General features: G+C 43.8%; 3 protein-coding genes, 1 long non-coding RNA gene and 1 pseudogene across 11 annotated transcripts; 2 read left to right on the plus strand and 3 right to left on the minus strand.

Annotated features, from left to right (window-relative positions):
* The first annotated feature begins 21271 nt into the window (after positions 1-21271).
* On the plus strand, positions 21272-48242 carry lrpap1 (low density lipoprotein receptor-related protein associated protein 1). 2 transcript variants are annotated; one of them, XM_059974130.1, is made up of 8 exons: positions 21272-21381; positions 27492-27636; positions 29067-29194; positions 30707-30827; positions 35523-35678; positions 36924-37006; positions 37738-37914; positions 47810-48242. In XM_059974130.1, exons 2-8 carry the CDS (start codon positions 27513-27515, stop codon positions 47876-47878), a joined length of 858 nt encoding a protein of 285 aa, XP_059830113.1. In that variant the 5' UTR covers positions 21272-21381; positions 27492-27512; the 3' UTR covers positions 47879-48242. The 2 variants fall into 2 exon arrangements, with proteins under 2 accessions (XP_059830113.1, XP_059830112.1); XM_059974129.1 differs by having other exon boundaries at positions 21308-21535.
* On the minus strand, positions 35660-156657 carry dok7b (docking protein 7b). Of its 7 annotated transcripts, none has more exons than XM_059974125.1 (15): positions 156460-156657; positions 156303-156348; positions 138015-138245; positions 118349-118549; positions 109753-109872; positions 91574-91681; positions 89941-90671; positions 83771-83819; positions 78535-79410; positions 75557-75645; positions 73607-73676; positions 72596-72669; positions 66582-66639; positions 63603-63755; positions 35660-35786 (listed from the first exon to the last, which is right to left on the minus strand). In XM_059974125.1, exons 1-15 carry the CDS (start codon positions 156511-156513, stop codon positions 35716-35718), a joined length of 2931 nt encoding a protein of 976 aa, XP_059830108.1. In that variant the 5' UTR covers positions 156514-156657; the 3' UTR covers positions 35660-35715. The 7 variants fall into 7 exon arrangements, with proteins under 7 accessions (XP_059830108.1, XP_059830107.1, XP_059830106.1 ...); XM_059974124.1 differs by lacking the exon at positions 35660-35786 and adding an exon at positions 49767-57507 and having other exon boundaries at positions 63603-63731; positions 156460-156656; XM_059974123.1 differs by lacking the exon at positions 35660-35786 and adding an exon at positions 49767-57504 and having other exon boundaries at positions 156460-156656.
* LOC132396529 (uncharacterized) lies at positions 112875-118342 on the plus strand. The gene is made up of 3 exons (XR_009513007.1): positions 112875-112892; positions 114552-114646; positions 118009-118342. It is a non-coding gene; the product is annotated as an uncharacterized LOC132396529 (long non-coding RNA).
* A 3098-nt stretch (positions 156658-159755) lies between the features above and the next one.
* Positions 159756-166357, minus strand: LOC132396471 (cell division cycle protein 27 homolog; annotated as a pseudogene).
* Positions 166358-179327: 12970 nt separating this feature from the next.
* LOC132396531 (hepatocyte growth factor activator) lies at positions 179328-242698 on the minus strand. Its single transcript, XM_059974131.1, has 19 exons — positions 242444-242698; positions 240668-240752; positions 237076-237172; positions 235516-235589; positions 229394-229507; positions 216471-216602; positions 215359-215469; positions 211207-211381; positions 209121-209215; positions 206643-206756; positions 204035-204166; positions 198761-198871; positions 196320-196494; positions 194625-194719; positions 190902-191142; positions 185117-185256; positions 184346-184486; positions 182213-182361; positions 179328-180971 (listed from the first exon to the last, which is right to left on the minus strand). Exons 1-19 carry the CDS (start codon positions 242567-242569, stop codon positions 180792-180794), a joined length of 2487 nt encoding a protein of 828 aa, XP_059830114.1. The 5' UTR covers positions 242570-242698; the 3' UTR covers positions 179328-180791.
* Positions 242699-252265: the final 9567 nt, after the last annotated feature.

The following is a 252265-nucleotide window of genomic DNA, read 5'->3' on the forward strand; positions in this document are numbered from 1 at the left end:
AGCTTCACCCCACCCCCTCCAATCTGCTCCTATCATTTCCCATTTTCCTCTCCTCCTCCTACTTCCAAATCTCTCACTATCCTTCCTTTCAGTTAGTCCTGATGAAGGGTCTTGGTCCGAAACGTCGACAGTGCTTCTCCCTATAGATGCTGCCTGGCCTGCTGTGTTCCACCAGCACTTTGTGTGTGTCATTTAAACTGCCTAGTCCCACTGACCTGTACCAGGATCATAGCCCTCCATACCCATATAACTATGCCAACTTCTCTTAAATATTGAACTCAAAATCACATCCACCAATTGTAAAGGCAGCACATTCCACACTCTCACCACCCTCTGACTCCTTAAACAATAGACAATAGACAATAGGTGCAGAAGAAGACCATTCGGTCCCTCGAGTCTGCACCGCCATTCTGAGATCATGGCTGATCATTCACTATCAATACCCAGTCCCTGCCTTGTCCCCATATCCCTTGATTCCCCTATCCATCAGATATCTATCTAGCTCCTTCTTGAAAGCATCCAGAGAATTGGCCTCCACCGTCTTCCGAGGCAGTGCATTCCACACCTCCACAACTCTCTGGGAGAAAAAGTTTTTTCTCAACTCTGTTTTAAATAACTGACCTCTTATTCTCAATCCATGCCCTCTGGTACTGGACTCTCCCAACATCTGGAACATATTTCCTGCCTTAATCCTATCAAATCCTTTAATTATCTTAAACGTTTCAATCAGATCCCCTCTCAATCTCCTCAATTCCAGTGTGTACAAGCCCAATCTCTCCAATCTCTCTGCGTAAAACAGCCCTGCCATCCCAGGAATCAACCTAGTGAATCTACGCTGCACTTCCTCAATTGCCAGAATGTCCTTCCTTAAACCTGGAGACCAAAACTGTACACAATATTCCAGGTGTGGTCTCACCAGGGCCCTGTACAAATGCAAAAGGACATCCTTGCTCTTGTACTCAATTCCCCTTGTAATAAAGGCCAACATTCCATTTGCCCTCTTCACTGCCTGTTGCACTTGCTCATTCACCTTCATTGACTGATGAACTAGGACTCCTAGGTCTCTTTGCATTTCTCCCTTACCTAACTCTACATCGTTCAGACAATACTCTGCCCTCTTGTTCCTGCTTCCAAAGTGGATAACTTCACATTTATTCACATTGAATGACATCTGCCAAGTATCTGCCCACTCACCCAGCCTATCCAAGTCTCCCTGTATTCTCCTAACATCCTCTTCGCATGTCACACTGCCAGTTTAGTATCGTCAGCGAACTTGCTGATATAGTTTTCAATGCCCTCATCTAAATCGTTGACATAAATCGTAAAGAGCTGTGGTCCCAATACAGAGCCCTGTGGTACCCCACTAGTCACCTCCAGCCAGTCCGAGAAACACCCATTCACTGCTACCCTTTGCTTTCTATCTGCCAACCAGTTTTCTATCCACGTTGAAACCCTGCCCCCAATGCCATGAGCTCTGATTTTACTCACCAATCTCCTATGTGGCACCTTATCGAATGCCTTCTGAAAATCTAGGTATACAACATCCACTGGCTTACCCTCGTCTAACATCCTTGTTACACCCTCAAAAAACTCCAACAGATTAGTCAAGCATGATTTGCCCTTGGTAAATCCATGCTGGCTCGGCCTAATCCTATTACTGCCATCAAGATATGCCACTATTTCGTCCTTAATAATGGACTCAAGCATCTTACCCACGACTGACGTTAGGCTAACAGGGCGATAGTTCTCCGTTTTCTCCTTCCCTCCTTTCTTGAAAAGTGGGATAACATTAGCCACTCTCCAATCTTCAGGAACTGATCCTGAATCTAAGGAACATTGGAAAATGATTACCAATGCATCCGCAATTTCCTGAGCCACCTCTTTTAGAACCCTCGGATGCAGACCATCTGGACCCGGGGATTTATTAGCCTTCAGTCCTATCAGTCTACTCATCACAGTTTCTTTCCTAATGTCAATCTGTCTCAATTCCTCTGATATCTTATGACCCTGGCCCACCCATACATCTGGGAGATTGCTTGTGTCCTCCCTGGTGAAGACAGATCTAAAGTATGCATTAAATTCTGTTGCCATTTCCCTGTTTCCCATAACAATTTCTCCCAATTCATTCTTCAATGGGCCAACATTGTTCTTAACTATCTTCTTTCTCTTCACATAGCTAAAAAAGCTTTTGCTATCCCCTTTTATATTCCTGGCTAGACTGAGCTCATACCTGATTTTTTCTCTCCGTATTGCTTTTTTAGTTAAGATCTGCTGTTCCTTAAAACTTTCCCAATCATCTGTATTCCCACTCATCTTAGCCCTGTCATACTTTTTCTTTAATGCTATACAATCTCTGACTTCCTTTGTCAACCACTGTGGCCCCTTCCCCCTCTTTGAATCCTTCCTTCTCCTTGGAATGAACTGCTTTTGCATCTTTTGTATTATCCCCAAGAATATCTGCCACTGCTGATCCACTGTCTTTCCTGCCAGGGCATCCGCCCATTTAACTTTGGCCAGCTCTTCCCTCATGGCTCCGTAGTCTCCTTTATTTAATTGCAACACTGACACCTCTGATCTGCCCTTATCCCTCTCAAATTGTAGATAAAAACTTATCATGTTATGATCACTACTTCCTCATGGCTCCTTTACTTCAAGATCACTTATCAATTCCTGTTCATTACACATCACCAAGTCCAAAATAGCCTCGTTCCTGGTTGGCTCAAGCACAAGCTGTTCTAAAAATACATCCCTTAGACACTCCACAAACTCCCTATCCTGGGGTCCAGCACCTACCTGATTCTCCCAGTTCACCTGCATGTTGAAATCTCCCATAACGACTGCATTGCCTTTAGCACATGCCAATGTTAACTCCCTAATCAACTTGTACCCAATATCCACGCTACTGTTTGGAGGCCTGTACACAACACCCATTAGGGTCTTTTTACCCTTGCTGTTCCTCAGCTCAATCCACACAGACTCTACTTCCCCTGTTCCCAAGTCACCTCTTGCTAAGGACTGAATCTCATTCCTCACCAACAGGGCCACCCCACCCCCTCTTCCCATATTTCTGTCTCTACGATAGCATGTATACCCTGGTACACTCAATTCCCAGGCCTGATCCCCTTGCAGCCATGTCTCCGTTATCCCAACAATATCGTAGTTCCCCATTTTCATCTGAGCTTCAAGCTCATCTGTCTTATTTCTGACACTACACGCATTCAAGTATAGAATTCTTAGCCCATTCCTCTTCTCTTTGCTTAAAACACTGTCTATTGTACCTAACCCAGCTCCTTGAACTTCCATCGGGCTAATTGCACCTTGAATTTTGATGACCTTCTCAAGATCACCCAAACCTTCTACACATTTAACCCCATGCTCCTTCTGACCAACCCTCTGTACATGTAACTTTTCCAACACATGTTCTGTCTCACCTTTCTCCTTTACACAATTAATATTTGGGAAGCGTGTATTCCCCACCTGTCCCTTATCCTTCATCATATCATCTTCTCTCGTATTCTGGATCCCTGCACATCTAGTTTAAACCCCCCCGAGCAGCACTGGCAAACATTCCTGCAAGAATGTTAGTATCCCCCCAGTTTAGATGTAGACCGTCCCTTCGAAACAGATCCTAACGTCCCTGGAACAAAAACCAATTATCCAAAAACCTGAACCCTTCCTTCTTGCACCATGCTCTCAGCCTCGTATTAATGTGCATAATCATTCTATTCTTCGCCTCACTCACACGTGGCACAGGTAGCAATCCCGAGATTGTCACCCTGGAGGTCCTGCCTTTCAGCTTCACTCCTAACTCCCTGAACTCTCTAAGCAGGACCCCCTCACTCACCTTACCTACATCGTTGGTCCCTACATGGACCACTACATCTGGGTTCATGCCCTCGTTCTCAAGAATAGCCTGCACCCGATCTGAGATGTCCCGGACCCTGGCACCAGGGAGGCAACATACCATCCGAGACTCCCGATCTGCCCCACAAAATCTCCTATCTGCCCCCCTGACTATAGAATCCCCTAAAACTATCACTCTCTTCTCTTCCCTCCTCCCCTTCCTAGTTGAGGGTTCAACCTCTGTGCCAGAGGCAGGACCACTACAACTCATTCCTGGTAGGTCATCCCCATCAACAGTATCCCATCAAACGTTTCACCCTTTCACCCTTAACCCATGACCTCTAGCAGTAGTTTCAGCCAACCTCAGTGGAAAAAGCCTGCTTGCATTTACTCTATCTATACCCTTTATAATGTTGTGTACCTCTATCAAAACTCCCCTCAATCTTCTACGTTCTAGGGAATAAAGTCCTAACCTATTCAATCTTTCCTTATAACTCAACCCTCCAGACACGGAAACACCCTTTGTTGAGAATTTTCTCTGTACTCCTTCAACCTTACTTACATCTGTCCTGTAGGTAGATGACCAAACCTGCACACAACACTCCAAATTAGGCCTCACCAATGACTTGTACAACCATGTATTCTGAGGCTGTTTCCTCCGGTCCTGGACTCCCCCACCACAGGAAACATCCACTCTATCTAGGCCTTCCAATACTCGACAGATTTCAATGAGATTTCCCCCCTCATTCTTCTAAACTCCAGTGAGTACAGGTCCAAAGCCATCAAATGCTCCTCGTATGTTAACCCTTTCATTCCCAGGATTATTTTTGTGAATAACTAGGAATAACTGTGCATAGTTCCCTGAAAGTGGAGTCTCATGTAGATAGGGTGGTGAAGAGGGCTTTTGGAACGCTGGCCTTTATAAATCAAAGCATTGAGTACAGAAGTTGGGATGTAATGCTAAAGTTGTACAAGGCATTGGTAAGGCCAAATTTGGAATATTGTGTGCAGTTCTGGTCACCGAATTATAGGAAAGATATCAATAAATTAGAGAGAGTGCAGAGACGATTTACTAGGATGTTACCTGGGTTTCAGCAATTAAGTTACAAAGAAAGGTTGAACAAGTTAGGTCTCTATTCATTGGAGTGTAGAAGGTTGAGGGGGGATTTGATCGAGGTATTTAAAATTTTGAGAGGGATAGATAGAGTTGACGTGAACAGGCTGTTTCCATTGAGAGTAGGGGAGATTCAAATTAGAGGACATGATTTGAGAGTTAGGGGGCAGAAGTTTAAGGGAAACACGAGGGGGTATTTCTTTACTCAAAGAGTGATAGCTGTGTGGAATGAGCTTCCTGTAGAAGTAGTAGAGGCCAGTTCAGTTGTGTCATTTAAGGTAAAATTGGATAGGTATATGGACAGGAAAGGAGTGGAGGGTTATGGGCTGAGTACGGGTAGGTGGGATTAGGTGAGATTAAGGGTTCGGCACAGACTAGGAGGGCCAAGGTGGCCTGTTTCCGTGCTGTGATTGTTATATGGTTATATGAATAGATGTTTCATTGCAAATTGGAATTGGTTTAGTAATATTATTTTATTAATACATATTCATTATTGGAGGGTTCAAATTAATAATTTTGCAAAGATTCCTGTATCTTCCCTTCAAAAACAATTCTCATTAACAATGTCTTCTTGGTCTCCGGGATCCTCTGCACGGTGGTAGATTTGCTGCCACGCTGCCCCAGTACTCTATAGACTTGAGGTGAGAGTTGCTGGTGTAGTGAGCGCTGGTGGACAGCATGTCTTCAATGAAAATGTCCTCGGGCACAGGTAGGAAGACACAGGAGTTGGGGCTGACCTTGCTGAACTTGGAGGCGTTGGGCCGCCGGTGCGGAAAACTCGGGCTATTGCCGTCTTCGTCACCGGCCGAGCTGCTGGGCCACCGCGCCTGTGGCAGCCGGCAATCACACCTCCTGCGGGCAGACGCTACGCTCCGCCTGCTCCTGATCTTCTCCGGCCGCTTGTGCGGCGGCCTCGGGAGGAGAGCCTAGCCGAGGACAAAGGGAATGCCAGGTGAGTGGCTGAAACCTCTGACAGTTCAGCACCCCCAACATACGGCAAGACGCACAGTGGGACACCGGTCCAAAGCATCACCCGTTTATTACTTTCCACAGACGCTGCCTGACCTGCTGAGCTCCTCCAGCATTTTGTGTGTGTTGCTTCCTTCAGAGGTGACACGTCGTCAATATTTCGGGAGACTCCAAGGTACCACAAGAAGTGAGCTGCAGGGGGCTTCTGCTGACACCTATCCCTTGGGAAACACCCCAACCAGGAGAGTTTCAGATTTAGATTTACACATACAGTACCGTAACAGACCCTTCTGGCCCAATGGGCTCGCACCACTCAGTTACACCCATATGACCAATAACCCTCTGACCCATTCTTTGGAATGTGGGTCACAGAGTCACAGAGAGAATGGACAGACTCCTTACGGACAGCAGCAGAACTGAACCCACTGATCTGCACATGTTTTCTCGTGCTGTTGGTAGCACGTTGCTGAGTGGAAATTAGACATTTTTGCTTCTTTGCAACAGCAAACAACAAAATTGGCCTTCAACTAGCCTCTGAAGGAAGAGCAGAGTCATACAGCACACAGACAGCCAATGCAAGACAGAGTCAATGGGCCGAATGGCCTCATCCTGCTCCCCCACCTTATGGAATCCGGAGCAATCTGCTAGAGGAGTTCAACGGGTCAGGCAGGGAGATGGACACAAACAGGCTCTTTGTCCCATCAAGTCCATACTGTTGACCGAGTATCTATCAGATGCTAATCCCATTCACTTAGTCTATGTTGGGTAATAAGACACCCTCAAACTATGGAAGGTGCTTTATGAATGCAAGAAAGGAGACGGCAAATTGTAATTTGGATCCGCAAAAGCCAGGTGCTGGAGTTCAGCTGATCAGGCAGCATCTGGGGGAGGTGGCGGGGGGGGGGGGGGCGTGGAATTGGACAACCAATGTTTCAGCTGGAGACGATTCACCTGGGTGCAAGTGCAAGACTTTGAGACGTAAAGTCAGGATCGCAGACAGCACAGAAGCAGTGAGACCACGGTGACATTCGGCAGATGTTGAGCGCTTTTGTTCTATGCTCCAAAAGCAGAGTTTCCCCTTGGCCAACCATTTTAATTCCTATCTCCATTCCCATTCCGACGTCTGTCCATGACCTGCTCTCGTGCCACGATGAGGCCACTCTCAGGGTGGAGGAGCAACACCTTTTGTTCTGTCTGGGTAGCCTCCAACCTGATGGCATGAACATCGATTTTCCCCTCCCCCTTCCCTCTTCTTCAATCCCCCACTCTGGCTACTTACCTGCTCTCCTCACCGGCCTGTCACCTCCCCCTGATGCCCCTTGTTCTTCCCTTTGTCTCATGGTCCACTCTCCTCTCCTATCAAATTCCTTCTTCTTCAGCCCTTGACCTTTCCCACATACCTGGCTTCACCTATTACCTTCCAGCATACCTCCTTCCTTTTCTTTCCAACCACCCCCCCCCCCCCCCCGTCTTTTTTTATTCTGGCGCCTTCCTCCTTCCCTTCCAGTCCTGATGAAGGTTCTCGACTGTTCACTCATTCCCATGGTTGCTGCCCGACCTGCTGAGTTCCCCCAGCATGTTGTGTGTTGCTCTGGATTTCCAGCATCGACATAATCTCTTGTGTTTATCACCTGCCCCAGTTTGGAAAGTATCTTGCAAACAGCAAAGACAATTTTTCATTGAGGGGGAATTACGCGAGAGGGGAGTGAGCTGTTGCTAAGTGACTATAATCCTGGCGCTGCGCCCGAGCAGAGTGCTCTTACTTTGGTCTGGCCGAGTTTCGCCCCGTCCGCATCGCAGTAGGTTGCGTCTGGTTTGCGCCACGATTTGCCTCGGGCCGCCTGCTTGCTGAGAGTCCTGCCACCCTCCCTGCCCTCGCAGTCGGAGGCGGCGGACGCCGAGTAGCTGGTGTCCTCGTCCCGAAGCAGTCGAGCCCCTCGAACCAAGCAAGGGGTGGCAATATCGTCCGGACTGCAGTCCATGGCCGCTAGAGTTGACCGCAAACTTCAGCAAACTTTTTCTTCTTCTCGCGGGTGTGCGTGGAGATCTTTGGCCCAGCTTGTATGCTATTGCTTGCTGTTAACATTGACTGAGAATCACTCTCCCTGGGGTGAGATGCTTTGTGTGGGTGTGCCCGACTTTCCTAGCCCCGAAGCACCAACATTCTCAATTCGCCGCAACTGTTTAGGCTGTGTTCCGGCGCTATGGCAACAAGAATTAAAAGGAATCAGCGCTCGTCAATACGAGACGGACGATCGGCGCAATGGTGATTGTAAAGACCAGCGAGCCCTGAAGCGAAGAAATCCATGGGAGGAGGAGAGTGGGGCTGTCTCGACCAACACCGAAGATTCAAACAAACCCTCCGGTATAATACTCAGCCCAAACCGTTCACTGTTTATTCCTCTCCAAGGCAGGAGAATGGGGTTGAGAGGGATAATGAATCAGCCATGATGGAATGGCAGAGCAGGCTTGATGTGCCTAGTTTTGCTCCTGCACTGTGGTCTTACAGATGCTGCCTGGCCTGCTGAATTTCTCCAGCACTTTGTGTTTGTCGCAGCATCTTTCTTTATCAATCTTTTTATTAATTTAAAAAAGTACATAAATATAAACAAGAGAATTATCTTGAATATATCAATAACAATTCATATAAAAGGTAAAATAAACATTATCAAGATCATATGTAGTATTAATCTAATAGTATATAATAAAAAAATAAGATAATCAATTGTTTTATAATTCCATGAAAAGAAGAAAAAAGATAAAGAAACTTTTATAATTTTATATACATAAAAAACCCCACTAAACAAAAAAAAGAGGGGAAAAAGGGACTGGGCAGCCCATACTGAGAGTAAAAGCAAGAAAAAAAACTTTCTGATAAAATCCAAAGTTTCGAGAAAGTAACGAGAAGAACAATAAATCAAACCATATGGAAATATTGAATAAAAGGTCGCCAGGTTTTTTCAAATGTAAAGGGTGTATCAAATGTCCGACTTCTTATTTTCTCTAAACTTAAACAGGACATAATTGGAGGTAAGCCAATAAAAGCCAGTAGGTGGGTTAGAGCCCTTCCGTTTAAGTAAAATGGCTCTCTCAGTCAATAAAGTTGTAAAAGCTATCATCCATTGAGCGGAAACAGGAATATATCCTGCTTCCAGTGGAGTGATCCCAAAGATTGCTGTAAATAAATTTGGTTGTAGATCCAAGTGCAAGACTTTTGATAAAGTTTTAAAGACGCCTTTCCAAAGCGCCTCTTCCCCAGGGCACCACTGCTCAGTACAAGAGGACATGGCTTTAAGGCAGGCACGGGCAAACTACGGCCCACGGGCCATATGCGGCCCGTTAAGCTTTTTAATCCGGCCCGCAGAACTTGATGAAATTATATTAATAAACCTTGTTAAAGATTTTTCCCCGCAATTCTGGCGTTTTCCCAATAGATGACGCACTCTATATACATTGACCTTTGTTGAGGTGCAGCGTATTACTCTACATTTGCGCTTTACTCTTTGCTCGGCTCGACCAATTTGTGTGAACAGGTGTTCACCGTCATGAACATCAACAAAGCCAGCCACAGATCCAAGTTAACTGACCAACACCTCAGATCCATCCTGAGAATCGCCACAACAAAACTAAATCCAGACTTTGATGCGCTGGCTAAAAAGGGAGACCAACAACACTGTTCCCACTGAAATTAAAAATAAGTTTCTTCGTTGTGTTATGTAAAAAATGTATTTGAAAATATTTTTTCAATAAGCCTTACATGTTACATGTCATTTCTGTTAAGTGATGGACATGAGTAGTGCGCAGGTGCACGTACATTCTCAAAATAAAAAATGCACTCCAGATCAAATAACATGCTCCGCATACTGGCGCGCTGTCATTTTTCTGTCTTTGTGCTGGTTGTTGTTGAGTTTTGGCACAGGGGACAATTGAATAAGAAGGAGCAGGACAAGTAGACCTGCATCTCCTACCGTTTTTGAAATAAAGACAGTCAGGAGGAGAGTGATGATGATAATATCTTGAAGGATAACAGAATTTTCAGTGCTTTAAAATATCTTGAAGGATAACAGAATTTTCAGTGCTTTAAAATAATAACTGTTACTATTAAAAAAGCTGTATTTTATTCATTTAATTTTCAGTGTTTTAAAAGTCATTTCAATAAATAGCTAAATACCATGGGACTTCAAAGACAGATATTTTGTTGTAATGCATTTGTTCATTTTCAATTGAAATTAAAGCACATGTTTTCTACATATCCCATGATATTTTATTTTCTCTTATGAGGTGTATTACCAAAACACTCCATCCATCTGCTCCTGGTCTGGCCCCCCTGTCAAATTTTAGAACCCTTTGTGGCCCACAAGTCAAAAAGTTTGCCCACCCCTGCTTTAAGGTAAGGGGAGGGAAGTTCAAGGGGGATATTAGAGGAAGGTGTTTTACTCAGAGAGTGGTTGGTGCGTGGAATGCACTGCCTGAGTCAGTGGTGGAGGCAGACACAGTAGTGAAATTTAAGAGACTACTAGACAAGTATATGGAGGAATTTAAGGTGGGGGTTATATGTGAGGCAGGGTTTGAGGGTCAGCACAACATTGTGGGCTGAAGGACCTGTAATGTGCTGTACTATTCAATGTTCTATGTAAAAATTATCTATCTTGATACAAGACCAAAACATACGAGTTAAAGTAACCACCTCAATATTACATCTGCTGCAAATAGGATTAATATTGGAAAAGATATGGGCTAATTTATCCTTTGACATATGTACCCAATGCATTACCTTGAACAGTATCAAGGAATGACGGGCACAAATAGATGAAGTATTTACCAAATGAAAAATTCTATCCCATTGATTATCTGAAGGTGACTCTCGAAATTCCAATAACCATGCAGCGTTAATTTTATCGTTAGATACCATTCGCAAATTCAATAACCATTTATAAGTTATATCTATCAGTCCCTTTTGAAATGGCTTAACCTGAAAAAGAGTATCTATTATATTGGAAGAATAAACAGAGGGAAAATTTGGAAGTAAACTTCATTAAAAAATTCCTTATTTGTAAATATCTAAAAAAGTGTGCATTAGAATAGTCATACATAGAAACATAGAAAATAGGTGCAGGAGTAGGCCATTCGACCCTTCGAGCCTGCACCGCTATTCAGTATGATCATGGCTGATCATCCAACTCAAAACCCTGTACCTGCTTTACCCCCTGATCCCTTTAGCCACAAGGGCCATATCTAACTTCCTCTTAAATATAGCCAATGAACCGGCCTCAACTGTTTCCTGTGGCAGAGAATTCCACAGATTCGCCACTCTCTGTGTGAAGAAGTTTTTCCTCATCTCAGTCCTAAAAGGCTTCCCCTTTATCCTTAAACTGTGACCCCTCGTTCTGGACTTCCCCAACATCGGAAACAATCTTCCTGCATCTAGCCTGTCCAATCCCTTTAGAATTTTATACGTTTCAATAAGGTCCCCCCTCAATCTTCTAAATTCCAATGTGTATAAGCCTAGTCGATCCAGTCTTTCTTCATATGAAAGTCCTGCCATCCCAGGAATCAATCTGGTGAACCTTCTTTGTACTCCCTCTATGGCAAGAATGTCTTTCCTCAGATTAGGGGACCAAAACTGCACACAATACTCTAGGTGCAGTCTCACCAAGGCCTTGTACAACTGCAGTAGAACCTCCCTGCTCCTGTACTCAAATCCTTTTGCTATGAATGCCAACATACCATTTGCCTTTTTCACCACCTGCTGTACCTGCATGCCCACCTTCAATGACTGGTGTACAATGACACCCAGGTCTCGTTGCACCTCCCCTTTTCCTAATCGACCACCATTCAGATAATAATCTGTTTTCCTGTTCTTGCAACCAAAGTGGATAACCTCACATTTATCCACATTAAATTGCATCTGCCATGAATTTGCCCACTCACCTAACTTATCCAAGTCACCCTGCATCCTCTTAGGATCCTCCTCACAGCTAACACCGCCGCCCAGCTTCGTGTCATCCGCTAACTTGGAGATGCTGCATTTAATTCCCTTGTCTAAATCATTAATATATATTGTAAACAACTGGGGTCCCAGCACTGAGCCGCGGTACCCCACTAGTCACTGCCTGCCATTCTGAAAATGTCCCATTTTCTCCCACTCTTTGCTTTCTATCTGCCAACCAATTCTCTATCCACATCAATACGATACCCTCAATACCATGTGCTTTAAGTTTGCACACTAATCTCCTGTGTGGGACCTTGTCAAAAGCCTTTTGAAAGTCTAAATATACCACATCCACTGGCTCTCCCCATCCACCCTACTAGTTACATCTTCAAAAAATTCTATAAGATTCGTCAGACATGATCTTCCTTTCACAAATCCATGCTGACTTTGTCCGATGATTTCACCTCTTTCCAAATGTGCTGTTATCACATCTTTGATAACCGACTCTAGCATTTTCCCCACCACCAATGTCAGACTAACCGGTCTATAATTCCCTGGTTTCTCTCTCCCTCCTTTTTTAAAAAGTGGGGCTACATTAGCCACCCTCTAATCCTCAGGAACTAATCCAGAATCTAAGGAGTTTTGAAAAATTATCACTAATACATCCACTATTTCTTGGGTTACTTCCTTAAGCACTCTGGGATGCAGACCATCTGGCCCTGGGGATTTATCTGCCTTTAATTCCTTCAATTTACCTAACACCACTTCCCTACCAACATGTATTTCCCTCACTTCCTCCATCTCACTAGACCCTCGGTCCCTTACTATGTCTGGAAGATTATTTATGGCCTCCTTAGTGAAGACAGAACCAAAGTAGTTATTCAATTGGTCTGCTATGTCTTTGTTCCCTATGATCAATTCACCTGTTTCTGACTGTAAAGGACCTACATTTGCCTTGACCAATCTTTTTCTTTTCACGTCTCCATAAAAGCTTTTACAGTCAGTTTTTATGTTCCCTGCCAGCTTTCTCTCATAATCTTTTTCCCCTTCCTAATTAAGCCCTTTGTCCTCCTCTGCTGGTTTCTGAATTTCTCCCTGTCCTCAGGTGTGCCGCTTTTTTTTTGCTAATTTATATTTTTCTTCTTTGGACTTGATACTATCTAATTTCCCTTGTCAGCCCCGGTGCACTACCTTCCCTGGTTTATTCTTTTGCCAAACTGGGATGAACAATTGTTGTAGTTCATCCATGCGATCTTTAAATGCTTGCCATTGCATATCCACCGTCAACCCTTTAAGTATCATTTGCCAGTCTATCTTAGCTAATTCACATCTCATACCTTCAAAGTTACCCTTCTTTAAGTTCAGAACCTTTGTTTCTGAATTAACTATGTCACTCTCCATCTTAATGAAGAATTCCACCATATTATGGTCACTCTTACCCAAGGGGTCTCACACGACAAGATTGCTAACTAACCCCTCCTCATTGCTCAATACCCAATCTAGAATGGCCTGCCCTCTAGTTGGTTCCTCGACATGTTGGTTCAGAAAACCATCCCGCATACATTCCAAGAAATCCTCTTCCTCAGCACCCTTACCAATTTGGTTCACCCAATCTATACGTAGATTGAAGTCACCCATTATAACTACTGTTCCTTTTTTTTGCACGCATTTCTAATTTCCTGTTTAATGCCATCCCCAACCTCACTACTATTGTTAGGTGGCCTGTACACAACTCCCACCAGCGTTTTCTGCCCCTTAGTGTTATGCAGTTCTACCCATATCGATTCCACATCCTCCAGGCTAATGTCCTTCCTTTCTATTGCGTTAATCTCCTCTCTAACCAGCAATGCTACCCCACCTCCTTTTCTTTCCTGTCTATCCCTCCTGAATATTGAATATTGAATCCCTCCTGAATATTCATGGATGTTGAGCTCCCATCCTTGGTCACCCTGGAGCCGTGTCTCTGTGATCCCAACTATATCATATTCATTAATAACTATCTGCACATTCAATTCATCCACCTTGTTACGAATGCTCCTCGCATTGACACACAAAGCCTTCAGGCTTGTTTTTACAACACTCTTAGCCCTTATACAAATATGTTGAAAAGTGGCTCTTTTTGCTTTTTGCCCTGGATTTGCCTGCCTGCCACTTTTACTTTTCACCTTACTACTTTTTGCTTCTACCCTCATTATACACCCCCCTGTCTCTCTGCACTTGTTCCCATCCCCCTGCCACATTAGTTTAAAGCCTCCTGAACAGCAGAAGCAAACACTCCCCCTAGGACATTGGTTCCAATCCAGCCCAGGTGCAGACCGTCCTGTTTATACCAGTCCCACCTCCCCCAGAACTGGTTCCAGAAATTTGAATCCCTCCCCCTTGCACCATTTTTCAAGCCACATATTCATCTGAAATATCCTCCTATTTCTACTCTGACTAGCATGTGGCACTGGTAGTAATCCAGAGATTATTACCTTTGTGGTCCTACTTTTTAGTTTATCTCCTAACTCCCTAAATTCACCTTGTAGGACCTCATCCCGTTTTTTACCTGCATCGTTGGTACCTTTGTGCACCACGATCACTGGCTGTTCACTCTCCCATTCCAGAATGTCCTGCAGCCGCTCAGAGACATCCTTGACCCTTGCACCAGGGAGACAACATACCGTCCTGGAGTTTCTTTTGCGGCCTCAGAAATGCCTATCTATTCACCTTACAATCGAATCCCCTATCACTATAGCTCTCCCACTCCTTTTCCTTCCCTCCTGTGCCGCAGAGCCACCCATGGTGCAATGAACTCGGCTGCTGCTGTCTTCCCCTGATAAGACATCTCCCCCAACCGTATCCAAAACAGTATATCTGTCTAGGAGAGAGATGACCTCAGGGGACTCCTGCACTACCTGCCTACTGCTACGCTGTCTGGTGGCCACCCATTCCCTTTCTGCCTCTGAAACCTTTACCTGCGGTGTGGCCAACTCACTGAATGTGGTATTCACGACTTTCTCAGCATCGCGGATGCTCCAGTATGAATCCAATCGCAGCTCCAGATGCTCAATGCGGTCTGCCAGAAGCTGCAGTTGGACACACTTCCTGCACACATAGTCGTCAGGGACACTGGAAGTATCCCTGATTTCCCACATGCTGCAGGATGAACAAACCACAGGGCCGATCTCAGCTGACATGACCTACCCAATACTTGCCTCAACTTTTGAAACTTTCTCCTTTGAAAGGAACTTACCTGCCTACCTCACTTGGAGTGAAGCTTGTCCTCAGCCTCTTCCTGTCGAAGCCTCAAATCTCCACTCCTTCACTGGCCACTTGTCCACTAACTGAGTGAAAGACATTAAACGATTGCCCAAAAACAAGTCTAAAAAAGTTATTATTCCTTTGGTTTTCCAAATTAAAAAGCTCTGATCAGAAATTAATGGTTTAAAAAAATAATTAAGATGGATTTTACTAGAAAGAACAAAGTTATTAAACTCAAAAAATCTACAAAACTGAAACCAAATTCTTAATGTATGTTTAATTATGGGATTGAGGTCTCAACTACCAATCTTAGAAAGCAAAAAAGGAAAAGGGGTTCCCAGTAAAGAGGCCAAAGAATACCCCTTCACTAAGTATTTCTCCAAATCCACCCATAAAGGACAATCATGTATGTCTGAGTAATGAATCGAAAAAGAAATATATCAAATAATAATTGTACAGTAATACATTCTAAAATTTAGCAAAGCCATACCACCATGCTTTTTTAAAATTTCTGCAATATACTCAATCTAGGATTTTTATTATTCCAAATATAAGATAGAATTTTAGAGTTTATTCTATAAAAAAAACAGTTCAGGAACAAAGGAAGGGATTGCTTGGAATACATATAAGAACCTTCGGTAACACTATCATTTTAATAGCCTTAATTCAACCAATTAATGATAATGTCATAGGAGGCCATTTAGAAAGTATTTGTTGCACGTATTCAACTAATGGAAGAAAGTTATATTTATACAGGTCCTTAAAATTTTTGGTAATTTTAATACCAGGATAAGTAAAGTTATTTCTAGCAATGCTAAAAGGAACTTGATCATATTGATTCAAGTAGTTATTAATAGGAAATATCTCAGTTTTAATTTATTTTATATCCAGAAAAACTACTAAATTCAGAAAATATAGATAACATAGCAGGAATAGATTTCTTAGGATCTGAAATATAAACTAACAAGTCACTGCATACAACGAAACCTTATGCACTTTATCTCCTCTCTTAATACCTTGAACATCGTTGGAGTCCCAAAGAGCAATAGCAAGAGGTTCTAAAGCCAGGTTGAATAACAGTGGACTAAGAGGACCACCCTGCTGGTACCTCTGTATAGACTAAAATAAGGGGATTTTTGATTGTTAATTATAACTGCCACCATAGGAGCTTGATAGATCAGCTTAATCCAGGAAAAACCTGGACCAAAATTAGATCTTTCTAAAACCTTGAATAAATAAGACCATTTTACCTTATCAAAGGCTTTCTCTGCATTAAGGGAAATAACACATTTGGATTCTGTAGATGGAGAGGAATGAATAATATTCAATAATCTCAGAATATTAAAATATGAGTATCTATTCTTAATAAACCCAGTTTTGTCCTTAGAAATAACCTTAGGTAAAATATTCTCAAGCCTTTTAGCCAAAATCTTAGAAAGAATTTTAGAATCCACATTTAATAAGGAAATTGGTCTGTATGAGGCACATTCAGATAAACACAAAGTACACTGCAGATGCTGTGGTCAAATCAACACGTACAAACAAGCTGGATGAACTCAGCTGGTCGGGCTCACCCTCCCTCCACCTTCTTTGTAGGGCCCCTGCCCCCTCCTTCTTCAGTCCTGACAAAGGGTCTCTGTCCAAAATGTTGACCGCTCATTTCAACGGATGCTGCCCGACCTGCTGAGTTCATCCAGCTTGTTTGTACATTCAGATAAATCTTTTTCTTTTTTGGGAATTAATGAAATTGATGCCTCATAGAAAGTTTTTGGGAGGGTCCCAGAAGATATAGAATCAGTGAAAATTTGGCATAAATGAGGTGTAAGAATATCCGTAGACGTCTTAAAAAATTCTACCATAAAACCATCCAGTCCCGGAGCTTTACCTGATTGAAAAGAGGATATTGCCCTTGCTATTTCCTCTCTTTTAATAGGAGCATCTAATGCATTCGTATCTTGAATAGAAATTTTGAGTATATTCAATCTTTGCAAGAATCTATTCATAAAAGTAGTGTTATCTGGAAAATCAAATTGATAAAGGTTAGAGTAAAAATCCAAAACTACCTTATTAATTTCCTGACAATCTGACGTTTCAGTTATATCAGTTCTTCGTATTTTCAAAATCTTCTTTCTAGCCATAGTTGCTTTAAGTTGACCAGCCTACAATTTACCTGACTTATCTCCATGTATATAAAATTGATTTTTAGATTTCAAAAGTTGCAGCTCAATGGGAAAAGTCAAAAGCAGATTATGCTGTGTTTGAAGTTTCACCCTTTCCTTATATAGATCTTCACTAGGTGTTACTGAATAAACTTTACCTATTTCTTTAATCCTGTTAGTAATCACTAAAAGCTCCGCTTTAGTTTTCCTTCTTAAAGCTACTGAATATGAGATTATCTGTCCCCTAAGAAAAGATTTCATTGCATCCCAAATAACCAAATTTAACATACCCTCAGTTGTATTTAATTCAAAAAATAGAGAAATTTGCTCTTTAATAAAACTTACAAATGCTGAATCATGGTTGTTGCAGCATTTGCAGCATCTCGTGTTTACCCTAAGGTCATGCCATGTTGTCAGCAGCAGGATCTTTTGGAAATGAAGCCTCATCGGCACTCTCGGTGTACCTCAATGCTCCCACTGCATTGGCCTCAAGGGGATGTATCCCTCTTATCAGACCTGATAGCTCTTCCCTAAGCAAATTAAATTCTCAGGGCTGACAGCCTGAGTTTGGCAGGCTAGGAATTTACTCCTTGGAGTGTAGGAGACTGGGGGGGGGGGGGCAGAGTGACCTTACAAAGATGAATAAAATCATGAGGGGCATAGATAGATAGGGTGTAATTAGGTAGCATGGGATGAGTGGGTTGTTGGGGGCTGTAGCCATGCCTATCTCTGAATAAATAAATATATAAATAGTTAGATAACTCCATATATCAGTAATACATTCGTAACCTTCTACGCCATGATCTATTTCCACTTGTCCTTTCTGATTCCATTCATTACCTTCAAACCTATGTTGCCCTCACTTATCACTTCCAGCCCCTGTCATGATCTCCACCTTTCCCTCCCCCACCTGGTTCCATTTGCCCATCCACTTCTCAAGTGGATCCTCATATCACCTTCCATCCCCTGTCTAAACCCCCCTCTCTATACTATCTTCCCCCTATCTTGCAGTCTAGATCAGGGGTTCCCAACCTGGGGTCCATGGACCCCTTAGTTAATGGTAAGGATCCATGGCCTGAAAAAGGTTGGGAACCCCTGGAGTAGATGAAAGGCCTCAACTCAAAATCTTTATTGTCTCTTTCCCTCCACAGATGATGCCTGACCTACTGAGTTTCACCAGCATTTTGTCAAAGTCATTTGCTTCCTTCCTATCATCAGTACATTATCTTCCTGCCAATTGCATTCTCTTTAAAAAAAACCTTGCCCAAAACATCAAAGGTTTGCCCCCAAAAGGCTGCCTGACCTGCTGAGTTGCTCCAAATTTATGCTCCAAGTTCAACCATCTTAAGGATGTCCCTTTAGAAAAGAGATGAGGAGGAATTTCTTCAGTCGGAGGGCGGTGAATCTGTGGAATTCATTGTTGAGGGCAAGTTATTGAATATATTTAAAGCAAATGTTGATAGGTTCTTGATTAGGAAGGGTATCAAATGTTATGGGGAGAAGCAGGAGAATGGGGTTGAGGGGGAGAATAAATCAGCCTTGATGGTATGGTTTTACAGACTTGCTGAGTCCAATGGCCTAATTCTGCTTCTATGTCTTGTGGTCTTATCTGCAGTCTCTTGTGTCTTTTACTTCCAGGAAGCATTGTCAAAGAACCCAGCCAGGAGTTTCTCTCTTTCCCCTCTCTTCTATCTTCGGAAGATACAAAAGCCTAAAGCACATCCCACTGAGCTCAAGGACAGCTTCTATCCCACTGTTAGAAAACTTTTATTGCACCCATATTGTACCATCTCAGTACTTTTATGTTTGTGTGCTGTAGCACTTACTTTTTATTCACAGTTATTTTGTAAATAACACTATTCTTTGCATTTCTGGTTAGATGCTAACTGCATTTCATTTGGCTTTGTATCTGTATTCGGCATAATGACAATAAAGTTGAATCTAATCTAATCTAAATCTAATTAAATAGTTTCTGTAATATGATAAAACGGACTCTTCACAATCTACCTCGTTATGATCTTGCACCTCACTGTCTGTTTCCATCTTTCTCTGTAGCTCTTACACTTTATTCTGCATTGTTACTGTTTTTCCTTGTTCTACTTCAATGCACTGTGTAATGATGCAATCTGTATGAACTGTATACACGACCAGCTTTTCACTACACCTCAGTAGATGCGATAGTAATGAACCAGTTCCAAATCCATTTTCTGTGCTCCAGACGCTCATCTAAATACTTAAATACCATGATACTAACTTGATTTTTAGATGGTTCAGGTTCAAGCAAGGATGGAAAATAAAAACTGGTCTCACTAGTGACATTCTCATTCTGTGAAAGCAGACAATTTAATATCTCAAAATAGCACCTTTGATCAGCTTCCCCTCTACACAGCAAACAAGAAAACACACAGGTCAGTTATTATTCCTCCAGGAAGACGACAACCTTATCATGGCCTCAATGACCTGGAGAGCTACATTGGTTGGAGTCAGGGCTTCATGCATTGGCTCTGGGTAGGGTCACCAACCCCAAACAGGTCAAAGGGTAGAGGCCAGACATAGAGTGGTCCATCAGTCCTCCAAGTTCAAGGATTCAGCTCAGGGCTAACAACCCTGTCTGGTCAAACAAAACTTATGGAAACAGCAAAGAAGAATCCTTCTACATCCGAGTGTGACAGTATTCCTGAGTCTCCATTCAGGTTTTGCATGGCTGACAGTAGTGAAAACTGAGAGGAAGCGACTGACACGATGAAGGAAGCCCAGTCCAGCGCCAGAGATGGAGAGCCTTCATTGCTTCCCAAAACACCAGCAGGCATAATGGGCAATAATTAAGTAGTTACTAATGGACCTTTTTATTATGGAGTCATAAAGTTCTACCACCCAAAATAATATCATTTGGCCCACTGACTTAAATGCTACACTAATTATATATTATGCTCTCCACATTCCCATCAACTCCTCCAAGATCTATATGTATGAGGATATGCTGTGGTTAGGCTGCATTTGGGAGTGTTGTGTGCAGTTGTGGTTCTCCATTACAAGAGGGATGTGGAGGCTTTGAAGTGATTTACCAAGACGCTGCTTGGGTTAGAGAGCCCTGTATTAGCTATAAAGAAAAGTTAGACAGACTTGAGTTGTTTTAAGACCATGAGATATTTAAGATGTAGGAGCAGAATTATGCCATTCCGCAATTGAGACTGCTCTTGATGGCTGATTTATTAGCCCACTGAACCCATTCTCTCCATAACCTTTAACACAAATCGATTGTTTTAAATTACTTGCTCTCTGTAGCCAACTGTGGCAATAAATTCCACAGATTCACCACCTTTTTCTTTGGAGTCTTGCAGAGTGGGCACCTGATAGAAATTTACAAAATTGTGAGGGGCTTAGAGAGGATAGACAGCCGAATATTTATCCTGGGCTGGGACTGGAGAGCATATGTTTAAGACCATAAGACATTGAAGCAGAATTAGGCCATTTGACCCTTCGAGGTGTGCGGGACTAAGACTATTCCACAGAGAGTGATTGCTGCATGGAATGCAGTGCCAGGATTTCTGGTGGAAGTAGACAGTTAGATAGACACAGGAATATATAGAGAACGAACAGATATGGATCATTCAAACACAAGGAAATCTGCGGATGCTGGAAATTCAAGCAACACACACAAAGTGCTGGTGGAACACAGCAGGCCAGGCAGCATCTATAGGGAGAAGCACTGTCGACATTTTGGGCCGAGACCCTTCGTCAGGACGATATGGATCATTTGTTGCAGTCAAATTGGATTAGTTTAACTTGGCATCATCGTCAGCACAAATGAAGGGTCTGTTCCTATGCTGTATTGTTCTATGTTACAGTAGATAATTAATCTATCAATCTTATTGGTGCTGCCCATTGTGCGATGGGGCTGAAGATTAAGGACCCACTGGTCAAAATAGATGTTGGAGGTATAATGTCCACCCTCACCTCTTGGCGTCGCTGTTTGACAGCGCAAGACGCTATGGGAACTGTAGTTCCTAGGATAGCCCAGCAAGCTTTTCGATCATCGGACGCATGCGTATTGTTTTGGGGTGCCGGTTGCCGTGGTGACGGACAGGGAGACGGGGAGCGATGGCGGTGGCTTTGCTGCGGTGGGTGCTGTTGGCAGGCGGATTAATGGTGGTCCGGCCGCAGGCGGCCGAGAAATATTCTCGGTACAAGAATGAGGAGGCAGTCGCGGCGGGGAAGACGGGGAACGAATTTAGAATCGCCAAACTCAACCAGGTTTGGGACAAGGCGCAGCGGGTGAGTGAGGGCCGGGGGTGGGTGTGCAGGGTGGAGGTAGGGGGTGATTGAGGGCCGGGGGTGAAAGGCAGGCCATAGGCTTGCAGTGTATGGGGGAGGGGTGAGTGCAGTCTTGGGGGGGGGTTGGGTGATGTGGGGCTATGAGGGGATGAGGAAAGGTCAGAGTTGGCTGGGTGGGGGAGGAATGAGGGCACACTAAGGGCTGGAACAGGGAGGCTTGGTGGGGTGAATGAGGATGGTATAAGGGGAGAAATGAGTGACGTGGGAGGGAAGAGAGTGTCAGATGTACTTAGGACTGTTTCCTCCTACATTGCCCAGATGAATTTAACCACTGACCCTCTGTGAGTTTCCTTAATTCTGAGTGTCTCCTCTGCGTCAGCAACTTCTGACTAAACCTGCGAAGTCTGCAGGAATAGGTCTACTCAAAGTAATCGAAGTTCAGTATTTCACACTGTTTTCACTAGAAGTGGGGGATTGGACCCTGCTGTTGGCTGTCATTCCTGGGTGAGTTTGACAGCTTCTGTATTACTGATTTATGGAACCAGTGAAGTTCAGAATCACTGAATTAAATCATGAAACGTGTTGTTTCGTGTGAGCAGTTCAGTGCAGGCGTAATAAATTTACTGTAGTTACAATATTTAAAAAAGTAGTGCGAAAGAGGACTGGAGAGGTTTTATTTATTTGGAGATAGTGTGGCATAGGCTCTCAAGCCACGCCACCAGCAACCCCCGATTTAACCCTAGCCTGATCACAGGACAATTTACATTAACCTACTAACCTAGCTGTATATTTTTGGACTGTGGGAGGAAACTGGAGCACCCAGGGGAAACCCAAACATTTCACCAGGAGACTGTACTAACCCCTTACACAGGACACTGGGATTGAACCCTAAATGCCAGCACCCCAAGCTGTAATAGCATTGTGCTAACCGCTACCCTACCATGGTGTTGTGTTCACATGCATAATGAAAATTGTTTTAAAACTTGTTCTGTACTTTTTGACTCATCTCGGAGCATCCGCAATATATTCACAAAGGAGACCCTACACATATTTTCAGAGCCACCAGTAAACCCTTTTAGAACCAGCACAAATGCAATTCAGAAAGAAAAACAGATGTCTACAGTATTAGCAGTACAGAAATCAAAATAATACTTCTCCACTAAATCAGCTGATATGCAGAATGTCAACAGACTTCATGCAGCCTTTCCCACTCTCTGGACTCTAAACTCTTACTCGATATACTCCTTAACTCTCTCGACATTCTTGTCTGCTTTCTCCAGCTTGTAGCATTAGCACCAATTTTGACTTAGTCAAAGACAAAGCTCGCTCCTCTCTAAATCTAACTTGTAAAGGAATTGACCCTTTTTTATCCTTCAAAAGCTCTTACACTGGTACTTTTCCATTGCTGAATGGTACCAGCTTCCCCCCAACTTTATCTCTTATGACCTCTAGCCCAGACAAACATGTTTTCACTATTAGCCACTATTATGGCTGCAGACTTGAATTCCCTTGAATTTCTCACAACGTTTAGTGGACTGGTTCTCTTGTAGTTTTTCAAAACAATCCCATTCCAAGCTAACACCATTTTGTCCTACAGACTTCCATTTATTTTAGCATGTACCAAGGAGCAATCACATTTAACTCTTTCCTTATAATATGTTCATGAGCCATTCAGAAATCTGATGGCAGTGGGGAAGAAGCTGTTCCTAGAACATAGATGTAGGTCTTGTGTCTCCTGTACCTCCTCCTCGATGGTAGTGATAAGGAGGCAGCTTGTCCCAGATGGTGAGGACCTTTGATAATAGATGCTGCCTTCTTGGAGTACTGCCTTTTGAAGATGTCTTTGATGTTCAAGAGGCTTGTGACCATGATGGAAATCCACTCCCACTGCTCCCCCTCTAATCTCTGCTGCCTTCCTACTCTTCACCTATCACTTTCCAGAAACGTTGACTGTTTACTCTTTACCATTGATGCTGCCTAACTGCTGAGTTCCTCCAGCATTTTGTGTGTATCACTTTGGATTTCAAGCATCCACAGATTTTCTTGTGATTATGATTTACTACTCCACTGCGAAGTCACTTCAAAGGATGCCTACCCTGAAGAAATTTACATCTTCCCTTCAACGGGGTTTCAGTGAAACCCTCTCTCACTGATTCCCTTGTGTGATCTCTGCTGCCCTCCAACTCTTCAATCATGTGCTCTTCACCTATCACCATCCAACCAGCCTCTTTCCCCTCTTCCCCCCCCCCCCACCATTTAATTCTGGCATCTATCCCCCTTTCCTCTCAGTCCTGAAGAAGGGTCTCAGCCCGAAATATTGACTGTTAACTCTTTTCCATAGATGCTGCCTGACCTGTTGAGTTCCTCCAGCATTTTAAGTGTGGATTGGGATATGTTGTTTTCTGGCAAAGTTGTACTTGGCCTTCAAAAGTGAAATTGAGAGTGCAAAGTTTGTATGTTTCAGTCAGAATTAAAAACCAGGATAAAAGGTTTTAAGAACCTTGGTTTTTGGGAGATATTGAGGCCCTGGTTGAGAAAAAGGTGGTGCCCAACAGGTATAGGCAGACAGGAACAGATGAGATACTTGAGTATAAGAAATGCAAGAACTCACTTAAGAAGGACATCAGGAAGGCTAAAAGAAGCTGAGGTTTCTCTAGCAGACAAGGTGAAGGAGAATCCTAAAGGCTTCTATAGATATATAAAGAGCAAAAGGATTGCAAAGGACAAAATTGGTCCTCTGGAAGATCAAAGTGGTAATCTGTGCATGGAGCTGAAAGAGATGGTAGAGACCTTAAATTGATTTTTTGCCTCTGTATTTACTTGGGTGACGGACACCGAGTCTGTAGATGTGAGGCAATGCAGCAGTGACGTTATGGACCCTATAAAGACTACAGAGGAGGAGGTGTTTGCTTTCTTGATGCAAATTAGGGTGGATAAATCACCAGACCCTATGGGAGGCTGGTGCAAAAATTGTAGGGGCCCTAGCAGAAATATTTAAAATATCCCTAGCCATGGCTGAGGTGCTGGAATATTGGAGGGTGACTAATATTCCATTGTTTAAGGAAGTCTGTCAGGATAAGGCAGTACAGTATGGGCTGGCGAGCCTGACGTCAGTAGTGTGTCATTCATTGGTAGGTTTTGTAAAGAACCGGATATTCAGACAAACAGGAACTGATTAGGGATAGTCAACGTGGCTTTGTGCTTGGTAGGTCATGTCTAACCAATCTTATAGAGTTTTTCAAGGAAGTTACTAGGAAAGTCGATGAAGGCAAGGCAGTGGATATTGTCTACATGGTCTTTAGCAAGGCCTTTGACAAGGTCCCTCTTGGGAGGTTAGTCAAGAAGATTTAGTCATTTGGCATTCAAGAAGAATGCTGGCTGGTGGCATAGTGGCATCAGCGTTGGACTTCAGGGCAAGAGGTCCTCAGTTTGAATCCAGCCAGCTCCCTTGGTTGAGTGTCAAGCTAGTAGCTCGACCTTGTAAAGAAAAACCTGGAGAGGGACGGGCTCCGCCAGGTTTCAGATGCCCAAGACACGCCATATGATGTGCAATCACCAAAAAGGTCAGCGCAAAAAGCTTGTCATGAGGGCGCCCCGATGACTCCACTAGGAGTTAAGGACACACACACACACACACACACACACACACACACATTCTCTCTCTCACTCTCTCCCCCCCTCTCTCCCCCTCTCTCTCTCTCTCCCCCCCTCTCTCTCTCTCCCCCTCTCTCTCTCCCCCTCTCTCTCTCTCTCCCCCTCTCTCTCTCTCTCTCTCCCCCTCTCTCTCTCTCTCCCCCTCTCCCTCTCCCTCTGTCCCCCTCTCCATTAGATGAGACAGTGGCTTTGTGGATGAAACCAGAGAGTGGTTGTAGATGGTTGCCTCTCTGAGTGGAGACCTGTGTGCTGCAGGGATCCGTCTTGGGTCTGTTGTTTGTCATCTGTATCAGTGATCTGGATGGTGATGTGAGTTACACCCTGGTTTAAGGCCATGCTTTATTTTATTAATATGGTTATGGGTGTTTTATTTTCCTTAGATTTTTTCAAAATGCAGTAAATATTCTTTTAGTTACATTATACAATCGAGTATTTAATAATATTAATTATTTCATTATATAATATCTTATATTAAATATATATAATGGTCCCTTTATTTTGTGATATTTAGTATTGTTGTGTTTGTTGTAGTTTAAAATAGTTTGTCAATACAATTTCAATTTAAATTTATACTGGTGTGAGTTAAATTATTGCTTCCTGTGAACAGTAAATTTGCATGGGTGTATCAGTGATCATACAGGTAAGAGCCCTACCTTCCCTTTGAAAGACATTCAAATTGTTATGTTTTGTGCTTACCTGAATCATATTTACTCCAGCTATGTTTATTTATTGGAAATTACTTTTTTGTTATTATTCCCCATGCATTGTTGAGTTATACTGCTATTAGCTTGTATTCACAGAAATAGCTAACTCATTATGAGCTTACAATGAGAGGGTTACATGTGACAAACTGGAGCAGCAAATCTGAGGATGACTCCAAGATTGGGGGTGTAGTGAACAGCGAGGAAGACTATCAAAACTTGCATTGAGATCCTGACCAGCTGGAAAAATGGCAGGTAGAATTTAATGAAGACAAACGTGAGGTGTTGCACTTTGGATAGATCTTAAATGTTGAGCGTTAGGGCATTGAGGAGTGTAGTAGAACAAAGGGATCTAGGAATACAAGTCCGTAATTGCTTGAAAGTGGCATTACAGGTAGATAGGGTCGTGAAGAAAAATTTACATGGATGCTCCCAGCACTTGAGTTATAGGGAAAAGTTGAATCGGTTAGGAATTTATTTCGCTAAAAAGTAGAAGATTGAGAGGCGATTTCATAGAGGTATACAAAATTATGAGGGGCATAGATAGGGTCATTGCAAGTAAGCTCTTTCCACTGAGGTTGAGTGGTACTAGAGATTATGGGTTCAGGGTGATAGATGAAATGTTTAAGGGGTACATAAAAGGGAATTTCTTCACTCAGTGTGTGGAGCAAGCTTCTAGTGGAAGTGGTGGATGCGGCATCGATTTGGATGCGACAGGTATGGACGGCTGTGATCTGGGTATAAGTTGATGAGACTAGGCATGTTTATGGTTCAGCACAGACTAGATGGGCTGAACAACCTGTTTCTGTACTGTAGTGTTCTATAACTGAGGTTAACCCAGGTTTTTAATTTTTTTGTAGTATTTATTACTAACTAGAGTCTTGCTTTGTTTAGCATTACTGGTATAATTTACCTGGTAGCTAGACGTTGTTCTGCTTGACTGCAAACTTATTAGGGTTTTCTCTTAACTAAAGTTTGTCTTTAGCTTTTGATAGTTTGTCCTGTGGATTAATGTGCAACACTCTGTATGTCATTATACCTTGTGACATTTCCAGTACATGAAATTTTTGGCTGCGCTTGGCCCTCAGAATTCAGTCTTAGTTCCCAGAGTGTTTTCCCTTTGCTGCTGTTGGAATCTGATGTTTTTGATACGAGGTTCTTTTGGATGTCAAGAATGAAGCATAAAACCTGTTACTTGAAGATCATTTTATCAAGTACTAGGAGAACAAAGGAATTGAAAATGGAGAGTAGCAAGATTCTAATAGTGATGTCAAGAAAGAATGAAAAGGGAAAAGAAAAGGTGGCAAGTCAATGTGCTCTTCTGAAACCATTGATAACAGACATTCCATTCATATTTGTAGATGGGAGTTAACCTATCAAGATATCCGCTGTTCAAATAATGTAATATCCAAGAAACTTTCAGAATAATACTAAGAACAGTAACTACTGGAAAACACACTGAACAATTGCATATAGTGTACATAGGTATTAATATAAAATACCAGCTGGCAAACTACCGAGAAAGTAACAGCTATACAGTTTAATCCAACATTGCTTTGGAACCACTTTACAACAATCATGTTCCCCTTTTCTTTCTGCAGCTCCAGTTATCTCCAGTAAAAATGGCTGAGCTTCACAGTGACTTGAAGATCCAGGAGAAAGATGAACTGCACTGGAAGAAGTTAAAGGTCGAGGGTCTCGATGAGGATGGTGAGAAGGAAGCAAGGCTGCGTCAAAACCTTAATGGTAATCCCTTGACATTCGTTTTGGTTTCAAACCTCCCACATCCATAGCCATCAAAGTATTTTGCATGGGTTTGCTCTGAAGTGAAAAGGAACTTTGCATGGGTTTACTCTGAAGCAAAAAGGAATATTTGCATTTTGTACAATCTTTGTATACCCAAAATGCTTTTCAGCCAGTGAAAGGTTGTCACTGATGTACTGAAAGAGATACATTAACCAGTTTTTGCACTGTTCTTTGAGGGATGAATATCAGTCAAGGACACTGACAATATCCCCCTGACTCTTGTGATTCTGTGCATTTATCTGAATGGGCAGAGGGGTAGGTCAGTATGATTACTCCTCTGTAACATAGAATAGTACCGCACAGGACAGTCACTTTGGCCTACTACATGTTAGTGGTTAGCATGATGCAGTTTCAGCTCAGGGCGAGAGAGTTCAGAGTTAAATACCGGTGTACAGTATTTGTACAGAGCTTATACATTCTCCCCATGTCAGGGTGGGTTTCCTCCAAGTGGTTCGGTTTCCTTTCACAATCCACAATTGGTTAATTGGTCATTGTAAATTGTCCTGTGATTAGGCTGGGTTAAATAGGCTGGATGCTGGGTGGCGCAGCTCGTTGGGCCAGAAGGATCTGTGCTGTATCACTTTTTTAAAAAAATGTAATATCCTTCCTTAGCATCTTGACTGAAGGAAGCAAGCATGCCATATACTGTTTTACAGCTTTTTCAACCTGTGCAGCCATTTTTAGGGAGCCACATTCCTGGACCCCAAAATGACTTTGTTCATCAATGATGGCAAAGATTGGAAGATGGGACACCTAACAATATAGCGCAATGTCAGTACTTGCTGGATTTTTCTGCTGCAGAGGGAAACTGGAACAATATCCATGGACTAATTGTTGCCACAGGCATTGAGCTTCTTCTAAGGGTCTGGTCAATAAATTATCATTTACTTCATTGCTGTTTGAATTTTGTTGTGTACAAATTGGCTACCATGTATTTGGAACAAGGAACTTTGGGTCTCTAAACATTGTAAAAATTTCAGCATTCAAGCACATTGGTTATGTGTTAACTATTGTATTCTGTTCACTTTACCTCTGTATCAACCTTGTGTGCAGTTTTTTGACCTCACTTGTACTCATACATGAGGAATGTTGCCACTTTTGCCAGTCTTGACCTGTTGATACAAGATGTAGTTAAATCTAAAGCTCAGGCAGCTGCTTAGTTTGGGGCAGTCATTAACTGCCATCCACTCCACTGAGCCCATATCCTACTGCTGAATAAAACTCTGGGCACTGGCAATCATCTTGAAGCTGTATCCTTGTGAATAGGGTAAACATTTTCCTGTTCAGGGCACAGCTAATTTAGTTTACAGTTTTTCACATGAAGTATTATAGTTTGATGAGTAACCTCTGCCATTATGTTTTCCTTGCAGTCATCCTCACAAAGTACAAACTCGATGGGCGAAAGGATCCCAAGCCTTCAGAATCAAATTACATCAGAGAATCAGATTCTAAAAATGATGTATTTGATGATCCAAAACTAGAGAAGTTATGGAATAAGGTTGGTATTAAGTTTTCTGAAATAAAAATGGAGCAATATTGATTTAAATTATTAATCACAATTACTGAGGTTGTCATCGTTTATCTGAAGGAGGTCTGCACATTATTACAAAAGAACAAACCCAGCCAGCTATCGGGCTACCCCTCTGATCAGCATAATGAATGATGTGTTATTGAAGTAAATCCAGATTGATATCCTTTGCAGAAGGTGGTGATTGAGGGGCAAATGAGTTATTGTTAATCACCAGGATGATCCATTTGGCTTAACTGGTCTAGGATTTTGAACAAATTTTTTGTCTCTGTGTGTCCAAATGGATTTAGAAGGAACTTAAGTGTAGTGTGACCTGGCAGGTAGTTTGAGTGTAATCTTAAACTACGTTCAAAACATTACACTGGATGTAATCTTAACCTCCAGTGCAGTCATTATATAGTTTACACGTGTAGGTTTTCCCCCACGTGATTTGGTTTCCTCCCACATCCCAAAGACCTGCTGTTTGATTTTTGTAAATATACACTCATGATTAGGAGGATGGTTGAGAATTAGGCCAGAGTTGATGGGCTTGAGAGGAAATGAATCACAAAAAATGAAACTGAGAATACTTTTGAGAACTGGCAAAGTGTAAGTGGGCCAAATGGCCTTGAGTCATAGAGGAAGTATGAGTATGTGTTGTAATCGCCCTTGTCGATACTGGAATGTCTAATTAGCAAATAACCTTTGGAGAATCTTCTACACCAACGTGCCTTCCAAGCTCCTAAAAACATCTAAATTGTTTGCCTGAGCTATTCATTCTGTAGTGCATGCCACATTACCATCGATCCCTGAATAGCAGATTTCTATTTGATTCCTTGAATACTTACCTAGTTTTGGTCTTCATATGAATGGAAGTATGTTCTCTCTGTTTGCTTAAAACCTTTCATAATTTTTTTAAAACAGTCACATCACATTTAGCCTCATTGTTCAACCTTTTTCACGTCCCTGTCTGGTTCTATTGCAACAATAAAATGTTAAGTCATATAGAGGGAGGCCAGTCTACCATGTCCATGCTTCCTGTCTGGTACCTATCTATATTCATCCTACTTTCTAGCTGAATCCTTTTGCTACTTCCCAATCTGAAATAGCAACCATCTCCCTGAGCTCCTCCAGCAATTTCTTTCCTTTCTCCAGAAATGAGTTTTAATTTCTCAGTCACAACTGAAGATGCTGCAGTGTCTAAGAGGGATCAAGCTAGTGATGTTCTGTCTTCTTCCCTCTTCCTTTCCATTCTGATGAGTGATTCTCAGCCCGAAATGCAAACTGTTTATTCCCCTTTGTAGATGCTGCCTGATCTCCTGAGTTCCTCTAGCATTTTGTGTGTTTTAGTTGTGTACACTTAAAAAGCTGATGTACACTTAAAAAGCTGTACACTTAAAAAGCCTAACATCAGCTTAAAAGTGAAAACTCTCAGGAATGAACATTATGTAGATAAATTCCACAGAGTGCAAGTTCACTCTTAAATCTTAGACTTCTTGATAGGCAACAACATCTGGAAAGTTTAATGATGAAGAAGTTGAAAAACTGCGGCGTGAATTTCTCCATCACCAGGACAAGATTGAGGAGTATCACATCCTGAGAGAGGCTGTCAGCAGGAGTGAAGGTACAGCAATGAAAACCTTTTTCAATTGTTTAGTTATAAATATAGTCAAGGTCACTCAGCAAGTAGTAATCCTAGCTAACTGTAATAAATAAGTAGTGCAAAAAGAGAAGAAAAAAATGTAGAGGTAGTGTTTATGGGTTCAATGTCCATTCAGAAATCTGATGGCAGAGGGAAAGAAGTTATTCCTGAATCGTTGAGTTTGTGCCTTCAGGTTCCTATACCTCCTCCCCAATGGTAGCATTGAGAACAGGTCATATTCTGGGTATCTCAACACTATGTCTACTTTGCACTAAAATGGATATTTTTTGTTCTAATTGTGTTAATTCCTGTATAAATTGACATTTTTCTTGTGAATTTTGTCTCTCTTATGCTATGTTACTGTGATCTTGCTGCAAGTAATTGTTTTCATTTTACTTGGTTCAGTTCAATTGACCAAGGCACTTGGAGACTTGATTTTTCCAGGATTAACTGACCTTTTCTGCCCATTACCTTAACATATAACCATATAACAATCACAGCAAGGAAACAGGCCATCTCGGCCCTCCTAGTCCGTGCCGAACTCTTAATCTCACCTAGTCTCACCTACCCGCACTCAGCCCATAACCCTCCACTCCTTTCCTGTCCATATACCTATCCAATTTTACCTTAAATGACACAACTGAACTGGCCTCTACTACTTCTACAGGAAGCTCATTCCACACAGCTATCACTCTCTGAGTAAAGAAATACCCCCTCGTGTTTCCCTTAAACTTCTGCCCCCTAACTCTCAAATCGTGTCCTCTCATTTGAATCTCCCCTACTCTCAATGGAAACAGCCTATTCACGTCAACTCTATCTATCCCTCTCAAAATTTTAAATACCTCGATCAAATCCCCCCTCAACCTTCTACGCTCCAATGAATAGAGACCTAACTTGTTCAACCTTTCTCCGTAACTTAAGTGCTGAAACCCAGGTAACATCCTAGTATATCGTCTCTGCACTCTCTCTAATTTATTGATATCTTTCCTATAATTCGGTGACCAGAACTGCACGCAATATTCCAAATTTGGCCTTACCAATGCCTTGTACAATTTTAACATTACATCCCAACTTCTGTACTCAATGCTTTGATTTATAAAGGCCAGCGTTCCAAAAGCCCTCTTCACCACCCTATCTACATGAGACTCCACCTTCAGGGAACTATGCACTGTTATTCCTAGATCTTTCTGTTCCTCTGCATTCCTCAATGCCCTACCATTTATCCTGTATGTTCTATTTGGATTATTCCTGCCAAAATGTAGAACCTCACACTTCTCAGCATTAAACTCCATCTGCCAACGTTCAGCCCATTCTTCTAACTAGCATAAATCTCCCTGCAAGCTTTGAAAACCCACCTCATTATCCACAACACCTCCTATCTTAGTATCATCGGCATACTTACTAATCCAATTTACCACCCCATCATCCAGATCATTTATGTATATTACAAACAACATTGGGCCCAAAACTGATCCCTGAGGCACCCCGCTAGTCACCGGCCTCCATCCCGATAAACAATTATCCACCACTACTCTCTGGCATCTCCCATCTAGCCACTGTTGAATCCATTTTATTACTCCAGCATTAATACCTAACGACTGAACCTTCTTAACTAACCTTCCATGTGGAACTTTGTCAAAGGCTTTGCTGAAGTCCATATAGACTACATCCACTGCCTTACCCTCGTCAACATTCCTCGTAACTTCTTCAAAAAATTCAATAAGGTTTGTCAAACATGACCTTCCACGCACAAATCCATGCTGGCTACTCCTAATCAGATCCTGTCTATCCAGGTAATTATTAATACTATCTCTAAGAATACTTTCCATTAATTTACCCACCACTGATGTCAAACTGACAGGTCTATAATTGCTAGGCTTACTTCTAGAACCCTTTTTAAACAATGGAACCACATGAGCAATACGCCAATCTGGAGTTTAGTTTTGATGTGAGATTTAATATTCAAATATTAGTGCAAAAAACAAAGCAAACCAAGAGTAGTTTTAAAATAGAGCAAGATTTTTTTTATACAGTGGGAGACATAGACACAGATTTAGTAGGAGAAATTTAATGAAGTGTTCCAGTAACCAAAAGCATTACACACAGTGGTACGAAAATAATGTCTATTGAAGTCAATAAAAGGTTACCACATACATGAAGAAATGAGCTGAACATATGAACAAAAATATTAAAGGACCAGGAAATAATGCAAAAATAGCATTTAAGTAAACAAGGAAATCTGCAGATACTGGAAATTCAAGCAACACACACACAAAATGCTGGTGGAACGCAGCAGGCCAGGCAGCATCTATAAAGAGAAGCGCTGTCGACGTTTCGGGCCAAGACCCTTCGTCAGGACTAACTGAAAGGAAAGATAGTAAGAGATTTGAAAGAAGTGGGGGGAATGCAAAATGATAGAAGATCGGTGGGGTTGGGTTGAAGCTGAGAGCTGGAAAGGTGATTGGCAAAAGGAATACAGAGCTAGAGAAGGGAAAGGATCATGGGTCAGGAGGCCTAGGGAGAAAGAAAGGGGGAGGGGAGCACCAGAGAGAGATGGAGAACAGGCAGAGTGATGGGCAGAGAGAGAGAAAAAAAAGGGGAGGGGGGAAAAAACTAATTATATCAGGGATGGGGTAAGAAGGAGAGGAGGGGCAGTAACGGAAATTAGAGAAGTCAATGTTCATGCCATCAGGTTGGAGGCTACCCAGACGGTATATAAGGTGTTGTTCCTCCAACCTGAGTGTGGCTTCATGTTGACAGTAGAGGAGGCCATGGATAGACATATCAGAATGGAAATGGGACGTGGAATTAAAATGTGTGGCCACAGGGAGATCCTGCTTTCTCTGGCGGACAGAGTGTAGGTGTTCAGCGAAACAGTCTCCCAGTCTGCGTCAGGTCTCACCAATATATAAAAGGCCACACCGGGAGCACCGGACGCAGTATACCACACCAGCCGACTCACAGGTGAAGTGTCACCTCACCTGGAAGGACTGTCTGGGGCCCTGAATGGTGGTGAGGGAGGAAGTGTAAGGACAGGTGTAGCACTTGTCCCGTTTACAAGGATAAGTGCCAGGAGGGAGATCGGTGGAAAGGGATGGGAGGGGAACGAATGGACAAGGGAGTCGCGTAGGGAGCAATCCCTACGGAAAGCAGAAAGGTGGGGGGAAGATGAGCTTGGTAGTGGGATCCCATTGGGGATGGTGGAAGTTAGGAAAATTATACATTGTACCCGGTGGCTGGTGGGGTGGTAGGTGAGGATAAGGGGAATCCTATTCCGAGTGGAGTGGCGGACGGATAGGGTGAGGGCAGATGTGTGGGAAATGGGAGAGATGGATTTGAGAGCAGAGTTGATGGTGGAAGAAGGGAAGCCCCTTTGTTTAAAAAAGGAAGGCAGCTCCTTCGTCCTGGAATGAAAAGCCACATCCTGAAAACAGATCCGGTGGAGACAGAGGAATTACGAGATGGGATAGCATTTTTGTAAGAGACAAGGTGGGAAGAGGAATAGTCCAGGTAGCTGTGAGAGTCTGTAGGCTTATAGTAGATATCAGTAGATAAGCCGTCTCCAGAGATGGAGACAGAAAGATCAAGAAAGGGGAGGGAGGTGTCAGAAATGGACCAGGTAAATTTGAGGACAGGGTGAAAGTTGGAGGCAAAGGTAATGAAGTCAATTAGCTCAGCAAGTGTACAGGAGGCAGCGCCAATGCAGTTGTCGATGTAGTGAAGGAAAAGAGGGGGACAGATACCCATATAGGCTTGGAACATGGACAGTTCCACAAAGCCAACAAAAAGGCAGGCATAGCTGGGACCCATACGGGTGCCCATGGCTACAGCTTTGGTTTATAGGGAGAAGCCAAAGGAGAAATTAGTGAGAGTAAGAACTAATTCTGCTAGACGGAGGAGAGTGGTGGTAGAGGGGAATTGGTTAGGTCTGGAATCCAAAAAGAAGCGGAGAGCTTTGAGACCTTCCTGGTGGGGGATGGAGGTATTTAAGGACTGGACGTCCAAGTAAGTATGTTGCTTTGGCAAATTTTACACTAGTTAGTACTACAAAGTGTGTATCTTGTATATGCTCACGGAAATAGAACATAGCACAAGACATAGCAGTCCCTTTAGCTCTTGATATTGTTCCGACCTTTTAAAGATCTAAGGTCAATCTAACTCTTCCCTTCCACGTAGCCCTCCATTTTTTCTTTCATCCATTTACTTATCTTAAGATTTTCTTGTGTCCCTAATGTATCTGCCTCTACCAACACGGCCTCAGCAAGTTCAACACACCCACCACTCAATGTGTAATGTTAAAAAAGCTACCTCTGAATCCTTCATGAACTTTCCTCCATTTACCTTTAAAATTATGCTTCTGTGGCGACCCACTTCCTAGCGCACTCGAACCGGCTCACAAATAGCCAGCGCGCCGGTGTAAAGGCCAGTCCCAAAAGGGCGCCAGGTCTGCTTCACCAACAAAGGGAAAAGCCCGCGCGGGACTGTGAATACGTGCCCCCTACAGCATCCGCGCCCGGGGAGGGCGGGATCAGGGAGGCTTTAAAGCGAGGCCGCGAAGTTCAAATAAAATCTTTTTTAACTGCAGTTTACCGACTCCATGTCATTATTTCAGCACTGCGTGTAGCACACCGCTACACTTCCATGATTTATTTGTAAGTAAAGTGAGTTTTTGTACAGATATACGTGAGAATGTGATCAGTCCTTTGGAATCCCATATGAAGGAAGATTTACTACACACCAAGCATGCAGAGTTAAAGAATAAGCACCGTAATGTCCAAGAAAGTTTCCAGCGTCTGCGCAAACTCATCCACCAAGGCTACGATGGGGATAGCGGTAAGATACCTCCATTAGGTTTTGATCTCCCCTGTTCCTATTTGCTTGCTTCCATTGTTTCAGCCACTGATTTTTTTCTTGGAAATGAAAACTCCAGATGCAGGAAATCTAAAATAAGGGTAAAGTTTAAATATTTAAATTGTCGAGAACCAGTCAAATTTAATATCACTTATATTTGTTGTTTTGCAGTAGCATCTGGACTGATTCCACAACTTACAGGCTCACTTTCAAATCATGTTCCCAGTTTTATTTATTTATTTTTACTTGCATTGGTTGTCATCTTTTGTTTATGTATAGCTTTTCACAAATTCTAATGTATTTCTTTATTTTCCTGTAAATGCCTGCAAGAAAATTAATTTCAAGGTATTTATGGTGACATATGAATTCTTTGATAATAAATTTAGCTTGACTTTGGGGACATAAAAATGCTATAAATTACAAAAGTACTGCAAAATAACAAGGTGGTGCTTATGGACCAAAAGAAAATGGTGGTGTTTATGGAAAGAAACTGTTCTGAATCATTGAGAGTGGATCTTCGGGTTCCTATACCACCTCCCCAATAATAGCAATAAGAAGAGGGTATGTCTCAGATGGTTGAGGGTCTTTAGTGATGGATGCCATTTTCTTGAGACATAGCCTTTTGAAGTTCTGCCCACACTGGGACTGGGGACATCAGGATTTATTATCAGATGCTGCTGTGCTTTTTCTCTTTCTCACATTCACATTTTATAGTGAAAGGGATGAAATAATGAGCATTCTAGGATAAGTGTCATCTCTTTGAAAATTTGTTTCAATAAGAACATATATACAGAAAGATGCTGGGAAAGGGCCAGTCACATCAGGAAGGATCCCACCCATTCCATTCTTGGACTGTTTGTCCCACTCCCATCAAGGAGGAGGCTACATCATATCCACAACAGGACCACCAAACTCAAAATCTGTTTTCCCCGAATAATAAGGCTGATCAACACCTCCACTCACCTTATCATTTCCTGTCAGAGTCACCTTATGTACAGATACTCCTGTGCCTAGTGTCACTTTGTGGACATACAATCAATCTATGTCTACTATAAGCTATTTTATGTATTTATATCTATTGTGATTTTTTTTTTTGTTTTGTTATCGTGTTCTTTATCTTATTTTTTTGTGCTACCTTAGATCCGGAGTAACAATTATTTTTTTTCTCCTTTACACTTGTGTACTGAAAATGGCATTAAACAATCTTGAATTTACTTTTTTATTCAGAGTTTTCTGAGCCGAGAGTACTTGAGCTATGGGATATGGCAAAGCGGTCAAATTTCTCAGATGATGAGCTGGATTCCATTAAGGTAAACCAGCCTGTGGGGGAAGACACAAGAGACTGCATCTGCTAGGATCTGCAGCAATAAACAAGCTGCTGAAGGAACTCAGCAGGTTGGGCAGTATATGTGGAGACAGTATCAGATTGTGACCCTGCATCAGGTTTGAGAGAGTAAAAGCCAGATTAAAGACTTAAGGGCAAAGGGCTGGCAAGTGATATAAGGATTCATCTGAGAAGTAGTTGATTGGCAGATGGAGATAGTGGAGCAGGAAGGGTAGAGATAGCAAGAGAGACTGGGAGGTGATAAGTAGAGGCAAAAGGATACAATTGGTGAAATGACAAGCTGTCTGAAGCATTGACTATTTATTCCTGTATAGATGCTGCCTGACCTGGTGAGTTCCTCCAGCATCTTGTGTGCATCACACAAGATTTACAGCATTTGTAGGATCTCTTGCTCTCTCTTAAAGCCTCCCTCACTGAATACCGGATTCGCGAATGATGGTACCCCGAACACTAGGCCTCTATCTCCAGTCAGCCCACGCTGCTTCCCTTCAAATACCCCATGTCACCTTGCCTAACCCCTAACTCCTCTGTCTGTCCCCGATGCCATCCCCATGAACTGGGAGAAAAGAAACAAAATCTAACTAAATTTGAGCCATGACTTCGACGAAAACCACCTTTTGGTGCCATCTTGAATTTGATAGCTGGTCTGAAACAACAGTATCTTTAACATTTCCTTAAAAATCTGATCAATTCTAGGAGGAGCTGAAACATTTTGAGACAAAGATTGAGAAGCACCAACATTATCAGGAGCAGCTGGATTTATCCCACCAAAAGCTTAAACATGTGGAATCTATTGGGGACAAGGAACATTTGTCTAGAAACAAAGAAAAGTATAAAATGCTGACAGAGAAGACTAAAGAACTCGGATACAAGGTAAATGAGTCCCCTCCATGTCAATAATTAATTCTTTATTTGTGATGCCAATCACTTCCTGTGCAGTGAAATGGAGCATACTAAATAGAAAAGACTTTTATCCATGGGTAAGTGGGTGCTGTTAACAAAGCAACAATTTACTTCAGGTTAGTGAAGAATGCCTTCGGCACACTGGTGTTCATCAGTTGGGACGTTGGTTGTAGTCATTGGGACGTTATGTTGCAGTTGTACATTAGTGAAGCTGCATTTGGAATGTTATGTTATGTTTTGGTCACCCTGCTATAGAAGAATTGCCATTAAACTGCCAGGAACTATGGTGGGAGGTTGAGCAGATTGGGACTTTATTCATTAGAGCATAGGAGCATGGTAGTCTTTTAAAGTATAAAATTACAAGCTACACAGTGAATGCACATAGTATTTTTGCTAAGATTGAAAAATCAAGAACTAGAGGGCATCAGTTTCAGGTGAAAGGGGAAAGATTTAATAGGATCTTGAGGTGCAACTATGTCATCCAGACTGGTGAATATATGGAATGTGCTGCCAAGAAAATGCTGGAGGCAGGTATATTAACATTTAAATGGTACTTGGATGGATACATGGATAGGAAGGGTTTCAAGGGGTGCAGACCAGACGTGAGCAAATGGGACTAGCTTAGATAAGAATCTTGGTTGGCAATTACAAGTTGGGCTGAAGGGCCTGTTTCTGTTTTGTATGTCTCTAAGTTAAAGTGAAGAGTGATTTAGAGAATTTGCAGGTGATGACATTTCCACATACATTTAAAATCTGGAAATATGATGGTTTGGGATCTGACTTGGTTTTCTTCCCTGTTCTCCCTTTGACAGAGCCACTTATTGTATTACGTGCAATAGTGCAGAAAATGTGTCATCTAGATTCTGGAGAATGCTAGATTATTGGGAAGAGTATTTTGTCTTTATAAGTTACAGATGTGGGAGATGTAGTTGAAGTATCCAAGGCAAGTTGTTTCAGTATGATTCATGTTGGAACCCACTATAGCTGAGGCTCACTGACTCTTGAGGGGAATAGAGTTTAAATTTGTGGCCATGAGATTATCAGAAAGGTAGTTTTGTCCTGAATTGTATTAGACTTCTTAAATATTATTGTTCATTTCTGGCTGCTGCAGTATGGGAAGGATATAGAAACTTTAGAAAGTATCTTGTCTGGATTAGAGTGCATGTTTTATGAGGATGGGTTTAGAGAACATGTTTTACGAGGATAGGTTGAGCAAGCTAGGGCTTTTCTTTAAAGCAAAGGAGGATGCGAAGTGACTTGATAGGAGGTTTATAAAATAGGCATAAATAGAGCAGATGGCCATAGATTTTCTCCTAGGGCAGAAATAGCCAATACAAAGAGACATAACTTTGAGGTGTTTGCCAGAAAGTATAGTGGGATGTCAGAGGCAGTTTTTTTTACAGAGAGGTAGGTGAGTGAAATCCACTACCAGGAGTGGTGATAGAGGCAGATAATTAGGGGCATTTTTAAAAGACTCTTGGGTATCAGAATCAGGTTTCTATAGGTTGAGATTATGTTGACTGATTGCATCACAACCTGGTATGGAAATACCAATGCCCTTGAATAGAAAATCCTACAAAAAGTAGTGGATACGGCCTAGTCCATCATGGGTAAAGCACTCCCCATCATTGAGCACGTCTACATGGAGATTTGTCAGAGGAAAGCAGCATTCTTCATCAGAGGACCCACCACCCAGTTCATGCTCTCTTCTCACTGCTGCCACCAGAAAAAAAAGTACAGGAGCCTCAGGACTCTCACTACCAGGCTCAGGAACAGTATTACTCCTCAACAATCAGCCTCTGAATCAAAGAAGATAACTTCATTCAATGCCATAAGACATAGGAACAGAATAAGCCATTTGGCCCATCAAGTTCTGATCTGCAATTCAATCATGACTGATACTTTTTTCCCTCAGCCCCACTCCCTGGCCTTCTCCCCATAACCTTTGATGACATGGACAATCAAGAACCTAGCAGTCTCGTTTAGAAAATAGTTTGCACACTTATTTCTTCTACCAAAGTACATGACCATGCATTTTCCAACATTGTATTTAATTTGCCACTTTCTTGCCTGTTCTAATCTAAGTCTTTCTGCAGCCTTCCTGTTTCCTCAAAACTACCTACCCCTCCACCAATCTTCATATAATCTGCAAACTTGGCAACAAAACCATCAATTCCATCAACTAAATCATTGATATACAGCATAAAGAGAAGGGGTCCCAACATCGACATCTGTCACTGGCAGCCAACCAGAAAAGGATCCTTTTATTTCCACTCGCTACCTCCTACGAATCAGCCAATACCCTAACCTTGACAGTAACTTTCCTGTAATACATAGAAACATAGAAAACCTACAGCACAATACAGACCCTTCGGCCCACAAAGCTATGCCGAACATGACCTTACCTTAGAAATTACCTAGAGTTACCCATAGTCCTCTATTTTTCTGAGCTCCATGTGCCTGTCCAGGGTCTCTTAAAAGACCCTATCGTATCTGCGTTTTAAAAAACTTACCCCTGACATCTCCTTTGTACCTTCTTCCAAGCACCTTAAAACTGTGTCTTCTTGTGCTAGCCATTTCAGCCCTGGGAAAAAGCCTCTGACTATCCACACAATCAATGCCTTTCATCATCTTATACACCTCTATCAGGTCACCTCTCATCCTCCGTCGCTCCAAGGAAAAAAGGCCGAGTTCACTCAATCTGTTCTCACAAGGCATGCTTCCCAATCCAGGCAACATCCTTGTAAATCTCCCTTTCTATGGTTTCCACATCCTTCCTATAGTGAGGCGACCAGTGTACTCCAAGTGGGGTCTGACCAGGGTCCTGTATAGCTGCAGTGTTTCCTCTTGGCCCCTGAACTCAATCCCACGATTGATGAAGGCCAATGCACTGTATGCTTTCTTAACCACAGAGTCAACCTGCGCTGCAGCTTTGAGTGTCCTATGGCTTGGAGCCCAAGATCCCTCTGATCCTCCACACTGCCAAGAGTCTTGCCATTAATACTATATTCTGTCATCATATTTGACCTACCAAAATGAACCATCTCACACTTACAATAGACAATAGGTGCAGAAGTAGACCATTCGGCCCTTCGAGCCTGCACCGCCATTTTGAGATAATGGCTGATCAATTACTATCAATACTCTGTTCCTGCCTTGTCCCCATATCCCTTGATTCCCCTGTCCATAAGATACCTATCTAGCTCCTTGAAAGCATCCAGAGAATTGGCCTCCACTACCTTCTGAGGCAGTGCATTCCAGACCCCCACAACTCTCTGGGAGAAGAAGTTTTTCCTTAACTCTGTCCTAAATGACCTACCCCTTACTCTCAAACCATTCCTTCTGGTACTGGACTCTCCCAGCATCTGGAACATATTTCCTGCCTCTATTTTGTCCAATCCCTTAATAATCTTATATGTTTCAATCAGATCCCCTCTCAATCTCCTTAATTCCAGCGTGTACAAGCCCAGTCTCTCTAACCTCTCTGCGTAAGACAGTCCAGACATCCCAGGAATTAACCTCATGAATCTACGCTGCACTTCCTCTACAGCCAGGATGTCCTTCCTTAACCCTGGAGACCAAAACTGTACACAATACTCCAGGTGTGGTCTCACCAGGGCTCTGTACAAATGCAAGAGGATTTCCTTGCTCTTGTACTCAATTCCCTTTGTAATAAAGGCCAACATTCCATTAGCTTTCTTCACTGCCTGCTGCACTTGCTCATTCACCTTCAGTGACTGATGAACAAGGACTCCAAGATCTCTTTGTATTTCTCCCTTACCCAACTCTACACCGTTCAGATAATAATCTGCCTTCCTGTTCTTACTCCCAAAGTGGATAACCTCACACTTATTCACATTAAACGCCATCTGCCAAATATCTGCCCACTCACCCAGCCTATCCATGTCACCCTGAATTCTCCTAACATCCTCATCACATGTCACACTGCCACCCAGCTAAGTATCATCAGCAAATTTGCTGATGTTATTTTTTATGCCTTCATCCAAATCGTTAATTTAAATGGTAAACAGCTGTGGTCCCAATACCAAGTCCTGTGGCACCCCACTAGTCACCACCTGCCATTCCGAGAAACACCCATTCACCGCTACCCTTTGCTTTCTATCTGCCAACCAGTTTTCTATCCATGTCAATGCCTTCCCCCCGATGCCCTGAGCTTGGATTTTACCCACCAATCTTCTATGTGGGAACTTATCAAATTCCTTCTGAAAATCGAGGTACACTGCATCCACTGGATCTCCCCCGTCTAACTTCCTGGTTACATCCTGGAAAAACTCCAACAGATTAGTCAAGCATGATTTACCCTTGGTAAATCCATGCTGGCTCGGCCCAATCCTATCACTGCTATCTAGATATGCCACTATTTCATCCTTAATAATGGACTCTAGCATCTTTCCCACCACCGATGTCAGGCTAACAGGTCGATAGTTCTCTGTTTTCTCCCTCCCTCCTTTCTTAAAAAGTGGGATAACATTAGCCATTCTCCAATCCTCAGGAACTGATCCTGAATCTAAGGAACATTGGAAAATGATTACCAATGCATCCGCAATTTCCAGGGCCACCTCCTTTAGCACTCTAGGGTGCAGACCATCTGGACCTGGGGATTTGTCAGCCTTCAGTCCCATCAGTCTTCTCATCACCGTTTCCTTCCGAATGTCAATATGTTTCATTTCCTCTGTTACCCTATGTCCTTGGCCCATCCATACATCTGGGAGATTGCTTGTGTCTTCCTTAGTGAAAACAGATCTAAAGTACTCATTAAATTCTTCTGCCATTTCTCTGTTTCCCATAATAATTTCACCCAATTCATTCTTCAAGGGCCCAACATTGTTCTTAACTATCTTCTTTCTCTTCACATACCTAAAAAATGCTTTTGCTATCTTCCTTTATATTCCTGGCTAGCTTGCGTTCGTACCTCATTTTTTCTCCCCGTATTGTCTTTTTAGTTAAGTTCTGTTGTTCCTTAAAAACTTCCCAATCATCTGTCCTCCCACTCACCTTAGCTCTGTCATATTTCCTTTTTTTTAATGCTATGCAATCTCTGACTTCCTTTGTCAACCACTGTGGCCCCTTCCCCCCTTTGAATCCTTCCTTCTCTGGGGGATGAACTGATTTTGCATCTTGTGCATTATTCCCAAGAATACCTGCCATTGCTGTTCCACAGTCTTTACTGCTAGGCTATCCGTCCAGTCAACTTTGGCCAGCTCCTCCCTCATGGGTCCATAGTTTCCCCTGTTCATCTGCAACACTGACACCTCCGAGCTGTCCTTATCCTTCTCAAATTGCAGATAAAAGCTTATCATATTGTGATCACTACCTCCTAATGGCTCCTTTACTGCAAGATCGCTTATCAAATCCTGTTCATTACACAACACTAAATCCAGAATAGTCTTGTCCCTGGATGGCTTTCGTACAAGCTGTTCCAAGAATGCATCCCGTAGGCACTCTACAAACTCCCTATCCTGGGGTCCAGCACCAACCTGATTCTCCCAGTTCACCTGCATGTTGAAATCCCCCATAACTACTGCGACATTAGCTTTGCCACATGCCAATGTTAACTCCCTATTCAACTTGCACCCAATATCCATGCTACTGTTTGGTGGCCTGTAGACAACACCCATTTGGGTCCTTTTGCCCTTACTGTTCCTCAGTTCTATCCACACAGACTCTTCTTCTCCTGACCCTATGTTACCCCCTTGCAAAGGACTGAATCTCATTCCTCACCAACAGGGCCACCCCACCCCGTCTGCCCACATTTCTGTCCCTACGATAGCACGTATACCCTTGTACATTCATTTCCCAGGTCTGATCTCCCTGCAGCCATGTCTCCGTTATCCCAACAACACCATTCGCACCTGGGCTTCAAGCTCATCCGCCTTATTTCTGACACCGTGCATTCAGATATAGAATTTTTAACCCATTTCTCCTCTCTCTGTTTGAATCGCTGCCTATTGTGCTTAACCCAGCTCCCCGAACTCCCATCGGGCTTTATGCCCCTAGAATTTTGTTGTCCTTCCTAAATTTACTTATTCTTTCAACACATTTAACTCCATGTTCCGTCAACTTATCTGGGTTGAACTCCATCTGCCACTTCTCAGCCCAGTTTTGCATCCTATCAATGTCCCACTGTAACCTCTGACAGCCCTCCACACTATCCACAATACCTCCAACCTTTGTGTCATCAGCAAACTTACTAACCCATCCTCCACTTCTTCATCCAGATCATTTATAAAAATCATAAAGTGTAGGGGTCCCAGAACTGATCCCTGAGGCACTACACTAGTCACCGACCTCCATGCAGAATATGACCCGTCTACAACCACTCTTTGCCTTCTGTGGGCAAGCCAGTTCTGGATCCACAAAGCAATGCCCTCTTGGATCCTATGCCTCCTTACTTTCTCAATAAACCTTGCATGGGTACCTTATCAAATGCCTTGCTGAAATCCATATACACTACACCTACTGCTCTACCCTCATCAATGTGTTTAGTCACATCCTCAAAAAATTCAGTCAGGCTTGTAAGGCATGACCTGCCTTTCACAAAGTTGGCTGACTATTTCTCATCATATATGCCTCTCCAAATGTTCCTAAATCCTGCCTCTCAGGATCTTCTCCATCAATATACCAACCACTGAAGTAAGACTCACTGGTCTATAATTTTCCTGGGCTATCCCTACTCCCTTTCTTGAATACTGGAACATCTGCAACCCTCCAATCCTCCGGAACCTCTCCCGTCCCCATTGATGCTCTTAACTTGGTAAGCAGTCTCGTGTGGAATCTCATCAAAGGCCTTCTGAAAATACAGCAACCGCTGCATTTCCTTTATCTTTCCTACTTGTAATCTCCTCAAAGAATTCCAACAGGTTCGTCAGGCAGGATTTTCCCTGAAGGAAACCATGCTGACTTTGTCCTATCTTATCCTGTGTCAACTCCACTTGTCCCTTCACTGAAATATTCCCATGGATTCATTTTCAGCTACTGTTCATCTCTGGTTCTAGATATTTATTGCTTATTTATTATTATTATTATTATTATTATTACTACTACTACTACTACTACTACTACTACTATTATTATTATTATGTATTTTTTATTTGCAGTTTGTTATTTCTTACACACTGGTTGCGCTCAGAGTTGGTGCAGTCTGTCATTTTCTATTATGGTTATTGGATTTATTGAGTATGCCCACAATAAAATGAATCTCAAGGTTGTATATGATGACATATATGTACTTGGATAATAAATGTGAGGTTTAATATCACTGGCTTATGTTGTGACATTTGGTGTGTAGGCACATGGATGGTAGAAATTTGAAGGGCTGTGTAGGAGGGAAGGGTTAGATTGATCTTAGTGTAGGTTAAAGGGACAGCAGAAAGTTGTGGGCCGAAGGGCTTGTAACTGTAGTTTTCTCTCTGTCTCTCTGTTCGTTGATCCATGAAAACAGAGTCTGCTGGCTGGCAAGTGGATGAAAGTCAGGGAGGTCAACACAAGATGTGTTCAACCTCTGACTTATTCCTTTAGTTGCTGTGCTGTTAACTTTCTCATTAATGGTGATCTGCAGAATGTTGTAGTGGATGGACAATATGTGTTGGACAACCCTGTAGGAGAGGGTCACTACCTGTCACGTGTGACATAATGCACTTTCTTTTATGCATTTCTTACATTTCCTAACCAACAGACTGAAGTGTTTTCACTACTGTAACAGACAAAATGTGGTGGTCTGACCTGCAAGTGACGTTGATAAGCAGGTTATCTTGTTTTGTTTTCAAGGCTAAAGGATGTGGATTGTTTAAATTTCAGCTGTTGAAAGAGCTCAGTTGGGCAGTACCTGCATAGAGAGAAACAGTTAATGCTTGGATTGATGGCCTTGCTTCATGTGTCATCCACCTGAAATGTTAACCCTGCTTCTATTTCCAGTCTGAACAGAGCTATTGAGTTTTCACTGCATTTTCTGATTAATCTTCAGCATGTGTAATGGGATTACTTCTCAGCTCTTTCTTGACATAGTGCCTCGTGTTCTTTCAGTCCACTTGTGAGAAGTAGGACTTTCATTTAATGCCAGCACCTGGGTTTAAATTCAATTAACTAAATAAATCCATAATATTAATAATAAACATGAGATTTTGCAAATGGTGGAAATCCAGAGCAATGCACAAAATGCTGGATGACTTCAGCAGGTCAGGCAGTATCTATGGAAATGAACAAACAGTTGAGGCTTTAGGCTGAGGCCCTTCTTCAGGACTAGAAAGGAAGGGGGAAGATGCCAGAATTAAAAGGTGGAGGGAGGGGAAGCGGACAAATTGGAAAGTGATCGGTGAAGCCAGGTGGGTCAGAAAGGTAAAGGACTGGAGAGGATCGACTTGATAAAGGAGAGTGAAGCAAAGATTAAAGGGAATGAGGAGGGGCACCAAGTGTAGGTGATAGGCAGGTGAGGAGAAGAGGTACGAGGCAAGAGTGGGAAATGGAAGAATCGGGGGGGATGGGAAATAATAACTGGAAGGAGAAATTGATGTTCATGCTGTTAGGTTAGAGTGTACCTTTTTGGAATATGAGGTCTTGTTCCTCCACCCTAAGAGTGGACTGCCATCTTGGAATGGGGATAGGAATTAGAATGGCTGGCAACCAGGAAATTCCACTTTTTGCAGATGGAGCAGCTAACCTTAGTAATGTTATGATCTGGAAACCCCCCCTAAAGCACTTGAAGGTGAAGTGGTTAGATACCTGAAGGATCATAATTTGTTGAGCTATGAGGAAACGGCATGGGAATGTGGCAGATTGGGATTTAGTATGTACTTGATGGGCAGAATGACCTCCTTCTGTACCAGAACAGTTCAGGGATCCTATAACATAAGCTCCGTGCAATAATATCGGTCTAACAGGGAAGTGGAAAATGATCTCTGTTCAGAATCAGGTTTATCACTGACATACACTCAGTGGCTAATTTACTCGGTAACTCCAGCACCTAATGAAGTAGTCATTGAGTATATTCATGGTCTTCTGCTGCCCATCCACTTCAAGGGTCGACGTGCGTGCACTCAGAGATGCTTATCTGCACACCACTGTTGTAATCTTATTATTTGAGTTACTGTCGCCTTCACATCAGCTTGAAGCACTAGCCATTCTCCTCTGACCTTTTTCATTAACAAGGCAATTTCGCCCACAGAACTGCCGCTCAGATGCTTTTGTTTTTTGAGCCATTCTCTATAAATTCTAGAGGCTGTTGTGTGTGAAAATCCCAGGAGATCAGCAGATACTCAAACCACCCAGTCTGGCACCAACAATCATTCCACGGTCAAAGTCACTTAGATCACATTATTTCCCCATTCCGATGTTTGGTCTGAACAACTGAACCTCTTGACCATGTCTGTGTGCTGAGTTGTTGCCACATGACTGGCTGACTAGATATTTGCATTATTAAGCAAATGTACTGGTGTTTAGTACTGAATGTATGTCATGAAATGTGTTGTTTTGCAATACATAAAAATACTATGAAGTTACAATAAGGAATATAAAAAATGTAAGTGGTGCAAATAGAGAGCAAAATTGTAAGGTTAAGTGTTGATGGACCATTCAGGAATCTGATGCTGATCAGTATGTACATCTTCTTATCTTGGCTTATCATGCCACAAATCCAGAAACTGCCTTCTGTATTTTGGCTTGTAATTGAATCCCTTCCCCTTTAAATGACATTTTGTGTTTTCAAATCTATACTTGGGTTTTGCCCAAATCGGTGGTATTGAAAAACAACCAGGGAAAATCTTATTAATAAGCAATAGTGATATTTTAGCCCTTGTCAATCAGTACACCATTTACTGAATATAATCACACTTGCACTGTCTTGTTTTAGGTAAAAAAGCATATGCAAGATCTTCTGGCTAGACTCTCAAGGGGAGGTCTGAACCACAATGAGTTATGACTCTTCTGTCACCCAACAACCTGTCATATAACCAGGTACAGTTGGAACACTGGAGCTGAGATAGGTACCAAGTATTCTTTAATGATTGATTCTATCAACACTCAAAATATGTCTATAATAATTCTCCCTTTTTTTCTACATGTAATTGGAGCTATTGAAATGGAACCCAGTAGTACAGTGGATTGTCAATGATGAACTGCAAGTTGCTGATAAAAATGCTGTACAAAAACTGTATAATCAAATGTGCCATCTCTTAATCAAAATCATTGTAAAGTTAAACTTACTGTATATTGATTTTTGTAGATTGCTGACTTTTCTGCTTTCAGTCAGTAATTAAGTCTGAGTTAATGAATGCTCAACTCCACTTTGTCTCAGTAATTGAATTGGGGAACTGAAACACAAGTTATTCAGGTGATGCACCTTCTAAATTGCAACTTGTCCATGACAGGGAATTGTTTCCCAAAGGGTGCACAGTGTTGATGGTGATGTGGCATCATTCTTTTCTCTTAACAACCTCCTCTGAGCTATGAGCTTTCACTGAAACTGACCAAGGCCATTCTTTCACATAGTTCCTAAAGATTTTACCTTCTGTCCTCATGCCACTACTTCTAAATTGGTATACATGAGGGACCCTTGGTCCCTCATAATGGTCATTCATGATCCTGGTAACGTATGGTTCAATCTCCACCTAATATCGTAGATCATCCTGATCTCTTTTGAATGTGCAGATTTGTACCCAAGCATAATAGATCTTCCTTCATTCGCTAACTTTTTTTTCTATAACTTCAGTGCTATTAAACTGTTCAAGTTTCAATCTTAGATGATGTCCTGTTTACTCTCGTTTAAAGTTTGAAAAGCCGCTCCTAACCATTTCTCACTGTCTTTCATTTCTCATTCATCTTTCCTCTTCCACCATTTCTTAGGATATTCCAACTAGTGAAAGACTCTCAAGATAGATCCTTGGGGCACCACACATGAGCCATATAATGGAAAGAGGACTTAAATGTATTAAACTGCAGCTTTACTACAAGATCCACTTCCAAGGCCATAAAAATCTTCTACACATGCACCATTGCAGAGCACCATCATTTGTTCCTGTGCCTCCCATTTAAAGTCCTCCTCCTCTCACTTCAATGCACTAACTCTCCCTATCTCTAAGTTTCCCAATCTCCAGGAGAATTCCATAGATGTAGGTAATTGGCAGCTTTCCTGATTCCTAATTTCAGGAAGTGCAAACATGATGGAATAGCTAAAAGGAGGGAAAAAAAGATGAAAGATAAGTTACTCAGAGCTTGGGAAAGCCTCCCAGCTGAGTACTTTATTGTAAAGGCAATGTCATAAAGGTTTGCATGACATCAGTGATTTCCCTCTGCTGAGTCTTGGTCGAGTGCTTCATTTCACAGCCCTCTGGGTGTCCAAGCACACTGTTCCTTTTGTCGATGACAGATAGTACACCAATGTTGGACTGGAAAAAATATGTTGCAGATGTTCTACAAGACAGCACCATTGCAGACATTGCTATAGTTGGATGCACTCCCAAGAACAAAACCATCTGGGCGTGCAGAAGCGATGGTGTTTTAGGCCAGATTACAGCTCAGGAAGTTGAAGTGATCATCGACAAAGACCGAAAGTCTATCCTCCAAAATGGCATAACTATTGGCGGAAAGAAGTATTCCATCATCCGAGACAACATGCTTTTGGAAGAGGATCCCTCGATGGATGTCAGAACTCTGGGTGATGAGGGAAAGAGCATTTGTATTGGGAAATCTTCCAAAGCTTTGATGTTTCTGATGGGCCGGAAGGGAGTTCATGGTGGAGTCATCAACAAGAAGCTGCATGACATGGTGGACTTTCTAAATAGAACTGGCAACATCTGAGTATAAAATAAAGCTAATGTGCCCTGTAAGTTTGTGAGGCGCATATTTCTTGCTGTGTTATTAGACTGGAAAATTGTTCATGTCTTTGTGTTTTGAGAGATTTCATTACGCAAATTCAATGGGGCTTTGGTTTATAACAAATACCCCACCAATGCTGAGGCTTGAAGCTTCAGAAAGGCTCAGCTGCATTCATGTTGACTGCATTTCCTTGAAGTGGGATGTGGTCTAACCAGGGCTTTCAGTAGTTACGCTATTGCTTCTACCCTCTTCCTCCACTCTTCTGCATATGAAGATCAGCTTTCTCATTAAGGGTAGATGAAGTGAGAAGCTGGGAAGTGATAGGCAGAGGAGGCAAGGGGCTGAAAAAGGAATCTGATAGAAGGTGGACCATGAGAGAAAGAGGAGTCAGTACACCAGAGGGAGGTGATGGGCAGGTAAGAAGGAAACCGGACTAGGAAATGGCAAAAGAGTGGAGAAGGGAGGAGAAATTACTGGAAGTTAGAGAAATTGGTGCTCATGCTATTAGGTTGGAGGCCACCCAGATGGAATGAGATGTTGCTCCTCCAACCTGAGCTGTAATCATATTAAAGGGTGAACCAGGCTCGAAAGGCTCGACTGTCTGCCAGTACACACAGTGTACTGGAGATTCAATGGCAGCATTTTGTGTCTGTTGCTCAAGATAGCCTGCATCTGCAGAACCTCATGTCTGTGGTCTGTCTACCATTGCTTCTTTTTTCTTATATTGTCCTTGCATCTTGAATGAGCTTAGCAGCTAAAGGCTGACAATTTGAAACAGTGGAAAACATGATTGGCATTAAATGCAAAAAAAATTGACAATTAAAAGAAAATGTTGGTTGGAAAGAGAAAAAAATACTCCAAAGGCAAATTAGTCTCAGCCAAGATGTTTATTGAGGTCAGGTTACTGAAGTACTGAAAACTGTCTCCAGATTACAGATGGATTAACCACATTCTAACAAGTACAGTACAGAGGGGGATTATCACCAAACATATCGAGAATAAAAATATGTAAACATGTCCATTGTATGCACGTGTATAATATAAATGGGGAAAAAAGCCTACTCTCACTTTAGCAGTTGCAGAGTATTTATTGTCTTTTAACCATTTAGCCATTTCCCCTGTAAACCCCAACAACAGAGTCAGTACAGAAACTTAAGATGTGCAGACTTGGTTTCAGGCTTGACTCCTGGGTTGCGTGCTGATGACAGTGTACGCAAAATGATTGAGCTCAGTACCCTGAGATGGGAATGGATAAATTTGTAGCCACCACTCCAATTTCTGACTCCTATCTGGCATATCCTGATGGTGACAGTAATCTATGATATGCTGCCTTCCTGCTAATGTGGCTTGCATAAGCAAACGTCAGTGGTCAACTGGTGTCTGGAGCAACTGTCCAGAAATAGAACAAGATAGTACAGAATGGGCCCTTCAGCCCACAATGTTGAATTGACCTACTCCAGAAACAATCAATGTTTCCCTCCCACACAGCCCTTCATTTTTCTTTCTAAGAGTCTCTAATGTCTCAATCTCTACCATCCCTGGCATAGTGTTTTGCATACCCAACACTCTGTGTGTAAAGAGCCTGCATCTGACATGGATCAACATCATGAGGGAAGGTCAACCACTTTCTCTGGGCTCAACTGAGCTCACGATGAGAACCAATCTGTCCTTTATCTCAGTAAGTGACTGCAGTTCTATCCAGCACCCTCCTTGCAAATGAACACAGAATGGGGATGGTAGTGTGGTTAGCAGCCAGAAAGTCCTAGACCACAGATCCAGAAATAAATTCTAAGAACTACCATGGTGGTTGGAAAAATGCAAGCAATTAAATGAGTCATTAATTTAGGAAAAAAAATAGTAGTCTCAATAACCAGTAGTCTCAGTAAACTACTGGGTTGTCATCAGGTTGACTTAATGCCCTTCAAGAGAGGAACACAAAGAAAAAGAACACACACAGAAAAATCTGAAAGAAGAACAGAAATATTCAGCAGGTCTGACACCATCTGTGGAAAGAGACCTTCACAGATACCACCAGGCCAACTGAACCTGCTTGTCGTTACCTGATATGACGACCCACCAGTGTCATTGACTCTTAAGAAGAAGAAGAATAGCCCTCAACTCAGCAGTGGAGTTATCAGGGCACCATCATGACGGTGTTTCTGTAGCAAGCTATTTTGTTTTTATGAGGCTGAGTTGCTAGCTCGACGCTCAACCCCACTTGGATTCGAACTCGGGAACCTTCGCTCTCGAGTCCGGCGCTGATATTATTGCGCCACCAAGGGGGATATTGACTCTTAAACATCCTCGAATTTACGAGGATGTAAATTAATGAATTAATGAATAATGAACAATTAATGCTGACTTTGCCAACAGCATCCACATCCCTTGAAGGATTTTTTTTAAATTCTGAAATTACAGCAGCTGAGAGAGTAGGAGAAACTAGTGAATTTCAGTGAAAATATTGCAACCCTAAAATGTCAGTCTCTCCTACTGAACGTCCAACTGATTCCTCTTTTCCCTATATGTTTTCTATTTCAAGAATCTAATGTGGATGTTGCCATCTAATCCTGGCCCAAAGTGGGCAAAGAAGGTGCCTGTTTCAGTCTGGTTTGTGTTATATTAACTGAGTTCACCTGTTAAGGGATTGATTCAGCTTAGTAAGAGAGATTGGTCCCAGGTCAATCTGCTGGGACTCCAACTCCTTTTGAAGGTGTGTAGACATGGCTACACAGTCCAGGACAGTCCAGGTTGTGCGTGCTAAGCAACCTGCTGCAAGAGATTCAAAAGAACTGTCCCTCTGAAACAGTTCCTCATCAATGGGGGCACATGGACACCAAGAAGATGGACTGGCATTCCAGCAGTTTGACTGGGTCTCTGCAGTACCCTACGCATTGAGGTAATGTCTGAGGTGAGACCACAGAACAATGGAATTATTTTCTGTACAAAAATAACAAAGACCTACTTTAAGATGACCTCACAGGCATCATATAACAAACTTTCAAGCCCTTAAATTTTCAACTCTTGTTTCAAAACAATAATCTACCATTTTAGCAATAAGTAATAATTCTTTATCAATTCACCCTCTGAGCTTCTAAAACAAAGATTGATTGTAATTAGCGAAAGCAGTGTCAGCTGTTAACCTGTCAGAGTGATTCACTATAGTCGTCGCATGTGGTTGTTAATGTAATTGCATAGACGAGTTTGCACTTCCCAACCCTGGAACACTGCAAATTGCTTCAAAGCCAAAAGAAGTACATTTGAAATACAATCACTTTTGTCACACTGACAACTAGCAAACACAAGAACAACTGGTCTTAATTTCTTCATTGTGTAAACAGTTTTTTTTTATCAGTGGGTCAAGCAGAACCTTTGGAAGGAAATTATCAGCCAGATTCAAGTCAAGACCCTTTAACTGGACTAGATTTATTTCAGTCTCTTGTATCTGTTTTAGTGATGCTGTTCTGGCTTAGACAGCTAGGAGAAGTTCCTCCCACAAACCCCAAACATCACGTGGGATATTTTTCTGGGAGATTAACATCTCATTTTTCTCAGAAACTGGCTGCAAGGTTAGGGAAGCCTAATTCTGCTCCTATGTGGGAATGACAAGGAACAAGATCAAGTGACAGAGCTCCCACTTTATCATTTTGGCAATTAAGGGTAGATCTGGAACTTGTGTTACAACAAAAGTGGTAGCAATCTTGCTGAAGAGCTAAGCTTTAGGGCTCGGCCCATTTTAGTGCTTTATGTACCAACACTGAATCTAGTCTAGTCCTAGAAGACATCATGCTGTCACCCATGTTGTCTTCCAGATGGAAATCAATTTTTCAGGTGGACTTGTGAGTTAAGTGTCCTTCTCATGACATTTATCCCAATTGCTATGGAAGAGGAAGCTTGAAGAACACAAATAGGGTGTTGTGTTTGTCTGTGTTACAACAGTGTTTATGCTTCAAAAGTCAGGTATGGGCTGTGAAGCATTTTATGATGTCCTGAGGATATGAATGGTTACGCTACGTTATGTAGTCCCTGAAGCTCAGGGGCAATTAGGAACAGGACTGCCAGTAACATTCCACATACTGTGAACAAAATGTTTAAAGTTGGAACTAGTGTTGGCAAAGTTATCTCCCTCAGCAATTCTTATTCCACCAAAGTAGCGCAAACAACTACGGCAAAGAAAAAAAGAAATTGCCTTTAGTGTCACCATCATACTTGGGTGAGTTACTTCGACATTACACATGAACTGTGTATCTACAGTAGACTCCTGAATCCAAACAAGTTTCACTTGACAAGTGATTCTGTAGAATTTCATAAGTCTTTTGTTAGTCAGTATTAAAAGCTTTGAGGGTGAAACATTAGTTAAAAAAAAGATTTGGCAGTGATATTGAACAGTGTACATATTGTACATAACCTTCACTTCTCCAAATGGGTGTTGGTACCCAAAGAAGGAATATATTAACATTGGGAGTAAAGTAACACAACTATACATTAAGATAACAGCAGTAACCCCAGAATAGTTAAAAGATAAAAGTTGATTAAAATATATATCTGCACATGTAAAATAAATACATTATAAATACACAAATCAAGAACTAAACCAGAGGAAATCCCTCCTCAAAACTGAACAGCTTTTCATTGTTACTTTTCATCCATTCCCTTCTGGTTTACATTTGCAAAACACTTATTGCAGATGTCAGAAAGACATTTTTTTTGCATTGTGCTTGATTTGTTCAGCAGGACATAGTGGAAGATAAAAAAGGAATTGACCTTAAGACCCCGATTGGCAGAATCTGGTATTGGTGTTTGTGCAACGATGCAGAACGATGGAACATTTAAAAAAAAACAAGCAATTAACTTTCCAATAAGTTTTTTTTAAAATGTGAAAGTGGATCAATAAATCAGCAAGGCTGTTTTAAAAAGGCAATCCAGTGTAAAATAATGCAAAGGCAGTTGAACGTTCATTATAGGAATATGGTAATGCTCAGAAGGTCCCTTTAGTTGGAGAAATCCATTTGCCATATGAGTGTCATACGCTCTTTTCTCGCTGCTGCCATCAGGGAAGTGGAATCTGGCGAAGTGGGTCATAGGTACCCCACCACAGGTTCAGGTATAGTTATTACCCCAAAATCATCAAGCTCTTGGACCAGATAACTCAAAACTGAACTACTTCCACAAACTATGGATTTACTTTCAAGTACTCTACAACTCAATTTATTTAGAGCGTGGAACAGGCCCCTTTGGGCCCAGCAACCCATTTATTTAATCCTAGCCTAATCATAGAGCAATTTACAGTTGCCAGTTAAACTTGTCATTGGACTGTGTGAGGAAACCCATATGCTCAAGGGAAGAACATGCTAACTTCCTACAGAGGACAATGGAATTGCACTCCGAACTCCCAACACCCTGAACTGTAAGTGTCACATTAACTGCTACACTACCATGGTGCCCTGTTCTCTATGTTCATTACTTATTTATCATTATTACTTAGGGTTTTTTATATTTGTACAATTTGTTGTCTCCTGCACATTGGTGGTTTGTCAGTTTTTGTATGTGCAGTTTTTCATTGATTCTATTGTGTTTCTTTGTATATGGTGTCATATCTGCACTTGGTTAATAACATTACTTAGAACTTTGAAGTGAGCTGCCATTGTTTTTGTACCTGATTGTTCTAGTCAGGTTGCCAGGAAACATGTCTATTTAAAAATCATCTAGCTCACTAGAACATCTTGTTCTCCAACACCCTTTTGGGAAGGAACTCTGTCACTCCTGAAGGACCTGCATTATAGAAAAAGGTTAAATAGCTTATGACTTTATTCCCTGGAGCGTAGGAGAATGAGGGATTTGATAGAGGCATACAAAATAGTTCCTTAAGGTTCTGGATGGTAGTGGGGATAAGCTCCCACTACCCATTAAAAGTTCCCAATGGTGTGCATCTCAAATAGTCTCTAACAACCAAGTCCAGCACCAGGCCTTCATGTATAGCTTAGCTATTCTGCCTGCTGGAACCATTTCTACTGACAGGAGACAGTGCAAAATCAGGTTACTAGTGCCTTAAAACCAGTCATTTCGGGCAGATAGGGCTTGTCGGTCATGTTTTCATGTGACCCTGATCAGCGGGTGGGGTTGCTAAGCAGGTGCTACACCTGCCCAGTGGTGCCTGTGGGCTAACAGAGGGAAGGAGTGCTTTACATCTCCTTTAGGAGAGACACATCTCCACTCTGCCACCCAGGATGGTAAGGAAGGCAAATAGCATGCTTGCTTTCATTCTTTGGGGTCTAAGAGTAAGAAAACTATGTTGTAGCTAAACAAGCAACACACAAAATGCTGGTGGAACGCAGAAGGCCAGGCAGCATCTATAGGGAGAAGCACTGTCGACGTTTCGGGTCGAGACCCTGTCAGGACTAACTGAAAGGAAAGATAGTAAGAGATTTGAAAGTAGGAGGGGGAGGGGAAAATGCGAAATGATAGGAGAAGACTGGAGGAGGTGGGTGGGAGTGGTTCTCACCCAGGGTCCGCTGACCTCTCGGTTAATGGTCCGGGGGTCCATGGCATTTAAAAAATGTTGGAACCCCTGTTCTAGAACTCAGAGGCTGAGGGGAGACCTAGGAGTTTATAAACTTAAAGGCGTAGACAGTGTAGATGGATTATATGTGCATATAAGGTGAGGGGGGAAGGCTTAGAGAAGGTGAGTGAGGTAAGTTTTTTTACACACAGATTCCCGGAACAGGCTACCAGGGGTAGTGATTGAAGTAGATACGATAGTGGCATTTACAAGAACAAGATCTTAAGGTAGTCACGTTGAAGAGGGATATGGATCAAAAAAGGCAGAAAGGATTTAAATTAATATGGCATTGTGTTCAGCGCAAATGTTGTGGGCTGATGGGCCTGTTCCTATGCTTTACTTTTCTGTGTTCTTCAGTATGCCATGGCCCAAATCGCAGCCTTACCACAACTTATTAAAAATGGTTTAAAAAAAAAGTTGTCTTCCCCAAAACACCTCCCAGTGTCCAAACTACCTAATCTGCACATCTAAACATGTAGCTGGCAGCAAGATGGGTCATGCAGACCAATTAGGTCAGGTGCTCAGCACCCTTGCCCTAGCGGCTTGCAAAAGTACCACAGGCATTGTAGAGTTGGACTTTGAACCTCCAAGCAAGGGCGAATGGGAAGTGAGAGGACAGCAGCCCACAACAAAGCATGAGGACATGATTGAGGTTGCCTGCAATACACCCTAAGACTGCCCCTTCCAAGTAAAGAACAGCCCGACAATATTCATGTCTGTGGCTCACTCTGGAAGTATGGGAAAGGCACCACAGGGTGACCAGCACCCCAAGCAATGAGACAGCTGGAGGTGGAGGGTGGTGAAAGATGGATGAGGAGGGAATAGGTCAAAAATACATTCTCTGCCGATAATGCATCGCACAAGATTTCTGAATCCAATCGCCCTTCAAGCTCGTGCAGTCACAGTCTTGGTGCGTCAGAAGCAAGGTCAGTGTAGAAGTCGGACAGGTGCCTGTTGTGCCCAGGCCTACACCGGCTGCTTCAGTGCGCAGGGCCTGTATGAAAGAAAAGAAACGTGTTCCACAGGGCCCACAGATCACTGCAGTGGGGGTCCTTTCCTCTTCTGCTCCAGTTCTTGCAGCCGTTCCTCCCGGTGCTGGGCGTGCTGGCTGCCCACCTTGTGTGCTGTTTCCGTCGCTGTGATGTCGATCTGTGCATACTTGGATGAACTCGCCCCTGCTGGAGAGAGGTGCATACGACCATCAATGAGAGTAGGAGGACATACTGAGAGCCAAAGCTCCACACAACCTCTCCAGAGATCAAGTTCAATTCCCACCGCTGTCTGTAAAGAGTTTTATGTTCTACCCATGACCACGTAGTTTTCCTGCTGCATTCCAAAGACTTAGAGTTTAGTAAGAATTAGTGAGCTGTGGACATGCTACATTGGCACCCGAAGCAAGGCAACACACACTGTGTTGGTCATTGACACATTTCTCTGTCTGTTTCAATGTACATGTGACAAATAAAACTAATCGGCCTTGATGAAGGGTCTCAGCCTGGAACATCAACTGTTCATTCCTCTCCATAGATGCTGCCTGACCTGCTGACTTCCTTTAGCATTTTATGTGTGTTACTCTTTTTGTTAATCCTTTTCTCAAACAGCAGTGAATAATGCATTCCAGCATTCACATGATGGGAGTTCTCCTTTGCCAGTGCTTGTAATAACAAATGGGTCTGTTAGAGCTGGAGGACTCTGCCTAAGAGGCTGGAACAGGCAAAGATACTGTTAGTTTCTGGCCAGATAATATATCACTAGGGAATAGAAGGCTACAGAGCAAGTGCTGGTGATAGATTAACGTAGATGGGTTCTTGATGATTAGCATACACATGATGGGCTGAAGGATTTGTTTCTGTGCTGTAGAAGTTTATGACTTAAACAGTTATGTTGAAGTTGTGTAAGATGTTGATGAGGCCTAATTTGGAGTATTGTGACTAAAACGGTATACCTACTTACAGAAAAGATGTAAATAAGGTTAAAAGAGTACAGAGAAAATTTACAAGGATGTTGCCAGGTTAGAAGACCTGAGTTATATGGAAAAATTGCATACGTTAGAGCTTTTTTTCCTTGGAACATAAAAGATTGACAGGAGCTTTGATAGAGGTATACAAAATTGTTAGGGATATAGCTGGATAAATGCAAGCAATCTTTCTCCATTGAGGTTAGGTGGGACTACAGCCAGAGGTCATTGGTTAAGGGTGAAAGGTGAAAAGTTTAAGGGGAACATGACAGTAAACTTCTTCATTCAGAGGGTCATGAGAGTGGAACAAGATGTCAGCACAAGTGCCTGTGAGCTTGATTTCAATGTTTAAGGTAAGTTTAGATAGGTACATGGATGATAGGGATTTGGAAAGCTCTGATCCCAGTGCGGGTCGATGGAAGTAAGTAGTTTATAGTTCATCATGATCTTGATGGGCCAAAAGGCCTGTGTTTCTGTAATGTACTATTATGACTCCATGGGGATGGCTCAAGGAACAAGGGGCACAAGGTTAAAGTTTTGGGTAAAAGGGTAAGAAGAAATTTGAAGAAAAAAATTCACAGAGAGTGGGGATATGCTCATTACATGCAAGGAAAGAGATTCAGTCAGGTCCAAGAAAAGGCATTTAGATAAGCACTCTATAGGGATCAAATCTGAAAGGCCTAAGACAGAGTGGACATGGTGAGAATGCTTCCAATAAAGATTAGCTTTATTTGCCTCTTGTACATCAAGACATACAGTGAAATGCTTCCGTTACATCAACGATCAACTCAGTCCGAGGATGTACTGGGGGCAGCCTGCAAGTGTTGCCAAGCTTCCAGTATCAATGTAACATTCTCACAACTTAATAACCTGTACATCTTTGAGATTTGGGAGGAAACTGGACCACACAGAGGACACCCAGTCATGGGGAGAACATACAAACACCTAGCAGACAGTAGCAGGAATTGAACCCCATTCACCGGTGCTGTAGAGTACTATGCTAACTGCCACACTACTGTAATGTAGATAGGTTCTTGATGATTGGCATGGGCTGAAGGACTTGTTTCTGTACTGTAGGAGTTGATGATTCCATGAGCGTGGCTCAAGAAACAGGCATGAGGATAAAGTCTGGGTAATATGTACAAGACTGAGGATGTTTTCACTGCCTGCAAAGAAACAGACTCAACCAGATCCAAGAAAAGGCATTTTTGGAAAAAGAAATTGGCCTAATTCAATCATGGCTGATCCTTATTTTTTCCCCCTCCTCAGCCCCACTGTCCAGCCTTCTCTCCATACCCTTTGATGCCATGGCCAATCAAGAACCGATCAAGCTCTGACTTAAAAAAACCCAGTGACCTGGCCTCCACAGCTGCCACTGGTAATAAGTTCCACAAAATCACCACCCTCTGGCTAAAGAAATTTCTCTGCATCTCTGTTTTAAATGGAGGTCCCTCTATCCTGAGGCTGTGCCCTCTTGTCCTAGACTCCCCCACTATGGGAAACATCCTTTCCACATCTGCTCTGTCTAGGCTTTTCAACATTCAAAAGGTTTCAATGAGCTCCCCCTTCATCCTATATTTCAGTGAGTACAGACCCAGAGCTATCAAACGTTCCTCATATGATAACCCTTTCATTCCCGGAATCATCTTTATAAACCTCCTCTGAACCCTCTCCAATGCCAGCACATCTTTTCTTAGATATGAAGCCCAGAGCTGTTCACAATACTCAAGGTGAGGCCTCACCAGTGCCTTATAAAGCATCAGCATCACATCCTGCTCTTGGATTCTAGACCTCTTGAAATGAAAGCTAACATTTCATTTACCTTCCTCACCATCAACTTTACCTGCAAATTAACCTTTAGGGTGTTCTGCCCAAGGACTCCCTTTGCAACTCATATTTTTGGATTTTTTTTGCCATTTAGAAAATAGTCTGCACATTTATTTCTACTACCAAAGTGCATGACCATGCATTTTCCAACATTGTATTTCATTTGCCATTCCTTGCCCATTCTCCTAATCTGACTAAGTCTTTCTGCAGCCTACCTGTTTCCTCAACACCACCTGCCCCTCCACCAATCTTCACATCATCTTCAAACTTGCAACAAAGCCATCGATTCCATCATCTAAATCACTGATATACAGCCTCAAATGAAGCCATCTTAACATGACCACCAAAAAACTGAAAGGCCATGGTAGAATGGATGTGGTGAGGATGTTTCCTATAGTGGGAGAGACTAGAACCTGAGGGCACAGCCTCAGAATAGGGCAAAATAGAGATGAGGGAGAATTTCTTCAGCTAGAGTGGAACTCATTGACACAATTAGCTATGGAGGCCAAGTCATTGGGTATATTTAAAGTGGAGGTCGATAGGTTCTTGAATAGTAAGGGCATCAAAGGTTATGGGGAGAAGGCAGGAGAATTAGGTTGAGAGGAAAAATAACAGACACATTCTACTGGCAGAGCAGATTCAATGGGTTGTATAGCCTAATTCTGTTCCTATGTCTTATGGTCTAAGTTGCAGGGCTCTGGGGAAAGTCTGAGAGAATGGGACTGGCAGGATTTCTCAATTAGAAGGCAAGTTTGACTTGATGGGCTGAATGGTAAATTAGTTTATTATTGCCACTTGTACCAAAGTACAGTGAGGAAAAACAACTTCATGCCATCCATACATATCATTTCATCACATCAGTACATTAAGGTAGTACAAGAGTAAACAATAACAGAATGCAGAGAAAGTGCAGTGCAGGCAGACAATAAGGTGCAAGATAGATGATGAAGTAGATAGGTGAAGTGTCCTCCTTCTATGCTGTAACAGTTTAATGAATTGGTGAACCACTACCAAAGATCAACGGCATGGGAGATCCACAGGTGAGGAATGCATTACTGCTCTACAGTGGTTGCAGTGTTCTCCTGAAGGTCTGAAAGAACCACTACTGCAGTGATACACATCACAAACTCAGGAGATTAGTTGTTATTAGTAATGCAAGATTTTGCCCTTCCTTCCAGATGCCTAATGTAGCATTCAACTTGGTAACAGCAGCTATATCGTTATACTAAAACTGTGCATCATTCATTTAGAATCTCTCAAGCAGGAGTTAATAACACAGAATATATTACCATTGTAGAGCTTTAATAGATCACTTAAGTTAACATCTCATCCATTTCCAGCCTGACCCGTTAATGTTCTGTTTTAAGGGGTTTTTTTTTTACCTTTATATGAGGTAATTTTACCTTATCATCGTCTTACAACACAGAACCAAGCCCTTCAGCCCAACTTGTCCACTCCATGCCAATCAAGATTCCCATCTACACTAATACCATTTTTCAGTAATTGAATTAGACTGTAAAACCATAAGACAAAGGAGCAGAATTTGACCATTTGGCCCATTGAGTCTTCCTCGCTATTCCATCATGGCTGGTTCTTTTTTTTTCCCCAATACAATTATCCTGCCTCAGTCCCATATCCTTTAACAAGTTTACTAATCAAGAACCTACCACGTGCATACTCTATTCTAGATCAGTGTTAGGTGTTTGAGATTGTTATAGCACCATTGGTTTGCTTGGGGTCAGGTTGGGGATCATTCCTGAGTCTTTGGATTGGCTGAAGTCAGGTCAAGTTTAGTTTGGTAGCTGAAATAGTAGAAGAACTCAGTCAGTCACCTGTGGAAAGAGAACAAGTAATGTTCCTGTTCAAAACTGATGAAAGATCTTTGACCTGAAGCATTGACTGTTTTTTGTTTCCTACAGATTCTACTTGACTGGTGGCATTTTTCAGCATTTCCAGCTTAGTTTCTGATTCCAACAGTGATAATTTAATCAGAATCAGGTTTAATATCACTGGCATATATCATGAAATGTAACGTCTTGCAGCAGTAGTACATAATGATAGAAACTATAAATTACAATGTACATATAAAAAAGAAAATTAAATTAAATAAGAGAAGAAAAAATAGAGGGGTAGTGTTCATGGGTTCATTGTCCACTCTGAAATCTGATGACAGAGGAGAAGAAGCTGTTATGGAACATTGAGTGTGTGTCTTTAGGCTCCTGTACCTCTTCCCTGATGGTAGCAATGGGAAGAGGGTATGTCCTGGCTGCTGGAATCCCTAATGATGAATGCTGCCTTTCTGAGGCATCGCCTTTTGAAGGTGTCCTGGATACTGGGGAGGCTAGTGCCCGTGACTGAGCTGGCTGAGTTTACAGCTTTCTGCAGCTTTGATGTCCATAAAATTAGTCGAAAATACCTCTTAGTTGACCAGTTACAGCATAATTATACAGCACAAAGGCAGGCCCTTGCTGAACTATGAATATGCCTAGTCCCATCGACTCGCATAGCCCTCCATACCCCTCCAATCCACTTGCCTATCCAAAGTTATCATACAATATGTAATCAAACTTGCATCCGCTAGCAGCTCGTTCCATACTCTCACTACCCTCTGAGTGAAGTTCCCCTTAAATTACCTTTCACCCTTAATCTATGACCTCTAGTTCTAGTCTCACCTCTCCTCAGTGAAAAAGCCTTCCTGCATTTACCCTATCTATACCCTTCATCATTTTGTTTACCTATATGGTCTATATTAATACTAAGATAGTCTATATTAATATTAAGAGATACTTCGGCAGAGGAGATATGGACCATATGGATTAGTTTAATATGGTGTCACAATCAGTGCATAGGTAATGGGTCTGTACTGTTCTATGTTCTTTGAATATATGGGTGATTATAAATAATAGCTATTAAGGCAACAATGCAGTTAAGACCATAAGATATAAGAGTGAGTTGGGCCATTTATCCCATCGAGTCTGTTCTATCATTTGATCATGACTGATCTATTATCCCTCTCAACTCCATTCTCCTGCCTTCTCCCTGTAACCTTTAGCACTCTTCCTAATCAGGAACCTATCAACCTCCACTGTAAGTAAATCCAGTGCCTTGGCCTCCACAGCCATATGTAGCAATGAATTCCACAGATTCACTACCCTCTGGCTAAAGAAATTCTTCCTCATCTCTGTTCTACAGGGATGTCCTTGTATTCTGAGGCTGTGCCTCTGGTCTTAGACACCCCACTATGGGAAACATCCTCTCCATGTCCACTCTATTTAGGCTTTTCAATATTTGCTGAGTTTCAGTAAGTTACCCCCTCATTCTTCTAAACTCCAGTAGGTACAGTTCCAGAGCCATCAAATAGTCCTGGTATGTTAAACCTTTAACTCCTGCAACCGTTCTTGTGGACCTCTTTTTATTTATGAGAGCTTCATTTTAACTAGAAGAGGAGGTTGGAAACGCAAGTCTTGTGGCATCACTCTGCTGAATTACCTCGAATGGCAGCACCGGGTTCCTGGAGCTCAAGCTCCATGTAGTGGAGCTGCTTCTTAGACACTGGACTCACTGGGATGTTGACATATGTTGCCCCTTCACCATGAGATCTGTCAGGTCCAGAGAGATCTGGAGAGTAAGCAAATGCCCCACCTGAGAACAGTGGAGAGCAGATTTAAAGAAATTACAGTAAAGGTTTGGAAAACTAACGATAAAATAGTCTTTGACCTGAGACTGTGAAAGATTCATTGACATAATATCAGTGAGTAGAGTAGTAATCTGTAAACAGCTAGAACAGAACCGTGTTATCCCCAACTCTTCACTATCACTTTGCATTCTGACTCATTGCTAGTTGGATAGCAATACAGCCACTGCCCCATTAATCCCATGATCTCTAGGTTCACTGGAAAGTTTGATATCTGACTCTTGATGAAATTCTTTTTGAAATTCCATATACAAGCCACCCACTTTGCCGTTACTTCAGTAAAGAGCTCAATCAAGTTAGTCAATCAGATTTGCTTTATCTAAAGCAAAATCTGGTGGAGGATCATTGAAAGGTCTGGATAGAGTGAATATAGAGAAACATCTCCTATAGTGGGTGATTCTAGAACCTGCGGGCACAGCCTTAGAATAGAAGGCCATCCCTTTAGAACAGAGATGAGGAGAAATTTTATTAGCCAGAGGGTGACCAATCTCTGGAATTCATTGCCATAGATAACTGTGGAAGCCAAGTTATTGAGTACATGTAAAGTGGAGGTTGATATGTAGGTATTTGATCAGTAAGAGCATCAAAGGGAGAATGTAGGAGGATGAGGTTAAGAGGGATAATAAATCTGCCAAAATCTCAATGGGTGATGACTCGCATGTTAAGGACTAGAGCTGCAGCTTGATGACCTTTAGCTCATATAGGAGAATGAGGTGATAGAAGGAGCTACAGGAGGTAGTCAACCAAAGTTGCAGGAAGGGTAACTGTCATCAGAGTGAAAGAGAATACTCAGCTAGTGCAGAGTACCCCGTTCCCCTCAATAATAAGTATACCGCTTTGGACACTGTTGGGGAGAACGACCTACCCAGGGAACCCAAAGCGACTGGGACTTTGGCCCTGATTCTGGCTCTGTGGCTTGGAAGGGAAGGAATGCAAAAAGAGGAGTGCAGTAGATATAGGGGATTCAATAATTGGAGGAGCAGAAAGCCAATTCTGTGGACATTAAAGAAATGGCATGTTGCCTCCCAGGTGCCAGGCCATTCTAAAGGTTTGGGGTGAACAGCTAGAAGTCGTGGTACATATTGATACTAACAATATGGGTAGGAAAAAGAAGGCAATCCCGAAGAGGGAATATTGGGAGTGAGGCAGAAAGCTGAAATGCAGGACCTCCAGTGCAGTAATATCTGGTTTGCTTCCATTGCCATGTACCAGTGAGGGTAAGAAAGGTACAGGAGGCATGGTTTCAGATTTCTGGATCATTGGGATCTCTTCTGTTGAACGTAAACCTGTACAAAAATGACGGCTTACTCCTGAATCCAAGGGTGACCAATATCCTTACAGGCAGGTTTTGCTAGATCTGTTGGGGAGGGTTTAAATTGGCAGAGCGATGGAAACTGGAGTGATAGGGTTGAAAATAGGACAGTTGGTATACAACGAGATGCAGTGTTGTGAGACAGTGAGGAAAGACAAGCAGATGATAGGTCAAAATTGCAGCCAGTAGGATGAGTTAAAGTGTAACATGGGGCCAAAATCAAAAGGGGTGATGGTTTTATATTTTAATGCATACAATATATGGAATAAGGTAGATGATCTTGTAGCATAGTTAGAGATTGGCAGGTATGATGTTGTGGGCATCTCTGAGTCGTGGCTGAAAGAAGATCATAGTTGTGAGCTTAACATCCAAGCATACACATTGTATCAAAGGGACAGGCAGGTTGGCAGAAGAGATGGGGTAAAAAATGAAATCAATTCCTTGGAAAGAGGTGACATAGGAGTAGAAGATGTAGAATCCTTGTGGGTAGAGTTAATAAACTGCAAAGGTGAAAAGACCCTGATGGGAGTTATATACATGCTTCTGAACAGTAGCCAAGATGAGGGTATGTCAAAAGGTCAAAAGGATAGTCATGGGGGATTTCAGTTTGCAGGTAGTGGGAAAATTAGGTTGGTGCTGGATCCCAAGAAAGAAAAATTGTGTAACGCATTTTAGAGCAGCTTGGGGTTGAGCCCACTAAGAGAATGGCAATTCTGGGTTGGGTGTTATGTAATGACCCAGATTTGATTAGGGAGCATAAGGTCAACAGACCATTAGGAGACAGTGATCATGATATGATAGAATGCACCCTGCAGTTTGAGAAAGAGAAGCTAAAATCAGATGTACTGTATCAGTATTTTAGTGGAGCAAAGCGAAATACAGAGGCATGAGAGAGAAGCTGGCCAAAGTTGACCGAATGGGGACACTAGCAAGGATGATGACAGAACAGCAATAGCTGGTATTTCTGGTGGAAATTGGGAAGGTGCAGGAAAGATACATCCCAAAGGTGAATAAGTATACTCAAGGAGGATGAGGTACCCATGGCTGACAGGGAAGTCAAAGGCATAAAAGCTAAAGAGAGGGCTTATAATATAGGAAAAAAATATAGTGTAGTGGGAAGCTTTTAAAAAAACAACAGAAGCCATAAAGGGAGAAATATGAAGATAAGCTACAAATCAAGAACCTATGAATCACTGCTTTAAATATACCCACTGACTTGGCTTCCACAGCACCTGTGGCAATGAATTCCACAGATTCACCACCCTATAGCTAACAAAATTCCTCATCATCCCTGTTCTAAAGCAATATCCTTCTATTCAGAGGCTCTACCCTCTGATCCTACACTCCCCCATTATTGGAAACATCCTCTCCACTCTATCTAGGCCTTTCAATATTCAATGAGATCACCTCCCATTCTTCTAAACTCCAGTGAGTACAGGCCCAGAGCCATCAAAGGACTTACCAGTTAATCTCTTTGTGTCAAAGCTGCCCAACGCTTCATCCTCTGACAACCCTTTCTCCTGAAAACACAAGAAGTTGTGCAAACAGGTTAAATTATTGCTCAGTAGGTGGGATGTTTATACAGTGCTGCGAGAATGGGAGTAACTTGTAAGACTGAATTTTGCGAGTTTCCTGAGACAATCCAAATTACCATATCTATATTTTCTTATGACATAGAAGAAGGGCATTTCAGACCATTGCATAGGTTACACTTCATGGAGCTGAAAGTTATCAAACGCAGTGCAGCACAGGACTTTCCAAGTTGCAAGAGTTGTGCTGAAGCTCAGAATCAGGTTTATTATCACCGACATATAGAACATTACTGCACAGTACAGGCCCTTCAGCCCACAATGTTGTGCTAGCATTGTAACCTACTGTAACAGCAATATGACAAAAGTGTCATGATATTCATTGTTTTGCAGCCGCAATGAAATGCAATACATAAGCATTACTACAAATCACAATAATATATCTATGTATTATAGCCCTCTCACCATAGGCTCGTAATGAGTTAGCTATCACTGTGAATACAAACTAATAGCAACATAACTCATGCAGGGGAATAACAATGAAAAGGTCATTATCAGTAAATATACAGGTCTAGGGTAACTATGATCCAGGTAAACACAAAAACATAAGAAGTTGAATGTTCCTTTAAGGGTAAATAAGACTATTACTTATATCACATACAAAATGCTGGAAGAACTCAGCAGGCCAGGCAACATCGATGGAAAAGAGTAGGCAGATGATATTTCGGAATGAATCCTGATGAAGGGTCTCGTGCTGAGACATTGATTGTTTACTCTTCCATAGATGCTGCCTAACCTGCTGAGTTCCTCCAGCATTTTGTGAGTGTTGCTTGGATTTCCAGCATCTGTAGATTTTTTCATGTTTGTGCTATTACCTGTATGAACACCGACACACCCATGCAAATTTACCATTTGCTAGGAAGGAAAAAATTAGCTCACACCAGTATAAAATTAGATTAAAATCTTTTAAAGTATAACAAACAAAATAAATAAATGGCTCCATTATATTAATATTAGTCTATAGCATACACTTAATCATTGGAGCCCATAGTCATATTATCAATCCAGTTTGCTTCACTTCATGCAAAATTCAAAAGAGCAAAGAATGCAGGACTGAAGGCGCTGTATTTAAATGGGCATAGTATTCAGAATAAGGTGGATGAATCATGGCGCAATTAGAGATTGGTTGGTATGACGTGGGCATCACTGAGTCGTGACTGAAAGGAGGTCATTGTTGGGAGCTTAATATCAAAGGATAAACTTTATCAAAAGGACAGGCAGTGGTGTGGCTCTGTGGGTAAGAGATGGAATTACATCTTTAGAAAGAGGTAACATAGGGTCAGGGAACATCGAATCTTTGTGGGTGGAGTTAAGAAACTCTACGAGTGAAAAAACCATTATGGGGATCATATATTAGCCTCCAAATAGTAGCCAGGATATGGGATTGAGATTGCAAAGAGAGTTGGAAAGGGCACGTAATGTCACAATTGTAATGAGGCCTTCAATATTCAAGGGAGTTGGGAAAATCAGGTTGGTGTTCGATTGCAAGAGAGGGAATTTGTTGACTGCCAATGAGTTGGCTTTTTAGAGCAGCTTGTGCTTGAGCCTGCTCGGGGAAAGGCCATCTTAGATTGGGTGATGAGTAATAATCCAGATTTCAATTAGGGGCTTCACGTAAAGAACCCTTAGGAGGCAGTGATCATAATATGATTGAATTCATACTGCAATTTGAGAGGGAGAAGCATAAGTGAAATATATCAGTACCCCTGTGGACTAAAGGGAATTACAGAGGCATGAGAGGAGCTTGCTCAGGGGGATTGGAGGAGGAAAGTGGCGGGTTTGAAGGCAGAGTCTGGGAATAGTTCACAAGGTGCAGAATAGTTATGTCCCACAGAGGAAGTTGTTCTCAAATGGCAGAGATAGGCAACCCCATGGCTGACAAGGGAAGTTAAGGACCAATAAAAGCCAAGGAAAGGGCATATAATGTAGCAAAAGTGAGTGGGAAGTTGGATGATTGGGAAGTTTTTAAAATCCAACAAAAGACACTAAAAAAGCCAGAAGAAGGAGAAAGATGAACTACGGGGGCAAACTAGCCAATAATATAAAGCAGGATACTAAAGTTTTTTTCAGTTATATAAAGAGTAAAAGGGAGGTGAGAATTGATACAGGAAAATGATGCTGGTGAGAAGGACAAAGCAATGGCAGATGAACTTCATATGTACTTTGGAAGACACTAGCTATGTGCCAGAGGACCATGAGTGTCAGGGAGCAGGAGGGAGTGCCATTGCTATTACAAAGGAAAAAGTACTAGGCAAACTCAAAGGGCTTAAGGTGGATAGGGACCAGATGGACTGCATCCCAGAGTTCTGAAAGAGATAGCAGATGCATTGGTCATTTGATTCTGGCATGGTTCTGGAGGACTGGAAAATGTCAATCCACTCTCAAGAAGGGAGGATGGAAAAAGAAAAGAAATTATAGGCTATTTAGCCTAACCTCAATGGTTGGGAAAGTGTTGGAGTCTATTATTAAGAATGAGGTTTCAGGGTACTTTGAGACTAATGATAAAATAAGTCAAAGTCAACAAGTTTATGTAAAGGAAAATCTTGCCTGACAAATCAACAAGATAAAATCCTATGCTATTACAGGAAAGATACTGGCATGGATAGAGGAGTGGCTGACAGGCAGGAGGCAGTGAGTGGGAATAAAGGGGGCCTTTTCTGGTTGGTAACAAGTGGTGTCCCGCAGGGTTCAGTATTGGGACCGCTACTTTTCACATTGTTTGACAATGATTTGGATAATGGAATTGATGGGTTTGTGGCAAAATTTGCGGATGATACGAAGATAGTTGGAGGGATAGGTTTGCTGGTGCAATGCCATTGCAGAAGGACTTCGACAAATTGGAAAAACAGGCAAAATATTGGCAGATGGAATATAGTGTTGGGAAATGTACAATAATGCATTTTGGTCAAAGGAACAAAACTGCAAAAAATTAAAACAGAGGTGCAAAGGGACTTAGGAGTCCTTGTGCAAGACTCCCAGAAGGTTAATTTACATGTTGAGTCTGTGGTAAAGAAGGCAAATGTAATATTGGCATTTATTTCACAAGGAATAGAATATAAATACAAGGAGATAACACTTTATAAGGCACTAGTCAGGCCACACTTGGAGTATTATCAACCGTTTTGGGCTCCATATCTCAGAAAGGATGTGTTGTCATTGGAGAGAATCCAGAGGTTCACGAGGATGATTCTGGGAATGAAGGGGTTAACATAAACTTGGCTGCTTTGGACCTTGTACTCGCTGGAATTTGGAAAGATTTGGGGGAATCTCATTGAAAACCTACCGAATGTTGAAAGGACTAGATAGGGTGGATGTGGAGAGGATGTTTCTTATGGTGGGGGTTTCCAGAACTAGAGAGCACAGCCTCAAAATTGAGAGATGACCCTTTAGAACAGAGGTCAGGATGAATTCTTTTTAGCCAAAGAGAGTGAATCTGTGAAATGCTCTGCCACAGACAGCTGTGGAGGCCAAGTGTACTGAAAGTGAAAATTGATAGTTTCCTGATTGGTCAGGGCATCAAAAGTTATGGCAAGAAGGCAGGTGTATGGGGTTAAGTGGGATCCAGCATCAGCCATAATGGAATGGCGGAGCTGATTCAGACCAGAATCAGGTTTATTATCATTGGCATGTGTCATGAAATTTGTTAACTTGTTCAATGCAATACATAATATAGAATAAAATATAAATAAAATTAATTACAGTATATGCATATTGGAGATTAAGAATCATGCAAAAACAGAAATAATATATATTGAAAAAGTGAGTTAGTGTTCATGGGTTCAATGTCCATTTAGGAATTGGATGGCAGAGGGGAAGATGCTGTTCCTGAATCACTGAGTGTGTGCACTATGGGCTGAATGGCCTAAATCTGCTCCTATGTCTTAAGGTCTTATGGTTTCATGGTACTAAAACGGTTATACACTGAAGAACCAGTCCAAGCACAAAACAAAAATATTCACGGCACATCCAAGGGAAAAGGCGTTGAACTCTCTCCAATGTCATGTGTTAGCTAACTAACAAAGTTATTTGCACATTCTCTGTGAAACCAGTCTGCATGAGGATTTCCTGACATCGGTCTGTCCTTCCAAATGGGTTCTGTGAGTGTTTCGCCATGTTCTTCCGCTACATTTGTTGTCTGTTTCCATTCTCCATCTTTCTCCAAACCTCTTCAATCCCACCCTTCCTCTAGAAAATGACTCCCTCAGTCCTTTTTCCTGCAGTCTCTCTAGAGTGTTCCCAAGACAAATCATCTTGCCTACTTCAACATGCCTAACTTATTAATCCACTGAATTCTTATTTTAAACAACAAAAAAACTGAAGTACCCAAATGTAAATAGATGAACATTAATTGCATTTGGAAAAAACCTGCAGAAAATAAAATGCCCAACAGCATAACTGTATTAATAAAATTGAGCATGGTCTCAAACCAGGGTATTTCTTTATAGTGCAAAAAGAGAGCAAAATAGTAAGGTGGTGTTCATGGGTTCCTGGAGCATTCAGAAATCTGATAGCTCAGTGCAGTCACTGCAAAGGCTCTGTGGGAAGGAGCGTTGGTCTCATGTCCTGCCACAATGGACACTAAGCCTTTCCAATGCTTCATCTCTGCATTTCTTAATGAAGAAGCGAGTGGCCGTGATGCATTGTAAGATACTGCTTGGAATTGATGGGATTCAGTTTCACATTTATTCATCACATGTACATCAAAACATACAGTGAAGTACATCATTTGTATTCACTACCAACATCTTCCAGTCAAGATGACACTAGACTACAATGCTCCCTCAGTAGACATCTTTCATATAGCTCACAAAAGTATCTTTTTTACTTCTTTTATGTCTGTTTTTCACCTTAAATGTATTTCTGGGACTGTTAGAGCCTGTCTTGAGTGATCCAGCTCTTGGCCATCTCCAAGAAGGTTCCGAGAAGAGAGTGCGTACTTGAACAGCCTTGATGCAAAAAAACTTTGAGACGGTGAACGAGCTAATGTTCGACACTCCATTTCGTTAGTTAGAGCATCCATTAATCGCTCACTAAAGTATCAAGGATGATTGAGACAGCGAGGTGAATGCAGAAGGCAAGCGAGAGTTTCAGAGCTGACTGCCTACCTTGTGATCACTGCCAGAGAAGGAATCTGTATATGGCCTATTGCTGTGGCAGGCGGGTGGGCTTTTCTGCCTCATGCGGTGTCCCTCTCTTTCCATGAATGTTGATGATATTGGAGGATGGCACTGTGGTTCTGTGTTTATGGATCGAACTATTGCTTTTATGGACTGTAGTCTTTCTTTAGACTTACAGCTTTTATATTCTGAATTTTTATCGTCCATTCCTTTTCTGTTTTGTTGTGCACGGGAGGGTGTTTGGGGTTGATATTCAGTTAGTTTTTTTTGTGCGGGGGAGGGCTTCTTTTGGGGCCCATGTTCCTGTTCCATTTTGTGTGTGGGAAGGGGAGTTTTGGGACATTGATAATCGGGATGACTTTTTTTTGTGTGGGGGTGGTGGGGTTGATGTTTCTCTCTGAATGTTTCTTGATGTTTCTTTTTTCATGGCTATCTGGGGAAGACACATTTCAGTTGTATATGGATACATGCTTTGATAATAAATGAACCTTTGAAGGACGTACCAGGGGCAGCCCACCAGTGTCTGTTGACTTTTGAGAAGTCCCCACACAGGAGCTTGTGCAAACCTTGCCATCAGACAATTCAGCACTGCCCTTCAGTTTGGTCAGTGCCCCAGCCCCCTGATGGTTTCTTACACTGGGTTTACAGCATAGCCACAGCCAAAGAACCCAATTCTTCCCTGTGCCTCCTGCCACAAATAGCAAGGTGTTTTAGCTACAGGGTCACGGCCATTTTATCCCCACCCTCCCCCGCTGCTCCTCAACACTTACCCACTTTTGTCTCAGCCCTGCTGCTTCCAAATGGCCGCCTTGCCCTCGGTGAGACTTCAGCGCCCCGGGTGGACCTGGGGGTGAAAACAAGAATGCTGATTAACAGGCACTGTAAAGTCACACCTCACCCAGGTAGCCTGGAGGAAAGGGGCAGATGTAATGGGGAGAGACTCACTCCAGAGACATGTACAATATGCTCAGCATCCTGGCAGCTTCCCTCTGATGACCCTCCTCCTCCGCTTTCTCCCATGGACCACTGTCCTCTCCTGTCAGATCTCTTCTTCTTTAGCTCTTTATCTTTTCCACCTATCACCTCTCAGTTTCTTACTTCATTACCCCTCCACTTCCCAATGGTGCTGCCATAATCACAGATTCTTAACTCTACCTCTTTCATTTACACTGCTACTGTCACTCCAGCATTTCTTTCTGCTCTACTTCAGATTTGTTTACCAATCTTCGTACCACTTGCAAGGATTAGTGCAACACTTTACAGTAAGATCAGGTTTCAATTCCTGCCGCTGTCTGTAAGGAGCTTGTACGTTCTCCCCGTGACCATGCGGGTTTCTTCCAAGTGCTCCAGTTTCTTCCTGCATTCCAAAGATGTGCAGGCGAGGGTTGGTAAGTCGTATGTTGGCACTGGAAGAATGACACTCAGTGGCTGCTCCCAGCTCATTCTCAGACTGTGTTGATTGTCAACACAAATGGCACATTTCACTGTGTAGGTTTCAATGTACACATGACAAATAAGACTAATCTTACTCCTGCTCCTGTTTCTTATGGTATTTTTTGAACCAAGCAAGGATGAAGATATAAACTTAAGAACGTTTGCAGATGCAGGAAATCCAAAGCAAAACACACACAAGATGTTGGAGGAACTCAACAGGTCAGGCACTCTCTGTGGAAATGAAGGTCAACATTTCAGGCCAAGACCTTTCTTCAGGACTGTAACGGTGTTCACAGGAACACATCCATACTGAGAGGTTATTGCACTGTGTTGATGGTGTGTCGTACCTTCTGTCTCCAGGAACAGCTTCTGTTGCCCACAGCTGGCCATGTATTCATATCCACTGCCCTTCTCTGCCTGCAAGTCAAAGCAATGTAATAACTGTTAGCTGAGGAGTCCCTCCACCTCAGATAATGCTCGAGACATTCACCGTTTATCAAATGCATCTGAGCTCTGCTACTTTTTCACACACATCCTTTCTGAAAGACACATCCCAGACCCCTTCAGACTCACCACACTGGATTAGGAACACAACAGATCTCATGATCTCTACGCAGTGCTGACATGTACTGTATGTGGCTGCTGTAAAGGTGGCAACTTTATGAGATGGGTTCAACTGGTCTATTCATTATATTTATTATTATTGCTCTACTCTTCTCAAGGGGGTGTACGGGGGGAGTAGCACCCCTGGTGAAGGGGCTTGTCATGTCCAATCTGGGCAGCTCACCCACTTTGGGAACTCAGCACTCAGCTGTGGCTCCAAGTAGCTGTTTGCTTGCAACAGCGGCCACACCTCAGTAAGCCCCTTCAACAGGTGGGCCAAACCAGGTGAGGGAAGACAATGGGCCTCACACCCCGGTGAAACAGGGACATGCCTGTCCTAACATGCAAAGTCAGCTTGGGCAGACGGGGCAACTGAAATCTACAGTGATATCCAATGGCCAGGAAGGTGGTTCAGCAACACTTCATGGAGAGCAATGGTCATCCAGTACAACCAAGGAAGACACCAATTGTGATGATTTCTCATCCCACTGGACCCAGACTTCTGAGGTCGAGAGGGTAGGACTGCCCCAATGCAACGACTTTTCCTCTTTAAAAACTCTCCCACATAGGTTTCCTGTCATCATTGGATACGATGAACAACCATCTCTCTTTTAAATCACAATTCTATGATACTCTGCATTTCAGTTTTCATTTTGCATTGTCTCAATGTAATTATAGATGGAACGATCTGTCTGGATGGCATGCAAACAGAAGTTTTTCGCTGCATCTCCAGATATGTGTCATTAATAAACCAATCAGCACCAGTTTTGTCTCCTTTAGCAATCTCAAATCAATGAAATCTTTATAAATTAATACCAAAAGGTTCTGCCTTCAACCACAACAGCTTTTCTCTTTGGAGCAAAGGAAGATGAGATGAGAAGACATTGGACAGGCGTATAATATGATAAGAGACATAGATAGGAGTGGACAGCCAGAGACTTTTTCCCAGGGTGGAAATGGCTAATACGTGGGGGCATATTTTAAAGGTGAGGATAGGGAGGATGTCAGATGCCAGTTACTTCTAGAGTGGTGAGTGCATGGAACACCCTGCAGGGGGTGGTGGAAGAGGCAGATACATTTGGGGCATTTTAAAAACTCTTAAATGGGCACTTGGATGATAGAAAAATGGATGGCTATATGCGAGGGAAGGGTTAGATTGATCTTAGAATAGGTTAAAAGTTTGGCACAACATCATCGGCCAAAGGACCTGTACTGTGCTGTACTGTTCTAGGTTCTATGTTGTAGGACAAGGGCAGTCGATGATTGAAAACACCATCACTTGTAAGTTCCCCTTCAGACCACAAAATATCTGCTGGAGGAACTCCAAGTGTCAAGCAACATCAACGGGTCAAAATATCAATGACTCCTCTCCTCCCAGAGATGCTGCTCGACCCATTGAGCTCCTCCAGCAGATTGTGTGTTCCTCCCGATTCCAGCATCCACCACCTCCAACGTAGCCTCTTGGCAATGTTTGACTTGGAGATGTGTCACTGCTCCTGTAGTGCCCTTGGGTTTAGATGCTGATCTTGCCTCAATATCAGCTTTCATCTGAAGGACTGAATAAGAAGGTATCGCACCACCTCCTTCTTCTCCAGGGCGTTCAGAGTTGGTCAATAACTGCAATACTCATCGCCCCACAAATGAATATAGATAAAAGACCAGCCACAGTGGGCACAGCTCTGTCTATGCCTCACCTCCAACTGTTTCTCCATTGGAAGAGACTCCATAAGTTCATACATCTGTCCCATTTTCTGCTTCTCGTCCTTTTTCATTGTTTTTTTATCTGTGGTAAGAGAGCATGAATACTTCTATGTAATGTGTCTTCAAACAGAGACATTCCTTCCAAACTACTTGTATTTAAGCAAGTTTACACAGTGCACCGCCCTTTTCCAAAAGAGCCACCATTACCTTCCTGACATGGCTACAATACAATACCATTGGAAAATTCGGCCAGTCACTAAGTTAGTGTTCCATCAACTACAATACCCATCCTCAGGAAAATTAGGGGATGTTCTTTCTGTCCATGTAGCGGCAACCCAATGGAGTTTAGTTCTCAGTAATGGGAGATGGTGGGGGAGGGTGGTTTCTCTTTGGAGAATAGATTTTGAAGACGCAAGTGGGGAGGAACCGCTTCAAGCAGAGGCTCAATGACCAGAGGTCAAAAAGAGAAATAAACCTCCTCAGGTAAGATAGGCTGATATCAGGGGTTGTGAAAGCTGCCATATGTTGCCAAGATCTCAACTAGCTCATTCTTCCTCTCTGAGGAAGGCAGCCTCCATCTTGCATCTGAGTCCATCCAGTCTTAAACCGACTGCCCTCTCAAACTATCTGGTCCACTCCAAATGTTAGTTGAAGTCACTTGGGCAGCCCAGTCCCTCTGCAGGCAGGACCTCTTTGATAGCACCTCCTAGACCCACATCTGCTGCCAAGAAGAGAAAGATTTGAAGCTACAGGTTCCCCAGGAGGCTACAAGTCATACAAGTACAAATTGGCATTGTGTACCAACCATTACCACATCATCGCTGGATCTCCCTCTCCAACAGCACTGAGGTTACCTTCACTGAAAAGGTAAGTAAGCTCAATGGCCGGTAAATACTGGCCACAGCTCAAGAATGAATACAATAATACTTTGAGAAATTCACAGTAAAAGTAGAGTGTACAGCTTTCCATTATAACTGCTGGTTACGGCTTAGGTTTTCACTTGCAGAATCCAAATCAATCTCCAGATTAAGAATGTGCTGCCAAACTGCTGTGTTCTTGAGGTAAAGATACAATGCTATTGGGAGATCTAAAACTTAGATTCAGTGTTGACTGCCAAACAATTTATTCATGATGGAGTGAAATTTTCAGAGGACCCTGCTGGAGAAGGTCTTCCAGTATCTCTGTCCTTGTCTTCCTTGATGAAAAGAGATTGTGGGTTTGGGGGGTGAGTGCTGTAAACTACAGTGCATTATTTGGCCCCACCAGTCATTATCATTCTTGAGAGCTTCTGTAATCACCCCTTTCTCATGTCCCTCCCATTCACCTCCTCTCTGTCGTAGCTTGTGAAGGCCAGAGGTGCCAGAGAATCAGAGACCGGGAGGCATCCAACAGAGAGTCAATGACAAGAGATGGGGAGATACGTAAAAACAGACAAGAATTATAACCACTCATGGGGATTCAAAGTGTAAAATTACTATTAGAACAATCTGCAGATGTCACTCCTAATGCAGAGTGCATGTCAGTCCATAAAAACAGATCAGGTTAAAACCAAAGTGAATTAAAATAGTCATGCAAAAAGAGATTTCCAAACAGAAAGAAGACACAGTCACACAGACAAGAGTTGGGAGATGTATCTTTATTGGTGACAAAGAGGATATTATAAACAGCACACAACGTAGGAACACAGTTCTGTCAGAGGTGGTTCTTCAGAGGAAGGTAGAAACGATGAGGAGAGATGGGACAACAGATACTCCAGCAGGTGATGGGTTAATTGTATACCCAGCAGTCATGCAGCTGTGGGATTATAAATACCAGGTTCAAAGGGAACACCAACAAGTAGCAATCAGCAGAGAGGTGAGGTAGTCAGGTTGGTGGAAACACCAGTAAAAATGGGTCATTTGGAAGGACCAGCAGGCAATGGTCTGCATGGAGGCCATTAAGTCATGCATTTCATGTTTTACATTAGGATACATGGAAACACTATAGACGATAGCATGGGTGAGGGTGCATGTGGGTGGTGAGATGGGTGAAGGTACCAGAAGATACTGGAAGTAGAGGGAGTGTTACAAGGAATCACTGGAGCCTGGCTCAGCTAATAGGCTCCGCAGCACCTCAACTTAACAACTTCAGCCTTCCATCAGCTCAACGCCACCACCCCCCACTTTCCTAACAGTCAATCGACAGTTTCTAATCCTCCTCCTTCGATCACCCAGCCTCTCTTTGTGCTATAATTATTGACAGAGGCCACAAGCATGAAACCCATGATGGGGAACAGGAGAGGTGAGTGGTTTGAATGGTGATGTGCAGGGTGGAATGGAGGGTGACTGATGGAATGGTGGCGAGTGGTTTGGACAGTGGAGAAGGACACTGGGGACTCTGATGGACACAGGAATACTTGAGACTGGATATTACAATAACTCACAGTCAGCACTCCGCAGATCCACGTTCAATTCTGACCTCGTGTGCTGTCTGCACACCCTCCATATGGCTGTGCTGGCTTCCTCCCAGATTCCAGAAATAAACAGCAGGGTTAGTTGTCTTCTGTAAGTTGCCTCTCGCAAAGGTATATGGCAAAAGAATCATTGGGAGCAGGGGGTTGACAGTCACGTGACAGGCAACAATCTGCGGGACTACAGAACAGGGCTCAATGGGATTTTCTATGCTGGGAGCTAGTGTATTGACTTGATGGCCCGAATGGCCTCATAATGGCGAATCCAAAGCATTAGGCTGGACTTGATGGAAATGGGAATGGGGAGTTAGGTGGAATAATAGTTTGAAGGGCTTGCTCTGAGGGCCAGCGTTGCCCCAGTGGGCCCCATAGCTGCCATCTCTGCCCTATGGAATTGGGCAATGGAGAAACAGAGGGACTGGTGGACAATGGGAATTATCTATTTTATTTATTGCTGTTCAGATTTGGTAAAGAGGCCTCATGAATGGGGAGGAGAGGTAACAGTCAACAGCGTTGATTTACCTTCAATTATATCACTGCGTTCAGTTGGTGCTGCCTTCCAAGAGGTGGCCTCACATTCCGCAAGCTCCTGCTTCGCTGTCCTCAGCTTCGAGAGGTGCTGGCCTTGCCTGCTCGCCCATCTCCTCACACCCTCTGTCTCATGGCCCCGAACACCCAGGTTGTTTCCGAAGCTCTCCGGGCCTCTGGACTTGAGAGCAGGGGCCTGCGGAAACTGGTAGGGCTCGGCGGCTGAGCCGAGGCTGTTAGCCCGGTGGCCGGCAAGGCCCCTGGTTCCAGGAAAGGTCTGTGCCTTGCTCATTGCAGCAAGCAGTGGGCCGGGCACAGCGATGGCCTCGTATGCATCTCGGACGCTTTCCAATGCTCCCCAAAGACGGCCCAGTGGCCGGTAGCCGCGGCTCCAGCCAGAAGCGTCTCCCAGTCCCGGTTTGGAATGACATGCCGTCACCATGGTTTCATATACAGGGGAGCCGGAATGTCTCTGGGGAAGAGCAGTGCCATTGCCTTTGTCACCACCTCCAGGGACATCAGGCTCCCGTCCGACAGTCACACCATGCCTGGGAAATCCACCTGGCGCTGTTTTCAATCCTTCCTCCGCAGAATAGCTACGCCTCAGAGTGTGGCCCCTGGCATCAGGATCCTTACTCAGGACAGGCTGTCTGGTTCTGGTTACACCAGGATGGCAGCCTCCTTTGTCACTGGGGTGTCTGGTCCTGAAATCCCACAGCGTGTCGTATCGCTCTCCAAGAATGCTTTGCCAGCTTACCCGGTCTGTCTGGCTGACTATTTTCGGCTGTTCCCTGCGTTGGCCACGCTGCGACCCAAGCAGCCTGAGAAGGCTAACTCTGCCAGCTTTCTCTTTGATTTCAACACCAGTCCCTGCGCCGTGACATAAACAGCCAGATTCATTCGACAGCATATTGAATATCTTTGCAGAAAGGCCAAGAACATTAAAAGCAAAGGACACACCAAGTGCTGGAGGAACTCAGCAAGTCAGGCAGCATCTATAGAGGAGAATAAACAGTCGATGTTTCAGGCCAATATTCTTCATCAAGACTGGAAAGGAAGGGGCAGAAACTTTCTCAAAGGTGGGAGAGGGGAAGGAGTACAAGCTGGCAGGTGATAGGTAAGACCAGGTGTGGAGGAGGGGATAGATGGAAGAGGGGGAGGGTTGAAGAAGAATTGCAGATGGAATCTCCCCTCCTTCTCTGTTTCCATCCCTATTCTGGTTCCTATCTCACCCCTTCCCCTCACCTGCCCATCTCTCTCTACTGCTCCACTTCCTTCACTTTTTTTCATGGTCCACTCCCCTCTCCTGTCAAGTTCCTTCTTCATCAGTCCTTTACCTCTTCCTCATATCAGCTCCCAGCTTATCGCTTCATCCTCTTCCCTCACCAACCTTCCCCCTCACCTGGTCATACCTATCACCTGCCAAGCCTTCTCCTCCCTCCACCTTCTTATTCTGCCTTCTGCCCCCTTCCTTCCCAGTCTTGATGAGGGTCTCAGCCCGAAACGTAGAGTGTAAAATATTCCGCAATGATCATCTCTAAGCCAAAAGGCGTGTCAATGCGTTGCTATCAACAACACGAAAGGAGCAGCGGCACAAACAGAAAAAGTACAAAATGCTGAACCGTTGGTTTTTGAGCAAGATACAGGAATGAGAATTGAGCTGTTAAATCGAATTGGGAGACCACTTGATGTTTTATTAAACAATGGCGTGGATTCAACAGGTTGTCCAAATGCCTCTCCTGGTTCTTATGACTTCATCAGCTGACAAACAAGGATCTCAGCCTGAGGCTTTGACTGTTTATTCTTCATCATAGATGCTGCCTGACCTGCTGAGTTCCTCCAACAATGTGCGTTACTCAAGATTTCCAGCATCTGCAGAATCTCTTGTGTTTAAGGTCACAGTGGTCTAGCCAGGCAATGAATTATTCCACTGGCCACGAAATCTCTCCTACCCAGAGTCAGAATTGTACAGCACAGAAACTGGCCTACTACGTCTACACTGACTTTCTTACCCATCCACACTGATCCCATATGCCCACATTAGACCGAATCATATTCCATTGTATTTATTTATTTTATTTAGAGGTACAGGAATAGGCCCTTCTGGCCCTTTCAGCCGCGCTGTCCAGCAACGTTCGACAACTCTGATTTAACCCACATCTGATCATGATACCATTTAACCCACCTGGCATGTCTTTGGACTGTGGGAGGATGCTGAAGCACCTGGAGAAAACCCACACATTCCACTGGGAGCACAGGCAAGACACCATACAGAGGACAGCAGGATTGAACTCCGAATTTCGATGGCCCGAGCTGTAATCGTGTCGCACTAACCACTATGCTACAAAATGTCTTGAGATCTCGATATTTCCTTTGATCTATTTAAATGCCCAGTCATGTGGAGAACATTTTCAGAACAAGGTGATGAGAAAAGACTGCAAATTAAAGTGCCAGATTAAGTTACTCTGTTTAATCACCACCGCCCTTCTATGATTGCTGAGGGAATATATCCAAAATGTTTTCTTCAACAGGAGCTTTGATATGTGAGAGGGTGCATGCTGCAATATATTAACATCTTGTCCCAGAGAGTTTGGGTCCAAGTCACTCCAGAATGTGCCAAAGGGACTGCAGTGTACTGCATGTAGTGTTCCATGTTCTACTCTCAGTGGCCACTTTATTAGGTATACCTGCGCACCTGCCCATTATTGCAAATATCTAGTCAGCCAATCATGTGGCAGCCACTCAGTGCATAAAAGCATGCAGATGTGGTCAAGAGGCTCACTGGTTGTTCAGTCCAAACATCAGAATGGGGAAGAAATGTGATCTGAGTGACTTTGACCATGGAATAATTGTTGGTGGTAGACGGGGTGGTTGAGTATCTGAGAAACTGCTGATCTCTTGGGATTTTCAAGCCCAACAGTCTCCAGAATAGCAGGTGTCCACAGAACCTTTGTTTAACGGAGTGGTCCATGGCATAAAAAGGTTTGGGAACCCCTGCTTTAGTGTTTAAAGAGAATGGTGCAAAAATAAATAAAAACGGCCAGTGAGTGGCAGTTCTGTGGATAAAAAGACTGTTAATGAGAGAGGCCAGAGGAGAATGGCCAGACTGGTTCAAACTGACAGGAAGGCAACAGTAACTCAAATAACCACACATTGCAACAGTGGTGTGCAGAAGAGCATCTCTGAACATACACTTAGTGGCTTCTTTATTAGGTATAGGAGGTATCTGGTAAATGGCCACTGAATGAAGGATCTGAAGCTCATTCAGCAATCTGCCATCAGTGCCCTGCCTCACACCAAGTCCCCTTCACCATTCACACACTGCTTGCTAGCCTCTGTTGGCTACCCGTTTGAAAATTCCCAGCTTTGTTGTCAAGTTCATCGATGATCTTTCCCTCTCTCCGGTTAGAACAAGGGGCCATCATTTTAAGGTGAGTGGATGAAAATATAGGGGGAGAACTAAGAGGTGAGTTTTTTTTACATCGACTGTTGAATATGTGGAATACCTTGTCATGGTTGCTGGTAGAGTCAGATACATTAGGGGCATTTAAGAAAGGCTTAGATAGGAACATGGATGAAAGAAAAATGAAGAGTTACAGTATGTGAAAGAGAAGGGCTAGATTGATCTTGCAGTGGGTTATAGGTTGGCATATGATTGTGGGCTGAAGGGCCTTTACTGTGTTGTGCTCTATGTTCATGTTTAAATTCAGAGTTAATTTTATCTTATTGCTGAAACCGAACCCAGACTTAACCTAACTACAGCCAATTAAAAGCTGATTTGAATCCATTACTCTGGTGTTATCCAAGAACTGACCCCAAGCGAACCACCGGGATATTAATAATCTCAAACACCTTCCAGTGATCAGTAACAGTAAGCTGGGTTCTTGATTAGTAAGGGTACCAAGGATCGTGGAGAGAAGAGAAGACAATGGCTTGAGAGGGAAAGTAAATCAGTCGTGATGGAGTGGCAGAGCAGGCTCAATGGCTTGAAACTGCTCCTGTGTCTTATGGTCTTATATTCTATGTTATGTTACATTATGTAAGGAGTTTCAGAGACTCTGGAAACTTTTTTTTAAATCAGCATTGAGGAAGTTAGCCCAATCCTGATAAAAGGTTTCTAAAGTTTCTATCTGCAGAGGAGAATGCCCCATAGCATAAAATATTCACAGGCACAATAATTCCAATGTAGTTCCTATTGGATGTAATCTATTTGTGTACAGCAAGATTCCGTAATCAACAACAGGATCATAACGATGTAATATGCGATGCTGATTGAGTATACACGGTTACGTATTACAACTCAGGGTGTCAAGAGTTCAGAGTTCAATTCCAGCATCAATTATAAGGAGTCTGAATGCTTGGGTTTACCCTGGGTGTTCCAGTTTCCTCCTACAGTCCAAGTACTGGGTAGATTAATTAGTCTTGTAAATTGTCCCTTGACTGGATTAGGGTTAACACAGGATTTTTGGGGTTTGCAGGGCAGTGTGGCTCGATGGGCTGGAGTGACCTGGTCTGTGCTGTATCTCTAAATAAAACAATACTGCCTTGTTCCTTTTTTTTGGAAACAGTACCTTGGGTTCCTTTACATCCATCCAAGAGGAGACTGTTACTTCAGAGTCCCGATGAAAGGTCTTGGCCCGAAACATTGAATGTTTATTCACTTCCACAGGTTCTGGCTGACCTGCTGAGCTCCTCCAGTATTTTGTGTGTGTTTCTCTGGATTTCCAGCATCTCCAGAATCTCTTGTGTTTAGAAGGTGCCTTCATGTTAATGTCCTCATCTACAAGACCTCGCTTGCAGCTGCATTCCCTCAGATCAGGTCAGATTAATTTTATTTTTGCCACATATATGTCGAAACATACAATGAGATGTACTGTTTGTGCTAACAGCCAATACAGTCCAAGGATGCGCTGCAGGCAGCCCTTCTGGCACCAGCACAGCAATCCTATGTAGCTCAGCAAACAGCATAAGCGACAACAAAGTAACAGCAATACAAGCCCCTTTCCTCCCTCCCACCCAGGGTTACTCAGTCGTGGACAAGATATGTTGGCACCAGAACATGTGGCGACACTTGTGGGCTGCCCACAACACATCCTCGGACTGTGTTGGTCATTGACGCAGACGACACATTCACTATATGTTTCAATATTTTGAAGCACGTGTGGCAAACAAAGCTAATCTTTATCTTTAATCAAAATACCGGAGACCATAATGACTCGTTTATTCTTACCTGGGAAAGCAAAGATAGATGAGGCTCCCAGTTGTAAAGCTGTTGTTCCCTGCACAATTACAAATAAAAGAACTGTTTGTTAAAAGTGTTTTGCAAATTATAAAATAAGCAGAGTTTGTCACACAAAACACTCAGCAGGTCGAGCAGCATCTGTGGAGGGAAATGGACAAGTGGGTGTTTCAGGACAAAACCCTTTCTCTGGACTGATGAAGGGTCTTGGCCTGAAACATCGATTGTCCGTTCCCCTTCACAGATGCTGCCTGGCCTGCTGAGTTCCTCCAGCAGTTTGTGTGTTACTCCAGATGTCAGCATCTGCAGTCTTTAAAGCCTCTAGTCTGAGGCATCATCCAACAGTGCAGCAGGCCACTCGGCCAACCATGTAACCATCAGTACTGAACCCATTTACCCTTAGGACAAGAGCCTCAGGTTCAAGAACAGTTACTACCCCTCAACCATCAGGCTCTTGAATAGAAGGGAATAACTACACATCCTTGCCCCATCATTGAAATGTTCCTACAACCAGTGATTTCACTTGAAGGACTCTATCTCTTTATCTCACATTCTCATTATTTACTGTTGTTCATTTATATTTGCATTTGCTCAGTTTGTTGTCTTCTGCACTCTGGTTGATCTTTCATTGATCCTGTTATAGTTGCTATTCTATAGATTTGCTGAGTGTGCTCGCAGGAAAATGAATCTCAGGTTTGTATATGGTGCCAGATATGTACTTTGATAATAAAATATGCTTTGAACCTCTATGTCTCAGCAATTCAGAATCAGAATCAGGTTTAATATCATTAACATATGCTGTTAAATGTGTTGCTTTGCATAAGAAATATACTGTATATTAAAGACAATTTAAGTAAGTAATGCAAAAGGAGAGCAAAAACAGTGAGGTAGTGTTTATGGGTTCATTGTTCCTTCAGAAACTAGTGGCAGAGGGTTCCAAAAACATTGAGCACAGTATGTGTCTTCAAGTACGTCTGAATATTTCCTAAATGTTGTGAGGGTCTCTGCCTCCACCATCCTCCCAGGCAGTCAACTCCAGATTTCAACCTCCCTCTGAGTGAAAAACAAATCCACTGCCCCCCCCCCTCACCCTCCCTGCCCCGAGACGCACACTGTATGATACTTGGGTAATGTAAAGTCTATTAACACTCAGAGTGGGGTCACCCGAGCCCAGCACTCTATCCGGGCCAAGTTATTTATGCTATCATAAGATCACAAGACATAGGAGCAAATTAGGCCATTCAGCCCATCAAGTCTGCCCTGCCATTCAATCCTGACTGATTTATTATCCTTTTCAGCCCCATTCTCCTGCCTTCTCCCCATAATCTTTGACCCACTTACTAATCAAGAACCTACCACATGTCTCATTGTTGATCAGTATTAGGTGTTTGAGATTGTTATTATGCCAGTGGTCTGCTTGGGGTCAGTTCCAAGATAATTCCCGAGTTCTTGGATTCAAATCTGTTTTGGATTGGCTGTAACTAGGTCAAGGTTGGGTTAGGTTTTAGGTTAAGAAAGGTGCCCAGTCACTCAACAATGATACAAAGTAAATTTGGATTCCAATCATCAAGATCCCTTTCTTCAAGCATACAATTCAAGCACAGTACAGGCCTTTGGCCCACAATGTTGTGCCAACCTTAGAACCTACTCCAAAAACAATCTAACTTTTCCTTTCACACAGCCATGAAGTTTTCTGTCATTCATATGCCTATCTAAGAGTCTATTAAATGTCCCTAATGTATCAGCCTCAACTCAACACAGAACAATAACAGCAAACCAGCACTCTTTCACACCCTCCCAAATACTCTTACACACAGTCTCCAACCACAGGCCGTCTCCAGACCTCTTGTCCTTGGCCCTAGACTCTCAAACTCACAGACATAGGGTCATAAATCTTCAATCCTGGCCTGAATGCCCAGAGATAGGCCTACCACCTCCTGTCACTGGCTTGGACTTGTCCTGTACTATACAGACTCATCGACTTCAGTCTTCAACCTTTTGGGCTTTCTAACTCTGGACTCGCAGAACTCTGGATATTGACTCCAGGACTTGCTGATCACAGGTTTGACCTTTGGACCTTGACCCCAGGACTCACTAATCATGGGTTTGACCTTCAAGCTTTGACCGATCTGACCTCCAAGATCGTTGGCCTTCAACTACAGAGTGCCTTGAGCCTCGAAGGAAGCAGTCAATGTGCTGGGTCTACACCTGCACCACTCCTGATGAGTGCTCTCGATCTCAAATGACAACCACCTCCACAGATGTTACCTGTTCTGCTGAGTTCCTCCAGCAGTTTGCCTTTTTTGCTGTAGATTCCTGTATCTGCAGAGTCTTGTCTACAGGTATTGCTTGGAATGGGAGTATAGCCCTGCTGCCCATAGGTGGTGCTGCTGAACAAGGTGAGCACTTCAGCTTCATGACCGCCACCAGCTGGATCACATCAGTACTGCAAATTGCGGTGCCATAGAGTCATACAGCAAGGAAACAAGCCATTCGACCCATCACATCCATGCTGATCACTAGACACCAATTCATAACAATCCCACCTTGGCCTATCAGTTGGGGTTCAATTCCAGTCACTGTCTGTAAGGAGCTTGTACATGCTCTGCATGGACTCCAGGTTTGCTCCAGATGCTCCAATACCTGTCCACATTCCAAATACGTATTGTTAGGGTTAGTGAGTGGTACACATCCCATGTTGATGCCAGAAGTGTAGTGACACTTGCGGGATGATAAACACGCATCAAGGGTTCAAGTTCCTGGCTGCAACATCTGTGGACCTATCATGGGCTCAATGTATTAATGCGATTACAAAGAAGGCACAACAGTAGCTATACGTATTTGATTATGAGTGTGAGGAAAATTGGTACGTACTAAAGACACTCGCAAATTTCTACAGATGTACAGAGGAGCATCCTAACTGGTTGCATCTCCGTCTGGTATGGAGGGGCCACTGCACAGGACTGGAAAAAGCTGCAGAAAATTGTAAGCTCAGCCATCTCCATCATGGGCATGAGCATACCCAGCATTGAGGATACCTTCAAAAGGCGATGCCTCGAGAAGGCGGCATCCATCATTGACCCCATCATCCAGGACATGTCCTCCTCTCATTGCTCCCATCAGGAAGGAGGTACAGGAGCCTGAAGGCACACACTCAATGATTCAGGAAAAGCTTCTTCCCCTCCAACATCAGATTTCTGAATGGACAATGAACCATGAACACTTCCTCAGTATTTTCTCCCTCTCTTTTTGCACTACTTACTTGATTTCCTATTTTATATATACTTATCATAATTTATAACTTTTATTATTACATATTGAAATATACTGCTACAAAACAGCAAACTTCACAACAATGCCATTGATATTACCCGATTCTCCCCAACACAATCCCTGCTGATTTGATTTGAAGCAAACTCTGAATTTCATTGTTTGTTTCGATGTACGTAACAAGTTAATCTAATCATTAAAATGCTGTCAGTGACTCTGTCTTCACCAGAAATGGGTCTCAGGGACTCACCCCTCTCTGGATGAGAAAGGAACCTCCCAGATCCCTCTATACCTCTGCTCCCTTCCATATCTTATGAGGATAGGTAGGGTGAGCTAGGAGTGAAGGAAGATGAGATGTAACTTGATAGAGGTGTACAAGGTTATTTGAAAGGAGGCATAGGCAGTGCCATTTTCCCCAGAGAACATCTGTTTAAGGCAGCAGTTCCCAACCTGGGGTCCTGGTCCCTCTGTTAATGGTAAGGCTCCATGGCATAAGAAAGGTTGGGAACACCAGGTTTAAGGTAAATGGAGGAATGTTTAGTGGAGATGTCAGATGTAGGTTATTTCTACAAAGAGAGTGATGGGGGTGCCTGGAATGCCCTGCAGGGGAATTCCAGTGTTAGAAGCTGATACAATACAAACATTAAAAAGACTTTAATAGGCACATAGGTGTAAGAAAAATGGAGGGTTGTGGGCTGTGTAGGTGGAAGGGTAAATTGTGTAGATTGATCATGGGTAGCACATACAAAATGCTGGAGGAACTCAGCAGGTCAGGCAGCATCGACTTGGGGGGTGGGTGCAAGAAAAACAATTGATGTTTCGGGCAGAGACCCATCATCAGGATTGATTGTGGAGTAGGTTTATAGAGGACCACAACCCTGTTGTGGTTTGGAGGCTTGTGTGCCTCAATGACCCAGTGAGCTATGTTGGCTGGAGTCAGGACTTTATGCCTTGGCTCTTGGTAGGGTCACCCATGCCAAACAGGTCAAAGGGGAGAGGCCAGACTAAGAGTGATCCACAGGTCCTCCATGCTCAGGCGTTCCGCTATCAACCCTGACTGGTCAAATAAAACTATTATGGGAACAGTAATGAAGAAACCTTCTGTATCTGAGTGCGATGGGATTCCTGAGTCTCCACCCAGGATTTGCTTTGCTGATGCTGAACTACGTCTGGGGCACCTTAGAGAAAATGGCCAAGGACAGAGATGGACAACCTTCAATGCTGCCCTAACCGCCAGTGGCGTACCAGACAGTAAGGAAGGTTTATATAGCCAAGCACAGCATCGTGGGCTGCAGAGCTTATACTGTGCTCCACTATGTTCTTACAGTACTGGGCAAAAAGTCTTAGGCACAGTACTGTAGTAATTTTATGTGTTGCACTGTACTGCTGCCACAAAAAAACAAATTTATGACATATGTGAGTGATGATAATCCTGATTCTGATATGAGGCTTTGTTGTGTTCTGAGAATGGGAAGGGGGCAGGGAGAGGGGACTCATGGTTGGGAAAAGGGGAAGGGAGAGGGGAGGGAGTGGGAAGTACCAGAGAGACATTCTATAATGATCAATAAACCAATCGTCTGGAATCAGATGACCAGGACTGGGTGTGTCTGCACAGGCACCAACACCCCCCCCCCCCACTCCCACTCCCACCTCTGGCATTCCTTCACTGCCACCTGTCTCATACCCCTCCCATGGCACTCCACCCTCACTATCCTTAACCATCTTTTGCTCCCGCTGGAACTACAAACTCACTCTCCGCTCTATGCTGACAAATACAGTATTGTGCTGCAACTTGGTACACAGGGCAGTAACAAATTTTACCAATTTTTAATCAAAACACAATAGAGAGCACCCTATTTTTTGACTGTAACACTCACAAAGTGCTGGAGGAACTCAGTAGGTCAAGCAGCATCTATGGAAATGAATGAACAGTCGACGTTTTGGGCTGAGACATTTCTTCACTGAAAAGGAAGGGGCAAAACACCAGAATAAAAAGATGGGGCGAGGGGAAGGCAGACTGCCTAGAAGGTGATAGGTGAAGCCAGGTGAGTGGAGCAGGGGGGATGAAGTGAGAAGCTGGAGGTGATGGGAGAGAAGAGTGGATCATGGGAGAAAGGGAAGGAAATGGGGCACTAGGGGGGAGGTGATAGGCAGATGAGGAGAAAAGGTAAGGGGGGGACCAGAAGGAAGGAGGGGGGATATCGATGTTCATGCAGTCAGGTTGGAGGTTACCCAACTGGAATATGACGTGTTGCTTCTCCAGCCTGAGAGAGGCAGTAGAGGAGGCCATGGACTGACATGTTGGAATGGGAATGGGGATTGGAATTAAAATGGTTAGCCACTGGGGAATCCCACTTCCTGCAGATGGAGTGAAGATGCTCGATAAAATTTATGTTGGGTCTCACCAATGTAGAGGAGCCCTGGATACAGTAGACAGATTTGCGGGTGAAGTATGCCTCACCTGGAAGGACTGGTTGTGGCCCTGATTGGAGGTGGGGTAAGAGGTGAATGGGCAGGTGAAGCACTTCTTCTATTTCCAGTAGTAAGTGCCAGGAGGGAGATTAGTGGGGAGGGACAAATGGACAAGGGAATCCCAGAGGGAGAGGTCCCTGTGGAAAGTGGAGGGGTTGGTAGGGGAGAGGAGGCAAAGTTGTGTTTTGTGATAGAATCCCGGTGAAAATGGTGAATTATTTGCTGGATGTGGAGGCTATTTACACTTGGTACACAGGATTATAACAAACTTGGCCACAGAAAATAACTTATCCTTTTGACTGTCACTTGGTATACAGAACAATAATAAACAACATAAACCTGATTCTGATACAATTGCTTTTGACTGTAACAAGTAATGGAAGGCATCCTGTGTGAGCACAATGTTCAAGGTGACCTACCTTTAGACCTCCACAGCTCTGGCAGGCAGTGGTGAATGGCGGCCCTGTTCCGAGCTCACAGCTCTCACACTGCAGCACTGAAATGCCGGGGCCGCCCCCGGGCTCTCCCGCCTGGCCCGTGGGTCTCAGCCGTAGCCAGGCCGCCAGGAAGTCCGCAGGGATCTCTCCGCCCGAGTCGCCCGTGCCTACGGGAGCTGCCGCCTGCTCAGCTGGGCCGGGACCGGACAGGACGCTGCGGGGTGTGTCGTAGTGATGGTGCAAAGGGGCAGAGGGTCGACCGTACTCGAGGCCGGGGCTCCTGGGGGCCCGCAGAGAGGGCAGGCTGAGCTGCGAGCCGAAGTCGTCAGCCAGGCTGCCGGCGCACGACGAGGAGGAGAAGCTTCCCGTGGCGAAGCCGCTGTCCGACGAGCTCTGCCGGCCCACCTCCTGCAGCTTGCGGGGGCGCGGCGGCTTGGTAGCGGGGGCCAGAGGGGGAGGAGGCGGGAGGTGGGGGGCGACCCCAGTCCCGGCTCCCCTCAGACCCCCTCTCCCCGCTGTCTCCATCAGAGGCACCTCCTCAACCAAGCCCGGTGGCCTGGAGGCCGGTGGCGGTGGCATTAGCAGCATTGGGTCTGGGGGGCCACCAGCCACTGGCTGCTCTGGCCACAGGGTGAGGCGGCTGCCCACACTGGCACTGTCTGACTGGCTGGTGTCTGAGGACTCAGTCGAGCTGGAAAGGCTCCGGTCATCTCCTGTAACGGGCACAATGAGGGGGAGATGGGAAAGAGGGTGGGCAGGGTTGTGCATGAGTGGGGAGTGGGGATGAGGGTGAGAGAAGGGGGAGTGAGAGAGGGAAAGGGACAGGAGTGAAGGGGTGGGCAGTGCAGGGGGAGAGGGTTGAGGGGGAAGAGATGGGGTGGGGGAGAGGGAGTGGAGGGAAAGAGAGGGGTGGAGAGGTGAGGGGTTGGAGGGGAAATAGGGTGGAGGGGGAAGAGATAGGGTGGAGGGAAAGAGAGGAGGTGGAGAGGGGTCAGGGTAGAGGGGTGGAGAGGGAGAAGGGGTAGAGGGAGTGGGGAGAGGAGGTGGAGAGGTGGAAGGGGGGAGAGAGAGGGGGCAGGGTGGAAGAAAGGAGCGTCAGCTGAGAACCCACGGAGCCACATGCCACTATGTATTCTTCCCAGATTGTTTACAGTAATATCGATTCCCTCTCCACCATTCCCTCCTCCTTCCCTTCCCGCACCTTATCAATTTCTGCAGCTACAGAGCCGGGGTTCAGTCCCAACCTCCAGTGCTGTCGGTCCGTAGCCGGTGGTCAGTGGTGACTCAATGGACCAAAGGGCCTGTTCCCCTGCTGTAACTATTAACTATTGATCCAAAAGCCACAAGACAACGAAGGGTTCTGGTGACATGGTCATCACTGCATCTTAATAAAATAGGCTAATTATTGTACAACCAGCTTTCACAAGTAACACTGTAATAATGTCAGATAAAGTGCCCGAATGAGGATAAACATGAGGAGCATATGACACAAAACCCAGCCCTTCAGTCCATCATTCACCCAGTAGCATCCTGAATGTCTGGAAGGCCCATTCCTGTGCAGGCATTTGACCCTTGACCCAACTCACCCAGGCTGACCGAGGTTCGACGTTCTTACCTCCACTGCTGTGCCGACTGGACTGTGACAGAATACTTAATCGTTTCTCCAGCTCCTGGGCCTCGTAGCTGATCCTCTCCTCGATGGAGGCTGGGCTTATACTGGGATCTGCAATGCGATGGGAGAGAGTAGGTTTCCAAGTGCACTCGGCTGGCGTTCATTCACAGTTTTCCATCTTCTGTATCTAACACATTGACCGGCTTATCAAAAACCCCCAGCTCTTCCCAGACTGAGTGCCCAGTACATTAACCGTCCGATATTAGGGTAGCTGATGGGTTCAAAGTTCGAAGTACATTCATTATCAAAGTATGTAAACTCAGGGTACTTGGAGACTAATGATAAAGTAAGTCAATGTCAGCATGGTTTCTGTAAAGGGAAGTCTTGCCTGACAAATCTGTTAGAGTTCTTCGAGGAAGTAACAAGCAGGATGGACAAAGGAGAGGCCGTGGATGTCATTTACTTGGATTTTCAGAAGGTGCCACATGTGAGGTTGCTTAACAAGATAAAATCCTATGGCGTTACAGGAAAGATATGGATACAGGCATTGTCAGCATATTAGCTGACAGGCGGGACGCAGCGAGTGGGAATAAATGCGGCTTTTTCTGGTTGGCTGTGAATGACTGCTGGTGTTCCTCAGAGGTCAGTATTGGGACCACTACTTTTCACGTTGTTTGACAATGATCTGGATAATGGAATTGATGGATTTCTGGTAAAGTTTGCGGATGATACCAAGATAGGGGGAGGGATAGGTAGTGCTGAGGAAACAATGTGATTGCAGCAAGACTTAGACAGATTGGAAAGATGAGCAAAAAAGTGGAAGATGGAATACAGTGTTTGGAAATGTATGATAATGCATTTTGGTAAAAGGAACAATTATCCAAATGGGGAGAAAATTCAAACATCAGAGATGCAAAGGGTCCCAAAAGGTTAATTTACAGATTGAGTCTGTGTTAAAGAAGGAAAATGCAATGTTGGCATTTATTTCAAGGGGAATAGAATATAAAAGCAAGGAGATAATGCTGAGCCTTTATAAGCCACTGGTCAGGCTGCACTTGGAGTATTGTCAACAGTTTTGGGCCCCATATCTCAGAAAGGATGTGTTGTCATTGGAGAGAGTCCAGAGGAGGTTCACGGGGATGATTACAGGAATGAAAGGGTTAACATAGGAGCATTTGGCAGCTTTGGGCCTGTACTCACTGGAATTTAGAACAATGTGGGGAGACCTCACTGGAACTTACCAAATGTTGAAAAGACTAGATAGTGTGGATGTGGAGAGGGTGTTTCCTATAGTGTGGGGTATCCAGAACCAGAGGGCACAGCCTCAAAATTAAGGGGCGACCCTCTAGTATAGAGGTAAGGTTTTTAGTCAGAGAGTGGTGAATCTGTATAATGCTCTGCCATAAACTGCAGTAGAGGCCAAATCCTTGGGTATGTTTAAAGCAGAAATTGATAGTTTCAAAGGATATGGAGAGAAGGCAGGTGTATGCGGTTGAATGGGATCTAGAATCAACCATGATAGAATGGCAAAGTGAACTCGATGGGCTGAATGGCCTAATTCTGCTCCTAAGTCTTATGGTCTTATATATTGTACAACCTTGAGATGCATCTCCTTACAGGCAGCCACAAAAACAAAGAAACCCAATGATGGTTCTGAGCCTGTATTCACCAGAACTCAGAAGAATGAGGAGTGACCTCATTGAAACCTATCGAATGGTGAAAGGCCTCGACAGAGTGGATTTGGAGAGGATGTTTCCTATGGTGGGAGAGTCTCAGACCAGAGGACACAGCCTCAGAACAGAGAGGCGTCCTTTTAGAACAGGGATGAGGAGGAATTTCTTCAGCCAGAGAGTGGGGAATCTGTGGAAATCTTTGCCACAGACAGCTTAGGAGGCCAAATCTTTTATGTATATCTAAAGCAGAGGTTGATAGATTGGTCAGGGCATGAAGGGATACAGAGCAAAGGCAGGAGATTGGGGCTAAGAGGGAAACTGGTTCAGGCAGAGTAGACTAATTGGCCAAATGGCCTAATTCTGCCGCTGTCTTATGATCCTATGGTCTTATAGAATCTATTACCAAAAAGAAAAACAGTCAAGCACGCAATGTGCAGGAAAAACAAATTGTACAAATAACAGCAGTCAGCAAGTACCACCCAGAAGTGAAGCTCACGAAAGTGAGTCCACAGCCACGAAGCCAGTCATCTCTGCAGCCGAACCAAGAGCCCGTTAGTTGCAGGCCACAGCCTTACTTCTGCACAGAGACAGTGAGCTGAACACTGGCCCGTCCCTTGCCTCGAGCCCAGGCGCCCTGACCTTTTCAACCCGGCCCAGCACTTAAATTAGCCAAACCCCAAGTCTTCTTCACTCTGGGAACCAGGTCCGGGCCCCACCACCTCGACTCTGCCTCATCTCTGTTCTGCCAAATCGAACCGCCTCCAAGCCCACTCCAGCAACTGCCAGTCATTGGCTTGTTCCCTGCTCTCGGGCCCAGGCCCCACAGTCGCAATCCAGCCTGCACCTTCGAGGCTTCAGTTCACACCGCAAAAATGCCAGGTCAAAAGCTCAGCTCCATAAGGAAAGTCACAAGCTGTTGATTGTGGTGATCGGATCCAAGGAAAAAGTGTGATTAATATAGTAATTTATAGTTTTGTTTGCTATCAGCAAATCATCACCAGTGGTGTCTTAAACCAGAACTGGAGAGAAGGTTTGAAACTGCCCATGGATCAATATCTGGCTCAATCATTATGAAACAGTTCCCATGAGGTGTGGATACAAATATTTATTTTATTTATTTATTCATTAATTTAAAGATACAGTGCAGAACAAGCCTTTCCAGCCATACAGCACCGTAACCGATCTATCTAACTCTAGCCTAAACATGGGACAATTTACAATTTACAACCTACTAGCTGGTTTGTCCTTGGACTGTGAGAGCAAACTGGAGCACCTGGAGGAATCAATCACGGGAGACCATACAAACTCCTTACAGACAGCCCCAGTATTGGAATGCTGTACACCTCAAGCTGTAACAGCTTCACACTAACTGCTACACGACTGTGGCAGCCTAGAATAGATCCAGAGGAGGCTCAGGAAAAAGATCTGAGCAAAGCAACGTGCATAACATGCTGGAGGGACTCAGCAGATCCGGCAGCATCCATGGAAATGAATAATCAGTAGGCATTTCAGGCCAAGACCCTTCTTCAGGACTGGGATGGTGGGGGGGGGGGGGGGGAGTAGATGCCTGAATTTAACAGTGGGGGTTGGCTGGATGGTGATAGGTGAAGCTAGGTGGGCGAGAAAAGTCAAAAGCTGGAGAGGAAGGAATCTGATAATAGAGGAGAGTGGACAGTAGGAGAAAGGGAAGGAGGAGGGAAACCAGGGGAAATCAATAGGCAGGTAAGAAGAACTGAAAGGTCAGAGTGGAAAATGGGGGGTGAGATTTGTTCACTGGAAAGAGAAATCTAAATTCATGCCATCAGGTTGGAGAGTAACCAGACGGTGTTGTTTCTCCGACCTGAGGGCGGCTTCATCTTGGCACAAGAGAAGGCCATGGACTGACATGTTGGAGTGGGAATTGGAATTAATATGTTTGGCATTGGGAAGTCCCTCTTTTGCAGATGGTGCAGAGGTGGTTGACGAAGCTGGGTCTTACCAATGTAGAGGAGGCCAAATCAGGAACACCGCTCTTTATATGACAAGCCATTCAATCCTGGAATCATTTTCGTGAACCTCCTTGGAACCCTCCAGTTTCAGCACATCCTTTCCAAGGTAAGGGCCCAAACCTGCTCACAATATTGCAAGTGAGGCCTCACCAGAGCTTTATAAAGTCTCAAAATTACTTCCTTGCTTTTATATTCTAGTCCTCTTGAAATAAATGCTAACATTGCATTTGCCTTCCTCACCACAGACTCAACCTGCAAATTAACCTTTAGGGAATCCTGCACAAGGACTTTACACCTCTTTTTGCACCTCAGTTTTTTTTTTGTATTTTCTCTCCATTTAGAAAACAGTCAACCCTTTCATTTCTTCTACCAAAGTGCATGACCGTACGCTTGCCAACACAGCATTCCAAATGCCATTTCTTTGTCCATTCTCCTAATCTGTCTAAGTCCTTCTGTAGCCTCTCTACTTCCTCAAAACTACCTGCTCCTCCAGCTTTCTTCATATCATCTGAAAACTGCAACAAAATCATCGATTCCATCATCCAAATCATTGACATATAATGTAAAAAGAATCGGTCCCAACGCAATGTCCCTTGTGGAACATCACTAGTCACTGGCAGTCAACCAGAAAATGCTCCCTTTATTCCCATTCTTTGCCTCCTGCCATTCAGCCACTACTTTATCCATGCTAGGATCTTTCCTGTAATGCCATGGGCTTGTAGCTTGTTAAGCAGCCTTGTCAAAGGCCGAGGAAAATCCAAGTACACAACATCAACCAATTCTCCTTTGTCTATACTACTTGTTATTTCTTCAAAGAATTCCAAAATATGTGTCAGGCAAGATTTTCCCTTGAGGAAACCATGCTGACTATTGCTGATTTTATCACGTGCCTCCAAATACCCTGAGACCTCGTCCTTAATAATTGCCTCCAACATCTTCCCAACCACTGAGGTCAGACTAACCAGTTTCCTATAGTTTCATTTCTTCTGACTCTCTCCCTTCTTGAAGGAAGGAGTGACATTTCCAATTTTCCAGTCTTCTGGAACCATTCCAGAATCTAGTGATTCTTCAAAGATCATTACTAATGCCTTCATGATCTCTTCAGCCACCTCTTTCAGAACCCTGGGGTGTACACCATCTGGTCCAGGTGACTTGTCTACCTTCAGACCTTTCCGTTTTCCAAGAACCTTCTGTCTAGTTATTGTAGCTTCACACACTCCATGCCCCCTGACACCCGAAAATTCCACCATACTGCTAGTGTCCTTCACAGTGAAGTGAAGACTGATGGAAAATACTTATTTAGTTTATCCATTATTTCATTGTCCCCCATTACTCCCTTATAAAAGATGACAGTAGACAGTTTGAGTCCAGAGAGCTTGAGAAAGGGGAGGGAGGTGTCAGATAGACAAGTGAATTTAAGGGCGGGGTGGAAGTTAGAGGCAATGTTGATAAAATTGACGAGCTCAGCATGGGTGCATGAAGCAGCACCAATACAGTTGTCAATATAGCAGAGGTACAGCCCTCAAGTTTTGAGATGTGGGAGGAGCTGAAGGAAAAATCGTTAAAGGTGACAGACAGAGGAGGTTGGTGGTGAAGAGGATTAGTTAGTTCTTTTGTCAAGAAAGAGGCAGAGAGCTTTGAGGCTGATGCACCATCAATAACTCTCGGAGACGTGAGGCGAGATATAGGCTTTAATTAGCTGGAAGAAAGAACAAGCAGCAATTGACCACCACACTACATCCTGGAGACTGAGGCCAGGGCTCAGGCCTCAGGCCTCAATCACCTTTATACCGGGGACTGTGGGAGGAGCCACGGTCAGTGGGAGGGGCCACAGGAGCAGTCAGCGGGAGGGGGGGGGCGTGTCCAGACAGGTATATGTAGTTCACCACAGAGGCCTTCTTGATGGGGGTTATATGTATAGGAACTGAACAGCCTTGGTGAAGATGAGGCGATCAGTGTCAGGGAATTGAAAGCTGCTGAGAAGTTTGAGGGCATGAGGAGTGTTGAGGATGTTGATGGGAAGGGACTGAACCAAGGGGGACGGAATGGAATCGAGATATGAGCTCACAAGTTCAGTGGGGCAGGAGCCGGCAGAGACAACAGGTCTAGTTGGACAGTCCAGTTTGTGGATCGTAGGTTGAAGATTGGAAGCAAGCAGTGCGGGGTAAGGGAACTATAAGGTTGGTGGCAGTGGATGGGAGTTCTCCGGAGTCGACGAGGTCAGTGATGGTGTAGAGGGGGATCCACCTCGAAGGGTAGGTATGAGGAGGTATCTGAGAGTTGCTGCCTGGCCTCAGCAAGGTAGAGGTCAAGCACCACACTTCAACAGCACCCCCTTTGTCTGTGTGTTTGATGGTGAGGTGGGATGGGGGGGAGAGAGCGGAGGGGGAATGCGTTTGTAAGGGGTCAAGCTAGAGGAGAAGAGAGGAGTGCTGAAGTCGAGATGGTTTATGTCTCATCGATAATTCGAGATGAAAAGATCTAGAGCAGGTAGAGAATCAGGGTAGGGTGTCCAAAAAGAAAAGGACGGTGGGAGTTTCTTCCGAGGAAAGAATGGTTTGATGTTTGATGTCTCTGGGCCTGTACTCATTACCTCAGTATTTTTCCCTCTCTTTGCACTACTTAATTAATTTTTATATGTATATTTATTGTAATTTATAAATGTTATCATGTATTGCAATGTACTGCTGCTGCAAAATTTTAAAAAATGACATATGCCAGTGATATTAAACCTGATTCTGATAATCAGAGTTCAAAAGGATGAGAGCAGTGGGGAATCTTAGTGAAACATACCGGACCCCGAAAGGCCTGGATAGAGTGGACACGAAGAGGATCTGAGGGTACATCCGCAGAATAAAGGGAGGTTCATTTAGAACTTAGATATGAGGCGAAATTTCTTCAGTCAGAGGATGGTGAATCTGTGGAGTTCAGAGGGCAAGTCAGTGAAAAGGGGGTTTTCACTGTACCTTGTGACAATAGTAATAAACCAATATCAAAATATCTGCGGAGCTGAATGGCCTAATTCTGCTCCTGTGTCTTATGTTTCAGTAAGAGGGAGGAGGTTTTAAGAGGATCAGAGGGTAAAATGTTCACACAGAGTGTAGCTGGTATCTAGAATGAGGCGGTGGAGGCAGAAACAGTAACAACACGTAGGAAGCACTTTGAATGAGCAAAGCTTTGAGGGACATGGAATTAATGCTGGCAAGTGGAAATTAGAAGAGGTAGGCATAATGGTAGGTACAGATATGATGTTTCTGTGCTGTATCAATGACTTCTTTCTGTCTGCAGTATAGAGGGCACCACCAATGTTCTCTCTAACTTGTAATGACCAGTGTGCGCAAAAATCTTGAGATATGCAATTTTTTTCCCAGTGACAACAACATGTGCATGCTGAATAATTTCTTCAATTAAAACAGTATAAATACATCAGTTCTAAAATCTGCAGACAAATCATCGCAAACTCCACATTGTCAACACCATCCGCATCAGAAACTGGAAGAGGAAATGCGATTGTGTACAATTGTGAAATACACTTAACATGCCAACAAGGTAGAGGGTGACAACCTTTTGTGCACAGTTTAAATTCTTTTGTGTGCTCGTTGCAAAAGATGCAAAACCTTATGGGGAACATTGGGCATCACACAAAGATGAGTCTTTATTTCTTATTCAATAAGAGGGTCTCTTAACCTTATAATCTACCTCATTACACCTTATTGTCTGTCTGAACTTTATCTGTAGCTGTTACACTTTATCCTGCATTCTGTTACTGTTTTACCTTGTACTACCTCAATGCAATGTGTAATGATCTGATCTGTGTGCGAGACAACCTTTTCACTGTATCTTGGTACTGTATATGTGACAATCATGACCTGACCATCTACCTTGTTAGGGCTTGTCTACATGGCCTGCACTTTGTAACTTGAGGCCCTTCTGCTGGTCAGGGCTGACCATGGATATTGCATCCTAGCTGTCTACATGATACACAAGCCAGGACAGTACGATATGGAGAGCAAGCTGTTGCCTGTGCAGCAGAATCCAAAGGAACAGCAGAGACCAATACAATTTAGCACCAGCGGTGTCGCAGGAGCTATCAGTCAGGGTTGAACTCAACAAAAGACTGCCTTAGGGACTCCAGCTCTGCCTATTTCCTCAGGGTTTCCCCGCGACTGGGAATAGCCACAAGGCAGTGGAGGTTTGAGTTCAGAGATTTCCTTCTCCAAGATGAGCTGCCAACCACGGCTGACAATCCCCATCTGCCCGAAGCAACTGGTTTTAAGGCACCAGTAACCTGCCTTTGCCCCTTCTCCTGTCAGTAAAACTGGTTACACCAGGCTTAGTAATTAAGTCACACGTGAAAGTCTGGAATTGGATTTGGTTATCAGAGGCTACTTGAGATCCATGCCATTTGAAGCATTTACTAGGTAGTGGGAGCTTGTCCCCATTACCACTATGATAACCTGAAGGAACTTTGTAACCGTAATACTTTATTCTGTCTTGTGTTGTTGCTTTCCCATGTACTAACTCAATGCACTGTGTAATGATCTGATCTACTGTAGGTGAACAGTAGGCAAGAGAAGCTTCTCACTGTACCTCAATGCATATACCAACTCCAATTGCCCAGTGCTAGCCCTTGTGTCAGGAAAGATACTTTGAGGGCAGGGACCTGTCTGTGGGGAGAGGACACCCCAGAGTTGCAGGCAGTAAGCTGTTGAGGCCCGGCAGTGATGGGGTGGGAGGAGAGGATCTCAGAGTGATGATCGTTGCATTCTTCAGGGTGAAAGGGCAGAAGACCACCCTGCTGAATGAACAAGTGTGTGATTGATTCCTTTGTCTGCAGCTAGACATTGCATACTGAGGTGTTCCCAGTGTAACCTTGGAAGCTGAATCTCAATCTCTTAGAAAGAGAGGCTCAGAGTGAAACCGGATCGGGCTCTTGGAATGCACACAGATACCAGAAGGACAGTTTCCGGAGCTGGCTTGTGACAGCTGCCCACTTTTTTCTTTAATTCTTCAACAGCAGACATCCCAGTCCATCAGATTAACTCAGCATGAGATCAAAGTAACTCAGTGTGGGATCATCCCATTCTCTTTGGATTTACTTTGCAGACCAAACTTACCCAAAAATCCACCCTCTACAAGAATGCAAGACAAGCTGTCCATCGTACATCAGTACACATGACATTTCTTGCTAGCTGTTGTGTCAGGAAAGATGTCTTGAGGGCAGGAACCTTTCTGTGGGGAGAGGATGTGAGAAGGCAGAGTGGTGGTTACCTGGGGCCCTGCCCCAGAGCTACCGGAAGTGAGCTGATGCAATGCACTGGGGTGTGGCAGTGATGGGGTGGGGGTAAGGATCCCAGAGTACTGATCATTGCATTCTTCAGGGTGAGAGGGCAAGAGACCACCCTGCTGGATGAACAAGTGTGTGATTGATCAAACAAAAACAGCAGATGCTGGAAATCCAAAGCAACCCACACAAAATGCTGGAAGAAATCAGCAGGTCAGGCAGCACCTATGGAAATAAGTGAACAGTTGATGTTTAGGTCTAAGAGTCTTTATCAGAACCGGAAATGAAGGGGGAAGCTGCCAGGATAAAAAGATGGGGACAGGGGAAGGAGGATAGCTACAATGTCTTGGGGTGGGAAAAGGGAACGTGATGGAGAAGAAGGAATCTGATAGGAAAGGAGAGTGGACCATAGGAGAAAGGAAAGGAGGAGGGGACCCAGGAAGAGGTGATAGGCAGATGATTAATGAATTTGTCTGCAGCTGGAGGTTGTATTCTGAGGTACCCAAGTGGCTTTAGGAGCCTCATGTGCAATAGCTTCTTTATGCTACAACTTACAGGATGTTGCGAGACTACAGCTAGATCTAGATTCATACAGAACTGCCATTCGGCCAACTAATTTTCTCCCAACCATCAACACCCAGTTACACTGATCCCATTTCAAGTTCAGGTAGATTCTGTGGTCATAAGCACAGGTACAATAAGGTACAGGTATAAAGCAAAAATTTGTTGACAACACCATCACAGGTGAAGTCAAGATTTTTTGCTTCAATTGTTTGCATGACATTTTTTTCTTTTGGACATCGTTTGTTGACCTTTAATTTTAATTTTTATTTTTATTCTTTTGTTTTTCTTTAATTGAGTTCTTTTGGATTTCTTGCTTTGTGGCTACCTGTAAGCAAGGTCATATAATTTATACATTCTTCAATAATAATTGAATCTTGAATTTATTATCAAAGTACATATATGTCACCATGTACTGTTACGTATTTAATAATTCAATAATATTTGAGTAATCTTGCATATATATTGGCTGATTAAGTATTCTTGCTCATATAAATAATTAATCTAAAGTAAGCTCAAACTATGCCTGTATTTCAGACACCCAGCATCTTCATTTGAATTAATTTAATGTTTTGAAGTTACAGACATAACATATACTACCCTGAGATTCATTTTCTTGCCAGTATTTAAATGAAAATAATGAAATACAATAGAATTTATGAAAAACTATCAATAACAAAGGTAGACAAACAACCAATGTGCAAAAATTGTGCAAATAAAAGTGAAGGTTCAGACATTTTATGGAATCTTTTACAACATAATCATGGAAGATTAATTACATATAAGTTATCCTAGTCAATGGAAAAAACTGTGCAAAACAAGGCAATACTGAAAAAAAACATTTGGAGGTAACTGATTATCTTCATATTCCTATCAGCTTCCTCAAGGCTCCACCACTCTCCTGCATACAAGTTTACAGAAGCCAATTAACTACCAAACTGCAAGACTTTGGGAGATGGGAGAAAACCCATAGTGTCGTATGCAAACTCCACACAGACAGGAGGACTGTACCTTGCACAGCTTTGGTAATCTCAAGCAGGTTTGGGCTCTTTGTTCATTGGAATGGAAAAGGACAGTTGGCGTTTCAGACCGCGATCTTTCATCAGGACTGGTGAAGAGTCTCGGCTGTTTATTTCCCTCCATAGATGCTGCCTGACTTGCTGAGTTCCTCCAGCATTCTGTATGTGTTGCTGCAGATTTCCAGCATCCGTAGAATCTCTCAGTTCTGCAGTTGTGTAAGACTTTGGTTAGGCTGCACTTGGATTACTGCATGCATTTCTAGTCACCCCATTATGTGAAGGATGCATAGACTTTGGAGAGGGTTCACAGCAGATTTACCAGGATTTTTGCCTGGATTAGAGCTATAAGAGCAGGTTGGACAAACTTGCATTGTTTTATCTGGAAGTCAGGGGGAAAACCTGATAGAAGTTTATACAACTATGAAACATTCAGAGGGTATATTCTATTCCACTTAAGATAAATGCCAACATTGCATTTGCCTTCTTTACGACAGACTCAACCTGTAAATTAACCTACTGGGAGTCTTGCACGAGGACTTCCAAGTCCCTCTGCAACTCTGATGTTTGAACTTTCTCCCCAGTTGGATAATAGTCCGCACTATTGTCCCTTTGACTAAAATGTATTATCATACATTCCTCAACACTATTCCAACTGCCAATTTTTGGCCATTCTTCCAATTTGTCTAAATTCCGCTGCAAACTCTTTGCTTTCTCAGCATTACTTATCCCTCCACCTATCTTAGTATCATCCACAATTTTGCCACAAAGCCATCAATTCCATTATCCAAATCATTAACAAACAATGTGAAAATTAGTGGTCCCAATACTGACCCCTGAGGAACACCACTAGTCCATGACAGCCAACCAGAAAAGGCCCCCTTTATTCCCACTCCCTGCCTCCTGCCTGCCAGCCAGCCATTCTGCTATTCATGCCAGTATTATTCCTGTAATGGCATAGGATTTTATCTTGTTAAGCAGCCTCATGTGAGGAACCTTATCAAATACCTTCTGAAAATCTAAGTGAATGACTTCCACTGCCTCTCCTTTGTCCACCCTGCCTGTTACTTCCTCGAAGAATTCTAAAAGATTTGTCAGGGAGGATTTCCCTTTACAGAAACCATTCTGACTTTGACTTATTTTATCATTAGTTTCCAAGTACTCTGAAATGTTGTTCTTTATAATGGACTCCAGCATTTCCCAACCACTGAGGTTAGGCTAATTGATCTATAATTTCCTTTCTTTCCCCTTCCTCTCTTCTTGAAGAGTGGCGTGACATTTGCAATTTTCCAGTCCTCCGGGACCATGTCAGAATCAAGAGATTCTTGGAAGATCATGACCAACGCATCCTTTATCTCTTCAGCAACCTCTCTCTGGAATCTGGAATGTAGTCCATCTGGCCCAGGTGACTTACCCACCTTAAGACCTTTCAGTTTGCCTGGCACTTTTTCCTTTGTAATAGCAATGGCACTCACACCTGCTCCCTGACACTCACTCACGGATCTCTGGCATACAGCTAGTGTTTTTGACTGAGGCAAAGTACTTAATAAATTCAAACATGAGGAAATCTGTAGATGCTGGAAATTCAAGCAACATACACAAAATGCTGGTGGAATGCAGCAGGCCAGGCAGCATCTATAGGAAGAAGCACTGTCGACATTTCAAGCTGAGACCCTTCTTCCTGACAAAGGGTCTCGGCCCGAAACGTCGACAGTGCTTCTTCCTATAGATGCTGCCTGGCCTGCTGCATTCCACCAGCATTTTGTGTGTGTTACTTATTAAGTGTGTTACTGAATCTGAATCTGAAGTTCATCTGCCATTTCTTTGTCCCCCATTACTACCTCTCCAGCATCATTTTGCAGTCCAATGTCAACTCTCACCTCCCTTTTATTCTTTATATAACTGAAAAACTTTAGGTACTCTGCTTTATATTATTGGCTAGTTTGTCCTTATATTTCATCTTATCCCTTCTTATAGCTTTTTAGTACCTTTTCGTGGATTTTAAAAGTCTCCCAATCATCCAACTTCTCACTTATTTTTGCTACATTATATGACCTTTCCTTGACTTTTATACAGTCTTCAAGAGCCATGGTTGCTTAGGTCTGCCCTTTGAGAACAACTTCTTCTGTGGGATATCTATCCTGTGCCTTGTGAACTATTCCCAGAAACTTCAGCCACCTCTGTTCTGTCATTCCTGCCAGTATCATCCTTCCATCCACCTGGATAAGCTCCTTTCTCAAGCCTCTGTAATTCCTTTTATTCCATTACAACACTGATACATGTGACTTACGCTTCTCCCTCTCAAATTGCAGTATGAATTCAATCATATTGTGATCACTGCCTCCTAAGGGTTCCTTTACGTTAAGCTGATTAATAAAATCGGGTTTATTACACAACACCCAATCTAAGATAGCTTTTCCCCGAGTAGGCTCGAGCACAAGCTGCTCTAAAAAGTGTCATTGCCACTCAACAAATTCTCTCTCTTGCCATCCAATACCATCCTGATTTTCCCAATCCCCTTGCATATTGAAGTCCCCCATTATAATTGTGACATTATCATTACACACCTTTTCCAGCTCCCTTTGCAATCTCAACCCCACATCTTGGCTATTTGGAGGCCGAGATATGATTCCCATAATAACTCCACCCACAAAGGTTCACATTCTCTGACCCTATGTCACCTCTTACCAACAGAGCCACACCACCGACAATGCCTTCCTGCCTGTCCTTTCCATACAAAGTATATCCTTTGATGTTAAACTCCCAACTATGACCTTCTTTCAGCCACGACTCAGTTTTGGTCACAATGTTCTGCCAGCCAATCTCTAATTGCACCACAAGTTTGTCCACCTTATTCCAAATGCCATGTTCATTTAAATACAGCACCCTCAGTCCTGCATTCTTTGCCCTTTTGAATTTTGCCTCTGTGGCACAACTTAACTCTTTGCTTTGTCTGCATTTGTACCCAGTCATTGGCTTGTCCTTCTTACATTCATATTTCATATTACATCATCTATGACTGTGGTGAACTACATATACCTGTCTGGACACGCCCCCCCTCCCCCCGCTGACTGCTCCTGTGGCTCCTCCCACTGACCCCTGTATAAAGGCGATTGGAGGCACTGCTCCTCCCTCAGTCTCCAGGATGTTGTGTGGTGGTCTCTTGCTGCTAACTGCTCTCTCCCAGCTAATAAAAGCCTATCTCACCTCACGTCTCCGAGAGTTATTGATGGTGCATCAATGACATTGGTCCATGGCCTCCTTTACCTCCACAATGAGTCCACACTCACGTTGGAGGAGCAACACCTCATATTCCAACCTAATGGCATGAACATCAACTTCTCTCATTTCTGGCAGTGCCACAGCCTGGTACAGATTGGTAAATCCTACAAAAAGTAGTGGCCACTGTCCAGCTCTCCTCACCCTTGAGCATGTTTACAAGGAGCGCTGTCACAAGAGAGCAGCAACCATTATCGAGGTCCTCCATCATCCAAGCCGAGCTCTCTTCTCACTGCTGCCATCATGAGGAGGTACAGGAACCTCAGGACTCTCATCACCAGGTTCAGGAATAGTTACTACCCGTCAATCATCAGGCTCCTGAACCAGTGAACTGATTCCACTATGGACTCATTTTTAATAACTCTACTACTTATGTTCTTGATATTTATTGCTTGTTTATTATTATTACTACAACTTTTTTTCACTTTTTTGTATTTGCATAGTTTGTTGTCTTTTGCACATTGGTTGTTTGTCCACATCTTTGTGCGCAGTTTTTCATCGATTTTGTTGTGTATTTGTGTATTTACTGTGAATGCCCACAAGAAGTTAATCTCAGGTGATATATATACTTTGATAATAAATTTACTCTGAACTTTCATTTCTCGCCCCTTCCTACTTCTCTTTTTCCATTCCCCAGTCCGATTCCCCTCTCGCCCCTCCTCTTCTCTTCATCCACCCATGTCCTGTCAGATTCCTTATTCAATAGGTACATTTAATTTACGTTTCAATTTCAGTTTTCTTCAGCCCCTTCCCTTCTTCCATCAATCGCCTCCCAGTGTACGGTCCTGTGCAAGTGGCTTAGGTGCACAGATATAGCTCAGGTGTAAGACATTTGCACAGGACTGTATTTGTCAATGTGGAGCGGAGAGCAAGTTTGTAAAGATGGCAGAGCAAAGGATGCTGGGAATGGCGAGGGTGGATTGCTGCAGGAGGGGTGAGGGACAGGTGGCAGAGAAGGAGTGCCAGGGGTGAGGGATGGTGTGAGTGCAGACATACCCAGCCCTGAGACACCAGGGAAGGTCATTTGATTCCAAACAATAGGTTTATTGATCATTATAGAATGTCTCTCTGGTGCTTCCTGCTCCCTTCCCCTTTTCACAACCATGATTCCCCTCTCCCTGCCCCCTTCCCACTCTCAGTCCACAATAGAGACCCATATCAGAATCAGGTTTATCATCACTCACACATGTAATGAAAATAGTTCTTTTGTGGCAGTATATTATATGCAGCAATACATAAAATTACTACAGTACTATGCAAGTCTTAGGCACCTGAGCTATAATGTATGTGTCTAAGTCTTTTGAACAGTACTGCACATGATAACATACTCAACTTGGCCTGATGTGTAGCAAGTGGCCTGTCTGGATGGATGCAAAACAAAGCTTTTTGCTGTACCAAGGTACATGTGACAAAAATAAACTGATTACCTGTTCAACACAGACTAATTTCGAGAGGAAAATGCAAAGAACGGACGACATGTACGGAAAATCACCTGCAGTATCGTCACTAGGCCTGACTGAAGGAAAATCACTCAAACACCTTTCCTGTGGCTGACATTGTAAAGATATGTAGCTTTAAATAAAAGCAAAAATCTAAACCTCTTCCCAGCACCTGGACTTCTTTCCATTTAAAGAGGACAGTTAATTATTTTTTAAAATATCTAATCTTACAAAAGAAGGCCACTTCTGTAGAAAAATTTGCCAAGAACAATCATGGTCAAAGCTCATAATCGTCTACGTCAGATGACATGACACATAATGATGACAATAGATCTTATAAACCAAAATTGCCCACATGCAATGCAAATACTGTACACAATTACAATGAATACAGAATAAACACAGAATCAAAAGAGTTAAAATATTTCATCCCTTCCTCTTCAAAATCCCCTACTCCCCACTCCTCACTCCACAACTCCCATAACCTAAAAGATGAACTCTTGATTTACCTCATCGTAGCCTGTTTTCTTCATTTGACTGCCTGCTCTGTCCCCGTTACAGTCTGTTTTCCTGCCTCAGTATACTTACTTATGGAATGATCTGTTTGAATAGCAGGAAAAAGAAAATCTTTCCTCTGTATCTCGATACGTGCAAGAATGATAAACCAATTACAATCTCACCTTCCCCTTCTTTATCCATTTCCTAATCTCACCTTTCTCCCAACTCTTCCCTCCATATCCTCCAGGAGGACCACAACCTTGCCGTAGGGTTTGGAAGCTTGTGTGCCTCAATGACCCAGAGAGCTATGTTGACTGGAGTCAGAGCCTTGCGTTTTGGCTCTTGGTAGGGTCACCCATACCAAACAGGTCTAAGGGTAGAGAGTTGACTAAGAGTGGTCCACCGGTCCTTCAAGATTGGGTGTTCAGCTCAGGGCTAACAGCCTGACTGATGAAGCAAAATTATTATGGAAAGAGCAACGAAGAATCCTTCTATATCTGAATGTGATGGTATTCCTGAGTGTCCATCTGGCACTTGCATGGCTGACAGTGGTGAAAACTGAGAGGAAGCTACTGACATGATGAAGGAAACCCTGAACACCACCGAAGACCTTCATTGCTGCCCTAAACGCCAGTGGCATAACAGACAGTAGGTAGGTAAGTTCCTCCCATACCCCTCTTAACACCTCGCTTTGTCCCTTCCTCATCCTTCCCCTTCACTATTAGGCCACAAGATGTCGGAGCAGAGTTAGACTGTGCCCTCTGATCCAAGACTCTCTCACTAATGAATACATCCTCTATCTAGGCCTTTCAGTATTCAATGGGATTCAATGAGGTCCTCCTCATTCTTCCAAACTCCAGTGAGTACAGGCCCAGAGTCGTAAATACTGCTCATACATTAAGGGCAAGATCCTTAACAGTGTTGATGACCAGAGGGCTCTGGAGTCCGAGTTCATAGCTCCCGGGAAGCGGGCACGCAGGTTGATAGCGTGTTTAAGATGGCACACGGCATGCTTGCCTTTATCAGTCAAGGCATTGAGTTAAAAAATGAGGAGGTTGTGTTGCAGCTTTATAAAACACTGGTTAGGCCATAGCTAGAGTACTGCATACAGTTCTAGTCACCCCATTATAGGAAGGATATCGAAGTTTTGGAGAGGTGCAGAAGAGGTCTACCAGGATGTTGCCTGGATTAGAGAGGATCAGCTATAACAAGAGCTTCAACAAAGTTGGGTTATTTTCTCTGGAGTGACGACGCTAAGGGGAGATCTGATAAAGGTTTATATAAGAAGCATCCTATCTGGAACATCACAGCTTGGCATAGGACCTATTTCAACTAGAAGTTCAACATGGTAAGTCCAAGGAATTGATTGTGGGCTTCAGGAATAAGAAATTGGGAGAACACACATCAGTCGTCATCAAGGGGTCAGCCGTGGAAAGGCATAGGGAGAGTAGACAGACAGCATCTATTTTGCAGTGTTGAAATGTCTAACACCAAAGTGAGACGGGATAGTTTCAAAGGAGATAAGAGGGGCAGCTGTTCAGAGAGTGGTGGGTGCCTGAACACACTGCCAGGGGTAGTGGTAGAGGCAGATACATTAGGGACATTTAAGAAATATTTAAATAGACACATGAACATGCAGAAAATGGAAGGATATGGACATTGTGTAGGGAGAAGGGATTAGTTTAGTTGGCCATTTGATTACTAATTTATTTGGTTCAGCACAAGATTGTGGGCTGAAGGGCCTGTTCCTGTGCTATACTGTTCTATGTTCTAACCCCATCATTCATGTAACCAACCGCCTCCCCCCCACAACTCTGGTCCCTCTCCAGTGCCAGATAAGAGTCTCAAAACTGCTCACAATACTCTAAATGTGATCTGACCAACTCCCTATAAAACCTCAGCAATGCAGCTTTGCTTCTCAAAATGAATGCTAACATTGCACTTGCCTCCCTTACACTGACTCAACCTGCAAGTTAATCTTGAGGAAATCCTTCCCAAGGATTCCCAAGTTCCGTTCCACCCCTGATTTCTGATTTCATTCCCCATTTAGAAATAGTCTCTGCCTTTATTTCTTCTACCAAAGTGGATGACCATACACTTTCTGACACTGTATTCCATCTGCCACTTGTTTTCCCATTCTCCTCATCTGTCCAAGTCCTTCTGAAAACTCCCTGCTCCCTCAAGACTACTTGCCCCTCCACCTATCTTTGCATCATCCACAGTCTTGGCTACAAAGCCAACAAATCTGTCTTTCAAACCATTCACATATAACATGAAAAGAAGCGGTCAAGACACCAAATCATGTGGAACACTACTAGTCACTGGCAGCCAACCTGAAAAGACCCTCTTTACTCCCTGTAGCTTTATTTCTACTTCTCCCTGTAGCTCCTCATCCCACTGTCCACCCTCTTTTTCCACCCCATCCCTCTCCTCCCTGTACTAACCTGGCAATACTGGCCTCAGGCCGAAAGGCCCTTTAGTGGGTGAGATCCCTCTGACGATGCAGTCAAACAGGAAGCTAATCCTCTCGCCGTCGGTACAGGACAGGAAGAAAACTCCGGCCCCTGCCATACAAACACACAAGGTATCGTCACGTTTACACAGGCACATAGGACAATGCCCTGAAGCATCCTATCTGGAACATCACAGCTTAGCATAGGACCTATTTCAACTAGAAGTTCAACATTGTAAGTCCAAGGAATTGATTGTGGGCTTCAGGAATAAGTAATTGGGAGAACACACAGCAGTCGTCATCAAGGGGTCAGCCGTGGAAAGGCAAGTAGCTTCACGTCTCTGGGCTCAACGTATTGATGCAATTACAAAGCACACCAGCGGCCATATTTCATTAGGAGTTTGGGGAGATTTGGTATGTCACCAACTTTCTACAGAGGGAGGACATTCTAACAGATTGCATCACCATCTGGCATGAAGCCTCCAATGCATCGGATCAGGAAAAAAAACCTTACTAACCCAAACATCAGAAAACCAGAGGAAACCACATAGTCATGGGGAGAACATACAAACTCCTTACCGACAGAAGCAGGAATTGAACTCCAATCGATGATGTGGAATGCCACTCGTTCAACTTCTCACTCTCATTCTGGCATGTCAGTCCATAGTTTCCTCTACCGCCACGATGAGGCCACTCTCAGGCTAGAGAAGCAATCTCTCATATTCCGCCTGGGTAGCCTCCAATCTGACAGCATAAACATTGATTTCTCCAACTTCTAATCATTTCTCCCCCTCCTCCTCTAGTTTTCCAACCCCTCCCCCACAGCTTTTTATTCTGGTTTCTCTTTTTTTATTCTATCCCCTTCTTTTCCAGTCCCGATGAAGGGTCTTGACCTGAAACGTCAACTGGTTATTTCTCTCCATAGATGCTGCCTGACCTGCTGAGTTCCTCCAGCATTGTGTGTGAGTAAGTGTGTGCATGCACGTGTGTGTGCCTATATGTGAGTGTGTGCATGCATATGCGTGCGTTACATACAGAATGCTTGCCTTCTTGAGTTCAGGAAACAGGAAGGGGTGTTGCAGCTTTATAAAACTCAAGTCAGGCTACATTTGGAGTATTGCATACAGTTCTGATCACCCTACTATAGGAAGGATGTCAAGGCTTTGAGAGGGTGCAGAAAAGGTTCACTGGGATGCTGTCCAGGTTAGAGAGCACGTGCTGTAAGAAGTTGGGTTGAGAGATGTACAAGCTTATACAGGGCATAGGTTGGATGAATGCACACACATTATTTCTCAGTATAGGATTGGGGAATCAAAAGCCAGAGGTTCAGGTTTAAGATGAGGAGACGAGATTCAAAAGGAACCTGAGGCATGACTTTTTTATGCAGAGGGAGGTGAGTATATGGAATGAGTACCACACAAAGTGCTGGAGGAACTCAGCAAGTCAGGCAGCATCTATGGAGGGAAATAAACAGTCAACAATTGGGGCTGAGATCCTTCATCAAGAATGTGTATGGAATGAACTGCCAGAGGATGCTCTTAAGGCAGGTACATTAACAACATTTAAAAGGTACTTGGACAGCAAATGGTTTAGAGGGATATGGACCAAATGCTGGGAAAATGGGGCTAGATGGGAACTTTGGTCAGCTAGGACCATTTGTGCCGAAGAGGCTGTTCCTATGCTAAATAACTCTGGAACTGAATTGAAATTCCACAGCTGATCTGGTGGGATTTGAGCTCAGGCTGGCGTGTCCACACTCTGCATTACCAGTCCAGTAGCTTAACCTCCACACCACCAGCACTCCCACAAGAGCACGCCCTTCCTTCCGGGAAGGGTTCTGTGCATTGTGCCTCGAATGAGGGCAGAGCCAAAGCCCTGGTGTGGAGCTTGCTGCCAGCAGCCTCCTCACCCTTCTCTTCCTAGAAAACAGCTCTTAAAGCTGAGAGCGCAGACGCAGTCCGCTTGGCCGGTTGCCAGGCACACCAGCGCCTCGTGGCTCTCTCCCCAACTCTGGTCGCTCAGCAAGTCTTTGGAACGATGGGAATGCCAGGCAGCTGTTTATCAGCCAAGAGTGAAAGCCCATGGAGACAGGGAGGAGGGGTGGGAGGGCAAGCAATGCTGGCAGGCCATTAAATATAGTTTTATCGCTTAATGGCTTTGAAGCGGGTTAGGCACTTCTACAGCTGAAGACAAAAATAATATCCGTGAAAGGAAGAAGGTGAACGACTTGTACTTTTTGCAGTGCAGAACCCTGTGTCCGGTGCTGTGGTGAGCCCAGGTTACTGGCTGCCTTGTGGAAGACAAGACAGACAAGACAGGCACAACCCTGAGCTTCCAGTCACCCAGACCTCTAATTCTTCATCTGGCCCTCCCTCCAACCTCTCTGCCCTTGGTCACAGCCGGGTCTGGTTTCACACTGGTTACGTTATTCAGAGTTGCATCCTAAGCTCTGACTGGTGACCCCAGGGGGAGGGGGGGGGGGTGAGTTCAGCCCTGCTGTGACACATAGGGGAATGAAATCTGAGCTTATAACAGTAAAATATATGGGATAAAGTGACTGTCACATTGGAGTGAATGTGAAAGAGGGAGAGACAGACAGAGAGAGAGAGAGAGAGAGACAGAGAGACAGAAACAGAAAGCGAGAAACACAGAGCAAGAAACACAGAGAGAGGAACAGACAGAGAGAGAGAGAGAGAGAGAGAGACAGAGAAAGAGAGGGAGAGACAGAGAGACAGAAATAGTTAAATGTCTGCGCTTGCACATTACGATCATCAAAAAGGTACAGAAGCCTAAAGACACTCAGTGTTTTAGGAATAGCTTCTTTCCCTTCTCCATCTGAATGGTCCATGAACACTACCTCACTATTTTGGCCTCTGTTTGCATTACTTTTTATGATAATATTGTTATTGTAAGTCATGGTGATTTTTTTAATGTATTGTATGGTACTACCTCCACAAGCAACAGATTTCACGACACATCAGTGATAATAAACCTGATTCTGACTTGTGTGCGTGTCTGCGTGCCTGCGTCTGTGGTCTGCAGGTCGGAGCCCCACGTGGCATGCCCAGAGGTCGAAGCCCAGAGGTTGGCAAGTCCAGAGGTCAGAGTGCACAGGTCGGAGGCCCACTATTGGTGAGTGCAGGGCCAAGGTCTGGAAGCTGGAGGCCTGAAGGGTGTCTATCCTGGGGTTGGAGACCTGTCTGTGAGTGAGGGGGCGGTGGACTGGGGAGGGGGCTTGATTTGCTGTTGTTGCTTGTTGTATGTTGGGTGTGTTGTTCTGCTGAACATTGTGGGCATACTATATTGGTATCAGAATGTTGCAGCACATGTGGGCTGCCCTCAGATTGTGTTGCTTGTGAATGCAAGCAACTCATTTCAGTGTCTGTGTCTATGTGCACGTGATAAATAAATCCAATCTGCGTGCTTGTGTGTCAAGTGAGTGCCAAGTGTGTTAAGTGTGAACATTGGAATGTATGGGAGGATATCCGTAGATGCACAAGTGTATATTTCTCTCCTTTGGGCACACACGAGTGCGCAAGAGTGTGTAACTTTAGTAGGTGTGATAGCGTACACGTACATGTATGTGTGAGAGAGTTGAATTAATTACCATTGTTAGCAAATTCAGAGGTGCATAGCTAATTTACAATTCATTAAGAACCAAACTAATCAAAATAGAGCATAGAACAGTACAGCACAGGAACAGGCCCTTCAGCCCACAATGTTGTGCTGAACCAATTAAATTAGTAATCAATGGCCAACTAAACTAATCCCTTCTCCCTACACGACATCCATATCCTTCCATTTCCCTCACATCTATGTGCCTATCTAAACCTCTCTTCAAAGTCTCTAACGTATCTGCCTCCACCAGCACCTCAGACAATGCATTCCAGGCATCCACTATTCTTAAAGTAAATTTAATATCAAAGAACATATACATCACCAAACACAACTGTGAGATTCATTTTCTTGCAGGCATACCCAATAAATCCACAATAGAATAATTGATAGAATCAATGAAAGATTGCTCAACTGAGGCATTCAGCCATTGTGCAAATACAAAAAGAAATAATAATAATAATAAATAATAAGCAAAAAAAATTGCCCTTTGCACCTCCATTGAAATGATCCCACAAAACCATAAGAAATAGGTGTAGTATTAGGCCTTTTGGCCCATCGAGTCTGTTCTGCCATTTCATAGCTGATCCAATTTGCCCTCTCAGCCACAATCTCCTTCCTTCACCCCATATCCCTTCATGCCCTGACCAATCAAGAATCTATCAACCTCTTCCTTAAATATACATAAAGACTTGGCCTCCACATCTGCCAGTGGTAAAGAATTCCACAGATTCACCACTCTCCGGTTAAAATCCCCTCCCAGTTTAAATGCATGCCCTGTGGTATTAATGTTATTAAGATAGTCTTAAAACGGTTCCCTACTCCCATTGAAAACAGACTTTATTTATATAGCATTTTAACACAATTAAGCATCCTCTTTCTATCAAATGGTTGAAAGCATTTCTTAAAGAGTGTTATGAAGCAATAATTAATACCGAGCCACATTGTGAAATCTGGAGCCATTGGCTAAAAAATTTGGGAAGAGTTAGGTTTTAATGGGTGTCAAAGGAGGGGTGAGAAGTTCAGGGAGAGAATTCCAGAGGTCCAACCAGCTGAGAACATCGCTGCCAGTGGAGCAGTGAATATTTGCAAGTCGACCTCAAAGTTCAAAGTAAACTTATTATCCAAAGTTCATTTATGTCACCACATGCCACCCTAAGATTCATTTTCTTGCAGGCATACACAGCAAAAGAAAGAAACAGAATCAATGAAAAACAGACGCGCAACTAATGTGCAAAAGACAACAAACTGTGCAAATACTAAAAGAAAGGGTAAGTAATATTAACAATAAATAAATAAGCAATAAATTGTCTACTTAGACAGACGGAGCCATTATTATCATTATTAAATATCAAGATTACGAGTTGTAGAGTCCTTGCAAGTGAGTTCATAGGTTTTGCAATCGGTTCAGTGGTTGGGGTAAGTGAGTTCCCACCGCTGCCTGTAAGGAGTTTGTACGTTCTCCCCATGACAGTGTGGGTTTCCTCCCGCAGTTCAAAGACGCACCAGTTGGTAGGTTTATCAGTCATTGTAAGTTGTCCTGTGATTAGGCTAGGACTGAATCAGAGGATTGCTGGGCAGCATGGCTCGAAGGACCAGAAGGGCCTGTCCTGCACTGTATCTCAATAAATAAAGAAATAAGTTTCCCCCTCTGGTTGAAGAACCTGATGGTTGAGGGGTTATAACTGTTACTGAACCTGACGGTGTGGGTCCTGATGGTTGAGGGGTTATAACTGTTCCTGAACCTGGCGGTGTGGGTCCTGATGGTTGAGGGGTTATAACTGTTCCTGAACCTGGCGGTGTGGGTCCTGATGGTTGAGGGGTTATAACTGGTCCTGAACCTGGTGGTATAGGTCCTGATGGTTGAGGGGTAATAACTGGTCCTGAACCTGGCGGTGTGGGTCCTGATGGTTGAGGGGTTATAACTGTTCCTGAACCTGGCAGTATAGGTCCTGATGGTTGAGGGGTAATAACTGGTCCTGAACCTGGCGGTGTGGGTCCTGATGGTTGAGGGGTTATAACTGTTCCTGAACCTGGCAGTATAGGTCCTGATGGTTGAGGGGTAATAACTGTTCCTGAACCTGGTGGTGAGGGTCCTGATGGTTGAGGGGTTATAACTGTTCCTGAACCTGGCGGTGTGGGTCCTGATGGTTGAGGGGTTATAACTGTTCCTGAACCTGGTGGTGAGGGTCCTGATGGTTGAGGGGTTATAACTGTTCCTGAACCTGGTGGTGTGGGTCCTGATGGTTGAGGGGTTATAACTGTTCCTGAACCTGGTGGTGTGGGACTTTAGGCTCTGGTACTTCGTTCCTGACAGCAGCAGTGAGAAGAGTAGAGAGAGCAGATTTGATAGTCATTAAACTCTTACCTTGTTGATCAGTGATAGAGCGGTGATCTAGTTAAATAATGACTTCACAACCTATAAATGGAAATAATGTCAGTGCCTCCTGGCATGCCTGGCACTCACTCACTGTCAATACTTGGGGTCAGCTCACATAACTGTCCTCCTTGACTGAAATGCAGCAGTTCCTCTGTATTTCAACAGGGAAGCTTCTGTATGCTTTACCAATATGTTGAGCCTTTAAGATTAGCTTTATTTGTCACATGGTCATCAAAACAGTGAAATGCACCGAAAAAGGATCTCATGCTTTCTCGGCATATGTGATAAATAAACTCTTCTTGGGCTCCAGCCAGGTACAGGCATTGAACACAACCAACATTTCGATGACAAACTCTGCCATCTTCATCAGGGATATGTCTAGACTGGTGGTATTTATATCCCCATAGTCTGTCCTCATCCTATGAGGATTCTGCTCTCCCACCATGTTTACAATTGAATTACAGTCCTTACTTAGAGCGAGATCTTCACCTTTGTTAAAATTCTTTTCCTCTAGTTTTATTTCAATGGTTTCCTTGTAATCGATATCTATACTTGGCTGGAAACCCCATGAAGAGTTTTGTTAGTGCAGTGCATTGTTTGGATCAAGGATTGTGCTGAGCAGCCTGCAAGTGTCTCTTCCAGCACGAGTAGGGGCAGACAGCCAATGATACCACAGACATCATTAAAGATGCAGCATTTCGGAATGAAATCAAATCCTTAACTAGTGTCTAGAGTGGGTGTGTAACACCTCAGACCCTTTGTCCGCTTATGTAACAGTAATGTTAGGGCTAGCTATTAAATCATATTTAGTACCATACTGGCAGCATAGCAGGTAGCAGTTAGCATAATGCTTGGAGCCATGGTAGTGTAGCGGTTAGCGCATTGCTTTTACGGTACAGGTCGTTCTGGAGTTTGGAGTAAAATTCCAGCGCCATTCTATACAGGGTCTCTGAATGTCCTCCCCATGGAATGCGTAGGCTTTCTCTGGGCGCTCCGGGTTTCTCCCACAGTTCAAAGACAGACCGGGTAGGTTAATTGGTCATTGTAAATTGTTCCATGATTAAGTTAGGGTTAATTGGTTATGTCTGGGTTGGCATGGCTCAAAGAGCCAGAAGGGTCCACTCCACACAGTATTGCTAAATAATAAATGTACAGCACCAGCTATACAATCACAGTTTGATTCTCACCACTGTCTGTGAGGAATTTGCATGATCTCCCCCTGGTCTCCAGATGTTTCAGTTCCCTCCCACATTCCGAATACATACGGTGAAGGTAGGTAACTTGTGGGCATTCGATGCTGTCCGGTTGAGCCATCTGGCGGTCTCTGAGGGTTTTCCGTGAGGCTTCGAGTGAAGTGTGCAACCTCGAGGCCATGGAGCCGGGAGACAGAGCGTGAGCCCATGATTGACTCCATTTCTCACCAATCGAAAAGTTGAGGAAGATGGAAATCATCGAGACAAATGCGGAATGCGAAGCGGGTGTCCAGCACCATCTATCAACCTCTCGCAGGCTGCTGCCAGAGGAAACTGTTTGTGTATGATAGTCTCTCCCTTCCTTTCATTCGCTGCTCCCGAGGAAAGGTCCCTGCACGCGAAAGGTCTCTTTCTCTCTCTCTCTCTCTCCCTCGGTGCAGTCGGAGCAAGGTTTAATTGATGTGGTTTGTGGATTGCAGTCTGTTGTTCACATTACAGTGTGTTTCTAGTTTCTGGTTGCACCTATTACTGATGCTATTTAGTGTGATTTTGAGTTGGGGCAGTGCGCAGACAGTGAACACTGAGCTGAACTCCTTTCAGTTTTGTGTTTTATATTCTGTGTTCTTCACCTGCCTTTTGTTTTGTTGCCGATTGTGCAATTCATTTTTGTTAGTGTGTGGGAGGGTTTGATGTTTTTCTTTGAATTGGGGTTCCAGGGTTTTCTTTGTTTCATTGTATTGGTAGCGGCAGATACATTAGGACCATTTAAAAAACTCTTAGATAGGCTCATGGATGAAAGAAAAAATGGAGGGTTATGTGTGTGGGGAGGGGAAGGGTTAATTGATCTAAGCATAGATTAAAAATGTCAGCACAACATCGTGGGCTGAAGAACAGGAAAGACGTGCGGCAACAGAGAGAGTGCAGAAGAGATTCACCAGAGTGCTTGATGAAATGCTTTATTGAGGCAAACAGTTAGTCTCTACCAATATCTTACAAAAACAACATGACTGTGAGGGATGAAAGGGTGAGATTGATTCATTCTGTTTATCTATTTATTCAGAGATACAGCATGGAATAGGCCCTTCAAGCCACACCACCACCCATCAACCCCCGACTTAACCATAGACGAATCATGGGACAATCAACTAATCTACTAGCTGGTACATCTTTGGACTGTGGGAGGAAACCCGAGCACCCGGAGACAACCCACACAGTCATGGGGAGAACATACAAGCTCCCTACAAATGACATTGGAAATGAAGTCTGAACACCAACTTCCCAAGCTGTAATAGCATCACATTAACCACTATGCTACCGTGATCTTAGAGAAGGTTTAAGGGTTGGCACAACTCTCTAGGCCAATGGGCTGTAATGTTCTTCGAGAATCTACTAATACTTACAGGGGCCACAACGTGAACCTCCTTCAAAGACAAATCCATTGGGAATGGCACCATAACGCCTCATGTCAGAGAGCTTCCAGTGCCCAATGATGATTGGGGGGACATCCCTCACCAGCACAAAGATATTGTTGCAGAAGTGAAGGGTGGCTGGTCCACTTTCCAGTTTAGTACCGGGTAGCACCGTGACATGGAACCTGTGAACTGTAAACAGAGGACAATGTTACGGGACTCGTCACAAACTGCAAAAGTGCCTCTAACAATTCTTTAGCAGAACAGACACCAATCACCATTCATTCTCATTCAAGATCTCCAGCACCAATCTCGCATTCACCCCACCAGCAGTAGACACACAAACTCAGATTTCACACCCCAAATCTCCCGCTGCGTGGTACGGAAACTGGACTGCAGTGGACTGAAAGGCTCTACAAGCAGCCCAACGTATCACCGGCAGCAGCCTACCCACCATCAAGGACATAGATAGAGAAAGGTGCAGGGAAAGGGCAAGTAATAGACAATAGGTGCAGAAGTAGACCATTCGGCCCCTCGAGTCTGCACCGCCAATATCATGAAGGATTCCACCCACCCTGCTCATGGACTGTTTGTCCCACTCCCATCAGGGAGGAGGCTACCTAGCATCCATGGCAGGACCACCAACTCAAAAACACTTACTTTCCCCGAGCAGCAAAGTTGATCAATGCCTCCATTCACTAACCCACCCTTCCACAATCCACTCCACCACTACTTTATCTTATGTCGGAGCTGAGTCATCTTATGTATAAACACCCCGAGTCTAGCATCACTTCATGAACATATCTATGAATATATGCTATTTTACATACTTATATGTATTGATTGTGTTTTTTATTATTATTTTCTCTGTCTTACTATGTTATGTTTTTGTGTTGCACCTGATCTGGAGTAACAATTATTTCGTTCTGCTTTGCACTTCGGTACAGGAAATTACATTGAATCTTCTCTGCATTCCAGAGCAAGGGAGGAGAGGACATAGATCTCATGTTGTCAGTGAAAGGGTTAGAGAGGAGATTGGGAAAGAAAAAAAAATTACTCCGCAGATCATATAATGTGTAACTGACTGCCTGTAAGGATGGAAGAGCTAGAAACCATCCCCATAGACAACTGATACCTGGAGGCATAGTTGAGGAAATAGTAGATGTATAACTCAGTGGTCACTTTATTAGATACATCTGTACACCTGCTCATTAATACAAATATATAATCAGCCAATCATGTGGTAGCAACTCAATACATAAAAGTATACAGATACGGTCAAGAAGTTCAGTTGTTGTTCAGACCAATGTCAGAATGAAGAAGAAATGTGGTCTAAGCAACTTAGACCATGGATTGATAGTTGGTGCCAGATGGGGTGGTTTGAGTATCTCAGAAACCGCTGATCTCCTAGGACTTTCACGCACAGCAACCTCTAGAGTTTACAGAGAATGGTGCGAAAAACAAAAAAAAACATTCAGTGAGTGGCAGTTCTGTGGGTGAAATCGCCTTGTTAATGAGAGAGGGCAGTGAATAGCCCGCTGGTTCAAGCCAACAGGAAGGTGAGAGTAACTCAAGCAACCGTGTATTACAACAGTGGTGTGCAGAAGAGTTTCTCTGAACACACAGCACTTTGAACTTTGAAGTGGACGGGCTACAGCAGCAGAAGACCATGAACATACACTCTGTGGCCACTTTATTAGGTACAGGAAGTATCCAATAAAGTGATTATTGCAGAACAATACAGCATGAATACAGGCCATTCAGCCCAACAAGTCTATGGCAATAATGGTACAAATCTACCTAACCGCAATTTCCTGTGCTCGGCCTTGCCTCTCCATGTACCTATTCATCAAAGTTCAAACTAAAATTTATCAGAGTACATACATGTCAACACATACAGCCCTTTTTTCTGTGGACATACTTAGCAAATCTATAGAACAGTAATGGTAAACAGGATCAACAAACTGTGCAATTGCAAATATAAATAATTAGCAATAAATAACGAGTATGAAATAACAGTAGTCCTCAAAATGAGACCATGGGCTGTGGGAACACCAATAGAATGAGTGTAGTTATTCCCTTTTGTTCAAAAGTCTGATGGTTGAGGAGTAGTAACTGTTCTTGAATCTGGTGGTTTGAGTCCTGAGGCTCTTGTACCTTTTACCAGACAGCAGCACCCAGAAAAGAGCATGTACTTCTTAAATGAAAATATTGTACCAGCCTCAAGCACTTTGTCTAGGAGCTTGTTCCATACCCTCACCACCCTCTATGTTGAACCTCTAGGTTCCTTTTAAATCTTTCCCCTCATCCTAAACCAATATTCCTAGTTTTACATTCCCATCCCTTGGGAAAAGACTGTTCCTATCCATATTATCTCTGTCTCTCAGGATTTTAAATACCTCTGTCTCCTACGTTCCCAAGGAATAAAGACAGCCTAGTCATCCTCTCTCAATAAATCAGGCTCTCTCATCCTGACAACATCCTTGTAAGTCTATTCTGCACTCTTACCAGTTTAATCATGTTTCCTTTAGCAGGGTGACCAAAACTGTACACCGAACTTTAAATACTAAATCCAGAAATACTAGAGGGCATAGTTTCAAGATGAGAGAGGGGAAAGAGTTTAAGGCAGACTTACAAGACAAGTATTTTTAAATATAAGGTGCTGGGTGCATGGAACATGCTGTCAGGAGAGGCAGATACGATAAACAATAAGAGGCCTTTTAACAGGCACATGAACATGCAGTGAATGGCAGACTGAAGTATTCCAGATGGATTCATCCCTCCCCCTCCTCCTCTCTTTTCCATTCTCCTCTCCTCCTCCATTCCCAATTCAAGCTCCCCTTCACCCCTTCTTCTCACCTGCCCATCACGTCCCTCTGGTGCCCTTCCTCCTCCACTTTTTCCAAGGTCCACTCTCCTCACCTATCAGATTCCTTCTTCAGCCTTTTACCTCTTCCACCTATCACCTCCTAGCTTCTTACTTCACCCCGCCCACCTTCCCCCTCACTTGGTTTCACTTATCACCACCAGCTTGTACTCTTTCCATCCTCTGTCTTTTTATTCTGGCTTCTGCACCCTCCCTTTCTAGTTCCCATGAAAGGTTGTGGCCTGAAAAGTCAATTATTGATTACTTCCACCCCCTCCTCCCACCACAGATGCTGCCTGACTTGCTGAGTTCCTCCAGAATTTTGTGTGCCACTCCACAAGGACTGTCTGGCTTACCCAGCATTGTAATGGGTCCAGATAGAGGCTCACAACCCACAGACTGAGGATAGAGAATGTCTAATTTAGCAAAGCATCTAAATGTCCGCAGTGAATGACCTCTGTTGCTGAAACCCAAATGCCACATGTTGCGCTGGAATGCCACTGTGTCAATGGCTCTACAAGTGATGTCTTCATCAGTCCCCTCATGACTGGCTCATCGTCATCATAGCATGACATTCCAGATTTACTCAACACACCAGGGATTTTTCCTGGAAAGCAACTTTTTGTCCATGTCTGGAACGTTCAATAGCTCTTTGCACCTCTCTGTTTAGTTCTGGTCACCTCATTATAGGAAGGACGTGTAAGTTTCAGAGCGGGAGCAAAGGATGCCTGAATTAGAGAGCACATCTTATGTGAGCAAGCTAGGGCTTGTCTCGTTGGAGAGAAGGCGGATGAGAGGTAACTTGATAGAGGTGTACAAGATGATAAGAGGCACAGGTCAAGTAGGCAGCCAGAGATAAGGTGATTGGAGAAAAGTGTAGGGGGTTGTCAAAGTTAGAGTTTGTTTTAAACACAGAGAATGCCAGATGTGTGGAATGAGGTGTACATAGAGAGAACCAGAGGCTTTATCCCAGAAATAGCTAATACAAGCAGAAACAATTTTAAGGTGATTGGAGGAAAGTATAGTGGGGAATGTCAGAAGTATTTTTTTTACACATGGAGGGTGGGGGGGGTGTGGAACACGCTGCTGGGGTTGGTAGTAGAGGCTGACACATTACGGACATTTAAGAAAATCTTAGATAGGCAAATGGATGAAAGTGAAATGGAGGACTATGTAGGAGAGAATGGTTAGATTGATCTTGGAGTGGGTTAAAAGATTGATATAACATTGTGGGCCTGTACTGTGCTGTAGTGTACTATGTACAAGGGAATATCTTCCCAAATAGTTGGGAAAGGCAGGAGCAGGAAGAGTAGATAAGCAAAGAGTGAACCAAGGCAGACAGATATGGTCTACACAAGCTAATTTGCATTTTCACAGCAAGGTAAAACATCCCAATGAACATGGGCTAACCAAAAGAGATAAGATTTGAGGAACTTTTAAAAGAGAGCAAGTGGACTGAGGAAGGATTGAAATTAGGTCCCTTTAGGGATCAATGTAGTCATCTACAAACATTTTGACAATTGACGATTCCTCCAAATGGCAATTTCTTTCCTCCAACAGATGCTGATAGACCCATGGGAGTTCCTCTCACAGATTATTTGTTGTTCTAAGTTCCAGTTTTTGCAGCTTCTTCTGTCCCCAGCATAGGGATCCGTGTGGCTTCCTCTGTGCCCAGTGTGGAGATCTGTGTGGAGCTACAAGAAGTGATCATTTTTTCTTCAGCGGGTTAATTGAGGCGTGACTGTGCAGGCACGTGGATGTCAGTGAGTTAGACCGGCGGGAAGAGTTTAAATAGAAGACAGCTTTATCAAACGGGCTTTGGAGGAGTTGCTGATGACACAAGGGTTGGGGTTGTTGTGGATAGTGTGGAGGGCTGTCAGAGGTTACAGCGGGACATTGATAGGATGCAAAAACTGGGCTGAGGAGTGGCAGATGGAGTTCAACCCAAATAAGTGTGAAGTGGTTCATCTTGGTATATCAAATATGATGGCAGAATATAGTATTAATGGTAAAACTCTTGGCAGTGTGGAGGATCAGAGGAATCTTGGGGTCTGAGTCCACAGGTCACTCAAAGCAGCTGCGCAGGTTGAATCTGGGGTTAAGAAGGCGTACGGTGTATTGGCCTTCATCAATCGTGGGATTGAGTTTGAGCTGAAAGGTAATGTTACAGCTCTATAGGACCCTGGTCAGACCCAGCGGAATACTGTGCACAGTTCTGGTCACCTCACTACAGGAAGGATGTGGACACTATAGAAAGGGTGCAGAGGAGATTTACAAGGATGTTGCCTGGATTGGGGAGCATGCATTAAGAGAATAGGTTGACTGAAATTGGCATTTTCTCCTTGGAGCAACAGAAGATGATAGGTGACCTGACAGAGGTGTATAAGATGATAAAAAGCATCGATCATGTAGATAGAGGCTTTTTTCCAGGGCTAAAATGGCTAACACGAGAGGACACAGTTTTAGGGTGCTGGGGAGTAGGTACAGAGGAGATGTCAGGGGTAAGTTTTGTTTTTTTTTTTTTTTACGCAGAGTGGCGAGTGCATGGAATGGGCTGCCGGCAATGGTGGTGGGGGCGGATATGATAGGGTCTTTTAAGAGACTCCTGGATAGGTACGTGGAGCTTAGAAAAACAGAGAGCTATGGGTAACCCTAGGTAATTTCTAAAGTAAGTATATGTTTGGCACAGCATTGTGGGCCAAAGGGCCTGTAATGTGCTGTGGGTTTTCTATGTTTCTATGTAAGTGGGCAAGGGAATAAATAAAAACTTCTCACTTGTATTTACTGTGGAGCCGCACATGGATACAGGAGAGTTCAGAAGAGAAAACATCCCCAATCCTGATACAGAACCATAAAACATTACAGCAGAGAAACAGGCCTTTTGGCCCTTCTTGGCTGTGCCGAACCATTTTTCTGCATAGTCCCACTGACCTGCACCTGGCTCATATCCCTCCATACACCTCTCATCCATGTACCTGTCCAAGTTTCTCTTAAATGTTAAAAGTGAGCCCGCATTTACCACTTCATCTGGCAGCTCATTCCACACTCCCACCACTCTCTGTGTGAAGAAGTCCCCCTAATGTTCCCTTTAAACTTTTCCCTTTTCACCCTTAACCTATGTCCTCTGATTTTTTTCTCTCCTAGCCTCGGTGGAAAAAGCCTGCTTGCATTCACTCTATCTATACCCATCATAATTTTATATACCTCTATCAAGTCTCCCCTCATTCTCCTATGCTCCAGGGAATAAGCTCCTAACCTATTCAACCTTTCTCTGTAACTCAGTTTCTCAAGTCACGGCAACATCCTTGTAAACCTTCTCTGCACTCTTTCAACCTTATTAATATCCTTCCCATAATTAGGTGACCAAAACTGCACACAATACTCTAAATTCAGCCTCATCAATGTCTTATACAACCTCACCATTACATTCCAACTCTTATACTCAATACTTTGATTTATAAAGGCCAATGTACCAAAAGCTCTCTTTACTACCATATCTACCTGTGATGCCACTTTTAGGGAATTATGTGTCAGTATTCCTAAATCCCTCAGTTCTACTGCACTCCTCAGTGTCCTACCATTTACCTTGTATGTTCTACCTTGGTTTGTCCTTCCAAAGTGCAATACCTCACACTTGTCTGCATTAAACTCCATCTGCCATTTTCAGCCCATTCCTCCAGCTGGTCCAAATCCCTCTGCAAGCTTTGAAAACCTTCCTCACTGTCCACTACACCTCCAATCTTTGTATCACCAGCAAATTTGCTGATCCAATTTACCACATTATCATCCAGATCATTGATACAGATGACAAACAACAATGGACCCAGCACTGATCTCTGTGGCACACCACTAGTCACAGGCCTCCAATCACAGAAGCAATCCTCCACTACCACTCTCTGGTTTCTCCCATTGAGCCAATGTCTAATCCAATTTACTACCTAGTGACTGAATATTCCTAACTAACCTCCCATGTGGGACCTTGTCAAAGGCCTTACTGAAGTCCATGTAGACAACATCCACTGCCTTCCCTTCATCCACTTTCCTGGTAACCTCCTCGAAAAACTAATAGATCGGTTAATCATGACCTACCACACACAAAGCCATGTTGACTCTCCCTAGTAAGTCCCTGTCTATCCAAATACTTGTAGATCCTATCTCTTAGTATTCCTTCCAATAATTTACCTACTACTGATGTCAAATATACCAGCCTATAATTTCCCGGATTACTTTCAGAGCTTTTCTTAAACAACAGAACAACATGAGCTATCTTCCAATCCTCCGGCACCTCACCCGTGGATACCGACATTTTAAATATATCTGCCAAGGCCCCCGCAATTTCAACACTAGTCTCCTTCAAGGCCCGAGGGAATACTCTATCAGGTCCTGAGGATTTATCTAGATTTCCCTCAAGACAGCAAGCACCTCCTCCTCTTTAATCTGTATAGGTTCTATGACCTCCCTACTTGTTTGCCTTATTTCCATAGACTCCTTGCCAGTTTCCTTAGTAAAAAAAACCATTTACGATCTCCCGCATTTCTTTTGGTTCCATACATAGCCAACCACTCTGATCTTCAAGAAGTCCAATTTTATCCCTTACTATCCTTTTGCTCTTAATATACCTGTAGAAGCTCTTAGGATTATCCTTCACCTTGACTGCCAAAGCAACCTCATGTCTTCTCAACATTATTACTTAAAAGGATGTCTTGAAGCACATAAAGAGACCAAATGAATACTAGGAACACATGGAAAGCAAGAGGCAAGATTGCTGAGGCCCTGGCAGTGATTTATTTTCTTGTGAGCCACAGCTGAGGTACCTGAATACTGGACAGTGGCTAATGTTGTGCCACTCTTTAAGAATGGTTTCAACGACAGGTTGAGGAGCTAAAGAATGGTAAGTCTACCATCAGTATTGGGAACGTTAGTGGAGAGAATTAAAGGGCAGAATTTATTTACTTTTAGAAAGGCAAGGAGTCATTACAAATGGTCAGAATGGCTTTGCTCGTGGGAGACCATGTCCCAAAACTCTGACTGGAGGTAACCAAGAGGATTTACAAGGGCAGAATGGTGAATGTTACCTACTTGGACTTCAGCATTATAAGGAACACAGATAGATGGTGAATCTGTGGAATTCTCTGCCCAATGAAGCAGTGGAGGCTACCTCAGTATAACCTTATATATATTTAAGACAAGCTTGGATAGATTCTTGCATAGTAGGGAATTAAGGGTTATGGGGAACAGGCAGGTAGGTGGGGATGAGTCCATGGTCAGATCAGCCATGATCTTATTGAATGGTGGAGCAGGCTTGATGGGCCGGATGGCCGACTTCTGCTCCTATTTCTTCATCTCTATGTTCAGGTTCAGATTTAGTTTATTGTCATTTAAAAACCATAAATGTAATGCAGTTAAAAAATGAGACAACATTCCTCCAGAATGATATCAACAGAGCACATGACAAATAGACTATACCAGAAATCCACATAACGTTTGGCGATCCCCAGTCCAGAGTCCGGAGAGGCTGCTGCCTATTAATATTGCACTACCATCTTAGCACATTCCCCGGAAAGGAGCTCCAAACCCACCAGACAAACAAGACCAAAACTAAAGCTACAAGACCTGCACAAAATCACATAGTTACAACAGTGCAAACAATACCATAATTTGATTTAAAAAAAAGACCATGGGCACAGTAAAAATAGTCCAAAGATATTAAAAGACTATAAGTTCTTATGAAATTCAGGATGACTCTTACCAGTTTTTACAGATGCCCACAGACAGCATCCTGTCACAGTGTGGTGTGGCTTCGTCCAAAGCCACAAGAAATTGCAGAGTTGTGAACAAACAGCCTCCACTGCAATGACTCCATCAATGCTTGCCACTGCCTCAAGAAGGCAGCCAATATGATCAAGGACCCCGCCCCACCCCGGTCACTCTCTCTTCTCCCCTGCAGCGGAAGATACACAAAACTTAGGAGCACAAACAACTAGATACAAGGATGGCTTCTATGCCACAGATAGCAGTCTCTTGCCCTTTCTCTGGAACTGCAACAGTATATTCTGCATTCTGTTTCTTTTTGCTACCTCAATGAAATGATCTGTCTGGATGGCAGGCAAACAAAAGCTTTTCACAGTACCTCGGTACATGTGACAATAATAAACCAACACCAATGCCACACTTAGGAAGTAGACACACACTCTAGTACTAGAATGTTGCATTCCACAGCCCCTCCTTTGGGTAATCTCATGCTTTAGTCACAGCGGGCTGTCAATAAGAAAAGTACCTCGAGAAACCGGAGAGACAGCTAGAACCACAGGCTCATACACTTTTCAGACCATCAGGCATAGGAGCAGAATTAGGCCAATCAGTCCATCAAGACTTCTCCGCAACTCTGTCATGGCTGACTTATCATCCCTCTCTACCTCATTCTCCTTCCTTCTCACCAAAACTTGAAGCCCCTACTCATGAAGAAGCTATCAACCTCCACTTTAAATACACCCAATGATCTGGCTTCCACAGTCAACTGTGGCAATGAATTCCACAGATTCATCATTTTCTAGCAGTGAGAGGCTAGCTAAAGAAATTCCTCCACATCTCTGTTCTAAAGGAACATCCTTCTATTCTGAGGCTATGCCTTCTGGCCCTAGACTCCCCCATTATTCAAAATACACTCTCCACATCCATTCTATCACGGCCTTTCAATATTCAAAGTTTTCATTGAGATCCTCCCTCATTATTCTAAAATCCAGCAAGTACAGGCCCAGAGCCAACAAACACTCCTCATATATTAACTCTTTCATTCCCAAGGTCATTATCGTGAACCTCCTCTTGAACTTCCACAGATGCTGTTTGATCCACTGAGGTCCTCCAGCAGATCACTTGCTGGTCCATATTCCAGCATCTGTAGTCTGTTATGTCTCCAGAGACTCACAAGATTCAGTTTCATGGCTAGGAAAGGTTTGAAGGGATATGAACCAAACACAGGCAAGAGGGACTAGCTCAGAAAGGTACTTCGGTCAGAATGGACAAGAAGGGCCCAAAGGCCTGTTTTTAAGCTGTATAATTCCATGACTCTAAAATTCATCATCACCATTATGTGTCATGTTGGGTGATCATGGTCTTGACCAAGATTGTTCGTGGCAATTTTTCTACAGAAGTGATTTGCCATTGCCTTCTTCTGGGCAGTGTCTTTACAAGACGGGTGACCCCAATCATTATCAATACTCTTCAGAGATTGTCTGCCTCTCATTAATGATCACATAACCAGGACTTATGATATACACCAGTTGCTCGTACGACCATCCACCACCTGCTCCCATGACTTCACATGACCCTGAAGGCAGGGGAGGCTAAGCAGGTGATATAATGGGCACCTGTTATATTCATATGTGATAAAGATTTCAGTCTAAGTCAGTGAGTTTCAAAGCCATAATATCCTCTGGGTAAAAACAATACATCTATTGTTCATCTATGTAATCATTCTAAAACTAACCATCAAACCATGCACCTGGATTTTGAATTATCTGCTAAGGGAAAAGGTTCTCTTCCATTTAAGCTATCTAGGTTCCTTGATGTTATAGTAACAGCTTTCTGTGGTATGGCAAATGCTCTGCTCTGGACAATCAGAAGCTCCAGAGAGTGGAAGTACCAGTGTAATACAATAGGCTCTTTTAAGAGGCTCTTAGATAGCTACGTGGAGCTTAGAAAAATAGAGGACTATGCTGTAGGCAGATTCTAGCCAGTTTCTAGAGTGGATTACGTGGTCAGCACAACATTGTGGGCCGAACGGCCTGGAATGTGCTGTAGATTTCTATGTTCTAATCACTCCATCTGAGTATGATGTTTTTCTCAAAGGTTGTCTACTGGTGGGTCTTCAGGTGGTTGCAGAGGCCGATCTGGGATCCACATTTTCTGGAGCAGTGTGGGCTTCCAGACCTCACAATCCTGTCCCCTTTGCCACTTGCTGATCAGCATGGGACTTAATCCGGATGTTTGGTGGATTTCCTCAATGGAGAGTTCCTGCACATGCCGTTCTTTAACGCAGGGAGGCTGATGCACAGGCAGCTACCACACGGTCCTTGACAGATCAGGGTCAGAGTCCAGTGTCATGGGATGCGAGACAACTGGGGTCCATCTCCCACCAGCTCCACTGCTGAGGTCTTTGTCTGGAACCTCCCCCTTGAGCTTACCACCATGGGTGACCCTACCAGGAGCCAAGCACCACTCGGTCCACTCCAGATGGCATCAATCTTGGGATCTCAGGAACTCACAAGCCTCTCCACCATGACAAGGTGACGAATCTCAGACACTGCCCAGTCCATCACAGGTTCATCATTTACTTGGGGCAGCATGGCAGTTCAGCAGCCAGCGTAATGCTGTACACCCAGGGTTGAATTCCTGCCGAGCGTAAAAATTCACAGTGCCAGCAGACAGTGGTTAGGGTTCAATTCACACCACTGTCTCCAAGGACAGTGAGTTTTCTTCCGCATTCCACAGGCACACAGGTTAGGAAGGGTTAGTAAGTTGTGGACATGCTGCTAGAGTCATAGAAAAGTACAGCATGGAAAAAGGCCTTTCAGCCCATCTAGTCTGTGCTGAACCATTTAAATTGCTTACCCTCGTAGCCCTGCATTGGGACCATATCCCTCCATAACCCATTCATCCAAACTTCTCTTAAACGTTGAAATCGACTCACATGAACCACTTGCATTGGCAGCTCATCCACATTCTCACGATCCTCTGAGTGAAGAAGTTCCCACTCATGTTCCCCTCAAACTTTTCACCTTTCACCCTTAACTCATGACCTCTCATTGCAGTCCTATCCAAACTCAGTGGAAAAAGCCTGCTTGCATTTACTCTATCTATACCCTTCATAATTTTGTATACTTCTATCAAATCTCCTCTCAATCTTCTAAGTTTCAAGGAATAAAGTCCAAACCTGTTCAATCTTTCCCCATAACTCAGCTCCTCCAGTCCCAGCAACATCCTTGTAAATTTTCTCTGTACTCTTTCAAAGTTTACATAATTTCATACCGAAACTGCACACAATACAGTACTCACCAATGATTTATACAACTTCAACATAACATTCCATCTCCTGTACTCAATACTTTGATTAATGAAGGCCAATGTGCCAAAAGCTTTCTTTATGACCCTATCCACCTGTGATGCCACTTTCAAGGAATTATGGACTTGTATTCCCAGATCCCTTTGTTCTATAGCAATCCTCAGTGCCCTACTATTCACAGTGTAAGATATACCCTGGTTGGTCTGATAGCTCTGCAAAACCTTGCACTTGTCTGCATTAAATTCCATTAGCCATTTTTCCAGCTGGTCCATATCCTGCCTGGAAGCTCTGATAGTCTTCCTCACTGTCCACTACACCACTCGTCTTGGTGTCATCTGCAAACTTAACCATATAACAATTACAGCAGGGAAACAGGCCATCACGGCCCTTCTAGTCTCTGCGGAACGCTTACTCTCACCTAGTCCCACTGGCCCGCACTCAGTCCATAACCCTCCATTCCTTTCTTGTCCATATACCTATCCAATTTTACTTTAAATGACAATACTGAACCTGCCTCTACCACTTCTACTGGAAGCTCATTCCACACAGCTACCACTCTCTGAGTAAAGAAATTCTCCCTCGTGTTACCCTTAAACTTTTGCCCCCTCTCAACTCATGTCCTCTTGTTTGAATCTCCCCTACTGTCAATGGAAAAAGCCTATCCACATCAACTCTATCTCTCCCCCTCATAATTTTAAATACCTATATCAGGTCCCCCCTCAACCTTCTATGCTCCAAAGAATAAAGACCTAACTTGTTCAACCTTTCCCTGTAACTTAGGTGCTGAAACCCAGGTAACATTCTAGTAAATCTTCTCTGTACTCTCTCTACGTTGTTGACATCTTTCCTATAATTTGGTGATCAGAATTGTACACAATACTCCAAATTCGGCCTTACCAATGCCTTGTGCAATTTTATTACATCCCAACTCCTATACTCAATGCTCTGATTTATAAAGGCCAGCATACTAAAAGCTTTCTTCACCACCCTATCCACATGAGATTCCATCTTCAGGGAACTATGCACCATTATTCCTAGATCACTCTGTTCTACTGCATTCTTCAATGCCCTACCATTTACCATATATGTCCTATTTGGTTTATTCTTACCAAAATGTAGCACCTCACACTTATGAGCATTAAATTCCATCTGCCATCATTCAGCCCACTCTTCTAACTGGCCTAAATCTCTCTGCAAGCTTTGAAAACCTACTTCATTATCCACAACGTCACCTACCTTTGTATCATCTGCATACTCACTTATCCCATTTACCACCCCATCATCCAGATCATTAATGTATATGACAAACAACATGGGACCCAGTACTGATCCCTGAGGCACACCACTAGGCCTCCAACCTGACAAACAGTTATCCACCACTACTCTCTGGCATCTCCTATCCAGCCACTGTTGAATCCATTTTACTACTTCAATAGTAATACCTAACGATTGAACCTTCCTAACTAACCTTCCATGTGGAACCTTATCAAAGGCCTTACTGAAGTCCATATAGACAATATCCACTGCTTTACCCTCGTCAACTTTCCTAGTAACCTCTTCAAAAAATTCAATAAGATTTGTCAAACATGACCTTCCACGTACAAATCCTGTCTATCCAGATAATTATATATACCATCTCTAAGAATACTTTCCATTAATTTTCCCACCAGTGACGTCAAACTGACAGGCCTATAATTGCTAGGTTTACTCTTAGAACCCTTTTTAAACAATGGAACCATATGAGCAATATGCCAATCCTCTGGCACCATCCCCGTTTCTAATGACATTTGAAATATTTCTGTCAGAGCCCCTGCTATTTCTACACCAACTTCCCTCAAGGTCCTAGGGGATATCCTGTCTGGATCCGGAGATTTATCCACTTCTATATTCCTTAAAAGCGCCAGTACTTCCTCCCCTTTAATCATCATAGTTTCCATAACTTCCCTACTTGTTTCCCTTACCTTACACAATTCAATATCCTTCTCCTTAGTGAATACCGAAGAAAAGAAATTGTTCAAAATCTCCCCCATCTATTTCAGCTCCACACATAGCTGTCCACTCTGATTCTCTAAGGGACCAATTTTATCCATCACTATCCTTTTGCTATTAATATAACTGTAGAAACTCTTTGGATTTATTTTTACCTTACTTGCCAAAGCAACCTCATATCTTCTTTTAGCTTTTCTAATTTCTTTCTTAAGATTCTTCTTACATTCTTTATATTCCTCGAGCACCTCATTTACTCCATGCTGCCTTTATTTATTGTAGCTCTCTCTCTTTTTCCTAACCAAGTTTCCAATATCCCTTGAAAACTATAGCTTTCTCAAACTTCTAACCTTTCCTTTCAATCTAACATAAAGATTCTGTACCCTCAAAATTTCACCTTTAAATGACCTCCATTTCTCTATTACATCCTTCCCATAAAACAAATTGTCCCAATCCACTCCTTCTAAATCTTTTCGCATCTCCTCAAAGTTAGCCTTTCTACAATCAAAAATCTCAACCCTGGGTCCAGTGCTATCCTTCTCCATAATTATATTGAAACTAATGGCATTGTGATCACTGGACCCGAAGTGCAGCCCAACACATACCTCCGTCACCTGACCTATCTCATTCCCTAACAGGAGATCCAACACTGCCCTTCTCTAGTTGGTACCTCTATATATTGCTGCAAAAAACTACCCTGCACACACTTTACAAACTCCAAACCATCCATCCCTTTTACAGTATGGGCTTCCCAGTCTATGTGTGGAAAATTAAAATCTCCCACAATCACAACGCTGTGCTCACTACAAATATCTGCTATCTCCTTGCAAATTTGCTCCTCCAATTCTCGTTCCCCATTAGGTGGTTTATAATACATCCCTATAAGTGTTACTACACCTTTCCCATTCCTTAATTCCACCCAAATAGTCTCCCTAGACAAGCCCTCTAATCTATCCTGCCAGAGCACCGCTGTAATATTTTCTCTGACAAGCAATGCAACACCTCCCCCTCTTGTTCCTCCGATTCTATCACAACTGAAGCAACGAAATCCAGGAATATTTACAAACGTAGTTGCCAATCACACCCCTCCTGCAACCATGTTTCACTAATAGCTACATCATATTTCCAGGTATCAATCCATGCTCTAAGCTCATCCACCTTTCTTACAATGCTCCTAGCATTAAAATAAATGCTCCTCTGTTTATCTCTAACAGTACAAAGAACTTTACTGTCTTCTTTACTGTCAAAGAACTTTCCTTCTCCCATACATCTGTTCCCTCACTCTGGTTCCCCTCTCCCCTCGTATCTAGTTTAAATCCACTGGAGCCTCTCTAGAAAACCTACCTGCAAGAATATTTGTCCCCCCCCCCAGTTCAGATGTAAACCTTCCTGCCGGAACAGGTCCCACCTTCCCTGGAAAACTGCCCAATTATCTATAAATCTGAAGCCCTCCCTCCTGCACCATGTCTTCAGCCATGTGTTGATCTGCACTATCTTACTATTTCTAAACCCGCCTGCACGTGGCACTGGTAGCAATCCTGAGATTGCCATCCTGGAGGTCCTGTCCTTTAACTTGGCACCTAGCTCCCTAAGTTCACCGCTCAGGACCTCCTCACTCTTCCTACCCACGTCATTGGTCCTACATGGACCACGACATCCAGTGCTCACCCTCCCCCTTGAGAATACTGAGAACTCGATCCGAGATATCGTGGACCCTGGCACCAGGGAGGCAACAGACCATCTGGGATTCTCGATCTCTTCCACAAAACCTCCTATCTGTCCCCCTAACTATCAAAACCCCTATTACTACTGCTCTCCTCTTTTCCCTCCTCCCCTTCTGAGCTGAGGGTCCAGTCTCGGCGCCAGAGATGCAACCACTGCAACTTGTCCCTGGTAGGTCGTCCCCACCAACAGTATCCAAAACGGTAAACTTATTGTTGATGGGAACAGCCACGGGGTGCTCTGCTCTTCCTGTCTATTCCCCTTCCCTCTCCTGACAGTCACCCAACTACCTGTCTCCTGACTCCTAGGGGTGACTATCTCCCTGAAACTCCTGTCTATTTCTGCCTCTGTCTCCCGAATGATCCAAAGTTCATCCAGCTCCAGCTCCAGTTCCCTTGCCAATCCAATTAACCATATTATCATCTAGATCATTGATATAGATGACAAACAACAATGGACTCAGCACCGATCCCTGCAACACTCCACTAGTCACAGGCCTCCAGTCAGAGAGGCACTTTGGCTTCTCCCGCAGAGCTAATGTCTAATCCAATTTACTATCTCATTTCAAATGCTGAGTGACTGAACCTAAAGTCCATGTAGACAACATCTACTGTCCCACTTCCATCAACTTTCCTGGTAACTTCCTCTATAAGATTGGACAGACATGACCTATTACGCAGGAAGCCATGCTGACTATCCTTAGTCAATCCATGTCTATCCAGACACTCATATATACAGTCCCTCAGAATACCTTCCACTAACTTTCCCACAACTGACGTCAGGCTTGCCAGCCTATCATTTCCTGATCATTTTAAGACATTTTAATCAGCAGAACAACATTAACTATCTTCCAATTCTCCAATGTCGGAAGCAAGGCAACACTTGCATGCTTAACCCCAGCACATCCACAGACTGCACTGGCCGTTCCTGCAAAACCATGTACTGTATTTAGATGCACATGTGATAAGTAAAGCTGATCTTTATCTTCCATCCTGTCCACCTTCATTGTGCATTCCATCAGGACATCTAAAACAGCATTTTCAAGGATACTGACCAAGCTGGCCATTCTGTTTCTCTCTTCTACCTTTTGGGAGAGGATACAGGAGCTTGAAAGCCTCGATAGGCAGACTGAAGAACTGCTGTTGGATCGCCTCTTTCACATCCCCTTCTGAGACACACTGTCATGCTCTCCAACCCTTCATTCTACTTCTTCAGTTACTCTTCTCATTGGCAGTATGATCCGATTTTATAAACAGTATGCAAGTTAAGCTTTTCATTGTACCTTAATATATGTGACAATAACAAAGGAATTACAAATCTCAGGTTGTGTTTGGTGTTGCAAAAATAGGAAGAGAATAAATAGGCCATTCAGCCCCTCAAACTTGTTCTGCCATTTAATACAGCCTGGCTGTAATCTCAGCTCTGCATTCCCTTCCTACCTTTCACCCTACTCTGATGTTCCAAAGACTCTTGACTCTCTGAAAACAAAATTTACCCCCCCCCCCAATCTCTGCAGTCTTTTTAAACTGTGACCCATTTCTAGATGTTCCCACAAGAGAAGAGTTCCTCTACACATCTGAGCAACACACACAAAATGTCAGAGGGGAGTAAACGATTGGCGTTTCGGGTGATACTCTTCTCCACTTCTGTCCTGTTCTTCCCTTCGAGATTATTGGTTTCAATCTTACGGCTGAAATGGACAATTTCATACTTTCCCACATCTGTTCCCACCTATTTACTCACACTCCTTACCCACCTACTTAAGCAATCACCTATTACTTTTCAGAAAGGAGGAGGAGAAGATGGCGGCGCGACGCAGCACGCGCAGCCTCTGTGGAGAATGGATAACCGTTACATGTTAAGTAGGGATCCATGCACAACCCTGATTTGATGGAGGCAGAGGTGAGAGCATGGAGGAACATCTGGAGAACCTTCTGAAATGCCCGCTTCACTGCCGCTGTTACCGTGCGGTCTGGAATCTCCGGAGGAGAAGGCCTCCGAGACCCCGGCTTTGCTTGTTTCAGCGGCCGGGACGAGATCGAAGGCGCTCAGCAGAGGATGGCGCTCGGGAGGCTGTATCGGAGGGGCTGGTCGGAGGCTCGAAGTTTTCTGACGGACTCGGTCTGCTGTGGTCGGGTGCTTCCGAGGCATCAGCTGTCGATGCCTGGAAGTTTATGGCAGGGAGAGTTCCTCCCTTTCGCTGTCTGATATCGGGACGATTGGAGTCGATCGGGACTTGAGACTTTTTAAACCGCGTCCATGGTCTGCGTTTGTCGAATTACAGTATTGTTTTGCACTGCTGTAACTATATGCTATAATGATGTGGTTTTGTCAGTGTGGGTCTTGGTTTGTCCTTTTCTTTGTTTTGTGATATCACTCTGGAGGAACATTGTATCATTTCTTAATGCATGCATGCATTTCCAAATGACAATAAACGAGGACTGAGTGTCCTCATAATCTAAAAACAAAACTCCAGTAGGCATAACATCAGCCTGTCCACCTTTCCCTGTAACATGGCCCTGCCATTACAAGTACCAATATAATACCTACACGAGATGGGCAATAGTCTTTGTGCTTAGCAATATGTCTATAATTAAAAATGATTCATGGAATGAAAGAGTTTTTGATGGTTCTGGGCCTGTACCACTCTGGAGGATAAGGGTGGGGGGGTGGGTCTTATTGAAACTACATGGATAATGAAAGGCCTGAATAGAATGAATCTGGAGGGGATGTTTCTACCAGGAGGAGAGTCGAGAATCCGAGAGCACAGCCTCAGAATATAAGAACATCCCTTTAGAACTGAGGTGAGCTGGAATTATTTCAGCCAGAGAGTGGTGAATCTGTGGAATTCGTTGCCACAGGCACCTCGGAGGCCAAGACATTGGGTATATTTAAGGTAGAGATAGATGGGTTGTTGATTAGTAATGGGGTTAAAGGTTAGCAGAAGGTGGCCATAATGGGGTTAAAATGATTAGCCATGAGAGAATGGTGGTACTCTGCTCCTGTATCTTATGGTCAATCAGATTCCTCTACTCCTCATTTGGAAAATCCTAAGCCATCAGAAATGAAACCTTCTTAACAGAAGAAAGCTACTTTTCTAGAGTATCTCTTCTGAACTGCTACAGTACATTTCACAGCCGAAGTAGGAAGGGATGTCACGGCCATAATGTTGGATACAAGGGAGCAAATGTATACACTGTCAAATCCTGCAAACAGCAATGTGAAAATAACTAGAAAACTTTTGACTGAGGGATAAATATTGGCCAGAGGACCAATAGAAGTCTCCTGATCTTCTTCAGACATTTCTTCCCTCCCTCCTACAGTGATACTTTCAGAAGAGCAGTCTCAGTTGTGGAGTAGGAGTAAGGAAAGAGTTAAATGTGATTTCTCCTGGGTACATTCTATAATAAATGGAAGTCTGTAAGACAAAATTATGTTAGCTTGGAGTGGGATTGGAGAGATCCAGTCCACAGCAATGTTTTCAGAAAGTCAAGTCTGCAGCCGTAATTGAAAACATGTTTGTCTGGGCTAGAGGTCATAAGAGATAAATGGGGGTGTAGCTGGTACCATTGAGCAAAGGAAAAGTGCCAGTGTAAGGGGTTTTGAGAGGTATAAAAAGGGCATTTTCTCTGTCTGGGGGAGAGCTTTGTCTTAGGCCTGGTCATAGCTAGGCTAGGTGGCCGTGAGGGACAAGTACATTGAGTAAGAGCTAGAGAGAGACAGAGAGAACAGGCTGTGTGTAAGATTTGTCAGATCTGTGGCTCCCCTCCAACATTGTGGAGATCAGTTTGTTTAGTGGATAAGTATTATTTTGCTTTCTGTACTGCTGCTCCTGCAGACATCGGTTTTTTTCTCTGAATTGCATTTGTGCTGGTCTAATAAAGTACTTTCGAGTGGTTTAACACGTGAAGTGTCTCCGATGTTTGCGGATGCATATACAAATTCCCTGGGCTGAATAAGGGAAGAATACACTACGAAATTTTTAATAACTGCTTCAATTGGTATCTCTGATTCTCAGCTACCTTCTCCGAGGCTGTAGCGAGTCCGTATGTCCCAGGCACACATGGTATCCTTGTTTTCAAATGCCAGCAACACAGTTTGCCCCAGACAGATTATTGCAAGGATGTGATTCACTCCTTCAAATGAAAGGCCGGGCTCTAAACCACATATATCCTCCAGGACCACACTGCTCCTCTCCTTATTCCCTCGACTCTTTTCAGACTTGTCTTTGAACACCAGCATCAGCAAGCAATCTGAAAACAGGACAATGAACAAGACAGTTAGGCAGTGAAGATGATTATCGAGAATTACCGATACAGCCCGGAGACCATGCTCTCATCTCACTGTTGAGGGAGGTATAGGAACCTTGGGACCCACACCACCAGGTTCAGGAACAGTTATTACCCCTTAAACATCAGGCTCTTGAACCAGAGATGGTAACTTCACTCACCCCATCACTGAACTAACTTCAAAACTCTTGGACTCATTTTCAAAGACTCCACAACCCAAGTTCTCAATATTTATTTATATTATTTTTACTCTTTTTCACATTTGCACATTGGTTGTTGTCTATATACAGTTTTATCATTGATTCTGTTGTGTTTCTTTGTATTTTCTGTGAATGCCCCACGAAAATGAATCTTACAGTAGTAAGGGAGACATATATGTACTTTAATAATTAATTTATTTTGAAGTTTGAATTATTGAGGAACCTTGATCAGCTGAGTAAGTGGACCAGGGAATGGCAAATTGTGGTTGGCGCCAGAATGTGTGGTGACACTTGCCCCCAGCTCAGTCTAAGGTGTGTTGGCTGTAATGCAAATGACTTACTTCATGGTACGTTTCAATGTACACATATGTGATAAATAAATAAACTTGAATCTTGGAGCATCTTGAATCTTCAGATGGTGTGAGGTGTTGCAAATCAGGATTTGAACTTCACAGTGAAGGGTACAGCCTTGGGTCCTTCATTGATTCTGTTATGGTTATTATTCCATAGATTTATTGAGTATGCTAGCAAGAAAATGAATCTCAGAACCTCAGTCCTGCTGAAGGGTCTCGGCCTGAAACAACAACAGTTTATTCTTTTCCACAGATGCCTGCTGAGTTCCTCCAGCATTTTGTGTGTCTGCTTCTTGGATTTCCAACATCTGCAGATTTTCTCTTGTTCAGGGTTGTATGTACATTTACTTTGAACTTTGGGGAATGTTGGAGGAACCTAATAGTACAAGTACACAGTTCTTTGAATGAAGATCACAGATAGAGTAGTGAAGGAGGCTTTGGAACACTTGTCTTCATCGGTCAGGGCACTGAGTATAGAAATTGAGATGTTGTGTCGCAGTTGCACAAGTCACTGGTGAGGCTACGTTTGGTCACCCCGTGATAGGAAGCTGGGAAGCATGCAGAGGATGTTTGCCCAGGACTCAAGGGACAGAGTTATGGAGAGAGGATGTGCAGGTATTCATTGGAGCATAGGAGAATGAGGGGTGATCTTCTTGAGGTGTATAAATCATGGGGAGACATAGATAGCATCTCTTCCCCAAGTTTAGGGAATCAAGAGCTAGAGGCACAGATTTAGGGTGAAAGGGGAGAGGAATGTGAGGGTCAACTTTTTCCACCCAGAGGATGGTTAATATATGGAATGAAATGCCCAAGGGAAGTGGTTGAGCCACATACATTAATAAAATTTAAAAGGAATGTGGACAAGTATACAGATAGGAAATAGGCCAAACAGGAGCAAATGATACCTTGGTCGGCATGGAAAGTTAGGCCTAAGGGCCTTTTTCTCTGCTGTGTGGCTCTATGACTCTGACTCTTGGACGTGTTCACAAAGGAGCGCAGGAAAAAGGACGTACAATGAATACTTCATCTCAACAAGGCTCGCCCTCTGGGTCACATGCAGCAGGAGGAGAAAAAAGGGATGGGGAGAGGAGGGGGAGAGGAGGGGGAGAGGAGGGGGAGAGGAGGGGGAGAGGAGGGGGAGAGGAGGGGGAGAGGAGGGGGAGAGGAGGGGGAGAGGAGGGGGAGAGGAGGGGGAGAGGAGGGGGGAGAGGAGGGGGAGAGGAGGGGGAGAGGAGGGGGAGAGGAGGGGGAGAGGAGGGGGAGAGGAGGGGGAGAGGAGGGGGAGAGGAGGGGGAGAGGAGGGGGAGAGGAGGGGGAGAGGAGGGGGAGAGAGGGGGAGAGAGGGGGAGAGAGGGGAGAGAGGGGGAGAGAGGGGGAGAGAGGGGGAGAGAGGGGGAGAGGGGAGAGAGGGGGAGAGAGGGGGAGAGAGGGGGAGAGAGGGAGAGAGAGGGAGAGGGGGGAAAGGAGAAGAGAGGGAAAGAAGAGCAGGAATGTGTGAATTGAACAAAGAAAGTGAAGAGAAAATGAAAAAAATTAAAAGGGAATAAAAAGAATGGGGAATCAGATTTATTATTGCCTATTGTCACTTAACATATAACCATATAACAATCACAGCACGGAAACAGGCCATCTTGGCCCTCCTAGTCCGTGCCGAACCCTTAATCTCACCTAGTCCCACCTACCCGCACCCAGCCCATAACCCTCCACTCCTTTCCTGTCCATATACCTATCAATTTTACCTTAAATGACACAACTGAACTGGCCTCCACTACTTCTACAGGAAGCTCATTCCACACAGCTATCATTCTCTGAGTAAAGAAATACCCCCCTCATGTTTCCCTTAAACTTTTGCCCCCTAACTCTCAAATCATGTCCTCTCGTTTGAATCTCCCCTACTCTCAATGGAAACAGCCTATTCACATCAACTCTATCTATCCCTCTCAAAATTTTAAATACCTCGATCAAATCCCCCCTCAACCTTCTACGCTCCAATGAATAGAGACCTAACTTGTTCAACCTTTCTCTGTAACTTAAGTGCTGAAACCCAGGTAACATCCTAGTAAGTCGTCTCTGCACTCTCTCTAATTTATTGATATCTTTCCTATAATTCGGTGACCAGAACTGTACACAATATTCCAAATTTGGCCTTACCAATGCCTTGTACACTTTATAGACATATGATCAATCTACTCATATAAGCTATCTCATGTATTCATATCTATTGTGCTTTGTTATTATTGCATTCTTTATCTTAGTTTCTTTATATTGTTGTGGCGACCCATTTCCTGGCACATCCGAACCGACTCACAATTAGATAGCCTACGGGGGTTTGCGAGCACAGAGCTTTGGAGCCTCTGCGCCATGGGGGGCAGGTTGAGGGAGGCTTAAAAGTGAGGCTGAAGTTTTCGAATAAAGTTTTTCCTTCGACTGCAGTTACCGACTCCGTGTCGTAATTTTAGCGCTGCGTGTAGCACACTGCTACAATTGGTGACCCCGACGGTCCAAATGATTTTTGGACCAGAAATGACCGCCGCCGCCTCTGTTCATGCGGTTTCATTGAAACTGCCGGGTTTCTGGACACAGCGCCCGAACCTATGGTTCCAGCAAGCCGAAGCCCAATTCCACATTCGCCGGATCACCTCAGAAGACACCCGCTGCTACTACGTGGTGAGCTCCCTCGACCAGGACACAGCGGCCCAGGTCGCGGAGTTCGTACAGTCGCCCCCGGCAGACGGCAAGTACACGGAATTCAAAGCCCTGCTCCTCAGGACTTTCGGACTCTCACGGCGCGAGCGGGCTGCCCGTTTACTGCACCTGGATGGCTTGGGAGACAGACCTCCATCGGCTTTAATGAATGAGATGTTGTCTCTGGCCGGAGGACACAAACCCTCCCTCATGTTTGAGCAGGCATTCCTGGAGCAGCTGCCCGAGGACATACGCCTGCTGCTGTCCGACGCGGATTTCAGTGACCCCCGGAAGGTGGCAGCCCGGGCGGACTTGCTGTGGAACGCCAAAAAGGTGAGCGGGGCGTCCATCGCACAGATCTCCCAGCCACACTCCCGGCAACAAACCAGTCCAGGCCCGGCCGCAGAGCCCGCCAACCCCCGGCCCAATAAACACTGGTGCTTCTACCACCAGCGGTGGGGCGCAGAAGCCCGCCGTTGTCGCCTGCCCTGCAAGTTCCCGGGAAACGCCAGGGCCAGCCGCCGCTGATGGCTACGGCGGCTGGCCATCGGGATAGCCTCCTGTATGTGTGGGATAGAAGGTCGGGACGCCGGTTTTTGGTCGATACTGGGGCTGAGATCAGTGTTTTACCTCCGACGAGTTACGACACCCGCAGCAGGGCACCGGGTCCCCCCCTGAGGGCCGTGAATGGCAGCACAGTAAGGACCTATGGCACCCGTCAGGTGCAGCTACAGTTCGGCTCCAGCCAGTTCACGTGGGACTTCACACTGGCCGCCGTAGCCCAACTGCTTCTGGATGCGGATTTTTTGTGGTCTCATAGCCTACTGGTCGACCTGCCCAGGAAGAGACTGGTACACGCCGAGACCTTTCAGACGTTCTCCCTGGGTGCAGCCCAGTTGCCGGCCCCTCACCTCGGCTCCATCACGCTGTCCGACAACGACTTCACCAGGGTCCTGGCGGATTTCCCATCGGTTCTGGCACCGCAGTTCACAGCGGCCATGCCCAGGCACGGCGTACAGCACCACATCCCGACCCAGGGACCACTCCTCCACGCCCGCGCTTGGCGGCTCCCCCCCCCGGACAAGCTCCAACTGGCGAAGGAGGAGTTCCAGAGGATGGAGGAATTGGGGATCATCCGGCGGTCTGACAGCCCATGGGCCTCCCCCCTGCACATGGTGCCCAAAGCGACGGGGGGCTGGAGACCGTGCGGCGACTACCGCAGGCTGAACGAGGCTACCACACCGGACCGCTACCCTGTGCCGCACATTCAGGACTTTGCAGCAAACCTGCACGGCGCACGGATCTTCTCCAAGGTAGACCTCGTCCGAGGGTACCATCAAATCCCGATGCATCCTGACGACGTCCCCAAAACGGCTCTCATCACCCTGTTTGGCCTTTTCGAGTTCCTCCGCATGCCGTTCGGCCTGAAGAATGCCGCACAGACGTTCCAGCGGTTAATGGACGCGGTGGGACGGGACCTGGACTTCGCATTCATCTATTTGGATGACATCCTCATAGCCAGCAGCAGTCATCAGGAGCATCTGTCCCACCTCCGTCAACTCTGCGCCCGACTGAGTGAGTACGGTCTTACAATCAACCCCGCCAAATGCCAGTTCGGACTCGATACCATTGACTTCCTGGGCCACAGGATTACTAAAGACGGGGCAACCCCTCTGCCCGCTAAGGTAGATGCAGTCCGCCTCTTTCCCCGACCCACCACGATCAAAGGCCTTCAGGAATTCGTAGGTATGGTCAATTTCTACCGCCGCTTCCTCCCTTCAGCTGCCCGGATCATGCGCCCCCGTTCGCCCTGATGTCGGGTCCGAGCAAGGACATTACCTGGGATGAGGAGTCCGCCGCCGCTTTCGTTCAAATGAAGGAAGCTTTGGCGGACGCCGCGATGCTAGTACATCCCAGAATGGACGCCCCTACTGCCCTCACAGTGGACGCATCAAACACGGCAGTCGGTGGGGTGCTGGAGCAACTCATCGCAGGTCGCTGGCAACCCCTGGCGTTTTTCAGCAAACACCTGCGACCACCCGAGCTCAAATACAGTGCTTTCAACCGGGAACTGTTGGCGCTCTACCTGGCAATCCGGCATTTCAGGTACTTCCTAGAAGGTCGGCACTTCACAGCGTTCACGGACCACAAACCGCTTACCTTTGCGTTTACGAAAGCGTCCGACCCCTGGTCGTCCCGCCAGCAACGCCACTTGTCCTACATCTCTGAATACACGACGGATGTCCGGCACGTCTCGGGTAAGGACAATGTCGTGGCGGATGCGCTCTCTCGCCCTACTGTTCATGCCCTTTCCCAAGGGGTAGACTTTGAGGCACTGGCAGAGGCGCAGCAGGCGGATGAGGAGATTCCGAGTTACAGAACCGCAGTCTCCGGTTTGCAGCTCCAGGACCTCCCCGTGGGCCCGGGTGAGAGGACCCTACTCTGTGACGTCGCCACCGGCCAGCCCCGTCCCGTCGTCCCGACAGCCTGGCAGCGCCGCGTTTTCGACTCCATTCATAACTTGGCGCATCCCTCCATCCGGACAATTGTCCGGATGGTTTCCAGCAGGTTCGTTTGGCACGGACTCCGCAAACAGGTCAGTGAATGGGCCAAACGTGCATCCACTGCCAGACGGCCAAGGTGCAGCGGCACACCAAAGCCCCACCGCAGCAGTTCCATCCCGCCCACCAGCGTTTCGACCACATTCATGTGGATATTGTGGGCCCCCTGCCAGTGTCGCATGGAGCTCACTGACACCACCTCCGAATCTTGCGCCCGAGCCCTGATCGCCACCTGGATATCTCGCTTTGGTGTACCAGCCCACATTGCCTCCGACAGAGGCGCCCAGTTCACCTCCAGCCTGTGGTCAGCTATGGCCAGCCTTTTGGGGACTCAGCTGCACCACACAACTGCCTACCACCCACAGTCGAACGGGCTATTGGAGCGTTTCCACCGTCACCTGAAGTCGGCCCTCATGGCCCGCCTGCGAGGAGCCAACTGGGCGGACGAGCTTCCCTGGGTCCTACTCGGCATCCGCACGATCCCGCAGCAGTCCTGGGCAGACTACGCGAGAAGCTCGGTAACCTGGCCCCCATACCCACTTCACAGCACGGGCGACACCCGACCTGCAGAACTGTAAGTTTGTGTTTGTACGAAGGGGCGGGCATCGGCCACCGCTGCAGCGGCCATACGAGGGGCCGTTTATGGCGCTCCGGAACAACGGGTCCACATTCGTGCTGGACGTTGGGGGGAAAGAGGAGGTTTTCACGGTGGACCGCCTCAAACCGGCCCATGTGGACCTGGCGCAACCGGCCGAGTTTCCGGCACCTCAGCGCAGAGGCCGACCTCCCAAGCAGGTTCTGGCCCAGACTGTGGACATTGGGGGGTGTATCGCCGGTTCTGGGGGGGGGGTTATGTGGCGACCCATTTCCTGGCACATCCGAACCGACTCACAATTAGATAGCCTACGGGGGTTTGCGAGCACAGAGCTTTGGAGCCTCTGCGCCATGGGGGGCAGGTTGAGGGAGGCTTAAAAGTGAGGCTGAAGATTTCGAATAAAGTTTTTTCCTTCGACTGCAGTTACCGACTCCGTGTCATAATTTTAGCGCTGCGTGTAGCACACCGCTACATTGTATTGGATCTGGAGTACTGGAGGAACTGGGGAGAAATGGACAATCAGTGATTTGAGTTCAGACCCTTCATCTGGATGACTATCCAACAGCTGTCCATCTCCTCTCATGCATGCCGCCTGATACAGTGAGTTCTTCCAACAATTTGCATTTCTGTAAAGGATTTGTTTTACTGGGTTTCGATATCAAAGCGTGAACAGTCTCTGTCACAAGGAAGAACGTCACTCACAGGAGACAACCCGCTACGCTCCAGGTTTCATCCCCAGAGGTGGGACATATTGGGATAAGGGATGTCTTTAGACAAGGGAGGGGAGAGGAGGAGCAGGGATATACTGATCAGAATCATGTGAGAGGGGTAGATATTACAAAGTAATACAGATCAACTGCCCTGCCTCATTCATGGCTCTTATACCCCTTACAATACTCTCCCGAACAATTGTTCCTTTTCAGTTTACGATGGTCATGTGTAATGAGATACTGTGACCAGCTTGTCCTGTATACTGTTCATACAGATCAGAAGGTAAAACAATAACAATGCAGAATAAGAAGTCAAGAGTCATTCTTAGCATACTAGTGAATTACTTAGTTTTATAACAGCAAGGTAGAAATTGTCCTCCAGCCTGCTGGTATATGCTTTCATATCTTCTTCATGATGGGAGAGGGGAGACTCCATCAGTTCGCCCTTCCCCTCCTAGTTTTATAACAGCAAGGTAGAAATTGTCCTCCAGCCTGCTGGTATATGCTTTCATATCTTCTTCATGATGGGAGAGGGGAGACTCCATCAGTTCGCCCTTCCCCTCCTCTCACTCTGCTCCTCAAACCTCACTCTGTACCCATCCCTTCACCTCCCCCCCATAGTCCCCCTATCCCAGCCATCCTCCTCCTCAGTGCCCCCTCACCTTTCCTCCTCCCAGGTCACGCATTCCCTCCCTCCTCCAGATCCCCCTCCCACTGTTCCCCCTCCACCTGTCGCCCTCTGCTCAATCTGCAGTCTGCATTCTCCCCAATCTCCTTTCCTTCATTTTGCCTCTCCAGACTCTATCTCTCCCACCCCCCCCCTTCACTCAGTCTGTCCCCTTCATACATCCCACGCCCCTCCGGTCCCTTCCTCAGTGCCTCTCTCCCACCTTCCCTCAGCCCCTGTCTCCTTCATTTCAAACCCCTCCCCATCAGTGTCCCTCACCCTGCCTCTTCCAGAATCCACCCTCTTCCTCCTTCCCTCAGTCAGCCTCCCTTTCATTACTATTTCCCTCTCCAGTCCTCCATCCCTCATTTTGCCCATCAGTGCTCCTCTCCTTCCCTCCGACCCTTCCATCTGCTTCTTCTTCTGCTGTGAGCCCTGACCCCTCAGTACCCCTCTCACTCCCTCTGTGCCCCCTCCTTCTTCCTCCCGTCAGTGCTCCGTCCCCCCTCCCTCCAGCCCTTCTCCCTGCCTGTGCTGACTAACAGGAGTGGGTTCCTCCGCCCGCCCTCGGCCCAGTAGAGCAGCTGCCACACAAACAGCTGCAGAAAACAGCCACTTCAAAGATTCCTAATCCATTCACAAGATTCACTCGTACTGCAGCTCAATTTCACTGCCCTCCGAGATAAATCTACAACCCCCACACCCACCCCACTCGCAGAGAGACATTTCACAAATGCTGTCACCAAAGGAGCTGGTTATTGATTACAGGAGGAAACCAGAGGTCCGTGAGCCAGTCCTCATCAGGGATCAGAAGTGGAGAGGGTTAGCAGCTTTAAATTCCTCGGTGTTATCATTTCAGAGGATTTGTCCTGGGTCCAGCACACAAGTGCCATTGCAAATTAAACACGACAGCTCATCTGCTTTCAAAGATTCAAAGTATATTTATTACCAAAGTGTGTATGCAGTATACAACCCTGAGCTTTGACTCATAAGAACATAAGAAATAGGAGCAGGAGGAGGCCATCCGGCCCATCGAGCTTGCCCCGCCATTCAATAAGATCGTGGCTGATCTGTCCGTAAACTCAGCTCCATCTACCTGCCTTTTCCCCATAATCCTTAATTCCCTTATTATGTAAAAATCTATGTAATTGCACCTTAAATATATTTAGTGAGGAAGCCTCAACTGTTTCCCTGGACAGAGAATTCCATAGACTCACCACTCTCTGGGAAAAACAGTTTCTCCTCATCTCAGTCCTAAATCTTCTCCCCTGAATCTTGAGGCAATGTCCCCTAGTTCTAGTCTCACCTACCAATGGAAACAACTTTCCTACTTCTATCTTATCTATCCCTTTCATAATTTTGTATGTTTTTATAAGATCCCCTCTCATTCTTCTGAACTCCAGAGAGTATAGTCCCAGGCAACTCAATCTCTCCTCATAGGTTAACCCCTTCATCCCTGGAATCAACCTGGTGAACCTCCTCTGCACTATCTCCAAAGCCAGTATATCCTTCCTCAAGTATGGAGACCAGAATTACACACAGTACTCCAGGTGCGGCCTCACCAGTCCCCTGTATAGTTGCAGCATGACCTCCCTGGTCTTGAATTCAATCCCTCTAGTAATGAGGGCCAACATTCCATTTGCCTTCTTAATAACCTGTTGTATCTGCAAGCCAACGTTTTGCGATTCATGCACAAACACTCCCATGTCCCTCTGCACAACAGCATGCTGCAATCTTTCACCATTTAAATAATAATCTGCTCTTCTATTATTCCTTCCAAAATGGATAGTCTCGCATTTACCAACGCTGTATTCCATCTGCCAGACCTTGGCCCACTCACTTAACCTATTTATATCCCTCTGCAGACTCTCCACATCCTCTGTACAATTTGCTTTTCCACTCAGTTTAGTGTCATCAGCAAATTTTGCTACACTACACTCAGTCCCTTCTTCCAAATCATCAATGTAAATGGTAAATAGCTGTGGGCCCAGCACCAACCCCTGTGGCACCCCACTCACCACTGACTACCAACCAGAGAAACACCCATTTATACCAACTCTCCACCTTCTATTGGTTAACCAATCCACAATCCATGCCAATACACTTCCTCCCACTCCATGCATCCGTATTTTATTTATAAGTCTCTTGTGCACCTTATCAAACGCCTTCTGGAAATCCAAGTATACGACATCCACCTGTTCCCCTCTATCCACTGCACTCATTATGTCCTCAAAGAACTCCAGTAAGTTTGTCAAACAGGACCTGCCCTTTCTGTATCCGTGCTGTGTCTGTCTAATGGAACCACTTCTTTCTAAATGCTTCGCTATTTCTTCCCTAATGACTGCTGCAAGCATTTTCCTGACTACAGATGTTAAGCTAACTGGCCTATAGTTGCCTGACTTTTTCCTGCATCCTTTGTTGTGTGTAACACTTGCTATCTTCCAATCCGCCAGGACCTGCCCAGAGCCTACAGAACTTTGGTCTTTTGCTATCTGTTTTTATATTTTGTGCTAATTTACTTTCATACTCTATCTTCCCTTTAATGATTTCTTGTTTAGTTGTTCTTTGTTGACTCCTCACAGACAGCCAAAGAAAATCACAAAGCCCACTCAAAGAAAAACATCAAACCCCCAGTGAGCAAAAAATAACAAATCACAAAAACAGCAAAAAAAGGAGTGGAAAACACCCAACCACAAAGTCATTGAAAGAGTCCAGGTATTCAGTATAGTTCAGCCCAATCTGTCATTCGTTATCTGCAGGCCACCCCAATCAAACTCAAGAAAGGAGCAACTAGAAACACATCATAACGTGAACTACACAAAGTAACAAGTCCAATCCACAAACCGTGTTAATTAAACTTTGCTCAAGACTCTGGCACTATACTCCAGCACCCAGGTGATGCTCCATTCTCACTGCTGCCTTCAGGAGCCTTGGTCCCACACCAGCAGCTTGAGGAGCAGTTATTTCCCCTCATCCCTGTGCTGAACTCTCCCCACAACCTATGGGCTGAAGGATCCTTCATCTCAGGTTCATTACTCATTGCTTTTTTTGTTTCTTTGGATTTTTTGTGAACGCCCACAAGACGACAAATCTCAGGGTTGTACATTGGGTGATATCTAAGTACTTTGATAAATTTACTTTGACTTTGAAAGTGGACAGCAGGACAGAGAATGTCCAGTAGTTAGCCACTGCTCTACCCCCTCTACACTCATAACTGCGGAGCTAAACACAGGTCAAACACTACTTATAAATTCACCGATGACACCACTGTTGTCTGAAGTGGCAATCAGGAGGCGTACAGGAGCGAGGTAGAGGAGATAGTTCAGTGTTGTCTTAACAAGAACCTCACATTCAATACCAGGAAGTCCAAGGAATTGGTTGTGGACTTCAGGAAGGGGACATCGGGAGAATCCTCGTTGAGGGGTCATCAGTGGATAGAGTGAGCAGCTTCAGATTCCTGGATGTCAACATCTCAGAGGATCTATCTTGGTCCCAACACATCGATGCAGTCATGAGGAGTCATCCCAGTGGCTTTGCTTCGGAATGACTTTGAGAAGAGTTGGTATGTCACCAAAGGCTCTTGTAGATTTCTATAGATGTACGGTGAAGAGCATTTTCACTGGTTGCATCACTGCCTAGTACGGAGGCACCAATGCAGATGATCAGAAAAAGCAGCAGAGGGTTGTAAATTACGTAGAAACACAGAAAACCTACAGCGCAATACAGGCCCTTCGGCCCACAAAGTTGTCCCTACCTCAGAAATTACTAGGCTTACCTATAGCCCTCTATTTTACTAAGCTCCATGTACCTATCTAAAAGCCTTGAAAAAGATCCTATCGTATCCACCTCCACCGCCGTTGCTGGCAGCCCACTCCACACACTCACCACTCTCTGAGTAAAAGCCTTACCCTTGACATCTCCTAAGTACCTACTCCCCAGCACCTTAACCTATGTCCTCTTGTGGCAACCATTTCAGCCCTGGGAAAAAGCCTCTGACTATCCACATGATCAATGCCTCTCATCATCTTATACACCTCTATCAGGTCACCTCTCATCGCTCCAAGGAGAAAAGACCGAGTTCACTCAACCTATTCTCATAAGGCATGATCCCCAATCCAGGCAACATCTTTGTAAATCTCTTCTGCACCCTTTCTATGGTTTCCACATCCTTCCTGTAGTGAGGCGACCAGAACTGAGCACAGTACTCCCAAGTGGGGTCTGACCAGGGTCCTATATAGCTGCATCATTACCTCTCGGCTCCTAAATTCAATTCCACAATTGATGAAGGCCAATACACCATACCCCTTCTTAACCACAGAGTCAACCTGTGCAGCTGTTTTGAGCGTCCTATGGAACCGAACCCCAAAATCCTTCTGATCCTCCACACTGCCAAGAGTCTTACCATTAATACCATATTCTGCCATCATATTTGACCCACCAAAATGAACCACTTCACACTAATCTGGGTTGAACTCCATCCGGCACTTCTCAGCCCAGTTTTGCATCCTACCAATGTCCCACTGTAATCTCTGACAGCCCTCCACACTATCCACAACACCTCCAACCTTTGCGTCATCAGCAAACTTACTAACCCATTCCTCCACTTCCTCATCCAGGTCATTTATAAAAATCATGAAGAGTAGGGATCCCAGAACAGATCCCTGAGGCACTCCACTGGTCACCAACCTCCATGCAGAGTATGACCCATCTACAACCATTCTTTGCCTTCTGTGGGCAAGCCAGTTCTGGATCCACAAAGCAATGTCCCCTTGGATCCCATGCCTCCTTACTTTCTCAATAAGCCTTGCATGGAATTCATTCAGTTCCATTATGGGCACAACTTTCCTACCATCGAGGACATTTTCAAGAGGTGGCATCCATTTCTAACAAACTTCAACATTTGGGTCATGCGCTCTGCTCAATGCTACCATTGGGGAGGAGGTACGGGGATGCGGGAAGACGCACGCTCAATGATTCAGGAAGAGCTTCTTCCCTCTGCCATCAGATCTCTGAACAACACCTCATTACTCCTTTCTTTGAACTAATTATTTATTGCTGTAGTTCATAGATGTTTATGCTTTTGCTACAAATTTCAGGTCACAGAGAGGTACAACACTACAGCACAGAAACAGACCCTTCATCTCATTTAGTCTGTGCCAACTATCATTCTGTCTAGTCCATTGACCCATAGTTGTCTATAACCCTCTCATCCATGTACCTATCCAAACTTCCCTTAAATGTTTCTATCGAGCCCATGTTCACTACTTCCTGTGGCAGCTCGGTCCACACTTGCATCACCTTCTGAGTGAAGTTTTCCCTCAGATTCCCCTTAAGTATTTCACCCTAAACCCATACTTCCAGTTCTATTCTCACTCAAACTGAGGGAATGAGCCTGCATACCCTATCTATACCTTTCAGAATTTTGTTTGCCTCTGTAAGATCTCCCGTCCTTCATCTTAAGAACTGCATTCAGTGGGAGGCTAAAGTCCACACGTGATACGTCACTTTGGTCTGACATCTTTTGCCTGTTTCTGATATTAACTGCACCCTAACAAGAGTGTCTGAACGACCTGGTATCACAAACCAGGTCAGGCCTGGAGTCTCTGTCTAGTTACACACTGGCATTAAAATCTTAAAACTGTTTTGTCTGCTTTTAATTGGATTTTCTAAAAATCTTTTCAAATCAATCAGTAAATACTTGCCAAAAAAAACCTCGGAAGAACTGCAGAAGCTGAGGGTGGGGGCTGTCACAAATCAAATGTAACTCTATCCACAGAGCGGAAACAGGCCTTTCAACCCATTTGAGCCAGTGTGGAAACTCTGCCCCTCACAAGCTTCCTCACACCCTTCTCCATCTCATCTTCTAAATATGTTAGAACATTGAATATTACAGCACAGCTGAGGCCCTTCGGCCCACAACATTGTGCTGACCCATTAAGCTGCTCCACAATCAATCTAACCCTTCCCTCCTACATAACCCTCCATTTTACTTGCATCCCTGTGCTTATCTAAGAGAATCTTAACTGTTGTTAATGTATCTGCCTCCACCACCACCCCTAACAGCGCACTCCACAAATACACTGTGTAAAAAACCTACCTCTTACATCCCTCCTACATTCCCTCTGATCACTTTGAAAATATGTCCTCTTGTATTAGTCTTTCCTGCCCTGACCGTCCACTATCTATGTCTCTGATCATCAGTTCTCATCCTCCTTCACCCAAACTGAAAAGCTCGAGCTCGCTCAATCTTTCTTCATAAGACGTTCTCTAATACAGGCAGCATCCTGGTAAATCTCCTCTGTACCCTCTCGAAAGCTTCAACATCCTTGCTATAATGAGACAACCAGAACCGAACACAATATTCCAAGTGTGCTCTCACCAAGGTCTTAAAGAGCTGCAACATTACCTCGTGGCTCTTGAACTCAATCCCCCGACTGATAACGACCAACATGCCTTTATCACTTCTTAACCACCCTATCAATTTGAATGGCAACTTTGAGGGATCTAAGGACTTGGACCCCAAGATCCCTCTTGTCCTCCACACTGTGAAGAATCCTGTCACTAACCTTGTATTCTACCTTCAAGCTTGCTCTTTTAAAGTTTTCACACTTAACACTTTTCTGGGTTGAATTTCATCTGCCAATTCTCAACCCAGAAAATGTCCCAACCTCTCAATGCCCCAATATAACCTACAATAACCTTCTACACCATCCAGAACACCCCAGATATTCATGTCATCTGCAAACTTATTAATCCACACTTCTACTTCCTCGTCTAGGCCATTTACAGAATTCAAAGAGCAGGTAGAATGCACTCTACCTGTAGGCAAGCCAATTCTGAATCCATGCACAAGCAAGAGAAAATCTGCAGATGCTGGAAATCCAAGCAATGCACACAACGCAGCAGGCCGGGCAGCATCTTGACGTTATGGGCAAGACCCTTCGTCTGGATCTTTTTCTCTCCAATCCTGCTGAAGAGTCTTGACACAAAGCGCTGACTGTACTCTTTTCCACAGATGTTGTCTGGCCTGCTGAGTTTCTCCTGAATCCATGCAGCCAAGTTTCTCTTAATCATTCCAGACCAGGAGTTCCTAACCTGGGGTCCATGGACCCCTTGCCTAATGGTATTGGTCCATGGGATTAAAAAAGGTTGGGAACCCCAGTTCTAGACACTTTATCAATAACATTAGACATAAGACATAGGAACAGAATAAGACCATTCAGCCCATTGAGCCTGCAGTACCATTCAATCATAGCTGACTTTTTTTATCCCTATTTTCGCCTTCTTAAACCCCACCCCACCTACCTTACCAATCAGGAGTTCATCAGTCTCTCTTTAAAGACACCCAATGACTTGGCCTCCACAGCCCTCTGTGGCATCAAATTCCACAATTTCACCAGCCTCTGTTCAAAGAACCTCCTCCACACCTCAGTTATAAAGGGATGCCCTTTTATTCCGTGACTGTGCCCTCAGATCATAGACTGCCTCACTAATTGAAACATCCTCTCCACTCTCACTCTATCCAGGCTTTTCCGTATTCAGGAGGTTTCAATGAGATCCATCCTCTCCCAATCCTTCTGAAGTCCATCAAGTACAGACGTAGAGGCATGAAATGCTCTTTGGACATTAAGTCTCTAATTCTAGAGATCATTGTTGTGGTCCTCCTCTGGTCCCTCCCCAGGGCTGCACATCTTTCCCTTGCTACGGGGCTCAAATTGCTCATAATATTCCAAATCTATTCTGATCAAGACCTTGCAAAGCTTCAGCTGTATCCACTTCGGAGAGTAGGCAGCTTATTTGGTGGTGCATACACCTTCAGTAACACACTCAGAGCCAAAGAATGATGTTTGAATTCACAATAAAACACCACAGAATGGTAAACAAAAGCAAAAAGAACTCAGGACTTAAATTTTTGAATAGGAAGAAACCAACAGACTTAGTTTGCAAGGCAGTTCTACAAGACCTTACCGAAGGATGGACTGGAATTACTGTATAAGGAGAAACCGATTGGGCTTTATTTTCCCTGGAGCACAAGAGCGTTAAGGAGTGACCCTAAAGTGGTTTATCAAATCATGCAGGGCAGGGGTGAATGGTCACAGTCTTCTTCCCCAGAGTAGGGGGGGAACTAATAGATAGGCTTTATTTGACATACTTAAAGCAAAACATCAAACCATACAGTGAAATGTGTCATTTAGTGTCAACAACCAACACAGTCCGACACTGCGTTGGGGGATGTCTGTACAAGAAAATAAATCTCAAAGTCGTATATGGTATACAGACTTCGATAATAAATGTATTTATATTTTTATTGGGATACAGCGGGCAATAGGTCCTTCCAAGGCACCCAGCAATCCCCTGATTTAACGCTAGCCTGATCACGGGACAATTTACAATGACCAATTAGCCTACCAACCGGTAAGTCTTTGGATTGTGGGAGAAAGCCAGAGCACCTGGAGGAAACCCAAGTGGTCACAAGGAGAATATACAAACTCCTTACAGGCAGCACCGGGAATTGAAAACGGGTTGCTGATACTGTAAAGCGCTGAGCTAACCACTGCACTACCATGCCGCCCCAAATTTACTTTGAACTCCACACAGAATGGTGTGCACATGACTAGGATTTTGCACCAAATAAACTGGATGCTAGATTTAAGGAGTGGACAGCTAAAGGAATAACAGTTCTTTGCAACATAATGAAAGAAGGAACACTGTTCAGTTTTGAAATGCTTAAAGAGAAGCACTTATTAGAAAAACAAGATTTTTATCGGTATTTACAGATGCGACAATATGTTAATAGGACACTTTAAAATGTAACCAAGGCAAGTACATGCTTGATAGAGCTATTTAGAAAAGCATATAATTCAGATAACGGTAGTAGAATCATTTCAAGCATGTATAAGAAGTTGTTAAATCTTAAAACACATTCGATTGCATACATTAAAACAAAATGGGAGAAGGGAGGAGGGATAATTATATCTGAGCAAGAATGAACAATAATATGGAGGTATCAGTGGAAATGTACCAGTTCACAGAAATGGAGGGAGTTTGGATGGAAAAACTTGATAAGATATTTTATTACACCCTCTCAGAAATCCCATTATGATAGTAACCTCCCTGTTTGCTGGAGAAATTGTGGAAATCAAAATGCAAGTCATTATCGTATTTTTTGGGACTGCCCTGTTATCAAAAATTATTGGAGGGTAATACACAATGTCCTACAAGACATATTTAAATGTGAAATACCCTTAGAGAGTAAGGCCATATATTTTGGATATATACCTCAAGAATGGTTGAAAAGAGATAAATATTTAATGAATATACTGTTGGTGGCTGGTAAAAAGACTCTTACTAGGAAATGGTTATCACAGGAGAGCCCAACTTTAAATACATGGATGGAAATTACAATGGACATTTATAAAATGGAGAAGATAAAAGCATCTGTTAATCATAAGCTGGAACAATTTGATTCATATTGGGAAAAATGGTTTAACTACATAATGCCTCATAGGCCTGATTTTATTCTCACAAATCAATGAATCTGTTGTAAAAAAAGATCACTCCCTACTTGTACATAGTTCTTTCCTTTTGCTTGTTTTTTCTTTCCACTCTTTTCTATAAGCGTATACCTCAGATACTTTGTGGAGATTTGTGATATATATGATTATATGATATATGTGTACAATGCCTGAAATACATCTTATGGAAATGTTTGTTTGATGATGAACAATAAAAAATTACAAAAAAAAGAACTCCACACGGAAGGAACTGTCAAGGGTGGTGGTGTAGAGGCAGATGCGATGGAGGTATTTAAAAGGCTCTTAGATGGGGACGTGGGCATTGTATAGGCAGAAGGGATTAGTTTAGTTAGGCATTTAATTTCTAGTTTAATTAGCTCAGCATAGCACTGTGAGCAGGAGGGCCTGTACTTGTGTTGTACTGCTCTGTGTTCTATCGGCATGGGTAGGCAGCAATGCAGAGTTGAGGTTAGAGTGAGATCAGCATTGATCTGATTGAATGGGGTTAGTCTTTTGGGGCAGAGTGGCCTTCTCCTGTCCCTAATACATATGTTCCTCCATAAAAAGGAGGCAACTGATGTAGGGCAAGAACCAGAAGAGTTGTGCAGTGTACCAGTCTAAATAAGGAGCTTTAAAAGTTGCAAATGCTTTAAAAGTTCCCCCCACAAACTATCTGCCAGTTCCCCCCCGCCCCCGAGTCAAATATAGTTAGTGAGTTAAAGTATGGACGAGTACCTGCTACAGGAGAAGGTTTCCGAAGCACCAGCCATCTATTTTTCCACTGGAGTTTCATGTAAAATAAAATACAACACCAAGTTAACAGAGCAGCCCGGCACATACCATTTAGCTCAAGCCAACAACTTTAATTTTCCACTACGGCGGACCCACAAACCTTTTTCCCGTCTCTCAGTTTTACATGGCCCTCCGCGACAACTGAATCCGTCATCTTCAGTCATGGTCGTAAACAGCTGCAAACCTTTCAGGGTCACTTTCAAAATAGCTCGCTGATCTGAGCTTCCACAACCAGGACCGCTCAGCAGAGAAGCTGGAGCCCACTGACGCCTCTCCCCAACGACCTGCTCCACCCCCAGGACCCAGGCGTGAGGGAGGGCTCTCCTCTTAAAGCAGAATGCTTCCTCTGAACTTTATTCAGAAGCAGAATCAAATTAGGTTTAATATTGCTGGCACATGTCGTGAAGTTTATTGTTTTGCAGCAGCAGTACAGTGCAAGACATAATATTTGTCAAAAACTATAAATTACAATAAAATATACTAAAATTAAATTGGTATGAAAAGAAAGCAAAAAATATCGAGGTAGTGTATATGGGTTTATTATTAATTCAGACATCTGACGGTGGAGGGAAAGAAGCTGTTCCTGAATCGTTGAGTGAGTGCCTTTAGCTTTCTGTACTTCCTTTCTGATCATAGCAATGAGAAGAGGACATGTCCTGGGAGAGGGGGGATCCTTAATGATGGATGATGTCTTTTTGAGGCAATGCTTTTAGATGATTCTGGTGTTTTTTCCCTTTTCCACCTATCACTGTTGATTTTGTTTTACAAATTTATATTTATTATAAATTCAAGCCACTGCAAATACCATTGTACAATCACATTACAAACAAAAACAAAACGGACTAAACTAACATGTCCAAGTCCAAGTTTATTGCCATCTGACTGTACGGTACGTACAACCAAATAAAACAACGTTCCTCCGGACCCACAAAACATACAGTATATCACACTCAGCGCATAAAACAAAATATTGCCACAGATAAAATATAAATCAAAATGCACGTGAAGTGCATAGCACAGGTAAACAGTAACTCACGTAATTAAGCCTATCATGGGACGTAGGCCGCTGACAGTACCTTGCCAGAGTCCTCAGTCTTTTGTGTTCTCTTCAGGTGTAGCCAACCTTCTTGGTCTAGCCTTCCTCCCCCAGGGATGAGGACTTTGGAACTCCGCTGGCATTTCTGTAGCGCTAAGTTTTTATGGAATGGGGTTGCCCACCCCATGCCTGACCCTTTTCCTTTCACAGCCAGGCTTGGGACTGTCCATTGCAGAATTATGCAAACAGCAAAGAGTACAGTAAACAACTCACTGTCCCAGTGTGGCCCCATCCTTATTTATTCCCACAATGCAGTGATCAACTCTCTCAAAACACCTCTCAGCATCCTGTGAATGCTCGTGTTCTTTTTCCACAGCTACCCAGGCATGGATATACCCCCTGAACATTCCCAGGCAGTCCACCCAGATGGAACTGCCCAACTCCAAGACCCACAGATAGCTACCTAATTCAGCCCCAGGGACAGATTAATTAAAACATCCTCCCTTTAGTTTGCCCTGCTGGGGGATGTCACAGGCAGAGAACTTGGGACGGTACACTGGAGGGATAGGTTCTTCAGCTCTCAAAAGTCCATGCTGAGCATGCACGGAGTCCAATATACATACACACGCACAAATATACTGAGCGTACATGGTCTTCTCCTGCTGTAGCCCCCATCATTTCAAGGTTTGATGTGTTGTGCGCTTAGAGATGCTGTTCTGCACACCACGGTTGTAATGCATGGTCATCGGAGTTACTGTCACCTTCCTGTCAGCTTGAACCACTCAGACTATTCTCATCTAACCTCTCTCATTAATGAGATGATTTCACTCACAGAACTGTCACTCTTACTTAAGCCTATCACTCCTGCTGGGGCATGCACCGTCGAAATCAGCTCACCACAGTCCCCTGTCCTTTCAAGTTTTTCCCAGGTTTAGCCCATCTTCTTCTGTCCTCTCCCAGGGATGAGGTGTCTGGAGGTTCTGTTGGTGTTTCTGTAGGACTGGGATTTTTATGGGATGCGGTTGCTAGCCCCATGCCCAACCCTGCTCCTTTCTCAGCCGGGCTTGGCACCGTCCGTGGTGGAATTTAACTCTCACTCACTGGATTTTTTTTTGCTTTTCACACCACTCTCCGTGAACTCTAAGAGATGGTTATGCGTGAAAATCCCAGGAGATCAGCAGTTTATGAGATACTCCAGTACCTTATAAAGTGACCACTGAGTGTATGTTCATGGGCTTCTGCTGCTGTAGCCTGTCCACTGCAAGGTTCGACACGTTGTGCTTTCAGAGATGTTCTTCCACACCCCACTGTTGTAACGTGTGGTTATTTGAGTTACTGTCACTTTCCTGTCAGCTTGAACCAGTCTGGCCACTACAGGCCCTTCACCCCTCAATGTTGTGTCAGCCTTTTAACCTATCTGTTGTGTTTGCTCATCTATTTTTTTAAGGTTTTCAAAGTATTTTATTTTGGGATTTTTTGTCACATCATTAAACTGAGTTGCAAAAATATTAACAAAAAGACTTTTCCTAAGACTGTACAAATATCTGAAATCAAAAGGGATAAGCAACAGAAAAACATCCACTTAAGACAGCAAGTTACAGTTTTAAATGAAAAATGAAATTTAAAAAATAGACCAGATTTAACACATCCACACGTACAGACACACGTTGCGTTTTCCATGCATTAACATTTCTGGTTGCACAAAGGCTCCTGGTGTCAGGAAGACCATAAAAGGGTACCACCATTGTATGCAATCAGCATGTGCATTTTGCAGAAAAGGCTGCACTGCACTCTATGGTGAAATAAAGACAGGAGATGGGTGAGATGAGAGAAAAGCTCCATTCACAGCAACTAAATGACCAAAGGCAGTACATTAGCCATTACAAACAAAGTGCTGCTCAAAAACTGATTGCCATTTTGATCACCTGTACCTTCTGCTGGTTAATCACTGAGGTAACACCAGCCGCTGGACTTTCACCCCATCTCCCCTTACCCCCTTTTAAGATGTTAAAAACAGCAGCATAATTGTGATCTTTGTGAAGGTCAAGTTTTGCATGAGCAGAAGTAGCAGAGGGAGAGGGGAGTTATGCAAGTTCACATTCAAATCATTTTTAACAATTACATTTAAAAACAAAGCCCCCTGTTCAACACAAATATTGTTGGGGCTGAAAATTAAAAGTTGTTAGTTATGGGCTTCCTCGTAACCCAATGAGTGGTCTCTCCAGCCTATGCTCATAATGTTGGCAAACTGCATCAGGCAAAATGCTCAAAGCAGAAGTACAAACCTAGTGAGAGAGGAGAGGGAATGGCCAGGGAGTAGCAGCTCTTGCTCTGGAACCATGTTTTGGTTGGGTTAGCATTTACAGATCGAAGCTCTCATCACATTCCGCCACATGTAACTGGGTGTCATCAGTCATGCTGCTTTCCTGGGACTCGTCAGTTCCAGTTGTGTCCTCACTATGTTGCCCATCATTTGTTACAGGCTCCTCATCATCTGCTAAGTAACGTTTGTCAATAGCCTCTTTGATCTGGTTGTTGGCTCCTTTTGGATCAAGGTCCATGGCCCAGGAGAAATTCATCAGAGCCAAGTCCGACTGCCCTAATTTCTTATAAACCTTTCCTATTAGAAAGTATACAAGTGACTCTTTGGGAACAATTTGCTTCAGTTCTTCAAGCTCCTGCAAAGCTGCCTTGTACTTCTCATTTGCAAACAAAATGGAGGCTCGGTGGAATTTGCATAGGGGATTTTTGGGATCTATACTTATGGCTTTATTTAGTGTTTCAAGTGCACTCTCTGATTTCTTTAATGCATGCTGGACCACACCAATGTAACACAGTAACACAGAACTTTGGGGGTTGATATTAAGAGCCTTTCGGAAATGAATTTCTACTAGATTGCACTTCTCTTGCTTATAGTAGATCATCCTCAAACCATACCAGGCATTATAGTGCTGAGAGTTCACACGAATTGCATTTCAAAAACAGGCCAAAGCTTTGTCCAACTCTTCTGTTAATACAAACTCGTGAACAAGCAAAGTGTATGCATAAGCAAAGTTTGGATCTACTTGAATGGCTCTCTGGAAGAACTTGATTGCTATATCATGCTCTCGCTGCAAGCTGAAGCAGTTCCCTGCTGCACACCAAGCCTCTGCTGTAGTTTTATCCATTTCTGCGAGATCCTTGGAAAGAAGGGAGAGCGAGACATCCTTCTGCAGTTGCCACAATGTGGTGGAATAAATCTCCATACCTTCCACTCGATAGCTTTCAATACGCCTCATTTCTGAAAGTATCCTCTCTGCCTGCATGTATTCAGCCAGCTCAAAGTGTGCTCTTCCTATTTGAACCCTGCCAGTGTTGTAGTGATGTGAAGGCAACTTCCTTACAGCTGTAAGAACAAAGTGCCAAATATCCTTTCCCCATCTCACGCAGAAGGTTCATCAGTCCATCTGCAGCTGCTTTTTGTCTACTAAAGGCCTGCATTTGAGGTGTGACTGAGGATATTTTGCCTTCAGGGATCACCGAGTCAAGTTTACTGATTTCCAAGCAGTCGTTGAGTTTTGGCTGTGTTATATCTCCTTTACTGGTTTTGTTTTTTTGGCTTTCTGTTGGGAATTTTAGTTGGAAACTTCATCTTCAGCTTTTTACTATTCTCCTTTGTAGTTGAACTGGCACTTGTAAAGAGCCTGGAACCTTGGCGGGGTGGTGCAGTTGTAGGGGCTGTGCTTGTTGGAAATAGGACCTGCGCTGCACTGGTCTGTTGGCCCGAAGTCTGCGTCTGAGTCAGCGGAATTGGAGTTACATCACGGCTGTAACTCCAGGAGACGAGCACAGGCTTTTAGTACTCGGCCAGGTACCCCATCTGGGCCAGATGCTTTCCTTGAGATCACACTCCTGAAGGATGCTTTCACGTCGGCCTCAGAGTCTGAAATCACAGGGACATCAGGATCTGTGAGAGTTCTTGAAAGTGCCTCCATGTTTTGATAGTCAAAGAGAACATAAAAGGCAATGAGCCCATCTGGGAGTGAAGCCTTGTTGTCACCTACAGTTCTGTGCAAAAGTCTAAGCCACATATATATAGCTAGGATGAATAAGACTTTTGCAGAGTACTGTACTTGTCAATGTGGAGCGGAGAGCGAGTTTGTAAATCTGGCAGGAGCAAAGGATTCTGGTAATGGTGAGGGTGGAGTCCCGTTGGAGGAGTGTGGGACAGGTGGCAGAGGAGGAATGCCAGGATCAGGTGGGTTGTGTGGGAGCAGACACACCCAACCTGAGACACCAGGCAAGGTCATTTGAGTCCAAGCAATTGGTTTATTGATCATTACAGAATGTCACTCTGGTGCTTCCTGCTCCCTCCCCTCTCCCTTCCCCTTTTCCCAACCATGATTTTCCTCAACCTACCCCCTTTCCCACTCCCAGTCCACAATACTGACCCATATCAGTATCAGGTTTATCATCACTCACATATGTGATGAAATTTGGGTTTTTGTGGCAGCAGTACAGTGCAAAACATAAAATTACTACAGTACAGTGCAAAAGCCTTATGCACCCTAGCCTTTTATATATATATATATGTCTAAGACCTTTGCACAGTACTGTATGTTGCATGGTTTCACTTTGTAAGAGGTGACAGCATTCAAGTCCTGTCACAGCTGTTGAGCATCTTTCAATGATTCAAGTTTGGTCCAGAATGGCCACTTCACAGGAGAGATTGCTTTCTGGAGATCGTACCCTGACTTCTTCTATTTAACTTGGTCATCAGACCTGGGTGCTGCTGATCTGGCCCTGGGCAGACTGCAGATCGTATGGTTCATGCAGGACTCATGGTTGGAGAAGACTGGTTGGTTGAATGATTTTGTAGGACACACTAGTCTATGATTTTATTTTTAAAGTCTGTGACAACTGTGGTGTTTTCATTCAGATCCTCTGATGAGTCCTTGAACATCACCCAATCTACTAACTCAAAGCAATCCCATTGCCACTCCTCAGCCTCCTGTGACCACCTCTTTGTTGAATAAACTCTTCTCCTGCTTCCAATTCAACTACAGATATCATTTATAACCGGGATTTCGATGACAAACTCAGGGATGATTCCTAGTCATGTCTAATCAATGGTATTCCCCCCACCCCCGTAGTCTGTCTCTCCTGATTAGTTAGTTCCTCGCCAAATCAGGTTCCTGCTCTTTGACTTTGTATACAATTGAATTCCGGTTCTTACTTAGAGTGAGACCTTGGTTTTTGTTACAATTCTTTTCCTTGATGGCCATTGTGAATGCAGTGTTCTGCTACTGCCGATTTCCCTGAGTAACCCGACAGATAGGAGGTTAATTTCCAGAATGGTGGAACTGTCATATGTTGAAAGATTGGAGCGACTGGGCTTGTATACACTAGAATTTAGAAGGATGAGAGGGGATCTGATTGAAACATATAAGATTATTAAGGGATTGGACACACTGGAGGCAGGAAGCATGTTCCCGCTGATGGGTGAGTCCAGAACTAGAGGCCACAGTTTAAGAATAAGGGTTAGGCCATTTAGAACAGAGATGCGGAAAAACCTTTTCACCCAGAGAGTGGTGGATATGAGGAATGCTCTGCCCCAGAAGGCAGTGGAGGCCAAGTCTCTGAATGCATTCAAGAGAGAGTTAGATAGAGCTCATAGATAGCGGGGTCAAGGGATATGGGGAGAGAGTAGGAACAGGGTACTGATTGTGGATGATCAGCCATGATCACAGTGAATGGCGGTGCTGGCTAGAAGGGCCGAATAGCCTACTCCTGCACCTTCTGTCTATTGTCTATTGATACAATGGATATATTTCCACGGTTTCATGGAAGGATCACCAGGGTTCTGAAGAAATACCAGATTGACGTCATCCATGAACCCATAAGGAAGCTCAAGTCTTAGCTTATGCAGGTCAAAGATGACCTGGGACTCAGGTTGGCTGATGTTTGCAGGATCCGCTGTGAATGTAGTGCAGCGCATATTGGCCGGACAGGATGCATGGTGGAAATCTGAATCAAGGAGCACAGGAGGTGAATCCATTTGAGAAATCAGCAGAGGTAGAACACTACATTTGCAATGGCCATAGGATTGACTTCGACGGCACACAACTACTGTGCCGCAACAATGGGGTTTGGGACCACCTGGTAAAGGGAGCTATTGAAATAAAACTAGAGGAAATCTTAACAAAGACAAAGGTCTCACTCAAAGTAAGATCTGGAATTTGATTGTAAACAAGGTGGGAGAGCAGAATTCTGATAGGATGAGGACTAGCCAATCAAGAGGGACAAACTATGGGGGTATAAATACTATCAGACTAGACACAACCAGGCATCATCCATGATAATGATGACAGAGTTTGTCATTGAAACGTTGATTATAATTGATCCTGTACCAGCTGGAAGCCTTAGAAGAGTCTATTCATCATATACGCCAGGAAAGCACTAGATCCTTTTTCACCTCTTTGTTGTCCTTATCTCTAGAGGTTTGTTCTTTAGCCTCTGCCTGTGTGCAGGTAAGAAAAGGACAGCCAAGTGATCCAATTTACTGAAATGCAGTCCATGGTAGGCATTCCTAATCGTAGTATAGTAATGGTTGAGTGAGTTGGGGCCCCTGGTGCTACAGGTGATATGTTGATGATAATTGGGCAAAGATTTCCTCAAACAAGGCTGACTGAAGTCCTTGACTTTGATTTGAGAAGTGTCAGGATAAGCTGTTCCTTGTTTTCTAATCACAACGTTCGAAGCATTGAGCGCTTGTTTAGCATCTGCTTTTGGCAGTAAGCAAACTGCATGAAACAGAGAACGCAACAATTGCTCATTTCCCGATGATACTGGAATCTTATCCCCTTATTCCATCTCATTCTCACAGAGAAAAACTCTCTTGGTAAGTAGAACAGTCGGCACTTAATCATCAGATGTTCCAGGTCGGGGAGAAAAGAGTGTGATCTGACCACTATGTCCGAGCATCACAAAGAGTTTATCATGAAACACAATCCCTCACCCTTTGCCTTCTCTGAATCAGAAGTCCAGATCATACAGTGTATTGAGAAGCCTTTGGGTTTTACTGATGTATCTGGCGTGTCCAGAGTGAGCTACGTCTCCGTGAAACACAGAACGCAGCAATTCCTCATTTACCAACGATGCTACAATCTTGCCCATAGGTCCTAAATCTTGCGTATTTGTGAACAAGTAGAGAGATTCATTCCTCAGCATTTCAGCCTGGTTTGGAGCCCTCCCCTACTCCCTCTCTTACGGTCATAGCGGTGTACCTTCATCCACTTAAAGGTGCATGCTTGAGAGTTAATTCTGCAGTCTTTCAGAAGATCATGAAATCGCTAGTTCATTCAGACAGTTCAAAGTTGCATTGTTTAAAGGGAAATCACATGCTGCAGATTGCAGTGAGGGTACTTCAGAAGTACATACAGAAGTTTTGTAAGCAACCAGCGAAATATCGCCACGATTGATTCATGCCCTGTTCAGCAGCACGCAGTTTTTGGAGCAAAGTGCGTGTCTTCCACAAGCTGTCTACACCAGCAAACTCAGCTTGGAATATACCTTCATAATGTTTGAACCATGACTCAAAGGTAACTCATGAATCAGCTTCGAACTGGAAATTGGTAATGGATGTAACAACTGGCTCATATGAGTCTGTTTGGTTTTTGACACCAGTGTTTTTGGACTGCTGGTCAAGGTTTCGATTAACTTCAGCTTCAAATTGAAACTGCTGCTGTTGAGTGCCGGCAGCTTTAAATTCTCTGGTGTTATCATTTTAGAGTGTGCTTTTCCTGGGCACAGCACATAATACTACGAAGAAAGCACAACAGCACTTCTACTGCCTTAGAAGTTTGATAAGATTTGGAATGACATCTAAGACTATGAAAACTTCTTTTGATGTGTGGTGGAGAGTATATCGACAGCCTGGTATGGAACACCAATTTCTTTGAACAGAAAGTCCTACAAAAGTAGCGGATATGACCCAGTCCATCACAGGTAAAGCCCTCCCCATCACTGAGCACATCTGAAATAGAGAGTTGTCACAGGAAAGCAGCATCCATCATCAGGGACCCCCACCCCCAGCTAGGCCATGCTCTCTTCTCACTGCTGCCATAACGGAGAGGGTACAGGCTTCAAACCACCAAGTTCAAGAATAGTTATTACACCTCAACCATCAGGCTCTTGAACCAATGGGGATAACTGCACTCACCCCAGCACTGAACTGTTCCCATAATCTCTGGTCTCACTTTCAAGGACTCTTCATCTCATGTCTTTGATATTTATTACTTACTTATTTATTATAACAATTATTATAATTATTTCTTTTTCTTTCTTTTTTCTTTTTATGTTTGCACAGTTTGTTGTCACTGATTGTCATGTTGGGTGCAGTCTTTCATTGATTCTATTATAGCTATTGGATTTATTGGGAATGCCTGCAAGAAAATGAATCTCAAGGTTGTATATGGTGACATATATGTACTTTGATAATAAATTTACTTTGAACTTTGAACTTATACAACTGTGAGCAAGTTTTCTGCTGAAATTACCACATGGATATGATACAGCACCTTGTCGCCAATATGTCACGTTCACTCATTTATAAGCACTGATGAGACCTGAAGTCAGGAGATAGAACAAAGCCAGAAAGCAAAGAAACCTTTATTCAGTAAAACAGCACAAATGCAAAAATCTCAAAGCTCAATAGTACCTCCCAAAGCACGACTATTTAAATGTTTGAGACATTGAGACCAAGCAATGAGTCAGCCTGAGATTGGTTGTCAGCTGACCAATAGGCATTGGTTGTTTTGGCTCGCTGTCTCATCCAACGATGACAGGAACCCTGTGCGGGAGAGTTTTTAAAGTGGAAAAGCCGATGCACTGGGACAGTTGCTCGCGCCCTCAGAAGTCCAAGTCCTTTGATACGAATGAGCGCCACCAACTGGGGTCTTCCTTGGTTGCAATGGATGACCATGATGTCTTGTGTGCCATGTCACACCCTTCGATCTCCACGTAGTGTTGCAGCACCACCTTCTTGGCTGTTGCATCTCTAAGATCAATCTAACCCTTCCCTCCTACACAGTTCAAACAAGAGAAAATCTGCAGATGCAGGAAATCCGAGCAACACACACACACACACACACACATGCACAAGTGCTGGAGGAACTCAGCAGGTCAGGCAGCATCTATTCCTACATAGTTCTCCATTCTTCTATCATCTAAGTGTCTATCTATGAATTTCCCAAATGCCCTTAAAGTATCTGAATCCGGAAACACATGCAACATCAACCGCAAAGTCCTTCAAAACTAGTTCACAGCCACCAGCCTCACTGATCAACCCTTGCAACGTGGATCCCGAGATTCCTGCACTTTCTTCTGACAGCAGCAAGTGAAAGGGAGAGGAAGACCTGTCCAATGCAGTCAGATGGCACTCAGCACCCTCCGTCCTCCTCTCTCGTCTTTGGCAACTTCAACCTTGCTCCATAATTCAGTCGGAGAGAAGCAATGGAGTCGATCCTGGGCTCACGCCCTGTCTCCAGGCTTCCAGGCATCTAAGCCATACACTCTGCTCCAAACCTCACCGAACTCCCTTGGAGACAGCAAAGTGCCAGATCACTCAGTCAGCCCAAAAGCACACCATCAGAATGTAAATCACAGGTTCCAATCGCATGCAGGTTCATTGTAGAATCATATTTCAAAGCAGAAGAAAGAAAAGAAGTAAAAGAAGCAGTTTTGTGAATTGTCTGCAGGACATCACCATTGCTCACATTGTTTGCTGGCGCCATCTTGAAAATCATCCAGGCCACGCCACCCTCTTACAGACAGGAGGTACAGAACCCTGTAGTCCCACACCACCAGCTTTAAGAACAGCTAATTCCCTTCAACCATTGCCACAACACTAATCACTACAATTTAGCAACACTATGAGCACCTTACACTAAAATGGATCTACTTTTTTTTTCTTTCTTGTAAAAATGGTGTTGAGTTTATGCTTAATTGATGTCTTTGTTGTAAATGCTGCTTATCTGATTCTCTGTGGCTGTGTTGCTGCTACAAATAAACTTTTCATTGCACTTCTGCTTCCTGGCATTTGTGCAGATGTCAAGAAACTTGACTTTATCCAGTCACATGTATTCCTGGACATTTTATTCTGTAACTCCTGCCTTGCGCCTACTAGTACATAAAAACAACAAACTTCGTGTTAATCGGCAGAATAGTTCTGATGCTGGACATCTGACATAACAAAAAGGAAACTTCTGGAAACACTTGGCAGATCAGGCAGCATCTGTGAAGCAAGAAACACATTTCGGGTCAATAGCCCTTTGTCAGAACTATGCCTGAGAGAAACATGTTACCTTAAACAAAAGCAGAAAATGGAGACACAAAGAGACTGCAGATGCTGGAACTGGGAGCAGTGATCTGCTGGAGGATCTCAGCAGGTTGAGTAGCATCTGTGCACGAGGGGAAGGAACTGCCGAAGTTTCAGGTCGAAATGCTGCATTGAGAGTTAGAAAAAGCTGGAAACATTCACCAGATCAGTCAGCACCTGGGGAAAGGGTAAAACAATGTCCTGACCATTTCTGACAACTTCCAAAGGAGAGTGAGGCAGGCGAGGTTCCCCACCCACCTCCCCACTGTATTCTAACCAATTTTTACAGGAGCACCATTGAGACTGACCTGACCAGCTACATCACTGTCTGGTTTGGGACCCTACAAAGGCTTGTGAAGACTTCCAAGAGGATCATCAAGGTCTGTCTTCCATCCACACGTGATACTTAGCAGGAGCACTGCGTGCACAAAGTCCTAAGCATTGTCAATGATTCCCTCCCATCTATCTTTGACCCACTACTATCTGGCAGGAGATACCATAGCATTAGGACAAGGACTGTTAGGATGGGAAACACCTTCTTCCCCGGGTCATGAGACTACAGAATTCCCCACCACCACCCAAGTCTCACCAAGTATGAAACAGTAGCTTTTTGGGACACCCCGCGGATACCAAAAAACACGGATGCAAAATTCCCTTTTTTAACCTGTCTCATTACGGGTGGAATTTAGGACCCGCGGGAGCTCAGGACCTGCCGCCAGCGGCTGCTGCTGAATCTGCAGCGTTTCTGTTCCGTTGACAGAAAATGATCACGATTGAAAATAAAGTGGAAATAATAAAGTGATTGGAAAGAGGTGAAATGCCATCAGTCATTGGAAAAGCATTAGGCTACTTCAGTCAACAACCAGAACAATTTTAAAGGATAAACTGAGAATAATGGAGCATGTGAAAGGCCCTGCCCCGATGAAAGCTACAATTATTACTCAGCAACGCAGTGGTTTAATTATTGAAATACATAAGTTTCTTAAGTGTTTTATATGCATAGAAAGGTAAAATATATACTATATACTAAGACAAACGTTTAACTGACTGACACTAAATAATACCAGATGTACCTGTTCTGACTTACATACAAATCTGACTTAAAGACTGCCTGTACATTAAATCATCTCTAGATTACTTATAATACCCCATACAATGTAAATGTTATGTAAATAGTTGTTATACTGCATTGTTTAGGGAATAATGACAAGAAAAACAAATCTGTACATGGTCAAACGGCAGGTGCTGGAGAGAGAACTTGCGGGTTTTCCCGATCCGCGGTTGGTTGAATCCGCGCTTGCGGAAGCTGCAGATAAGGGGGGCTGACTGTACTGCTTAACATAGAAACATAGAAAACCTACAGCACAATACAGGCCCTTCGGCCCACAATGTTGTGCCGAACATGTCCCTACCTTAGAAATGACTAGATTTCCCCATAGCCCTCTACTTTTCTAAGCTCCATGTACCTATCTAAAAGTCTCTTAAAAGACTCTATTGTATCTGGCTCCACCACTGTTGCTGGCAGCCCACTCCACACACTCACCACTCTCTGAGTAAAAAACTTACCCCTGACATCTCCTCTGTAACTGCTCCCCAGCACCTTAAACCTGTGTCCTCTTGTGGCAGCCATTTCAGCCCTGGGAAACAGCCTTTGACTATCCACATGATCAATGCCTCTCATCATCTTTTACACCTCTATCAGGTCACCTCTCATCCTCCATCACTCCAAGGAGAAAAGGCCGAGTTCACTCAACCTATTCTCATAAGGCATGCTCCCCAATCCAGGCAACATCCTTGTAAATCTCCTCTGCACACTTTCTATGGCTTCCACATCCTTCCTGCAGTGAGGCGACCAGAACTGAGCACAGTACTCCAAGTGGGGTCTGACCAGGGTCCTATATAGCTGCAACATTACCTCTCGGCTCCTAAATTCAATTCCATGATTGATGAAGGCAAATATACCATACACCTTCTTAACCACAGAGTCAACCTGCGCAGCAGCTTTGAGTGTCCTATGGACTCGGACCCCAAGATCCCGCTGATCCTCCACACTGCCAAGAGTCTTACCATTAATACTATATTCTGCCATCATATTTGACCCACCAAAATGAACCACTTCACGCTTATCTGGGTTGAACTCCATCTGGCACTTCTCAGCCCAGTTTTGCATCGTATCATTGTCCCGTTGTATCCTCTGACAGCCCTCCACACTATCCACAACACCTCCAACCTTTGTGTCATCAGCAAACTTACTAACCCATCCCTCCACTTCCTCATGCAGGTCATTTATAAAAATCACGAAGAGTAAGGGTCCCCGAAAGATCCCTGAGGCACAACAATGGTCACCAACCTCGTGCAGAATATAACCTGTCTGCAACTACTCTTTGCCTTCTGTGGGCAAGCCAGTTCTGGATCCACAAAGCAATGTCCCCTTGGATCCTATGCCTCCTTACTTTCTCAATAAGCCTTGCATGGGTACCTTATCAAATGCCTTGCTGAAATCCATATACACTACACCTACTGCTCTTTCTTCATCAGTGTGTTTAATCACATCCTCAAAATATTCAATCAGGCTCGTAAGGCACGACCTGCCCTTGACAAAGCCATGCTGACTGTTCCTAATCATATTATACCTGTCCAAATATTCTTAAATCCTGCCTCAGGATCTTCTCCATCAACTTAACAACCACTGAAGACTCACTGGTCTCTTATTTCCTGGGCTGTCTCTACTCCCTTTTTTGAATAAAGGAACAACATCCGCAACCCTCCAATCCTCCAGAACCTCTCCCGTCCCCATTGATGATGCAAAGATCATCTGCAAAGGCTCAGCAATCTCGTCCCTCGCCTCCCACAGTAGCCTGGGGTGTATCTCATACAGTCCCGGTGACTTATCCAACTTGATGCTTTCCAAAAGCTCCAGCACATTGAATTATGATGTAGTAGCCGTTACAGAGACTTGACTGGCACCAGGGCAGGAATGGATTCTCAATATTCCTGAATTTCAATGCTTTAAAAGGGATAGAGAGGGGGGAAAAGGGGAGGAGGGGTGGCATTACTGGTCAGGAATACTATTACAGCTGCAGAAAGGGTGGGTAATGTAGCAGGATCCCCTTTTGAGTCAGTATGGGTGGAAGTCAGGAACAGGAAGGGAGCAGTTATTCTACTGGGGGTATTCTATAGGCCCCCTGGTAGCAGCAGAGATATTGAGGAGCAGATTGAGAGGCAGATTTTGGTAAGGTGCAAAAATAACAGGGTTGTTATCATGGGTAACTTTAACTTCCCTAATATTGATTGGCACTTGATTAGTTCCAAGGGTTTAGATGGGGCAGAGTGTTAAGTGTGTCCAGGATGGATTCCTGTCACAGTATGTTGACAGGTCGACTAGGGGGAATGCCATACTAGATCTAGTATTAGGTAACGAACTGGGTCAGGTCACAGATCTGTCAGTGGGTGAGCATCTGGGGGACAGTGATCGCTGCTCCCTGACCTTTACCATTATCATGGAAAAGGATAAAATCAGAAAGGATAGGAACATTTTTAATTGGAGAAGGGCAAATTATGAGGCTATAAGGCTAGAACTTACGGGTGTGAATTGGGATGATGTTTTTGCAGGGAAATGTACTATGGACATGTGGTCGATGTTTAGGGATCTCTTGCAGGATGTTAGGGATAAATTTGTCCCGGTGAGGAAGATAAAGAATGGCAGGGTGAAGGAACCATGGGTGACAAGTGAGGTGGAAAACCTAGTCAGGTGGAAGAAGTCAGCATACATGAGGTTTAGGAAGCAAGGATCAGATGGGTCTATTGAGGAATATAGGGTAGCAAGAAAGGAGCTTAAGAAGGGGCTGAGAAGAGCAAGAAGGGGGCATGAGAAGGCCTTGGTGAATAGGGTAAAGGAAAACCCCAAGACATTCTTCAATTATGTGAAGTACAAAAGGATGACAGGAGTGAAGGTAGGACCGTTTAGAGATAAGTGGGAAGATGTGCCTGGAGGCTATGGAAGTGAGCGAGGTCCTCAATGAATACTTCTCTTCGGTATTCACCACTGAGAGGGAACTTGATGATGGTGAGGACAATATGAGTGAGGTTGATGTTCTGGAGCATGTTGATATTAAGAGAGAGGAGGTGTTGGAGTTGTTAAAATACATTAGGATAGGTAAGTCCCCGGGGCCTGATGGAATATTCCCCAGGCTGCTCCACAAGGCAAGGGAAGATATTGCTGAACCTCTGGCTAGGATCTTTATGTCCTCTTTGTCCACGGGAATGGTACTGGAGGATTGAAGAGAGGTGAATGTTGTCCCCTTGTTCAAAAATGGTAGTAGGGATAGTCCAGGTAATTATAGACCAGTGAGCCTTATGTCTGTGGTGGGAAAGCTGTTGGAAAAGATTCTTAGAGATAGGATCTATGGGCATTTAGAGAATCGTGGTCTGATCAGGGACAGTCAGCATGGCCTTGTGAAGAGCAGATCGTGCCTAACAAGCCTGATAGAGTTCTTTGAGGAAGTGACCAGGCATATAGATGAGGGTAGTGCAATGGATATGATCTCTTTAAATTTTTTTTATTTACTTATTATTTTTTTAAGAAAATTAATTAAATTAATAGAATATTAGAATAGTGAAAAATTAATATTGACCCTCCTTGACCCTATTGACCTTAGATCCCTATCTGAAAAAAAAGAAAAGAAAGGAAAAAAAAGAAAAAAGAAAGAAAAAAGATAGAAAGATTGCCTGGATATCGGAGGATCCCCACATGCTCCATGGAGTTCAAAATAACTTTAGTTTTTATTTTTCCCAAATAACTTATAATTTTATCTTCAAAGGACCTATATATTTAATCCTATCTTTTGTAGATGGAGTGCCAAATTTTCAAAAATATATTCATTTCTTAAATTATAAGTAATTTTTTCAAGTGGAATGCAGCTATATATTTTATTATTCCAACGATCCATAGTTAAATATGAATCTGATTTCTAAATAACTGCAACAGCTTTTTTGGCTACTGCCAATGCAATTTTTATAAATTTTTTCTGATATTTATTCAATTTAGGTTTCGGTATTATCCCTTCAATATCACCAAATAAAAATAATATTGGACTATCTGGGAGTTGTATTCCAATAATTTGTTCCAGTAAAAGTCTTAAATTTATCCAAAAAGGTTGAATTTTAGAACAAGACCAAGTAGAATGTAAAAAGGTACCGATTTCTTGATTACATCGAAAACGTTGGTCAGATAAATTTGAATTTAATCTATTTATTTTCTGTGCTGTTATATATAATTGATGTAAAAAATAATATTGTACTAATCTGTCAGACATTTATTGTATTTATCATACTATCAAGACATAGTCTTGACCAATTTTTTTCATCAATTTTAATATTCAAATCGGTTTCCCATTTTTGTCTTGATTTATGAATTCCTGGTTTAATTGTCTGTTTTTGAATCAAATTATACATACAAGATGTAAATTTTTTAATTTTTCCTTTTTGAATTAAGATTTCTATTTCATTAGGTTTTGGCATTAATATTGTTTGACCCAGTTTATCTCGTAAATAGGGCTTTAATTGAAAATAACAGAAAAGAGTGTTATTTGATATTTTATATTTATTTTTTAATTGATCAAACAACATCAATATACCTCCTTCAAAGTCACCTATATATCTGATCCCTTTTTGAAACCAGTTATGTAAAAGTTGATTATCCATTGTGAAAGGAATAAGCCTATTTTGAATTAAGGTTCTTTTTGCTAATAAGCATTTCTTTATTTCATTATCCATATTTACCTTATTCCATAAATCAATCAAATGTCTTAATATAAGAGATTCTTTCTTTTCCCATATCCATTTGGATTCCCATTTATATATAAAATCTTCTGGTATATTTTCTCCTATCTTATCTAGTTCTATTCTAATCCATGCCAGTTTTTCTTCATCAAAAAAAGATGCATAAATCTAAGTTGATTTGCTTTGTAATAATTCTTAAAATTTGGAAGTTGTAACCCTCCTAAATCAAATTTACATGTCAATATTTCCAACGATATTCTTGACATCTTTCCTTTCCAAAGAAACTTCCTCACACATTTATTCAATTCTTGAAAAAACTTCTGAGACAGTTGTATTGGCAATGTTTGGAATAAATATTGTAATCTAGGAAATATATTCATTTTTACAGCATTAACTCTACCTATTAATGTTATTGGTAACATCATCCATTTATCAAGATCTTCTTTTATTTTTTTCAATAATGGCAAATAATTTAGTTTATATAAATTCTTTATATCATTATCGACTCTTACACCTAAATATTTGATACCATTTGTTGGCCATCTAAATTGAGTTACTAGTTGACATTGACTATAATCTCCTTTGGTAAGGGATAGAATTTCACTTTTATCCCAGTTTACTTTATACCCTGATATGTTCCCATATTCTTCCAATCTAAAAGATAATTTTTGCCACGATTGCAATGGGTTTGTTAAATAAATCAGAACATCATCAGCAAATAAATTAACCTTATATTCCTCCTGGTTAACTCTGAAGCCCACAATATCTGAGTCCGTTTTAATTATTTCAACTAATGGTTCTCCCGCCAATACAAACAGGGCAAGTGATAATGGGCAGCCTTGTCTAGTTGACCTTGTTAAGTGGAATGATGTTGAAATTTGACCATTTGTCACTACTTTAGCTTGAGAACTAATATTTAAGGTTTTAATCCATTTTATAAAAGATTTTCCAAACTCATATTTTTCCAATACCTTAAATAAAAAAATCCCATTCCAATCTGTCAAATGCTTTTTCTGCATCCAAAGCAACTGCCACACTCATTTCCTCTCTTTTTTAGATGAATTATGCTAAGTAACCGAGTTAGATTATCCATCAATTGTCTATTTTTAATAAAGCCTGTTTGATCCATATGTATTAATTTTGGTAAATACTTAGACTATTAGATAGAATTTTTGCTATTATTTTATAATCTGTATTCAACAAAGAAATAGGCCTATATGATGTTGGTTTTAAAGGATCTCTATCTTTTTTTGGCAATACTATTATGATCGCTGTCGAAAAAGGTTGTGGGAGTTTATGTGTTCTTTCCACGATATATTAACTCCATAAAAGGAGGGATTAATAAATCTTTAAATTTTTTTATAAAATTCAGGTGGAAAACCGTCTTCTGGGGATTTATTACTCTGAAGTGATCCTAAAGCTTCTTCAACCTCTTTTAGTGTAAAGGGCATATCTAATCCTTTCTGTTCTTCCAAATTTAATTTTGGAAGAGTTATTTGTGATGAAAATTTGTCTATCTCAGCAATCTCATTTTGTGATTCTGATTGTTATAATTCTGAGTAAAATTTTTTTAATTTTCATTAATTCCTAAAGGTTTATAAGTAATCTTATTTGCACTTGTTCTAATTGCATTTATTGTTTTGGAAGCCTGTTCTGTTTTCAACTGCCAAGCAAGAATCTTGTGTGATCTCTCACCTAATTCATAATATCTCTGTTTAGTTCTCATAATTACTTTTTCTGTTTGATACATCTGGAGTGTATTATATTGTAATTTTTTATTGACGAGTCATTTTCATTTTTCTTCTGTCATATATCTTTGGGATTCTTTTTCTAATTTTGTAATCTCTTTTTCTAATTGGTCTATTTCTATCATATATTCCTTCTTGATTTTAGAAGTATAACATTATCTGACCCCTCAATTATACCTTCATTGCTTCCCAAAATATAAATTTATCATCAACTGAATGTGAATTTGTATCCAAAAAAAATTGGATCTGTTTTTTCATAAAATCACAAAAATCTTGACGCTTTAATAAAATTGAATTAAATCTCCATCTATAAATAAATTCCTCCTTATCCATCATTATCATTGTCATTATCAAGGGGGAATGATCTGACAGTATTCTTGCTTTATATTCCACACTTTTCACTCTATCCTGAATATTCTTTGATAATAGGAAAAAATCAATCCTTGAATAAGTTTTATGACTATTTGAATAAAATGAATAATCTCTTTCTCTTGGATTAATTTTTCTCCATATATCAAGCAGATTTAATTCTTTCATTAATGATAAAGTTAACTCTATTACTTTTGATTTTGTAACAGCTTTAGTTGACCTATCTAGAACTGGGTCTAGACAAAAATTAAAATCTCCACCTATTAATATTTTATCATGTGCGTCAGCCAAATTAAAAAAACTACTTGTATGAATTTTGCATCATTTTCATTTGGTGCATAAATGTTCATAAGAGTCCATAATTCCAAAAAGATTTGACAATGTATAATCACATATCTCCCCACAAAATCAATTAATACATTTTGTATTTTAATTGGTAAGGTTTTATTAACCAAAATTGCAACTCCCCTCAACTTTTAATTAAATGAAGCTGCAATAACACTTCCAACCCCATCTCTCTTTAATTTCTGATGTTCTGTCTCTGTTAAATGTGTTTCCTGCAAAAAAGCTAAAGCTCCTTTCATTCTCTTAATATATGTTAAAACTCTTTTTCTTTTCACAGGTCCATTCAGTCCATTAACATTAAAACTTAAAAAATTAAGTAAATTAGTCATTCATAATACCTTGGGGAATCTCTTTAAAATTCTTCATGTTGCTATGTGTCTCTCCCCAATCATCCAGGCAAAAAAAAGAAAAATAGAAAAAAGATAATTGATATACATAAAAAAAATAACAAAGTACCCCCCCCCACTAATGTAGTGAATAAAAAGAAACACAACATTACCCCCCTCCGTTATACGGGTCATGGCAATCACCATGATTGCACACGTGAATCCCGCAGCCATCGATCAGAAGCTCCTCCAGCTCCCCCACAAAAAAAGAGAGAAAAATATATATATATATAAGTGAAGAAGAGAAAAAAATTAATGTCTCTACTCCCAATTAATGTTCCTCAATTATTTTCTTTTTTCTTGTTCCCCTTCTATCATATAGTTAAAGTATATTTGTGTTCTTCTACTCATAAATGTCCATCAAATCCAATCCCTATCTCAATCTTCATCTTTAATCCATTTCATTTCTATAATTCTTTACTGCATCTCCCGAATATTAAGGAGTTCTTGTACGAATTTCTCCGCTTTCTGATGATCAGTAAAAAATCTTATTTCTTCGTCATCCAGAAAAATTATCAATGTTGCTGGGTAACTCAATATAAATTTATAACCCTTTTCCCATAAAGATTTTTTCACTGAATTAAATTCCTTCTGCCTCATTAAAAGGTTATAACATGTCAGGATAAAAAAGAACTCTTTTCCCTTCTATCATCAATGGCCCATTTCTCTTTCTGGCACCCTGAGCGGCTGCCTTCAAGATCTTTTCTTTATCTTGATATCTTAAACATTTTATCAAGATTGATCATGGATTTTGATCTTGTTGAGGGTTTGGTCTTAAAGCTCTGTGAGCCCTTTCAATTTCAATTAGCTAACTTCCCTTTTCCATTTCCAAAGTTTCTGGAATCCATTTTTGAAAGAATTTTATTGAATCTTCTCCCTCCATACCTTCTTTAAGACCAACAATTTTAATGTTGTTTCGTCTGCTGAAAGTAGATGTGCTTGAAAATTTTAGCAGATGAAACAACATTAAAATTGTTGGCAATGGATATGATCTACATGAATTTTAGTAAGGCATTTGACAAGGTTCCACACAGTAGGCTTATTCAGAAAGTCAGTAGGCACGGGATCCAGGGAAGTTTGGCCAGGTGGATTCAGAATTGGTCTGCCTATAGAAGGCAGAGGGTCATGGTGGAGGGAGTACATTCAGATTGGAGGGTTGTGACTAGTGGTCTCCCACAAGGATCTGTTCTGGGACCTCTACTTTTTGTGATTTTTATTAACGACCTGGATGTGAATTAGAAGGGTGGGTTGGCAAGTTTGCAGACGACATAAAGGTTGGTGGTGTTATAGACAGTGTAGGGGATTGTCAAAGATTGCAGAGAGACATTGATAGGATGCAGAAGTGGGCTGAGAAGTGGCAGATGTTCAACCCGGAGAAGTGTGAGGTGGTACACTTTGGAAGGACAAACTCCAAGGCAGAGTACAAAGTAAATGGTAGGATACTTGGTAGTGTGGAGGAGCAGAGGGATCTGGGGGTACATGTCCACAGATCCCTGAAAGTTGCCTCACAGGTAGATAGGGTAGTTAAGAAACCTTATGGGGTGTTAGCTTTCATAAGTCGAGGGATAGAGTTTAAGAGACGTGATGTAATGATGCAGCTCTGTAAAATTCTGTTTAGGCCACACTTGGAGTACTGTGTCCAGTTCTGGTCGCCTCACTATAGGAAGGATGTGGAAGCACTGGAAAAGATACAGAGGAGATTTACCAGGATGCTGCCTGGTTTAGAGAGTATGGATTATGTTCAGAGATTAAGGGAGCTAGGGCTTTGCTCTTTGGAGAGAAGGAGGATGAGAGGAGACATGATAGAGGTGTACAAGATATTAAGAGGAATAGACACAGTGGACAGCAGGAACCTCTTCCCCAGGGCACCACTGCTCAGTACAAGAGGACATGGCTTTAAGGTAAGGGGAGGGAAGTTCAAGGGGGATATTAGAGGAAGGTTTTTCACTCAGAGAGTGGTTGATGCGTGGAATGCACTGTCTGAGTCAGTGGTGGAGGCAGATACACTAGCGAAGTTTAAGGGACTACTAGACAGGTATATGGAGGAATTTAAGGTAGGGGGTTATATAGGAGGCAGGGTTTGAGGGTCGGCACAACATTGTGGACCGAAGGGCCTGTACTGTTCTATGTTCTATATTCTACATCCTCTTTCTTAATATCTACATGCTCAAGCTTTTCAGTCTGCTGCAAGTCATCGCTACAATCACCAAGATCTTTTTCCATAGTGAATACTGAAGTAAAGTATTCATTAAGTACCTCTGCTGTTTCCTCTGGTTCCATACACACCTTCCACCTGTCACACTTGATTGGTCCTATTCTTTCACATCTTATCCTCTTGCTCTTCACATACTTGTAGAATGCCTTGGGGTTTTCCTTAATTCTGTCTGCCAAGGCCTTCTCATGGCCCCTTCTGGCTCTCCTAATATCCTTCTTAAGCTCCTTCCTGTTAGCCTTATTATCTTCTAGATCCCTAACATTACCTAACTCTCTGAAACTTGTGTAAGTTTTTCTTTTCTTCTTGACTCAATTTATTACAGCCTTTGTACACCATGGTTCCCGTACCCTACCATAACTTCCCTGTCACATTGGAACGTACCTATGCAGAACTCCACACAAATATCCCCTGAACATTTGCCACATTTCTTCCATACTTTCCCCTGAGAACATCTGTTCCCAATTTAAGCTTCCAATTTCCTGACTGATAGCCTCATAATTCCACTTACTCCAATTAAACGCTATTCTAAATTCCCCCTCCCCCTCCTGACTGTTACCCACTTGTCTACCTCCCGAGGCCCCGGTGTGACTACCTGCCTGTAACTCCTCTCTATCACCTCCTCACTCTCCCTGACCAGGCGAAGGTCATCAAGCTGCAATTCCAGTTCCCTAACACAGTCCCTTAGGAGCTGCAGCTGGACACACCGGGTGCAGATATGGCCATCCGGGAGGCTGGTAGACTCCAGGACCTTCCACATCTAGCACAGAGCACAGAAAACTGGCCTCACACACATATTACCTCCTTTCTGCAATTAACACAGGTAAACCTACCTCGCCTCGTTACCGCCTAAGCCCGTTGAGCCAAAGCCCTATCACTCTGCTGCCCGCTCCGAACGCTGCCCGCTGGATACGGCAGTCTTCTTTTTAAACTTTTCCTGTTCTACTAGCTGATGTCACACGCCTGCGCAGTCTTGCCTCCCTTGTACCCCGAGTAGTAAAACTGCCTTCGCTCTGGAAGTCTTTAGCCTTCTTGCTCCGAATACTTTTAACTTGCAACACAAATGCACCTTATTACTTGTTAATTTATTGGTAATTATATTATTTTATAATGTATTGGTGTGTGAGTTTCATACACTGTGATGTGCACCTTGGTCCGGAGGAACATTGTTTCATTTGGTGGTATACATGCATACGGTTGAAATGACAATAAGATGAACTTGAACTTGAGAGGGTCCTTTACTTGAAACGTTCAAGGTTTCCCTCACCACAGATGCCGCCTGACCTGCTAAGTGCTTTCAGCATTTTTTCTCCTTCAATACCTGCAGTTTTTTCTCTGATTTTCAAATTAATTTTAAGTCACAGAGATGGTTTTTAATTTCCACTCCCAATATTTTTAGTAACAAACAAAACACGAACATTCCAAGAAAATACATTTTTAATGATGCCATAATTTCTTTCTTATAATGCATTTTCAGCCATGATCTGGGCACTAATTTCTTATTTCATAAAAGACCCTGGTGCAAACTGCAACCCTGGTCCAGCCAGAATTAAATTTTAATTTCCCAATCACGAGAAAATCTGCAGATGCTGGAAATCCAACGCAACACACACAAAGTGCTGGAGGAACTTTGCAGAACAGGCAGCATCTATGGAAAAGAGTAAACAGTCAACATTTCAAGGCGAAACTCTCCTCAGAACCTGATGGCATGAACATTGATTTCCTGAACTTCGGGTAATTCGCCCCTTGCCATTCCCCATTCCTGTTTCCATCTCCACCTTATCTCCTTACCTGCCCATCACCTCCCCCTTCCCTTTCTTCCATGGTCTTTTGTCCTTTCCTATCAGATTCCCCCTTCTCCAGCCCTTTATCTCTTCCACCAATGAACTTCCCAGCTCTTTACTTCACCCCTCCCCCTCTCCACTTCACCTCCAACCTTGTACTTATTCCTCCCCTCTCCTCCCCTTCCTTTCCAGTCCTGATGAAAGGTCTTGGCCCAAAACATCGACTGTTTACTCTTTTCCCATTGATGCTGCCGGGCCTGCTGAGTTCCTCCAGTATTTTGTGTGTGTTGCGTTAATTTCCCAGTGTTTGCTCCAAACCTCAGATTTGAATAATTAAGCAATAAATGTACTTTGAAAGAAGAATATAGTTGAATTCATCATTTGAGTGAAGTGCGGTCTCAGTTGGCCCAGCCTTCAGCTCTTGGTGTACTTTGGCCTGCGTTTGATGATGCTGTAGATCCAGTTTACATAGTGGGGCACACTCGTGTAGACGCCTGGTTTATTTTCTGCAGCACAGCCCTCGCCCCAGCTGGCGACCCCATACAGATAGCCGATGTGGCCTTTGTAGCACACGAGAGGCCCCCCGGAGTCTCCCTGTCCAGTTCACCACAGACAACAATGAATTAGGACAGATTTCATATGCATTGTAATTGTATCTTCTCATTACTGAATTGAATTGGCTTTATTTCTTACATCCTTCACATACACGAGGAGTAAAAATCTTTATGCTACTTCTCCATCTAAATGTGCAATGTGCAATCATAGCAATTTATAATAAATAGAACAGTCAATGTAACACAGAAATACACTCAAATCAGTGTGAGTTCATCAGTCTGATAACCTGGTGGAAGAAACTGTCCCGGAGCCTGTTGGGTCCTGGCTTTTATGCTATGGTACCATTTCCCGGACAGTAGCAGCTGGAACAGTTTGTGGTGGGCTGACTTAGGTCCCCAATGATCCTTCGGGCCCTTTTTTACACACCTGTCCCTGTAAGTGTCCTGAATAGTGGGAAGTTCACAACTACAGATGCACTGGGCTGTCCGCACCACTCTCTGCAGAATCCTGCGTTTAAGGGAAGTACAGTTCCCGTACCAGGCAGTGATGCAGCCAGTCAGGATGCTCTCAATTGTGCCCCTGTAGAAAGATCTTGGGATATGGGGGCCCATACCAAACTTCCTCAACTGTCTGAGGTGAAAGAGGTGCTGTTGTGCTGTTTTCACCACACAGCTGTCAGAGATAGTGGAAGAGGAAGGTATATAAGGGACATTTAAGGAAGGCTTATACAGGTACATGGATGATGGAAAAATTAAGTGTTCTGAGGGATTGATCTTAGGGTCAGTACATCGTGGGCTGAATGACCTCTGAAGTATTGCTCTATGTTCTGTCTGTCCTTCCCTGACCTATGTAACTCTAGAGTCTCCGGTTCTGTAACATAGAACATGGAATAGCATAGCAAAGGAACAGGTCCTTCAGCCCTCATGATGTACATGATGCTGAATTGAGCTGAATCTCTTCTGCCTGCACATGATCCATGTCCCTCCATTTTCTGCTTATTCTTGCGTCTAACAGGCTCTTAAAAAGGGTCCTAAAGAAGAGTCTCATCCCAGAACATTAAATGTTTATTCTTTTCCATAGACACTGCCTGACCTGCTAAGTTCCTCAAGCATTTTGTGTGTGAGGCTATTAAAACACCCGAACTGTATCTGTTTCCACCACTAGACCGTTCCAAACACCCACCATTCTCTGCTTCGTCCCATCGACCTGAACCCAGACAACCCAATTTGTTCAATCCCTCCTGGCAGCTAACCTGCCACATTTACATGCTCCCTCAATACCTGACAGGTGTCGATGCCTTTATCCAGGTCTCCAGCGCAGATCATGCTGGGCGTCACCTTACTGCTGTAGTAGAGGCTGCTGGCACACTGCTGTTGGGAAATGATGGGGATGGAAGCTTCTTGCAAAGTCTCGGCATATTCAGAAGCATCTAGAAAAGGGATGTAGTGAACAGAGAGAATCCACAGAGTGGCAGAAGCATGGTAAACAGCTAGAGGCCATTTGGCCCACTGTCTCTCTGCTGGCTATTTGGATGATTAGTCCTGGTGGTTAAAAGAAATCCCCATGTTTTGTCTGTAAACTGATCATCAATGGAGCAGCTGTGGTTAAATTATCAAACTTATAAACCTGTGAACCAGGTTAGCAGATGTATAGCTTTAGTAGTGATGGAATTTTGTTCATTATGTGGAATTTTTAGAAAATGATTCATCTTTAGCTAATTGGAGGAACTCTGGCTGATACACACACACTAACAGACCAACAGACAATACATAAACAGTACATGTGTTAACATAAAAACAATACATACATTAACAGATACACACATACATCTACACAAACACACATGCACCCTAACATAAACTAACAAACACTAAGCTATACACACACTAAGATTTGGGAGAAGGCAGAAGAATGGGCTGAGAGGGAAAATAAATCAGCCATGATTGAATGGTGGAGCAGAATCAATGGGCCAAATGGCATAATTCTCCTCCTATGTCTTATAGTCTGACGATCTACAATAGCACAAACACACACGCTCACTAACATATACACACTAAGGTGCGGGGAGAAGACAGGAGAATGGGGTTGAGATGGAAAGTAAAACAGCCATGTTCAAATGGTGAAGTGGACTCAATGGGCTGAATGGCCTAATTCTGTTCCTATGTCTTATGGTCTATAAAAACACCAACACACACACACAATATACACGCTAACAGATACGTGCTGGTAGTACATACAGTACACTACCAATTACCATTTCACTAGGGGAAATCACCTTCCCTCACCTGGTGTGACTCCAGTCTACTAGCAGTAGACTTCACCTACACCCTGACCAGTTCATTCCTCAAGGGGCTAAGACATAGGGGTACTTTCCAGAGTAGAGTGTCTCACTAGCCTCTTCCCAGGGGAACAGAGGCCGGTGCACTGGTGGCTGATAGCCCACCGTCCAGATTCCTCACATTAAAGACAAAGGCACTCAGGTGCTGGTCTGTGATCTTGGAGGGTTTTTCATTCATTCTCTCTCTCTCTCTCACTCCTACACACACACTCACATGCGCATATTAGATTGGCTTTGGCACGGTAGCGCAGCGGTTAGCGTAATGCTTTAGAGTGCGAGTGACTCAGGTTCAATTCCAGCTGCTGTTTTTAAGGAGTTTATGCACTCTCCCAGGACCGCATGGATGCTCCAGTTTCCTCCCACGTTCCAAGGACATATAGATTTGGGGTTAGTAAGTTGTGGGCATGCTATGTTGGCGCAGGTACCATGGTGACACCTGCGGTCTGCCCCCAGCACATCGTCAGCTTGTGTTGGTCAGTGAAGCAAATGATGCTTTTCACTGTATGTTTTGGTGTACAGTACTGTACAAAACTCTTCGGAACACATATATAGCTAGGCTGCCTAAGACTTGCACAGTACTGTATTGTTAATGTGGAGCAGAGAGCAAGTTTGTAAATGTGGCAAGAGCAAAGGATGTTGGGAAGGGCAAGGGTGGAGCACTATGGGAGGGGTTTGGGACAGGTGGCAGAGAAAGAGTGCCAGGGGCAGAGGTGATGAGGGTGTAGAAACACCCAACCCTAAGGTCATTTCATTCCAAACAATTGGTTTATTGATCATTACAGAATGTCTCCCTGCTGCTTCCCACTCCCTCCCCTCTCCCTCCCCTTTTCCCAACCATGATTTCCTTCTCCCTGGGTCCTTCCCACTCTCAGTCCACAATAGAGACAGGATTATCATCACTCATATAGGTCATGATTTTTTTTTGCGGCAACAGTACAGTGCAATACTGTTCAGCTATATATATGTGCCTAGGACTTTGCACAGTACGGTACGTGCGACAGATAAAGGAGATCTTGAATCTTTATCTTTGGTGATTATTTTCTGCTCTTTCATTTCTCACGGCAGAGTTGATTACCTTCCTTCATGTGTCCCCATCCAGCGACCTGGCACATAGTACCTGCCGGGAAGAAGTCGTTCTCATTTGGCAGACACAATGTCTGTACGTAGTGTGACTTGAATGCACACTGCTTTGACACCTTCTTCAGTTTGATAAGGGCTACAACATAAAAGGTACATGTAAATACACACACACACTCCAACACAAACACACCAACAGGCACACACACTGTAACAGACACAGACACACTGACGTGACAAAGTCACAATTGACTGCAATGTCATATGCACGGATATAATGGAAACTTTTTTCGTAGCATCATCTCTCAAATAACAGCAGATAAGCAACGTTCACAAGGAAAACATCAACAAAACACAATTTTTGTACAGGAAACAACACAATTGGAACAAAAAATCCACCTTAGTGCAGTGATTGATGTGACCATAGTGTTGATAATCTCTAGAGATTAGGCCTGTGCCAGTTGGTTCAAGAATCAAATGGTTGAAGCACAAACATACTGATAGTACACACACACACACACACACACTCACACACACACGCGCGCACACACACACGCACACTCACTCTCTCACACACACACACACACACACTCACTCTCTCACACACACACATGCACACTCACACAAACACACACATACGCACACTCTCACACACACACACACACACACACACACACACACACACACACACACACACACACACACACACAGAAGTAAAGCAACTACACTTCCGCTGAGGTAATAGAAAAGAATATGTTTGCCTTGTTACCTATATCGTGTAAATTTTCTTCATATATACTGTAGCCATGGTGTAGGAAGTATTTCTGGACTCCAAATTCCTGAGTGTTCTTGTCAGTTTTATTAAAATCTTGTTGGCCCAATACAACGTGGATAGACGACTCCAGCGGACTTAGAGGAAAGAAGAAGATTGGTCAGATTAGAGAAAGACCATAAAACGCAAGAGCAGAATTAGGCCATTCAGCCCTTTGAGTCTGCTCCACCATTCCAACACAGCTGACTTAATATCTCTCTCAACCCCGTTCTCCTGCCTTCACCCCATAACTTTAACGCCCTTTCTAATCAAGAACCTATCAACCTTAAATTTAAATATACCCAATAACTTAGTCTCCACAGCCATCTATGACAATGAAATCCACAGATTCAATACCCTCTGGCTAAATAAATTCCTCCTCATCTCTGTGCTAAATCAATGCCCCTCTATTCTGAGGATCTGGTCTCTGGTCCTAGACTCCCCCACCATGGGAAACAACCTCTCTGTGTCCAGTCTTTCTAGGCCTTTCTATATTCAATAGGTTTCTTGGAGATCCTTCCTCATTCGTCTAAACTCCAGTGACTACAGGACCAGAGTCATCAAGTGCTCCTCATACATTAACCCTTTCGTCACCAGGATCATTCTTGTGAACCTCTTTGGGACCCTCTCCAATTCCAGCACATGCTTTATTTCTCTAATAAGAGAGAGATTCAAGAAAGCAGTCTGTTCAGATTGCACTGTAGGGAAACAATCATCAGAAAAAAACTTTTCCAAAGTCTACATTAATTTCTGACCATAGAGAGACACTTGCAACCCCCAACGTCAGTATATGGACAATGGATGTTGAGATCAGCCACCCAAAAGGCCATAGTACCAGCAAACACTAAAAGATTTCATACCAGCTCCCCCTAACTCCTTCTCCTCATTTGCCTATCGCCTCCCTATGGTGCCCCTCCTCCTTCCCTTTTTCCCATGGTCCACGTTCCTCTGCTATCAGATTCCTTCATCTTTAGCACTTTACCATTTCCAGCGATCACCTCCAGCTTCTTATTTCACCCGTACCCTCCTGGCTTGAACTCTGACCCCTCCCCCCTGGTTTCTTCCTCCTGCTGAAGGGACCATGTCCAAAATGTTGACAGTTTATTGCCTCTCCATAGATGCTCTCTGATCTGCAGAGTTCTTCCAGCATTTTGTGTGAGTTGCTCTGGACTTCCAGCATTGGCAGAAGCTCTTGTGTTGAGTGTTTCAGAACTCATGCACAAGGCAGCCTCAGAGCTTTAGCCAGAGGAGTGATCCTCTCTCTGAGAATGGTTCGAGTGTGCCTGTCAAAGCCACTCAGCAGAATACCTCATCGACAGACAAAAAAGATCCTGCAGGTGCTGGAAATCTTGAGCAACACACACAAAATGTTGCAGTTGTATTGGCTTCTGCCACTTGCCCTGGCAGTGAGTTCTAATCACATTCTGTGCCAAAAAACCTGTTTTGTAAACACAGTTTAAACATTCTACATTTCAGCCCACAGCTATGTCCTCCAGTGTTTGACAATTCCACCCTGGGAGAAAGATTCTGACTATCTACCATACATAATCTTTAAACTTCAATCGCAAATCTGCTCCCTCATTTGGTCACGGCGGGTTTATTTTCCTTCTCAACACTATTCTCCTGCCTTCTCCCCATAACCTTTGATGCCCTTTACTAATGAAATACTGTGACTTTAAATATACCGAATGTTTTGAACTCCAAAGCCACCCATGGCAATGAATTCCACAGATTCACCACCCTCTGGCTAAAGAAATATATTCCCATCTTTCTTCTACTCTGAGGCTATGACCTCTGGTCCTAACTACCTGACTATTGGAAACATTTTAGGTGCGCCTCAGCCTCTGACAGTCTGGAGAAACAAAGTTCATCCAGCCTCTCCTTATAACCCATACTCTCTAATCCAGGCAGTATCGTGTTGAACAAAGCCCCCACATCCTTCCTGTAATGCAGTGACTAGACCTGTACATAATCCTCTAAATATGACCGGTCTTAACCATGTCTCCTTACAGAACAAGTCTCCCCAACCTTGGTTAATATTTAGGGCGGCTTAGTGGAACACCCCCCTGTCGTGGTTTGAAGGCTTGTGTGCCTCAATGACCCAGAGAGCTATGTTGACTGGAGTCAGGGCTTTATGCCTTGGCTCTTGGTAGGGTCACCCATGCCAAACAGGTCAAAGGGGAGAGGCCAGGCTAAGAGCGATCCACCGGTCCTCCATGTTCAGGGGTTCAGCTATTAACCTTGACTGGTCAAACGAAACTGTTATGGAAACAGCAATGAAGAATCCTTCTACATCTGAGTGGGATGGATTTCCTGAGTGTCCACACAGGCTGACAGTAGTGAAAATCAAGGGGAAGCCACAGGCACGATGAGGGAAGCCCCGAACATCGCAGATGGGCGGCCTTCATTACTGCATGAAGAGCCAGTGGCACCTGGTGGAACAGCAGGTAGTGTGATTACTTCACGGCTACAGTGACTCAGGTTCACTGGTGATCTCTGGTGCGACCCTACGTCTTTCGACCATGTGGTTCTTTGGGCGTTTCAGCTTCCCATGGACATGCGTGGTGACCACCCTCTAGAAAACATCTTGGAAACTTCAGAGAGTAGTGGGCATGGCCCAGCACATCACAGAAACCAGCCACCCCTCCATGGAGATAAAGAGGAGTTCCTTTAGCCCAGAGGGTGGTGAATCTGTAGAATTCATTGCCACAGGCAGCTGCGGAGGCCAAGTCACTGGGTATATTTAAGGCAGAGATTAATAGATTCTTGATTGGTCAGGGCATGAAGGGTTAAGGAGAGAAGATAGGAGACTGGGGCCGAGAAGGAAATGGATCAGCCATAATGAAATAGCCGAGCAGATGGCCTAATTCTTCTCCTATATCTCTTGGTCTTATGGCTCTCTCTATACTTCTTGCTGTCTTAGTAAAGCAGTCAACATAATCAAAGAGTCCACCCATCCCAGACATTATTTCTTCTCTCCCCTCCCATCAGAAATACAAAAGCCTGAAAGCACATACCACCGAGCTCAAGGACTTGTACTGTCCAGTTGTTATAAGACTGTTGAATGGTCCCATAGTACGATAAGATGGACTCTTGACCTCACAGTCCACTTGTCATGGCCTTGCAGTATATTGTCTGCCTGCACTGAACTATCTCTGTAACACATTATTCTGCATCCTGTTATTGTACTACCTCAATGCACGATTGTAAGCACAGTATGCAAAACAAGCTTGGTACGTGTGGACAATGATAATCCAATCACCACAGATAGGATTAAATTTATTGAAATCTTACATTCGTCCCACAACATAAGAGAGTAAAAATCATTGCGTTATGACTCCATCATAATGTACAGACATGTAAATTTATAAGTCTAATGGCTTGTAGAAAGAAGCTGTCCATAGCCTGTTGGTCCTGGCTTTAATGTTGCAGTACAATTTGCCAGATGGAAGCAGCTGAAACAGTTTATGGTTGGGGTGACTGGTGTCCCCGATAATTTGTCCTTCTTTATGCACCTGCTGCTGTAAAGGTCCTCACTGGAGGGAAGTTCATATCCACAGATGCGCTGGGCTGTCCATACACTCTCTGAAATGCCCAGCAATCAGCAGTTCCCGTACCAGGTGGTGATATAGCCAGTCAGGATGTTCTCAATGGTGCCCCTGTGGAAGATTTTGAGGATTTGAGGACTCATGCCGAACTTCTTCAGTTGCCTGAGCTGGAAGAGATGCTGTTGTGCTTTTTTTGTCACAGATCCGGTGTGTACAGTCCAGGTGGGATCATCAGTGATGTGTATGCTGAGGAACTTGAAACTACTCACCCTTTCAACTCCAGACCCATTGATGTTGATCGGGGCGAGCCTGTCCCCACTCCTCCCGTAATTCACAATCGGCTCTTTTGTTTTTTGGACATCGAGGGAGAGGTTGTTATCTTGGCACCGCTGTGTCAGGGTGTTAACCTCTCCTCTGTAGGCTGTCTCGTCACCACTAGAAATAATGCACATCATCTGCAAATTTGATCAGCAGACCATGTGCTGTCTGTGGCAGCACAGTCATGGGTATGAAGGGAGTAGAGGAGGGGACTCAGGACACAACCATGGGGGACACTTGTGTTGCGGGTCAGAGGGGCAAAGGTGAGGGAGCCCATCCTTACCACCTGTTGGCAATCCGATAGGAAGTTGAGGATCCAGGTGCATAAGGCGGAGTGCAGGCCGAGGTCTCTGAGCTGCCTGTCAGGTCTGGAGGGAATTATGGTAACTGTAGTCCAGGAACAGCATGCTAGCATATGCACCCCTCTCCTCCAGGTGAATGAGGATTGTGTGCAGTGCCGTGGCTATGGTGTCGTCGGTAGTCCAGTTCCTTCGATAGGCGAATTGCAGGGGGTCCAGTGTGGGTGGCAGCATGCTGCAGATGTAGTCTTTAACCAGCCTCTCAAAGCATTTGTTTATAATTGAGGAGTGTGCAACAGGGAGAATGCTGGGTAAATTGGTAAATTGGCTTATTATTGTCACCTGTACCGAGATCAGTTGGGCTAACAATGACAGGTTTCCTTTCGTAAAAACTGTCACTGAATCCGATATTTTATTGCCAGGGTATAATAGTTTATACTAAGATTAAGTCCACATAGTTACTTGCATTTGCCTTCCTATGTCCTGTTTTCACTGGTTCAGCTATTTCCCATTCTCCTGTTTAAACTGTTACGTACTCGTGACACATGACAGTGGGACTCTTGTCACGTGACTGGGGTTGAAGCTATACTGGACTTGAGGTAATGGTCTTGTGATGGTGGAGTGATGTCATTTTCCTGCCAGTAGAGATCATGTGACAGGTTTTTTTTACAGGGTATAAAAGGAGGACCCCTCCCTGTGAGGAGGGGCAGTTCATGGTTGGATTTGCCAAGTTGACTTCATGCCACTGCGTGAGTTAATGTGATGACGCAGTTTAGTTGAAGGATGAAGTTTTTATCTAATGCCTAAAGTTTAAAAGGTCGTTGCCAGCAGTTTCTTTACAATACTGCTAGTTCAGAAATCAGTGGAGTGAAGATCGGAGTTCAGGAGTTAAAGATCGAGGAGAATCGATTTCGACGGTGAAATGGGTTCAACCTTATTTAATCCTTATTTGAAAGGAATCCGTTGACTGTTCTCGTGTTAATCTCTGCGGGATAACAGAAGATTGAGGACAGTGTGATAAAGGAAAGGTCAGTGCCTTTAAGTCGTTTCGTTTTGTAAATTCTTTATGGGAAAAGTTCGACGTCGGGGATCGAAGCAAAACGACGTGAAAGAGAATTTAAATCATCTTATAAAGTCTCTCCTTTTAAATGGACCGTGAGCATTTCTGAACTTTTGGCAATACTACTTTAAAGGACTGTTTTTGCAACATCGCTTTAAGAACTGTTTAAGCTGCCGCACAGCAGCTGGTTTCCGGTTACGTTAGTGTTTGTTTACTTTTGGGGGTTTGTTTTCAGTGTTTAATAAACGTGTTGTTTGTTATATGAACCCTTGCCTAACTTATATATTCATTGTTGCCTGAATATGTAACAAAACACTGCTTCAGTGATTTGTTATCATGAAAATGAATCAAACATTGCAAAATTAAACAAATTTACCCATTTTATCCCTAGTGGTATGATCTGGGAGGAACTTAACAAGAAAGGGAAAGAAGAGATTGCACCGGGAATCTGTGTGGAGAGGGGTCGCTCGATGAGACGGCAGGGGTTGAGGGCAGGGTGTGAAGAGACGTCAGTTTACCTGTGGAGGAAGCAGTGGGCAGCAGTGACCACCCAGCAGGGGGCAATGAGAGTCCCACCACAGACCATCTTGCCCATGTAAATGGCTGCAATCCAAGGGTGAGAACCCCGTATCGCTGTGGTCCCTCTGACAACCCTCGGGCGGAAGTTCTTCAGGTGCCGTATGCCGCACGTGGGTGATTGCCTTGGAATCTTCCTTGCCAACGACCTGGCAACAGCAGGAGGTCTCCTTGGGATGATGCCTGTGGAGACAAGAGGACAATGGCTGTGTACTGGGACCCGCAGCGCCAGTAGGCAGGAAAACTCCAACAATACAACACTGTTGTTTTAACAACTATCACCCGCTAGCCCTGACATCCTGAAATGCTTTGAAGTCTCTTGAACAAAAGGAAATAACTATACTCATTCTTTTTCTAGTACTCTCACAACCAGTGGTCTCACTTTAAGAACTCTACCTTGTTATGTCATACTCATTTTTATTGTTATTTATTTAAATTTGCAATTGCTCTGTTTGTTGTTTATTGATCCTATTTACCATTACTGGCTATAGATTTACTGAGAATGCCCACAGGAAAAAAGAATCTCAGGGTTGTATGTGGTGAAATGTATGTACTCGGACAATAAATTTTACTTTGAACTTAGCATTTTGAAGGCTGGTCACAGCACAGACTTAATCCAGCCTCCCAGACAACCTCAACACCACGCAATCGTGCCGACCGATGCTGCCACTTCCAAAGTTCAAAATAAACTTATTATCAAAGTATATATATGTCACTGTATGCCACCCTGAGAGTCACTTTCTTCTGGGTATGCTCAGTAAACCAAACAAACACAACAGAATCAATGAAGGATCGCACCCAACAGGGTGGACAAACAACCAATGTGCAAAGACAACACACTGCGGAAGTACAAAAGAATTAAAAATAATAAATAAATCAACAAGAAATAGGGAGAATATGAGATGAAGTGTCCTTGAAAGTGAATCCATAGATTGACGGAACATTTCAATAATGAGGTTGAGTGAAGTTATCCCCACTGGTTCATTAGCCTGATGATTCAGGGGTAATAACTGTTCTTGACCCTGGTGATGTGAGTCCAAGGCTTCTGTGCTTTCTTCCTGATAGCAGCAATGAGAAGAGAGCATGGCCTGAGTGGTGGGGACTTGCAGGGAACTGTGTACTTCTACTCCTCGGCTTCTCTGTTCTCGTACCCTACCATTCCCTGTGAAAATACGAGCCTCACTTGTTTTTCCAAAATGCAACACTGGGCAGGTCCAAGTTAAACTCCACTTGACATTCCTTAGCCCCACTTACAGATCTGATCAAGATCCCTCTGTAAATCCAGTGGCAACACCTTTACTATCTGTGCCTTGTATATTCTCATCTAAATCATTAATATAAATGACATATAGAAACCAAGCCCTGGGGAACACCACCAGTCCGGTCTGAAAAACAACTGCAACACACTTAAAATGCTGGAGGAACTCAGCAAGTCAGGCAGCATTTATGGAAATGAAGAAACAGTCGACATTTCAGACCAAGACCTTTCTTCAGGACTGGGAAGCAGGGGGGAAACATCAGAATAAAAAGGTTGGGGGGAGGGGAAGGAGGAGGGAACTGAGGGGAAAATGGAGGGGATTGAGCGGAAGGTGATAAGAGGTAAGAAGCCACAGGGGAAATAGAAGAAGACAGAAGGAGGAGGGAAATATTTTTTACTGGAAGGAGATTCATGCCATCAGGTTGGAGGCTATCCAGATGGAATAAAAGACATTGCTCCTCCACCCTGAGGGGGGCCTCATCTTGGCACAAGAGGAGACCATGAACCAACATGAGGGAATGGAAATGGACATCAGAATTAAAGTGTTTGGTTGGGCAGATGGAGCAGAGGTGCTCAACGACTGGTCTTACCAATGCAGAGGAGGCTGCATCCGGAGCACCAGACACAGTAGACAAACCCAGCAGATTTGCAGGTGAAGTGTTGCCTCCCTCTTTGGGGTCCCGAGGGAGGAGGTGACTGGGCAGGTGCAGCACTTTGGCCGCTTGCAGGGATGAGTGGCAGGAGGGAGATTAGTGGGGAGGGACAAATGGAAAAGACCCTGAAGGAGTGATCCGTGTGGTGGATAAAGATATGCTTGGTGGTAGAATCCTTTGGAGATGGATTATGCAGCAGAGGATGTGCTGGGACAACCTCTGCTTCCTACCATCTAGTTTCATCTACCACCTGCCAGCTTGTACTCTTCTCCCTTCCTCAAATTCTTATTCTGGCTTTTATTCTCTTCCTTTCCTGTTCTGATGAAGAATCTCAGCCTGAAACATCCCCCTTCATAGATGCTGCCTGACCTGCTGAGTTCCTCCAGCACTTGGTGTGTGTTACTCAAGCTTGTTCATCTTCTCCCTATAGGCAATATTCCCAGGTCAAGGCAACATCTCTACATCCTTCCTGTGATGGGGCAACCAGAAATGCCCTCAATACTCCTAGTGCAGCCCAACCAACGTTTTATACAACTGCAACCTGACTTCCTGGCAATGGCCCAACCAACGAGGGCAAGTGTGTTATACATTCTCTTTACCCTCCGAGTTATTCCTGTTTTCACTTTTAGGACTTGCACATTACAGGGTTTTTATAGAATAATCAACTCTTTAAGGAATCCCCTCAGAACTGAAGATGACGTCGAGATTCAAGATTGTTTAATGCCATTTCCATTACACAAGTGTAAAGGAGAAAAAAAATTGTTACTCCGGATCTGATGCAGCACCAAAAAAAAAAGATAAAGAGCACAGTAATAAAAAAACACAATATATATTAGTATATAAAATAGCTAATATACATAGATTGATCGTATATCCATAAAGTGACACTAAGCACAGGAGTGTCTGTAGGTGACTGACAGGAGGTGATATAGTAGTGGTGGCTGGGAGTGTGGAGGGTGGGTTAGTGGGTGGAGATGTTGATTAGCCTTACTGCTTGGGGAAAGTAACTGTTTTTGAGTCTGGTGGTCCTGGCATGGATGCTCCGTAGCCTCCTCTCTGATGGGAGTGGGACTAACAGTCCATGAGCAGAGTGGGTGGGATCTTTCATGATGTCACTGGCTTACATCCGCTCTGGTTTTGTGGGCTCAGGTGAAGAGTAATAGTGCATAACTTTTATTTTTCACCTACCTACAGGAAAGATGTAAATAAGATTGAAAGAGTACAGAAAGAATTTATTAGGATGTTGCCAGAACTGGAACACCTGAGTTATGAGCAAGGATTGAATAGGTTATGACTTTATTCCTTAGAATGTAGAGGGTTGAGGAGATTTGATAGATGTATACAAAATTATGAGGGGTATAAGTAGGATAAATCCAAGCAGGCCTTTTCCACAGAGGTTGGGAGGAACTAGAACCAGAAGTCATGGGTTAAGGGTGATAGGTGAAATGTTTAAGGGGAACATGAGGGGAAACTTCTTTACTCAGAGGGCGGTGGGAGTGTGGAATGAGCTGCCAGTGGAAGTGGTGGATGTGGGCTTGATTTCAACATTTAACAGAAATCTGGATAGGTGCATGGAAGGTAGGAGTATGGAGAGCTAGGGTCTCATTGCAGGTCAACGGGAGTAGACAGAGGTTCGGCACAGACTAGATGGGCTGAAGAGCTTGCTTCAGTGCTGTACTCCTCTATGACTATATATGATTCTACAGCTGTAATACTAATTGTCATGTAAAAATATTAAAAACCTAAATACTCACTTATTGTACCACACTTTGGAATGTTGCAGTACTCCCAGGAGATACGATTGTTCAACATTATGTAGCACCAGGGCTGTTCATCCCCATCTGGGTTTCTACACAAGGCAAACGAACAATGGCTCAACCTTACTGTATTCTGTAAATCGCTTCCATGATAACAAAGCACAGAAGCAATATTTAGAGGAGAATGGGAACCAAATAAAACAGGAACTATTTGACAGTAACAAAATAACCTTAATCTTGCTTACCATAAACCATAGTTTTTCTGTCAATAAAACATCTGTTTCAGTGTCAGTTTCTAGGAAAGGAAATCTGTCATTATTACCCCAACTAATCTCAATACCTGTGACAAAAATATGGCAATTTACCCACCAATGTAGTAACTGGCAAATTAAAAGGCTCTTAGTTAGGCACTTCAAATGGGCAGTGAATGGAGGGATATGGACATTGTGTAGGCATAAGGGATTAGTTGAGCTAGGCATTTAATTACTAGTTTAATTAGTTGGCACCACATGGTGGCCAAAGGGCATGTTCTTGTTCTGTATTCAAAGTTCTAATCATTACCCCTCTTGAACTTCTCTGATCCAGGTTCCCCATCTCTTCTTAGAACACCCAACCTATTATTGAATTGTAATCTCTCTTCAAAGTTCAAAGTACAATTATTATCAAAGTATGTATACTATATACCACCTTGAGGTTTGGCTTCTTGCAGGCAGCCACAAAACAATGAAACACACTAGAACCCATTTAAAAATTCCACATAACAAAGTCTGTCAAATACCCAATGTGTAGGAAATGTAGCTGCCCATCTTCACACAGCAAGGTCCCACACATCAAGGTGGTCATTTCCATATTATTTTCATAGTTTCTTAAAACACAAAAGGAGTCCATTTAGACCCTTAAAGTCTATATTAACTTTGACTAAAATCCTATTGGCATGAAAGCACATACCACAAGGTATCGCCAGGAAAGCTTCTATCCTGCAGGGATAAGACTGTATGCAATTCCTGTACCAGACTGTCTCATTTTAGAAAAATTGGGGGAATTGCAATATATCTAACTGCATTGTGAATGAATGAATAAGTAAATAAATATTTGCTTATTTATTTATTTGTACGTTTATGTGTGTGTGTTTATATATCTACCTTATTATAACTTATAGTTTTCTTTATTATGTATTGCAATGTAACGCTGCCACAAAACAATAAATTTCACAATATATGCCAGTGATATTAAACATGGTTCTGATTCTGCAGTTTTGAAGTTTGGGGAATGGGGAAATACCAGTTATCACCAAGAAAACTTCTATTGTGCCATCATAAGACTGTTCACCATCTTTTGTACTGATTTGCAGTCAGATGCCTTGCAATTCCCACCAGATGGTCTCACTATATAACTATCTTATAGTTCTTTAAATTATATCTTTTTTATTTATTCATTTACAGGATGTGGGCGTCACCAGCTAAGCCAGCATTTATTGCCCATCCCTAGTTGCCCTTGAGAAGGTGGTGATGAGCTGCCTTCGTGAACTGCAGCAGTCCCTGAGGTGTAGGTACACCCACGGTGCTGTTGCAATGTTCCGCTGCCGCAGTGGGCCAAAAGGCTCTTGCGCTGTGTGATTTTAACAACTGTGAGTTAATTTGAGACCAGCTCTGAGCCAATCAGTTAATGTAAGTACACTGATCGCTCCCCCACCTGCAGTAGGAATGATCACCCAGTCCCAAATGCAGAGCTTCTTCTAAGCTGCTGATGTTTAACTTGCTTCGCAGGAAGTTCTCCTTCCATGGCATGCATTCGATGTTTGACTTACTCTCATCCTCCGTGCCTTTATAAGTTGCCCCGTTGTTTTCATAGCAGTTTTCGTTCTTATCTAGATGAAAGCAAGTAGGTTAAATGGGTGTAGTACAGAGGCTATCATAATGCTACCCTCTGTAAGGAGTTTGTACATTCGCCCCATGACCACGTGGGATTTTGTCCCGGTGCTCCAGTTTCCTCCCACATTCCAAGGACATAGGGATAGTAATTTGTGGGCAAGCTATGTTGGCGTTGGAAGCTTATAGACTCTTGTGGGCTGCCCACAGCAGCACATCTGCACACTTTGTTGGGTCATTGGCACAAACAACACATTTCAAAGTTCAAAGTACAATTATTATCAAAGTGTCTATAAATTACAGAACCTTGAGATTTGTCTCCTGACAGGCCGCCACAGAACCCGTAAGAACCCAATTATAAAAACAGACCAAAACCCAATGCACAAAGAGAAAAAAATCTCAAATCATACCAACAGTAAAAACAAGCAACAACCTTCAGAACAAAAGTGAGTCCATAGACATGAAGCCTGGAGCAGCTGGAGCAGGCCCACAGCCTGAGCCCCAGTGAATCACTCAGCGGGGCAAATCATCGCAAATCCCACAGGCGCAAAGCCCGGAGCAGCTGGAGCAGGCCCACAGCCCCAGTGAATCACCACGGAGAGAAGAGGCAATGTCACAGAGCATCGAACAGAGCCAGCCCAACCCTCACCTCTGGTCCTGACACCCTACCTTTTCAGTCCATCTGGCCCAGCACTTAAATTCCTCAAACACCGAGTCATTCCCGTCCTCAGACCCAGGCCCCACCACATCAACCCCACCGCCACATTCCCGCCTGTACCCAACCATTCCAAATTGGCCCAGTACTTGACTGTATGTTTTGATGTACATGTGACAAATATAGCCAATTGTTCTGAAAATCTATATGGAGAACAACTCTGCAATGTGCAGAGATTCAGATTAATTTCTGACGTATACATTGAAACATACAATGAAATGGATCATTTACATTAACAACCAACACAAAGGTTGTGGGACTAATTCCAGTCAGTAGCACCCCCCCCCACCTTCCACCTATACCTTCAGTGACTACACTGCACTAAAAACTCTTCAAACACATTTTATAATAGTGTTGGTATTTATGTACATTTTATTCCATATTTTTATATAATTCTTTATCCTTTATCATTTTTGAATGTCATCATTGGTTGTTGACCAGCACAGCACAGTAAGTTCCTAATACATGTAAATATATACAGCCAATAAAGTCGATCCTTCATCCTTCATGTGCTGGGGGAGCCCGTAAGTGTTGCAACACATTCCAACACCAACACAGCATGTTCATAATGTTCCACGGTACAATGGAGAACACAACAAGCAACGAAGCAACAATCAGAGCCACAGATTTCCAATGGAGATTAAAGAGAGTCTGCAGATGCTGGGATCTGAAGCAGCGCACACAAAACGCTAGAGGAACTCAGCACCTCTGGAGGGAGATGGGCAGTCCGACATTTCAGGCTGAAACTCCTCAGCGGGGCTGGTTACAAAGGCCAGGACTGCTCCTGATGAAGGGTCTTGACCCGAAGCATTGATTGTCCATTTCCCTCCATAGATGCTGCCTGAGCAGCTGATTTCCTCCAGCAGTTTGTGTGAATTGCCCCACATTTCCAGCATCTGCAGAACCACTTGTGCCTCCATTTTTCTGGAAAAAAAGGAGATACACTCTCCATCGCAGATAGGTCTGACTATATTTCTAGCGCACAACTGCTGTTGACTTAGGACACTGGGATGTGTGAAACTTTACAAGATTATAAAGTGCTGAACTCACCTCCCTTGAAAAGCAAAGACATGATAAAATATAAGCTTTTAAAATCAACAATTGTTGGCATGGTGAAAATATCTCCACTAGAGGGAAGAGTCCAAAACAAGATCACCGGTGAGAAAGGGGCAGTGGTAGTTTAGTTCAACAGCTTTGGTCAGTAATGTAAGATGTCCCTTCAGAACAGAGATAAGGAGCAATTTCTTTAGCTAGGGGATGGTGAACCCGTGGAATTCATTGTCACAGACTGCAGTTGAGGTCAAGTCACTGGGTGCATTTAAAGTGGAGGTTGATAGATTCTTGATTAGTAAGAATGTCAAAGGTTACTTGGAGAAGGCAGGAGAATGGGGTTGAGAGGGATAATAAATCAGCCATGATGGAATAGCAGAGCAGACTCGATGGGCCTAATGGCCTGATTCTGCTCCTATGTCTTACATGCTGTATTCTGACTGTCTACAAACCAAAGGGCACTTTGTGACAAGAGAACTGGCTGTGGCCAAGCCACGTACTTATCTCGCAGTACTTCCCCACAAAGCCGCTGCAGCAGCCACAGATGACCTCTGCCGTCCCTTGGATAGATCGACATTCTCCACCATGGAGACACGGATTGACCTCACAGTCTGAAAGGAAGAAGATAAAGGGTAAGAGGAGGCACCATGGTGATCAGACTGCTGTGGGTTCGTTCTTGCCAACAACATCCCATGTACCATCAGTCTACAGGATAGCACCATTAATCTACAGGATATGAGACTCAGGGCTAGATGATGATGATGATGATGATGATGATGATTATTATTATTAACTTTTATTATTTTTTCTCAGCTCAAGCTGTTAAAACCTGAGACGCAAGCATAGCCAAACACACTCATTCGTGAATTGCTAGGAACTTTCAGACTACTCCAGTGGTGTTTAGTATTGTGGCTCTCTGAAGATTCACATAGACATGACTGTGTAGCTCTAATTGTTTAATGCCATTGGGTAGTGCCTTTGGGATGACACCAGCTTTAAATATTACTATTGGGACAATGTATATGCATTTCATGCTCCAAGCCCTTCAATTTCCTCTTTTAATTCAGCATAGTTCTGGTGTTTTTCACTTACTGATTTCTGGATTTTGTGTGTGTTTGAAATGACTATATCTATTAAATAATTTGTTTTTGCTTGCTTGTAAAGAATGGTAGGGTGAAGGAACCATGGGTGACAAGTGAAATGGAAAACCTAGTCAGGTGGAAGAAGACAGCATGCATGAGGTTTAGGAAGCAAGGATCAGATGGGTCTATTGAGGAATATAGGGTAGCAAGAAAGGAGCTTAAGAAGGGGCTGAGAAGAGCAAGAAGGGGGCATGAGAAGGCCTTGGTGAATAGGGTAAAGGAAAACCCAAGACATTCTTCAATTACGTGAAGAACAAAAGGATGACAGGAGTGAAGGTAGGACCGTTTAGAGATAAAAGTGGGAAGATGTGCCTGGAGGCTGTGGAAGTGAGCAAGGTCCTCAATGAATACTTCTCTTCGATATTCACCACTGAGAGGGAACTTGATGACCGTGAGGACAATATGAGTGAGGTTGATGTTCTGGAGCATGTTGATATTAACAGAGAGGAGGTGTTGGAATTGTTAAAATACATTAGGATGGATAAGTCCCTGGGGCCTGACGGAATATTCCCCAGGCTGCTCCACGAGGTAAGGGAAGAGATTGCTGAATCTCTGGCTAGGATCTTTATGTCCTCGTTGTCCACAGGAATGGTACCGGAGGATTGGAGGGAGGCAAATGTTGTCCCCTTGTTCAAAAAAGGTCCAGGTAATTATAGACCAGTGAGCCTTGCGTCTGTGGTGGGAAAGCTGTTGGAAAAGATTCTTAGAGATAGGATCTATGGGCATTTAGAGAATCATGGTCTGATTAGGGACAGTCAGCATGGCCTTGTGAAGGGCAGATCATGCCTAACAAGCCTGACAGAGTTCTTTGAGGAGGTGACCAGGCATATAGATGAGGGTAGTGCAGTGGATGTGATTTACATGGATTTTAGTAAGGCATTTGACAAGGTTCCACACAGTAGGCTTAATCAGAAGGTCAGAAGGCACGAGATCCAGGGAAGTTTGGCCAGGTGGATTCAGAATTGGCTTGCTTGCAGAAGGCAGAGGGTTGTGGTGGAGGGAGTACATTCAGATTGGAGGGTTGTGACTAGTGGTGTCCCACAAGTATTTGTTCTGGGACCTCTACTTTTCGTGATTTTTATTAACGACCTGGATGTGAATTAGAAGGGTGGGTTGGCAAGTTTGCAGACGACACAAAGGTTGGTAGTATTGTAGGTAGTGTAGAGGATTGTTGAAGGTTGCAGAGAGACATTGATAGAATGCAGAAGTGGGCTGAGAAGTGGCAGATGGAGTTCAACCCGGAGAAGTGTGAGGTGGTACACTTTGGAAGGACAAACTCCAAGGCAGAGTACAAAGTAAATGGCAGGATACTTGGTAGTGTGGAGGAGCAGAGGGATCTGGGAGTACTTGTCCCCAGATTCCTGAAAGTTGCCTCACAGGTAGATAGGGTAGTTAAGAAAGCTTATGGGGTGTTAGCTTTCATAAGTCGAGGTATAGAGTTTAAGAGATGCGATGTAATGATGCAGCTCTATAAAACTCTAGTTGGGCCACACTTGGAGTACTATGTCCAGTTCTGGTCGCCTCACTATAGGAAGGATGTGGAAGCATTGGAAAAGGTACAGGGGAGATTTACCAGGATGCTGCCTGGTTTAGAGAGTATGGATAATGATCAGAGATTAAGGGATCTAGGGCTTTACTTTTTGGAGAGAAGGAGGATGAGTGGAAACATGATAGAGGTGTACAAGATATTAAGAGGAATAGACAGAGTGGACAGCAGGCACCTCTTCCCCAGGGCACCACTGCTCAGTACAAGAGGACACGGTTTTAAGGTAAGGGGAGGGAAGTTCAAGGGGGATATTAGAGGAAGGTTTTTCACTCAGAGAGTGGTTGGTGCATGGAATGCACTGCCTGAGTCAGTGGTGGAGGCAGATACACTAGTGAAGTTTAAGAGACTACTAGACAGGTATATGGAGGAATTTATGGTAGGGGTTATATAGGAGGCAGGGTTTGAGGGTTGGCACAACATTGTGGGCCGAAGGGCCTGTAATGTGCTGTACTATTCTATGTTCTATGTTTATCCTGTAATATTATATCCGGATGGTTATTATGGATTGTCCTGTCTGTAATAACTGTTTGGTCATAATATAATTTGTGGTATTTTGATTCTAAAGTTTATAATTATTACTGTATGTTTTCTGCTATCATAATTATATGTGCTATATGTGCTTTCTGCTGTATATGACTGTTGGTACTGTGTTTTGTACCTTGGTCCCAGAGGAACACTGATTCATTTGGATGTATTTATGGGTATTCATGTGTGGTGAATGACAATTAAACTTAAATTTGAACTTAAAACAAGAGACTGCAGATACAGAATATAGTTTAGTACATGGATGGAAGGAATATGGATTCTGCTCCCTGTGTGGATGCATGGTCACGCAATAACTGAAACGCTCCCACGCACATAGCCTTCATTGCCGAGCAGCTGGTATTTTCTTTTATATAATGTTAATATAATTTTGAAATCTACACTAATATAATTTTGAAATGCCCTGTAATTAGTTGCATCAATTAATATAACCCATAAATTTTCTAAATAATAAACATCTACTTTGAAACATTTTAGAGCTCTCTCCAAACTTCATACTTCCCTCTCCCCATTTCACTCCAACTGTCTCATCATTTTATTTCCCTTCATCTGCTCCATCTCAAAGTTCAAAATGAATTTACTATCAAAGTATGCATATTTGTCTTCGTAAACTACCCTGAGATTCATTGTCTTATGGGCATTCACAGTAGGTACAAGGAAACATAATAGAATCTGTGAAAATCTACACACAAAAACAGACAACCAACCAATGTGCAAAAGAAGACAAATTGTGCAAATACAAACAATAACAAAATAACTAAATAACACTGAGGATGAGATGTAGAGTCCTTAAAAGTGAGTCTATAGGTTGTGGAATCAATTCAATGTTGGGATGAGTGAAGTTGTCCACACTGGTTCAGGAGTCTGAAGGTTGTAGGGTAATGACTGTTCCTGAACCTGGTGGTGTGGAACCCAAGGTTCCTGTACTACCTTCCTGACAGCAGCAGAGAAAAGAGAGCATGGCCTGGATCATGGGGGTATTGATGACCATCTATCATCGACTTGCCATAGTCTCCCAGCTCCACCTCTCCCGGGTGAGTACTACAGGACCTCACAATTCTATGCCGCCTATTGCCAGGACAAGGACTTTGGGTGCATGGAAACACCACCACCTGCAGCTTCCCCTGCCAAACTGCACATATCACTCATTCTTCATCATTGATTGGTCCAGGTCATGGACCACCCTGCCCAGCAACTGTCGGAGCACCTTCACCGGAAGAACCCCACAGATTAAAAACATGGTTCAACAGCACCTTCTCCAGGAATGGGCATAAATGCTCAGCATTATAGAAATGTCCTCATCCCAGAAATTAATAAAACACGCTGTTTATTATACCCAGATGACACCATTTTACAGACAGCATTTTGTAAAGGGATAAGAGGATCCTATTGGAAATAGAGGAAGTGGCCAAGAATACCTGCAGCAAACACCCACAAAGAAGAAACACAAGGGATTCTGCAATGCTGGAAATCCAGAGTAACACAAACACACGCAAATGGAGGAACTTAGCAAATTAGGCAGGATCTATGGAAAATAAGCAGTCAATGTTTTGGCCCGAGACCCTTTGTCTGGATGCAAAGAATTTTTCTCATCTCTCCCCAACCATCTAAAATCTTGGTCCACTTGCTTTTCTGTCAGTAGAATTAAGATTCTCATTTATTCTGCACTTGTCAAAACCTTTCCAAATTTGGATTGGCTCCAGTCGATCTCTCCCCAATCTACTCAAAAAAAGTTAAGGAGAGATCCACACACGAGGAAATCTGCAGATGCTGGAAATTCAAGCAACACACACAAAATGCTGATGGAACACAGCAGGCCGGGCAGCATCTATAGGGAGAAGCGCTGTCGACGTTTCGGGCCGAGACCCTTCGTCAGGACTAACTGAAAGGAAAGATAGTAAGAGATTTGAAAGTAGGAGGGGGAGGGGAAAATGCAAAATGATAGGAGAAGACCGGAGGGGGTGGGGTGAAGCTGAGAGCTGGGAAGGTGATTGGCAAAAGGGATACAAAGCTAGAGAAGGGAAAGGATCATGGGACAGGAAGCCTCAGGAGAAAGGGGGAGGGGAGCACCAGAGGGAGATGGAGAATAGGTAGAGTGATGGACAGAGAGAGAACAAAAACAAATAAAACTAAATATATCAGGGATGGGGTAAGAAGGGGAGGAGGGGCATTAATAGAAGTTAGAGAAGTCAATGTTCATGCCATCAGGTTGGAGGCTACCCAGCCGGTATATAAGGTGTTGTTCCTCCAAACTGAGTTTGGATTCATTTTGACAATAGAGGAAGCCATGGATAGACATATCAGAATGGGAATGGGATGTGGAATTAAAATGTGTGGCCACTGGGAGATCCTGCTTTCTCTGGCAGACAGAGCATAGGTGTAGGTAAGTTAAGGGGAGATCCAGTTAGGGTCTTACTCAACTCATTTGCAAGAAGAGCTCTAGCCAGTGAAGAAGCTGGTTATGACAAAGGTTGTCAGAAGAACATAAGTGACTGGCCCATATTTCAAAGAGTCACAGAAGTTTTTAGTTTGCTGACTAACACCTTTGCTTGCGACACTTTGGCATTCTGATCCATTCTCGGCACACACACAACTTTCCACTTTGCCGTCAAGAAACCGGTTCCATCTCTCTCTGATGCGGAAGTATCTATGGTGGGTCTTCTCCAAGCATGTCTCTGAAACACAAAGGGAAATAACTGAGTGTCTTCGAGGCATACAGCATGGGAAAAGCCTAGCAAGTCCGCGATGACTAATAAAACACCCATTGACGTGATAATCCTACAGAGGTTGACAGGTTCTTGATTAGTAAGGGGCAAGAAAGGTGATGGGTTAAAGACAGTAGAATGGGGTTGAGAGGGATAGTAAATCAGCCACGATGGAACGGTAAAGCAGATGAATGGCCGAACGGTTTAATTCTGCTCCTCTGTCTTATGGTCTTATACATTCCTAGATTCTTATCAAAGCACACCTCCCTCCCCACAACCACCAAACTCACCAACACACATGGGACAATTTACACTGATCAATAACCTACCAATCCCACACATCTTCGGGCTACTGCACAGGGCTGATAAAAGCTGCAGAGGGTTGTAAATCTAGTCAGCTCCATCTTGGGTACTAACCTAGGACATATTTTTACCCAGGACACCTTTAGGGAGCAGTGTCTCTGTGGTGAACTATGTGCCTGTCGGGACACGCCCCTGCTGACTGCTCCTGTGGCTCCTCCCACAGGCCCCTGTATAAAGGAGATCTGCGGCCTGACGCTCAGCCTCAGTCTCCAAGACCTTGTATGATAGACACTCACTCCTGGTTCCTTCTTCCAGTCAATAAAAGCCGATATCTCGCCTACGTCTCAGTGTGAGTTATTGATGGTGCATCAGTCTCAGAAAGGAAGCATCCATTATTAAGGGCTTACAGCACCCAGGACATGCCTTGTTCTCATTGTTACCATCAGGTAGGAGGTACAGACGCCTGAAGGCACACACTCAGCAATTCAGGAACAGCTTCTTCCTCTCTGCCATCTGATTCCTAAATGGACATTGAATCTTTGGACACTATACGTGATTGATTTACTTGTTTATTTATTATTATTTTTATTTTATAATTTTTTTCTCTGCTAGATTATGTATCGCATTGAACTACTGCTGCTAAGTTAACAAATTTCATGTTTCATGCCGGTGATAATAAACCTGATTCTGATGTCAGAATCAGCAGAAAATTCCAGCATCTGAAGAATCTCGAGTTTAATTTTTGCTTAATTTTCTCTTGTTTTCTTGTTTTAAACAGGGTGTTCTTGCTCTTTACAAAATGCAGCTTGTAAAATAGTGTCATCCAGTTATAATAAACTGCATGTTTTATTAGTTTAGGAGATGAGAACATCTCTGTCATAGCCAGTGTGAATGCTCATTCCGTTGCCTTTGAGAAGGTGGTGGTAAACTATCTTCTTGAACCCCTGAGGTTATTCCATTTATTACATGACATGAAATTTGTTGTTCTGCACTAACAATGCAGTGCAAAGGCTTGAAAATTATTATATATTGCAATTCAATAAATAGTGCATAAAAAAGAAGTGAGGTAGTTTCACAAACAGAAAATTCTGCAGATGCTGAAAATCCGAGCAACACACACAAAATGCTGTAGGACCCCAGCAGGCCAGGCAGCATCTCTGGAAAAGAGCACAGACAGCGTTTCGGGCCGAGACCCTTTGGCAGGGTTGGATTTTCTCTTGCTTGTAACTTTGGAATCTAGAGCATCCAGAAGAAACCCACACGGTCACAGGGAGACCCCTTACGGACAGCGGTGGGAATTGAACCCAGGTTGCTGGTGCTGTAATAGTGATACACTATCTGCTGTTCCAACGGATTCTACAGCAACTGCTGGTGTCGAGTAAGGTTCCAGATTTCCACCGTTCTCTTAACTTCCCTCCTCAGCACTGCAGGTTGCAGACCCCTGTCTCCGGTTCTAAGCTCTAATGGATTTTTTTCTATCCATATAACAAACAACACAATGTTAAATTAAACTGGACTAAAAATGCCTTGACTCCTTTAATTTTGTGCTTTATATTCCGTGTTTCTAGCTCACTTTTTGTCAGTTGCACAATTTGGGTTTTTTTTCGCTTGAAGAGGGGTTGGTGCTTTTCTTTGAACAGGTTCCATGGTTTCCTTTGTTTCATCGCTGTCTGTGGGAAGACAATTCTGAGGGATGTATACTGCGTTCATACTTTGAATCTTTGACTCCATCCTGCTAGCTTCTAATTCTAGTTCAAGTTCAAGCTTAACTGTTATTCTTGGGCTGAAGGTGCAAAACAGTTACACAGCACATGACAGCAGAAAAAACATACTATCACAAAGAAGTAATATAACCCAAGTCTCTGAGTGACGTGGCCTGTAGATTGATGGTACATGGGACATTGTCCCATGCACGCCGCAGTTCCTCATCAGGCACTAACGCAGCTGCAGATGAACGCAATCCAGGTTGTCGAGCGAACACTGGAGAGCAGCACCGACGGGAGGGGCCAATCCCCAACCCAGAGCGCCCACAGAGGTCTCAGCTCTCTCCCACACCACATCTTAACCTCTTTGGACTTGCTGAGTTCCAGTAATATTGCGCCTCAGCCTCAGACCTGAGCGGATTGCTTTGCAACTTTCTCACCTGTCTGGCAGTAGACTCCTGAGTACTGATCACTGCACTGGCAGTAGTAAGATTTCTGCAGAGCATCTCTGATGCAGGTCCCTCCGTTTTGACAGGGATTTGAACGGCAGGGATCTGTAAAGAACAAAACAAAGAGTTTGAATGTGACTGATGCACTGATCCACAGTAATCTTTCAGGAGGATCTGCAGCTCACGTGTTAATTCTCCCTTGGACTCGTTTACAGGTATAGTTGATGTTTTAGGCTGAGACCCTACATCAGGACAACCGTAAACTATAGAACAGGACTGAAGAATGGTCTCGGTCTAAAACGTCAACTATTTAATCCCCTCCATAGATGTTGCCTGGCTTGGTGAGTCCCTCCAGCATTTTATGTGTGTTGATTACTAGTTTAAATAGTTTGTCACAGCGTCATGGACCAAAGGGCCTGTTTCTGTTCTATATGGCTCTATGTTCTATGTACAGTACTGGGCAAAAGTCCTAGGCACACATATATAGCTAAGGCACCTATGACTTTTGCACAGTATTGTAGTAATTTTATGTATTGGACTGTACTGCTACCACAAAAAAACAAATTTCATGACACTATGAGTGATGATAAGCCTGATTCCAATATGGATCTCTACTGCGGACTGAGAGTGGGAAGGAGACAGGGAGAGGGGAATTATGGATGGGAAAAGAGGAAAGGAGAGGGAAGGCAGTGGAAAGCACCAGAGAGACATTCTATAATGATGAATAAACCAATTGTTAGAAATCAGATGGCCTCGCCTGGTGTCTCAGAGCTGGGTGTGTCTGCACCGTGCCACCTCCCCCAACCCTCCCTGGCATTCCTTCCTTGTCACCTGTCGCAGACCCCTCCCACAGCACTCCACTTTTGCCATTCCCAACTTCATTTGCTCCCACCAGGTTTACAATCTAGCCCTCCACCTCCACATTGACAATACAGTACTGTGCAAACGTCTTAAGCACCCCAGCTATATATGTGTCCTACTCGTTTGTACAGTATTGTAGGACACTGCTTTGCATTGTGTACAGTCCGGAGAGTGGTGGGTGCCAGGAACACACGGCCAAGGGTGGTGGTAGAGGCAGATACAATGCAAGGCTTCCCACCCTGGGGTCCACAATCCCTTCACTTAATGGTCAAGGTCCATGGCACAAAAAACATTGGCAGCCCCTGCATTAGGGACATTTAAGAGGCTCTTAGGTAGGCACATGGATGACAGAGAAAACTTTTGGGTTAGCACAAAAGTTTTCATAGTAACATTTAAAACATTTCCTTGTCTCTATTAAGAAGGTATGGCACTAAATAAAGAGATTCTGCAACACTGAAATTCAAAATACAAGATTCAGATTTATTTATTGATCATTTATTTATTTATTTGTTTGTTTGTTTGTTTATTTATTGATCTAAACCTTCTCTGCCACCTGTTCCACACCTCTCCTGTGACACTCCACCCTTACCATTCCCAACATCCTTTGTTCTGCTATATTTACAAACTCACTCTCTGTTCCACGTTGACGAACACAGTTCCGTGCAAAAGTCTTAGGAAAAAAGATTAAATGTTGAGGATAGGTTGAGCAAGCTAGGGCTTTTCTCTTTGGAGCGATCAAGGATGAGAGACAACTTGATAGATGTGTATAAGATGATGAGAGGCAGAGATAGGCACAGATAGTGTGGATAGCCAAAGACATTCCTGGGGTGGAATTGGCTAATATCAGAGGATATCAGTTTAAGGAGAATGGAGGATTGATCAGGGGAGATATCTGAGGAAGGTTTTTTACACAAAGAGTGTTAACTGTCAGGGGTGGCGGTAAACACAGAGACTCTTAAATGTAAGAAAAATGAAGGGGAGTTGTTAGATTGACTGTGGAGCAGGTTGTAAGGTTGGCACAACATCATAGGTCCGTACTGTGCTGTTCTCTTTATTTTTTGTAGTGCACCTTGCACTGGACATCGAGCCGTAACACCCAATAACTCATTGATTTAACCCTAACCTAAGCACCGGACAACCTACAATGACCAATTAACCTTCTAACTGTTATATCTTTGGACTGTGGGAGGAAACCTACATATTCCACAGGGAGGACATACAGACTCCTTACGGAGGATGCCAGCATTGAAATCTGAACTCCAACACTCCGAGCTGTAATAGCATCGCACTAACTGCTATGCTGCTCTACGTTCGATGTTTTGGCCCTATATTAATCCCAGTTATTCTTCTTCCTGTACCTGCATCTACTCCACCCAGATTCTACCACTCACCCGCATTTTACTGAGCCCAATTGACCCACCATCCATCTCCCTCACATCTTTGGTGCGAGGGTGGAAACTGGAGCACCCAGGGGAAGAAGGTGCAAACTCCACAGAGGCAGCTCAGCACCGAACCTGGGTCTTGTGCTGTGAGATGACAGCTCCATCTGCTTCACAGCTGTACACCCCCAAGGTCAAAACCATGAAAGGACTACTTTAGACAACACACCTTGCACCGGACAGCGCGGTATTGCGCAATAATCCCAGGAGACAGTGTCATTCATCAGTGTGTAGCACCACGGCGCTTCATCATTGTCGAAGTTTCTGGAAGAAACACACAGTTCATGGGACAAAACTCATCTCTGCTTGTTGCTTCCCCTGAGCTTTAACCAGCTAATAAATCAGATTTATCAGCTACCATTAAATTTGCATCTCAATAGCATGCAAAACTCAGCCAGCTCCATCATGGGCACGTGAGGACATCTTCAAAAAGTGATACCTCAGGAAAGAGGTATCCATCATTAAGGATCCCTACCCACCCACTCCATTATGGGCACAAGCCTCCTCACCATTAAGGCCATCTTCAGACAGCAATGCCTTATTAAGGCCCCTAACACCCAGGACATGCCCTCTTCTCATTACTACCATTAGAGAAGAGGTATAGGAGTTTTAGGAACAGATTTTTAACCTTCACCATCAGATTCCTTAAAGAGCAATGAACCCAAGAACATTATCTCACTCTTTTTGCTCTTTTTATGCACTACAGTATTTGGTTTATCATTTTTAAAATATATATTGCTTATTATAACTTATAGTATATTTTATGTATTGCACTGAACTGCTCCTACAAAACAACATATTTATCAGTGATAATAACTCTGATTCTGATTCTGAACTCTACCAAATGTACATGACAAACTTCAGAAACTGCAGTTGGGTTGTGTACAAGATTGACAAGACTGTTGATACTAACTTTGCAATAAGTTGCAAAAGACAAGCAACGTGGTTTCTTGAGGTTATAAACAGCTTAAACTGCACAAGTCATAGACACAAGAGATTCTGCAGATACTGAAAATGTTGAGCAACACTACATAGAGCGTAGGTCAGGCAGCATCTATGGAGGGGCTGTTCTATTCCCCAACACCACCCCGCCCAGTACATGCTGCCTGGCATGTTGACTTCTTTGTGTATATCGCTTAAACTGCACAGAGGCATTTCATCCCAGTTGATAGGGACAATGTCTGTGCTTCTTGCTAGCCATTTTCTTCCTCGGCTGTAGGCTAGCGCCTTCATATTGTGGTGGGAATATGGAAGAAGCTACCAAAGGAGACAATAGAAATGAGCATTATTACAACACTTAAAAAACTTTCCCACTGGAAAGGTATAATGCACATAAATAAGGGGCACAATAACATAACAGGTTAGCACAACGCTCTAAAGCAGTCAGCTATAGGACTAGGGTTCAATTCCTGCTACTGTCTGCAATGAGTTTGTACGTCCTCCCTGTGACCATGTGGGTTTCCTCTGGGTGATCTGGTTTCCTCCCACAGTCCAACGTCACACAGGTTAGGGTTAGTGAGTTGTGTGCATGCTATATTGGCAGCAGAAACTTGGCGACACTTTTGGGCTGACCAGCATAAACTTTATTTGTTTTTATCCTTCTAGGTAATTTCTCAGGTAAGGATATGTTCGGCACAGCTTTATAGGCAAAAAGGCCTGTATAGTGCTGTAGGTTTTCTATGTTTCTATCTATCCACCTAGTTAGTTAGTTAGTTGGTTAGTTAACTAGTTAGTTAAAGATACAGCATGGAATAGGCCCAATGAGCCGCACTGCCCAGCAACCCACCGATTTAACCCCAGCCTAATCCCAGGACAATTTACAGAGACCAATTAACCTACTGACTGGTATGTCTTTGGACTGTGGGAGGAAACTCCCGTGGTCATGGGGAGAATGCAGAATCTCCTTACAGATGGCACCAGATTCGAACTCCAAACCCCGGAATGCCCCGAGCTGTAAGAGCGTCATGCTAACCATAAACAAGACGATTCTCTGAATGTTTCAATGTACACGTGACAAATAAAACAAATCTTTTAAATCTTTAAATGGGATCAATGTAGCTTGGTATCATGGACAGTGCAGATGAAGTGGGCCGAAAGGCCACATCTCTATGAAGTGGATTTACATGATGTACCAAAGAACCACACTGTCTGGCCCCATTGGGAAAGGAAGGGCCAGACTAAGGAACTGCCCTACCCCTGCCAGCTGAGCCTCATGCTCATGGCTACATTGCTCTTCTGAAGTTCATTTTTCACACCTGCAGTAAGGGTGGTCACCCACACCCAATATGTGAGGATCTTTCAAGCTTCCCATGTCTAACTCCATGCTTATGAAGCTGGACGTCCAAGGTAGGCAGTCAGTTCCTGAGGCAGTCCACCTGGCCTTCCCTCGGTAGAGGGTCCCTTTCTTCTTGTAGCAGTGGGAGGCGGTATCTGGACATCAAAACATGGCAAATGGTGGGTAACAAAGAGTTAATTCTGGTGGCCTATTTCCCAAAATGGCTGACCCTATGGGACTATCGGTGTGTGTGGATCTATCAGGAAGAGGGGGAAAGAGGGAGAGAGAAGGGGAGAGAGAGGGAGGGAGGGGAAGAGGAAGAGGGAGGGAGGGGAAGAGAGGGAGGGAGGAAGAGAGGGAGGGAGGAAGGGGGAGAGAGGGAGGAAGGGGGAGAGAGAGGGAGGGGAGAGAGAGGGAGGGGAGAGAGGGGGATGGGAGAGAGGGGGATGGGAGAGAGAGGGAGAGGAGAGAGAGGGATGGGAGAGAGAGAGAGGGGGGTTGGAGGGGAGGGGGAGAGGAGGGGAAGGAGTGAAGGGGAGGAGGGAGGGGCAGAAGAGGAGGGGGAAGGGGAGAAGGAGGGAGGGAGAGAGAGAGGGAAGGAGGGAGGGAGAGAGGGGCAGGGAGAAAGCGGAGAGAGGGATCTGCTATGGTACATGATCAACCACCAATTTACAAAAGCATTGCTAGTTAATGCAACAATATTACAGCTCTGGGTATCAGAGGTCAGAGTTCAATTTCAGCATCATCTGTCAGAAAGTTTGTACACATCCTTCCCATGACTGTGTGGGTTTCCTCTGGGTGCTCTGGTTTCCTTCCACAATCCAAAGATAAACCAGTTAGTAGGTTAACTGGTCATCATAAATTGTCCTACGGTCAGGCTGGGGTTAGATCGATGGGTTACTGGGCGGTGCAGCTCATTGGGCAGAAAGTGTGTGTTCCACACCGTATCTCTAAATAAATAGATAAAATGAAGCTGACAGGAACGAGAGAAAGAGGTGTGCATGAGGGTCAGACACGCAATGGAAATATGTATTTTATTATTTGTATAGATTTAGTATATAATAGAATGAATAGAAAAAGAAAATGGGTGAAGAACATGGAGAGAAAAGGAGAGCATCCAGGGGAAGAAAGCAAGAGAGAGAATATATTTATTCAGGGCAAGAGATCACGAAAGAGAGCAACACATGAGACTGCAGATGCTGGAATCTGAGAACATTTTCCTGGAGGAACATAATGGTGGAGGGGAGGGGGGAATAGAATTCTCAACAGCAAGAACAACTGTTCATAATTGGTCTGTTTACTCCGGAACCCAATAATAAAAACACTGACATTTCCAGTTTCAAGTCCCCTCAGGTCTTGTATTCCTTTCTCTTCTCTCTCTACCTCTCTTCCTATTGATCTCTCTTCTGCTCTCTCCCGCTTTCTCCCTCTCTTTCTACCCCCTACCTCTCTCCTTCTCTCCCCCTCCCTTTTTCTCTCCCTCCTCCTTCTTTCTCTGTACTTCTCTTTCTAACCCTCTCTCTATCCATCTTCCTCTCCATCTGTCTGTCTGTCTCTCTACACCTCTCTTTCTCCCTATCTCTCTCCACCTTTCTTCCCTTCTATCTACCTCTTTCTGCTCTCTTCCCCTCTATCCCTCTCTCTATCCATCTCTTCTTTCTGCCTCTCCTCCCCTCTCTCCTCCCCCTCCGCCTCTACCTCTCATAATCTCTCTCTAACTCTGTCCTCCCCCAACTCTCTCTCATCTATCTCTAGTGTTCTCACACAACATGCTGGAGGAACTCAGCAGGCCAGGAAAAGAGTAAACAGTCAACGTTTAATCAGGGCTAGAGAAAAAAGATGAGAAGTCACAATAAAGGGGCGGGGAGGAAGAAGTACAAGGTGATAGGTGAAGCCCATGGAATTACAGGGAAGTCACTAGCATGGGTAGAGCATTGGCTGATTGGCAGAAAACAGTAAGTGGCAAAAAAGGGACCCTATTCTGGCTGACTACCAGTGGAGTTCCACGGTGGTGTTGGGACTGCTGCTTTTTATGATGTATGGCAATGATTTGGACATTTAATGGGTTTGTGGCTAAATTTGCTGATGATACAAAGATAGGTGGAGGAGTGGGTAGTGTTGAGGAAACAGAGAGACTTAGTTTGGGGAATGGGCAAAGAACTGGCAAATGAAATACAATGTTGGAAAGTGCACGGTCATGCACCTTGGTGGAAGAAATAAATGGGCAGACTATTATTTAGATGGGGAGAGAGTTCGAAATGCAAAGGTGCAAAGGGATTTGGGAGTCCTTGTGCAGGATATCCTAAAGGTTAACCTCCAGGTTGAGTTGGTTATGAAGAAAATGAATGCAATGTTGGCGTTCATTTCTACAGGTATAGAATATAAGAGCAGGGATGTGATGTTGAAGCTCTATAAGGCACTTGTGAGACCACACTTGGGAGTATTGTGTGCAGTTTCGGGCTCCTTATTTTAGAAAGGATATACTGACACTGGAGAGGGTTCGGAGAAGATTCACAAGAATGATTCCAGGAATAAGGAATGTCTGGCAGCTCTTGGGCTGTATTCCCTGGAGTTCAGGAGAATGAGGGGGGATCTCATAGCAATATTCCGAATGTCAAAAGGCCTGAACAGATTAGATATGGCAAAGTTATTTCCCATGGTAGGGGAGTCCAGGACAAGAGGGCACAACTTCAGGATTGATGGATGTCCATTTAGAACAGAGATGCAGAGAAATTACTTTAGTCAGGGGGTGATAAATCTGTGGAATTTGTTGCCACAAGCAACTGTGGAGACCAAGTCATTGGGTGTATTTAAGGCAGAGATAGATAGGTTCTTGATTAGCCAGGGCATCAAAGGGGATAGGGTGAAAGCAGGGGAGTGGGGATGACTGGAAGAATTGGATGACTGAATGGCGGAGCAGACTCGATGGGCCGAATGACCTACTTCTACTCCTACATCTTATGGTCTTGTGGTCTGAGCTGGGGGCAGGGGAGGGGTGAAGAAAATAGCTGGGAAGTTGATTGGTGAAAGAGATAAAGGGCTGGAGAAAGGGGAAGCTGCTGGGAGAGGACACAAGGCCAGAGAAGAAGGGGAAGGGGAAAAGCACAAGAGAGGTTTGATGGACTGGTAAGATGAGATGAAAGAGGGAAATAGGGATGGGAAATGCTGAAGGGGGATAGGCCATTACTGGAAGTTTGAGAAATCTATGCTCATGCTATCAGGTTGGGGGCTACCCAGATGAATATAAGGTGTTGCTCCTCCAACCCAAGTGTGTACTCATTGTGGCAATAAAGGAGGCCATGGTCTGACATGTCAGAATAGGAAAGGGAAGTGAAATTAACATGGATGGCCTCTGGGAGATCGCGGTTTTTCTGGTGGAGGGAGGGTAGGAGCTCGGCGAAGTGATCTCCCAATCTACATCGGGTCTCACCGATATACAGGAGGCCACACTGGGATCACCAGATACAGTAAATGGCCCCAAAAGACTCGCAGGTGAAGTATCGTCTCACTTGGAAGGACTGTTTAGACCCCTCAATGGTAGGGCAGTCTGCTTCGCCGAGCATCTACACTCCATCCGCCAGAAAAGGTGGGATCTCCCAGTGGCCAGACATTTTAATTCCACTTCCATTCACCAACTACTCAGCTCTCACCCACCAGTTACCTTATCCATGCCCAGTTTTCCCCAGCCATCCCCTCTAGAACAGTCTTCGATCAATGCTGTCCAACTTAAGAGCTGGTCTCTCTGTGAAAGTGTACTTGTTCCTAGCCGGGGAAGAGTGCAGTGGCTCACTCAGAACGCTCAGGTCAAGTCAGCTCCAGCAGGACCAAAGAGTTAAAGATTTCTTTTTAAAGTTAGCTTTATTGGTCACTTGTACATCAAAATATACAGTGAAATGTGTCATTTGTGTTGAGGATGTTGTGAGGCAGCCTACAAGTGTTACCATGCTTCTGTCAAAGCATTCCCACAACTCACAAACCCATATTCCTTTTGGGATGTGGGAGGAAGCCCACACGGTCACAGCGAGAACATACAAACTCTTTCAGACAGTGGAGGAAGACAAGGGAGGTTGAAAGCCGATGCAATATGCACGCTGATACACAATCTGAACTTGTGGCTGCAATGTGAATTTACCTATTTCGCAGTTCTTCCCCGCATGTCCCTCGCTGCAGAAGCACACACTCTCCCCAGTGGCCTGAATCTTCCGGCACATTCCATTGTTGAGGCACAGGTTGATCTCACAGTCTGTGAATCAGAAGAAAGAGTCACTTGCTACAATCCTGCAACAAATGGATGAGAATCTTAAGGGGTGTCGGTCAGCTGGTGATTCAATCCTGCTCTCCATCCACTTTCCCCAAATGTCCAACACATCACGGGCACATCCCTCCCCATCGCCGATTGTGTTTGCAGGAGATGCTGCCTCAAGAAGGCACCATCCCCACCTGTCACCTTCTCATAGCTCCCACTGGACAGCAGATACTGAAGCCTGAGGTTTCACACTACCAGGTTCAGGAAAAGCAAGATTAGGATTCAGGAGCAGAATCAGGCCACTTGGCCCATTGAGCCTGAATCACCAATCAAATGGTTAGTATTTTTCTCAACCTCATTCTCTCCATAACTGTTAACCCACTAACCATCCAAAAACTTACCAATCTCTACCTTAAAAACACCCAACAGCTTGGCCTCCACTGCTCTCTATGAAAATGAATTCCACAGATTCACCACCCTCCATCTGAAGAAATTCCTCCACATCTCTGTTCTAAAGGGACATTCCTTTATTCAGAGGCTGTGCCCTCAGATCTAATGGAAACATTCTATATCTACTATATCTCTCCATTTCTTCCAAACAATCACCTCCCATAGGTGTCTTCACTAACAAAGACTCACTCACCAACCAATCTAGTCCCCAGGCCTCTTTCCCTAACCAGGATTCAACTTCATCCAACCAATCTCCTCCTCCAGCTTAGTATTCTGTCTATTTCTTTATCCCATCTTTCATTGTCACTCATTTAAGCCCCATCTTGACCAACATTTATCCTTCAGTTGGTAAAACAGATTATCCACCAACCTTTTCATATAAACACTGAGTTAAATACTGTTCACCTCTCAATTTGTAACCTTCAAGCATATCTACTGCTTTTATAGGGAATACAAAACCCTGGACTTGTTGTGTCCTCTTCCCATTTATCTTTCCCAGTGGAAATTGTATACTGTACTCCACGTGGTATAAACTTCTTTCCAGAAACCTGTTGAGTTTAACCACTGTGAATGAATCCCATCTTCAGTACAGGAACATCCTTCAATGTCACCGTGAAGAATTCGGGTCCATGTCTCTCCAAAGTTGTAGTACCTCAGATGCTGTCTTTCGAAGCACTTCTCTAAAGAGAAAGGAGAATGGTTATTCTTCATAAAATCTTAAAATAATACAGACCAAAATGCCATTCTGCCCCTTCAGTTCATGATGGCTCTCCCAAAGAGCAAGCTTCTTAGTCCCATTCTCTTTCTCTTTCCAACAATCCCCTCAACATTAATGCATTTCACTTTGGATTCATATTAGAACATAGAACAGTCTGGGGCCTTCAGCTCATGACATTGTGTCAACCTCTTAACCTACTCTAAGATCAATCTAATCTTTTCCTCTCCTATAACCCCCCATTTTTCTAATACCCATGCCCTTTCTTAAATTTACATTTTTATTTAGTGAATCGGCACGGTAACAGGACCTTCCACCCCAGTGAGCACACGCCACCCAATTAAATCCATATGACCAATTTACAAACGAGCCCGTACATCTTTGGAGTGTGGAAGGAAACTGGAGCACCTGAAGGAAAGCCACGTGGTCATGCGGTGAACATTCAAACTCACTACAGACAGCGGCTGAAATGAACCCAGGTCACTGGTGCTGTAATAGCGGTGTGCTAACCGCTACACTACCATGTTGCCTGCTCGACATGTGACCACAAGCAACTGCAGAAATCTGTGGACGCAGCCCAGCACTTCAGCCTCCCCTACATCGACTCTGTCTACACTGCCTCCATTCAATCAAAGACTCCACCCAACCTGACATCCACTCTTCTCTCCTCTCCCATTACAAAAGCCTAAAGGCATGTCTGACCAGGTTCAGGGACAGCTTCTATCCCACACTTATGACATTATATGGTCCCCTTGTACAATGAGATGGACTCTTAGCCTCACTGTCTCCTTTGTTATAGCCCTGCACCTTATTGGCAGCCTGTTCTGTTCTGCACTTTCTCCATTTGTGTAACACTTTGTTCTGCATTCTGTCATTCTTTTCCCTTTTGCTACTTCATTGTACTGATGTGTTGAAATGATCTGTACGGATGGTATGCAAAACAAGTTTTTCGCTATACCTTGGTACATATGACCATATACAACTGCCCACCTTCCCCTTCACCTGTTTTATTTATAACCGACCAGCTTGTACTCTTTCCCCTCCTCCCACTTTCTTATTCCGGATTTATCCCCTTCCTTTCCAGTCCTGATGAAGGCTCTTGACCCGAAACATTGACTATTTATTTAACTCCATAGATGCTGCCTGAACTGCTGAGTTAATAGCGGACCAATCAATTCGCAGAGTGAACCAGCTTCACACAGGTCGGGGAGAAGAGTCTTAAAAAGGAGCATTTTGCGGGGATCAGCGCATTAGTGGTGCAGCGATCGATTCGCGTTTCATTAGTAGGAACAAATAAAAGTCAAGCAGGGTCAAAGCAGAGCGGCCATTGTGTGAGGGGACCAGTGCAGGAGTGGTAACTTGAGGCTTTGACCAGGAGGCACAGGTAAGTAGCAAGCAAAGCTATTGTGGTGGTTGAATAAAAAGGCACTAAATTACAGCTAATTAAATAAAGGGATGATGCAGGATCAGATAATGAGCTGCAGCTGCATGATGTGGTTCCTGGTGACCAATGTTCCCTCTAATTTTTAGTAGTCAGTGTGCACAAAAATCTTACGTTGTGCAATTTTTTTTCCTGTGACAAAAGTATGTGCACACTGAATGCACACATGGCACAGTTTATGTCGGTTTACAAAATATTTGACATAAAACTGCACAGAATAACAACAAAATAACATACAGTCACTTGGTTATTTTTTCTCTCTCCTGTCTTTAGCATTTACCCATTCTAATAGTACTTCCATCCAATTGATAGCTTTTGATTCTCATTAACATATCCAAATGACATTCACCTGTAATGTGTAGCACTCCAGTAACGGGTAATGGCGGGTTCTGCTGCCTGAGCTTTGGTACACCGTCCAAATGTGATTTACTTGCCAAATGATGCTTCAAAAAGTCAAGTTTCCAAATATCATGCTACTTCTTTCCACTAGCAAATTCTCCAGCAACTTTCGCATCACGACAATACAAACAGATAACTCCAGTTTCCGAATCATACATAAATATTTCTCGTAGCTGCACGTTCATGACCTCACGAGCTTTCGGTGTAGCAATTTCTACTATTTTGTTAAGCTATTCAACTTTAAACAAATTTGCAGTTCTTTTGCGCTTCACGCCCTTCGCTTCTTTTGAATCCGACATAGTGAATCAATTATTATTTTCAATAAAAACTTAGTAAGCTATCTACAGGATTTGAAACAGATCTTCGTAAACTTTACAAAATGAACATTGTCCGCCAAAGATAGCTGCCGCTGTGATGCAGCTGTACAAACTGGTACGGGAAAGGTGAGGTGACGTAAGTTAGTGACATACATTGTGGTATTTGAAAACGTGACTAAATAGTTAACAGAAACATTTAGCTAAAATATTATTTCAATAAGTACAATTATTAATTACTACATTATCTTAGGTAACTAACCTTTTGTGCACACATTATTTTCCTTTGTGTGCTGGTTGAAAAACATGTGTGCGCACACACATGCAACAGCTTAGAGGGAACATAGCTGGTGACCTTATCTGCAGCAAGTGTCGGCTGCTCGAGGAACTCAGGCTCAAAGTTGATGACCTGGAATCTGAGCTTCAAACACTGCGGCACATCAGGGAGGGGCAGAGTTAGCTGGATTCTCTGTTTCAGGAGGTAGTCACACATGTTAGATTAACTGCCTCAAATTCAGTCTGTGGTCAGGGACAGGAGGGTGTGACTGTGAGTGAGGTGGGTAGTGGGATCCAAGAGACAGTGCTGTAGGAGACTCAGCCCTTGAGCTTGTCCAGCGGGTCTGAGATTCTTGCTCCCTGTGTGATGAGAGTGGGGGCTGTAGGAAGGATGAGCAACCTAACTGTGGCACTGTAGTTCAGGGAGTCATTCAGAGGTGGAGAAAGAAGAAAAATGTAGTGGTAATTGGAGATAGATGGTATAGTCAGGGGAATAGACATGGTTCCTGTCATGAGGATAGAGCATCCTGAAGGTTGTGTTGTGTGTCTGTTGCCCAGGTTCGGGACATCTTATCTGACCTGCAGAGGAATTTGCAGCCAAGATCCAGTTGTTGTGGTCCATATAGGTACCAATGACATAGGTAGAATGAGGAAAGAGGTTCTGTTGAGTGAATTTGAGCAGTTAGGGACTAAATTAAAAAGCAGAACCAAAAAGGTGGTCATCTCTGGATTCCTACCTGACCCACATGCAAGTTAGCAAGTTAGATCAGGAAGAGAGTTGAGTAGCTCAAGCATTGGTGTGGGAGAAATGGGTTTGACTTCATGGAAAATCGACACCAGTATTGGGGAAGGAGGGAGCTGTACCAATGGGTCAGGTTCCACCTGAACTGTGATGGGACCTGGATCCTAGTGAGTCGCATAACTGGGGCTGTGGATAGGGCTTTAAACTAAATAGTAGGGGCTAGCTTCAATAGATTGGAAAAGCATAGATAAAGTAAAAAAGAAAAGTGTGGATGAAGATAAAGAAAAAACAAAAGATAAAAAAGAGAAAAGTAAGAGTGGAGTGAAGAAAGTCAGGTGCAAAAGAGTAAAAGATTACAAGATTTTAATTGAGTGTAAGGGCACTTTATTTGAATACCCGTAGTATTCAAAAGAAGGTCAGTGAAATTGTGGCTCAAATCATTACAAAGAGATGTAATTTAGTGACCATTACAGAGACGTGGTTGCAGGGTGGAGAGGATTGGGAACTAAATATCCAAGGATATCAGACAATACAGAAGGATAGACAGGAAGGTAAAGGAGGTGGAGTAGCACTCTTCATTAAAGATGAGCTCAGGGTGATAGTGAGAGATGATATAAAATCTAAGGAGCAGAATGCTGAATCCATCTGGGTAGAGATTAGGAATAGTAAAGGGAAAAAATCACTGGTGGGAGTTGTCTACTGGCCGCTGAATAATGACATTCCAGTGACACAGGCAATAAACAGGGAAATATCTGAGGCTTGTCAGAATGGAACAGCAGTTGTCATGGGGGACTTGAACTTGCACATGGATTGGATGAATCTATTAGGAGGACGTCATAGAATGCATCCATGATGGCTTTCCTGAACAGCATGTTACTGAACCTACAAGGGAACGTGCTATCTTAGATCTGGTCCTGTGCAATGAGACAGGTAAAATTAGTGAGCTTGTAGTTAGGGATCCTTCGAGGGACTTGGGAGTACTTGAGCATGAATCACAAAAGGTCGGTTTGCAGGTGCAGCAGGCTATCAAGAAGACAAATGTTGGCCTTCATTGCCAGAGGGATTGAATTTAAGAGTGGGAGGGTTATAGTGCATCTGAACAGGGTACTGGTGAGGCCGCACCTGGAGTACTGCATGCAGTTCTGGTCTCCTTACTTGAGGAAGGATATACTGGCTTTGGAGGCAGTACAGACGAGGTTCATTAGGTTGACTCCAGAGATGAGGGGGTTAGACTATGAGGAGAGATTGAGTTGCCTGGGACTGTACTCACTGGCATTCAGAAGAATGGGAAAAGATCTTATGGAAACATATAAAATTATGAAAGTGATAGATGATACAGGCAGGAAGGTTGTTTCCACTGGTAGGTGAGACTAGAACTAGGGGACATAGCCTCAAGATTCGGGGGAAGTAGATTTAAGACGAAGATGAGAAGGAATAACTTTTCCTAGAGAATTGTGAACCTGTGGAATTCTCTTCCCAATGAAGCAGTGGAGGCTTCCTCAGTAAATATACTTAAGACAAGGTTGGATAGATTTTTGCATAGTAGGGATTAAGGGTTCTGGGGAAAAGGCAGGTAGGTGGTGTTGAGTCCATGGCCAGATCAGCCACTATCTTATTGAAAGGCGGAGCAGGCTCAACAAGCCAGATGGTCGACTCCTGCCCCTGTTTCTTACGCTCCTCCAGCATTCTGAGTGTGTTGCTTGGGATTTCCATAGATGCTGCCTGTCCTTTAGAGTTCCTCCAGCATTTTGTGTGCATGTTGCTCTCAGTTCAAATTTAGTTGATTAGTATCATGGTTGGCACCAGACATGATGCACAGAAGAGGCTGTTCCTGTGCTGTGCTATGCTGTATTGTATTCTAGCCCGCAGGGAATTCTTGGGAAAACAGGAAGCCTGCTGGAATCCAAGGAGCAGTTATTAATTGATCTATGATCTGGGTGCGGGTAAATGATACTAGGCGGTAAAACAGATTGGCACAGACCAGATGGGCAAAAAGGTCTATTTCTGAGTTGTGTTCTAAGACTGTTATATAACGTGGCTTTCCTCTCCCCACGTGAATCTCAATGCACAACGGAGTGGGCAGTCGGGCGGTTTGGATCAAGGTGGATAAGAGCTAGAAGACACAGTGGCCTTCGCACTCAGTGGGTTTCCAGAGTCTGGTCATTTCTGCTGGTTTAATATACTGGTTAATGCTTCATCAAGTTATAGTTTCATACTGTTACGTCCGTAGCCCCCTCCTTTGTGAGAATCGCAAGATCACTGTTGGGTTGGGTCAAGGGGCCCAGGAAAGGGAAGAAGAGACGTGCAGACTGTCTCGTTCCCCGGCAATGTAAAGCTACGAGACACAGCCATTGTCTCTTGGAGACCAATTTGTGGATTGAGATACTATGCTACGTGAATGCCCTCAGGCAAAGTGGGCTGGTTGAGGGAGAGATTGCATCACCCCCAACCTGATTGACATCTACAACCCTGCAAGTCAGGATAAAAGAGGTTCTGTAGGAACAGTCCCTCAGACGCACCAGAAGGAACGTTAAGCGACCACGTAACAGCAGGAAGTCATATGAAGGAGGCCACGTGTGTTCAGTTCCGTGGCTGGAATTGGTGGCTGGAACCATGGAGAACGGCTTTTAGCTAACAACGGGGAACCCACTCTCCTGACTCGACAAATTAGCATCATAAAAGACCTGGGCAAATTTAAACCGCCTCGCTCTTAAACCCAAAACGCTGCAGCTTGAACGAACTAACAGTGACTGTTATCTTTCCATCGGACAATACATTAACCCCTAGACAACGATAGAGCTATTTCTTATTGGTTATTATTATACCTGCACTTTAGATTTAGTACTGACGACATATATTACCTGTATGTTTGCATTAATCTTATTTTTGTGCCCTTTATCAATAAATACTTTTAAAAATAGTACCATCAGACTTTAACAGACCTCTCTATCTTTGCTGGTAAGTGATCCAGTTACGGAATTTTGTAACAAAATTGGGGTTCTCATCTCAGGATTTGACACCATATTGGGAGGCCAGTGAATCGGGCTTGCAAGTCCAAAACTTGGATCTGGTTACGCGGGTAGCCAGACGGGAAACTAGCAAAGATGGACGTGGATGGATTTATAGAAAACCCGACTCTGGAGGCGCTAGAAGCGGCCACCAAATCGGACTTGATAAATTTGGCGAAGGGGTTAAACCTTGCAGAGGTGAGGTTGTCAATGAAAAAGTGGGAGGTGCGAAGGGCAATAACTCAATATTATATCGGGGAGGATGTGTTTGCGGCTGCAGTATTGGAGAATATCCCTGGAAAGGTACCAGCTAGTGGGACAGCTCAGTTAGAGTGGGAGAAATTAAAGTTGGAACATGCAATTAAGTTAAAGCAGCTGAAGGCAGCCGAGAAAGAGAGGGAAAGAGCCGAGCGAAAGAGGGAGCATGCGCTCTAGCTGAAGGAGTTAGAGGAGAAACGAGAGCATGAAATGAGGTTAAAACAGCTGGAAGCAGCTGAGAAGGAGAAACAGGAAACCTGACTTGGAGATGGAGAAGTTACAGCAGGAGCCACGAGTTCCGGGGTCAGACCGAGAGGAGCGGTTCAATGTTAGTCGAGTGTTGAGGTTAGTACCTCCGTTCGAGGAGCCGGATGTTGATAGTTATTTCTTGTTTTTTGAAAAGGTAGCCGTGAATCAGAAGTGGCCCAGAGGTCAGTGGGTGGTGCTGTTACAGAGTGTGTTAAAGGGGAAGGCACAGCGGGCATATACGGCGTTGGCCATGGAGGAGGGAGAGGAGGAGAGTTATGACAAAGTAAAGACGGCCATTCTCCGGAGTTATGAGCTAGAACCTGAGGCATACAGACAAAAGTTTAGAAATTTAAAATAAGGGTGGAATCAGACGTATACCGAGTTTGCCTCTGAGAAGGGTGTGCTCTTGGACCGGTGGTGCACTGCAAAGAGAGTGGAAGAGGATTATGGGCATCTCAGAGAGTTAATTCTGATTGAGGAATTTAAAGGTTGTGTTTTGGAGGATATCCGGACGTATTTGAATGAGAAGCCCCATAAGTCCATCTTGAAATTTGCTAGGTTGGCAGATGAATATGCCCTAACCCACAAGACAAAGTCTTCCTCGAATAAAAGTTCCCAGAGAGACTGTGGAAACGATCGAGAAAGTCCGCTGGCTGAGGCAGAGGTCCCGCCGGAAGCTAGTGGTAAGGTTGAGGGGGAAAGGCCAGACGGCCAGAGATTTCCGGGCTTGACCTGTTTTAATTGTGGAAGGGGGGGGGCATATTGCATCTCGGTGCTTTGCTCCGAGGAAAGAGGCAGGAAGAGGAAAAGCAGCAGTCCCTATCGGATGTGCCGTGGTAATCAGTAAATCGACAAGAGAGCCCCGGGTAGACAGAGTACGAGAAGGGTCTGAGACTTGTCTGTCACACGGAGCCGTGTCTGTGAGGGAGGGCAACACACCAGTTCCTGTACAGATCTGGAGAGACACGGAGGCTGAGCTGTCGTTGATCAGCAGTAAGGTACTAGAGTTTGGTCACCAGACGAGAATGGTAGCTGTGAAGGGAATAAGTAAAGGGACAGAAATGGTGCCCTTACATAAGGTCATTATGGATTGTGAGCTGGTATCTGGACCAGTTGAAATAGGGGTGCGATCAGAATTCCCGAGAACTGACACGGACGTCCTTCTCGGTAATGAATTAGCAGGTGGTACGGTTTGGGCAGCCATGATGCCGACGCGCTGGCTGGTGAGTGTTGTGGCCCCGCCCCTAAATTTCAAGATCTATCCCGCATGCGCAGTCACTCGTAGCACTTGAGAGAGGCAGCTGAGAACGAGAGCAGTTTAAATCCAACCAGTTTCGATTTGGCCGAGACGTTTCTACCAACCCTGTACCACGAGGGTTTAGAGGGTGGTAAAACGAAGAGTAGTAAAGTGAAAGAGGGTAAGGAAGCGGAGGTAGATCTGCCCTTAGCGAGGAGAAAGGTCCTAGAGGCAGGAAATAAAGATGAGGAACCGATAGAGCGGTTAAGAGGTCCAGAGTTGGACAGGGATGATCTTTCTGGTTTGGCAGAACTGTTTGAAGAAGTTGAAAATTTTAAATGTGTTCCCGATAATGAAATGAGGGCAGCTCTAGATGAAAAGGGATGCCATTACCTTGAAGAAGTCTGCTGGGTTGGCAGATGAGGTTGTTTCAGCCCGCGGGGTTGAGTTTACTCCAGAAGGGAGTTGCCCAGAGAGTACCTGGGAGGATCGGGGAATTTAGAATTTGAAAAGGGTACGGGTATTGAAAGCCTGGAAGAGGCCAATATTCCGTTTGAGTGTGTTCAAGATGGGGATGCACGTGGTACTGAACCTAGTAATGGAGCTCAGAAAAAGTCTGAGGTATTTGATTCAGTGGAACGAGACGGCCGTCCTCGTGGGTCAGGTAGACTTGGTTCAGTGAAGAAAGGGTTAACCTTGGTAATAGTGGGAAGTGAGAGTTCCCAGGTGTTTGTGCTCGAAAGTGTGTTAAAAGTTAATGTGGAGTTCAAAAATGGGGAGATAAATATCATTGAAGGAAACGGGAAATCTGTAGTTCCCAAATCAAATGAAGAAATTTTAAACCCTGAAGATCACTTACAGATTAAGCCGGGAGATGACGGAGGGGGGGGGGGGGGGGCACGCTATTGTTATTCCAGAGTGTGGTGTGAAAAGGCAGAATTTGAAATACTGCTTGAGCAAAGAGGTCGAACTGAAAACACATAGCCTGAAGAGTCCTGACGAGAGGGCTAGCCACCTGTGTAAAATTAAAGAATTGGGTGGAAATTCAGAAGATGGTCTAAGTTTGGGACATGGTGTTGATAAAATAATTCCTATGGAAAATGCGGGCGAGGGTTTATCTTGCCAAGCTCCCCACGTGGGACCTCACCGGAAAAGAGGCGACGGTTAAGGGGGACGCCATTTTTAAATACCAAAGCCGGTTGTACAGGATTTCGACAAAGCCTGTGAATAATAAAGACAACCCCCTTGGAAGCCTGCCTGTTCAGTTTGAAAACGACCAAAAGACTAGTATTTACATAAACTTTTGTAGATGCATGTAAGCTAAGATTACACCTCCTTAGTTTTGTTGCTGAAGGAAAAAAATAAAATAGGTGGTTATTAAATTGAAGTCTGATGCTACAAGACTTTAGTACGGTACAAGATGTTAAGATATTAAAGAAAGTGACACTGTAATCGTTAACTGTTTAGATACTGAATTGAATATATAACTGTATTACTCTGTAGAAAACTTTGGTGTTGGTGTTGTGTTAGATTCTAACACCCTGTAAGACTCTGTATTACTTTGTTTTTTTCTGATGGTAAAAAAATGTGCTGAAGAAAGGGGGTGTTACATCCATAGCCCCCTCCTTTGTGAGAATCGCAAGATCACTGTTGGGTTGGATCAAGTATCCCAGGAAATGGGAGAAGAATGGGAGAAGAGACGTGCAGACTGTCTCGTTTCCCCGGCAATGTAAAGCTACGGGACACAGCCATTGTCTCTTGGAGACCAATTTGTGGATTGAGATGCTCTGCTACGTGAATGCCCTCAGGCAAAGTGGGCCGGTTGAGGGAGAGAGTGCACACCCCAAACCTGATTGACACCTACGACCCTGCAAGTCAGGATAAAAGAGGATCTGTAGGAACAGTCCCTCAGACGCACCAGAAGAAACGTTAAGCGACCACGTAACAGCAGGAAGTCATCTAAAGGAAGCCACGTGCGTTCAGTTCCGTGGCTGGAACCACGGAAAACGGCTTTTAGCTAACAACAGGGAAATCCACTCTCCTGACTCAATGGATTAGCATCATAAAAGACCTGGGCAAGTTTAAACCGCCTTGCTCTTAAACCCAAAAACACTGCAGCTTGAACGAACTAACAGTGACTGTTATCTTTCCTTCGGACAATACATTAACCCCTAGACAACAATAGAGCTATATCTTATTGGTTATTATTATACCTGCCCTTTAGATTTAGTATTGATGACGTATATTATCTGTATGTTTGCATTAATCTTATTTTTGTGCCCTTTATCAATAAATACTTTTAAAAATAATACCATCAGACTTCAACGGACCTCTCTACCTTTGCTGGTAAGTGATCCAGTTACGGGATTTCGTAACAAAATAAGCTCACAAAGTAAGGATCACAGGAAGGGATTCAATGTTGCCCTCACCAGCATCTCTTCCAATTCATGGACATCTGCCCTCACCCCTTCCTCCCACTGCCACGACCAGGGGTGGGGTTCCTCTTGTCCTCACCTACCACTCTAAAAGCCTCTGCAATGAGCACATAATTCTCCACAACTTCTGCCATCTCCAACAGGATCCCATCACCAAGTACATCTTTCCCTTTCTCCACCTCCCCCCACCCACTTTCCAGGTTTCGCAGCGATCACTCCCTTGTCCGCTCATACCTCCCCACTGATCTCTCTCCTGGTACTAATCCTTGTAAGTGGAACAAGTGCTACTACGCCTCCTCCCTCACTACCTTTCAGGGCTCCAAACAGCCCTTTCACCTGTGCGAGAGTCTGTTGGGGTCATCTGCTGTACTCAGTGCTCCTGGCATGGCCTCCTGTATATTGCTGAGGCCCAGAATGGACTGAGAGACCACTTCACTGATCATCTTTGCACCATCCATCACAAAAAGCAGCATTTCTTGGTGGCTACCCATTTCAATTCTACTTTACATTCCCATTCCAACATGTCAGTCAATGGCCTCCTCTTCAGCCAGGGTAAGGCCAGGTTGGAGAAGCAACTCCTTATATTTTATCTGGGTGGTCTCCAACCTGATAGCATGAACATCAATTTCTTGAACTTTCAGTAATTGCCCCCACTTCTCTCCTTCACCATTCCCCATTCCCGTTTCCTTCTCTCACCTTATCTCCTTCCCTGCCCATCACCTCGCTAAGGAGCTGGTGGTGGACCTGAGGAGGGCTAAGGCACCGGTGACCCCTGTTTCCATCCAAGGAGTCAGTGTGGACATGCTGGAGGATTACAAATACCTGGGGATATGAATTGACAATAAACTGGACTGGTCAAAGAACACTGAGGCTGTCTACAAGAAAGGTCAGAGCCGTCTCTACTTCCTGAGGAGACTGGGGTCCTTTAACATCTGCCAGACGATGCTGAAGATGTTCTACGAGGCTGTGGTGGCCAGTGCTATCATGTTTGCTGTTGTGTGCTGGGGCAGCAGGCTGAGGGTAGCACACCAACAGAATCAACAAACTCATACGTAACGACAGTTGTGGGGGTGGAACTGGACTCTCTGACGGTGGTGTCTGAAAAGAGGATGCTGTCCAACTTGCATGCCATCTTGGACAATGTCTCCCATCCACTCCATAATGTACTGGTTAGGCACAGGAGTACATTCAGCCAGAGACTCATTCCACCGAGATGTAACACTGAGCGTCATAGGAAGTCATTCCTACCTGTGGCCATCAAACTTTACAACTCCTCCCTCGGAGTGTCAGACACCCTGAGCCAATAGGCTGGTCCTGGACTTATTTCCACTTGTCTTAATTAACTCGTTATTATTATTTAATTATTTATGGTTTTATATTGCTATATCTCTACACTATTCTTGGTTGGTGCGACTGTAGTGAAACCCAATCTCCCTCGGGATCAATAAAGTATGTCTGTCTGTCGGTGCTCCTCCCCCTTCCTTTTCTTCCATGGTCTTCTGTCCTTTCCTAACAGATACCCCCTTCTCCAGCCCTTTATCTCTTTCACCAATCAACTTCCCAGCTCACTTCACCCCTCCCCTTCCCAATCTCACCTGTCACCCGCCACCTTGTACTTCTTCCCCCCCCCTCCCCCCAACTTCTTAAGCTGATGCCTCATCTTTCCCTCCAGTCCTGAGGTTGGATCCCAGCCTGAAACATCGACTGTTGACTCTTTTCCGTAGATGCTGTCTGGCCTGCTGAGCTCCTCCAGCATTTTGTGTGTTGCACGGAGGAAGGAGAAGCCCAGCTAATCCAAAGACGTACATATTATAGTTAGTAAGTTGTGGGCATGCTATGTTGACGGCACATATAGGCTGACCAGCACATTCCTTTTCTGATTAGATTTGATGCAATGTATTTCTCTGTATGTTTTAATTTAAGTATGACAAATAAAGCTAATCTTTTAAAAAAATCCTTTTTCCTAAGAAAGACTCCACCTATAACCTCTGCTGGGGCAGACATGAGTAACATGGGCCTTCTACTTACTCGTGTTCTAATTTCTCGTGTTCTAAGCTTTTTGCTGTACCAGTGAGAATGTTTTTAAAGACTAGCTTTATTGCCACACGTGTATATATATATATCAAAGCATACAGAAAAATGCATCATTTGTGCCAACAACCAACACAATGCTGGGGGCACTAGTTTCTGCTGCCAACATAGCATGTCCACACCTTACTGCACTAACCCATACATCATGTAGGAAGAAACTGGAGCACCCGGAGAAAACCCACACGGTCATTGGGAAAGCATCGGAACTCCTTATAGACAGCAGTGGGAATTGACCCAGTCGCTGGCTCTGCAAAGCATTATACCAGTCACTATGCTACCATATTGCCCACCCTACTTATCACTCACCTTTCTCACAGAAGTCTCCTGTGAATGGTTCGGTGCACAGACACTTATAGCTTTGTTCGCTGGGATTATTGACACAGGCACCCCCATGCCAGCACATGTGGTTCTGACAATAATCTGTGAAACAAATATGAGGGCAGGTTATTCTGCAGCACAGAGACACTTAATTCACTTCATGTTCCTACAATAAACAGCACAATTGGCGGCACAGTAGCGTAGTGGTCAGTACAATACTTTACGGTATCGATGACCAGGGTTCAATTCCCACCGCTGCCTGTAAGGAGTTTGTACAATCTCCCCATGACCATTTGGGTTTCTTAACTGGGCATTGTAAATTGTCCCGTGACTAGGCTCAGATTAAATTCGGGGAATTGCTGCCGGCATGTCTCGAAGGGAAGGAAGGGCCTGTTCCATGTTGTATCTCAGTAAGTAAGTAAATAAATAAATGATTCTGATTTAAAATCAATCTACTCAATTATATTAACAACATTTAAAAGGTGCTTGGACAGGTAGATAGATGAGAAAGGTTTAGGGATATGGGCCAAACCTGGGCTTAGAAGTGAATATTGTTTGGCAAGGATCAATTGGGCAGAAGGGTCCATTTTCCTGTTACATGACTCAACTATTCTATGAGAAAAGTTGGCACTAGTTGGCAGGGGTGAGATGGGCCAAAGGGCCTGTTTCTGTGCTGTATAATTCAATGACACAATGACTTGTATACGCTACCAGCACCTTATCAGCCTGTCAAGCAACCATAAGAAACCCTAAGAACTCCCCAATCTCATACTTCAAATTCTGCAGGCTAACCTCTGCCAGCCAAACATATACATCCACCAGCCCTACAATCAAACCTAATCCTAAAGTCCAAAAGGGGCACACACCCCCACAAACCCTCAGCAAACCATAAGAACCTGTAGACACATGCTGTCTTTGTTCCTGCCCACCTCTCAGCATCCCTCTGTCCTGTTTCTCTTTGATATTGCACCATCATTGAATTTTTCCCATAACCAATGGACTCACTTTCAAGGACTCCCCATCTCACATTCTCAATATTTATTGCTTATTTATTTAATAGTATTGTTGCTTCTTTTTGTATTTCCACAGTTTGTTGTCTTCTGCTTTCTGGTTAAACACCCTAGTTGGGCGATTTTTCATTGATTCTGTTTTAGTTATTATTCTATAGATTTGTTGAGTATGCCCACAGGAAAACAAATCTCAAAATTGTATATGGTGACACATGTGTACTTTGATAATAAAATTTACTTTGAACTTTATTTTACTTATTAATCTCGGGATACAGCATGGTACCAGGCCTTTCCAGTCCAATGAGCCCATACCACCAATTAACTTACTTGCCCGTACATCTGTGGACTGTGGGAGGAAACCAGAGCACCTGGAGGAAACCCACACAGTCACGGGGAGAACGTACAAACTCCTTACAGACAGTGACAGGAATTGAACAAGGGTTGCTAGCACTGTGATAACGCTACGCGAATCGCTACTACTGTGATACTACCCGATTGATATGTAACTGTGAATCCACAAGTCCACCAAAGCTCAAAGTTCAATGTTCAAAAGTAAAAGTACATAGATCATGAGATTCATTTTCTTGTGGGCATACACAGCAAAAAGAAAGAAACAGTACAGGATCAATGAGAAACTGCACAAGACAGAGACGAACAAACAACCAACTATGTAAGTACAAAAAGTAAAGAAAGAATAATAATGAGTTATAAATATCAAGATCACATGTTGTAGAAGTGAGTCCACAATTTGTGGGACAGTTCAGCCCTGGTGAGTGAAGTTATTCCCTCCGGTTCAGGAGCCTAACTGTTCCTGAACCTGGTGGTAAGAGTCCTGAGGCTCCAGTGCCTCCTTCCTGATGGTAGCAGTGAGAAGACCATAAGACCATACAACCATAAGACATAAGAGCAGAATTAGGCCATTCAGCCCATCAAGTCTGCTCCACCGTTCATCATGGCTGATCCCAGACCCCACTCAGTTCCATACACCTGCATTCTCACCATATCCTTTCATTCCCTGACCAATCAGGAAACGATCAACTTCCATCTTAAAGATACCCATGGCCTTGGCCTCCACCACAGTCTGTGGCAGAGCATTCCACAGATTCACTACTCTCTGGCTAAAAAAAATCCTTACCTTTGTTCTGCAAGATTGCCCCTCAGATTTGAGGCTATGCCCTCTAGTTCTGGATACCCCACCTTTGGAAAGATCCTCTCCACATCCACTTTATCTAGTCCTTCCAATGAGATTTCCCCCCCCCCCCCCCACCAACATTCTTCTAAGTTCCAGGTACAGGCCCACAGCTGCCAAACATTCCCTGTAAGATAACCTCTTCATTCCCGGAATCATCCTTGTGAAATTCCTCTGGACTCTCTCCAATGACAACACGTCCTTTCTGAGATACAGGCTCTGAACGGTTGATTCCAAGTGCAGCCTGACTAGTGTACCATAAAGCCTCAGCATTATCTCCTTGCTTTTATATTCTATTCCCCTTGAAATAAATGCCAACATTGCATTTGCCTTCTTTACCACAGACTCAACCTGTAAATTTACCTTCTGAGAGTCTTGCACAAGGATTCTAAGTCCGCCTGCACCTCTGATGTTTGAACCTTCTTCCAATTTAGATAATCAGGACTATTGTTCCTTTTATCAAAATGCATTATCATACATTTGCAAAACACTGCCATTTTTTTGCCCATACTTCCTCGAAAAATTCTAACAGATTTGTCAGGCAAGATTTCCCCCTACAGAAACCATGCTGACTGATTATTAGTCATTAGTCTCCAAGTACCCCGAAACCTCATCCTTAATAATAGCCTCCAACACTTCCCAACACTGAGGTTACTCTAACTGGCCTTTAATTTCCTTTCTTTTCCCTTTCTCCTTTCTTAAAGAGTGGAGTGACATTTGCAATCTTCCAGTCCTCTGAGACTATGCCAGAATCAAGTGATTCTTGAAAGATCATGACCAATGCATCCTTTATCTCTTCAGCAAACTCTCTCAGGACTCTGGAATGTAGTCCATCTGGTCCAGGTGACTTATCAACTTAGTTAGGAAGGTTCAATCGTTAGGTATTAATATTGAAGTAGTAAAATAGATTCAACAGTGGCTGGATGGGAGATGCCAGAGAGTAGTGGTGGATAACTGTTTGTCAGGTTGGAAGCCGGTGACTAGTGGTGTGCCTCAGGGATCTGAACTGGGTCCAATGTTGTTTGTCATATACATTAATGATCTGGATGATGGGGTGGTAAATTGGATTAGTAAGTTTGTAGATGATACTAAGATAGGTGGTGTTGTGGATAATGAAGTAGGTTTTCAAAGCTTGCAGAGAGATTTAGGCCAGTTAGAAGAGTGGGCTGAAAGATGGCAGATGGAGTTTAATGCTGATAAGTGTGAGGTGCTACATTTTGGTAGGAATAATCCAAATAGGACATACATGGTAAATGGTAGGGCATTGAAGAACACAGTAGAACAGAGTGATCTAGGAATAATGGTGCATAGTTCCCTGAAGGTGGAATCTCATGTGGATAGGGTGGTGAAGAAAGCTTTTGGTATGTTGGCCTTTATAAATCAGAGCACTGAGTATAGGAGGTGGGATGTAATGTTAAAATTGTACAAGGCATTGGTAAGGCCAAATTTGGAGTACTGTGTACAGTTCTGGTCACCGAATTATAGGAAAGATGTCAACAAAATAGAGAGAGTACAGAGGAGATTTACGAGAATGTTACTTGGGTTTCAGCACCTAAGTTACAGGGAAAGATTGAACAAATTAGGTCTTTATTCTTTAGAGCGTAGAAGGTTGAGAGGGGACTTGATAGAGGTATTTAAAATTATGAAGGGGATAGATAGAGTTGACATGAATAGGCTTTTTCCATTGAGAGTAGGGGAGATTCAAACAAGAGGACATGAGTTGAGAGTTAGGGGGCAAAAGTTTAAGGGTAACACGAGGGGGAATTTCTTTACTCAGAGAGTGGTAGCTGGTGTGGAACAAGCTTCCAGTAGAAGTGGTAGAGGCAGATTTGGTATTGTCATTTAAAGTAAAATTAGATAGGTACATGGACAGGATAGGAATGGAGGAATGTGTTGGTGTGGCCTAGTGGGCAAGGCATCAGACTAGTAACCTGAAGTCACTGGTTCGAGCCTCAGCTGAGGCAGCGTGTTTGTGTCCTTGAGCAAGGCACTAAACAACACATTGCTCTACGACGTCACCAGTGCCAAGCTGCATGGGTCCTAGTGCCCTTCCCTTGGACAACATCGGTGGTGTGGAGAGGGGAAAGCCTGCAGCTTGGGCAACTGCCGGTCTCCCATACAACCCTGCCCAGGCCTGCGCCCTGGAAACTCCAGGTGCAGATCCATGGTCTCTCGAGACTGACGGATGGCACCACCAGGAATGGAGGGTTATGGGCTGAGTGCGGGTCAGTGGGACTAGGTGAGAGTAAGCATTCGGCACGGACTAGAAGGGCCAAGATGGTCTGTTTCTGTGCTGTAATTGTTATATGGTTAAGACTTTTGAGTTTACCTAGCACTTCTCCTTTGTAATAGCAATGGCATTCACTCCTCCCTGACACTCATGGATTTCTGGCACATTGCTACTGTCTTCCACAATGTAGACAGATGCAAAGTACCCATTAAGTTCATCTGCCATTTCTTTGTCCCCCATTACTACCTCACCAGCATCATTGTCCAGTGATCCAATATTAACTCTCACCTCCCTTTTACTCTTTATGTAACCGAAAAAACGTTTGGTATCCTGCTTTATATTATTGGTTAGTTTGCTCTCATTTTTCATCTTTTCCCTTCTTATAGCTTTTTTAGCTTCCTCTTGTTGGATTTTAAAATATTCCCAGTCATCCAACTTTCTACTCACTTTTGCTCCCTCATATACCCTTTCCTTGGCCATTATGCGGTCCTTAACTTCCCTTCTCAGCCACAGTTGTCTACCCCTGACATTTAAGAACTTTTTCTTCTGTGAGACATGTCTATTTTGTGCCTTGTGAACTATTCCCAGAAACTTCAGCCATCTCCGCTCTGCTGTCATCCCCATCAGTATCCCCCTGGGCAAGCTCCTCTCTCATACTTCTGTAATTCCCTTTATTCCATTGTGATACTGACACATGTGAGTTATGCTTCTCCCACTCAAATTTCAATCATATTATGATCACTGTATCCTAAGGGTTCCTTTATGTTAAGCTCCTTAATAAGATCTGGGTTATTACACAACATCCAATCTAACACAGCCTTTCCCTGAGAAGGCTCAAGCTCAGTCTGCTCTAAAAAACCATCTCGTAAGCATTCAATAAATTCCCTTTCTTGCGATCTGACACTAATCTGATTTTCCCAATTCCCTTGCATATTGAAGTCCCCCATGACAATTGTGTCACTACCTTCATTACATGCCTTTTCCAGCTCCTTTTGCAATCACAGCCCCTCAGCTTGGCTGCTATTTGGAGGCCAACGTATGAAGAGGTAGTGGGGGTCCCTGATGATGGATGCTGCTTTCCTGCAACATCACTCTCAGATTTCCTCGTGTTTGCTCAATTTTACCTGTGATGGGTTGGGCTGCATCCCGTGTGCCGACGTCTTGTAGATTTCTGGAAGCTGAAGACAGCCTGCACTGGGGTTGGAGGACTGTGTATGTGTGTGAGTGGGTGGGAGGGAGGAACGAGGTTTGTTTTGCTCTTGTTGCTTTGTCACTGTGTTGTTCTGCTGAGCAAGAAAAGCAAGCTAAGCTGGAATCAGAATGTGTGGCTGCCCCCATCACATCCTTGGGTGTTGGTTGTTAATGCAGATAACATACTTTTGATGTACATGTAATAAGTAAATCTGAAACCTTTATCCTGAAATTCTGCATACCAGCTCGAGATTTTCCTATTAGAAGGAAACATTGCCTTGTCACCTATCCTGTTAAGCCCTGCAGAATGCCTTAGATGACACTTCTTGTCCATCTAAACGCCAGTGAAAATTCACCTCATCTTACAACCCTTTCTCTCAGAGACAGCCTTGCGAATCTTCTCCGGACTGCCTCAAACTCAAGTCATGCATCATCTGCAACGTTTCCGGATTTCTCCCACATTGACATTATACAAGAGAGGGAATTGTACCGTGTGCTAGAGGCTTAATCTCTTCACAATATTCCCATAGGTTATCCTTGTCGTAATTGGGGGTGGTGGCACACCTGAAAGAGAACAGAAAGCATTGGTCACAATTAATCACAGGTGAAGCCTCGGACCCCACACAGGCCTGAATAGCTCAGTACTTTTCTTTATTTTCTCTCTCCCCCCCCTCCCTTTACCTCTCCGTCACTGTCTCTGTCTCTCTCTCCCCCCCCCAACCTCTCCCTCTCCTTCTCTGTCTCTCTCTCTCTGCCTCCCTTTCTCTCTTTCTCTTACACACCTTCTCTCTCACACACCTTCTCTGACCATCAGAGTATTTTCAGTAGCCTCCTACCTGCCAACATGAACATCCAACTCACAGACCTCCATTGATACTCCTGCCCCCCCCCCCTTACCCCCATCCCTATCTATTATTTTAGTCTGGTTCTCATTCTCTCTCTTTTCCCCCCTCACTATAATCTCTCCCCCAGCCCTACCTTTCTTTCTCTTTTATTTCCCATAATTCTCCACCTTTCCCCTAGCCCATTTCCCTCCAGCCTATCACTTCCCAGCTCTCTACTTTATCCCTCCCTCCACTTCTTATCCCCCCTTGACCATCCCATGTTACTTCACTCCTGATGAAGGGTTTCAGCCTGAAACGTCGTCACTACCTCCTCCCATAGATGTTGTCTGGCCTGCTGAGTTCTGCCAGCATTTTGTGTTTTTATTTATTTCCAGCATCTACAGATTCACTCATGTTGCCTTGTTATTTTCAGCACTTTTGTTTTTATTTCAGATTTTCAGCATCTGCAGTTTTGGATTACTAAGCATAATGATGATGATAACTATGATTCTATAAAATTCTATAAAAAACATGCACTTTGGTAGAAGGAATAAAGGCATCGACTGTTTTCTAAATGAGGAGCAAATTCAGAAATCAGAGGTGCATAGACACTTGGCAGTCCTTGTGCAGGATTCCCAAAAGGTTTACTGACAGGTTGAGTCAGTGGTAAGGAAGGAAAATGCAATGTTAGCATTCATTTCAAGAGGACTAGGATATAGAAGCAAAGATGTAATGCTGAGATTTTTTAAGGAAATTGGTAAACTACACTCGGAGTATCGTGAACAGTTTTGAGCCTCTTATTTAAAAATGATGCACAAGTGTTAGAGAGTTTCAGAAGAGCTTCACAAGAATGATTTCAGGAATGAAGGGCTTAACGTCGGGGAAGTATTTGATGACTCTGTACACGTTTGATAGCTTTGGATTCAATAGGCACTGGGTATATTTAAAGTGGAGGTTGATAGGTAAGAGTGTCAAAGATTAACGAGGAGAAGGCAGGAGACTGAGGTTGAGAGGGATAATAATTCAGCTATGATTGAATGGCAGAGCGGAGGAGATGGGCTGAATGCACTTATTCTGCTCCCATGTCCTATGGATTTATGGTGTATGGTCAAAAAGGGGTAATTTGATAGAGATTCCTACAAGGTTTTCCGAGCCCATGATCCTATCAATGCCTTACTTTTACAAGGAAGCACGCAGACAAAAGGGAAGAGGGCGTTCGCACTCACCAGTTTTTACCTGACCGCTTGCTTGGCACACATGTCCGAAACAACTTGCCCCTGAACCGGAAGGGAAAGGCACAGAGCGAGCCGTTTTCTGTGAAGACTGAATGGGTTAGATTCAAGTCAGTGTAAGATTCAGCTCAGTAGGTCAATACAGGTGCAGCCTAACACTGTCTCCCCCGACACCAACGGGCTGGGCCTGACTATCCTGATGGCTTCGATCTGGAGGATCTGGAGGATCTCGGCGTGCCTATGGAGGGGAATGGGCAGGCAACGTCTCAGGTCGAGAGCCTAATTCTGGACTGAAAGGTAGAGAGGAGACAATCAGTATAAAAAGCTGGAGGGAAGGGATAAGGCAAGAGCTGGCAGATGATGACTGAATCCAGGCGAGGAGAATGAGGGGAGAGTACAGATAGTGTCGGAAACTGGGAGATGAAAGGTGGAACTTGATGGGAGAGGATCCACGGGGAGAAGATGAAGAGAGGTAGGACAGTGGACCTCACGACCTGGAAGAATGGTAATTGAAGGAGCTATCACACTCAAAGTGGAAACCACAAAACACGGCAGTTGTTCAAATCTGGAAAAAAGAAACAAATTGCTGAAGGAATTCAGCATCTGTGGAGCAAAATGGACAGTCTTCATTTTGAGCCAAGGTCCTTCATCAGGAATGAAGAGCAGAGGGGTGATAGCCAATGGGAAGAGGTGATGGGAAGGGGTGGAGCAAAAGCCGGCAGGTGATCATTGGATCCAAGTGAGGAAGGGAGTAACACACACAAAATGCTGGAGGAACTCAGAAGGTCAGGGAGCAGCTGTAGAAAAGAATAAACAGGTATTTCAGGCTGAGACCCTTCTTCCAGTCTAGAAGGGGTGTGATGGGTATTTGAAGGATTGGAGAGTGGGAACAGTGACGTAAGTTGAAAGCTGGAGACAACAAAGATGGTGGAATCTGGTAGGAGAGGAAGGTGGAGCATGGAACCAATTAAGGGTGGTCGGGAGGGCAGGTGGGATCAGGAAAGTGAGGGAACCCAGTGGGAGGAGTCTGTGAGTGATGGACAAATGGAGTGAGTGGTAGAAGGGGAAGAAACAGGGTGATGGAGGAACTTTCAAGAGTTAGTTAAATTTAAATAACTGTGACCCATAGAATATGAACTCATTGTATAAGGAGGCATTGGGTTGGGTACATCTCTCACCAGACTGGATATGAAGGACAGGATGGCTTCCTATGTTGGTAAACTTTCCATGATTCTAAGACCATGACTTTTCCCGCTCCTGGGAAATCTGTCCCCACCCAGAGTTAGTGTCTCAGGTTACTCAGAGGAAGACTGTACAGCTTCTCCATACAGCTGAAGCCTCACATCCTCCCTTTCCTAAGAAACAGTAGCGTAGCAGTTAGCTCAACACTATTACAGCCCAAGGTGTCGGAGTTTGGAGTTCAATTCCATCATCCTTGTGGTGTCCCACAAGGATCTGTTCTGGGACCTCTACTTTTTGTGATTTTTATTAACAACCTGGACGTGGGGGTAGAAGGATGGATTGGCAAGTTTACAGACGACACAAAGGTTGGTGGTGTTGTAGATAGTGTAGAGGATTGTCGAAGATGCAGAGAGACATTGATAGGATGCAGAAGTGGGCTGAGAAGTGGCAGATGGAGTTCAACCCAGAGAAGTGTGAGGTGGTACACTTTGGAAGGACAAACTCCAAGGCAGAGTACAAAGTAAATGGCAGGATGCTTGGTAGTGTGGAGGAGCAGAGGGATCTGGGGGTACAAGTCCACAGATCCCTGAAAGTTGCCTCACGGGTAGATAGGGTACAAAAGAAAGCTTATGGGGTGTTAGCTTTCATAAGTTGAGGTATAGAGTTTAAGAGATGCGATGTAATGATGCAGCTCTATAAAACTCTAGTTAGGCCACACTTGGAGCACTGTGCCCAGTTCTGGTCGCCTCAGTATAGGAAGGATGTGGAAGCATTGGAAAGGGTACAGAGGAGATTTACCAGGATGCTGCCTGGTTTAGAGAGTATGCATTATGATCAGAGATTAAGGGAGCTAGGGCTTTACTCTTTGGAGAGGAGACACGATAGAGGTGTACAAGATATTAAGAGGAATAGACAGAGTGGACAGCCAGCGCCTCTTCCCCAGGGCACCACTGCTCAGTACAAGAGGACATGGCTTTAAGGTAAGGGGAGGGAAGTTCAAGGGGGATATTAGAGGAAGGTTTTTCACTCAGAGAGTGGTTCGTGCGTGGAATGCACTGCCTGAGTCAGATACACTAGTGAAGTTTAAGAGACTGTTAGACAGGTATATGGAGGAATTTAAGGTGGGGAGTTATATGGGAGGCAGTGTTTGAGGGTTGGCACAACATTGTGGGCCAAAGGGCCTCTAATGTGCTGTACAATTCTATGTTCTGTCCTCCAGGAGAAAGTTTGTACATTCTCCCCGTGGGTGTGTGGGTTTCCTCTGGGTGCTCTTGGTCCCTCCCACATCCCGAAGATGTACGGGTTAGTAGTTTAATTGTTCACATGGGTGTAATTGGGTGACGTGGGCTCGTTGGACCAGAACAGCCTGTTAACGTGCTGTATCTCTAAAATAAAATAATGTTTGCTCTGTTATTGTTTTTCCCTTCTGTACGGTCATGATGTACTGACCTACAGAGTGATCCGTCCAAATGGCATGCAAAATCAAGTCTTTCACTGTCTTTCAGAATAAGTATGTGGCCAAAACAGTCCGGCTGCCATCTGTGAGTAGAGGGAGGGAGGGAGTGGGGGACCTGGCAAGTGGCCTTTTTTTTATGTGAGAGATGGAGCATGAAACAGGCCCTACCAGCTCAACCAGCGACTCCCAATCTAACTTTAGCCTAATCACAGGGAACTTTACAATTACCAATTAACCTACCAGCTGGTATGCCTTTGGACTGTGAGAGGAAACCAGAAAACCCAGAGGAAACCAGAAAACCCAGAGGAAACCCACACACTCACGGGGAGAAAGTGCAATCCTCTTATGGGCTGTGACAGGAATTGGGTTGCTTGTGCTGTAGTACCCTTACATGAACCACTACGCTTCCAATTATAGTGTTACAGTTAGAGAAACAATAGATAACAAGGAGCTAATGCTGCAAATAAGGAGGGTGCGAGATTATCGTTGTTGTACAAGATATTTTTACAAGAATCTTACAGCAGCGGGATACAATCTGCCCTTGAACCGGGTGGTGCTTGTTTGCAAGCTTTTGTATCTCCTGCCGATCGGGGGTGGGGGACAAGGGAATGACTGGGGTGGGAAGGGACCATAACTAATATAAGGGGCTGGAGTGAACCAGGGGCTGACAAGTGAAAGCTGGATTCAGTTGAGGAGGGATGAAAGGCAGATGGAGGAAGGTAGAATGAAAATAAAGTGCAATAGAAATCACAAATAATTCGTAAAGTCTTAAGATTTAGTTTTAATGATTATAATTGAAACAATGAATAGACTTATCGAGAGCAGCCTGCAAGCAGTCACCACTCGCTGGTGCCACATTATGAGGAGCTTCACATTCTCCTTTCTATCCACACCCCTCCTCATCCCACTTATCTCAGTATAGGCAGTGAAGTAACCCTGAGCTCTTACCTGTACGGTGGTGTTGCAAGGGGTGAGGGGGGCCTTGATCCTCCAGCCCATCCCTGGGAACCCCTGATTTGGAAAATACTGCAGGCTGAGGATCCAAACACAAAGGGCGTTACATCGGTGTGTACATGCTCAGAACTGCACAAAGGCTCCGGAGTTTGTAACCTTCGTCGAGCTGTAACTCGGAGACTCAAGGCACTCCAGATGCTGGAATCTGGAGAAATTACTATCTCCTGCAGGAGGAACTCTGTGGGTCGGTCAGCATCAGTGGGGAAGGGTGGGGAGATGTTTTGTACTGAGACGCTTAATCTGGACTCATGAAGGGGTGGACGTACACAAGGATTAGCTACCACACGTCAGAATCAGATTTGTTATCACTGACGTACAGTATTGTGCATAAGTCTTAGGCACCTGTAAAAAGTATTCTGTAAAACAAAGACACTTTCAAAAATTATAGTGATTTTTTTTAATATTTAGAAACTTGTCAGTAAACAGGAAAAAAATCTAAACCAAATCAATATTTGCTGTGACACCCTTGGCCTTTAAAACTGAATCAATTCTCTTAGCTACACTGTTCTGCATTTCTGTAAGAAAATCGGCTGGAAGGTTGTTCCAAGCATCTTGGAGAACTTGCCACAGTTCCTCTGCTGTCTCTCTGGGTACTCCCAGACAGCCTCAGTGATGTTGAGATCATGGCTCTGTGGAGGCCGTACCATCTGAAACCGATAAAAAAACCTAGGGTACCGTAGACTTTTGCACAGTATTGTATGCTGTGCAATGTGTTGTTTTGTGGCAACAGTACAGTGCAACACATGAAAATATTACATCAGAAATATATAAATAGATAAATAAGTAGTGCAGCAAGAGAGCAACATATGTGATAGTTCCTCATGAGTTCATGCACCATTCAGAAATCTGATAGTGGAGGGGAAAAAGCTGTTCCTAAAATACTGAGTGTAGGTCTTCAGGCTCACTACCTCCTCCTCTGAGGTAGTGACAAGAAGGGGACATGTCCTGGATGGTGATAATGAATGCCACCTTCTTGAGGCATCACCTTTTGCAGATGTCCTTGAGGTTGATGCCCATGGTGGAGCTGACTGAGCTTACTAACATCTGAGTGACAGAGCCATTGGCTACAACAGTAGCCACTGTTCAAGAGGTGCTTCTTTGGCAATAAAGCAAGCTTAGATGTCCTGGGAGGAAAGCTATTTAGAATATAGAACATAGAACAGTACAGAACTGGAACCCATGATGTGTATGGCAGTCGAAACAAATCCCATCAGCCTGCAAATTTCCCTCCCGTTCATATGCCTATCTTAAAATTTCTGAAATCTTGCTGTTGGATCTGCCTGCATGGAAAAAAAGACTCACTCTGTAAGGAATTCCGCAGATGCTGGAAATCCAGAGCAAAACACACAAAACGCCGGAGGAACACAGCAGGTCAGGCAACAACTGTGGAGAGGAATAAACATCTGATATTTCAGGCCAAGACCCTTCATCAGGACTGGAAAGGAAGGGGGAAGATGCCAGAATAAAAAGTGGGGGGAACGTGGATTGCTAGAAGGTGATAGGTGAAACCAGGTTGATGGGAAAGGTAAACGGCTGGAAGGGAATCTGAAAGGAGTCAAGGGCTTTCACCAAGACTGGAAAGGAAGGGGGAAGATGCCAGAATAATGTGGAGCACAGCTGGAAGGTGACAGGTGAGAGCAGTTGAGGGGGAAGGTGAGGAAGAAGAAGTTGACTTTTTGCCAGCCCGCTACAGAACAATAATAACCATACCTTTATTGCCATTCCACCTACAAGACAGCAGCAGGCAAAAACCACAGGGTACAGTACCAGCATGGTGCCTTGGACCAGCGCTTCTGAGGTAACATAACCTCTAACATCCAGAAACGAGGTGCTCATGTGACCTCACCTCAGCAACCTCCCACTGGCCTCGGCCAGTCCCCTCAACACCAGTATGAATGCAGTTCTTCCGGAGTTCATGTCCCACGATCAATAGTGGCATTGATCATTAACCAGACAGCAAGGAAAGTGACCGCACCATTAAGTCAACATGAGAACTGTTCCACTGGCCTTTGAAGTGAAACATCATCTGATCAACACGCAAGGAAGTTTCCGAAAGCCTTTGTGACTGGCCTGTTACACATTAGAAACAACAAATCACATTTGTACAGCACATTCAGCGCAGACTATGTTTCACAGTCCTTCACAGAGCCATAACACGATTAACAGAACACAGGGGAGGAAGCCAAACCTCATTTAAAACGTTGCCCAATTAAATGGAAGGCCATGGGAGCAGAACTAGGCCATTCAGCCCAGCAAATCTGCTCAGCTATTCAATCATGGCTGATTTATTTTCCTTCTCAACCATTCTACTGCCTTCTCTCCATGACCTTACTAATCAAGAATCAATTGACCTCCACTTTAACTATTCTGAATGACTTGGCCTCCACAGGATAATGAATTCCAGAGGTTAACCACCCTCTGACTACAGAAAATCTCCCAATCTCTGTTCTAAAGGGATGTTCTTCTATTCTGAGGCTGTGGTTCTGGACTCCCCACAAATAGAAACATCCTCTCAATGTCCACTCTATCTAGGCTTTTCAATAACTGAGGGCCCAAAACGGCTCACAAATCTCCAAATGTGGTCTGAGCAATGTGTTAGAAAACCTCAGCATTACATCCTTGCTTTTATATTCTTGTCCTCTCAAGATTTGCCTTCCTCACCACAAACTCAACCTGCGTTAACCTTTAGGGAAACTTGCACAAGGACTCCCAAGTCCCTTTGCACCTCAGATTTTTGAATTTTCTCCCCATTTAGAAAATGGCCTCCACCTTTATTCTTTTTACCAAAGTGCATATAACCATACACTTCCCTACACTACACTCCATCTGCCACTTCTGATTTTTGAATTTGCTCCCCTTTTCATCGAAGACTTCAACCAGCTCTGATGCCACCAGTACAGGTAGTCAGCGCTTTGGTGATGCGTCCAGTAATGGAACACTGCCAGTTGTGTCCCAAGTTCATACAACAGCAGTCAAGCCACGACCAAAGTGCATTTTTGGTCCCCACACAATAAGAGGGATGTTATCGCACTGGAGAGAGTGCAGAGGAGATTCATCAGGATGCTGTCTGAAACATTTAGCTATGAGCAGAGAAAGGATAATCTGGGTTGTGGGCAGGCTTTGTTGGCACCAGAAGCATGGTGACACCCAGCACATCCTCTGACTGTGTTGGTCATTGATGCAATGTACGTTTCAATGTTACAACGTACAATTGACAAAGAGAGCTAAGCTTATAACACTGGTGTACAACTAGCTAACTGGCAATGTTCAGCCAGCAAGTTTGGGACTTCTGGGTGCTGTTTTATTGAACAGAGGTTGAACAATGCTGGTGTTTCAACCCAGTGCTACCTATCAACTTCTAGACTTGGATCACCTTGAGTGGCTCAGGATTAATGAGAGGAGAGACTTCCGGGAGGGGTTGAGAGCAAGCTTTGCTGAATCACATATATTCAAAATATTGGTGTTGTGTTGGATAGTCCATGCAATTTAAGATTTCCAGAGCAGTTCGAATGTGAAGCTTTACCACCATAGAACTTCATACAGCAGTGAGAATATCTTCAAAGATTCAAAGTAAATTTATTATCAAGGTATATGTGCAGTATGCAACTCTGCAAGTTGCCTTACCACAGACAGGCACGAAACAAAGAAACACCATAGAACCCATTTGAAGAAAACATCAACCCCTCCCACACACAAAAAGTAACGTCTCAGAACATTTTTCTCAGAAGATTAGGATTAGTTTTATTTGACACATGTACATCGGCACGTACAGTGAAATGCTCTGTTTTGCCATATGACCTTAAGATATGGGAGCAGAATTAGGCCATTCGGCCCATTGAATCTGTTCCACCATTTCATCGTGGCTGATTTATTATCCCCCGGAACACCATTCTCCCACCTTCTCCCTGTGACAATGACAAACACAGTCTGAGGTTTGTGTCGCCAGCACTGCGTGCTCAATATTCACTGACACACTCATGATTTTGGAATGTGGGAGGAAATCAGAGCACCCACAGGAAACCCCTGCAATGACGGGGAGAAAGAACATACTCCTTATAGACAGTGGTGGGAATCAAATCCCAGTGATTGCTGGTGTAGTTCAGTGACTGCGCTACCCGTTACGGCACCATGCTGCTTGTAAAACATAGTGTGAACATACAAATAATTGTATGAACGGGGGAAGTGTGAGTCAGCACTGGGAAAAAGAGGAAAAAAAACAAGGCAAAATGGCAAGTGGTGATTTGATTAGGCGAGAAGATGGCAGTCAGACACTAATTTTAAGACATCTCCCTCAGTCAGCGGTGGAATAGAGATGAAAGGTTCCCACAGTTCATCTTAACCAGCGGAAATCTGTGCTATGAATTAGTAGCTGACCCTGTGCCGAGTTTTGGGAGGCCAAAAGAAACACAGATAGCAGGGCCAGACGCATAGGAAGAAGCAACCCCAATTAACACAATGTGTGCATCCTGCTGACAGCTTCTCTGAAACAACACTCTGATCCTTCAAAACAACTTAGAGTCAAGCAGACAATTCCACACCATTTAGTCCAGGATTTGTTCCTACCTCTGGCTATTGCTTCATACAACAGTTCAGCCAGAGGCCAATTAAGCCCATCAGGAAGCTTCTGGCCCAAATGGTGTCTCTGGCCGTGTCCTCAGATTCCATACAGTTCAGGACATCCACTCGGTTCTACCACCAGAGAGGAGGTACGGGAGCCTGAAACACACACTCAATGTTTCAGGAACAGCTTTCTCCCCACCACTATCAAATTTCTGAACAGCCCATGAACGCATGAAGACGACCTCGTTATTTTTGTTCTATTTTAAACGTATTTACTTAAATGTTGTTGTCCTGTGGCAGCAATACAGTGGAGAACATAAAAAATATCTGCAATAAGAAATATATATATAAAACATACTTCACAACATATGTCAGTGATATTAAACCTGATTCTGATTGGTTTTAAGACATTTTTAACCTCTACCTGCTTCATCTGGGGTTCCCACTTGCTTTAAGAAGACCACAATCATCTCACTGCAGTGGGCTGTATCTCAATTAACAATAAGATGGAGTACAGAAAGGAGATAGAGAGCTTAGCAACATGGTGTCATGACAACAACCTTTCCCTCACTGTTAGCGAAACAAAAGAGGCCCCAGGACCTTAAGACACAGGAGCAGAATTAGGCAACTCGGCCCATCAAGTCTGCTCTGCCATTCCATTATGGCTGATTTATTATCCCACTCAACCCCATTCTCCTGCCTTCTGCTGTAACCTTTGATACCCTAATGAAGAAACTTTCAACCTCCACTTCAAATATACTCAATGACTTGGCCTCCATAGCCATCTGTGGCAGTGAATTCCACAGATTCACCACCCTCTGGCTAAAGAAATTCCTCCTCATCTCTATTCTAAACTGACACCCACCCCCCCTATCCTGAGTCTATGCGCTCTGCTCTAAAACTCACCCACTATAGGAAACATCTTCTCCACATCCACTCTATCTAGACCATTCAATATTTGATAGGTTTCAATTAGATCCCCTCTCCCCATTCTCCTAAACTCCAGTCAGTACAGGCCCAGAGCCATCAAACATTCCTAATATGTTAACCTTTTCATTCCCAGAATCATTCTCGTGATCCTCCTCTGGATCCTCTCCAATATGAGCACATCTTTCCTTAGGCGATGGGCTCAAAATTGCTCACAATACTCCGTGCAGTCCGACCTATGCCTTATAAAGCCTCAGCATCACATCCTTGATCTTATATTTCTGGTAAGATAGTGTTTGGTCACAACAGCTTCTAAAGGGCCAAGCAAAGGTGTTACTGTTTAACGATATTTACGATCACAAGACCCTACTGGACATTAAGAACTTAAGTACTTCAGGTCTACCCCATCAGCAAGCTGGTTGTTGGTGGAGGGACTGAAGGATCTGGACTTTTTGCAGATTATGCTGCTACCTGTGTCAGAGAGGCAACAGAGTGGCTGAGCAAAGGAGGTGTGCAGTCTAACAGTGAGAGATCATCTTGGTTGCTTTTCTTGTGATCACAAGACCCTGTTGGACATTGCTAATGTGGAATGCTACAAGTCAGTTTCATGGGTTTATTGAGCAGCGGGGGAGCTGCATGGCCTTGGTTGTAGTGAGGGTTCGGCCTCAAGCTGTGGCGTGGACCCAGGAGAGAGGTGGGTATCAGGTCAATGTGCTCTACTGGAGTGCTGGAGGTGGTGCGGCATGGTGTACATGTGGCATCAGTGCTGCCCCGCCAGTTTGCTTGGCAGAAGGCAAGATGTATTGTGTTCAACTGCAGACTGCTGCAACATTCATGGACTCAGGCACTTGGGCATTTTCTAGTGTGATTATATTTACTGCTGTCTAATATGTGTGATATGTGCCTTGTGCTGTGAATAACTTTTGCACCTTATTCCCAGAATAACAGTTTCATTTGGCTGTATTCATGGGTATTCATGTATGGTTGAATGATATACTAGTCCTCTCAAAATGAATGCTAATTTGCCTTCCTTACTACCAACTCAACCTGCAAGTTAACCTTTAGGGAATGCTACACAAGGATTCCCAAAGTCCTTTTGCACCTCTGATTTTTGAAATAGTCTATTCCTTCTATCAAAGTGCATGACCATACACGTCCCTACCTTATATTTCATCTGTCACTTCTTTACACATTCTCCCAATCTGTCCAAGTAATTCTGCAAACTCCCTGCTTCCTCAACACTCACTGCCCCTCCACCTACCTTTGTAACATCAGCAAACATGGCCATAAAGCCATCATTTCTGTCATCCAAATCATTGATATACAACGTGAAAAAGCAGACCTAATACTGACCTCTGCAGAACACCACTTGTCGCCAGCAGCCAACAGGAATATTCCCACTCTTCTCCTACTGCCAGTCAGCCAATCTCCCACAAATGCTAGTTTCTTTTCTGTAATATCATGGGCTCTTTTTAAGCTGCCTCACATGTGGTACTTTGTCAATGGACTTCTGAAAGTCCAAGTACACAACATCCACTGACTTTTCTTTGTCTATCCTGCCTATTATTTCCTTAAGTAATTCCAACAGATTTATCAGGCAAGATTTCCCCTTAAGAAAACCATGCTGACTTTGGCCTACTTTATCATGTAGCTCCAAGTACCCGAAATTTCATCCTTAATAATGGACTCCAACATTTTCCCAACCTCTGAAATCAGGCTAAGTGGTCTATAATTTCCTTCTGTCTGCCTCCCTCCCTTCTAAAGAGTGAAGTGACATTTCCAATCTTCTTGCCCTCCAGAACCATAACAGAATTTAGTGATTTTCCAAAGATCATTACTAATGCCTCCACAATCTCTTCAGCTACTTCTTTTGGAGCCCTGGGGTGTAGTCCATCAGATCCAGGTGACTTATCTACCTTCAGACCTTTCAGCTTCCCGGCACCTTCTCCTTAGTAACAGCAACTACACTTATTTCTGTCCCCTGACATTCTCTAATTTCTAGCATACTGCTAGTGTCTTCCACAGTGAAGACGGATACAAAATATTTATTAAGTTCATCTATCGTTTCTTTGTCCCTCGTGTCTACCTCTCCAGAGTTATTTTCCAGCAGTCAATTATCTACTTTTGCATCTCTTTTAATCTGAAAATATCATTTGATATCCTCTTTGATATTATTAGCTCGGTTACCTTCATATTTCATGTTTTCTCTCATGTTTTTTTTTTAGTTTCTTCTGTTGGTTTTTAAAAGCTTCCCAATCTTGTAACTTCCTACTTTGCTATCTTGTATGCCTCCCTTTAGAATACTTCTTCATCTTTGGGATGTACTGTATCTATCCTGTGCCTTCAGAATTGCTCTCAGAAACTCCAACCATTGCTCTTCTACCATCTTCCCTGATAATGTGCCCTTCCAATGAACTTTGGCCAGTCTCTCATGCCTCTATACTTCCCTTTACCCCACTGTAATACTGATACATCTGATTTTACCTTTTACCTCTCAAACTGCAGGGTGAAATCTATCATATCATAATCACTGACTCCTAAGGGATTTTTTTTAAACAAACTCCCTAATCTAATCTGACTCATGACACGACACCTAATCCAGAATTGCTGTTACCCTATTGGGCTCAACCAGAAGCTGCTTTAAAAATCCATCTCATAGGCATTCTACAAATTCCCTCTGTTGGGATCCAACACTAACCTGATTTTCCCAATCTACATGCATATCAAAAGCCTTCATAGCCATCATAACATTACCCTTATTACATGCCTTTTCTATCTCTCATTGTTATGCATATCCTACATTCTGGCTGCTGTTTGGGGGGCCTGTATGTAACTCACATCAAGATCTTTTTACCTTTGCAGTTTCTTTAGATTTCCAACATCTGCAGACTTCATGTTTATGATCTGTTGAGCCAAAGCCTGATCACTCTGTCACTGGCCCACTCACACTTTTTACTGACTTCTACCAAGTGCCTGAAAGATCACGATGATTGCAGCTCGGTGAATAGTTCCAAAGGCCCCAACAACTCTTTAGACCTCGCTGTTCAAGGAGGACAGTGCACATGCTCCTGTCTACCTCAGCAGATGCTAAGGTGGCAGGGGTTGAGAACTTCAAGTTTCTAGGAGTGAACATCAAAAATATCCTGTCTTGGTTTAACCATGTAAATGTAATGGTCAAGTAAGCTGGCAAACACTCTACTTCGTTAAGAGGTTGAAGAAATTTGGCATTCCCCACCGACCATTACCAATTCTTGACGCACCACAGAAATCATGCTAGGTTGGGCAACTGCTCTGCTCATGACTACAAGAAACCATAGCGAGTTGTGGATACAGCTCAGCACACTATGGAACCCAATCTCTCCTCCATGGATTCTGTCCAAACTTCGCACTGCCTCAGCAAATCCACCAACATTATCGAAGATCCATCCAACTTTGGACATTCTCTCTCCCAGCAGAAGTACTGCTAGTCTCAAGGGCATCTTCTACCCTGCTGTTAGAACATGATAAAATGGACTCTTGACCTCACAATCTACCTCACTATGATCTTTTCATCTTATTGATTACCTGCACTATGTTCTCTGTAGCTATTCAATTTTATTCTGCACTTTATTACTGTCTTCAAAGTTCAAAGTATTTTTTTCCATAGTACATATACAGTATGTCACCATATACAACCCTGAGATTCATTTTCTTGGGGGCATACTCAATACATCTGTAGAAATATTAACCATAACAGAATCAATGAAAGACTGCCCATCTAGGACATTCAACCAGAGTGCAGCAGACAACTGTACAAATATAAAAAGAAGTAAGAAGAAATGATAAATTAAGCAATAAATATAGAGAACAGGAGATAAAGAGTCCTTGAGGTGAGTCCACTGGTTGTGGGAACTTTTCAATGGTGGGACAAGTGAAGTTATCAAGAGCCTGATAGTTGAGGGGTACTAACTATTCCTGAGCCTGGTAGTGTGAGTCTTGAGGCTCCTGTAGCTTCTTCCAGGTGGCAGCAGCAGGAAGAAATCATGTGCAGGGTGTTGGGGTTCCTGATGATGGATGCTGCTTTTCTGTCTCATGTAGATGTGCTTAATGGTTTGGAGGGCTTTACCTATTATGGACTAGGCCATACCCATTACATTTTGTAGGATTTTCCATTCAAGGGCATTGGTATTTCCAGACCAGTCTGTGATGCAGCCAGTGAATATACTTTCCACTACACATCTATAGAAGTTTGTCAAAGTTATAGATGTCATGCCATATCTCTGCTAACTCCTAAGGAAGTAGAGGCACTGCTGTCCCTTCTTCATAATTGCACTTGCGTGCTGGGCCCAGGTCAGGTCTTCCGAAACGATAACACCCAGGAATTTAAAGTTGCTAACCCTCCTCACCTCTGGTTGCATGGCTCATGGTCCTGAAGTTAATAATCAGCTCCTTGTTCTTGCTGACATTGAATGAGAGGTTGTTGTTATGACACCATTCAGCCAGGTGTTCAATCTCCCTCCTATATGCTGATTCATTACCACCCTTGATTCAGTCCACGATAGGGGTGTCATCAGCAAACTTGAGTATGGCATTGGAGCTATCTCAGTGCACTGAGGTGATGAAATGATCAATATGGATGGTATACAATGTTATTAGTGTACCTCAGTACATGTCAATAACAAACAAATATCCCAATTATTTGCTTTGAGTATTTACTGTGACTTACTGAAGTTGAAGAAAAGTTTTTTTTCCAATTTGCTGAAAAACAGCTTTCTCCAAACCCCTTCTGCCCCACCCAACCTTTTTCTATGAGTTCACTAAGAGATCACATATTCATAGAAAATATGTGACATAATAATATTAAATTGCAAAGAGATCTTTGAGTAGTATGAAAACTTATTAATCAATTAATAAAATACAGAAAAAATATATTTACAGAGCAAATGTTTAGGATCCAAAACATAGTTCAGCTCTTAATCTAAAGTATGTTCTACAGCCAAATCCTGAGATCTGGTGGATGTCACCAATTGATTCAAGTTTCCCAAATTTAGAAGTGCTCAGCAGAAATTCCTGGCTTCCCTTTGCCTCTGTGATCCATCTTCATTTTTACTTACCTCATTCACAGTTTGTAGGTGTTACAAAGAGAAACGTTTACTGACCAGTGCAAACTTGTGCTTCGCTGGGGCAGCCTGCTGTACCATAGTGGAAATTATCAAGGTTCCTCTGGGTCTGGAATCATAAAGCATGATAGCATAGTAGAGGCCCTTCATCCCACAATGTAGTGCCGACATTTAAGATCATTCTAACCCTTTGGTCCCACATAACCCTCCATTTTTCTATAATCTATGTGCCTAAGAGTTTTTTAAATGCCCCTAATGTTTCTGTCCCTACCAACTGTCCTTAGCAGGGTGTTCCATGCATTCACCTCCCACTTTGTAAAAAACTTACCTCTTATATCCCCTAATAACCCCCTTGTATTAGCCACTTCCACTCTGGGAAAAAAAAACTCTCTGGCTATCCACACAACCTATGCCTCTTATCATCTTGTCCATCAAGTCAGCTTTCAACCTCCTTTGTTCCAGAAAGAAAAGTCATAGCTCATTCAACTATCTGCTTCAATCTAGACAGCATCCTGGCAAACCTCTGCACCCTGTCTGAAGATTCCACATCCTTTCTCTAAAGATGTGACCAAAACTGAGCAAAATACTCCAAGTGTGGTCTGTCTAGTTTCATTTAGCTGCAAGGGTGACACAGTAGTGTAGTGGTTAGCACAAAGCTTCACAGTACCAGTTACCTCGCCGCTGTCTGAAGGAGTCTGTGACAGTGTGGTTTTCCTCTGGGTGCTCCAGTTTCCTCCCACAGTCCAAAGATATACCAGTAGGTAGGCTAATTAGTCATTGTAAATTGTTCCATGATTAGATTGGAGTATTTCTGAGTGGCGTGGCTCAAAGGGCTGGAAGAACCTATTTTGCACTGTATCTCAATGAAAAGAATTTTTAAATACTAGAAAAAACATTACCTTGCGGCACTTGAACATAATCGCCGACACACCATGCAATTTCTGAA

The sequence above is a fragment of the Hypanus sabinus genome, chromosome 7, assembly GCF_030144855.1.
Source record: "Hypanus sabinus isolate sHypSab1 chromosome 7, sHypSab1.hap1, whole genome shotgun sequence".
In the NCBI taxonomy this organism is placed as follows: Eukaryota; Metazoa; Chordata; class Chondrichthyes; order Myliobatiformes; family Dasyatidae; genus Hypanus; species Hypanus sabinus.

Bases quoted from the DNA above. Each gene is read 5' to 3' on its own strand.
- dok7b (XM_059974122.1), bottom strand. From the start codon at position 156,513: ATGACGGATTCAGTTGTCGCGGAGGGCCATGTAAAACTGAGAGACGGG. The intron at 91,682-109,752 runs GTTAGTACAGGG...ATCGCATTGCAG, and splicing joins CCTGAGGCCAGTATTGCCAG to ATCCCAGTATAAGCCCAGCC. The intron at 75,646-78,534 runs GTAAATCAACGC...CTCTTACCACAG, and splicing joins ACGCAGTGATATAATTGAAG to ATAAAAAAACAATGAAAAAG.
- LOC132396531 (XM_059974131.1), bottom strand. From the start codon at position 242,569: ATGAGCACCTCGTTTCTGGATGTTAGAGGTTATGTTACCTCAGAAGCG. The intron at 237,173-240,667 runs GTAAGAGCTCAG...TAACCCATTCAG, and splicing joins CTTGCAACACCACCGTACAG to TCTTCACAGAAAACGGCTCG. The intron at 215,470-216,470 runs GTTTCTGGAAAG...TCTGATTCACAG, and splicing joins ACAGTGGTTAAACTCAACAG to ACTGTGAGATCAACCTGTGC.
- lrpap1 (XM_059974129.1), top strand. From the start codon at position 21,362: ATGGCGGTGGCTTTGCTGCGGTGGGTGCTGTTGGCAGGCGGATTAATG. The intron at 29,195-30,706 runs GTTGGTATTAAG...ACTTCTTGATAG, and splicing joins TAGAGAAGTTATGGAATAAG to GCAACAACATCTGGAAAGTT. The intron at 37,915-47,809 runs GTAAATGAGTCC...GTCTTGTTTTAG, and splicing joins CTAAAGAACTCGGATACAAG to GTAAAAAAGCATATGCAAGA.